This window comes from Pristiophorus japonicus, chromosome 2, assembly GCF_044704955.1.
Source record: "Pristiophorus japonicus isolate sPriJap1 chromosome 2, sPriJap1.hap1, whole genome shotgun sequence".
Taxonomy (NCBI): domain Eukaryota; kingdom Metazoa; phylum Chordata; class Chondrichthyes; family Pristiophoridae; genus Pristiophorus; species Pristiophorus japonicus.
Genome location: NC_091978.1, coordinates 241,000,826 through 241,289,183, shown reverse-complemented (window position 1 = coordinate 241,289,183; position 288,358 = coordinate 241,000,826). Strand labels below are relative to the sequence as shown.

Sequence of the window (288,358 nt, the reverse complement as noted above, 5' to 3'; positions counted from 1 at the left end):
GATGCAGAGAACAGTATCTATCCCCCTAACTATAATGTCCCCTACCACTACGGCATTTCTTTTGACTCCCCCAGCTTGAATGGCCCCTGTACCACGGTGCTGCAGTCAGTTTGTTCATCCTCCCTCCAGTCCCTGCTCTCCTCCACACAGAGAGTAAGAACCTCGTACCTGTTGGACAAGACTACATCCTGGGTCCCCATACCTGCCTCACACTGCCACACCTCACTATTCCAACGCACTCCCGGCTGGCCTCCTACATTCTACCCTATGTAAACTTGAGGTGATCCAAAACTCGACTGCCCATGTTCTAACTCACAAGTCCCGATCATCCATCACCCCTGTACTCGCTGACCTACATTGGCTCCCGGTTAAGCAATACCTCGATTTCAAAATTCTTATCCTTGCTTACAAATCCCTCCGTGGCCCCGCCTCTCCCGAGCTCTGTAATCTCTTTCAGCCTCACAACCCGATAAACTGTCTGCGCTCCTCAAATTCTTGAGCATCCCTGATTCTAACTGCTCAACCATCGGTGGCCGTGCCTTCAGCTGCTTGGATGCTAAGCTCTGGAACACCCTCCCTAAACATCTCCGCCTCTTTACCTCTCTTTCCTCTTTTAAGATGCTCCTTAAAACCTATCTCTTTGACCAAGCTTTTGGTCATTTGCCGTAATTTCTTCTTATGTGGCTCAATGTCAAATTTATCTGTTTTGTCTTATCATCATCATATAGGCGGTCCCTCGAACGAGGATGACTTACTTCCACGAGTTCACAGGTGTTTCGATGAAGGACCCGATGGTCCAGTCCTGAACTCCAATCAAAGGGGTGGAAGATGCCTGTGCGTGGAATTTTTTTTAACGTGTGGTGACCGTTGCACACCAGCCACCACACGGGCTTGACAGAGCTAGGTCTTGGCCCAGTGGCAAGGGTTAACCAGGGTGACTGGAGACCTGCTCTGCTGCACGGACCTAGCGCGCACACATATCGCAGTGTGGGCTGGCCCATGCTGTCCCTGGGCCCTCGGCTCTTCTGGGCCCCATACCCTCATCTGTCGCACCTTCGCCACGATCTCTCACCACTCCTCCGCCACAAACATTCACTGCATCTCGCCACAAACACTCGCCGCTCATCCGCTGCTGTGAAGCACCTTGGAACGTTTTACTCCGTTAAAGGCGCTATGTAAATAAAAGTTGTTGTTGTTGTTTACTAATAGTTTGTTTTGAACACATTCTGATAGTTTGACTTACCTTCATGTGTTATAGCTATCCCTGGGCTTAGCAACCTATTCACTGTGAATTTGCTCCGGAGATAAAAGTAATGAATAAATAATTTTTTCGCCATCAATTCTGATAATTACTTCAGATGATGTTTAAATATTTAAACAGTTAAAGAGGGTTGCTGGGTGCCGTGTCATTTTCCAGCCCACCAAAAGGGGTGAAATTGGTCTTCAGCACTAGCACAAAACAGGCAGTAGCAAATCAGCAGTTTTACAGTCCGCCTGATGTGCTTTTCTATTGACGTCCAGAGCACCCACCAGGAATCCTGCAAGCTGACATATTTGGAAGAACAAGGACTCCTGCGGGGGGATGTCAAGTGAGTCAGAATGCCTTGAGAAGTGTTATTCGCCTTCCCACTGCTATCCCTTTTTTTATTATTCGTTCCTGGGATGTGGGTGTCGCTGGCAAGGCCAGTATTTATTGCTCATCCCTAATTGGCCTTCTTGAACCACTTCAATCCTTGTGGTTAAGGTACTCCCACAGTGCTGTTAGGGAGGGAGTTCCAGGATTTCGACCCAGCGACGATGAAGGATCGATGATAACAGAACGGCGATACATTTCCAAGTCAGGATGGTGTATATCTTGGAGGGGAAATTGTAGGTGATGGTGCACCTGCTGCCCTTGTCCTTCTCGGTGGTATAGGTCGCGGGTTTGGGAGGTGCTGCCGATGAGGCCGTGTTGAGTTGCTGCAGTGCATCTTGTAAATGGTACACACTGCAGCCACTGTGCACTGGTGTTGGAGGGAATGAATGTTTAAGGTGGTGCATAGGGGGCAAATCAAGCGAGCTGCTTTGTCCTGGATGGTGTCGAGCTTCTCGAGTGTTGTTGGAGCTGCACTTATCCAGGCAAGTGGAGAGTATTCCATCATACTCCTGACTTGTGTCTTGTAGATGATGGAAAGGCTTTGGGGAAACACTCCTGTACACCCAGCTCTGACCTGCTCTTGTAGCCACAGTATTTATATGGCTGGTCCAGTTAAATTTCTGGTCAATCGTAACCCCCCGCAGGATGTTGATGGTCAGGGATTCGGCGATGGTAATGCTGTTGAATATCAAGGGGCAGTGGTTAGACTCTCATTTGTTGGAGATGGTCATTGTCTGGGACTTGTGTGGCGCGAATGTTATTTGCCACTAATCAGCCCAAGCCTGAATGTTATCCAGTTCTTGCCGCATGCATGCATGGACTGTTTCATTATCTGAGGAGCTGTGAATGGAACTGAACACCGTACAATCATCCACATCCACATCTGCAGAGACAGGGAGCCGACCTCACTTCCAAAGACATTGTGTTGATGGGAGGGGGGGTTTCCTCTTTTCAAAAACAGCTATTCCAGCAGATCCCCAGTGGCCTCACAACGGGATGTGAAATACCTGTCTCACCCTTACACGCGAAGGTTTGCAAAGGCACCACAATCACACATGCCATGGCATTGCATGAAAGAAGCCATGTAACGAAGATGCCCCCAATCATTCCTGCTGACTCTGGCAAATGTACCTGGGGTGACTGTGGTAACTTGCTTTCTCAGGGTCTGAATCAAGGGGAAGGTGCCAAACTGTGCCACCTGCTGTAAAAATACAAGCAGTTCCCATGCAGTATAGTGCTTAGACATGTGCAGGGATGGAGATGGTCAGCTGTGGCCTGAAACTTGGCTTCAGCTTCTTGCAGCGATGCTGCAGTGCCAAGCTATGATGCTGTGGAGTGGCACTGAGGGCATTTGTTGCATTACCACCTTGATTCAGCAGCCCCCATAGAGGAGGTCATGTGCTGGGCTGCAGAACATTGACAGCTCATAGGATAGGCCAAATTGGTTAGCCCCTGAACACATTTGTGCAGATCATGATGCTGAGTGCAGGCAGCATGCCAACTTTGTGCTGCCTGATCATTGTAATGAGTTCTGCGTGCAGCCAGCACTTCCCGTTCTGTTTATTGGCTGCACGCATTCGCCGGGGTCCAATATCAGTACTGCCCAGCACTACTTAAAGCTAGTCTGCACCTCTATCAGGGAAGGTGCATTGTGGCTGCTGGAGGTGCTGAGATCATTGGTACTAGTGTGCTCTGCAACATTCCACAATGGCTGTCCAAGGGAGAGATCAGGCTTCAAGGTTTATGGACACTGCACTGGAGGTCTTGGTGGAAGAGGTGGAACAGAGGAGAGATGTCCTTTATCCTTAGGGGGTCCGGAGAAAGCAGTGGCAAGAAACAGCAGTGGAGGTCAATGCCAGGAGTGTAGCTCCAGCAACATGGATGCAGTGCAGGAAGAAGTTTAATGATCTTACACGAGGTGTCGAGGTCACTGAATGCATTTTCAAATGCCATATCCTACCAACTGCACCACTAGCCCCAGCTATTACTCAATTCACCACAACCCAACACTCACCTCAGAGTTCATACCTAACATTCGTGTGCTTCAGCTCACCTCACACACTTAGCACTGTTACAAGCCTCAAACCCACATCTCACAGCTTGCACACACTTCATCCAAACCTCTGCTGCCCATGTCCTAACTCGCACCAAGTCCCACTTACCCATCACCCCGTGCTCACTGACCTACATTGGCTCCTGGTTATGCAACGCCTCGATTTCAAAATACTCATCCATATTTTTAAATCCCTCCATGACCTCACCCCTCCCTATCTCTGTAATCTCCTCCAGCCCCACAATCCCCCCAAGATATCTGCAATGCTCTATTTCTGCCTTCTGCCTTCACTCAACCATTGGTGACCATGACTTCAGTTTTTTGGCCCCCAAGCTCTGAAACTCCCTGCCTAAACATCTCTGCCTCTCCACCTCCCTTTCCTCCTTTAAGGCACTCCTTAAAACCTACCTCTTTGACCAAGCTTTTGGTCACCTGCCCTAATTTTTCCTTATGTGGGTCGGCGTCAAATTTTTGTCTTATAATACTCCTATGAAGCACCTTGGGATGTTTTACTAAGTTAAAGGCACTATATAAATACAAGTTATCGTTGTTGGTGCTTCAAATGTTCACCACAGTCATTGTCCATGAGCACGTCGGTGATGAAATAAGTGCTTCAGGGGTATCTGCAACTGATTCAAGTTTCAGTTTCCAGATTTGTAAAGTGTGGAGGCTGCAGCTGTGCTGACTCCTCCCCCTGGGTTTGTGCAGTGGTTCAGCTAATTTCAGAGTCACATTTCATTCAAACAGCAGCCTGTGTGCGTGAACCCGTGTGAATTCCAGGAAATCAGATTATTTTATACTCCAAGAGCTTTTTGGGTCAATGTTTAGCTTTGCTCCAGTCTGTTTCTCACTGGCAATTTACTTTCAGACTCCATTGTCGGACCATGTTTGAATAACACAAGAATACTATGGGACTGTACTGTCCCGTGCCCCATGGCTGAGTAGCCTTCCTGCACTCACTGGTTTGCTCATATTTGAAAACTAGTGACTTGAATGTTTTCAGACCCCAGGTCTTATCGCCATCCCCACCCCGCCATTATAAACAGAGCCACACCACGAGAGATCTGCTAGGATGCAAGAAAACATCTGCTCATATCCCTTTCATTGTTAATGGTTCTCTCACCTCAGGTACTGTCCCCCTATCCCTCAAATATGCCGTCATCACCCTTCTCCTCAAAAAAACAACCCTGGACCCCTCTGTCCTTGCAAACTACTGCCCCATCTCCCACCTCCCTTTCTTCTCCACAATTCCTGAATGTGGATTCACCTCCCAAATCCATGCCCATCTTTCCCACAACTCCATGTTTGAATCCCTTCAATCAGGTTTTCGGCCCTGCCAAATTACTGAGACGGCTCTCACCAAAGTCCCAAATAACATAGAAACATAGAAACATAGAAACATAGAAAATAGGTGCAGGAGTAGGCCATTCGGCACTTCTAGCCTGCACCGCCATTCAATGAGTTCATGGCTGAACATGCAACTTCAGTACCCCATTCCTGCTTTCTCACCATACCCCTTGATTCCCCTAGTAGTAAGGACTTCATCTAACTCCTTTTTGAATATATTTAGTGAATTGGCCTCAACAACTTTCTGTGGTAGAGAATTCCACAGGTTCACCACTCTCTGGGTGAAGAAATTCCTCCTCATCTCAGTCCTAAATGGCTTCCCCCTTATCCTTAGACTGTGACCCCTGGTTCTGGACTTCCCCAACATTGGGAACATTCTTCCTGCATCTAACCTGTCTAACCCCGTCAGAATTTTAAACGTTTCTATGAGGTCGCCTCTCATTCTTCTGAACTCCAGTGAATACAAGCCCAGTTGATCCAGTCTTTCTTGATAGGTCAGTCCCGCCATCCCGGGAATCAGTCTGGTGAGCCTTCGCTGCACTCCCTCAATAGCTAGAATGTCCTTCCTCAAGTTAGGAGACCAAAACTGTACACAATACTCCAGGTGTGGCCTCACCAAGGCCCTGTACAATTGTAGCAACACCTCCCTGCCCTTGTACTCAAATTCCCTCGCTATGAAGGCCAACATGCCATTTGCTTTCTTAACCGCCTGCTGTACCTGCATGCCAACCTTCAATGACTGATGTACCATGACACCCAGGTCTCGTTGCACCTCTCCTTTTCCTAATCTGTCACCATTCAGATAATAGTCTGTCTCTCTGTTTTTACCACCAAAGTGGATAACCTCACATTTATCCACATTATACTTCATCTGCCATGTATTTGCCCACTCACCTAACCTATCCAAGTCGCTCTGCAGCCTCATAGAATCCTCCTTGCAGCTAACACTGCCACCCAACTTAGTGTCATCCGCAAATTTGGAGATACTACATTTAATCCCCTCATCTAAATCATTAATGTACAGTGTAAACAGCTGGGGCCCCAGCACAGAACCTTGAGGTACCCCACTAGTCACTGCCTGCCATTCTGAAAAGTCCCCATTTACTCCAACTCTTTGCTTCCTGTCTGACAACGAGTTCTCAATCCATGTCAGCACACTACCCCCAATCCCATGTGCTTTAACTTTGCACATTAATCTCTTGTGTGGGACCTTGTCGAAAGTCCAAATATACCACATCAACTGGTTCTCCCTTGTCCACTCCACTGGAAACATCCTCAAAAAATTCCAGAAGATTTGTCAAGCATGATTTCCCTTTCACAAATCCATGCTGACTTGGACCTATCATATTACCTCTTTCCAAATGCACTGCGATGACATCCTTAATAATTGATTCCATCATTTTACCCACTACCGATGTCAGGCTGACCGGTCTGTAATTCCCTGTTTTCTCTCTCCCTCCTTTTTTAAAAAGTGGGGTTACATTGGCTACCCTCCACTCCATAGGAACTGATCCAGAGTCAATGGAATGTTGGAAAATGACTGTCAATGCATCCACTATTTCCAAGGCCACCTCCTTAAGTACTCTGGGATGCAGTCCATCAGGCCCTGGGGATGTATCGGTCTTCAATCCCATCAATTTCCCCAACACAATTTCCCGACTAATAAGGATTTCCCTCAGTTCCTCCTCCTTACTAGACCCTCCGACCCCTTTTATATCCGGAAGGTTGTTTGTGTCCTCCTCAGTGAATATCGAACCAAAGTACTTGTTCAATTGGTTCGCCATTTCTTTGTTCCCCGTTATGACTTCCCCTGATTCTGACTGCAGGGGACCTACGTTTGTCTTTACTAACCTTTTTCTCTTTACATATCTATAGAAACTTTTGCAATCCGTCTTAATGTTCCCTGCAAGCTTCTTCTCGTACTCCCTTTTCCCTGCCCTAATCAAACCCTTTGTCCTCCTCTGCTGAGTTCTAAGTCCCCGGGTTCTCTGCTATTTCTGGCCAATTTGTATGCCACTTCCTTGGCTTTAATGCTATCCCTGATTTCCCTTGATAGCCCTTGACATCCTTTGTGACTTTGATAGAGGCAAACTATCCCTCCTTATCCTTCTTGACTTGTCTGCAGTCTTTGACACGGTTGACCACTCCATCCTCCTGCAATGCCTCTCCACCCTCGTCCAGCTGGTTGGGACTGCACTCGCCTGATTCCATTCTATCTATCTAATCGTAGCCAAAAATTCGCCTGCAACGGCTTCTCTTCCCGCACCCACATCGTTACCTCTGGTGTCCCTAATCACGGATGCAGGAGGTGATAACATGTTTAAGAACTTTGGAGAGGAACAGGAGGTTGGAGATGGCGTGGTAGTTTGTAAGGACAGAGGGGTCACAGGTTGTTTTTTTGAGGAGAGGGGTGATAACGGCAGCCTTTAAGGAGAAGAGGACAGTACCTGAGGAGAGAGAACCGCTAACAATGTCAGCTAACAAGGATCTAATCTTGGCTCCCCTCCTATTTCTCATCTACATGTTGCTCCTTGGCGACATCATCCGAAAATGCAGCGTCAGTTTCCACATGTATTTTGATGACACCCAGCTCTGCCTCACCACTACTTCTCTCGACCCCTCCACTGTCTCTAAATTGTCAGACTGCTTGTCCAACATCCAGCTTTGGATGAGCAGAAATTTTCTCCAATTAAATATTGGGAAGACCGAAGCCATTGTTTTCAGTCCGCGCCACAAACTCCGTTCCCTAGCCACTGACTCCATCCCTCTCCCTAACATCTGTCTGAGGCTAAACCAGACTGTTCACAACCTAGGTGTCATATTTGATCGTGAAATGAGCTTCTGACCACATATCTGCGGCATAACTAAGACCGCCTATTTCCGCCTCTGTAACATTGCACATTCCGCCCCTGCCTCAGCTCATCAGCTGCTGAAAGCCTCATCCATGCCTTTGTTACCTCTAGACTTGACTGCTCCAACACACTCCTGGCTGTCCACCCACATTCTACCCTACATAAACTTGCTGGGGCCGAAATTGCCCACAGCCGGAAACCAGGTGCACCTTCCATTTTCAATGTGTTCTGGCCGCCCCATGCATTGGGAGACCTAACCGTCGAAATTCAGCACTTTGGGGATTTTTTTCAAGCAGGGCAGAAGCGGCCTCATCATTGGTCGGAAGTGGGGGCGGGGTGGAGTGACCGAGGCTGTCAGTCATCAGCGCGTGCTGATGACATCATCAGACTGGTGCGTCACAACACTCCCCTTCAGTTAAAGGGAAAGCCACTGTGAACACTGCAGCCACTTTAGTGACAAACACTGGGCTACCAGGGAATCTTTTGGCCGGGCCAGCAGCCTAGCACCGATGAAGGGGTACCAGGCTGCCTGTTGGTGGCCTGGCTGAACCCACGGCCTTTATTGTCGGACTGCCCTGCCAGTCGGCCGACAAGAAAAAATAACATGGTGGCCATGGCAGTGTGCCCTCCCCTTTAAGGGCGGCTGGGCCGTCATGCCACAGAGACTGTACAGAAAGCAAAAGCAGTCGGGTCACTGATCAGCAGCGGGGCCGCACCCACGGGGGCAATACCGGGAAAGGGACAATTTCGCGAGGGCATCCCCGGCAGTCGCGCATGCACACCGCAGCGCGAAAACGGATGGAGTGATCCCGGGCACCGCTCCAAAACTTATCAAGGGCAATTTCCAAAAGACGGCCCCTCCACGGAGAGTCGGTAGTCATTTCGCACCGCTCGCTGGCCGCCACTTTCAGGTGGCCAGAGGCGTTATTGGAAGGGGCAATTTTGGCCGCGAGGTCATCCAAACCTCTGCTGCCCATTTCCTAACTCGCACCAAGTCCCACTTACCCATCACCCCGTGCTCGCTGACCTACATTGGCTCCTGGTTAGGCAACTCCTCGATTTCAAAATTCTCATCCATATTTTTAAATCCCTCCATGACCTCGCCCCTCCCTATCTCTAATCTCCTCCAGCCCCACAATCCCCCCAAGATATCTGCAATGCTCTATTTCTGCCTTCTGCCTTCGCTCAACCATTGGTGACCATGACTTCAGTTTTTTGGGCCCCAAGCTCTGGAACTCCCTGCCTAAACATCTCTGCCTCTCTACCTCCCTTTCCTCCTTTAAGGCGCTCCTTAAAACCTACCTCTTTGACCAAGCTTTTGGTCACCTGCCCTAATTTTTCCTTATGTGGGTCGGCGTCAAATTTTTGTCTTATAATACTCCTATGAAGCACCTTGGGATGTTTTACTAAGTTAAAGGCACTATATAAATACAAGTTATCGTTGTTGGTGCTTCAAATGTTCATCACAGTCACTGTCCACGAGCACGACGGTGATGAAATAAGTGCTTCAGGGGTATCTGCAACTGATTCAAGTTTCAGTTTCCAGATTTGTAAAGTGTGGATGCTGCAGCTGTGCTGACTCCTCCCCCAGGGTTTGTGCAGTGGTTAAGGAAGTTCCAGAGTCACATTTCATTCAAACAGCAGCCTGTGTGCGTGAACCCGTGCGAATTCCAGGAAATCAGATTATTTTATACTCCAACTAGCTCTTCGGTTCAATGTTTGGCTTTGCTCCCGTCTGTTTATCACTGGCAAGTTACTGTACAACTCCATTGTCAGACCATGTTTGGATAACGCGAGGATACTATGGGACTCTACTGTCTGGTGCCCCATGGCTGAATAGCCTTCCTGCACTCACTGTTCTTGCTCATACATAAAAACTAGTGATTTGAACGTGGTCTTAGTGGGCTACCGGCACCATTGTCAAGCATGAATCATTGGGGTACATTTTGTGAGAAGCCAATGCCACTTGCAGGGGATGGTGTGGGGGCAGTGGACGGCAAGTGTGGGGCAGTGAGGGCCAGTGTAGGGGTGGGGGGGCAGTAGGAGGCAGTGAGGGGCAGTAGGAGGCAGTGGAGGGCAATAGGGCCTTGGATACAGCGAAGATTGCAACATCTTGGGTGATCTGAGAGGGATACAATATAAATTTTACAAATGGGGCTCCTGCGGAGAGATGTCAAATGGGTCTGACTGCTTTGAGAAGAGTTGTTCTCCTTCCCACTGCCATCCAGACCCCAACAGCTGCAGAGACAGGGAGCACAATAAAATGTGAAATACCTGTCTCACCCTTTTGCTTGAAGGTTTGCAAAGGCACCTCAATCACACATGCCATGGCATTACATGAAAGAAGCCATGTAACGAAGATGCCCCCAATCATTCCTGCTGACTCTGACAAATGTACCTGGGGTGACTGTGGTAACTTGCTTTCTCAGGGTCTGAATCAACACTGGGGAAGGTGCCAAACTGTGCCACCTGCTGTAAAAATACAAGCAGTTCCCATGCAGTATAGCGCTTAGACATGTGCAGGGATGGAGATTGCCAGCTGTGGCCTGAAACTTGGCTTTAGCTTCTTGCAACGATGCTGCAGTGCCAAGCTATGATGCTGTGGAGTGGCACTGAGGGCATTTGTTGCATTACCACCTTGATTCAGCAGTCCCCATAGAGGAGGTCATGTGCTGGGCTGCAGAATCATGTCTGCTCATAGGCCTCTCGTCTTTCACCCTGTCATTTCTTAATCCCAGGTTTCTTTGGCCTTAGCAATGATTGTTGATAAATTGACAGGCCTTTTAATGCTCTCCAGAAGCTTTCTAAATTTCTGCCTGCCTCTGTGTGACACACCCCTTTAATTGTCCCGTCCCTCATAATTTGACTTCTATTCAATCTTCTGCAACATAAAACGAAATATGAAAGTATTAGAACAAGCAATCGGAGTGTTTAAACCAAAGTTAAATACTCTCTATAGAGCTTCCTCTGGTTCTGCTCCACACCTCGGGGTGTAAATCTCCTCGGCACATCCTCCATTCCACCACTAAGTTCAGTGGAAACCCAGGAGGAGTAACTTTCAACTTTGGCGTTGGCAGAAAACGGGTTGTATCAGATCAGCTGGCCGTTACACGCTTGGCTCGGTTTTCCTTTTTACTGAGGAATAGACGAAACATAAATGAGGTCGTCTTGAACTTTTCTTGTTTGTTTTGTATCCCTTTTCTTCTATTTTCACAGAAGTTTCCAATAGACGTGGTTCAGACAACCTGTCGAATAAACCAGTTCCAGATCTTGGGCCCGAAATAGGTGAAGGCCCCCCGCCCGCCCAAATGCCGCCCAAGGGACCGCCGAGGGAACAGACGGTACTTTGGGCGGGGTTTTCATCAAAGGTCCTTCAAAGTGCGGCGGGCAGCAAATGAGAGACTTACGCTGCCAACCTGGGCAGCAGCCGACGGGAACTCCCAATCTCGGCAGCAAAGGCGTTTGCCGCCCAAGTGCCGCCGAGGATGGAATCAAGCAGACATTCCTCCTCGGGTTCTGCCCAGTGCCAGTTTCGAATTCTTTTTTCTTTACCTGTATGAGATCCCCTGAAGGAACCCGAGGAAGGTTGAAGAGCTGCAAAGAAAAAGCATTAAAAAAAACATCGGAACACCTTCAGGGGACCTCATACAGGTAAGTCCCGGTAAAGAAAATTTTTTTTAAATGTTTACTCTTTTTTCAGCTCTTCATACCTAGCGTTGGGGACAGACCAGCCTCCTCGCAGCGGTCCACCCCCGTTCTGCCGTCAACTCCCGCCTTCACCAATCTGGCATCTCAGCGAGCGGGAGTCCACTTACGCCACTCGGCCATCCGCTGGCATCAGCGGGCGGTTCCCGGCGGCTCTCCCCTCCCTCCCGCTCCAGACCAGATCGAAACTGGCACTGGGCAGAACCCGAGGAGGAATGTTGGCGTCAGTGGGCGGTGAGTGCATCAATTTCAGGCCCCTTATATCTGACACGGAGCAATCGATCTTTCTTTATCCATGCAAAGTTGGAAAACTAGCAAAAGCTGATTAGCAACTTTTAGCAAAAAGTCAATAGCTCAGGAATGGTCTAATACTTGTAAAAACAAGTAGCTACAGACTTTGTAACTTAAGCTTCAGGTACACCTTGCATTCGGCCTTTGCAAAAAATTATGAATTGAGATACTTTTTAATGCTCTCCAGAAGCTTTCTAAATTGTGTATAATTCCTTCATTTGTTTTGGAGTAAATAACATTTTGAATTTTTACATTGAAAATGAAATGTTGCAGATTATTTTAAGCAGTTCACCAGGAGATGGGTGGCAGTGGTCCCTGAGGTAGTGGAGGCAAGCCTCCAAGTCACTGGATGGATGGAGGAAGGGAGAGCCGAATAGTGGACCGATCCCCCTCCATGTAGATACCAACCAATAAACTTATTAAGCCTCAGAGTAAAAAATGCTATTTTTCCCTCCATGGGTCTCTCCCACCCACCTCTTCAGGTGCTGCAGCAGTGGACTCTGTGCAGCACTGCCAGCATTTCCCACCCTTGCAATAATGGGCTCGCACTTGGCAGTGGGGATCTCAGTCAGAACCTAGCCATCCATTCCTGATGAGTCCCAATGGGGAGGGTGTTGCAATTGAGTTAAAAACAGCAGGCTGAGGATCCACCTCGTTGCTACCACATGAACATCAGGAAAATCCAGGCCTTTATTTCTGTTCTGTGAATGCTTCCCAGTAAATGGAGGTATTAGAGACATAGCCCGGGATTTTCCACTTCGGGCTAATACTGGTGGAGTTCCAGCAGGGCGGTCTTTTGCGTCATTGCCCACCTTTACTCCTAGCACTGATCAATTTTCAAGAATCAATGCTTTAGCCGAAATCCCAGCTCCATTGGGAAGTCGCCTAGGAAGAGTCAATGGGGTCAAAATTGGCTTCTTGTGCGCCTGCCCTGTTGATGCCTCTGGGGAGGCGATAACGGGGCGCAAAATGTTTTTTGCCCGGGCATGGCGTTAAAAGCACCCCCTGCGGAATTCAGCGGGCATTTTAAAGAGGTGCATCAGCGATGGAGCAGGCAGCGAGAACAATGACGATTCTGTAAGGGAGGTGAGTGACTGTCTCATCAGAGTTCAGTCCCATTGAATTCCATCCCACTTCCTGGTTCTTCTGGACGTCCGCATGACCACATCCATTTTCCCTTCCATTCTAAAGCCCCAAAAATGAAATGAGAGACAACAGCAAACATTAAATATTCCAATCAAAATTTATATCAGAACAACAAACGCTTACACAACGTATTTACTAATCACCTTAGTGCATTTCCTTATCTCCCCTCATTGGTCGAACTAATCTAGTGCTCATCTGCAGTGTATTCCCTGTGGCTGCAGCGCAGCTGGTATAAGGCTGCTGTGTGTCAGGGCCAGATACTACATATGGCCTTGCAGGATACTCTAGACCAACTCTGGGCCTGGAATACCCGGCTGTAGGCTGCACCACCTCAGGTTGCCAGCCAGTGATAAGTGAAATAGCAGAGTGGCAATGGTGGGATCAGGAATTCTGTTATCTTGAGAGATGACAGCAGGTTCCTAATCCACTGACTCAGTGCCACTCCCCTGGGGCAGCACCTCAGCATCCCCACCAATCTGCTGGAGCACAGTTTGGTGGACTGCTGTGACACCGTGAGATCCCTGGTGGACTGTGGTGGACCAAGCGGCGATGGCAACAGTCAGAGCACACGTGACAACCAGCTGAAACTGCATGAGAGCACTCTGAACCCGATGCCAACAGTCATTGACTGCATGATAGCACCAAGGCGTTGCATGGCATCAACCTGAGACTGCATGAGAGCAGTTTGAGCTTCGATGCCACCAATCATTGTCTGCATTACAGCACTAAGACATTGAGTTGTTTTCGCCTGTGCTGCAATGGAAGCTGCCACATCACCCATGACACGCATCGTGAGGTTTGGATCTGCACGGTCTCTCCTGGAGTCCACCATCGTCTGCAGTCTGGCAATAATGGGCTCCATGATATGCGCAGAATTCTCTGCAATGGTGGAGGTGGACTGCTCCACACTCCGTACCACTGCTGAGGGGCTCTCGGGCACCCTTGCCATTGCATCAGTGAGATATAGTAGTATAGTGGTTATGTTACTGGACCAGTAATCCAAAAGCCTGGACTAATGATTCAGAGATGTGGGTTCAAATCCCACCACGGCAGCTGGGGAATTTAAATTCAGTTAGTTAAATAAATCTGAAATAAATAGCTAGTGTCAGTAATGATGACCATGAAGCTACCCATCTGGTTCATTAATGTCCTTCAGGTAAGCAAATCTGCTGTCCTTACCTGGTCTGGCCTATATGTCACTCCACACCCACAGTAATGTGGTTGACTCTTAACTGCCTTCTGCGGTTCAAGAAGGTGGCTCACCACCATCTTAAGGACAATTAGAGATGGGCAATAAATGCTTGCCTTGCCAGTGACACCCGCATCCCATGAGCAAACTTAAAAAAGAATGTTCGAGTGCATGGCCATCACCCTTTGTATGAAGGCTTCCCCAACGAGGTCCTCATCTGAATCCTCTGGAGCGGAATTTGCGCACTAACTCGCCCTCTGGGGAAATGGCTCCTCAGGTTAGCTTTCCCCTTGGCCTTGTTGCAGCCCGCTCATCCCCATTGCATCACCTAGTGCAGGCCCCTCTACTAACCTAACCTCCAAGGAACGCGTAGTGCAGGTATCTGAGCTGGGCCCAGAGGGTGAGAGAAGTAATGATGCAGTGCTTGGCTCCTCTTCGTCTGCTCTTCCTCTCCCTCCACAATGACTTGGGGGCTCTGGTGCAGGATGGACAGCTTCTGCTTGTTTATCTAAAAGTATAATGGCACAAGACTCACTTTAAGGTGAGGGCAAGAGAGACAGGAATGGAGCAAGGAATGCAGACAGTATCAGGTACATAAGAACATAAGAACATAAGAAATAGGAGGAGGAGTAGGCCATTTGGCCCCTCGAGCCTGCTCTGCCATTCAATAAGATCATGGCAAGATCTGATCATGGACTCAGTTCCACTTCCCTGCCCACTCCCCATAATCCTTTACTCCCTTATCGCTCAAACATCTGTGTATCTCCATCTTAAATATATTCAATGACCCAGCCTCCACAGCTGTCTGGGGCAGAGAATTCCACAGATTTACAACCCTCAGTGAAGAAATTCCTCCTCTCAGTTTTTAATGGGCAGCCCCTTATTCTGAGACTATGCCCCCGAGTTTTACTTTCCCCTATGAGTGGAAATATCCTCTCTGCATCCACCTTGTCGAGCCACCTCATTACAATAAGATCACCTCTCATTCTTCTCAACGCCAATGAGTATAGGCCCAACCTACTCAATCTATCTTCATAAGTCAACCCCCTCATCTCCAAAATCAACCCAGTGAACCTTCTCTGAACAGCTTCCAATGCAAGTATATCTTTCCTTAAATACGGAGACCAAGACTGTACACAGTACTCTAGGTGTGGCCTCACCAATACACTGTACAGTTGTAGCAGGACTTCTCTGCTTTTATACTCCATCACCCTTGCAATAAAGACCAGTATTCCATTTGCATTCCTGATTACTTGCTGTTCCTGCATACTAACTGTGTGTTTCATGCACAAGGACCCCCAGGTCCCTCTGTACTGCAGCACTTTGCAATTTTCCTCCATTTAAATTATAATTTGCTTTTCTATTTTTTCTGCCAAACTGGATACCTCACACTGTCCCATATTATACTCCATCTGCCAAATTTTTGCCCACTCACTTAACCTGTCTATATCCCTTTGCAGATTTTTTGTGTCCTCCTCACAACTTGCTTTCCCTCCCATCTTTGTATCATCAGCAAACTTGGTTACATTACACTCGGTCCCTTCATCCAAGTCATCAATATAGATTGTAAATAGTAGAGGCCCCAGCACCGATCCCTGCGGCACCCCACTAGTTACTGTTTGCCAACCGGAAAATGACCCATTTATCCCGACTCTCTGTTTTCTGTCAGTTAGCCAATCCTCTATCCATGCTAATTTATTACCCCCAACTCCATGAACTTTTATCTTGTGCAGTAACCTTTTATGTGGTACCTTATCAAATGCCTTCTGGAAATCCAAATACACCACTGGTTCCCCCTTATCCATCCTGCTCATTACATCCTCAAAGAACCCCAGCCAATTTGTCAAACATGATTTCCCTTTCATAAAACTATGCTGAGTCTGCTTGATTGAATTATGCTTTTTCAAATGTCCTGCTACAGCTTCCTTAATAATGGACTCCAACATTTTCCAAATGACAGATGTTAAGCTAACCGGTCTATAGTTTCCTACTTTCTGTTTGCCTCCTTTTTTTTTTAAGAGGGTCGTTACATTTGCGGTTTTCCAATCTGCTGGGATCTCCCCAGAATCCAGGGAATTTTGGGAGAGCTGGAAAGTGGTAAAGCATTCTGGTGTGATGGGGAAGTGGTATGAGAAAAGGATAGGGGATTAAGATAATGTTGTTGCCCCCAGCTGTGAGTCAGAGTCCAGTTATGGAAGTGGACGACATGCCTGCCATGGTTGAATAGCTGTGAATGTCAGCAAGGCGTGAGATAAGGATGTGAGTGTAAGTATCTGCAGATGCTTGGTGTGCAAGTGGTGGTTTGCACAGTTTGAGGAAGTGCTGGTTTGCACAGAGGTTGAGAGGCTGGTATAGAAACATAGAAAATAGGTGCAGGAGTAGGCCATTCGGCCCTTCGAGCCTGCACCACCATTCAATAAGATCATGGTTGATCATTCCCTCAGTACCCCTTTCCTGCTTTCTCTCCATACCCCTTGATCACTTTAGCCGAAAGGGCCATATCGAACTCCGTCTTGAATTTATCTAATGAACTGGCATCAACAACTCTCTGCGGCAGGGAATTCCACAGGTTAACAACTCTGAGTGAAGGAGTTTCTCCTCATCTCAGTCCTAAATGGCCTACCCCTTCTCCTAAGACTGTGTCCCCTGGTTCTGGACTTTTCCAACATCGGGAACATTCTTCCCGCATCTAACCTGTCCAGTCCCATCAGAATCTTATACGTTTCTATGAGATCCCCTCTCATCCTTCTAAACTCCAGCGTATAAAGGCCCAGTTGATCCAGTATCTCCTGATATGGAGGAGGTGTGAAAGTTTATACTCACTTTCACCACCCGACAAAGGTCGTTGAATTCTTTGCGGCACTGGGTGAGGCTTCTCTACACCTCAGTGCTGGCCGACACCTCCTGGGCCACCTCTTCCCTGCTGCAGGGATCAGGGAGTCCCTGCTGGTCTTGAATGCCCCAACCAATGCCTCCAGAGCCACATTGTGGAATCCTGTGGCCCTTTCCCTTGAAGGGAATTGCCAGCAGCCACTTCAGTAGTTTCCTCAGCTCCAGAGATGAGTGACTTACTGCAAAACTCTTTTTGGGAGGAAACTAAAACATTAAATCATTAAATCGTGTCCCCCCGATCTGGGGGGCACACCAAACATTTCCAAGGCCCTTTTTTTTGGGGGGGGGGGGGGGTTTGTGTTTTTTTTTTAAATTTTGGGCACTAAAATCATATTTTTTTTTCTCCAAGTGCCCCCTATAAAAGGGGAGGGGGACACTAAAAAAAAACACAGGCAATTAAAACAAATTAAACTTTAAAACATAAAATCAAATTAAAATTTGGTTGCCGGGCGTGATGATGCACTCCAGTCCCTCCGGTGCCCACCTCTCGCGGAAGGCCGCGAGCGTACCGGTGGACACCGCGTGCTCCATCTCCAAGAACACCCTGGCGCGGATGTACGCGCGGAAGAGAGGCAGGCAGTCAGGTTGAACGACCCCCTCGACCGCCCGCTGCCTGGACTGGCTGATGGGAATTACTGCAGAAATGTTGAAAATGAGCAGCAGCAGGTTCAAATGACCTCCTCTTATTGAACCAGATGGAGCTGGAGTTAAAGATTGACGGTTGATTGATGAGTGGAACTCAGCTGAAGTTGGGTAATTGGCTGTGACGAGCAACCCCCCTATGTCCGGCCAGTTATATGCCATCTGCGTGGAGCCTTTCCTGCGCCTCCTGCGGACGAGGTTGATGGGACTGGTTCTGCAAGGGCCGGGCATGGAGGTCGTCCTCTTGGCTTACGCCGATGACGTGCTCCTCACAGTAGAGGATCCCGTTGACCTGCGGAGGATGCATGAGTGCCAGAAGATTTACTCGGCCGCATCCTCCGCCAGGATCAACTGGGAGAAATGTTCCGGACTCCTGGTGGGTCAGTGGCGGGTGGAATCCCTGCCGGAGGAGCTCAGGCCTTTTGCCTGGAGCACGACCCATCTTCTCTATCTGGGAGTCTACCTTAGCCCCGACGAGGAAGCCTGCCAGCAACTGGCAAAAGCTGGAGGCCAAGTTCGCTGCTCGCCTAGGCCGCTGGACAGGACTGCTCCGAGTGCTGTCCTACAGGGGTCGAGCGCTAGTCATAAACCAGCTATGCTGTGGTACCGGCTGGTCACTTTGACCCTTCCCCCTGCGTTTGTTGCCAAGATACAGAAGAAGCTGGTGGACTTCTTCTGGAACAACAGGAAGCACTGGGTCTCTGCCGCGGTCTTGAGTCTCCCGCTTAGGGAGGGCGGTCAGTCGTTGGTGTGCATCAGCACCCAGCTAGCGACTTTCCGTCTTCAGACCCTGCAGAGATACCTTTACGTCGAGCCCCCTCATGGGTGACGTGCACTGGCGACGTATTTCTTCCGCCAGCAGTACAGCCTCAACTACGACACGCAGCTCCTGTTTGTGAGCCTGGGGGGCGTCAGGTCCGCCGTCCAGGAGCTGCCTGTCTTTTACCAGGAACTCATCAGGGTCTGGAACAAAGTCCCCACCAAGCGCAGCTCTCCACTGTCTGCAGTGGCGGCTGTCCTGCAGGAGCCGCTGCTCAGGAATCTGTACCTCCACGACCGAGGTTTCAGGTGGCAGGCGGACGAGGGGGCTGTGGCTGGCGAGGTGACCAGGGTCAGGGACCTGCTCGATGGCGGAGGAGCAGGCTGGATGGCGCCAGACATGCTGGCACGGCGCCTAAATTCGGCCGGCGTCCGTCACACGGCCGATGCCATCGAGTCGCTAAAAACAGCGCTGGGCCCTGACTCCGTTAGGTGTGTCGAGGAGGCTCAAGCACGTGGGGTGATCCCGTCCGAACTGACCCCTGTCCGGACGGAATTCCTCATCGGCGCCAAACCCCGGAACCTCCCTCGGGAGCCGGCGCCTCACAACTTGAGCCGCCTCGGGGAAATCCCCTCCGTGCCTTTCAGTTCCGCGCGGAGGGGTTTCCTGTACGGGCTGCTCCTGCACACTCTCAACTTTGCCATCCTCGCCGGCCGTATGGACACACCATGGCGTACCATCTTGCCGCCCGGAGGAGGCGGGGGTCCCCGATGGAGTGCACTCTACGCGGGAGTCCTCTCACTATTTATCGGGGACTTGGCCTGGAGGGTGGTGCACAGAGCAGTCCCGTGCAACAAATTTTTAAGCCGGTTCACGGGCTCCCATGCCGCCTGCAATTTCTGCGGTCTGAAGGAGTCGTGTTCCAGGTTTTTATTGAATGTACGAGGTTGGATCCCCTGTTCAACTATTAAAAGGGGCTGCTCCTCAATTTCTGGTTGCATTTCAGTCCCACACTCCTGATCTTTGGGCACACTGTGCAGAGGGGAGCGGGTAGGTCCGAAGGCCTCCTTGTAGGACTTCTCCTGGGCACGGCCAAGGGTGCCATCAGCCGGTCCAGACAGCGGGCTGTTGAGAGGGTCGTTCAGCCTGACTGCCTGCCTCTCTTCCGTGCTTACATCCGGGCCAGGGTGTCCTTGGCGATGGAGCACGCGGTGTCCACTGGTACGCTCGCGGCCTTCTGCGAGAGGTGGGCGCCGGAGGGACTGGAGTGCATCGTTACCCCCGGCAACCAAATTTTAATTTGATTTTATATGTTTTAAAGTTTCATTTGTTTTAATTGCCGGTTTTAGTGTCCCCCTCCCCTTTTATAGGGGGCACTTGTGCATATATATATCTGTGGTTTTACTACCCCCAAAAAAACAAAAAAAAAACATAAAAATCACCAAAAAAACCCCAAAAAAACCCAAAAAAGGGCATGTGAAAAGTGTTTGGAGTGTCCGCCAGGTCGGGGGGCACGATTTAATTTTATTTTGCTTCCCTAAAAGAGTTGTGACTAGCACCCCTGCAGCATCTAGCTGATGCCATTAGCGTCTCATTTACTGCTCCCCTTCACTTCTGGGGCAAAAACGTCCAATTTACCACAATTTAGCCAGGCATCTTGCCGGGCGCTAAATTTTCTCAAAGTAAAAAATTACCGCCCCAAACAGGGCGCTATCAAATTTGGCCCCCAGAGACTGGTAACATTTGGTAACAGGTGCCCATCACAATGTGGACTGGTCAGTGCCCTCACTGCAGCCCCCAAACGTAATTATTTATAAATCACCCAAACTGTGTTAGTCTTTGCAATTCATTGCCCTGTGCTCAAGTGCAGAGGCTGCAGTGAGCCTTTACATTTTTTAAGTCTGCCCTTGTCCTTGAAGCCAGGGTGACTGACGTGATATTTGTCAGTCATTAGAATACACTTGCCCATATTAGGGTGGAGGTATTCTACATCCCGTGTCAGTTCTCCCGGAATAGCCCAGAAGTGGTGGGAGCCGCAGGGAGTCAGGGGAAGTAGCTTCTGAAGAATTTCCCAATCCTCACAGGTGGAGTCAGTTTAACAGAATGAAAAATCCAGGGCACACTGGAGTAAAGTTCCATGGCACCGATCCTGGCACACGCTGGGAGAACATACCACAGCTTGGCACACTCCCAGCCTGCAATTTTGTACCCAATAAAATTAATGGAACCAATATCAGGGGATGTATAGTTTTTCCCTCCCACAGAGGAAAGCTGATAGTGGCACCGACCGGCGGCGATGCCAGTCCCGCGGGGCAATTTCCCGCGGGGGTCAGAAAGCGGGTCGCCACTGGTTGGTAAGGGGTCAGCGCGTGCCCGACGTGGCGGAAAAACTGGCAGGGCAGTCCCGCACACCGCTCCAAAAATGAAGGAAGGCAATTTACAAAATGGCGGCCCCTCCATGCCGATCGAGCGGTGAGTCCTTACCGACACGTGGCCGTCTCTATGAGGGGGTCACGCCTCTTATAGAAAGGGGAGATTTCGCCCACTTGATCTTAAACTGGACCTCCTTCAGTTCATTGGTTATCGCCACATTAAATGGGTTGGCAACCAACATCCTGCCATTGATCATCGAAGATCTCTAAACTGACGTTGCTGCTCTCCCCACACACATGTATTCAGAGTTATATCGAACTTGCTTAATTTTCAGGTATACCGCAGTTTACTTTAATAAAACTATTACTTCTGACGGATTCGCACTCTGGAGTTGTCAAAACTTAGAAGGGCAGAATTTAACTCAGGGAATGTTCAGCCTCAGCAGGGTGCAGGTGGGAGGCGGAGAGAGTTGTAAGAGCTGAGCATGAAGCTCCTGCCATTTTAATAGTCGGGTCTTATTTCAATAGTGCGGCACTGTCTCCTGCTCAAAACCAGTGGGAGTCAAAGCCGATGGGCAGGAGTGGGAATTTAGGTGGGAGCTTAATGCCACCAGGGCCCAAGGGAACTATCATGTATTCAACAATCATTGTAACCCATCTATAAGCTGACCTAAGTTGTGTACCTTGAGAACACCGACCACAGGGGGCGAACATGTGGGAGACACTCCTAACCTGGACGTTCCGGTATAAAAGGGGAAGCTCCACCCACCGTCTGTCTCTTGAGGTCTTGGTAATAAAGGTAACTGGTCACAGAGTGATCTTTTCTCAAGTATGGGCCTCATGTGCATTTATACTGTATAGTAAGGACATATTATTGGCGACAAGAAACTGGAATTTAAACCACGCGAGCATGGCCACTAGCGGCACAGACGAGAGGTACTGTGTTGGTGATGATTGGGACGACTTTATTGAGAGACTACAGCAAACTTTTGTCGCTAAGGAATGGTTGGGACAGGATTTGGCCGACAAACGCAGGGCTCATCTCCTGACGGTTTGTGGATCCAGAACGTATTCCCTGATGAAGGACCTGCTAGCACCAGAGAAGCCGGCGGACAAGACGTTCGAAGAGCTCAGTAAGTTGATCGGGGAACACCTTAAACCGGCGAGCAGCATGCACATGTGAGACACCGGTTTTATACGCACCAGCGGCGAGAAGGGCAAAACGTTCCAGACTTCGTGGCAGATCTCCGGCGACTGGCGAGCCGATGTAAGTTCCCAGATGCATGCAGAACGGAGATGCTGCAAGACTTTTTTATTGAGGGCATTGGGCACGCTGGGGTTTTCAGGAAACTGATTGAGACCAAAGAATTGACCTTGGAAGCGGCGGCTATGATAGCCCAGATAATTATCTCAGGGGAAGAAGAGACCAGCATGATTTATGGAAAAAATCTTGGCTCAAATGCAGAAAACGACCAGGGAGTCAACATTGTTAATGCGGCACACAGTTCTCTCAGCAGACAAGGGCAATCGGACAAGCCCCAGCATGTAGTCAAACCCAAAGGGGGAATTCAACAGAGACAATGGCTAGCTGAACGGCGATTCATGCCATCGCAATGGACAATGCAGCCAGTAATGGGGCCATCAACACCTGTTAATGGTGCACTTAAGGACAGTTGCAGCGACAGTCAGAGACGATCGACTGATAATGGACCTTTTGTTTCCAACAATGGGGCCTCTAGCTCATGCTGGAGGTGTGGAGGCAAACACCCAGCCAGAGCTTGTAGGTATCAGCAATATACCTGCAGAAAATGCAACACCAGCGGTCACTTGGCGCGTATGTGCAGGAAGCCTGCAGCCAGGTTGATGTACGAGGAGGACGTGCCCGATGTAAGCCCTACGAGGCCAAATGGACACTGGGGGAAATCGCTGGAAGCTGAAGTTCAGCGAGTTCATGTGGAGCACATGTACAGTTCATACACCAGGACGCCACCGATAATGATGAAAGTGCTCCTCAATGGCATCCCAGTATTAATGGAGCTGGACACGGTGGGCCAGCCAGTCCCTGATGAGTATCAAATAGTTCGAAAGGTAGTGGGTATCCAAGGCCAGGAGGTCAAAATTATTGCCGATTGACGCACTGCTACGGACATATACAAAGGAGATCATTCCGGTGCTAGGCAGCGCCACGGTAGTCGTGACCTACAAAGATTCGGAGAACAGGTTGCCACTCTGGATTGTCCCGGGGGATGGTCCTGCACTACTTGGGAGGAGTTGGCTTGCTTTCATGAACTGGAAATGGGGCGATGTCAATGCAATTTCTTCTGTGGTGCGAGTATCATGCTCACAGGTCCTGTACAAATTTGACTCATTATTTCAATCCGGCATCGGCATTTTCATGGGGACCAAGGTAGTGATTCACATAAACCCGGACGCCAAGCCAGTACACCACAAGGCCAGAGCGGTGCCGTACGTGATGTGGGAAAAGATAGAATGCGAATTGGACCGCCTGCTGAGGGAAGGCATCATCTCGCCAGTCGAATTCAGTGACTGGGCGAGCCCGCTCGTGCCGGTGCTCAAGGCGGATGGGTCGGTCAGGATATGTGGCGATTACAAGGCCACCATCAATCGGGTGTCACTCCAAGACCAGTATCCACTACCGAAAGCGGAGAGCGGATGACCTCTTTGCAACGCTATCCGGTGGCAAACCTTTCTCAAAATTGGAACTGATCTCAGCTTACATGACCCAAGAGCTGGCGAGTGAGTCGAAGAAGCTGACCAACATCACGACACACAAGGGGTTGTTTGAGTATAAGAGATGTCCGTTCGGGATTCATTCGGCTGCCGCGATCTTTCAGCGAAATATGTAAAGCCTCCTCAAGTCGATGCCAAGGACGGTGGTTTTTCAAGTCGACATCCTCATCATGGGTCACGATACTGAAGACCACCTCCACAACCTGGAGGAGGTGCTACGCGGACTGGACCGGGTAGGGCTGCGACTGAAAAAGGCGAAGTGCGTCTTCTTAGCTCCAGAGGTAGAATTCCTGGGGATGAGGGTAGCAGCAGATGGGATCAGACCGACTGCATCCAAAATGGAAGCAATCCAGAGAGCACCCAGACCCCGTAACACGACAGAGCTGCGTTTATTCCTGGGGCTCCTGAACTATTTTGGTAACTTTCTTCCCAAATTGAACACGCTTTTAGAGCTGCTACACGTGCTCCTACGCAAAGGTCGCGATTGGGTCTGGGGGGACAGCCAGGAAAGGGCTTTTGATAGAGCACTCAATTTGTTATGCTCCAACAAACTGTTAACGTTTTATGGCCCGTGTAAGAAACTAGTTTTAACGTGTCAAGCGTCGTCCTATTGGGTAGGTGTGTGTTGCAGCATATTAATGCCAATGGTCAGTTACAGCCAATAGCTTATGCCTCCAGAAGTCTATCCCAGGCAGAAAGGGGCTACGGGATGGTAGTAAAGGAAATGCTAGCATGTGTATATGCAGTAAAAAAGATGCACCAGTACCTGTTTAGTCGGAAATTTGAGCTGGAGATGGATCACAAACCCCTAACGTCCCTTTTGGCTGACAACAAGACCATAAATGCGAATGCATCGGCCCGCATACAGAGGTGGGCACTTACGTTAGCCACCTTTGACTACAGAATTCGGCACAGACCGAGCACTGAAAACTGTGCCGATGCACTCAGCAGGCTCCCACTAGCCACCACTGAGGGAGCAGCTGAGCATGATGCTGAGATGGTCATGGCTGTTGAAGCTTTCAAAAGCGAAGGCTCACCTGTGACAGCCCGTCAGATTTAAGTCTGGACAAATAAAGACCCGCTACTGTCTTTAGTTAAGAAATGTGCTCTGAATAGGGACTGGGCAGCCACGTACGGGGCATGCCCTGAGAAGTTTAAACCGTTTCATGTGCGCAAGGATGAACTCTCGATTCAGGCCGATTGCCTACTGTGGGGAAACCGAGTAGTCATGCCCCAGAAGGGCAGAGAGGTGTTTATCAGAGAACTTCACAATGAGCACCCGGGCATTGTCATGATGAAGGCAATTGCCAGGTCGCACATTTGGTGGCCAGGGATAGATGCAGACCTGGAACTTTGTGTTCGTAGGTGCAACACGTGTGTTCAGCTGGGCAACGCACCCAGGGAAGCCCCCCTTAGCCCCTGGTCCTGGCCCGCCAAGCCATGGTCATGCATCCATGTGGACTATGCAGGTCCTTTCATGGGAAAAATGCTTTTGGTTGTAATAGACGCCTACTCCAAATGGATTGAGTGTGCCATTTTAAATTCAAGTGCATCCTCTGCCACGGTACAAAGTCTACGGGCAATGTTTGCCACCCATGGTCTACCGGACGTCTTGGTCAGCAACAATGGCCCGTGCTTCACAAGCACTGAATTCCAGGACTTCATGGCAGGCAATGGAAATAATCATGTCAGAATGGCACCGTTCAAGCCGGCCTCAAACGGCCAGGCGGAACGAGCAATGCAGATAATCAAACAGGGGATTCTCAGAATCCAAGGGGGTTCCCTACAAAGCCGCTTATCACACCACCTGTTGGCCAATAGATCCCGACCACACTCGCTCACAGGGGTTCCAACCTCAAAGCTGCTAATGAAAAGGACGCTCAAAACCAGGTAATCCCTTATACACCCGACTATGAAAGAAATTGTTGAGAGCAGGCATCAGTCACAATGCGACTACCATGACAGGAATGCGAGGGCGCGATGTATTGATGTCAATGACCCTGTTTTTGTCCTTAATTACGCTACAGGGCCCAAATGGCTTGCAGGCACTGTGATTGCCAAAGGGGGGAATAGGGTTTTGGTAGTTAAACTTACCAATGGACAAATCTGCCGCAAACACATGGATCAAACTAAAAGGAGGTTCAGCAACCCCATAGAAGAAGCAGAGGAAGAACACGACGTAGAGTTTACTCCACCACAGGTGACCGAACACTGGAACCAAGTCGAGGAGAGCCCAGTCACTGTGGGCAGTCCGGACAGGCCTGAGGCACCGAAAATCCCAGCATGATCTGGTGTCGGATTAGGCTTCGTGCGGGCCTCCCGATTTCCTGGGTTGAAATTAATTGTAAAGCAGACCCGGTCTGCCTGTTTTGAGATAAGTTACAATAGCAGGGATGACAATACCCCACCTCGATCCCCCGGAAGGACATCCTAACAACCCATCCACCCCATTTGCAGCAGGTGGGGTAAGTTAAAGATACCCCATCAAAACCCATTGAGATTCTGCAGAATTTGTTCTGAAATCTGTCTCACTGCAAATATCTGCACCTTTTATCGTGAACAGATTGCTCTTTATTAGTCAGTCCATTGAATTGTTCTACCGGAGAAAGGCATAACTGTTTTGCTGAAGATTGAGAAACAGCGACAGCACATTCTTGATAGGAAATCTAGTTCATTTTAATCAGTTAAATACATTTTAGGATAAAGGTACAAAAACGCTCAAAAGGTTCATTCACATACAATTCAGTCACGTGTAGCAACTTTCCTCAGTGATACACAGCTTAACACACAACACAACTTTTACACAATTATCTTTTGAGATTATCAGTCAACTGGACCCAATCAGTGATAAATATCTCAGTGCAACAAATTTCTACTGATCACTGTACAGAGATTGGTTCTATTTACAAATGTCATTTCTTCCAATTAGTATCATACAAAACGCAGCACTATCGTCTACAATTTAGGTATTTTAAACACAATTGGGCCTGAAATTCCAATTGAGATCTTCCCGTGGGCAATCGAGTGAAATAGGGACAAAAGATGCGCATTCAACTGTTGTTGCTGCTGCGCCCATTCGAACTTCCGAGCCTGAGGCCTCTGGTGACTACGCGTCGCAGCGCGTGCATGTGGGGAGCTGCAGCCAATCAGGTGAGTATATTTTCTCATTCATAGTAATAGGAGTTCTGTAAGTTTGGAACTCCTATTACTACGAATGAGAAACCCCCCCAGACACCCAAAACACAATAAAAAATAGAAAATAAACTACATATTTAACATTCATTTAAATTAAAGTTCTTATAAAAAATATATTTTCCCGACTGTTTTTTAAGTTTTTTAATTAAGCCTTAAAATAAACTTACCCGTAGTGGGGAGGGTTTTTAAAAATAAAATGTATTTTTATAACTTTATTTTAAAATGTTTCTGTGTATTTTTAAACACTTGCGCCTGTAAAAGTAGGCTATACACCTGCTTTTTCAGGCACAAGATTTTAAAGGATATTTGCAGGGCAAGATATTCGTAAATATCGGAAATCTTGCCCTGCAAGTGTCCTCGCTCCCGATATGCGCGAGATCGGTCAAGATCGGAAAAGCCGGTTTTCAGCACATGTGCATTGCGTGCTGAAACTCGGCTTTTCCAATGCCTTCCCGGGTCCGAAGAAATTTTGTATGGCCCCGGGACATCGGAATTTCAGGGCCAATATCATATTTACAGACAATTTGCATCCACAAACTTCAGTTTTGAATCGATCTTAAGGTCAGACGTTTTATAGAGAAAATCCCAAGATTCGAGTCATTGATCAATAAACACTGCAGTAAAATGGCACCAATGTTAGTGACAGGCAGTCGCTCTTGTATTTTAATATAAATGTTTTAATTCAAACTGGAACTGGAATATGTTTGTTCAACAATTAAAAACCTTTACCTGCTCTATATCTTGGCGTCAATATATCACAGAGAATATCAACAGGGTTTCAGCAGGAAAAGAACAATTGCACTAAATTTGGTTTGTAGATTAGTTTGAAACGTAACATTACAGTGTATCTACAAGCAACAGAAGGAATATGTTTATTTATTTTGTTGATCTTTCACTCTAAGCTTACTCTAGCCAATTTAATTGAAAAAACAAAGGATTCTAATTTGATCCTTTATGGATTGTCAGCCTCCAATTCTAGGTAAAACATGTAGAAGTGAGGAGGTAGTGTGTGATTAAAAAAATGATTAGAAACATAGAAACATAGAAACATAGAAAATACAAGTTAATTTTGAACAATATATCCATGGAAGTGCATAAATTCAGTGAATCCAAAACTAGCATCATGTTCCACTCTGATTTCAAACATGAAAATTTAAGAAGTGGCATTATCTGTCTCAGTTAGATTCCTCCACAAGTTCAGAAATCTATGAATAATTCCCCCTGTACCTGTACCTTTCCTTGTTGATAATTATGGAGAACTGTAAACAAGTTGACTTCAGTCGCAGAGTAACTTGGAACAGTACCAGAGTCCACTCTCAATGATCAATCACATCACACCCTGGGAAAGACACCTCAGTCTTGGCACAAAGTTTAACAAGGAAGGTCAGACTGTTTTCTTAGACTGCGGGTAAACAATTACAGTGTGACACGGTTCAATGGTGTAATCAGTTTAGGCAAACACTGAACAGCAAATATTCCAACAAGCTTTCAGAAGGTGATATCAGAGAGTTAACGCCCTGGACAGAGCTTCCTTCATTGCAACGTTCATTGTACTCCAGGTTACCCAGGTGTGGACTCAAGTCCAGCCCATTGTAGCTTCATTTCTCAGTTGTGTCGTCTGCCACCTGAAATAAAATACAATAATAAAATTATTTTTACCCACTAACTACAGATATTTACTTTAATAAAGTGCACAGTGTCTTCAGCAACATAATTATGGAGAATTCTCAATCTGACATTGACACAAGTTGAGCAATTATGCTAACATTTGCGATTTTGTTAACACCTCACTGATTTTGTAACATGGACTTAAAATGCAGGATGCACGGGAAAGGAGAGAGAAAAATTATTTGGTGAATCAAGCATATTCGAGGAATAATGCAAAGTCAGTAAATGGTGAACTAAATCCTGAGTTCTGGCAATGGTGTATGACACAAAACTGGAAGAATAGATGGTCGAGATTTTCCTCAACAACTTTTCTGTGTAACTTGAAAAAATATATGCATTTAAAATCTCGGTTCTGATGAGAGTCTGCCGGAACTTGTTACATTAAAGACTAAAGTGGAACAGATCACAAAGGTTAAGAAATGATGCATTCAGCAGCTTACGGCATTCCAGCAGCAGGACATTAAATCGTGGAGCTGACCATAAACGAAGGAGGGCAGCAGGAAAAGGAAATGAAAATGGTGAAGATATATATTAAATATTTTAATCTTAAGGTCCCTGTTTCGATCACTCATCTGTGGTTAATTGGCTGATCTCAGATGGGTAGCAAATGTCCCAAATAGTCTCAGCATTGTGGGTTAAGGAGCATAAAATCACCCAACAGTCCTGTACCTGATGCTCAACGACTATCTGCCCCACCTGTGACAGGGACTGAGGTTCTCCTATTTGACTGTTCAGCCACCTAAGGACTCATGTTTAGAGTGGAAGCAAGTCCTCCTCGATTCCGAGGGACTACCTATGATGATGATGAAGGTGATGCTACGCAGAGACCCCTCACGCTCCTGGATTTACCATATATGGATGTTGGGTGAGGACAACGTAGCGCTCCGCCCGGCTACAAACTGTGGCTGAATATTCTGCGAATATCCACTGTCATTGCTCACACATAAATGATGCTCACTTGGGCAAAGTAGCAGAATGCACCAAAAGCCAGTGGGAATGTGCAGCAGAGAGGAGTTAACAACCTCGGCCAAGGAGGAGAGGACAAACGGTGACAAAACAATTCGCTGTATCCGTATTTATTCACACGTTAAGTCTGAACTCTGATAGACACAAAACACCAACCTTTCATGGCTTTTATGATAATCTGCACCCACTTGGCATCAGGACTCACACATGATTTCTTCCCATTTCTTTTGGTGACACTGTGAAGAGAAGGTGAAACTTTAAAATCTAATCCACAGAAATTGCATGTCTTCCACTGAAAGGTGAGAATTCAGTAAAAGGATGAAAGAAAATTATTCGACTCTGCCTCATAAACAAACTGTGATTGTTCCAACATGTTTTCAATAAAGAGCACAGCTTATTTAATCAACATCACTGACGGAGAAAGGTTAACGGTGATGTTCTGCCACATTTACTCACATTATCTCCAGTGTCTCACAGTGCGATCCACTGGGAATATATTTCAAACTCTGGATGAGCCTCGGATGGATAAATTTGGAACCAGTCCGAATGCACTGGCATCGTCCTTGGGTCCCTGGGATTGGAATACCTGTAAAAAAAATCAATTTACGTTAGATTCAATTATCGATTGACATGGAGAGAATTCTGGCACTTGATGTCAGCAGTGAGACTTTTAATTTATTCCACACATGGTTCACAAGGGAATATTAGCTATCTGACCCAACTGATGCTACTCAAATTAATTATATTAACCTAGAAATGTTTTATAAAAATGTGGAAGAAAATCTTTCATAAACTTAAAGCATTAAGGAAATGGGGATTAAAATTGTTGAATGCAGCTATATTTGTGAAGCCAGTGTTCAAAACAGTGTTGTATTATCAATAAGATCTGAAACCAATCATTTGTTCAGTGCATAAACAAACAGCACACTGGGACACTTATGGCTGGATCAGTAACTCAACGAACAGACTCCTTTCCACACCATGAGAAATAAAACACAAGATTAAAATGTCAACGTACCCTGTGCAGTGATGGCACACAGAAGCAGGATGAGAATCGTTACAGTAGCTGTTCTATTCATCTTTGACTTTGTGCTGCTGAATAGATGTCTGCAGAAGGATCTTCTGACTACCTCAGTGACTCTCTGTTGAATGAAGTTCTGCTGAAGAAAGGTCCAATGAGCTCCTATTTATTGAGCTCCTCTATTCTCACTTTGCATAATCTAGAGAAGTGAAAGCCGTCAAACATTCCGTGGGAGGGAATTTCCCTGCTCCCGAGTCAGATCTTCTTTCACTTTTGCAGTTTAAAATATATTCAGAACTTCTGAATCATTTACAGCAGCAACAGGCAGATAATTTGTTGTGATAGGCGGTGAATTATTTGGTCTCCTGACTTGAGGAAGGACATTCTTGCTATTGAGGGAGTGCAGCGAAGGTTCACCAGACTGATTCCCGGGATGGCGGGGCTGACATATCAAGAAAGACTGGATCAACTGGGCTTGTATTCACTGGAGTTCAGAAGAATGAGAGGGGATCTTATAGAAACGTTTAAAATTGTGACTGGTTTAGACAGGTTAGATGCAGGAAGAATGTTCCCAATGTTGGGGAAGTCCAGAACCAGGGGTCACAGTCTAAGGATAAAGGGTAAGCCATTTAGGACCGAGATGAGGAGAAACTTCTTGACCCAGAGAGTGGTGAACCTGTGGAATTCTCCACCACAGGAAGTTGTTGAGGCCAATTCACTAAATATATTCAAAAAGCAGTTAGATGTAGTCCTTACTACTAGGGGGATCAAGGGGTATGGCGAGAAAGCAGGAATGGGGTATGAAGTTGCATGTTCATTGAACTCATTACATGACAGTGCAGGCTCGAAGGGCCGAATGGCCTACTCCTGCACCTATTTTCTATGTTTCTATGTTTCTATAATTAAAACAGAAAATGCTGGAAATCACAGCAGATCAGGCAGCATCTGTGGAAAGAAAAACAGAGTTAACATTTCAGGTCAATGAGCCTTCGCCAGAACTGGGGAATATTTGAAAAGAACAGATTCTTAAGGAGCACTGAAAGGGGGAGGGGAAGAAAGAAAAAAGGGAAATTCTATGATAGGGTGGAAGGCAGGAGAGATTAGAGAGACAAAACATAGAAACATAGAAACATAGAAAATAGGTGCAGGAGCAGGCCATTCAGCCCTTCTAGCCTGCACCGCCATTCAATGAGTTCATGGCTGAACATGAAACTTCAGTACCCCCTTCCTGCTTTCTCGCCATACCCCTTGATCCCCAGAGTAGTAAGGACTTCATCTAACTCCCTTTTGAATATATTTAGTGAATTGGTCTCAACTACTTTCTGTGGTAGAGAATTCCACAGGTTCATCACTCTCTGCGTGAAGAAGTTTCTCCTCATCTCGGTCCTAAATGGCTTACCCCTTATCCTTAGACTGTGACCCCTGGTTCTGGACTTCCCCAACATTGGGAACATTCTTCCTGCATCTAACCTGTCTAACCCCGTCAGAATTTTAAACGTTTCTATGAGGTCCCCTCTCATTCTTCTGAACTCCAGTGAATACAAGCCCAGTTGATCCAGTCTTTCTTGATAGATCAGTCCCACCATCCCGGGAATCAGTCTGGTGAATCTTCGCTGCACTCCCTCAATAGCAAGAATGTCCTTCCTCAAGTCAGGAGACCAAAACTGTACACAATACTCCAGGTGTGGCCTTACCAAGGCCCTGTACAACTGCAGCAACACCTCCCTGCCCCTGTACTCAAATCCCCTCGCTATGAAGGCCAACATGCCATTTGCTGTCTTAACCGCCTGCTGTACCTGCATGCCAACCTTCAATGACTGATGTACCATGACACCCAGGTCTCGTTGCACCTTCCCTTTTCCTAATCTGTCACCATTCAGATAATAGTCAGTCTCTCTGTTTTTACCACCAAAGTGGATAACCTCACATTTATCCACATTATACTTCATCTGCCATGCATTTGCCCACTCACCTAACCTATCCAAGTCACTCTGCAGCCTCATAGCCTCCTCCTCGCAGCTCACACTGCCACCCAACTTAGTGTCATCCGCAAATTTGGAGATACTACATTTAATCCCCTTGTCTAAATCATTAATGTACAATGTAAACAGCTGGGGCCCCAGCACAGAACCTTGCGGTACCCCATTAGTCACTGCCTGCCATTCTGAAAAGTACCCATTTACTCCTACTCTTTGCTTCCTGTCTGACAACCAGTTCTCAATCCACATCAGCACACTACCCCCAATCCATGTGCTTTAACTTTGCACATTAATCTCTTGTGTGGGACCTTGTCGAAAACCTTCTGAAAGTCCAAATATACCACATCAACTGGTTCTCCTTTGTCTACTTTACTGGAAACATCCTCAAAAAATTCCAGAAGATTTGTCAAGCATGATTTCCCTTTCACAAATCCATGTTGACTTGGACCTATCATGTCACCATTTTCCAAATGCGCTGCTATGACATCCTTAATAATTGATTCCATCATTTTCCCACTACTGAGGTCAGGCTGACCGGTCTATAATTCCCTGTTTTCTCTCTCCCTCCTTTTTTAAAAAGTGGGGTTACATTGGCTACCCTCCACTCGATAGGAACTGATCCAGAGTCAATGTAATGTTGGAAAATGACTGTCAATGCATCCGCTATTTCCAAGGCCACCTCCTTAAGTACTCTGGGATGCAGTCCATCAGGCCCTGGGGATTTATCGGCCTTCAACCCATCAATTTCCCCAACACAATTTCCCGACTAATAAGGATTTCCCTCAGTTCCTCCTCCTTACTAGGCCCTCTGACCCCTTTTATATCCGGAAGGTTATTTGTGTCCTCCTTAGTGAATACCGAACCAAAGTACTTGTTCAATTGGTCTGCCATTTCTTTGTTCCCCGTTATGACTTCCCCTGATTCTGACTGCAAGGGATGATGGCCCAAATTAAAATGGTAATGGCAGAAGTTAGAAAAAGATTAGTCTAGGTAGGGTGTGAATGGCGGAATAATGACTCGCTGCCATTGGAGACAACGAGAATAAAACATAAGATCGGGGCGGGGGACGGGGGAAGGGAGCTAAAAATGGGCAGAGGTTTTCTGAAATTGTTGAAGATGTTGAGTCCAGAAGGCTGTAAAGTGCCTAAACAAAAGTTGAGGTGCTGTTCCTCGAGCTTGCGTTGAGCTTCATTGGAACAGTGTAGGAGGCCGAGGACGGAGAGGTCAGAGTGGGAGTGGAGTGGGAATTAAAGCGACAGGCGACCGGAAGCTCAGGGTCACTTTTACGGACTGAATGGAGGTGCTCCGCAAAGCGGTCACCCAATCTGCATTTGGTCTCCCCAATGTAGAGGAGACCACATCGTGAGCAGCGAATACAATATACTGAATTGAAAGAAGTACAAGTAAATCGCTGTTTTATCTGGAAAGAGTATTTGGGGCCCAGCATAGTACCGACGGGACATCGGCCATCTCAATTTCTCTGCTCCCCTCACTCCTTCCAAACTACCTCCTTGGGGAACTTGCAGTACTCCGCTCACTCAGATTCAACATCAACTTTGTCATTAAACCTGCTGACAAGGGTGGCGCTGTTGTTGTTTGGCGAACCGACCACTACCTTGCCAACTCTCTGACACCTCCTCCTACCACCCCCTGGACCATGACTCCAACACTGAACATCATTTCCCAAACCATCACTGACCTCATCTCCTCTGGAGATCTTCCCTCCACAGCCACCAACCTCATAGTTCCCCAACCCTGAACAGCCTGCTTCTACCTCCTTCCCAAGATCCACAAACAGACTGCCCCAGTAGACCCATCGTTTCAGCCTGTTTTTGCCCCACAGATCTTATTTCTTCCTATCTCGACTTTATTTTTTCCCCCCTTGTCCACTCTCTTCCCACCTACACCCACGACTCCTCTGACACCCTCCATCACTTTAACAGTTTCCAGTTTCCTGGTCTCAACTGTCTCAGTTTTACGATGGACGTCCAATCCCTCTACACTTCCATCCCCCACCAGGATGTCCTGGGGGTGCTCCGCTTCTTCCTCGAGCAGAGTCCCAACCAGTCCCCATCCACCACCACCCTCCTCCACCAGGCTGAACTTGTTCTCACATTGAATAACTTCTCCTTTAACTCCACTCACTTTCTCCAAATTAAAGGTGTTGCTATGGGAACCCAGATGGGTCCTAGCTATACCTGCCTTTTCATGGGATATGTGGAACATTCTTTCTTCCAGTCCTAATCAGGTCCCTTCCCTTACCTCTTATTCCGATTCATTGATGATTGTATCGGTGTCGTTTCCTGCTCTCGTCCTGAACTAGAAAATTTCATTCACTTTGCATCCAATTTCCACCCTTCCCTCACCTTCACAAGGTCCATCTCCAACTCTTCCCTTCCCTTCCTCGACTTGTCTGTCTCCATTTCTGGGGATAGGCTATCGACCAGTATCCACTGCAAGCCGACTGACTCCCACAGCTACCTGGATTACACTTCCTCCCAATGCGCATCCTGTAAGGACTCTATTCCATTCTCCCATTTTCTCCATCTCCATCGCATCTGCTCTGATGACACCACCTTTCACACTAGTGCCTCTGACATGTCCTCCTTTTTCCTCAATTGAGGATTCCCCTCCGCCGTGGTTAATATGGCCCTCAACCTTGTTCGTTTTATTTCCCGCACCTCTGCACTCACCCCTTCCCCTCCCTCCGAGAACCACGACAGGGTTCCCCTTGTCCTCACCCTTCACCCCACCAGTCTCCACATTCAATGGATCATCCTTCGCTATTTACACCACCTCCAGCGTGATCCCACCACCAATCACTTTTTCTCCTCCCCTCCCCTCTTGGCATTCCAAAGGGACTGCTCCTTCCGCAACACCCTGGTCCATTCCGCAGTCATCCCCAGCAACCCCTACCTTTCCCACGCAGCTTCCCATGCAAGCGCAGGAGATGCAAAGCCTGCCATTTTACTTCCTCCTTTCTCACTATCCAGTTCCCCAAATACGCCTTCCAGGTGAAACAGCGATTTGCTGGTACTTCTTTTTAATTAGTATACTGTATTCTCTACTCACGATGTGGTCTCCTCTACATTGGGGAGACCAAGTATCGATTGAGTGACCGCTTTGCGGAGCACCTCCGTTCAGTTCATAAGCGTGACCCTGAGCTTCCGGTCGTCTGTCACTTTAATTCCCCGCTCCACTCCCACTTCGACATCTCTGTCCTCGGCCTCTCACACTGTTCCAGTGAACCTCAAACCATGCTCAAGTAACAGCACCTCATCTTTCGTTTAGGCACTTTACAACATCTGGACTCAACATCAAGTTCAACAATTTCAGAGTGTAACCTCTGCCCATTTTTGGCGATGCAGTAGCTCATAAAGGGCTGCTATTGATCATTGAAATAAAGGGGAGTTGTTGTTGTGGTGAAAGTTTTGTTTGCAAGAAAAGAACATCAGACAACTACAAGAGGAGTTGTACATAACCAAAACTATCTGGAAACAGGAATGTGGGGAAATCTTCCCCTTGTACACTTATACCTCAATAAGTGAAGGACTTTTTGTGAAATTTCAGGGAGACATTATAGCCTTGATTCTATGAACCTTCATCTTATGAAACGTACTGACTTGGAAATTCCTCAGGGACATGATGCTGACTCCAACTCATCTCCCACTGGGTAACTCACCTGGCATCCCGGCTCAACCAAGCAGGCCTGCTACCTCCATCTCACTAGGCTTCAGGAGCTCCCTCTCAGAGTTGCTAGATTCTGGGCTACTTCTGCTAGTCCTTCCAAACCCCAGGACTTCAGCGCCCCCAAATCTCCCAGAGAATAAAACCACCGACAGAGACCAATGATGTTGATCTTTTTCACATACCCCGGGTCCACTCCAGTGCTGCAGAACTCCTCACATCCTCAGACCCTCCATTCCCCAGTGCTGACTGACTCAGGTGCACAAACCACCACATTCCCAGACTCTTGAACACTACCACGGGGCTGTCAAGAATCTGCCAACTTCTATCAGATCCCCGGTGGCCACTCCCCACTCCATGCAGATCCTCTTACCGTCTCCCTTGTCCTATGCTGTTAGCTCCACTCCCCCAGTGCTACCCACCTCTTAACGTTGACAGAACCCAGAATCATTCCCAATTCTGATCTCTCTCCATGCTCCAGATCTTGTACTCTTCCCAGGCTGCCATCTCCAAGTATCCGTTTCCCGCAGTGCTGGCGGACACCGACACCTCACCCTGTGCTGAAACAAGGCCCACCCTAGAGAGCTGTTCTATCCTCCCCACGGAAACTACTGCCAGACACCAGGAATCACCTGTTATACCAATCCCCACATTCCACAGTACCATTGATACGAGCACTCCCTCTGAAGTGTTAGCCTAGATTACATACTTAAGTCGTAGAGTGGGACCTGAACTCACGACCTTCTGATTTAGAGGTGAGAGTGCTACCAACTGAGCCAAGCTTAAGCAAATGTATTAAATTATGGAAATAAACATAAGAAAATACAATCTGCTTGAACTGGTTACCAGCAGTGACATGCTTAGTAACAGGAGAGGCGTGAGTTCGGGGTCCAGAAGAGGTGAGGGCCCAAGGTCAGCACGGACCAGCCCACACTGCAATCTGTGTGCACACTAGGTCTGTGCGGCAATCCTCGATACGAGGGACCACCTATGATGATGATGATGATGATACCAAACTCTTGGTGAAACTCCTCAACAATGATTTTAGACCCCGAGTCCAATCACCTCCCCCACCCCGCCACGCGAATCTGAGCCACGCCACAGGAGATCTGCTAGTGATGTAAGAAAACTTGTGCTGACATCACATTGTTTTTGCTTGAACAAATGTTCACCACAGTCACTGTCCACGAGCACGTCGGTGATGAAATAAGTGCTTCAGGGGTATCTGCAACTGATTCAAGTTTCAGTTTCCAGATTTGTAAAGTGTGGAGGCTGCAACTGTGCTGACTCCTCCCCCTGGGTTTGTGCAGTGGTTCAGCTAATTTCAGAATCACATTTCATTCAAGCAGCAGCCTGTGTGCGTGAACCCGTGTGAATTCCAGGAAATCAGATTATTTTATACTCCAAGAGCTTTTTGGGTCAATGTTTAGCTTTGCTCCAGTCTGTTTCTCACTGGCAATTTACTTTCAGACTCCATTGTCGGACCATGTTTGGATAACACAAGAATACTATGGGACTGTACTGTCCCGTGCCCCATGGCTGAGTAGCCTTCCTGCACTCACTGGTTTGCTCATATTTGAAAACTAGTGACTTGAATGTTTTCAGACCCCAGGTCTTATCGCCATCCCCACCCCGCCATTATAAACAGAGCCACACCACGAGAGATCTGCTAGGATGTAAGAAAACATCTGCTCATATCCCTTTCTATTGGCTTTCATTGTTAATGGTTCGCTCACCTCAGGTACTGTCCCCCTATCCCTCAAATATGCCGTCATCACCCTTTTCCTCAAAAAAACAACCCTGGACCCCTCTGTCCTTGCAAACTACTGCCCCATCTCCCGCCTCCCTTTCTTCTCCACAATTCCTGAATGTGGATTCACCTCCCAAATTAATGCCCATCTTTCCCACAACTCCATGTTTGAATCCCTCCAATCAGGTTTTCGGCCCTGCCAAATTACTGAGACGGCTCTCACCAAAGTCCCAAATAACATCCTTTGTGACTTTGACAGAGGCAAACTATCCCTCCTTATCCTTCTTGACTTGTCTGCAGTCTTTGACACGGTTGACGACTCCATCCTCCTGCAATGCCTCTCCACCCTCGTCCAGCTGGTTGGGACTGCACTCGCCTGATTCCATTCTATCTATCTAATCGTAGCCAGAAAATCACCTGCAACGGCTTCTCTTCCCGCACCCACATCGTTACCTCTGGTGTCCCTAATCACGGATTCGGGAGGTGATAACATGTTTAAGGACTTTGGAGAGGAACAGGAGGTTGGAGATGGTGTGGTAGTTTGTAAGGATAGAGGGGTCACAGGTTGTTTTTTTGAGGAGAGGGGTGATAACAGCAGCCTTTAAGGAGAGGGGGATAGTACCTGAGGAGAGAGAACCACTAACAATGTCAGCTAACAAGGATCTAATCTTGGCTCCCCTCCTATTTCTCATCTACATGTTGCCCCTTGGCAAAATCATCCGAAAATGCAGCGTCAGTTTCCACATGTATTTTGATGACACCCAGCTCTACCTCACCACTACTTCTCTCGACCCCTCCACTGTCTCTAAATTGTCAGACTGCTTGTCCAACATCCAGCTTTGGATGAGCAGAAATCTTCTCCAATTAAATATTGGGAAGACAGAAGCCATTGTTTTCAGTCCGCGCCACAAACTCCGTTCCCTAGCCACTGACTCCATCCCTCTCCCTAACATCTGTCTGAGGCTAAACCAGACTGTTCACAACCTAAGTGTCATATTTGATCGTGAAATGAGCTTCTGACCACATATCTGCGGCATAACTAAGACCGCCTATTTCCGCCTCTGTAACATTGCACATTCCGCCCCTGCCTCAGCTCATCAGCTGCTGAAAGCCTTATTCATGCCTTTGTTACCTCTAGACTTGACTGCTCCAACACACTCCTGGCTGTCCACCCACATTCTACCCTACATAAACTTGCTGGGGCCGAAATTGCCCACAGCCGGAAACCAGGTGCACATTCCATTTTCGATGTGTTCTGGCCGCCCCATGCACTGGGGGGCCTAACCGTCGAAATTCAGCACTTTGGGGATTTTTTTCAAGCAGGGCAGAAGCAGCCTCATCATTGGTCGGAAGTGGGGGCGGGGTGGAGTGACCGAGGCTGTCAGTCATCAGCGCGCGCTGATGACATCATCAGACTGGTGCGTCACAACACTCCCCTTCAGTTAAAGGGAAAGCCACTGCGAACACTGCAGCCACTTTAGTGACAAATACTGGGCTACCAGGGAATCTTTTGGCCGGGCCAGCAACCTAGCACCGATGAAGGGGTACCAGGCTGCCTGTTGGTGGCCTGGCTGAACCCACGGCCTTTATTGTCGGACCGCCCTGCCAGTCGGCCAACAAGAAAAAATAACATGGTGGCCATGGCAGTGTGCTCTCCCCTTTAAGGGCGGCTGGGCCGTCATGCCACAGAGACTGTACAGAAAGCAAAAGCTGTCGGGTCACTGATCAACAGCGGGGCCGCACCCACGGGGGCAATACTGGGAAAGGGGCAATTTCACGAGGGCGTCCCCGGCAGTCGCGCATGCACACCGCAGCGCGAAAACGAACGGAGTGATCCCGGGCACCGCTCCAAAACTTACCAAGGGCAATTTCCAAAAGGCGGCCCCTCCACGGAGAGTCGGTAGTCATTTCGCACCGCTCGCTGGTCACCACTTTCAGGCAGCCAGAGGCGTTATTGGAAGGGGCAATTTTGGCCCCGAGGTCATCCAAACCTCTGCTGCCCATTTCCTAACTCGCACCAAGTCCCACTTACCCATCACCCCGTGCTCGCTGACCTACATTGGCTCCTGGTTAGGCAACTCCTCGATTTCAAAATTCTCATCCATATTTTTAAATCCCTCCATGACCTCGCCCCTCCCTATCTCTAATCTCCTCCAGCCCCACAATCCCCCCAAGATATCTGCAATGCTCTATTTCTGCCTTCTGCCTTCGCTCAACCATTGGTGACCATGACTTCAGTTTTTTGGGCCCCAAGCTCTGGAACTCCCTGCCTAAACATCTCTGCCTCTCTACCTCCCTTTCCTCCTTTAAGGCGCTCCTTAAAACCTACCTCTTTGACCAAGCTTTTGGTCACCTGCCCTAATTTTTCCTTATGTGGGTCGGCGTCAAATTTTTGTCTTATAATACTCCTATGAAGCACCTTGGGATGTTTTACTAAGTTAAAGGCACTATATAAATACAAGTTATCGTTGTTGGTGCTTCAAATGTTCACCACAGTCACTGTCCACGAGCACGACGGTGATGAAATAAGTGCTTCAGGGGTATCTGCAACTGATTCAAGTTTCAGTTTCCAGATTTGTAAAGTGTGGAGGCTGCAGCTGTGCTGACTCCTCCCCCTGGGTTTGTGCAGTGGTTAAGGAAGTTCCAGAGTCACATTTCATTCAAACAGCAGCCTGTGTGCGTGAACCCGTGTGAATTCCAGGAAATCAGATTATTTTATACTCCAACTAGCTCTTCGGTTCAATGTTTGGCTTTGCTCCCGTCTGTTTATCACTGGCAAGTTACTGTACAACTCCATTGTCAGACCATGTTTGGATAACGCGAGGATACTATGGGACTCTACTGTCTGGTGCCCCATGGCTGAATAGCCTTCCTGCACTCACTGTTCTTGCTCATACATAAAAACTAGTGATTTGAACGTGGTCTTAGTGGGCTACCGGCACCATTGTCAAGCATGAATCATTGGGGTACATTTTGTGAGAAGCCAATGCCACTTGCAGGGGATGGTGTGGGGGCAGTGGACGGCAAGTGGGGGGCAGTGAGGGCCAGTGTAGGGGTGGGGGGGCAGTAGGAGGCAGTGAGGGGCAGTAGGAGGCAGTGGAGGGCAATAGGGCCTTGGATACAGCGAAGATTGCAACATCTTGGGTGATCTGAGAGGGATACAATATAAATTTTACAAATGGGGCTCCTGCGGAGAGATGTCAAATGGGTCTGACTGCTTTGAGAAGAGTTGTTCTCCTTCCCACTGCCATCCAGACCCCAACAGCTGCAGAGACAGGGAGCACAATAAAATGTGAAATACCTGTCTCACCCTTTTGCTTGAAGGTTTGCAAAGGCACCTCAATCACACATGCCATGGCATTACATGAAAGAAGCCATGTAACGAAGATGCCCCCAATCATTCCTGCTGACTCTGACAAATGTACCTGGGGTGGCTGTGGTAACTTGCTTTCTCAGGGTCTGAATCAACACTGGGGAAGGTGCCAAACTGTGCCACCTGCTGTAAAAATACAAGCAGTTCCCATGCAGCATAGCGCTTAGACATGTGCAGGGATGGAGATGGCCAGCTGTGGCCTGAAACTTGGCTTCAGCTTCTTGCAGCGATGCTGCAGTGCCAAGCTATGATGCTGTGGAGTGGCACTGAGGGCATTTGTTGCATTACCACCTTGATTCAGCAGTCCCCATAGAGGAGGTCATGTGCTGGGCTGCAGAATCATGTCTGCTCATCGGCCTCTCGTCTTTCACCCTGTCATTTCTTAATCCCAGGTTTCTTTGGCCTTAGCAATGATTGTTGATAAATTGACAGGCCTTTTAATGCTCTCCAGAAGCTTTCTAAATTTCTGCCTGCCTCTGTGTGACACACCCCTTTAATTGTCCCGTCCCTCATAATTTGACTTCTATTCAATCTTCTGCAACATAAAACGAAATATGAAAGTATTAGAACAAGCAATCGGAGTGTTTAAACCAAAGTTAAATACTCTCTACAGAGCTTCCTCTGGTTCTGCTCCACACCTCGGGGTGTAAATCTCCTCCGCACATCCTCCATTCCACCACTAAGTTCAGTGGAAACCCAGGAGGAGTAACTTTCAACTTTGGCGTTGGCAGAAAACGGGTTGTATCAGATCAGCTGGCCGTTACACGCTTGGCTCGGTTTTCCTTTTTACTGAGGAATAGACGAAACATAAATGAGGTCGTCTTGAACTTTTCTTGTTTGTTTTGTATCCCTTTTCTTCTATTTTCACAGAAGTTTCCAATAGACGTGGTTCAGACAACCTGTCGAATAAACCAGTTCCAGATCTTGGGCCCGAAATAGGTGAAGGCCCCCCGCCCGCCCAAATGCCGCCCAAGGGACCGCCGAGGGAACAGACGGTACTTTGGGCGGGGTTTTCATCAAAGGTCCTTCAAAGTGCGGCGGGCAGCAAATGAGGGACTTACGCTGCCAACCTGGGCAGCAGTCGACGGGAACTCCCAATCTCGGCAGCAAAGGCGTTTGCCGCCCAAGTGCCGCCGAGGATGGAATCAAGCAGACATTCCTCCTCGGGTTCTGCCCAGTGCCAGTTTCGAATTTTTTTTTCTTTACCTGTATGAGGTCCCCTGAAGGAACCCGAGGAAGGTTGAAGAGCTGCAAAGAAAAAGCATTAAAAAAAACATCGGAACACCTTCAGGGGACCTCATACAGGTAAGTCCCGGTAAAGAAAAAAATTTAAAAATGTTTACTCTTTTTTCAGCTCTTCATACCTAGCGTTGGGGACAGACCAGCCTCCTCGCAGCGGTCCACCCCCGTTCTGCCGTCAACTCCCGCCTTCACCAATCTGGCATCTCAGCGAGCGGGAGTCCACTTACGCCACTCGGCCATCCGCTGGCATCAGCGGGCGGTTCCCGGAGGCTCTCCCCTCCCTCCCGCTCCAGACCAGATCGAAACTGGCACTGGGCAGAACCCGAGGAGGAATGTTGGCGTCAGTGGGCGGTGAGTGCATCAATTTCAGGCCCCTTATATCTGACACGGAGCAATCGATCTTTCTTTATCCATGCAAAGTTGGAAAACTAGCAAAAGCTGATTAGCAACTTTTAGTAAAAAGTCGATAGCTCAGGAATGGTCTAATACTTGTAAAAACAAGTAGCTACAGACTTTGTAACTTAAGCTTCAGGTACACCTTGCATTCGGCCTTTGCAAAAAATTATGAATTGAGATTCTTTTTAATGCTCTCCAGAAGCTTTCTAAATTGTGTATAATTCCTTAATTTGTTTTGGAGTAAACAACATTTTGAATTTTTACATTGAAAATGAAATGTTGCAGATTATTTTAAGCAGTTCACCAGGAGATGGGTGGCAGTGGTCCCTGAGGTAGTGGAGGCAAGCCTCCAAGTCACTGGATGGATGGAGGAAGGGAGAGCCGAATAGTGGACCGATCCCCCTCCATGTAGATACCAACCAATAAACTTATTAAGCCTCAGAGTAAAAAATGCTATTTTTCCCTCCATGGGTCTCTCCCACCCACCTCTTCAGGTGCTGCAGCAGTGGACTCTGTGCAGCACTGCCAGCATTTCCCACCCTTGCAATAATGGGCTCGCACTTGGCAGTGGGGATCTCAATAAGAACCTAGCCATCCATTCCTGATGAGTCCCAATGGGGAGGGTGTGGCAATTGAGTTAAAAACAGCAGGCTGAGGATCCACCTCGTTGCTACCACATGAACAGCAGGAAAATCCAGGCCTTTATTTCTGTTCTGTGAATGCTTCCCAGTAAATGGAGGTATTAGAGACATAGCCCGGGATTTTCCACTTCGGGCTAATACTGGTGGAGTTCCAGCAGGGCGGTCTTTTGCGTCATTCCCCACCTTTACTCCTAGCACTGATCAATTTTCAAGAATCAATGCTTTAGCCGAAATCCCAGCTCCATTGGGAAGTCGCCTAGGAAGAGTCAATGGGGTCAAAATTGGCTTCTTGTGCGCCTGCCCTGTTGATGCCTCTGGGGAGGTGATAACGGGGCGCAAAATGTTTTTTGCCCGGGCATGGCGTTAAAAGCACCCCCTGCGGAATTCAGCGGGCATTTTAAAGAGGTGCATCAGCGATGGAGCAGGCAGCGAGAACAATGACGATTCTGTAAGGGAGGTGAGTGACCGTCTCATCAGAGTTCAGTCCCATTGAATTCCATCCCACTTCCTGGTTCCTCTGGACGTCCCCATGACCACATCCATTTTCCCTTCCATTCCAAAGCCCCAAAAATGAAATGAGAGACAACAGCAAACATTAAATATTCCAATCAAAATTTATATCAGAACAACAAACGCTTACACAACGTATTTACTAATCACCTTAGTGCATTTCCTTATCTCCCCTCATTGGTCGAACTAATCTAGTGCTCATCTGCAGTGCATCCCCTGTGGCTGCAGCGCAGCTGGTATAAGGCTGCTGTGTGTCAGGGCCAGATACTACATATGGCCTTGCAGGATGCTCTAGATGAACTCTGGGCCTGGAATACCCGGCTGTAGGCTGCACCACCTCAGGTTGCCAGCCAGTGACAAGTGAAATAGCAGAGTGGCAATGGTGGGATCATGAATTCTGTTATCTTGAGAGATGACAGCAGGTTCCTAATCCATTGACTCAGTGCCACTCCCCTGGGGCAGCACCTCAGCATCCCCACCAATCTGCTGGAGCACAGTTTGCTGGACTGCTGTGACACCGTGAGATCCCTGGTGGACTGTGGTGGACCAAGCGGCGATGGCAACAGTCAGAGCATACGTGACAACCAGCTGAAACTGCATGAGAGCACTCTGAACCCGATGCCAACAGTCATTGACTGCATGATAGCACCAAGGCATTGCATGGCATCAACCTGAGACTGCATGAGAGCAGTTTGAGCTTCGACGCCACCAATCATTGTCTGCATTACAGCACTAAGACATTGAGTTGTTTTCGCCTGTGCTGCAATGGAAGCTGCCACATCACCCATGACACGCATCATGAGGTTTGGATCTGCACGGTCTCTCCTGGAGTCCACCATCGTCTGCAGTCTGGCAATAATGGGCTCCATGATATGCGCAGAATTCTCTGCAATGGTGGAGGTGGACTGCTCCACACTCCGTACCACTGCTGAGGGGCTCTCGGGCACCCTTGCCATTGCATCAGTGAGATATAGTAGTATAGTGGTTATGTTACTGGACCAGTAATCCAAAAGCCTGGACTAATGATTCAGAAATGTGGGTTCAAATCCCACCACGGCAGCTGGGGAATTTAAATTCAGTTAGTTAAATAAATCTGAAATAAATAGCTAGTGTCAGTAATGATGACCATGAAGCTACCCATCTGGTTCATTAATGTCCTTCAGGTAAGCAAATCTGCTGTCCTTACCTGGTCTGGCCTATATGTCACTCCACGCCCACAGTAATGTGGTTGATTCTTAACTGCCTTCTGCGGTTCAAGAAGGTGGCTCACCACCATCTTAAGGACAATTAGAGATGGGCAATAAATGCTTGCCTTGCCAGTGACACCTGCATCCCATGAGCAAACTTTAAAAAAAATGTTCGAGTGCATGGCCATCACCCTTTGTATGAAGGCTTCCCCAACGAGGTCCTCATCTGAATCCTCTGGAGCGGAATTTGCGCACTAACTCGCCCTCTGGGGAAATGGCTCCTCAGGTTAGCTTTCCCCTTGGCCTTGTTGCAGCCCGCTCATCCCCATTGCATCACCCAGTGCAGGCCCCTCTACTAACCTAACCTCCAAGGAACGCGTAGTGCAGGTATCTGAGCTGGGCCCAGAGGGTGAGAGAAGTAATGATGCAGTGCTTGGCTCCTCTTCATCTGTTCTTCCTCTCCCTCCACAATGACTTGGGGGCTCTGGTGCAGGATGGACAGCTTCTGCTTGTTTATCTAAAAGTATAATGGCACAAGACTCACTTTAAGGTGAGGGCAGGAGAGACAGGAATGGAGCAAGGAATGCAGACAGTATCAGGTACATAAGAACATAAGAAATAGGAGGAGGAGTAGGCCATTTGGCCCCTCGAGCCTGCTCCGCCATTCAATAAGATCATGGCAAGATCTGATCATGGACTCAGTTCCACTTCCCTGCCCGCTCCCCATAATCCTTTACTCCCTTATCGCTCAAACATCTGTGTATCTCCACCTTAAATATATTCAATGACCCAGCCTCCACAGCTGTCTGGGGCAGAGAATTCCACAGATTTACAACCCTCAGTGAAGAAATTCCTCCTCTCAGTTTTTAATGGGCAGCCCCTTATTCTGAGACTATGCCCCCGAGTTTTACTTTCCCCTATGAGTGGAAATATCCTCTCTGCATCCACCTTGTCGAGCCACCTCATTACAATAAGATCACCTCTCATTCTTCTCAACGCCAATGAGTATAGGCCCAACCTACTCAATCTATCTTCATAAGTCAACCCCCTCATCTCCAAAATCAACCCAGTGAACCTTCTCTGAACAGCTTCCAATGCAAGTATATCTTTCCTTAAATACGGAGACCAAGACTGTACACAGTACTCTAGGTGTGGCCTCACCAATACGCTGTACAGTTGTAGCAGGACTTCTCTGCTTTTATACTCCATCACCCTTGCAATAAAGACCAGTATTCCATTTGCATTCCTGATTACTTGCTGTTCCTGCATACTAACTGTGTGTTTCATGCACAAGGACCCCCAGGTCCCTCTGTACTGCAGCACTTTGCAATTTTCCTCCATTTAAATTATAATTTTCTTTTCTATTTTTTCTGCCAAACTGGATACCTCACACTGTCCCATATTATACTCCATCTGCCAAATTTTTGCCCACTCACTTAACCTGTCTATATCCCTTTGCAGATTTTTTGTGTCCTCCTCACAACTTGCTTTCCCTCCCATCTTTGTATCATCAGCAAACTTGGTTACATTACACTCGGTCCCTTCATCCAAGTCATCAATATAGATTGTAAATAGTAGAGGCCCCAGCACCGATCCCTGCGGCATCTCACTAGTTACTGTTTGCCAACCGTAAAATGACCCATTTATCCCGACTCTCTGTTTTCTGTCAGTTAGCCAATCCTCTATCCATGTTAATTTATTACCCCCATCCCCATGAACTTTTATCTTGTGCAGTAACCTTTTATGTGGTACCTTATCAAATGCCTTCTGGAAATCCAAATACACCACTGGTTCCCCCTTATCCATCCTGCTCATTACATCCTCAAAGAACCCCAGCCAATTTGTCAAACATGATTTCCCTTTCATAAAACTATGCAGACTCTGCTTGATTGAATTATGCTTTTTCAAATGTCCTGCTACAGCTTCCTTAATAATGGACTCCAACATTTTCCAAATGACAGATGTTAAGCTAACCGGTCTATAGTTTCCTACTTTCTGTTTGCCTCATTTTTTTTTTAAGAGGGTCGTTACATTTGCGGTTTTCCAATCTGCTGGGATCTCCCCAGAATCCAGGGAATTTTGGGAGAGCTGGAAAGTGGTAAAGCATTCTGGTGTGATGGGGAAGTGGTATGAGAAAAGGATAGGGGATTAAGATAATGTTGTTGCCCCCAGCTGTGAGTCAGAGTCCAGTTATGGAAGTGGACGACATGCCTGCCATGGTTGAATAGCTGTGAATGTCAGCAAGGCGTGAGATAAGGATGTGAGTGTAAGTATCTTCAGATGCTTGGTGTGCAAGTGGTGGTTTGCACAGTTTGAGGAAGTGCTGGTTTGCACAGAGGTTGAGAGGCTGGTATAGAAACATAGAAAATAGGTGCAGGAGTAGGCCATTCGGCCCTTCGAGCCTGCACCACCATTCAATAAGATCATGGTTCATCATTCCCTCAGTACCCCTTTCCTGCTTTCTCTCCATACCCCTTGATCACTTTAGCCGAAAGGGCCATATCGAACTCCGTCTTGAATTTATCTAATGAACTGGCATCAACAACTCTCTGCGGCAGGGAATTCCACAGGTTAACAACTCTGAGTGAAGGAGTTTCTCCTCATCTCAGTCCTAAATGGCCTACCCCTTCTCCTAAGACTGTGTCCCCTGGTTCTGGACTTTTCCAACATCGGGAACATTCTTCCCGCATCTAACCTGTCCAGTCCCGTCAGAATCTTATACGTTTCTATGAGATCCCCTCTCATCCTTCTAAACTCCAGCGTATAAAGGCCCAGTTGATCCAGTATCTCCTGATATGGAGGAGGTGTGAAAGTTTGTACTCACTTTCACCACCCGACAAAGGTCGTTGAATTCTTTGCGGCACTGGGTGAGGCTTCTCTACACCTCAGTGCTGGCCGACACCTCCTGGGCCACCTCTTCCCTGCTGCAGGGACCAGGGAGTCCCTGCTGATCTTGAATGCCCCAACCAATGCCTCCAGAGCCACATTGTGGAATCCTGTGGCCCTTTCCCTTGAAGGGAATTGCCAGCAGCCACTTCAGTAGTTTCCTCAGCTCCAGAGATGAGTGACTTACTGCAAAACTCTTTTTGGGAGGAAACTAAAACATTAAATCATTAAATCGTGTCCCCCCGATCTGGGGGGCACACCAAACATTTCCAAGGCCCTTTTTTTTTGGGGGGGGGGGGGTTTGTGTTTTTTTTTTAAATTTTGGGCACTAAAATCATATTTTTTTTTCTCCAAGTGCCCCCTATAAAAGGGGAGGGGGACACTAAAAAAAAACACAGGCAATTAAAACAAATTAAACTTTAAAACATAAAATCAAATTAAAATTTGGTTGCCGGCCGTGATGATGCACTCCAGTCCCTCCGGTGCCCACCTCTCGCGGAAGGCCGCGAGCGTACCGGTGGACACCGCGTGCTCCATCTCCAAGAACACCCTGGCGCGGATGTACGCGCAGAAGAGAGGCAGGCAGTCAGGTTGAACGACCCCCTCGACCGCCCGCTGCCTGGACTGGCTGATGGGAATTACTGCAGAAATGTTGAAAATGAGCAGCAGCAGGTTCAAATGACCTCCTCTTATTGAACCAGATGGAGCTGGAGTTAAAGATTGACGGTTGATTGATGAATGGAACTCAGCTGAAGTTGGGTAATTGGCTGTGACGAGCAACCCCCCATGTCCGGCCAGTTATATGCCATCTGCGTGGAGCCTTTCCTGCGCCTCCTGCGGACGAGGTTGATGGGACTGGTTCTGCAATGGCCGGGCATGGAGGTCGTCCTCTCGGCTTACGCCGATGACGTGCTCCTCACAGTAGAGGATCCCGTTGACCTGCGGAGGATGCATGAGTGCCAGAAGATTTACTCGGCCGCATCCTCCGTCAGGATCAACTGGGAGAAATGTTCTGGACTCCTGGTGGGTCAGTGGCGGGTGGAATCCCTGCCGGAGGAGCTCAGGCCTTTTGCCTGGAGCACGACCCATCTTCTCTATCTGGGAGTCTACCTTAGCCCCGAAGAGGAAGCCTGGCCAGCAACTGGCAAAAGCTGGAGGCCAAGTTCGCTGCTCGCCTAGGCCGCTGGACAGGACTGCTCCGAGTGCTGTCCTACAGGGGTCGAGCGCTACTCATAAACCAGCTGGTGGCCGCTATGCTGTGGTACCGGCTGGTCACTTTGACCCTTCCCCCTGCGTTTGTTTCCAAGATACAGAAGAAGCTGGTGGACTTCTTCTGGAACAACAGGAAGCACTGGGTCTCTGCCGCGGTCTTGAGTCTCCCGCTGAGGGAGGGCGGTCAGTCGTTGGTGTGCATCAGCACCCAGCTAGCGACTTTCCGTCTTCAGACCCTGCAGAGATACCTTTACGTCGAGCCCCCTCATGGGTGACGTGCACTGGCGACGTATTTCTTCCGCCAGCAGTACAGCCTCAACTACGACACGCAGCTCCTGTTTGTGAGCCTGGGGAGCGTCAGGTCCGCCGTCCAGGAGCTGCCTGTCTTTTACCAGGAACTCATCAGGGTCTGGAACAAAGTCCCCACCAAGCGCAGCTCTCCACTGTCTGCAGTGGCGGCTGTCCTGCAGGAGCCGCTGCTCAGGAATCTGTACCTCCACGACCAAGGTTTCAGGTGGCAGGCGGACGAGAGGGCTGTGGCTGGCGAGGTGACCAGGGTCAGGGACCTGCTCGATGGCGGAGGAGCAGGCTGGATGGCGCCAGACATGCTGGCACGGCGCCTAAATTCGGCCGGCGTCCGTCACACGGCCGATGCCATCGAGTCGCTAAAAACAGCGCTGGGCCCTGACTCCGTTAGGTGTGTCGAGGAGGCTCAAGCACGTGGGGTGATCCCGTCCGAACTGACCCCTGTCCGGACGGAATTCCTCATCGGCGCCAAACCCCGGAACCTCCCTCGGGAGCCGGCGCCTCACAACTTGAGCCGCCTCGGGGAAATCCCCTCCGTGCTTTTCAGTTCCGCGCGGAGGGGTTTCCTGTACGGGCTGCTCCTGCACACTCTCAACTTTGCCATCCTCGCCGGCCGTCCGGACACGCCATGGCGTACCATCTTGCCGCCCGGAGGAGGCGGGGGTCCCCGATGGAGTGCACTCTACGCGGGAGTCCTCTCACTATTTATCGGGGACTTGGTCTGGAGGGTGGTGCACAGAGCAGTCCCGTGCAACAAATTTTTAAGCCGGTTCACGGGCTCCCATGCCGCCTGCAATTTCTGCGGTCTGAAGGAGTCGTGTTCCAGGTTTTTATTGAATGTACGAGGTTGGATCCCCTGTTCAACTATTAAAAGGGGCTGCTCCTCAATTTCTGGTTGCATTTCAGTCCCACACTCCTGATCTTTGGGCACACTGTGCAGAGGGTAGCGGGTAGGTCCGAAGGCCTCCTTGTAGGACTTCTCCTGGGCACGGCCAAGGGTGCCATCAGCCGGTCCAGGCAGCGGGCTGTTGAGAGGGTCGTTCAGCCTGACTGCCTGCCTCTCTTCCGTGCTTACATCCGGGCCAGGGTGTCCTTGGCGATGGAGCACGCGGTGTCCACTGGTACGCTCGCGGCCTTCTGCGAGAGGTGGGCGCCGGAGGGACTGGAGTGCATCGTTACCCCCGGCAACCAAATTTTAATTTGATTTTATATGTTTTAAAGTTTCATTTGTTTTAATTGCCGGTTTTAGTGTCCCCCTCCCCTTTTATAGGGGGCACTTGTGCATATATATATCTGTGGTTTTACTACCCCCAAAAAAACAAAAAAAAACCATAAAAATCACCAAAAAAAAACCCAAAAAACCCAAAAAAGGGCATGTGAAAAGTGTTTGGAGTATCCGCCTGGTCGGGGGGCACGATTTAATTTTATTTTGTTTCCCTAAAAGAGTTGTGACTAGCACCCCTGCAGCATCTAGCTGATGCCATTAGCGTCTCATTTACTGCTCCCCTTCACTTCTGGGGCAAAAACGTCCAATTTACCACAATTTAGCCAGGCATCTTGCCGGGCGCTAAATTTTCTCAAAGTAAAAAATTACCGCCCCAAACAGGGCGCTATCAAATTTGGCCCCCAGAGACTGGTAACATTTGGTAACAGGTGCCCATCACAATGTGGACTGGTCAGTGCCCTCACTGCAGCCCCCAAACGTAATTATTTATAAATCACCCAAACTGTGTTAGTCTTTGCAATTCATTGCCCTGTGCTCAAGTGCAGAGGCAGCAGTGAGCCTTTACATTTTTTAAGTCTGCCCTTGTCCTTGAAGCCAGGGTGACTGACGTGATATTTGTCAGTCATTAGAATACACTTGCCCATATTAGGGTGGAGGTATTCTACATCCCGTGTCAGTTCTCCCGGAATAGCCCAGAAGTGGTGGGAGCCGCAGGGAGTCAGGGGAAGTAGCTTCTGAAGAATTTCCCAATCCTCACAGGTGGAGTCAGTTTAACAGAATGAAAAATCCAGGGCACACTGGAGTAAAGTTCCATGGCACCGATCCTGGCACACGCTGGGAGAACATACCACAGCTTGGCACACTCCCAGCCTGCAATTTTGTACCCAATAAAATTAATGGAACCAATATCAGGGGATGTATAGTTTTTCCCTCCCACAGAGGAAAGCTGATAGTGGCACCAACCGGCGGCGATGCCAGTCCCGCGGGGCAATTTCCCGCGGGGGTCAGAAAGCGGGTCGCCACTGGTTGGTAAGGGGTCAGCGCGTGCCCGACGTGGCGGAAAAACTGGCAGGGCAGTCCCGCACACCGCTCCAAAAATGAAGGAAGGCAATTTACAAAATGGCGGCCCATCCATGCCGATCGAGCGGTGAGTCCTTACCGACCCGTGGCCGTCTCTATGAGGGGGTCACGCCTCTTATAGAAAGGGGAGATTTCGCCCACTTGATCTTAAACTGGACCTCCTTCAGTTCATTGGTTATCGCCACATTAAATGGGTTGGCAACCAACATCCTGCCATTGATCATCGAAGATCTCTAAACTGACATTGCCGCTCTCCCCACACACATGTATTCAGAGTTATATCGAACTTGCTTAATTTTCAGGTATACCGCAGTTTACTTTAATAAAACTATTACTTCTGACGGATTCGCACTCTGGAGTTGTCAAAACTTAGAAGGGCAGAATTTAACTCAGGGAATGTTCAGCCTCAGCAGGGTGCAGGTGGGAGGCGGAGAGAGTTGTAAGAGCTGAGCATGAAGCTCCTGCCATTTTAATAGTCGGGTCTTATTTAAATAGTGCGGCACTGTCTCCTGCTCAAAACCAGTGGGAGTCAAAGCCGATGGGCAGGAGTGGGAATTTAGGTGGGAGCTTAATGCCACCAGGGCCCAAGGGAACTATCATGTATTCAACAATCATTGTAACCCATCTATAAGCTGACCTAAGTTGTGTACCTTGAGAATACCGACCACAGGGGGCGAACATGTGGGAGACACTCCTAACCTGGACGTTCCGGTATAAAAGGGGAAGCTCCACCCACCGTCTGTCTCTTGAGGTCTTGGTAATAAAGGTAACTGGTCACAGAGTGATCTTTTCTCAAGTATGGGCCTCATGTGCATTTATACTGTATAGTAAGGACATATTATTGGCGACAAGAAACTGGAATTTAAACCACGCGAGCATGGCCACTAGCGGCACAGACGAGAGGTACTGTGTTGGTGATGATTGGGACGACTTTATTGAGAGACTACAGCAAAGTTTTGTCGCTAAGGAATGGTTGGGACAGGATTTGGCCGACAAACGCAGGGCTCATCTCCTGACGGTTTGTGGATCCAGAACGTATTCCCTGATGAAGGACCTGCTAGCACCAGAGAAGCCGGCGGACAAGACGTTCGAAGAGCTCAGTAAGTTGATCGGGGAACACCTTAAACCGGCGAGCAGCATGCACATGTGAGACACCGGTTTTATACGCACCAGCGGCGAGAAGGGCAAAACGTTCCAGACTTCGTGGCAGACCTCCGGCGACTGGCGAGCCTATGTAAGTTCCCAGATGCATGCAGAACTGTGACCCCTGGTTCTGGACTTCCCCAACATTGGGAACATTCTTCCTGCATCTAACCTGTCTAACCCCGTCAGAATTTTAAACGTTTCTATGAGGTCCCCTCTCATTCTTCTGAACTCCAGTGAATACAAGCCCAGTTGATCCAGTCTTTCTTGATAGATCAGTCCCACCATCCCGGGAATCAGTCTGGTGAATCTTCGCTGCACTCCCTCAATAGCAAGAATGTCCTTCCTCAAGTCAGGAGACCAAAACTGTACACAATACTCCAGGTGTGGCCTTACCAAGGCCCTGTACAACTGTAGCAACACCTCCCTGCCCCTGTACTCAAATCCCCTCGCTATGAAGGCCAACATGCCATTTGCTGTCTTAACCGCCTGCTGTACCTGCATGCCAACCTTCAATGACTGATGTACCATGACACCCAGGTCTCGTTGCACCTTCCCTTTTCCTAATCTGTCACCATTCAGATAATAGTCAGTCTCTCTGTTTTTACCACCAAAGTGGATAACCTCACATTTATCCACATTATACTTCATCTGCCATGCATTTGCCCACTCACCTAACCTATCCAAGTCACTCTGCAGCCTCATAGCCTCCTCCTCACAGCTCACACTGCCACCCAACTTAGTGTCATCCGCAAATTTGGAGATACTACATTTAATCCCCTCATCTAAATCATTAATGTACAATGTAAACAGCTGGGGCCCCAGCACAGAACCTTGCGGTACCCTACTAGTCACTGCCTGCCATTCTGAAAAGTATCCATTTACTCCTACTCTTTGCTTCCTGTCTGACAACCAGTTCTCAATCCACGTCAGCACACTACCCCCAATCCATGTGCTTTAACTTTGCACATTAATCTCTTGTGTGGGACCTTGTCGAAAGCCTTCTGAAAGTCCAAATATACCACATCAACTGGTTCTCCTTTGTCCACTTTACTGGAAACATCCTCAAAAAATTCCAGAAGATTTGTCAAGCATGATTTCCCTTTCACAAATCCATGCTGACTTGGACCTATCATGTCACCATTTTCCAAATGCGCTGCTATGACATCCTTAATAATTGATTCCATCATTTTACCCACTACTGAGGTCAGGCTGACCGGTCTATAATTCCCTGTTTTCTCTCTCCCTCCTTTTTTAAAAAGTGGGGTTACATTGGCTACCCTCCACTCGATAGAAACTGATCCAGAGTCAATGGAATGTTGGAAAATGACTGTCAATGCATCCGCTATTTCCAAGGCCACCTCCTTAAGTACTCTGGGATGCAGTCCATCAGGCCCTGGGGATTTATCGGCCTTCAACCCATCAATTTCCCCAACACAATTTCCCGACTAATAAGGATTTCCCTCAGTTCCTCCTCCTTACTAGACCCTCTGACCCCTTTTATATCCGGAAGGTTATTTGTGTCCTCCTTAGTGAATACCGAACCAAAGTACTTGTTCAATTGGTCTGCCATTTCTTTGTTCCCCATTATGACTTCCCCTGATTCTGACTGCAAGGGATGATGGCCCAAATTAAAATGGTAATGGCAGAAGTTAGAAAAAGATTAGTCTAGGTAGGGTGTGAATGGCGGAATAATGACTCGCTGCCATTGGAGACAACGAGAATAAAACATAAGATCGGGGTGGGGGACGGGGGAAGGGAGCTAAAAATGGGCAGAGGTTTTCTGAAATTGTTGAAGATGTTGAGTCCAGAAGGCTGTAAAGTGCCTAAACAAAAGTTGAGGTGCTGTTCCTCGAGCTTGCGTTGAGCTTCATTGGAACAGTGTAGGAGGCCGAGGACGGAGAGGTCAGAGTGGGAGTGGAGCGGGAATTAAAGCGACAGGCGACCGGAAGCTCAGGGTTACGTTTACGGACTGAATGGAGGTGCTCCGCAAAGCGGTCACCCAATCTGCATTTGGTCTCCCCAATGTAGAGGAGACCACATCGTGAGCAGCGAATACAATATACTGAATTGAAAGAAGTACAAGTAAATCGCTGTTTTATCTGGAAAGAGTATTTGGGGCCCAGCATAGTACTGACGGGACATCGGCCATCTCAATTTCTCTGCTCCCCTCACTCCTTCCAAACTACCTCCTTGGGGAACTTGCAGTACTCCGCTCACTCAGATTCAACATCAACTTTGTCATTAAACCTGCTGACAAGGGTGGCGCTGTTGTTGTTTGGCGAACCGACCACTACCTTGCCAACTCTCTGACACCTCCTCCTACCACCCCCTGGACCATGACTCCAACACTGAACATCATTTCCCAAACCATCACTGACCTCATCTCCTCTGGAGATCTTCCCTCCACAGCCACCAACCTCATAGTTCCCCAACCCTGAACAGCCTGCTTCTACCTCCTTCCCAAGATCCACAAACAGACTGCCCCAGTAGACCCATCGTTTCAGCCTGTTTTTGCCCCACAGATCTTATTTCTTCCTATCTCGACTTTATTTTTTCCCCCCTTGTCCACTCTCTTCCCACCTACACCCACGACTCCTCTGACACCCTCCATCACTTTAACAGTTTCCAGTTTCCTGGTCTCAACTGTCTCAGTTTTACGATGGACGTCCAATCCCTCTACACTTCCATCCCCCACCAGGATGGCCTGGGGGTGCTCCGCTTCTTCCTCGAGCAGAGTCCCAACCAGTCCCCATCCACCACCACCCTCCTCCACCAGGCTGAACTTGTTCTCACATTGAATAACTTCTCCTTTAACTCCACTCACTTTCTCCAAATTAAAGGTGTTGCTATGGGCACCCAGATGGGTCCTAGCTATACCTGCCTTTTCATGGGATATGTGGAACATTCTTTCTTCCAGTCCTAATCAGGTCCCTTCCCTTACCTCTTATTCCGATTCATTGATGATTGTATCGGTGTCGTTTCCTGCTCTCGTCCTGAACTAGAAAATTTCATTCACTTTGCATCCAATTTCCACCCTTCCCTCACCTTCACATGATCCATCTCCGACTCTTCCCTTCCCTTCCTCGACTTGTCTGTCTCCATTTCTGGGGATAGGCTATCGACCAGTATCCACTGCAAGCCGACTGACTCCCACAGCTACCTGGATTACACTTCCTCCCAACGCGCATCCTGTAAGGACTCCATTCCATTCTCCCATTTTCTCCATCTCCATCGCATCTACTCTGATGACACCGCCTTTCACACTAGTGCCTCTGACATGTCCTCCTTTTTCCTCAATTGAGGATTCCCCTCCGCCGTGGTTAATATGGCCCTCAACCTTGTTCGTTTTATTTCCCGCACCTCTGCACTCACCCCTTCCCCTCCCTCCGAGAACCACGACAGGGTTCCCCTTGTCCTCACCCTTCACCCCACCAGTCTCCACATTCAATGGATCATCCTTCGCCATTTACACCACCTCCAGCGTGATCCCACCACCAATCACTTTTTCTCCTCCCCTCCCCTCTTGGCATTCCAAAGGGACTGCTCCTTCCGCAACACCCTGGTCCATTCCGCAGTCATCCCCAGCAACCCCTACCTTTCCCACGCAGCTTCCCATGCAAGCGCAGGAGATGCAAAGCCTGCCATTTTACTTCCTCCTTTCTCACTATCCAGCTCCCCAAATACGCCTTCCAGGTGAAACAGCGATTTGCTGGTACTTCTTTTTAATTAGTATGCTGTATTCTCTACTCACGATGTGGTCTCCTCTACATTGGGGAGACCAAGTATCGATTGGGTGACCGCTTTGCGGAGCACCTCCGTTCAGTTCATAAGCGTGACCCTGAGCTTCCGGTCGTCTGTCACTTTAATTCCCCGCTCCACTCCCACTTCGACATCTCTGTCCTCGGCCTCTCACACTATTCCAGTGAACCTCAAACCATGCTCAAGTAACAGCACCTCATCTTTCGTTTAGGCACTTTACAACATCTGGACTCAACATCAAGTTCAACAATTTCAGAGTGTAACCTCTGCCCATTTTTGGCGATGCAGTAGCTCATAAAGGGCTGCTATTGATCATTGAAATAAAGGGGAGTTGTTGTTGTGGTGAAAGTTTTGTTTGCAAGAAAAGAACATCAGACAACTACAAGAGGAGTTGTACATGACCAAAACTATCTGGAAACAGGAATGTGGGGAAATCTTCCCCTTGTACACTTATACCTCAATAAGTGAAGGACTTTTTGTGAAATTTCAGGAAGACATTATAGCCTTGATTCTATGAACCTTCATCTTATGAAATGTACTGAGTTGGAAATTCCTCAGGGACATGATGCTGACTCCAACTCATCTCCCACTGGGTAACTCACCTGGCATCCCGGCTCAACCAAGCAGGCCTGCTACCTCCATCTCACTAGGCTTCAGGAGCTCCCTCTCAGAGTTGCTAGATTCTGGGCTACTTCTGCTAGTCCTTCCAAACCCCAGGACTTCAGCGCCCCCAAATCTCCCAGAGAATAAAACCACTGACAGAGACCAATGATGTTGATCTTTTTCACATACCCCGGGTCCACTCCAGTGCTGCAGAACTCCTCACATCCTCAGACCCTCCATTCCCCAGTGCTGACTGACTCAGGTGCACAAACCACCACATTCCCAGACTCTTGAACACTACCACGGGGCTGTCAAGAATCTGCCAACTTCTATCAGATCCCCGGTGGCCACTCCCCACTCCATGCAGATCCTCTTACCGTCTCCCTTGTCCTATGCTGTTAGCTCCACTCCCCCAGTGCTACCCACCTCTTAACGTTGACAGAACCCAGAATCATTCCCAATTCTGATCTCTCTCCATGCTCCAGATCTTGTACTCTTCCCAGGCTGCCATCTCCAAGTATCCGTTTCCCGCAGTGCTGGCGGACACCGACACCTCACCCTGTGCTGAAACAAGGCCCACCCTAGAGAGCTGTTCTATCCTCCCCACGGAAACTACTGCCAGACACCAGGAATCACCTGTTATACCAATCCCCACATTCCACAGTACCATTGATACGAGCACTCCCTCTGAAGTGTTAGCCTAGATTACATACTTAAGTCGTAGAGTGGGACCTGAACTCACGACCTTCTGATTTAGAGGTGAGAGTGCTACCAACTGAGCCAAGCTTAAGCAAATGTATTAAATTATGGAAATAAACATAAGAAAATACAATCTGCTTGAACTGGTTACCAGCAGTGACATGCTTAGTAACAGGAGAGGCGTGAGTTCGGGGTCCAGAAGAGGTGAGGGCCCAAGGTCAGCACGGACCAGCCCACACTGCAATCTGTGTGCACACTAGGTCTGTGCGGCAATCCTCGATACGAGGGACCACCTATGATGATGATGATGATGATACCAAACTCTTGGTGCAACTCCTCAACAATGATTTTAGACCCCGAGTCCAATCACCTCTCCCACCCCGCCACGCGAATCTGAGTCACGCCACAGGAGATCTGCTAGTGATGTAAGAAAACTTGTGCAGACATCACATTGTTTTTGCTTGAACAAATGTTCACCACAGTCACTGTCCACGAGCACGTCGGTGATGAAATAAGTGCTTCAGGGGTATCTGCAACTGATTCAAGTTTCAGTTTCCAGATTTGTAAAGTGTGGAGGCTGCAACTGTGCTGACTCCTCCCCCTGGGTTTGTGCAGTGGTTCAGCTAATTTCAGAGTCACATTTCATTCAAGCAGCAGCCTGTGTGCGTGAACCCGTGTGAATTCCAGGAAATCAGATTATTTTATACTCCAAGAGCTTTTTGGGTCAATGTTTAGCTTTGCTCCAGTCTGTTTCTCACTGGCAATTTACTTTCAGACTCCATTGTCGGACCATATTTGGATAACACGAGAATACTATGGGACTGTACTGTCCCGTGCCCCATGGCTGAGTAGCCTTCCTGCACTCACTGGTTTGCTCATATTTGAAAACTAGTGACTTGAATGTTTTCAGACCCCAGGTCTTATCGCCATCCCCACCCCGCCATTATAAACAGAGCCACACCACGAGAGATCTGCTAGGATGTAAGAAAACATCTGCTCATATCCCTTTCTATTGGCTTTCATTGTTAATGGTTCTCTCACCTCAGGTACTGTCCCCCTATCCCTCAAATATGCCGTCATCACCCTTCTCCTCAAAAAAACAACCCTGGACCCCTCTGTCCTTGCAAACTACTGCCCCATCTCCCACCTCCCTTTCTTCTCCACAATTCCTGAATGTGGATTCACCTCCCAAATTAATGCCCATCTTTCCCACAACTCCATGTTTGAATCCCTCCAATCAGGTTTTCGGCCCTGCCAAATTACTGAGACGGCTCTCACCAAAGTCCCAAATAACATCCTTTGTGACTTTGACAGAGGCAAACTATCCCTCCTTATCCTTCTTGACTTGTCTGCAGTCTTTGACACGGTTGACCACTCCATCCTCCTGCAATGCCTCTCCACCCTCGTCCAGCTGGTTGGGACTGCACTCGCCTGATTCCATTCTATCTATCTAATCGTAGCCAGAAAATCACCTGCAACGGCTTCTCTTCCCGCACCCACATCGTTACCTCTGGTGTCCCTAATCACGGATTCGGGAGGTGATAACATGTTTAAGGACTTTGGAGAGGAACAGGAGGTTGGAGATGGTGTGGTAGTTTGTAAGGACAGAGGGGTCACAGGTTGTTTTTTTGAGGAGAGGGGTGATAACAGCAGCCTTTAAGGAGAGGGGGACAGTACCTGAGGAGAGAGAACCACTAACAATGTCAGCTAACAAGGATCTAATCTTGGCGCCCCTCCTATTTCTCATCTACATGTTGCCCCTTGGCAAAATCATCCGAAAATGCAGCGTCAGTTTCCACATGTATTTTGATGACACCCAGCTCTACCTCACCACTACTTCTCTCGACCCCTCCACTGTCTCTAAATTGTCAGACTGCTTGTCCAACATCCAGCTTTGGATGAGCAGAAATCTTCTCCAATTAAATATTGGGAAGACAGAAGCCATTGTTTTCAGTCCGCGCCACAAACTCCGTTCCCTAGCCACTGACTCCATCCCTCTCCCTAACATCTGTCTGAGGCTAAACCAGACTGTTCACAACCTAGGTGTCATATTTGATCGTGAAATGAGCTTCTGACCACATATCTGCGGCATAACTAAGACCGCCTATTTCCGCCTCTGTAACATTGCACATTCCGCCGCTGCCTCAGCTCATCAGCTGCTGAAAGCCTTATTCATGCCTTTGTTACCTCTAGACTTGACTGCTCCAACACACTCCTGGCTGTCCACCCACATTCTACCCTACATAAACTTGCTGGGGCCGAAATTGCCCACAGCCGGAAACCAGGTGCACATTCCATTTTCGATGTGTTCTGGCCGCCCCATGCACTGGGGGGCCTAACCGTCGAAATTCAGCACTTTGGGGATTTTTTTCAAGCAGGGCAGAAGCAGCCTCATCATTGGTCGGAAGTGGGGGCGGGGTGGAGTGACCGAGGCTGTCAGTCATCAGCGCGCGCTGATGACATCATCAGACTGGTGCGTCACAACACTCCCCTTCAGTTAAAGGGAAAGCCACTGCGAACACTGCAGCCACTTTAGTGACAAATACTGGGCTACCAGGGAATCTTTTGGCCGGGCCAGCAACCTAGCACCGATGAAGGGGTACCAGGCTGCCTGTTGGTGGCCTGGCTGAACCCACGGCCTTTATTGTCGGACCGCCCTGCCAGTCGGCCAACAAGAAAAAATAACATGGTGGCCATGGCAGTGTGCCCTCCCCTTTAAGGGCGGCTGGGCCGTCATGCCACAGAGACTGTACAGAAAGCAAAAGCTGTCGGGTCACTGATCAGCAGTGGGGCCGCACCCACGGGGGCAATACTGGGAAAGGGGCAATTTCACGAGGGCGTCCCCGGCAGTCGCGCATGCACACCGCAGCGCGAAAACGAACGGAGTGATCCCGGGCACCGCTCCAAAACTTACCAAAGGCAATTTCCAAAAGGCGGCCCCTCCACGGAGAGTCGGTAGTCATTTCGCACCGCTCACTGGCCGCCACTTTCAGACGGCCAGAGGCGTTATTGGAAGGGGCAATTTTGGCCCCGAGGTCATCCAAACCTCTGCTGCCCATTTCCTAACTCGCACCAAGTCCCACTTACCCATCACCCCGTGCTCGCTGACCTACATTGGCTCCTGGTTAGGCAACTCCTCGATTTCAAAATTCTCATCCATATTTTTAAATCCCTCCATGACCTCGCCCCTCCCTATCTCTAATCTCCTCCAGCCCCACAATCCCCCCAAGATATCTGCAATGCTCTATTTCTGCCTTCTGCCTTCGCTCAACCATTGGTGACCATGACTTCAGTTTTTTGGGCCCCAAGCTCTGGAACTCCCTGCCTAAACATCTCTGCCTCTCTACCTCCCTTTCCTCCTTTAAGGCGCTCCTTAAAACCTACCTCTTTGACCAAGCTTTTGGTCACCTGCCCTAATTTTTCCTTATGTGGGTCGGCGTCAAATTTTTGTCTTATAATACTCCTATGAAGCACCTTGGGATGTTTTACTAAGTTAAAGGCACTATATAAATACAAGTTATCGTTGTTGGTGCTTCAAATGTTCACCACAGTCACTGTCCACGAGCACGTCGGTGGTGAAATAAGTGCTTCAGGGGTATCTGCAACTGATTCAAGTTTCAGTTTCCAGATTTGTAAAGTGTGGAGGCTGCAGCTGTGCTGACTCCTCCCCCTGGGTTTGTGCAGTGGTTAAGGAAGTTCCAGAGTCACATTTCATTCAAACAGCAGCCTGTGTGCGTGAACCCGTGTGAATTCCAGGAAATCAGATTATTTTATACTCCAACTAGCTCTTCGGTTCAATGTTTGGCTTTGCTCCCGTCTGTTTATCACTGGCAAGTTACTGTACAACTCCATTGTCAGACCATATTTGGATAACGCGAGGATACTATGGGACTCTACTGTCTGGTGCCCCATGGCTGAATAGCCTTCCTGCACTCACTGTTCTTGCTCATACATAAAAACTAGTGATTTGAACGTGGTCTTAGTGGGCTACCGGCACCATTGTCAAGCATGAATCATTGGGGTACATTTTGTGAGAAGCCAATGCCACTTGCAGGGGATGGTGTGGGGGCAGTGGACGGCAAGTGGGGGGCAGTGAGGGCCAGTGTAGGGGTGGGGGGGCAGTAGGAGGCAGTGAGGGGCAGTAGGAGGCAGTGGAGGGCAATAGGGCCTTGGATACAGCGAAGATTGCAACATCTTGGGTGATCTGAGAGGGATACAATATAAATTTTACAAATGGGGCTCCTGCGGAGAGATGTCAAATGGGTCTGACTGCTTTGAGAAGAGTTGTTCTCCTTCCCACTGCCATCCAGACCCCAACAGCTGCAGAGACAGGGAGCACAATAAAATGTGAAATACCTGTCTCACCCTTTTGCTTGAAGGTTTGCAAAGGCACCTCAATCACACATGCCATGGCATTACATGAAAGAAGCCATGTAACGAAGATGCCCCCAATCATTCCTGCTGACTCTGACAAATGTACCTGGGGTGACTGTGGTAACTTGCTTTCTCAGGGTCTGAATCAACACTGGGGAAGGTGCCAAACTGTGCCACCTGCTGTAAAAATACAAGCAGTTCCCATGCAGTATAGCGCTTAGACATGTGCAGGGATGGAGATGGCCAGCTGTGGCCTGAAACTTGGCTTCAGCTTCTTGCAGCGATGCTGCAGTGCCAAGCTATGATGCTGTGGAGTGGCACTGAGGGCATTTGTTGCATTACCACCTTGATTCAGCAGTCCCCATAGAGGAGGTCATGTGCTGGGCTGCAGAATCATGTCTGCTCATCGGCCTCTCGTCTTTCACCCTGTCATTTCTTAATCCCAGGTTTCTTTGGCCTTAGCAATGATTGTTGATAAATTGACAGGCCTTTTAATGCTCTCCAGAAGCTTTCTAAATTTCTGCCTGCCTCTGTGTGACACACCCCTTTAATTGTCCCGTCCCTCATAATTTGACTTCTATTCAATCTTCTGCAACATAAAACGAAATATGAAAGTATTAGAACAAGCAATCGGAGTGTTTAAACCAAAGTTAAATACTCTCTACAGAGGAGTAACTTTCAACTTTGGCGTTGGCAGAAAACGGGTTGCATCAGATCAGCTGGCCGTTACACGCTTGGCTCGGTTTTCCTTTTTACTGAGGAATAGACGAAACATAAATGAAGTCGTCTTGAACTTTTCTTGTTTGTTTTGTATCCCTTTTCTTCTATTTTCACAGAAGTTTCCAATAGACGTGGTTCAGACAACCTGTCGAATAAACCAGTTCCAGATCTTGGGCCCGAAATAGGTGAAGGCCCCCCGCCCGCCCAAATGCCGCCCAAGGGACCGCCGAGGGAACAGACGGTACTTTGGGCGGGGTTTTCATCAAAGGTCCTTCAAAGTGCGGCGGGCAGCAAATGAGAGACTTACGCTGCCAACCTGGGCAGCAGCCGACGGGAACTCCCAATCTCGGCAGCAAAGGCGTTTGCCGCCCAAGTGCCGCCGAGGATGGAATCAAGCAGACATTCCTCCTCGGGTTCTGCCCAGTGCCAGTTTCGAATTTTTTTTTCTTTACCTGTATGAGGTCCCCTGAAGGAACCCGAGGAAGGTTGAAGAGCTGCAAAGAAAAAGCATTAAAAAAAACATCGGAACACCTTCAGGGGACCTCATACAGGTAAGTCCCGGTAAAGAAAAAATATTTTAAAATGTTTACTCTTTTTTCAGCTCTTCATACCTAGCATTGGGGACAGACCAGCCTCCTCGCAGCGGTCCACCCCCGTTCTGCCGTCAACTCCCGCCTTCACCAATCTGGCATCTCAGCGAGCGGGAGTCCACTTACGCCACTCGGCCATCCGCTGGCATCAGCGGGCGGTTCCCGGCGGCTCTCCCCTCCCTCCCGCTCCAGACCAGATCGAAACTGGCACTGGGCAGAACCCGAGGAGGAATGTTGGCGTCAGTGGGCGGTGAGTGCATCAATTTCAGGCCCCTTATATCTGACACGGAGCAATGGATCTTTCTTTATCCATGCAAAGTTGGAAAACTAGCAAAAGCTGATTAGCAACTTTTAGTAAAAAGTCGATAGCTCAGGAATGGTCTAATACTTGTAAAAACAAGTAGCTACAGACTTTGTAACTTAAACTTCAGGTACACCTTGCATTCGGCCTTTGCAAAAAATTATGAATTGAGATACTTTTTAATGCTCTCCAGAAGCTTTCTAAATTGTGTATAATTCCTTCATTTGTTTTGGAGTAAATAACATTTTGAATTTTTACATTGAAAATGAAATGTTGCAGATTATTTTAAGCAGTTCACCAGGAGATGGGTGGCAGTGGTCCCTGAGGTAGTGGAGGCAAGCCTCCAAGTCACTGGATGGATGGAAGAAGGGAGAGCCAAATAGTGGACCGATCCCCCTCCATGTAGATACCAACCAATAAACTTATTAAGCCTCAGAGTAAAAAATGCTATTTTTCCCTCCATGGGTCTCTCCCACCCACCTCTTCAGGTGCTGCAGCAGTGGACTCTGTGCAGCACTGCCAGCATTTCCCACCCTTGCAATAATGGGCTCGCACTTGGCAGTGGGGATCTCAATAAGAACCTAGCCATCCATTCCTGATGAGTCCCAATGGGGAGGGTGTGGCAATTGAGTTAAAAACAGCAGGCTGAGGATCCACCTCGTTGCTACCACATGAACATCAGGAAAATCCAGGCCTTTATTTCTGTTCTGTGAATGCTTCCCAGTAAATGGAGGTATTAGAGACATAGCCCGGGATTTTCCACTTCGGGCTAATACTGGTGGAGTTCCAGCAGGGCGGTCTTTTGCGTCATTCCCCACCTTTATTCCTAGCACTGATCAATTTTCAAGAATCAATGCTTTAGCCGAAATCCCAGCTCCATTGGGAAGTCGCCTAGGAAGAGTCAATGGGGTCAAAATTGGCTTCTTGTGCGCCTGCCCTGTTGATGCCTCTGGGGAGGTGATAACGGGGCGCAAAATGTTTTTTGCCCGGGCATGGCGTTAAAAGCACCCCCTGCGGAATTCAGCGGGCATTTTAAAGAGGTGCATCAGCGATGGAGCAGGCAGCGAGAACAATGACGATTCTGTAAGGGAGGTGAGTGACCGTCTCATCAGAGTTCAGTCCCATTGAATTCCATCCCACTTATTGGTTCCTCTGGACGTCCCCATGACCACATCCATTTTCCCTTCCATTCCAAAGCCCCAAAAATGAAATGAGAGACAACAGCAAACATTAAATATTCCAATCAAAATTTATATCAGAACAACAAACGCTTACACAACGTATTTACTAATCACCTTAGTGCATTTCCTTATATCCCCTCATTGGTCGAACTAATCTAGTGCTCATCTGCAGTGCGTCCCCTGTGGCTGCAGCGCAGCTGGTATAAGGCTGCTGTGTGTCAGGGCCAGATACTACATATGGCCTTGCAGGATGCTCTAGACCAACTCTGGGCCTGGAATACCCGGCTGTAGGCTGCACCATCTCAGGTTGCCAGCCAGTGACAAGTGAAATAGCAGAGTGGCAATGGTGGGATCAGGAATTCTGTTATCTTGAGAGATGACAGCAGGTTCCTAATCCACTGACTCAGTGCCACTCCCCTGGGGCAGCACCTCAGCATCCCCATCAATCTGCTGGAATGGAGCACAGTTTGGTGGACTGCTGTGACACCGTGAGATCCCTGGTGGACTGTGGTGGACCAAGCGGCGATGGCAACAGTCAGAGCACACGTGACAACCAGCTGAAACTGCATGAGAGCACTCTGAACCCGATGCCAACAGCCATTGACTGCATGATAGCACCAAGGCGTTGCATGGCATCAACCTGAGACTGCATGAGAGCAGTTTGAGATTCGATGCCACCAATCATTGTCTGCATTACAGCACTAAGACATTGAGTTGTTTTCGCCTGTGCTGCAATGGAAGCTGCCACATCACCCATGACACGCATCGTGAGGTTTGGATCTGCACGGTCTCTCCTGGAGTCCACCATCGTCTGCAGTCTGGCAATAATGGGCTCCATGATATGCGCAGAATTCTCTGCAATGGTGGAGGTGGACTGCTCCACACTCCGTACCACTGCTGAGGGGCTCTCGGGCACCCTTGCCATTGCATCAGTGAGATATAGTAGTATAGTGGTTATGTTACTGGACCAGTAATCCAAAAGCCTGGACTAATGATTCAGAAATGTGGGTTCAAATCCCACCACGGCAGCTGGGGAATTTAAATTCAGTTAGTTAAATAAATCTGAAATAAATAGCTAGTGTCTGTAATGATGACCATGAAGCTACCCATCTGGTTCATTAATGTCCTTCAGGTAAGCAAATCTGCTGTCCTTACCTGGTCTGGCCTATATGTCACTCCACACCCACAGTAATGTGGTTGACTCTTAACTGCCTTTTGCGGTTCAAGAAGATGGCTCACAATTAGAGATGGGCAATAAATGCTTGTCTTGCCAGTGACACCCACATCCCATGAGCAAACTTTAAAAAAAATGTTCGAGTGCATGGCCATCACCCTTTTTATGAAGGCTTCCCCAACGAGGTCCTCATCTGAATCCTCTGGAGCGGAATTTGCGCACTAACTCGCCCTCTGGGGAAATGGCTCCTCAGGTTAGCTTTCCCCTTGGCCTTGTTGCAGCCCGCTCATCCCCATTGCATCACCCAGTGCAGGTCCCTCTACTAACCTAACCTCCAAGGAACACATAGTGCAGGTATCTGAGCTGGGCCCAGAGGGTGAGAGAAGTAATGATGCAGTGCTTGGCTCCTCTTCATCTGTTCTTCCTCTCCCTCCACAATGACTTGGGGGCTCTGGTGCAGGATGGACAGCTTCTGCTTGTTTATCTAAAAGTATAATGGCACAAGACTCACTTTAAGGTGAGGGCAGGAGAGACAGGAATGGAGCAAGGAATGCAGACAGTATCAGGTACATAAGAACATAAGAAATAGGAGGAGGAGTAGGCCATTTGGCCCCTCGAGCCTGCTCCGCCATTCAATAAGATCATGGCAAGATCTGATCATGGACTCAGTTCCACTTCCCTGCCCGCTCCCCATAATCCTTTACTCCCTTATCGCTCAAACATCTGTGTATCTCCACCTTAAATATATTCAATGACCCAGCCTCCACAGCTGTCTGGGGCAGAGAATTCCACAGATTTACAACCCTCAGTGAAGAAATTCCTCCTCTCAGTTTTTAATGGGCAGCCCCTTATTCTGAGACTATGCCCCCGAGTTTTACTTTCCCCTATGAGTGGAAATATCCTCTCTGCATCCACCTTGTCGAGCCACCTCATTACAATAAGATCACCTCTCATTCTTCTCAACGCCAATGAGTATAGGCCCAACCTACTCAATCTATTTTCATAAGTCAACCCCTCATCTCCAAAATCAACCCAGTGAACCTTCTCTGAACAGCTTCCAATGCAAGTATATCTTTCCTTAAATACGGAGACCAAGACTGTACACAGTACTCTAGGTGTGGCCTCACCAATACACTGTACAGTTGTAGCAGGACTTCTCTGCTTTTATACTCCATCACCCTTGCAATAAAGACCAGTATTCTATTTGCATTCCTGATTACTTGCTGTTCCTGCATACTAACTGTGTGTTTCATGCACAAGGACCCCCAGGTCCCTCTGTACTGCAGCACTTTGCAATTTTCCTCCATTTAAATTAGAATTTGCTTTTCTATTTTTTCTGCCAAACTGGATACCTCACACTGTCCCATGTTATACTCCATCTGCCAAATTTTTGCCCACTCACTTAACCTGTCTATATCCCTTTGCAGATTTTTTGTGTCCTCCTCACAACTTGCTTTCCCTCCCATCTTTGTATCATCAGCAAACTTGGTTACATTACACTCGGTCCCTTCATCCAAGTCATCAATATAGATTGTAAATAGTAGAGGCCCCAGCACCGATCCCTGCGGCACCCCACTAGTTACTGTTTGCCAACCGGAAAATGACCCATTTATCCCGACTCTCTGTTTTCTGTCAGTTAGCCAATCCTCTATCCATGTTAATTTATTACCCCCAACTCCATGAACTTTTATCTTGTGCAGTAACCTTTTATGTGGTACCTTATCAAATGCCTTCTGGAAATCCAAATACACCACATCCACTGGTTCCCCCTTATCCATCCTGCTCATTACATCCTCAAAGAACCCCAGCCAATTTGTCAAACATGATTTCCCTTTCATAAAACTATGCTGACTCTGCTTGATTGAATTATGCTTTTCCAAATGTCCTGCTACAGCTTCCTTAATAATGGACTCCAACATTTTCCAAATGACAGATGTTAAGCTAACCGGTCTATAGTTTCCTACTTTCTGTCTGCCTTTTTTTTTTAAGAGGGTCGTTACATTTGCGGTTTTCCAATCTGCTGGGATCTCCCCAGAATCCAGGGAATTTTGGGAGCTGGAAAGTGGTAAAGCATTCTGGTGTGATGGGGAAGTGGTATGAGAAAAGGATAGGGGATTAAGATAATGTTGTTGCCCCCAGCTGTGAGTCAGAGACCAGTTATGGAAGTGGACGACATGCCTGCCATGGTTGAATAGCTGTGAATGTCAGCAAGGCCTGAGATAAGGATGTGAGTGTAAGTATCTGCAGATGCTTGGTGTGCAAGTGGTGGTTTGCACAGTTTGAGGAAGTGCTGGTTTGCACAGAGGTTGAGAGGCTGGTATAGAAACATAGAAAATAGGTGCAGGAGTAGGCCATTCGGCCCTTCGAGCCTGCACCACCATTCAATAAGATCATGGTTGATCATTCCCTCAGTACCCCTTTCCTGCTTTCTCTCCATACCCCTTGATCACTTTAGCCGAAAGGGTCATATCGAACTCCGTCTTGAATTTATCTAATGAACTGGCATCAACAACTCTCTGCGGCAGGGAATTCCACAGGTTAACAACTCTGAGTGAAGAAGTTTCTCCTCATTTCAGTCCTAAATGGCCTACCCCTTCTCCTAAGACTGTGTCCCCTGGTTCTGGACTTTTCCAACATCGGGAACATTCTTCCCGCATCTAACCTGTCCAGTCCCGTCAGAATCTTATACGTTTCTATGAGATCCCCTCTCATCCTTCTAAACTCCAGCTTATAAAGGCCCATTTGATCCAGTCTCTCCTGATATGAAGGAGGTGTGAAAGTTTGTACTCACTTTCACCACCCGACAAAGGTCGTTGAATTCTTTGCGGCACTGGGTGAGGCTTCTCTACACCTCAGTGCTGGCCGACACCTCCTGGGCCACCTTTTCCCTGCTGCAGGGACCAGGGAGTCCCTGCTGGTCTTGAATGCCCCAACCAATGCCTCCAGAGTCACATTGTGGAATCCTGTGGCCCTTTCCCTTGAAGGGAATTGCCAGCAGCCACTTCAGTAGTTTCCTCAGCTCCAGAGATGAGTGACTTACTGCAAAACTCTTTTTGGGAGGAAACTAAAACATTAAATCATTATATCGTGTCCCCCCGATCTGGGGGGCACACCAAACATTTCCAAGGCCCTTTTTTTTGGGGGGGGGGGGTTTGTGTTTTTTTTTTAAATTTTGGGCACTAAAATCATATTTTTTTTTCTCCAAGTGCCCCCTATAAAAGGGGAGGGGGACACTAAAAAAAAAACACAGGCAATTAAAACAAATTAAACTTTAAAACATAAAATCAAATTAAAATTTGGTTGCCGGCCGTGATGATGCACTCCAGTCCCTCCGGTGCCCACCTCTCGCGGAAGGCCGCGAGCGTACCGGTGGACACCGCGTGCTCCATCTCCAAGAACACCCTGGCGCGGATGTACGCGCGGAAGAGAGGCAGGCAGTCAGGTTGAACGATCCCCTCGACCTCCCGCTGCCTGGACTGGCTGATGGGAATTACTGCAGAAATGTTGAAAATGAGCAGCAGCAGGTTCAAATGACCTCCTCTTGTTGAACCAGATGGAGCTGGAGTTAAAGATTGACGGTTGATTGATGAATGGAACTCAGCTGAAGTTGGGTAATTGGCTGTGACGAGCAACCCCCCTATGTCCGGCCAGTTATATGCCATCTGCGTGGAGCATTTCCTGCGCCTCCTGCGGACGAGGTTGATGGGACTGGTTCTGCAAAGGCCGGGCATGGAGGTCGTCCTCTCGGCTTACACCGATGACGTGCTCCTCACAGTAGAGGATCCCGTTGACCTGCGGAGGATGCATGAGTGCCAGAAGATTTACTCGGCCACATCCTCCGCCAGGATCAACTGGGAGAAATGTTCCGGACTCCTGGTGGGTCAGTGGCGGGTGGAATCCCTGCCGGAGGAGCTCAGGCCTTTTGCCTGGAGCACGACCCATCTTCTCTATCTGGGAGTCTACCTTAGCCCCGACGAGGAAGCCTGGCCAGCAACTGGCAAAAGCTGGAGGCCAAGGTCGCTGCTCGCCTAGGCCGCTGGACAGGACTGCTCCGAGTGCTGTCCTACAGGGGTCGAGCGCTAGTCATAAACCAGCTGGTGGCCGCTATGCTGTGGTACCGGCTGGTCACTTTGACCCTTCCCCCTGCGTTTGTCGCCAAGATACTTCTTCTGAAACAACAGGAAGCACTGGGTCTCTGCCGCGGTCTTGAGTCTCCCGCTGAGGGAGGGCGGTCAGTCGTTGGTGTGCATCAGCACCCAGCTAGCGACTTTCCATCTTCAGACCCTGCAGAGATACCTTTACGTCGAGCCCCCTCCTAGGTGACGTGCGCTGGTGACGTATTTCTTCCGCCAGCAGTACAGCCTCAACTACGACAAGCAGCTCCTGTTTGTGAGCCTGGGGGGCGTCAGGTCCGCCGTCCAGGGGCTGCCTGTCTTTTACCAGGAACTCATCAGGGTCTGGAACAAAGTCCCCACCAAGCGCAGCTCTCCACTGTCTGCAGTGGCGGCTGTCCTGCAGGAGTCGCTGCTCAGGAATCTGTACCTCCACGACCGAGGTTTCAGGTGGCAGGCGGACGAGAGGGCTGTGGCTGGCGAGGTGACCAGGGTCAGGGACCTGCTCGATGGCGGAGGAGCAGGCTGGATGGCGCCAGACATGCTGGCACGGCGCCTAAATTCGGCCGGCGTCCGCCACACGGCCGATGCCATCGAGTCGCTAAAAACAGCGCTGGGCCCTGACTCCGTTAAGTGTGTCGAGGAGGCTCAAGCATGTGGGGTGATCCCGTCCGAACTGACCCCTGTCTGGACGGAATTTCTCATCGGCGCCAAACCCCGGAACCTCCCTCGGGAGCCGGCGCCTCACATCTTGAGCCGCCTCGGGGAAATCCCCTCCGTGCCTTTCAGTTCTGCACGGATGGGTTTCCTGTACGGGCTGCTCCTGCACACTCTCAACCTTGCCATCCTCTGACATCATCGTCCGGACACACCATGGCATACCATCTTGCCGCCCGGAGGAGGCGGTGGTCCCCGATGGAGTGCACTCTACGCGGGAGTCCTCTCACTATTTATCGGGGACTTGGCCTGGAGGGTGGTGCACAGAGCAGTCCCGTGCAACAAATTTTTAAGCCAGTTCACGGGTTCCCATGCCGCCTGCAATTTCTGCAGTCTGGAGGAGTCGTGTTCCAGGTTTTTATTGAATGTACGAGGTTGGATCCCCTGTTCAACTATTAAAAGGGGCTGCTCCTCAATTTCTGGTTGCATTTCAGTCCCACACTCCTGATCTTTGGGCACCCTGTGCAGAGGGGAGCGGGTAGGTCCGAAGGCCTCCTCGTAGGACTGCTCCTGGGCACGGCCAAGGGTGCCATCAGCCGGTCCAGGCAGCGGGCGGTTGAGGGGGTCGTTCAGCCTGACTGCCTGCCTCTCTTCCGTGCTTACATCCGGGCCAGGGTGTCCTTGGCGATGGAGCACGCGGTGTCCACTGGTACGCTCGCGGCCTTCCGCGAGAGGTGGGCGCCGGAGGGACTGGAGTGCATCGTTACCCCCGGCAACCAAATTTTAATTTGATTTTATATGTTTTAAAGTTTAATTTGTTTTAATTGCCGGTTTTAGTGTCCCCCTCCCCTTTTATAGGGGGCACTTGTGTATATATATCTGTGGTTTTACTCCCCCCCAAAAAAACCCATAAAAATCACAAAAAAAACCCCAAAAAACCCCAAAAAAGGGCATGTGAAAAGTGTTTGGAGTATCCGCCTGGTCGGGGGGCACGATTTAATTTTATTTTGTTTCCCTAAAAGAGTTGTGACTAGCACCCCTGCAGCATCTAGCTGATGCCATTAGCGTCTCATTTACCGCTCCCCTTCACTTCTGGGGCAAAAACGTCCAATTTGCCACAATTTAGCCAGGCATCTTGCCGGGCGCTAAATTTTCTCAAAGTAAAAAATTACCGCCCCAAACAGGGCACTATCAAATTTGGCCCCCAGAGACTGGTAACATTTGGTAACAGGTGCCCATCACAATGTGGACTGGTCAGTGCCCTCACTGCAGCCCCCAAACGTAATTATTTATAAATCACCCAAACTGTGTTAGTCTTTGCAATTCATTGCCCTGTGCTCAAGTGCAGAGGCTGCAGTGAGCCTTTACATTTTTTAAGTCTGCCCTTGTCCTTGAAGCCAGGGTGACTGACGTGATATTTGTCAGTCATTAGAATACACTTGCCCATATTAGGGTGGAGGTATTCTACATCCCGTGTCAGTTCTCCCGGAATAGCCCAGAAGTGGTGGGAGCCGCAGGGAGTCAGGGGAAGTAGCTTCTGAAGAATTTCCCAATCCTCACAGGTGGAGTCAGTTTAACAGAATGAAAAATCCAGGGCACACTGGAGTAAAGTTCCATGGCACCGATCCTGGCACACGCTGGGAGAACATACCACAGCTTGGCACACTCCCAGCCTGCAATTTTGTACCCAATAAAATTAATGGAACCAATATCAGGGGATGTATAGTTTTTCCCTCCCACAGAGGAAAGCTGATAGTGGCACCAACCGGCGGCGATGCCAGTCCCGCGGGGCAATTTCCCGCGGGGGTCAGAAAGCGGGTCGCCACTGGTTGGTAAGGGGTCAGCGCGTGCCCGACGTGGCGGAAAAACTGGCAGGGCAGTCCCGCACACCGCTCCAAAAATGAAGGAAGGCAATTTACAAAATGGCGGCCCATCCATGCCGATCGAGCGGTGAGTCCTTACCGACCCGTGGCCGTCTCTATGAGGGGGTCACGCCTCTTATAGAAAGGGGAGATTTCGCCCACTTGATCTTAAACTGGACCTCCTTCAGTTCATTGGTTATCGCCACATTAAATGGGTTGGCAACCAACATCCTGCCATTGATCATCGAAGATCTCTAAACTGACATTGCCGCTCTCCCCACACACATGTATTCAGAGTTATATCGAACTTGCTTAATTTTCAGGTATACCGCAGTTTACTTTAATAAAACTATTACTTCTGACGGATTCGCACTCTGGAGTTGTCAAAACTTAGAAGGGCAGAATTTAACTCAGGGAATGTTCAGCCTCAGCAGGGTGCAGGTGGGAGGCGGAGAGAGTTGTAAGAGCTGAGCATGAAGCTCCTGCCATTTTAATAGTCGGGTCTTATTTAAATAGTGCGGCACTGTCTCCTGCTCAAAACCAGTGGGAGTCAAAGCCGATGGGCAGGAGTGGGAATTTAGGTGGGAGCTTAATGCCACCAGGGCCCAAGGGAACTATCATGTATTCAACAATCATTGTAACCCATCTATAAGCTGACCTAAGTTGTGTACCTTGAGAACACCGACCACAGGGGGCGAACATGTGGGAAACACTCCTAACCTGGACGTTCCGGAATAAAAGGGGAAGCTCCACCCACCGTCTGTCTCTTGAGGTCTTGGTAATAAAGGTAACTGGTCACAGAGTGATCTTTTCTCAAGTATGGGCCTCATGTGCATTTATACTGTATAGTAAGGACATATTATTGGCGACAAGAAACTGGAATTTAAACCACGCGAGCATGGCCACTAGCGGCACAGACGAGAGGTACTGTGTTGGTGATGATTGGGACGACTTTATTGAGAGACTACAGCAAACTTTTGTCGCTAAGGAATGGTTGGGACAGGATTTGGCCGACAAACGCAGGGCTCATCTCCTGACGGTTTGTGGATCCAGAACGTATTCCCTGATGAAGGACCTGCTAGCACCAGAGAAGCCGGCGGACAAGACGTTCGAAGAGCTCAGTAAGTTGATCGGGGAACACCTTAAACCGGCGAGCAGCATGCACATGTGAGACACCGGTTTTATACGCACCAGCGGCGAGAAGGGCAAAACGTTCCAGACTTCGTGGCAGATCTCCGGCGACTGGCGAGCCGATGTAAGTTCCCAGATGCATGCAGAACGGAGATGCTGCAAGACTTTTTTATTGAGGGCATTGGGCACGCTGGGGTTTTCAGGAAACTGATTGAGACCAAAGAATTGACCTTGGAAGCGGCGGCTATGATAGCCCAGATAATTATCTCAGGGGAAGAAGAGACCAGCATGATTTATGGAAAAAATCTTGGCTCAAATGCAGAAAACGACCAGGGAGTCAACATTGTTAATGCGGCACACAGTTCTCTCAGCAGACAAGGGCAATCGGACAAGCCCCAGCATGTAGTCAAACCCAAAGGGGGAATTCAACAGAGACAATGGCTAGCTGAACGGCGATTCATGCCATCGCAATGGACAATGTAGCCAGTAATGGGGCCATCAACACCTGTTAATGGTGCACTTAAGGACAGTTGCAGCGACAGTCAGAGACGATCGACTGATAATGGACCTTTTGTTTCCAACAATGGGGCCTCTAGCTCATGCTGGAGGTGTGGAGGCAAACACCCAGCCAGAGCTTGTAGGTATCAGCAATATACCTGCAGAAAATGCAACACCAGCGGTCACTTGGCGCGTATATGCAGGAAGCCTGCAGCCAGGTTGATGTACGAGGAGGACGTGCCCGATGTAAGCCCTACGAGGCCAAATGGACACTGGGGGAAATCGCTGGAAGCTGAAGTTCAGCGAGTTCATGTAGAGCACATGTACAGTTCATACACCAGGACGCCACCGATAATGATGAATGTGCTCCTCAATGGCATCCCAGTATTAATGGAGCTGGACACGGTGGGCCAGCCAGTCCCTGATGAGTATCAAATAGTTCGAAAGGTAGTGGGTATCCAAGGCCAGGAGGCCAAAATTATTGCCGATTGACGCACTGCTACGGACATATACAAAGGAGATCATTCCGGTGCTAGGCAGCGCCACGGTAGTCGTGACCTACAAAGATTCGGAGAACAGGTTGCCACTCTGGATTGTCCCGGGGGATGGTCCTGCACTACTTGGGAGGAGTTGGCTTGCTTTCATGAACTGGAAATGGGGCGATGTCAATGCAATTTCTTCTGTGGTGCGAGTATCATGCTCACAGGTCCTGTACAAATTTGACTCATTATTTCAATCCGGCATCGGCATTTTCAGGGGGACCAAGGTAGTGATTCACATATACCCGGACGCCAAGCCAGTACACCACAAGGCCAGAGCGGTGCCGTATGTGATGCGGGAAAAGATAGAATGCGAATTGGACCGCCTGCTGAGGGAAGGCATCATCTCGCCAGTCGAATTCAGTGACTGGGCGAGCCCGCTCGTGCCGGTGCTCAAGGCGGATGGGTCGGTCAGGATATGTGGCGTTTACCAGGCCACCATCAATCGGGTGTCACTCCAAGACCAGTATCCACTACCGAGAGCGGAGAGCGGATGACCTCTTTGCAACGCTATCCGGTGGCAAACCTTTCTCAAAATTGGAACTGATCTCAGCTTACATGACCCAAGAGCTGGCGAGTGAGTCGAAGAAGCTGACCAACATCACGACACACAAGGGGTTGTTTGAGTATAAGAGATGTCCGTTCGGGATTCATTCGGCTGCCGCGATCTTTCAGCGAAATATGTAAAGCCTCCTCAAGTCGATTCCAAGGACGGTGGTTTTTCAAGTCGACATCCTCATCACGGGTCACGATACTGAAGACCACCTCCACAACCTGGAGGAGGTGCTACGCGGACTGGACCGGGTAGGGCTGCGACTGAAAAAGGCGAAGTGCGTCTTCTTAGCTCCAGAGGTAGAATTCCTGGGGATGAGGGTAGCAGCAGATGGGATCAGACCGACTGCATCCAAATTGGAAGCAATCCAGAGAGCACCCAGACCCCGTAACACGACAGAGCTGCGTTTATTCCTGGGGCTCCTGAACTATTTTGGTAACTTTCTTCCCAAATTGAACACGCTTTTAGAGCTGCTACACGTGTTCCTACGCAAAGGTCGCGATTGGGTCTGGGGGGACAGCCAGGAAAGGGCTTTTGATAGAGCACTCAATTTGTTATGCTCCAACAAACTGTTAACGTTTTATGACCCGTGTAAAAAACTAGTTTTAATGTGTCAAGCGTCGTCCTATTGGGTAGGTGTGTGTTGCAGCATGTTAATGCCAATGGTCAGTTACAGCCGATAGCTTATGCCTCCAGAAGTCTGTCCCAGGCAGAAAGGGGCTACGGGATGGTAGAAAAGGAAATGCTAGCATGTGTATATGCAGTAAAAAAGATGCACCAGTACCTGTTTAGTCGGAAATTTGAGCTGGAGATGAATCACAAACCCCTAACGTCCCTTTTGGCTGACAACAAGACCATAAATGCGAATGCATTGGCCCGCATACAGAGGTGGGCACTTACGTTAGCCACCTTTGACTACACAATTCGGCACAGACCGAGCACTGAAAACTGTGCCGATGCACTCAGCAGGCTCCCACTAGCCACCACTGAGGGAGCAGCTGAGCATGATGCTGAGATGGTCATGGCTGTTGAAGCTTTCAAAAGCGAAGGCTCACCTGTGACAGCCTGTCAGATTTAAGTCTGGACAAATAAAGACCCGCTACTGTCTTTAGTTAAGAAATGTGCTCTGAATAGGGACTGGGCAGCCACGTACGGGGCATGCCCTGAGAAGTTTAAACCGTTTCATATGCGCAAGGATGAACTCTCGATTCAGGCCGATTGCCTACTGTGGGGAAACCGAGTAGTCATGCCCCAGAAGGGCAGAGAGGTGTTTATCAGAGAACTTCACAATGAGCACCCGGGCATTGTCATGATGAAGGCAATTGCCAGGTCGCACATTTGGTGGCCAGGGATAGATGCAGACCTGGAACTTTGTGTTCGCAGGTGCAACACGTGTGTTCAGCTGGGCAACGCACCCAGGGAAGCCCCCCTTAGCCCCTGGTCCTGGCCCGCCAAGCCATGGTCATGCATCCATGTGGACTATGCAGGTCCTTTCATGGGAAAAATGCTTTTGGTTGTAATAGACGCCTACTCCAAATGGATTGAGTGTGCCATTTTAAATTCAAGTGCATCCTCTGCCACGGTATAAAGTCTACGGGCAATGTTTGCCACCCATGGTCTACCGGACGTCTTGGTCAGCAACAATGGCCCGTGCTTCACAAGCACTGAATTCCAGGACTTCATGGCAGGCAATGGAAATAATCATGTAAGAATGGCACCGTTCAAGCCGGCCTCAAACGGCCAGGCGGAACGAGCAATGCAGATAATCAAACAGGGGATTCTCAGAATCCAAGGGGGTTCCCTACAAAGCCGCTTATCACACCACCTGTTGGCCAATAGATCCCGACCACACTCGCTCACAGGGGTTCCAACCTCAAAGCTGCTAATGAAAAGGACGCTCAAAACCAGGTAATCCCTTATACACCCGACTATGAAAGAAATTGTTGAGAGCAGGCATCAGTCACAATGCGACTACCATGACAGGAATGCGAGGGCGCGATGTATTGATGTCAATGACCCTGTTTTTGTCCTTAATTACGCTACAGGGCCCAAATGGCTTGCAGGCACTGTGATTACCAAAGGGGGGAATAGGGTTTTGGTAGTTAAACTTACCAATGGACAAATCTGCCGCAAACACATGGATCAAACTAAAAGGAGGTTCAGCAACCCCATAGAAGAAGCAGAGGAAGAACACGACGTAGAGTTTACTCCACCACAGGTGACCGAACACTGGAACCAAGTCGAGGAGAGCCCAGTCACTGTGGGCAGTCCGGACAGGCCTGAGGAACCGAAAATCCCAGCATGATCTGGTGTCGGATTAGGCTTCGTGCGGGCCTCCCGATTTCCTGAGTTGAAATTAACTGTAAAGCAGACCCGGTCTGCCTGTTTTGAGATAAGTTACAATAGCAGGGATGACAATACCCCACCTCGATACCCCGGCAGGACATCCTAACAACCCATCCACCCCATTTGCAGCAGGTGGGGTGAGTTAAAGATACCCCATCAAAACCCATTGAGATTCTGCAGAATTTGTTCTGAAATCTGTTTCACTGCAAATATCTGCACCTTTTATCGTGAACAGATTGCTCTTTATTAGTCAGTCCATTGAATTGTTCTACCGGAGAAAGACATAACTGTTTTGCTGAAGATTGAGAAACAGCGACAGCACATTCTTGATAGGAAATCTAGTTCATTTTAATCAGTTAAATACATTTTAGGATAAAGGTACAAAAACGCTCAAAAGGTTCATTCACATACAATTCAGTCACATGTAGCAACTTTCCTCAGTGATACACAGCTTAACACACAACACAACTTTTACACAATTATCTTTTGAGATTATCAGTTAACTGGACCCAATCAGTGATAAATATCTCAGTGCAACAAATTTCTACTGATCACTGTACAGAGATTGGTTCTATTTACAAATGTCATTTCTTCCAATTAGTATCATACAAAACGCAGCACTATCGTCTACAATTTAGGTATTTTAAACACAATTGGGCCTGAAATTCCAATTGAGATCTTCCCGTGGGCAATCGAGTGAAATAGGGACAAAAGATGCGCATTCAACTGTTGTTGCTGCTGCGCCCATTCGAACTTCCGAGCCTGAGGCCTCTGGTGACTACGCGTCGCAGCGCGTGCATGTGGGGAGCTGCAGCCAATCAGGTGAGTATATTTTCTCATTCATAGTAATAGGAGTTCTGTAAGTTTGGAACTCCTATTACTATTAATGAGAAACCCCCCCCAGACACCCAAAACACAATAAAAAATAGAAAATAAATTACATATTTAACATTCATTTAAATTAAAGTTCTTATAAAAAATATATTTTCCCGACTGTTTTTTAAGTTTTTTAATTAAGCCTTAAAATAAACTTACCCGTAGTGGGGAGGGTTTTTAAAAATAAAATGTATTTTTATAACTTTATTTTAAAATGTTTCTGTGTATTTTTAAACACTTGCGCCTGCAAAAGTAGGCTATACACCTGCTTTTTCAGGCACAAGATTTTAAAGGATATTTGCAGGGCAAGATATTCGTAAATATCGGAAATCTTGCCCTGCAAGTGTCCTCGTTCCCGATATGCGCGAGATCGGTCAAGATCGGAAAAGCCGGTTTTCAGCGCATGTGCATTGCGTGCTGAAACTCGGCTTTTCCAATGCCTTCCCGGGTCCGAAGAAATTTTGTACGACCCCGGGACATCGGAATTTCAGGGCCAATATCATATTTACAGACAATTTGCATCCACAAACTTCAGTTTTGAATCGATCTTAAGGTCAGACGTTTTATAGAGAAAATCCCAAGATTCGAGTCATTGATCAATAAACACTGCAGTAAAATGGCACCAATGTTAGTGACAGGCAATTGCTCTTGTATTTTAATATAAATGTTTTAATTCAAACTGGAACTGGAATATGTTTGTTCAACAATTAAAAACCTTTACCTACTCTATATCTTGGCGTCAATATATCACAGAGAATATCAACAGGGTTTCAGCAGGAAAAGAACAATTGCACTAAATTTGGTTTGTAGATTAGTTTGAAACGTAACATTACAGTATATCTACAAGCAACAGAAGGAATATGTTTATTTATTTTGTTGATCTTTCACTCTAAGCTTACTCTAGCCAATTTAATTGAAAAAACAAAGGATTCTAATTTGATCCTTTATGGATTGTCAGCCTCCAATTCTAGGTAAAACATGTAGAAGTGAGGAGGTAGTGTGTGATTAAAAAAATGATTACAAGTTAATTTTGAACAATATATCCATGGAAGTGCATAAATTCAGTGAATCCAAAACTAGCATCATGTTCCACTCTGATTTCAAACATGAAAATTTAAGAAGTGGCATTATCTGTCTCAGTTAGATTCCTCCACAAGTTCAGAAATCTATGAATAATTCCCCCTGTATCTGTACCTTTCCTTGTTGATAATTATGGAGAACTGTAAACAAGTTGACTTCAGTCGCAGAGTAACTTGGAACAGTACTAGAGTCCACTCTCAATGATCAATCACATCACACCCTGGGAAAGACACCTCAGTCTTGGCACAAAGTTTAACAAGGAAGGTCAGACTGTTTTCTTAGACTGCGGGTGAACAATTACAGTGTGACACGGTTCAATGGTGTAATCAGTTTAGGCAAACACTGAACAGCAAATATTCCAACAAGCTTTCAGAAGGTGATATCAGAGAGTTAACGCCCTGGACAGAGCTTCCTTCATTGCAACGTTCATTGTACTCCAGGTTACCCAGGTGTGGACTCAAGTCCAGCCCATTGTAGCTTCATTTCTCAGTTGTGTCGTCTGCCACCTGAAATAAAATACAATAATAAAATTATTTTTACCCACTAACTGCAGATATTTACTTTAATAAAGTGCACAGTGTCTTCAGCAACATAATTATGGAGAATTCTCAATCTGACATTGACACAAGTTGAGCAATTATGCTAACATTTGCGATTTTGTTAACACCTCACTGATTTTGTAACATGGACTTAAAATGCAGGATGCACGGGAAAGGAGAGAGAAAAATTATTTGGTGAATCAAGCATATTCGAGGAATAATGCAAAGTCAGTAAATGGTGAACTAAATCCTGAGTTCTGGCAATGGTGTATGACACAAAACTGGAAGAATAGATGGTCGAGATTTTCCTCAACAACTTTTCTGTGTAACTTGAAAAAATATATGCATTTAAAATCTCGGTTCTGATGAGAGTCTGCCGGAACTTGTTACATTAAAGACTAAAGTGGAACAGATCACAAAGGTTAAGAAATGATGCATTCAGCAGCTTACGGCATTCCAGCAGCAGGACATTAAATCGTGGAGCTGACCATAAACGAAGGAGGGCAGCAGGAAAAGGAAATGAAAATGGTGAAGATATATATTAAATATTTTAATCTTAAGGTCCCTGTTTCGATCACTCATCTGTGGTTAATTGGCTGATCTCAGATGGGTAGCAAATGTCCCAAATAGTCTCAGCATTGTGGGTTAAGGAGCATAAAATCACCCAACAGTCCTGTACCTGATGCTCAACGACTATCTGCCCCACCTGTGACAGGGACTGAGGTTCTCCTATTTGACTGTTCAGCCACCTAAGGACTCATGTTTAGAGTGGAAGCAAGTCCTCCTCGATTCCAAGGGACTACCTATGATGATGATGAAGGTGATGCTACGCAGAGACCCCTCACGCTCCTGGATTTACCATATATGGATGTTGGGTGAGGACAACGTAGCGCTCCGCCCGGCTACAAACTGTGGCTGAATATTCTGCGAATATCCACTGTCATTGCTCACACATAAATGATGCTCACTTGGGCAAAGTAGCAGAATGCACCAAAAGCCAGTGGGAATGTGCAGCAGAGAGGAGTTAACAACCTCGGCCAAGGAGGAGAGGACAAACGGTGACAAAACAATTCGCTGTATCCGTATTTATTCACACGCTAAGTCTGAACTCTGATAGACACAAAACACCAACCTTTCATGGCTTTTATGATAATCTGCACCCACTTGGCATCAGGACTCACACATGATTTCTTCCCATTTCTTTTGGTGACACTGTGAAGAGAAGGTGAAACTTTAAAATCTAATCCACAGAAATTGCATGTCTTCCACTGAAAGGTGAGAATTCAGTAAAAGGATGAAAGAAAATTATTCGACTCTGCCTCATAAACAAACTGTGATTGTTCCAACATGTTTTCAATAAAGAGCACAGCTTATTTAATCAACATCACTGACGGAGAAAGGTTAACGGTGATGTTCTGCCACATTTACTCACATTATCTCCAGTGTCTCACAGTGCGATCCACTGGGAATATATTTCAAACTCTGGATGAGCCTCGGATGGATAAATTTGGAACCAGTCCGAATGCACTGGCATCGTCCTTGGGTCCCTGGGATTGGAATACCTGTAAAAAAAATCAATTTACGTTAGATTCAATTATCGATTGACATGGAGAGAATTCTGGCACTTGATGTCAGCAGTGAGACTTTTAATTTATTCCACACATGGTTCACAAGGGAATATTAGCTATCTGACCCAACTGATGCTACTCAAATTAATTATATTAACCTAGAAATGTTTTATAAAAATGTGGAAGTAAATCTTTCATAAACTTAAAGCATTAAGGAAATGGGGATTAAAATTGTTGAATGCAGCTATATTTGTGAAGCCAGTGTTCAAAACAGTGTTGTATTATCAATAAGATCTGAAACCAATCATTTGTTCAGTGCATAAACAAACAGCACACTGGGACACTTATGGCTGGATCAGTAACTCAACGAACAGACTCCTTTCCACACCATGAGAAATAAAACACAAGATTAAAATGTCAACGTACCCTGTGCAGTGATGGCACACAGAAGCAGGATGAGAATCGTTACAGTAGCTGTTCTATTCATCTTTGACTTTGTGCTGCTGAATAGATGTCTGCAGAAGGATCTTCTGACCACCTCAGTGACTCTCTGTTGAATGAAGTTCTGCTGAAGAAAGGTCCAATGAGCTCCTATTTATTGAGCTCCTCTATTCTCACTTTGCATAATCTCGAGAAGTGAAAGCCGTCAAACATTCCGTGGGAGGGAATTTCCCTGCTCCCGAGTCAGATCTTCTTTCACTTTTGCAGTTTAAAATATATTCAGAACTTCTGAATCATTTACAGCAGCAACAGGCAGATAATTTGTTGTGATAGGCGGTGAATTATTTGGTCTCCTGACTTGAGGAAGGACATTCTTGCTATTGAGGGAGTGCAGCGAAGGTTCACCAGACTGATTCCCGGGATGGCGGGGCTGACATATCAAGAAAGACTGGATCAACTGGGCTTGTATTCACTGGAGTTCAGAAGAATGAGAGGGGATCTCATAGAAACGTTTAAAATTGTGACTGGTTTAGACAGGTTAGATGCAGGAAGAATGTTCCCAATGTTGGGGAAGTCCAGAACCAGGGGTCACAGTCTAAGGATAAAGGGTAAGCCATTTAGGACCGAGATGAGGAGAAACTTCTTGACCCAGAGAGTGGTGAACCTGTGGAATTCTCCACCACAGGAAGTTGTTGAGGCCAATTCACTAAATATATTCAAAAAGCAGTTAGATGTAGTCCTTACTACTAGGGGGATCAAGGGGTATGGCGAGAAAGCAGGAATGGGGTATGAAGTTGCATGTTCATTGAACTCATTACATGACAGTGCAGGCTCGAAGGGCCGAATGGCCTACTCCTGCACCTATTTTCTATGTTTCTATGTTTCTATAATTAAAACAGAAAATGCTGGAAATCACAGCAGATCAGGCAGCATCTGTGGAAAGAAAAACAGAGTTAACATTTCAGGTCAATGAGCCTTCGCCAGAACTGGGGAATATTTGAAAAGAACAGATTCTTAAGGAGCACTGAAAGGGGGAGGGGAAGAAAGAAAAAAGGGAAATTCTATGATAGGGTGGAAGGCAGGAGAGATTACAGAGACAAAACATAGAAACATAGAAACATAGAAAATAGGTGCAGGAGCAGGCCATTCAGCCCTTCTAGCCTGCACCGCCATTCAATGAGTTCATGGCTGAACATGAAACTTCAGTACCCCCTTCCTGCTTTCTCGCCATACCCCTTGATCCCCCGAGTAGTAAGGACTTCATCGAACTCCCTTTTGAATATATTTAGTGAATTGGTCTCAACTACTTTCTGTGGTAGAGAATTCCACAGGTTCACCACTCTCTGGGTGAAGAAGTTTCTCCTCATCTCGGTCCTAAATGGCTTACCCCTTATCCTTAGACTGTGACCCCTGGTTCTGGACTTCCCCAACATTGGGAACATTCTTCCTGCATCTAACCTGTCTAACCCCGTCAGAATTTTTATCGTTTCTATGAGGTCCCTTCTCATTCTTCTGAACTCCAGTGAATACAAGCCCAGTTGATCCAGTCTTTCTTGATAGATCAGTCCCACCATCCCGGGAATCAGTCTGGTGAATCTTCGCTGCACTCCCTCAATAGCAAGAATGTCCTTCCTCAAGTCAGGAGACCAAAACTGTACACAATACTCCAGGTGTGGCCTTACCAAGGCCCTGTACAACTGTAGCAACACCTCCCTGCCCCTCTACTCAAATCCCCTCGCTATGAAGGCCAACATGCCATTTGCTGTCTTAACCGCCTGCTGTACCTGCATGCCAACCTTCAATGACTGATGTACCATGACACCCAGGTCTCGTTGCACCTTCCCTTTTCCTAATCTGTCACCATTCAGATAATAGTCAGTCTCTCTGTTTTTACCACCAAAGTGGATAACCTCACAATTATCCACATTATACTTCATCTGCCATGCATTTGCCCACTCACCTAACCTATCCAAGTCACTCTGCAGCCTCATAGCCTCCTCCTCGCAGCTCATACTGCCACCCAACTTAGTGTCATCCGCAAATTTGGAGATACTACATTTAATCCCCTTGTCTAAATCATTAATGTACAATGTAAACAGCTGGGGCCCCAGCACAGAACCTTGCGGTACCCCATTAGTCACTGCCTGCCATTCTGAAAAGTACCCATTTACTCCTACTCTTTGCTTCCTGTCTGACAACCAGTTCTCAATCCACATCAGCACACTACCCCCAATCCATGTGCTTTAACTTTGCACATTAATCTCTTGTGTGGGACCTTGTCGAAAGCCTTCTGAAAGTCCAAATATACCACATCAACTGGTTCTCCTTTGTCCACTTTACTGGAAACATCCTCAAAAAATTCCAGAAGATTTGTCAAGCATGATTTCCCTTTCACAAATCCATGTTGACTTGGACCTATCATGTCACCATTTTCCAAATGCGCTGCTATGACATCCTTAATAATTGATTCCATCATTTTCCCACTACTGAGGTCAGGCTGACCGGTCTATAATTCCCTGTTTTCTCTCTCCCTCCTTTTTTAAAAAGTGGGGTTACATTGGCTACCCTCCACTCGATAGGAACTGATCCAGAGTCAATGGAATGTTGGAAAATGACTGTCAATGCATCCGCTATTTCCAAGGCCACCTCCTTAAGTACTCTGGGATGCAGTCCATCAGGCCCTGGGGATTTATCGGCCTTCAACCCATCAATTTCCCCAACACAATTTCCCGACTAATAAGGATTTCCCTCAGTTCCTCCTCCTTACTAGACCCTCTGACCCCTTTTATATCCGGAAGGTTATTTGTGTCCTCCTTAGTGAATACCGAACCAAAGTACTTGTTCAATTGGTCTGCCATTTCTTTGTTCCCCGTTATGACTTCCCCTGATTCTGACTGCAAGGGATGATGGCCCAAATTAAAATGGTAATGGCAGAAGTTAGAAAAAGATTAGTCTAGGTAGGGTGTGAATGGCGGAATAATGACTCGCTGCCATTGGAGACAACGAGAATAAAACATAAGATCGGGGTGGGGGACGGGGGAAGGGAGCTAAAAATGGGCAGAGGTTTTCTGAAATTGTTGAAGATGTTGAGTCCAGAAGGCTGTAAAGTGCCTAAACAAAAGTTGAGGTGCTGTTCCTCGAGCTTGCGTTGAGCTTCATTGGAACAGTGTAGGAGGCCGAGGACGGAGAGGTCAGAGTGGGAGTGGAGCGGGAATTAAAGCGACAGGCGACCGGAAGCTCAGGGTCACGTTTACGGACTGAATGGAGGTGCTCCGCAAAGCGGTCACCCAATCTGCATTTGGTCTCCCCAATGTAGAGGAGACCACATCGTGAGCAGCGAATACAATATACTGAATTGAAAGAAGTACAAGTAAATCGCTGTTTTATCTGGAAAGAGTATTTGGGGCCCAGCATAGTACCGACGGGACATCGGCCATCTCAATTTCTCTGCTCCCCTCACTCCTTCCAAACTACCTCCTTGGGGAACTTGCAGTACTCCGCTCACTCAGATGCAACATCAACTTTGTCATTAAACCTGCTGACAAGGGTGGCGCTGTTGTTGCTTGGCGAACCGACCACTACCTTGCCAACTCTCTGACACCTCCTCCTACCACCCCCTGGACCATGACTCCAACACTGAACATCATTTCCCAAACCATCACTGACCTCATCTCCTCTGGAGATCTTCCCTCCACAGCCACCAACCTCATAGTTCCCCAACCCTGAACAGCCTGCTTCTACCTCCTTCCCAAGATCCACAAACAGACTGCCCCAGTAGACCCATTGTTTCAGCCTGTTTTTGCCCCACAGATCTTATTTCTTCCTATCTCGACTTTATTTTTTCTCCCCTTGTCCACTCTCTTCCCACCTACACCCACGACTCCTCTGACACCCTCCATCACTTTAACAGTTTCCAGTTTCCTGGTCTCAACTGTCTCAGTTTTACGATGGACGTCCAATCCCTCTACACTTCCATCCCCCACCAGGATGTCCTGGGGGTGCTCCGCTTCTTCCTCGAGCAGAGTCCCAACCAGTCCCCATCCACCACCACCCTCCTCCACCAGGCTGAACTTGTTCTCACATTGAATAACTTCTCCTTTAACTCCACTCACTTTCTCCAAATTAAAGGTGTTGCTATGGGAACCCAGATGGGTCCTAGCTATACCTGCTTTTCATGGGATATGTGGAACATTCTTTCTTCCAGTCCTAATCAGGTCCCTTCCCTTACCTCTTATTCCGATTCATTGATGATTGTATCGGTGTCGTTTCCTGCTCTCGTCCTGAACTAGAAAATTTCATTCACTTTGCATCCAATTTCCACCCTTCCCTCACCTTCACAAGGTCCATCTCCAACTCTTCCCTTCCCTTCCTCGACTTGTCTGTCTCCATTTCTGGGGATAGGCTATCGACCAGTATCCACTGCAAGCCGACTGACTCCCACAGCTACCTGGATTACACTTCCTCCCAACGCGCATCCTGTAAGGACTCCATTCCATTCTCCCATTTTCTCCATCTCCATCGCATCTGCTCTGATGACACCACCTTTCACACTAGTGCCTCTGACATGTCCTCCTTTTTCCTCAATTGAGGATTCCCCTCCGCCGTGGTTAATATGGCCCTCAACCTTGTTCGTTTTATTTCCCGCACCTCTGCACTCACCCCTTCCCCTCCCTCCGAGAACCACGACAGGGTTCCCCTTGTCCTCACCCTTCACCCCACCAGTCTCCACATTCAATGGATCATCCTTCGCCATTTACACCACCTCCAGCGTGATCCCACCACCAATCACTTTTTCTCCTCCCCTCCCCTCTTGGCATTCCAAAGGGACTGCTCCTTCCGCAACACCCTGGTCCATTCCGCAGTCATCCCCAGCAACCCCTACCTTTCCCACGCAGCTTCCCATGCAAGCGCAGGAGATGCAAAGCCTGCCATTTTACTTCCTCCTTTCTCACTATCCAGCTCCCCAAATACGCCTTCCAGGTGAAACAGCGATTTGCTGGTACTTCTTTTTAATTAGTATACTGTATTCTCTACTCACGATGTGGTCTCCTCTACATTGGGGAGACCAAGTATCGATTGGGTGACCGCTTTGCGGAGCACCTCCGTTCAGTTCATAAGCGTGACCCTGAGCTTCCGGTCGTCTGTCACTTTAATTCCCCGCTCCACTCCCACTTCGACATCTCTGTCCTCGGCCTCTCACACTGTTCCAGTGAACCTCAAACCATGCTCAAGTAACAGCACCTCATCTTTCGTTTAGGCACTTTACAACATCTGGACTCAACATCAAGTTCAACAATTTCAGAGTGTAACCTCTGCCCATTTTTGGCGATGCAGTAGCTCATAAAGGGCTGCTATTGATCATTGAAATAAAGGGGAGTTGTTGTTGTGGTGAAAGTTTTGTTTGCAAGAAAAGAACATCAGACAACTACAAGAGGAGTTGTACATAACCAAAACTATCTGGAAACAGGAATGTGGGGAAATCTTCCCCTTGTACACTTATACCTCAATAAGTGAAGGACTTTTTGTGAAATTTCAGGGAGACATTATAGCCTTGATTCTATGAACCTTCATCTTATGAAACGTACTGACTTGGAAATTTCTCAGGGACATGATGCTGACTCCAACACATCTCCCACTGGGTAACTCACCTGGCATCCCGGCTCAACCAAGCAGGCCTGCTACCTCCATCTCACTAGGCTTCAGGAACTCCCTCTCAGAGTTGCTAGATTCTGGGCTACTTCTGCTAGTCCTTCCAAACCCCAGGACTTCAGCGCCCCCAAATCTCCCAGAGAATAAAACCACCGACAGAGACCAATGATGTTGATCTTTTTCACATACCCCGGGTCCACTCCAGTGCTGCAGAACTCCTCACATCCTCAGACCCTCCATTCCCCAGTGCTGACTGACTCAGGTGCACAAACCACCACATTCCCAGACTCTTGAACACTACCACGGGGCTGTCAAGAATCTGCCAACTTCTATCAGATCCCCGGTGGCCACTCCCCACTCCATGCAGATCCTCTTACCGTCTCCCTTGTCCTATGCTGTTAGCTCCACTCCCCCAGTGCTACCCACCTCTTAACGTTGACAGAACCCAGAATCATTCCCAATTCTGATCTCTCTCCATGCTCCAGATCTTGTACTCTTCCCAGGCTGCCATCTCCAAGTATCCGTTTCCCGCAGTGCTGGCGGACACCGACACCTCACCCTGTGCTGAAACAAGGCCCACCCTAGAGAGCTGTTCTATCCTCCCCACGGAAACTACTGCCAGACACCAGGAATCACCTGTTATACCAATCCCCACATTCCACAGTACCATTGATACGAGCACTCCCTCTGAAGTGTTAGCCTAGATTACATACTTAAGTCGTAGAGTGGGACCTGAACTCACGACCTTCTGATTTAGAGGTGAGAGTGCTACCAACTGAGCCAAGCTTAAGCAAATGTATTAAATTATGGAAATAAACATAAGAAAATACAATCTGCTTGAACTGGTTACCAGCAGTGACATGCTTAGTAACAGGAGAGGCGTGAGTTCGGGGTCCAGAAGAGGTGAGGGCCCAAGGTCAGCACAGACCAGCCCACACTGCAATCTGTGTGCACACTAGGTCTGTGCGGCAATCCTCGATACGAGGGACCACCTATGATGATGATGATGATGATACCAAACTCTTGGTGAAACTCCTCAACAATGATTTTAGACCCCGGGTCCAATCCCCTCCCCGACCCCGCCACGCGAATCTGAGCCACGCCACAGGAGATCTGCTAGTGATGTAAGAAAACTTATGCTGACATCACATTGTTTTTGCTTGAACAAATGTTCACCACAGTCACTGTCCACGAGCACGTCGGTGATGAAATAAGTGCTTCAGGGGTATCTGCAACTGATTCAAGTTTCAGTTTCCAGATTTGCAAAGTGTGGAGGCTGCAACTGTGCTGACTCCTCCCCCTGGGTTTGTGCAGTGGTTCAGCTAATTTCAGAGTCACATTTCATTCAAGCAGCAGCCTGTGTGCGTGAACCCGTGTGAATTCCAGGAAATCAGATTATTTTATACTCCAAGAGCTTTTTGGGTCAATGTTTAGCTTTGCTCCAGTCTGTTTCTCACTGGCAATTTACTTTCAGACTCCATTGTCGGACCATGTTTGGATAACACGAGAATACTATGGGACTGTACTGTCCCGTGCCCCATGGCTGAGTAGCCTTCCTGCACTCACTGGTTTGCTCATATTTGAAAACTAGCGACTTGAATGTTTTCAGACCCCAGGTCTTATCGCCATCCCCCACCCCGCCATTATAACCAGAGCCACACCACGAGAGATCTGCTAGGATGTAAGAAAACATCTGCTCATATCCCTTTCTATTGGCTTTCATTGTTAATGGTTCTCTCACCTCAGGTACTGTCCCCCTATCCCTCAAATATGCCGTCATCACCCTTCTCCTCAAAAAAACAACCCTGGACCCCTCTGTCCTTGCAAACTACTGCCCCATCTCCCACCTCCCTTTCTTCTCCACAATTCCTGAATGTGGATTCACCTCCCAAATTAATGCCCATCTTTCCCACAACTCCATGTTTGAATCCCTCCAATCAGGTTTTCGGCCCTGCCAAATTACTGAGACGGCTCTCACCAAAGTCCCAAATAACATCCTTTGTGACTTTGACAGAGGCAAACTATCCCTCCTTATCCTTCTTGACTTGTCTGCAGTCTTTGACACGGTTGACCACTCCATCCTCTTGCAATGCCTCTCCACCCTCGTCCAGCTAGTTGGGACTGCACTCGCCTGATTCCATTCTATCTATCTAATCATAGCCAGAAAATCACCTGCAACGGCTTCTCTTCCCGCACCCACATCGTTACCTCTGGTGTCCCTAATCACGGATTCGGGAGGTGATAACATGTTTAAGGACTTTGGAGAGGAACAGGAGGTTGGAGATGGTGTGGTAGTTTGTAAGGATAGAGGGGTCACAGGTTGTTTTTTTGAGGAGAGGGGTGATAACAGCAGCCTTTAAGGAGAGGGGGACAGTACCTGAGGAGAGAGAACCACTAACAATGTCAGCTAACAAGGATCTAATCTTGGCTCCCCTCCTATTTCTCATCTACATGTTGCCCCTTGGCAAAATCATCCGAAAATGCAGCGTCAGTTTCCACATGTATTTTGATGACACCCAGCTCTACCTCACCACTACTTCTCTCGACCCCTCCACTGTCTCTAAATTGTCAGACTGCTTGTCCAACATCCAGCTTTGGATGAGCAGAAATCTTCTCCAATTAAATATTGGGAAGACAGAAGCCATTGTTTTCAGTCCGCGCCACAAACTCCGTTCCCTAGCCACTGACTCCATCCCTCTCCCTAACATCTGTCTGAGGCTAAACCAGACTGTTCACAACCTAGGTGTCATATTTGATGACATCATCAGACTGGTGCGTCACAACACTCCCCTTCAGTTAAAGGGAAAGCCACTGTGAACACTGCAACCACTTTAGTGACAAATACTGGGCTACCAGGGAATCTTTTGGCCGGGCCAGCAGCCTAGCACCGATGAAGGGGTACCAGGCTGCCTGTTGGTGGCCTGGCTGAACCTACGGCCTTTATTGTCGGACCGCCCTGCCAGTCGGCCGACAAGAAAAAATAACATGGTGGCCGTGGCAGTGTGCCTTCCCCTTTAAGGGCGGCTGGGCCGTCATGCCACAGAGACTGTACAGAAAGCAAAAGCAGTCGGGTCACTGATCAACAGCGGGGCCGCACCCACGGGGACAATACCGGGAAAGGGACAATTTCGCGAGGGCATCCCCGGCAGTCGCGCATGCACACCGCAGCGCGAAAACGGACGGAGTGATCCCGGGCACCGCTCCAAAACTTACCAAGGGCAATTTCCAAAAGGCGGCCCCTCCACGGAGAGTCGGTAGTCATTTCGCACCGCTCGCTGGCCGCCACTTTCAGGCGGCCAGAGGCGTTATTGGAAGGGGCAATTTTGGCCCCGAGGTCATCCAAACCTCTGCTGCCCATTTCCTAACTCGCACCAAGTCCCACTTACCCATCACCCCGTGCTCGCTGACCTACATTGGCTCCTGGTTAGGCAACTCCTCGATTTCAAAATTCTCATCCATATTTTTAAATCCCTCCATGACCTCGCCCCTCCCTATCTCTAATCTCCTCCAGCCCCACAATCCCCCCAAGATATCTGCAATGCTCTATTTCTGCCTTCTGCCTTCACTCAACCATTGGTGACCATGACTTCAGTTTTTTGGGCCCCAAGCTCTGGAACTCCCTGCCTAAACATCTCTGCCTCTCTACCTCCCTTTCCTCCTTTAAGGCGCTCCTTAAAACCTACCTCTTTGACCAAGCTTTTGGTCACCTGCCCTAATTTTTCCTTATGTGGGTCGGCGTCAAATTTTTGTCTTATAATACTCCTATGAAGCACCTTGGGATGTTTTACTAAGTTAAAGGCACTATATAAATACAAGTTATCGTTTGGTGCTTCAAATGTTCACCACAGTCACTGTCCACGAGCACGACGGTGATGAAATAAGTGCTTCAGGGGTATCTGCAACTGATTCAAGTTTCAGTTTCCAGATTTGTAAAGTGTGGAGGCTGCAGCTGTGCTGACTCCACCCCCTGGGTTTGTGCAGTGGTTAAGGAAGTTACAGAGTCACATTTCATTCAAACAGCAGCCTGTATGCGTGACCCCGTGTGAATTGCAGGAAATCAGATTATTTTATACTCCAACTAGCTCTTAGGTTCAATGTTTGGCTTTGCTCCCGTCTGTTTATCACTGGCAAGTTACTGTACAACTCCATTGTCAGACCATATTTGGATAACGCGAGGATACTATGGGACTCGACTGTCTGGTGCCCCATGGCTGAATAGCCTTCCTGCACTCACTGTTCTTGCTCATACATAAAAACTAGTGATTTGAACGTGGTCTTAGTGGGCTACCGGCACCATTGTCAAGCATGAATCATTGGGGTACATTTTGTGAGAAGCCAATGCCACTTGCAGGGGATGGTGTGGGGGCAGTGGACGGCAAGTGGGGGGCAGTGAGGGCCAGTGTAGGGGTGGGGGGGCAGTAGGAGGCAGTGAGGGGCAGTAGGCGGCAGTGGAGGGCAATAGGGCCTTGGATACAGCGAAGATTGCAACATCTTGGGTGATCTGAGAGGGATACAATATAAATTTTACAAATGGGGCTCCTGCGGAGAGATGTCAAATGGGTCTGACTGCTTTGAGAAGAGTTGTTCTCATTCCCACTGCCATCCAGACCCCAACAGCTGCAGAGACAGGGAGCACAATAAAATGTGAAATACCTGTCTCACCCTTTTGCTTGAAGGTTTGCAAAGGCACCTCAATCACACATGCCATGGCATTACATGAAAGAAGCCATGTAACGAAGATGCCCCCAATCATTCCTGCTGACTCTGACAAATGTACCTGGGGTGACTGTGGTAACTTGCTTTCTCAGGGTCTGAATCAACACTGGGGAAGGTGCCAAACTGTGCCACCTGCTGTAAAAATACAAGCAGTTCCCATGCAGGAGAGCGCTTAGACATGTGCAGGGATGGAGATGGCCAGCTGTGGCCTGAAACTTGGCTTCAGCTTCTTGCAGCGATGCTGCAGTGCCAAGCTATGATGCTGTGGAGTGGCACTGAGGGCATTTGTTGCATTACCACCTTGATTCAGCAGTCCCCATAGAGGAGGTCATGTGCTGGGCTGCAGAATCATGTCTGCTCATCGGCCTCTCGTCTTTCACCCTGGCCTGTCATTTCTTAATCCCAGGTTTCTTTGGCCTTAGCAATGATTGTTGATGAATTGACAGGCCTTTTAATGCTCTCCAGAAGCTTTCTAAATTTCTGCCTGCCTCTGTGTGACACACCCCTTTAATTGTCCCGTCCCTCATAATTTGACTTCTATTCAATCTTCTGCAACATAAAACGAAATATGAAAGTATTGGAACAAGCAATCGGAGTGTTTAAACCAAAGTTAAATACTCTCTACAGAGCTTCCTCTGGTTCTGCTCCACACCTCGGGGTGTAAATCTCCTCCGCACATCCTCCATTCCACCACTAAGTTCAGTGGAAACCCAGGAGGAGTAACTTTCAACTTTGGCGTTGGCAGAAAACGGGTTGTATCAGATCAGCTGGCCGTTACACGCTTGGCTCGGTTTTCCTTTTTACTGAGGAATAGACGAAACATAAATGGGGTCGTCTTGAACTTTTCTTGTTTGTTTTGTATCCCTTTTCTTCTATTTTCACAGAAGTTTCCAATAGACGTGGTTCAGACAACCTGTCGAATAAACCAGTTCCAGATCTTGGGCCCGAAATAGGTGAAGGCCCCCCGCCCGCCCAAATGCCGCCCAAGGGACCGCCGAGGGAACAGACGGTACTTTGGGCGGGGTTTTCATCAAAGGTCCTTCAAAGTGCGGCGGGCAGCAAATGAGAGACTTACGCTGCCAACCTGGGCAGCAGCCGACGGGAACTCCCAATCTCGGCAGCAAAGGCGTTTGCCGCCCAAGTGCCGCCGAGGATGGAATCAAGCAGACATTCCTCCTCGGATTCTGCCCAGTGCCAGTTTCGAATTTTTTTTTCTTTACCTGTATGAGGTCCCCTGAAGGAACCCGAGGAGGGTTGAAGAGCTGCAAAAAAAAAGCATTAAAAAAAACATCGGAACACCTTCAGGGGACCTCATACAGGTAAGTCCCGGTAAAGAAAAAAATTTAAAAATGTTTACTCTTTTTTCAGCTCTTCATACCTAGCGTTGGGGACAGACCAGCCTCCTCGCAGCGGTCCACCCCCGTTCTGCCGTCAACTCCCGCCTTCACCAATCTGGCATCTCAGCGAGCGGGAGTCCATTTACGCCACTCGGCCATCCGCTGGCATCAGCGGGCGGTTCCCGGCGGCTCTCCCCTCCCTCCCGCTCCAGACCAGATCGAAACTGGCACTGGGCAGAACCCGAGGAGGAATTTTGGCGTCAGTGGGCGGTGAGTGCATCAATTTCAGGCCCCTTATATCTGACACGGAGCAATCGATCTTTCTTTATCCATGCAAAGTTGGAAAACTAGCAAAAGCTGATTAGCAACTTTTAGCAAAAAGTCGATAGCTCAGGAATGGTCTAATACTTGTAAAAACAAGTAGCTACAGACTTTGTAACTTAAGCTTCAGGTCCACCTTGCATTCGGCCTTTGCAAAAAATTATGAATTGAGATACTTTTTAATGCTCTCCAGAAGCTTTCTAAATTGTGTATAATTCCTTCATTTGTTTTGGAGTAAATAACATTTTGAATTTTTACATTGAAAATGAAATGTTGCAGATTATTTTAAGCAGTTCACCAGGAGATGGGTGGCAGTGGTCCCTGAGGTAGTGGAGGCAAGCCTCCAAGTCACTGGATGGATGGAGGAAGGGAGAGCCGAATAGTGGACCGATCCCCCTCCATGTAGATACCAACCAATAAACTTATTAAGCCTCAGAGTAAAAAATGCTATTTTTCCCACCATGGGTCTCTCCCACCCACCTCTTCAGGTGCTGCAGCAGTGGACTCTATGCAGCACTGCCAGCATTTCCCACCCTTGCAATAATGGGCTCGCACTTGGCAGTGGGGATCTCAATAAGAACCTAGCCATCCATTCCTGATGAGTCCCAATGGGGAGGGTGTGGCAATTGAGTTAAAAACAGCAGGCTGAGGATCCACCTCGTTGCTACCACATGAACATCAGGAAAATCCAGGCCTTTATTTCTGTTCTGTGAATGCTTCCCAGTAAATGGAGGTATTAGAGACATAGCCCGGGATTTTCCACTTCGGGCTAATACTGGTGGAGTTCCAGCAGGGCGGTCTTTTGCGTCATTGCCCACCTTTACTCCTAGCACTGATCAATTTTCAAGAATCAATGCTTTAGCCGAAATCCCAGCTCCATTGGGAAGTCGCCTAGGAAGAGTCAATGGGTTCAAAATTGGCTTCTTGTGCGCCTGCCCTGTTGATGCCTCTGGGGAGGTGATAACGGGGCGCAAAATGTTTTTTGCCCGGGCATGGCGTTAAAAGCACCCCCTGCGGAATTCAGCGGGCATTTTAAAGAGGTGCATCAGCGATGGAGCAGGCAGCGAGAACAATGACGATTCTGTAAGGGAGGTGAGTGACTGTCTCATCAGAGTTCAGTCCCATTGAATTCCATCCCACTTCCTGGTTCTTCTGGACGTCCGCATGACCACATCCATTTTCCCTTCCATTCTAAAGCCCCAAAAATGAAATGAGAGACAACAGCAAACATTAAATATTCCAATCAAAATTTATATCAGAACAACAAACGCTTACACAACGTATTTACTAATCACCTTAGTGCATTTCCTTATCTCCCCTCATTGGTCGAACTAATCTAGTGCTCATCTGCAGTGTATTCCCTGTGGCTGCAGCGCAGCTGCTATAAGGCTGCTGTGTGTCAGGGCCAGATACTACATATGGCCTTGCAGGATACTCTAGACCAACTCTGGGCCTGGAATACCCGGCTGTAGGCTGCACCACCTCAGGTTGCCAGCCAGTGATAAGTGAAATAGCAGAGTGGCAATGGTGGGATCAGGAATTCTGTTATCTTGAGAGATGACAGCAGGTTCCTAATCCACTGACTCAGTGCCACTCCCCTGGGGCAGCACCTCAGCATCCCCACCAATCTGCTGGAGCACAGTTTGGTGGACTGCTGTGACACCGTGAGATCCCTGGTGGACTGTGGTGGACCAAGCGGCGATGGCAACAGTCAGAGCACACGTGACAACCAGCTGAAACTGCATGAGAGCACTCTGAACCCGATGCCAACAGTCATTGACTGCATGATAGCACCAAGGCGTTGCATGGCATCAACCTGAGACTGCATGAGAGCAGTTTGAGCTTCGATGCCACCAATCATTGTCTGCATTACAGCACTAAGACATTGAGTTGTTTTCGCCTGTGCTGCAATGGAAGCTGCCACATCACCCATGACACGCATCGTGAGGTTTGGATCTGCACGGTCTCTCCTGGAGTCCACCATCGTCTGCAGTCTGGCAATAATGGGCTCCATGATATGCGCAGAATTCTCTGCAATGGTGGAGGTGGACTGCTCCACACTCCGTACCACTGCTGAGGGGCTCTCGGGCACCCTTGCCATTGCATCAGTGAGATATAGTAGTATAGTGGTTATGTTACTGGACCAGTAATCCAAAAGCCTGGACTAATGATTTAGAGATGTGGGTTCAAATCCCACCACGGCAGCTGGGGAATTTAAATTCAGTTAGTTAAATAAATCTGAAATAAATAGCTAGTGTCAGTAATGATGACCATGAAGCTACCCATCTGGTTCATTAATGTCCTTCAGGTAAGCAAATCTGCTGTCCTTACCTGGTCTGGCCTATATGTCACTCCACACCCACAGTAATGTGGTTGATTCTTAACTGCCTTCTGCGGTTCAAGAAGGTGGCTCACCACCATCTTAAGGACAATTAGAGATGGGCAATAAATGCTTGCCTTGCCAGTGACACCCGCATCCCATGAGCAAACTTAAAAAAGAATGTTCGAGTGCATGGCCATCACCCTTTGTATGAAGGCTTCCCCAACGAGGTCCTCATCTGAATCCTCTGGAGCGGAATTTGCGCACTAACTCGCCCTCTGGGGAAATGGCTCCTCAGGTTAGCTTTCCCCTTGGCCTTGTTGCAGCCCGCTCATCCCCATTGCATCACCTAGTGCAGGCCCCTCTACTAACCTAACCTCCAAGGAACGCGTAGTGCAGGTATCTGAGCTGGGCCCAGAGGGTGAGAGAAGTAATGATGCAGTGCTTGGCTCCTCTTCGTCTGCTCTTCCTCTCCCTCCACAATGACTTGGGGGCTCTGGTGCAGGATGGACAGCTTCTGCTTGTTTATCTAAAAGTATAATGGCACAAGACTCACTTTAAGGTGAGGGCAAGAGAGACAGGAATGGAGCAAGGAATGCAGACAGTATCAGGTACATAAGAACATAAGAACATAAGAAATAGGAGGAGGAGTAGGCCATTTGGCCCCTCGAGCCTGCTCCGCCATTCAATAAGATCATGGCAAGATCTGATCATGGACTCAGTTCCACTTCCCTGCCTACTCCCCATAATCCTTTACTCCCTTATCGCTCAAACATCTGTGTATCTCCATCTTAAATATATTCAATGACCCAGCCTCCACAGCTGTCTGGGGCAGTGAATTCCACAGATTTACAACCCTCAGTGAAGAAATTCCTCCTCTCAGTTTTTAATGGGCAGCCCCTTATTCTGAGACTATGCCCCCGAGTTTTACTTTCCCCTATGAGTGGAAATATCCTCTCTGCATCCACCTTGTCGAGCCACCTCATTACAATAAGATCACCTCTCATTCTTCTCAACGCCAATGAGTATAGGCCCAACCTACTCAATCTATCTTCATAAGTCAACACCCTCATCTCCAAAATCAACCCAGTGAACCTTCTCTGAACAGCTTCCAATGCAAGTATATCTTTCCTTAAATACGGAGACCAAGACTGTACACAGTACTCTAGGTGTGGCCTCACCAATACACTGTACAGTTGTAGCAGGACTTCTCTGCTTTTATACTCCATCACCCTTGCAATAAAGACCAGTATTCCATTTGCATTCCTGATTACTTGCTGTTCCTGCATACTAACTGTGTGTTTCATGCACAAGGACCCCCAGGTCCCTCTGTACTGCAGCACTTTGCAATTTTCCTCCATTTAAATTATAATTTGCTTTTCTATTTTTTCTGCCAAACTGGATACCTCACACTGTCCCATATTATACTCCATCTGCCAAATTTTTGCCCACTCACTTAACCTGTCTATATCCCTTTGCAGATTTTTTGTGTCCTCCTCACAACTTGCTTTCCCTCCCATCTTTGTATCATCAGCAAACTTGGTTACATTACACTCGGTCCCTTCATCCAAGTCATCAATATAGATTGTAAATAGTAGAGGCCCCAGCACCGATCCCTGCGGCACCCCACTAGTTACTGTTTGCCAACCGGAAAATGACCCATTTATCCCGACTCTCTGTTTTCTGTCAGTTAGCCAATCCTCTATCCATGCTAATTTATTACCCCCATCCCCATGAACTTTTATCTTGTGCAGTAACCTTTTATGTGGTACCTTATCAAATGCCTTCTGGAAATCCAAATACATCACATCCACTGGTTCCCCCTTATCCATCCTGCTCATTACATCCTCAAAGAACCCCAGCCAATTTGTCAAACATGATTTCCCTTTCATAAAACTATGCTGACTCTGCTTGATTGAATTATGCTTTTCCAAATGTCCTGCTACAGCTTCCTTAATAATGGACTCCAACATTTTCCAAATGACAGATGTTAAGCTAACCGGTCTATAGTTTCCTACTTTCTGTCTGCCTCCTTTTTTTTTAAGAGGGTCGTTACATTTGCGGTTTTCCAATCTGCTGGGATCTCCCCAGAATCCAGGGAATTTTGGGAGAGCTGGAAAGTGGTAAAGCATTCTGGTGTGATGGGGAAGTGGTATGAGAAAAGGATAGGGGATTAAGATAATGTTGTTGCCCCCAGCTGTGAGTCAGAGTCCAGTTATGGAAGTGGACGACATGCCTGCCATGGTTGAATAGCTGTGAATGTCAGCAAGGCGTGAGATAAGGATGTGAGTGTAAGTATCTGCAGATGCTTGGTGTGCAAATGGTGGTTTGCACAGTTTGAGGAAGTACTGGTTTGCACAGAGGTTGAGAGGCTGGTATAGAAACATAGAAAATAGGTGCAGGAGTAGGCCATTCGGCCCTTCGAGCCTGCACCACCATTCAATAAGATCATGGTTGATCATTCCCTCAGTACCCCTTTCCTGCTTTCTCTCCATACCCCTTGATCACTTTAGCCGAAAGGGCCATATCGAACTCCGTCATGAATTTATCTAATGAACTGGCATCAACAACTCTCTGCGGCAGGGAATTCCACAGGTTAACAACTCTGAGTGAAGAAGTTTCTCCTCATCTCAGTCCTAAATGGCCTACCCCTTCTCCTAAGACTGTGTCCCCTGGTTCTGGACTTTTCCAACATCGGGAACATTCTTCCCGCATCTAACCTGTCCAGTCCCGTCAGAATCTTATACGTTTCTATGAGATCCCCTCTCATCCTTCTAAACTCCAGCGTATAAAGGCCCAGTTGATCCAGTCTCTCCTGATATGGAGGAGGTGTGAAAGTTTATACTCACTTTCACCACCCGACAAAGGTCGTTGAATTCTTTGCGGCACTGGGTGAGGCTTCTCTACACCTCAGTGCTGGCTGACACCTCCTGGGCCACCTCTTCCCTGCTGCAGGGACCAGGGAGTCCCTGCTGATCTTGAATGCCCCAACCAATGCCTCCAGAGCCACATTGTGGAATCCTGTGGCCCTTTCCCTTGAAGGGAATTGCCAGCAGCCACTTCAGTAGTTTCCTCAGCTAAAGAGATGAGTGACTGACTGCAGAACTCTTTTTGGGAGGAAACTAAAACATTAAATCATTAAATCGTGTCCCCCCGATCTGGGGGGCACACCAAACATTTCCAAGGCCCTTTTTTGGGTTTTTTTTTGGGGGGGGGGGGTTTTGTGTTTTTTTTTTTTTAATTTTTGGGCACTAAAATCATATTTTTTTTTCTCCAAGTGCCCCCTATAAAAGGGGAGGGGGACACTAAAAAAAAACACAGGCAATTAAAACAAATTAAACTTTAAAACATAAAATCAAATTTAAATTTGGTTGCCGGGCGTGATGATGCACTCCAGTCCCTCCGGTGCCCACCTCTCGCGGAAGGCCGCGAGCGTACCGGTGGACACCGCGTGCTCCATCTCCAAGGACACCCTGGCGCGGATGTACGCGCGGAAGAGAGGCAGGCAGTCAGGTTGAACGATCCCCTCGACCGCCCGCTGCCTGGACCGGCTGATGGGAATTACTGCAGAAATGTTGAAAATGAGCAGCAGCAGGTTCAAATGACCTCGTCTTGTTGAACCAGATGGAGCTGGAGTTAAAGATTGACGGTTGATTGATGAATGGAACTCAGCTGAAGTTGGGTAATTGGCTGTGACGAGCAACCCCCCTATGTCCGGCCAGTTATATGCCATCTGCGTGGAGCCTTTCCTGCGCCTCCTGCGGACGAGGTTGATGGGACTGGTTCTGCAATGGCCGGGCATGGAGGTCGTCCTCTTGGCTTACGCCGATGACGTGCTCCTCACAGTAGAGGATCCCGTTGACCTGCGGAGGATGCATGAGTGCCAGAAGATTTACTCGGCCGCATCCTCCGCCAGGATCAACTGGGAGAAATGTTCCGGACTCCTGGTGGGTCAGTGGCGGGTGGAATCCCTGCCGGAGGAGCTCAGGCCTTTTGCCTGGAGCACGACCCATCTTCTCTATCTGGGAGTCTACCTTAGCCCCGACGAGGAAGCATGGCCAGCAACTGGCAAAAGCTGGAGGCCAAGGTCGCTGCTCGCCTAGGCCGCTGGACAGGACTGCTCCGAGTGCTGTCCTACAGGGGTCGAGCGCTAGTCATAAACCAGCTGGTGGCCGCTATGCTGTGGTACCGGCTGGTCACTTTGACCCTTCCCCCTGCGTTTGTCGCCAAGATACTTCTTCTGGAACAACAGGAAACACTGGGTCTCTGCCGCGGTCTTGAGTCTCCCGCTTAGGGAGGGCGGTCAGTCGTTGGTGTGCATCAGCACCCAGCTAGCGACTTTCCATCTTCAGACCCTGCAGAGATACCTTTACGTCGAGCCCCCTCCTAGGTGACGTGCGCTGGCGACGTATTTCTTCCGCCAGCAGTACAGCCTCAACTACGACAAGCAGCTCCTGTTTGTGAGCCTGGGGGGCGTCAGGTCCGCCGTCCAGGGGCTGCCTATCTTTTACCAGGAACTCATCAGGGTCTGGAACAAAGTCCCCACCAAGCGCAGCTCTCCACTGTCTGCAGTGGCGGCTGTCCTGCAGGAGTCGCTGCTCAGGAATCTGTACCTCCACGACCGAGGTTTCAGGTGGCAGGCGGTCGAGAGGGCTGTGGCTGACGAGGTGACCAGGGTCAGGGACCTGCTCGATGGTGGAGGAGCAGGCTGAATGGCGCCAGACATGCTGGCACGGCGCCTAAATTCGGCCGGCGTCCGCCACACGGCCGATGCCATCGAGTCGCTAAAAACAGCGCTGGGCCCTGACTCCATTAGGTGTGTCGAGGAGGCTCAAGCACGTGGGGTGATCCCGTCCGAACTGACCCTTGTCCGGACGGAATTTCTCATCGGCGCCAAACCCCGGAATCTCCCTCGGGAGCCGGCGCCTCACATCTTGAGCCGCCTCGGGGAAATCCCCTCCGTGCCTTTCAGTTCTGCACGGATGGGTTTCCTGTACGGGCTGCTCCTGCACACTCTCAACCTTGCCATCCTCGTCTGCCGTCCGGACACACCATGGCGTACCATCTTGCCGCCCGGAGGAGGCAGGGGTCCCCGATGGAGTGCACTCTACGCGGGAGTCCTCTCACTATTTATCGGGGACTTGGCCTGGAGGGTGGTGCACAGAGCAGTCCCGTGCAACAAATTTTTAAGCCAGTTCACGGGTTCCCATGCCGCCTGCAATTTCTGCAGTCTGGAGGAGTCGTGTTCCAGGTTTTTATTGAATGTACGAGGTTGGATCCCCTGTTCAACTATTAAAAGGGGCTGCTCCTCAATTTCTGGTTGCATTTCAGTCCCACACTCCTGATCTTTGGGCACCCTGTGCAGAGGGGAGCGGGTAGGTCCAAAGGCCTCCTCGTAGGACTGCTCCTGGGCACGGCCAAGGGTGCCATCAGACGGTCCAGGCAGCGGGCGGTTGAGGGGGTCGTTCAGCCTGACTGCCTGCCTCTCTTCCGTGCTTACATCCGGGCCAGGGTGTCCTTGGAGATGGAGCACGCGGTGTCCACTGGTACGCTCGCGGCCTTCCGCGAGAGGTGGGCGCCGGGGGGACTGGAGTGCATCGTTACCCCCGGCAACCAAATTTTAATTTGATTTTATATGTTTTAAAGTTTCATTTGTTTTAATTGCCGGTTTTAGTGTCCCCCTCCCCTTTTATAGGGGGCACTTGTGTATATATATCTGTGGTTTTACTCCTCCCCAAAAAAAAACATAAAAATCACAAAAAAAACCCCAAAAAACCCCAAAAAAGGGCATGTGAAAAGTGTTTGGAGTATCCGCCTGGTCGGGGGGCACGATTTAATTTTATTTTGTTTCCCTAAAAGAGTTGTGACTAGCACCCCTGCAGCATCTAGCTGATGCCATTAGCGTCTCATTTACTGCTCCCCTTCACTTCTGGGGCAAAAACGTCCAATTTGCCACAATTTAGCCAGGCATCTTGCCGGGCGCTAAATTTTCTCAAAGTAAAAAATTACCGCCCCAAACAGGGCGCTATCAAATTTGGCCCCCAGAGACTGGTAACATTTGGTAACAGGTGCCCATCACAATGTGGACTGGTCAGTGCCCTCACTGCAGCCCCCAAACGTAATTATTTATAAATCACCCAAACTGTGTTAGTCTTTGCAATTCATTGCCCTGTGCTCAAGTGCAGAGGCTGCAGTGAGCCTTTACATTTTTTAAGTCTGCCCTTGTCCTTGAAGCCAGGGTGACTGACGTGATATTTGTCAGTCATTAGAATACACTTGCCCATATTAGGGTGGAGGTATTCTACATCCCGTGTCAGTTCTCCCGGAATAGCCCAGAAGTGGTGGGAGCCGCAGGGAGTCAGGGGAAGTAGCTTCTGAAGAATTTCCCAATCCTCACAGGTGGAGTCAGTTTAACAGAATGAAAAATCCAGGGCACACTGGAGTAAAGTTCCATGGCACCGATCCTGGCACACGCTGGGAGAACATACCACAGCTTAGCACACTCCCAGCCTGCAATTTTGTACCCAATAAAATTAATGGAACCAATATCAGGGGATGTATAGTTTTTCCCTCCCACAGAGGAAAGCTGATAGTGGCACCGACCGGCGGCGATGCCAGTCCCGCGGGGCAATTTCCCGCGGGGGTCAGAAAGCGGGTCGCCACTGGTTGGTAAGGGGTCAGCGCGTGCCCGACGTGGCGGAAAAACTGGCAGGGCAGTCCCGCACACCGCTCCAAAAATGAAGGAAGGCAATTTACAAAATGGCGGCCCCTCCATGCCGATCGAGCGGTGAGTCCTTACCGACACGTGGCCGTCTCTATGAGGGGGTCACGCCTCTTATAGAAAGGGGAGATTTCACCCACTTGATCTTAAACTGGACCTCCTTCAGTTCATTGGTTATCGCCACATTAAATGGGTTGGCAACCAACATCCTGCCATTGATCATCGAAGATCTCTAAACTGATGTTGCTGCTCTCCCCACACACATGTATTCAGAGTTATATCGAACTTGCTTAATTTTCAGGTATACCGCAGTTTACTTTAATAAAACTATTACTTCTGACGGATTCGCACTCTGGAGTTGTCAAAACTTAGAAGGGCAGAATTTAACTCAGGGAATGTTCAGCCTCAGCAGGGTGCAGGTGGGAGGCGGAGAGAGTTGTAAGAGCTGAGCATGAAGCTCCTGCCATTTTAATAGTCGGGTCTTATTTAAATAGTGCGGCACTGTCTCCTGCTCAAAACCAGTGGGAGTCAAAGCCGATGGGCAGGAGTGGGAATTTAGGTGGGAGCTTAATGCCACCAGGGCCCAAGGGAACTATCATGTATTCAACAATCATTGTAACCCATCTATAAGCTGACCTAAGTTGTGTACCTTGAGAACACCGACCACAGGGGGCGAACATGTGGGAAACACTCCTAACCTGGACGTTCCGGTATAAAAGGGGAAGCTCCACCCACCGTCTGTCTCTTGAGGTCTTGGTAATAAAGGTAACTGGTCACAGAGTGATCTTTTCTCAAGTATGGGCCTCATGTGCATTTATACTGTATAGTAAGGACATATTATTGGCGACAAGAAACTGGAATTTAAACCACGCGAGCATGGCCACTAGCGGCACAGACGAGAGGTACTGTGTTGGTGATGATTGGGACGACTTTATTGAGAGACTACAGCAAAGTTTTGTCGCTAAGAAATGGTTGGGACAGGATTTGGCCGACAAACGCAGGGCTCATCTCCTGACGGTTTGTGGATCCAGAACGTATTCCCTGATGAAGGACCTGCTAGCACCAGAGAAGCCGGCGGACAAGACGTTCGAAAAGCTCAGTAAGTTGATCGGGGAACACCTTAAACCGGCGAGCAGCATGCACATGTGAGACACCGGTTTTATACGCACCAGCGGCGAGAAGGGCAAAACGTTCCAGACTTCGTGGCAGATCTCCGGCGACTGGCGAGCCGATGTAAGTTCCCAGATGCATGCAGAACGGAGATGCTGCAAGACTTTTTTATTGAGGGCATTGGGCACGCTGGGGTTTTCAGGAAACTGATTGAGACCAAAGAATTGACCTTGGAAGCGGCGGCTATGATAGCCCAGATAATTATCTCAGGGGAAGAAGAGACCAGAATGATTTATGGAAAAAATCTTGGCTCAAATGCAGAAAACGACCAGGGAGTCAACATTGTTAATGCGGCACACAGTTCTCTCAGCAGACAAGGGCAATCGGACAAGCCCCAGCATGTAGTCAAACCCAAAGGGGGAATTCAACAGAGACAATGGCTAGCTGAACGGCGATTCATGCCATCGCAATGGACAATGCAGCCAGTAATGGGGCCATCAACACCTGTTAATGGTGCACTTAAGGACAGTTGCAGCGACAGTCAGAGACGATCGACTGATAATGGACCTTTTGTTTCCAACAATGGGGCCTCTAGCTCATGCTGGAGGTGTGGAGGCAAACACCCAGCCAGAGCTTGTAGGTATCAGCAATATACCTGCAGAAAATGCAACACCAGCGGTCACTTGGCGCGTATGTGCAGGAAGCCTGCAGCCAGGTTGATGTACGAGGAGGACGTGCCCGATGTAAGCCCTACGAGGCCAAATGGACACTGGGGGAAATCGCTGGAAGCTGAAGTTCAGCGAGTTCATGTGGAGCACATGTACAGTTCATACACCAGGACGCCACCGATAATGATGAATGTGCTCCTCAATGGCATCCCAGTATTAATGGAGCTGGACACGGTGGGCCAGCCAGTCCCTGATGAGTATCAAATAGTTCGAAAGGTAGTGGGTATCCAAGGCCAGGAGGCCAAAATTATTGCCGATTGACGCACTGCTACGGACATATACAAAGGAGATCATTCCGGTGCTAGGCAGCGCCACGGTAGTCGTGACCTACAAAGATTCGGAGAACAGGTTGCCACTCTGGATTGTCCCGGGGGATGGTCCTGCACTACTTGGGAGGAGTTGGCTTGCTTTCATGAACTGGAAATGGGGCGATGTCAATGCAATTTCTTCTGTGGTGCGAGTATCATGCTCACAGGTCCTGTACAAATTTGACTCATTATTTCAATCCGGCATCGGCATTTTCATGGGGACCAAGGTAGTGATTCACATATACCCGGACGCCAAGCCAGTACACCACAAGGCCAGAGCGGTGCCGTACGTGATGCGGGAAAAGATAGAATGCGAATTGGACCGCCTGCTGAGGGAAGGCATCATCTCGCCAGTCGAATTCAGTGACTGGGCGAGCCCGCTCGTGCCGGTGCTCAAGGCGGATGGGTCGGTCAGGATATGTGGCGTTTACCAGGCCACCATCAATCGGGTGTCACTCCAAGACCAGTATCCACTACCGAGAGCGGAGAGCGGATGACCTCTTTGCAACGCTATCCGGTGGCAAACCTTTCTCAAAATTGGAACTGATCTCAGCTTACATGACCCAAGAGCTGGCGAGTGAGTCGAAGAAGCTGACCAACATCACGACACACAAGGGGTTGTTTGAGTATAAGAGATGTCCGTTCGGGATTCATTCGGCTGCCGCGATCTTTCAGCGAAACATGTAAAGCCTCCTCAAGTCGATTCCAAGGACGGTGGTTTTTCAAGTCGACATCCTCATCACGGGTCACGATACTGAAGACCACCTCCACAACCTGGAGGAGGTGCTACGCGGACTGGACCGGGTAGGGCTGCGACTGAAAAAGGCGAAGTGCGTCTTCTTAGCTCCAGAGGTAGAATTCCTGGGGATGAGGGTAGCAGCAGATGGGATCAGACCGACTGCATCCAAAATGGAAGCAATCCAGAGAGCACCCAGACCCCGTAACACGACAGAGCTGCGTTTATTCCTGGGGCTCCTGAACTATTTTGGTAACTTTCTTCCCAAATTGAACACGCTTTTAGAGCTGCTACACGTGCTCCTACGCAAAGGTCGCGATTGGGTCTGGGGGGACAGCCAGGAAAGGGCTTTTGATAGAGCACTCAATTTGTTATGCTCCAACAAACTGTTAACGTTTTATGACCCGTGTAAGAAACTAGTTTTAACGTGTCAAGCGTCGTCCTATTGGGTAGGTGTGTGTTGCAGCATGTTAATGCCAATGGTCAGTTACAGCCGATAGCTTATGCCTCCAGAAGTCTGTCCCAGGCAGAAAGGGGCTACGGGATGGTAGAAAAGGAAATGCTAGCATGTGTCTATGCAGTAAAAAAGATGCACCAGTACCTGTTCAGTCGGAAATTTGAGCTGGAGATGGATCACAAATCCCTAACGTCCCTTTTGGCTGACAACAAGACCATAAATGCGAATGCATTGGCCCACATACAGAGGTGGGCACTTACGTTAGCCACCTTTGACTACACAATTCGGCACAGACCGAGCACTGAAAACTGTGCCGATGCACTCAGCAGGCTCCCACTAGCCACCACTGAGGGAGCAGCTGAGCATGATGCTGAGATGGTCATGGCTGTTGAAGCTTTCAAAAGCGAAGGCTCACCTGTGACAGCCTGTCAGATTTAAGTCTGGACAAATAAAGACCCGCTACTGTCTTTAGTTAAGAAATGTGCTCTGAATAGGGACTGGGCAGCCACGTACGGGGCATGCCCTGAGAAGTTTAAACCGTTTCATATGCGCAAGGATGAACTCTCGATTCAGGCCGATTGCCTACTGTGGGGAAACCGAGTAGTCATGCCCCAGAAGGGCAGAGAGGTGTTTATCAGAGAACTTCACAATGAGCACCCGAGCATTGTCATGATGAAGGCAATTGCCAGGTCGCACATTTGGTGGCCAGGGATAGATGCAGACCTGGAACTTTGTGTTCGCAGGTGCAACACGTGTGTTCAGCTGGGCAACGCACCCAGGGAAGCCCCCCTTAGCCCCTGGTCATGGCCCGCCAAGCCAGGGTCATGCATCCATGTGGACTATGCAGGTCCTTTCATGGGAAAAATGCTTTTGGTTGTAATAGACGCCTACTCCAAATGGATTGAGTGTGCCATTTTAAATTCAAGTGCATCCTCTGCCACGGTATAAAGTCTACGGGCAATGTCTGCCACCCATGGTCTACCGGACGTCGTGGTCAGCAACAATGGCCCGTGCTTCACAAGCACTGAATTCCAGGACTTCATGGCAGGCAATGGAAATAATCATGTCAGAATGGCACCGTTCAAGCCGGCCTCAAACGGCCAGGCGGAACGAGCAATGCAGATAATCAAACAGGGGATTCTCAGAATCCAAGGGGGTTCCCTACAAAGCCGCTTATCACACCACCTGTTGGCCAATAGATCCCGACCACACTCGCTCACAGGGGTTCCAACCTCAAAGCTGCTAATGAAAAGGACGCTCAAAACCAGGTAATCCCTTATACACCCGACTATGAAAGAAATTGTTGAGAGCAGGCATCAGTCACAATGCGACTACCATGACAGGAATGCGAGGGCGCGATGTATTGATGTCAATGACCCTGTTTTTGTCCTTAATTACGCTACAGGGCCCAAATGGCTTGCAGGCACTGTGATTACCAAAGGGGGGAATAGGGTTTTGGTAGTTAAACTTACCAATGGACAAATCTGCCGCAAACACATGGATCAAACTAAAAGGAGGTTCAGCAACCCCATAGAAGAAGCAGAGGAAGAACACGACGTAGAGTTTACTCCACCACAGGTGACCGAACACTGGAACCAAGTCGAGGAGAGCCCAGTCACTGTGGGCAGTCCGGACAGGCCTGAGGCACCGAAAATCCCAGCATGATCTGGTGTCGGATTAGGCTTCGTGCGGGCCTCCCGAATTCCTGAGTTGAAATTAACTGTAAAGCAGACCCGGTCTGCCTGTTTTGAGATAAGTTACAATAGCAGGGATGACAATACCCCACCTCGATCCCCCGGCAGGACATCCTAACAACCCATCCACCCCATTTGCAGCAGGTGGGGTAAGTTAAAGATACCCCATCAAAACCCATTGAGATTCTGCAGAATTTGTTCTGAAATCTGTCTCACTGCAAATATCTGCACCTTTTATCGTGAACAGATTGCTCTTTATTAGTCAGTCCATTGAATTGTTCTACCGGAGAAAGACATAACTGTTTTGCTGAAGATTGAGAAACAGCGACAGCACATTCTTGATAGGAAATCTAGTTCATTTTAATCAGTTAAATACATTTTAGGATAAAGGTACAAAAACGCTCAAAAGGTTCATTCACATACAATTCAGTCACGTGTAGCAACTTTCCTCAGTGATACACAGCTTAACACACAACACAACTTTTACACAATTATCTTTTGAGATTATCAGTCAACTGGACCCAATCAGTGATAAATATCTCAGTGCAACAAATTTCTACTGATCACTGTACAGAGATTGGTTCTATTTACAAATGTCATTTCTTCCAATTAGTATCATACAAAACGCAGCACTATCGTCTACAATTTAGGTATTTTAAACACAATTGGGCCTGAAATTCCAATTGAGATCTTCCCGTGGGCAATCGAGTGAAATAGGGACAAAAGATGCGCATTCAACTGTTGTTGCTGCTGCGCCCATTCGAACTTCCGAGCCTGAGGCCTCTGGTGACTACGCGTCGCAGCGCGTGCATGTGGGGAGCTGCAGCCAATCAGGTGAGTATATTTTCTCATTCATAGTAATAGGAGTTCTGTAAGTTTGGAACTCCTATTACTATGAATGAGAAACCCCCCCAGACACCCAAAACACAATAAAAAATAGAAAATAAACTACATATTTAACATTCATTTAAATTAAAGTTCTTATAAAAAATATATTTTCCCGACTGTTTTTTAAGTTTTTTAATTAAGCCTTAAAATAAACTTACCCGTAGTGGGGAGGGTTTTTAAAAATAAAATGTATTTTTATAACTTTATTTTAAAATGTTTCTGTGTATTTTTAAACACTTGCGCCTGTAAAAGTAGGCTATACACCTGCTTTTTCAGGCACAAGATTTTAAAGGATATTTGCAGGGCAAGATATTCGTAAATATCGGAAATCTTGCCCTGCAAGTGTCCTCGTTCCCGATATGCGCAAGATCGGAAAAGCCGGTTTTCAGCACATGTGCATTGCGTGCTGAAACTCGGCTTTTCCAATGCCTTCCCGGGTCCGAAGAAATTTTGTACGACCCCGGGACATCGGAATTTCAGGGCCAATATCATATTTACAGACAATTTGCATCCACAAACTTCAGTTTTGAATCGATCTTAAGGTCAGACGTTTTATAGAGAAAATCCCAAGATTCGAGTCATTGATCAATAAACACTGCAGTAAAATGGCACCAATGTTAGTGACAGGCAATTGCTCTTGTATTTTAATATAAATGTTTTAATTCAAACTGGAACTGGAATATGTTTGTTCAACAATTAAAAACCTTTACCTACTCTATATCTTGGCGTCAATATATCACAGAGAATATCAACAGGGTTTCAGCAGGAAAAGAACAATTGCACTAAATTTGGTTTGTAGATTAGTTTGAAACGTAACATTACAGTATATCTACAAGCAACAGAAGGAATATGTTTATTTATTTTGTTGATCTTTCACTCTAAGCTTACTCTAGCCAATTTAATTGAAAAAACAAAGGATTCTAATTTGATCCTTTATGGATTGTCAGCTTCCAATTCTAGGTAAAACATGTAGAAGTGAGGAGGTAGTGTGTGATTAAAAAAATGATTACAAGTTAATTTTGAACAATATATCCATGGAAGTGCATAAATTCAGTGAATCCAAAACTAGCATCATGTTCCACTCTGATTTCAAACATGAAAATTTAAGAAGTGGCATTATCTGTCTCAGTTAGATTCCTCCACAAGTTCAGAAATCTATGAATAATTCCCCCTGTACCTGTACCTTTCCTTGTTGATAATTATGGAGAACTGTAAACAAGTTGACTTCAGTCGCAGAGTAACTTGGAACAGTACTAGAGTCCACTCTCAATGATCAATCACATCACACCCTGGGAAAGACACCTCAGTCTTGGCACAAAGTTTAACAAGGAAGGTCAGACTGTTTTCTTAGACTGCGGGTAAACAATTACAGTGTGACACGGTTCAATGGTGTAATCAGTTTAGGCAAACACTGAACAGCAAATATTCCAACAAGCTTTCAGAAGGTGATATCAGAGAGTTAACGCCCTGGACAGAGCTTCCTTCATTGCAACGTTCATTGTACTCCAGGTTACCCAGGTGTGGACTCAAGTCCAGCCCATTGTAGCTTCATTTCTCAGTTGTGTCGTCTGCCACCTGAAATAAAATACAATAATAAAATTATTTTTACCCACTAACTGCAGATATTTACTTTAATAAAGTGCACAGTGTCTTCAGCAACATAATTATGGAGAATTCTCAATCTGACATTGACACAAGTTGAGCAATTATGCTAACATTTGCGATTTTGTTAACACCTCACTGATTTTGTAACATGGACTTAAAATGCAGGATGCACGGGAAAGGAGAGAGAAAAATTATTTGGTGAATCAAGCATATTCGAGGAATAATGCAAAGTCAGTAAATGGTGAACTAAATCCTGAGTTCTGGCAATGGTGTATGACACAAAACTGGAAGAATAGATGGTCGAGATTTTCCTCAACAACTTTTCTGTATAACTTGAAAAAATATATGCATTTAAAATCTCGGTTCTGATGAGAGTCTGCCGGAACTTGTTACATTAAAGACTAAAGTGGAACAGATCACAAAGGTTAAGAAATGATGCATTCAGCAGCTTACAGCATTCCAGCAGCAGGACATTAAATCGTGGAGCTGACCATAAACGAAGGAGGGTAGCAGGAAAAGGAAATGAAAATGGTGAAGATATATATTAAATATTTTAATCTTAAGGTCCCTGTTTCGATCACTCATCTGTGGTTAATTGGCTGATCTCAGATGGGTAGCAAATGTCCCAAATAGTCTCAGCATTGTGGGTTAAGGAGCATAAAATCACCCAACAGTCCTGTACCTGATGCTCAACGACTATCTGCCCCACCTGTGACAGGGACTGAGGTTCTCCTATTTGACTGTTCAGCCACCTAAGGACTCATGTTTAGAGTGGAAGCAAGTCCTCCTCGATTCCAAGGGACTACCTATGATGATGATGAAGGTGATGCTACGCAGAGACCCCTCACGCTCCTGGATTTACCATATATGGATGTTGGGTGAGGACAACGTAGCGCTCCGCCCGGCTACAAACTGTGGCTGAATATTCTGCGAATATCCACTGTCATTGCTCACACATAAATGATGCTCACTTGGGCAAAGTAGCAGAATGCACCAAAAGCCAGTGGGAATGTGCAGCAGAGAGGAGTTAACAACCTCGGCCAAGGAGGAGAGGACAAACGGTGACAAAACAATTCGCTGTATCCGTATTTATTCACACATTAAGTCTGAACTCTGATAGACACAAAACACCAACCTTTCATGGCTTTTATGATAATCTGCACCCACTTGGCATCAGGACTCACACATGATTTCTTCCCATTTCTTTTGGTGACACTGTGAAGAGAAGGTGAAACTTTAAAATCTAATCCACAGAAATTGCATGTCTTCCACTGAAAGGTGAGAATTCAGTAAAAGGATGAAAGAAAATTATTCGACTCTGCCTCATAAACAAACTGTGATTGTTCCAACATGTTTTCAATAAAGAGCACAGTTTATTTAATCAACATCACTGACGGAGAAAGGTTAACGGTGATGTTCTGCCACATTTACTCACATTATCTCCAGTGTCTCACAGTGCGATCCACTGGGAATATATTTCAAACTCTGGATGAGCCTCGGATGGATAAATTTGGAACCAGTCCGAATGCACTGGCATCGTCCTTGGGTCCCTGGGATTGGAATACCTGTAAAAAAAATCAATTTACGTTAGATTCAATTATCGATTGACATGGAGAGAATTCTGGCACTTGATGTCAGCAGTGAGACTTTTAATTTATTCCACACATGGTTCACAAGGGAATATTAGCTATCTGACCCAACTGATGCTACTCAAATTAATTATATTAACCTAGAAATGTTTTATAAAAATGTGGAAGTAAATCTTTCATAAACTTAAAGCATTAAGGAAATGGGGATTAAAATTGTTGAATGCAGCTATATTTGTGAAGCCAGTGTTCAAAACAGTGTTGTATTATCAATAAGATCTGAAACCAATCATTTGTTCAGTGCATAAACAAACAGCACACTGGGACACTTATGGCTGGATCAGTAACTCAACGAACAGACTCCTTTCCACACCATGAGAAATAAAACACAAGATTAAAATGTCAACGTACCCTGTGCAGTGATGGCACACAGAAGCAGGATGAGAATCGTTACAGTAGCTGTTCTATTCATCTTTGACTTTGTGCTGCTGAATAGATGTCTGCAGAAGGATCTTCTGACCACCTCAGTGACTCTCTGTTGAATGAAGTTCTGCTGAAGAAAGGTCCAATGAGCTCCTATTTATTGAGCTCCTCTATTCTCACTTTGCATAATCTCGAGAAGTGAAAGCCGTCAAACATTCCGTGGGAGGGAATTTCCCTGCTCCCGAGTCAGATCTTCTTTCACTTTTGCAGTTTAAAATATATTCAGAACTTCTGAATCATTTACAGCAGCAACAGGCAGATAATTTGTTGTGATAGGCGGTGAATTATTTGGTCTCCTGACTTGAGGAAGGACATTCTTGCTATTGAGGGAGTGCAGCGAAGGTTCACCAGACTGATTCCCGGGATGGCGGGGCTGACATATCAAGAAAGACTGGATCAACTGGGCTTGTATTCACTGGAGTTCAGAAGAATGAGAGGGGATCTCATAGAAACGTTTAAAATTGTGACTGGTTTAGACAGGTTAGATGCAGGAAGAATGTTCCCAATGTTGGGGAAGTCCAGAACCAGGGGTCACAGTCTAAGGATAAAGGGTAAGCCATTTAGGACCGAGATGAGGAGAAACTTCTTGACCCAGAGAGTGGTGAACCTGTGGAATTCTCCACCACAGGAAGTTGGTGAGGCCAATTCACTAAATATATTCAAAAAGCAGTTAGATGTCGTCCTTACTACTAGGGGGATCAAGGGGTATGGCGAGAAAGCAGGAATGGGGTATGAAGTTGCATGTTCATTGAACTCATTACATGACAGTGCAGGCTCGAAGGGCCGAATGGCCTACTCCTGCACCTATTTTCTATGTTTCTATGTTTCTATAATTAAAACAGAAAATGCTGGAAATCACAGCAGATCAGGCAGCATCTGTGGAAAGAAAAACAGAGTTAACATTTCAGGTCAATGAGCCTTCGCCAGAACTGGGGAATATTTGAAAAGAACAGATTCTTAAGGAGCACTGAAAGGGGGAGGGGAAGAAAGAAAAAAGGGAAATTCTATGATAGGGTAGAAGGCAGGAGAGATTACAGAGACAAAACATAGAAACATAGAAACATAGAAAATAGGTGCAGGAGCAGGCCATTCAGACCTTCTAGCCTGCACCGCCATTCAATGAGTTCATGGCTGAACATGAAACTTCAGTACCCCCTTCCTGCTTTCTCGCCATACCCCTTGATCCCCCGAGTGGTAAGGACTTCATCGAACTCCCTTTTGAATATATTTAGTGAATTGGTCTCAGCTACTTTCTGTGGTAGAGAATTCCACAGGTTCACCACTCTCTGGGTGAAGAAGTTTCTCCTCATCTCGGTCCTAAATGGCTTACCCCTTATCCTTAGACTGTGACCCCTGGTTCTGGACTTCCCCAACATTGGGAACATTCTTCCTGCATCCAACCTGTCTAAACCCGTCAGAATTTTTATCGTTTCTATGAGGTCCCCTCTCATTCTTCTGAACTCCAGTGAATACAAGCCCAGTTGATCCAGTCTTTCTTGATAGATCAGTCCCACCATCCCGGGAATCAGTCTGGTGAATCTTCGCTGCACTCCCTCAATAGCAAGAATGTCCTTCCTCAAGTCAGCAGACCAAAACTGTACACAATACTCCAGGTGTGGCCTTACCAAGGCCCTGTACAACTGTAGCAACACCTCCCTGCCCCTGTACTCAAATCCCCTCGCTATGAAGGCCAACATGCCATTTGCTGTCTTAACCGCCTGCTGCACCTGCATGCCAACCTTCAATGACTGATGTACCATGACACCCAGGTCTTGTTGCACCTTCCCTTTTCCTAATCTGTCACCATTCAGATAATAGTCAGTCTCTCTGTTTTTACCACCAAAGTGGATAACCTCACAATTATCCACATTATACTTCATCTGCCATGCATTTGCCCACTCACCTAACCTATCCAAGTCACTCTGCAGCCTCATAGCCTCCTCCTCGCAGCTCACACTGCCACCCAACTTAGTGTCATCCGCAAATTTGGAGATACTACATTTAATCCCCTTGTCTAAATCATTAATGTACAATGTAAACAGCTGGGGCCCCAGCACAGAACCTTGCGGTACCCCATTAGTCACTGCCTGCCATTCTGAAAAGTACCCATTTACTCCTACTCTTTGCTTCCTGTCTGACAACCAGTTCTCAATCCACATCAGCACACTACCCCCAATCCATGTGCTTTAACTTTGCACATTAATCTCTTGTGTGGGACCTTGTCGAAAGCCTTCTGAAAGTCCAAATATACCACATCAACTGGTTCTCCTTTGTCCACTTTACTGGAAACATCCTCAAAAAATTCCAGAAGATTTGTCAAGCATGATTTCCCTTTCACAAATCCATGTTGACTTGGACCTATCATGTCACCATTTTCCAAATGCGCTGCTATGACATCCTTAATAATTGATTCCATCATTTTCCCACTACTGAGGTCAGGCTGACCGGTCTATAATTCCCTGTTTTCTCTCTCCCTCCTTTTTTAAAAAGTGGGGTTACATTGGCTACCCTCCACTCGATAGGAACTGATCCAGAGTCAATGGAATGTTGGAAAATGACTGTCAATGCATCCGCTATTTCCAAGGCCACCTCCTTAAGTACTCTGGGATGCAGTCCATCAGGCCCTGGGGATTTATCGGCCTTCAACCCATCAATTTCCCCAACACAATTTCCCGACTAATAAGGATTTCCCTCAGTTCCTCCTCCTTACTAGACCCTCTGACCCCTTTTATATCCGGAAGGTTATTTGTGTCCTCCTTAGTGAATACCGAACCAAAGTACTTGTTCAATTGGTCTGCCATTTCTTTGTTCCCCGTTATGACTTCCCCTGATTCTGACTGCAAGGGATGATGGCCCAAATTAAAATGGTAATGGCAGAAGTTAGAAAAAGATTAGTCTAGGTAGGGTGTGAATGGCGGAATAATGACTCGCTGCCATTGGAGACAACGAGAATAAAACATAAGATCGGGGTGGGGGACGGGGGAAGGGAGCTAAAAATGGGCAGAGGTTTTCTGAAATTGTTGAAGATGTTGAGTCCAGAAGGCTGTAAAGTGCCTAAACAAAAGTTGAGGTGTTGTTCCTCGAGCTTGCGTTGAGCTTCATTGGAACAGTGTAGGAGGCCGAGGACGGAGAGGTCAGAGTGGGAGTGGAGCGGGAATTAAAGCGACAGGCGACCGGAGGCTCAGGGTCACGTTTACGGACTGAATGGAGGTGCTCCGCAAAGCGGTCACCCAATCTGCATTTGGTCTCCCCAATGTAGAGGAGACCACATCGTGAGCAGCGAATACAATATACTGAATTGAAAGAAGTACAAGTAAATCGCTGTTTTATCTGGAAAGAGTATTTGGGGCCCAGCATAGTACCGACGGGACATCGGCCATCTCAATTTCTCTGCTCCCCTCACTCCTTCCAAACTACCTCCTTGGGGAACTTGCAGTACTCCGCTCACTCAGATGCAACATCAACTTTGTCATTAAACCTGCTGACAAGGGTGGCGCTGTTGTTGTTTGGCGAACCGACCACTACCTTGCCAACTCTCTGACACCTCCTCCTACCACCCCCTGGACCATGACTCCAACACTGAACATCATTTCCCAAACCATCACTGACCTCATCTCCTCTGGAGATCTTCCCTCCACAGCCACCAACCTCATAGTTCCCCAACCCTGAACAGCCTGCTTCTACCTCCTTCCCAAGATCCACAAACAGACTGCCCCAGTAGACCCATCGTTTCAGCCTGTTTTTGCCCCACAGATCTTATTTCTTCCTATCTCGACTTTAATTTTTCCCCCCTTGTCCACTCTCTTCCCACCTACACCCACGACTCCTCTGACACCCTCCATCACTTTAACAGTTTCCAGTTTCCTGGTCTCAACTGTCTCAGTTTTACGATGGACGTCCAATCCCTCTACACTTCCATCCCCCACCAGGATGTCCTGGGGGTGCTCCGCTTCTTCCTCGAGCAGAGTCCCAACCAGTCCCCATCCACCACCACCCTCCTCCACCAGGCTGAACTTGTTCTCACATTGAATAACTTCTCCTTTAACTCCACTCACTTTCTCCAAATTAAAGGTGTTGCTATGGGAACCCAGATGGGTCCTAGCTATACCTGCCTTTTCATGGGATATGTGGAACATTCTTTCTTCCAGTCCTAATCAGGTCCCTTCCCTTACCTCTTATTCCGATTCATTGATGATTGTATCGGTGTCGTTTCCTGCTCTCGTCCTGAACTAGAAAATTTCATTCACTTTGCATCCAATTTCCACCCTTCCCTCACCTTCACAAGGTCCATCTCCAACTCTTCCCTTCCCTTCCTCGACTTGTCTGTCTCCATTTCTGGGGATAGGCTATCGACCAGTATCCACTGCAAGCCGACTGACTCCCACAGCTACCTGGATTACACTTCCTCCCAATGCGCATCCTGTAAGGACTCCATTCCATTCTCCCATTTTCTCCATCTCCATCGCATCTGCTCTGATGACACCACCTTTCACACTAGTGCCTCTGACATGTCCTCCTTTTTCCTCAATTGAGGATTCCCCTCCGCCGTGGTTAATATGGCCCTCAACCTTGTTCGTTTTATTTCCCGCACCTCTGCACTCACCCCTTCCCCTCCCTCCGAGAACCACGACAGGGTTCCCCTTGTCCTCACCCTTCACCCCACCAGTCTCCACATTCAATGGATCATCCTTCGCCATTTACACCACCTCCAGCGTGATCCCACCACCAATCACTTTTTCTCCTCCCCTCCCCTCTTGGCATTCCAAAGGGACTGCTCCTTCCGCAACACCCTGGTCCATTCCGCAGTCATCCCCAGCAACCCCTACCTTTCCCACGCAGCTTCCCATGCAAGCGCAGGAGATGCAAAGCCTGCCATTTTACTTCCTCCTTTCTCACTATCCAGCTCCCCAAATACGCCTTCCAGGTGAAACAGCGATTTGCTGGTACTTCTTTTTAATTAGTATACTGTATTCTCTACTCACGATGTGGTCTCCTCTACATTGGGGAGACCAAGTATCGATTGGGTGACCGCTTTGCGGAGCACCTCCGTTCAGTTCATAAGCGTGACCCTGAGCTTCCGGTCGTCTGTCACTTTAATTCCCCGCTCCACTCCCACTTCGACATCTCTGTCCTCGGCCTCTCACACTGTTCCAGTGAACCTCAAACCATGCTCAAGTAACAGCACCTCATCTTTCGTTTAGGCACTTTACAACATCTGGACTCAACATCAAGTTCAACAATTTCAGAGTGTAACCTCTGCCCATTTTTGGCGATGCAATAGCTCATAAAGGGCTGCTATTGATCATTGAAATAAAGGGGAGTTGTTGTTGTGGTGAAAGTTTTGTTTGCAAGAAAAGAACATCAGACAACTACAAGAGGAGTTGTACATAACCAAAACTATCTGGAAACAGGAATGTGGGGAAATCTTCCCCTTGTACACTTATACCTCAATAAGTGAAGGACTTTTTGTGAAATTTCAGGGAGACATTATAGCCTTGATTCTATGAACCTTCATCTTATGAAACGTACTGACTTGGAAATTCCTCAGGGACATGATGCTGACTCCAACTCATCTCCCACTGGGTAACTCACCTGGCATCCCGGCTCAACCAAGCAGGCCTGCTACCTCCATCTCACTAGGCTTCAGGAGCTCCCTCTCAGAGTTGCTAGATTCTGGGCTACTTCTGCTAGTCCTTCCAAACCCCAGGACTTCAGCGCCCCCAAATCTCCCAGAGAATAAAACCACCGACAGAGACCAATGATGTTGATCTTTTTCACATACCCCGGGTCCACTCCGGTGCTGCAGAACTCCTCACATCCTCAGACCCTCCATTCCCCAGTGCTGACTGACTCAGGTGCACAAACCACCACATTCCCAGACTCTTGAACACTACCACGGGGCTGTCAAGAATCTGCCAACTTCTATCAGATCCCCGGTGGCCACTCCCCACTCCATGCAGATCCTCTTACCGTCTCCCTTGTCCTATGCTGTTAGCTCCACTCCCCCAGTGCTACCCACCTTTAACGTTGACAGAACCCAGAATCATTCCCAATTCTGATCTCTCTCCATGCTCCAGATCTTGTACTCTTCCCAGGCTGCCATCTCCAAGTATCCGTTTCCCGCAGTGCTGGCGGACACCGACACCTCACCCTGTGCTGAAACAAGGCCCACCCTAGAGAGCTGTTCTATCCTCCCCACGGAAACTACTGCCAGACACCAGGAATCACCTGTTATACCAATCCCCACATTCCACAGTACCATTGATACGAGCACTCCCTCTGAAGTGTTAGCCTAGATTACATACTTAAGTCGTAGAGTGGGACCTGAACTCACGACCTTCTGATTTAGAGGTGAGAGTGCTACCAACTGAGCCAAGCTTAAGCAAATGTATTAAATTATGGAAATAAACATAAGAAAATACAATCTGCTTGAACTGGTTACCAGCAGTGACATGCTTAGTAACAGGAGAGGCGTGAGTTCGGGGTCCAGAAGAGGTGAGGGCCCAAGGTCAGCACGGACCAGCCCACACTGCAATCTGTGTGCACACTAGGTCTGTGCGGCAATCCTCGATACGAGGGACCACCTATGATGATGATGATGATGATACCAAACTCTTGGTGAAACTCCTCAACAATGATTTTAGACCCCGAGTCCAATCCCCTCCCCGACCCCGCCACGCGAATCTGAGCCACGCCACAGGAGATCTGCTAGTGATGTAAGAAAACTTGTGCTGACATCACATTGTTTTTGCTTGAACAAATGTTCACCACAGTCACTGTCCACGAGCACGTCGGTGATGAAATAAGTGCTTCAGGGGTATCTGCAACTGATTCAAGTTTCAGTTTCCAGATTTGTAAAGTGTGGAGGCTGTGCTGACTCCTCCCCCTGGGTTTGTGCAGTGGTTCAGCTAATTTCAGAGTCACATTTCATTCAAACAGCAGCCTGTGTGCGTGAACCCGTGTGAATTCCAGGAAATCAGATTATTTTATACTCCAAGAGCTTTTTGGGTCAATGTTTAGCTTTGCTCCAGTCTGTTTCTCACTGGCAATTTACTTTCAGACTCCATTGTCGGACCATGTTTGGATAACACGAGAATACTATGGGACTGTACTGTCCCGTGCCCCATGGCTGAGTAGCCTTCCTGCACTCACTGGTTTGCTCATATTTGAAAACTAGTGACTTGAATGTTTTCAGACCCCAGGTCTTATCGCCATCCCCACCCCGCCATTATAACCAGAGCCACACCACGAGAGATCTGCTAGGATGTAAGAAAACATCTGCTCATATCCCTTTCTATTGGCTTTCATTGTTAATGGTTCTCTCACCTCAGGTACTGTCCCCCTATCCCTCAAATATGCTGTCATCACCCTTCTCCTCAAAAAAACAACCCTGGACCCCTCTGTCCTTGCAAACTACTGCCCCATCTCCCACCTCCCTTTCTTCTCCACAATTCCTGAATGTGGATTCACCTCCCAAATTAATGCCCATCTTTCCCACAACTCCATGTTTGAATCCCTCCAATCAGGTTTTCGGCCCTGCCAAATTACTGAGACGGCTCTCACCAAAGTCCCAAATAACATCCTTTGTGACTTTGACAGAGGCAAACTATCCCTCCTTATCCTTCTTGACTTGTCTGCAGTCTTTGACACGGTTGACCACTCCATCCTCTTGCAATGCCTCTCCACCCTCGTCCAGCTGGTTGGGACTGCACTCGCCTGATTCCATTCTATCTATCTAATCGTAGCCAGAAAATCACCTGCAACGGCTTCTCTTCCCGCACCCACATCGTTACCTCTGGTGTCCCTATTCACGGATTCGGGAGGTGATAACATGTTTAAGGACTTTGGAGAGGAACAGGAGGTTGGAGATGGTGTGGTAGTTTGTAAGGACAGAGGGGTCACAGGTTGTTTTTTTGAGGAGAGGGGTGATAACAGCAGCCTTTAAGGAGAGGGGGACAGTACCTGAGGAGAGAGAACCACTAACAATGTCAGCTAACAAGGATCTAATCTTGGCTCCCCTCCTATTTCTCATCTACATGTTGCCCCTTGGCAATATCATGCGAAAATGCAGCGTCAGTTTCCACATGTATTTTGATGACACCCAGCTCTACCTCACCACTACTTCTCTCGACCCCTCCACTGTCTCTAAACTGTCAGACTGCTTGTCCAACATCCAGCTTTGGATGAGCAGAAATCTTCTCCAATTAAATATTGGGAAGACCGAAGCCATTGTTTTCAGTCCGCGCCACAAACTCCGTTCCCTGGCCACTGACTCCATCCCTCTCCCTAACATCTGTCTGAGGCTAAACCAGACTGTTCACAACCTAGGTGTCATATTTGATCCTGAAATGAGCTTCTGACCACATATCCGCGGCATAACTAAGACCGCCTCTGTAACATTGCACATTCTACCCCTGCCTCAGCTCATCAGCTGCTGAAAGCCTTATCCATGCCTTTGTTACCTCTAGACTTGACTGCTCCAACACACTCCTGGCTGTCCACCCACATTCTACCCTACATAAACTTGCTGGGGCCGAAATTGCCCACAGACGGAAACCAGGTGCACATTCCATTTTCGATGTGTTCTGGCCGCCCCATGCACTGGGGGACCTAACCGTCGAAATTCAGCACTTTGGGGATTTTTTTCAAGCAGGGCAGAAGCAGCCTCATCATTGGTCGGGAGTGGGGGCGGGGTGGAGTGACCGAGGCTGTCAGTCATCAGCGCGCGCTGATGACATCATCAGACTGGTGCGTCACAACACTCCCCTTCAGTTAAAGGGAAAGCCACTGCGAACACTGCAGCCACTTTAGTGACAAATACTGGGCTACCAGGGAATCTTTTGGCCGGGCCAGCAACCTAGCACCGATGAAGGGGTACCAGGCTGCCTGTTGGTGGCCTGGCTGAACCCACGGCCTTTATTGTCGGACCGCCCTGCCAGTCGGCCAACAAGAAAAAATAACATGGTGGCCATGGCAGTGTGCCCTCCCCTTTAAGGGCGGCTGGGCCGTCATGCCACAGAGACTGTACAGAAAGCAAAAGCTGTCGGGTCACTGATCAGCAGTGGGGCCGCACCCACGGGGGCAATACTGGGAAAGGGGCAATTTCACGAGGGCGTCCCCGGCAGTCGCGCATGCACACCGCAGCGCGAAAACGAACGGAGTGATCCCGGGCACCGCTCCAAAACTTACCAAGGGCAATTTCCAAAAGGCGGCCCCTCCACGGAGAGTCGGTAGTCATTTCGCACCGCTCGCTGGCCGCCACTTTCAGGCGGCCAGAGGCGTTATTGGAAGGGGCAATTTTGGCCCCGAGGTCATCCAAACCTCTGCTGCCCATTTCCTAACTCGCACCAAGTCCCACTTACCCATCACCCCGTGCTCGCTGACCTACATTGGCTCCTGGTTAGGCAACTCCTCGATTTCAAAATTCTCATACATATTTTTAAATCCCTCCATGACCTCGCCCCTCCCTTTCTCTAATCTCCTCCAGCCCCACAATCCCCCCAAGATATCTGCAATGCTCTATTTCTGCCTTCTGCCTTCGCTCAACCATTGGTGACCATGACTTCAGTTTTTTGGGCCCCAAGCTCTGGAACTCCCTGCCTAAACATCTCTGCCTCTCTACCTCCCTTTCCTCCTTTAAGGCGCTCCTTAAAACCTACCTCTTTGACCAAGCTTTTGGTCACCTGCCCTAATTTTCCCTTATGTGGGTCGGCGTCAAATTTTTGTCTTATAATACTCCTATGAAGCACCTTGGGATGTTTTACTAAGTTAAAGGCACTATATAAATACAAGTTATCGTTGTTGGTGCTTCAAATGTTCACCACAGTCACTGTCCACGAGCACGACGGTGATGAAATAAGTGCTTCAGGGGTATCTGCAACTGATTCAAGTTTCAGTTTCCAGATTTGTAAAGTGTGGAGGCTGCAGCTGTGCTGACTCCTCCCCCTGGGTTTGTGCAGTGGTTAAGGAAGTTCCAGAGTCACATTTCATTCAAACAGCAGCCTGTGTGCGTGAACCCGTGTGAATTCCAGGAAATCAGATTATTTTATACTCCAACTAGCTCTTCGGATCAATGTTTGGCTTTGCTCCCGTCTGTTTATCACTGGCAAGTTACTGTACAACTCCATTGTCAGACCATGTTTGGATAACGCGAGGATACTATGGGACTCTACTGTCTGGTGCCCCATGGCTGAATAGCCTTCCTGCACTCACTGTTCTTGCTCATACATAAAAACTAGTGATTTGAACGTGGTCTTAGTGGGCTACCGGCACCATTGTCAAGCATGAATCATTGGGGTACATTTTGTGAGAAGCCAATGCCACTTGCAGGGGATGGTGTGGGGGCAGTGGACGGCAAGTGGGGGGCAGTGAGGGCCAGTGTAGGGGTGGGGGGGCAGTAGGAGGCAGTGAGGGGCAGTAGGAGGCAGTGGAGGGCAATAGGGCCTTGGATACAGCGAAGATTGCAACATCTTGGGTGATCTGAGAGGGATACAATATAAATTTTACAAATGGGGCTCCTGCGGAGAGATGTCAAATGGGTCTGACTGCTTTGAGAAGAGTTGTTCTCCTTCCCACTGCCATCCAGACCCCAACAGCTGCAGAGACAGGGAGCACAATAAAATGTGAAATACCTGTCTCACCCTTTTGCTTGAAGGTTTGCAAAGGCACCTCAATCACACATGCCATGGCATTACATGAAAGAAGCCATGTAACGAAGATGCCCCCAATCATTCCTGCTGACTCTGACAAATGTACCTGGGGTGACTGTGGTAACTTGCTTTCTCAGGGTCTGAATCAACACTGGGGAAGGTGCCAAACTGTGCCACCTGCTGTAAAAATACAAGCAGTTCCCATGCAGCATAGCGCTTAGACATGTGCAGGGATGGAGATGGCCAGCTGTGGCCTGAAACTTGGCTTCAGCTTCTTGCAGCGATGCTGCAGTGCCAAGCTATGATGCTGTGGAGTGGCACTGAGGGCATTTGTTGCATTACCACCTTGATTCAGCAGTCCCCATAGAGGAGGTCATGTGCTGGGCTGCAGAATCATGTCTGCTCATCGGCCTCTCGTCTTTCACCCTGTCATTTCTTAATCCCAGGTTTCTTTGGCCTTAGCAATGATTGTTGATAAATTGACAGGCCTTTTAATGCTCTCCAGAAGCTTTCTAAATTTCTGCCTGCCTCTGTGTGACACACCCCTTTAATTGTCCCGTCCCTCATAATTTGACTTCTATTCAATCTTCTGCAACATAAAACGAAATATGAAAGTATTAGAACAAGCAATCGGAGTGTTTAAACCAAAGTTAAATATTCTCTACAGAGCTTCCTCTGGTTCTGCTCCACACCTCGGGGTGTAAATCTCCTCCGCACATCCTCCATTCCACCCAGGAGGAGTAACTTTCAACTTTGGCGTTGGCAGAAAACGGGTTGTATCAGATCAGCTGGCCGTTACACGCTTGGCTCGGTTTTCCTTTTTACTGAGGAATAGACGAAACATAAATGAGGTCGTCTTGAACTTTTCTTGTTTGTTTTGTATCCCTTTTCTTCTATTTTCACAGAAGTTTCCAATAGACGTGGTTCAGACAACCTGTCGAATAAACCAGTTCCAGATCTTGGGCCCGAAATAGGTGAAGGCCCCCCGCCCGCCCAAATGCCGCCCAAGGGACCGCCGAGGGAACAGACGGTACTTTGGGCGGGGTTTTCATCAAAGGTCCTTCAAAGTGCGGCGGGCAGCAAATGAGGGACTTACGCTGCCAACCTGGGCAGCAGCCGACGGGAACTCCCAATCTCGGCAGCAAAGGCGTTTGCCGCCCAAGTGCCGCCGAGGATGGAATCAAGCAGACATTCCTCCTCGGGTTCTGCCCAGTGCCAGTTTCAAATTTTTTTTTCTTTACCTGTATGAGGTCCCCTGAAGGAACCCGAGGAAGGTTGAAGAGCTGCAAAGAAAAAGCATTAAAAAAAACATCGGAACACCTTCAGGGGACCTCATACAGGTAAGTCCCGGTAAAGAAAAAAATGTTAAAATGTTTACTCTTTTTTCAGCTCTTCATACCTAGCGTTGGGGACAGACCAGCCTCCTCGCAGCGGTCCACCCCCGTTCTGCCGTCAACTCCCGCCTTCACCAATCTGGCATCTCAGCGAGCGGGAGTCCACTTACGCCACTCGGCCATCCGCTGGCATCAGCGGGCGGTTCCCGGCGGCTCTCCCCTCCCTCCCGCTCCAGACCAGATCGAAACTGGCACTGGGCAGAACCCGAGGAGGAATGTTGGCGTCAGTGGGCGGTGAGTGCATCAATTTCAGGCCCCTTATATCTGACACGGAGCAATCGATCTTTCTTTATCCATGCAAAGTTGGAAAACTAGCAAAAGCTGATTAGCAACTTTTAGCAAAAAGTCAATAGCTCAGGAATGGTCTAATACTTGTAAAAACAAGTAGCTACAGACTTTGTAACTTAAGCTTCAGGTACACCTTGCATTCGGCCTTTGCAAAAAATTATGAATTGAGATACTTTTTAATGCTCTCCAGAAGCTTTCTAAATTGTGTATAATTCCTTCATTTGTTTTGGAGTAAATAACATTTTGAATTTTTACATTGAAAATGAAATGTTGCAGATTATTTTAAGCAGTTCACCAGGAGATGGGTGGCAGTGGTCCCTGAGGTAGTGGAGGCAAGCCTCCAAGTCACTGGATGGATGGAGGAAGGGAGAGCCGAATAGTGGACCGATCCCCCTCCATGTAGATACCAACCAATAAACTTATTAAGCCTCAGAGTAAAAAATGCTATTTTTCCCTCCATGGGTCTCTCCCACCCACCTCTTCAGGTGCTGCAGCAGTGGACTCTATGCAGCACTGCCAGCATTTCCCACCCTTGCAATAATGGGCTCGCACTTGGCAGTGGGGATCTCAATAAGAACCTAGCCATCCATTCCTGATGAGTCCCAATGGGGAGGGTGTGGCAATTGAGTTAAAAACAGCAGGCTGAGGATCCACCTCGTTGCTACCACATGAACATCAGGAAAATCCAGGCCTTTATTTCTGTTCTGTGAATGCTTCCCAGTAAATGGAGGTATTAGAGACATAGCCCGGGATTTTCCACTTCGGGCTAATACTGGTGGAGTTCCAGCAGGGCGGTCTTTTGCGTCATTGCCCACCTTTACTCCTAGCACTGATCAATTTTCAAGAATCAATGCTTTAGCCGAAATCCCAGCTCCATTGGGAAGTCGCCTAGGAAGAGTCAATGGGGTCAAAATTGGCTTCTTGTGCGCCTGCCCTGTTGATGCCTCTGGGGAGGTGATAACGGGGCGCAAAATGTTTTTTGCCCGGGCATGGCGTTAAAAGCACCCCCTGCGGAATTCAGCGGGCATTTTAAAGAGGTGCATCAGCGATGGAGCAGGCAGCGAGAACAATGACGATTCTGTAAGGGAGGTGAGTGACTGTCTCATCAGAGTTCAGTCCCATTGAATTCCATCCCACTTCCTGGTTCTTCTGGACGTCCGCATGACCACATCCATTTTCCCTTCCATTCTAAAGCCCCAAAAATGAAATGAGAGACAACAGCAAACATTAAATATTCCAATCAAAATTTATATCAGAACAACAAACGCTTACACAACGTATTTACTAATCACCTTAGTGCATTTCCTTATCTCCCCTCATTGGTCGAACTAATCTAGTGCTCATCTGCAGTGTATTCCCTGTGGCTGCAGCGCAGCTGCTATAAGGCTGCTGTGTGTCAGGGCCAGATACTACATATGGCCTTGCAGGATACTCTAGACCAACTCTGGGCCTGGAATACCCGGCTGTAGGCTGCACCACCTCAGGTTGCCAGCCAGTGATAAGTGAAATAGCAGAGTGGCAATGGTGGGATCAGGAATTCTGTTATCTTGAGAGATGACAGCAGGTTCCTAATCCACTGACTCAGTGCCACTCCCCTGGGGCAGCACCTCAGCATCCCCACCAATCTGCTGGAGCACAGTTTGGTGGACTGCTGTGACACCGTGAGATCCCTGGTGGACTGTGGTGGACCAAGCGGCGATGGCAACAGTCAGAGCACACGTGACAACCAGCTGAAACTGCATGAGAGCACTCTGAACCCGATGCCAACAGTCATTGACTGCATGATAGCACCAAGGCGTTGCATGGCATCAACCTGAGACTGCATGAGAGCAGTTTGAGCTTCGATGCCACCAATCATTGTCTGCATTACAGCACTAAGACATTGAGTTGTTTTCGCCTGTGCTGCAATGGAAGCTGCCACATCACCCATGACACGCATCGTGAGGTTTGGATCTGCACGGTCTCTCCTGGAGTCCACCATCGTCTGCAGTCTGGCAATAATGGGCTCCATGATATGCGCAGAATTCTCTGCAATGGTGGAGGTGGACTGCTCCACACTCCGTACCACTGCTGAGGGGCTCTCGGGCACCCTTGCCATTGCATCAGTGAGATATAGTAGTATAGTGGTTATGTTACTGGACCAGTAATCCAAAAGCCTGGACTAATGATTCAGAGATGTGGGTTCAAATCCCACCACGGCAGCTGGGGAATTTAAATTCAGTTAGTTAAATAAATCTGAAATAAATAGCTAGTGTCAGTAATGATGACCATGAAGCTACCCATCTGGTTCATTAATGTCCTTCAGGTAAGCAAATCTGCTGTCCTTACCTGGTCTGGCCTATATGTCACTCCACACCCACAGTAATGTGGTTGACTCTTAACTGCCTTCTGCGGTTCAAGAAGGTGGCTCACCACCATCTTAAGGACAATTAGAGATGGGCAATAAATGCTTGCCTTGCCAGTGACACCCGCATCCCATGAGCAAACTTAAAAAAGAATGTTCGAGTGCATGGCCATCACCCTTTGTATGAAGGCTTCCCCAACGAGGTCCTCATCTGAATCCTCTGGAGCGGAATTTGCGCACTAACTCGCCCTCTGGGGAAATGGCTCCTCAGGTTAGCTTTCCCCTTGGCCTTGTTGCAGCCCGCTCATCCCCATTGCATCACCTAGTGCAGGCCCCTCTACTAACCTAACCTCCAAGGAACGCGTAGTGCAGGTATCTGAGCTGGGCCCAGAGGGTGAGAGAAGTAATGATGCAGTGCTTGGCTCCTCTTCGTCTGCTCTTCCTCTCCCTCCACAATGACTTGGGGGCTCTGGTGCAGGATGGACAGCTTCTGCTTGTTTATCTAAAAGTATAATGGCACAAGACTCACTTTAAGGTGAGGGCAAGAGAGACAGGAATGGAGCAAGGAATGCAGACAGTATCAGGTACATAAGAACCTAAGAACATAAGAAATAGGAGGAGGAGTAGGCCATTTGGCCCCTCGAGCCTGCTCCGCCATTCAATAAGATCATGGCAAGATCTGATCATGGACTCAGTTCCACATCCCTGCCCACTCCCCATAATCCTTTACTCCCTTATCGCTCAAACATCTGTGTATCTCCATCTTAAATATATTCAATGACCCAGCCTCCACAGCTGTCTGGGGCAGAGAATTCCACAGATTTACAACCCTCAGTGAAGAAATTCCTCCTCTCAGTTTTTAATGGGCAGCCCCTTATTCTGAGACTATGCCCCCGAGTTTTACTTTCCCCTATGAGTGGAAATATCCTCTCTGCATCCACCTTGTCGAGCCACCTCATTACAATAAGATCACCTCTCATTCTTCTCAACGCCAATGAGTATAGGCCCAACCTACTCAATCTATCTTCATAAGTCAACCCCCTCATCTCCAAAATCAACCCAGTGAACCTTCTCTGAACAGCTTCCAATGCAAGTATATCTTTCCTTAAATACGGAGACCAAGACTGTACACAGTACTCTAGGTGTGGCCTCACCAATACACTGTACAGTTGTAGCAGGACTTCTCTGCTTTTATACTCCATCACCCTTGCAATAAAGACCAGTATTCCATTTGCATTCCTGATTACTTGCTGTTCCTGCATACTAACTGTGTGTTTCATGCACAAGGACCCCCAGGTCCCTCTGTACTGCAGCACTTTGCAATTTTCCTCCATTTAAATTATAATTTTCTTTTCTATTTTTTCTGCCAAACTGGATACCTCACACTGTCCCATATTATACTCCATCTGCCAAATTTTTGCCCACTCACTTAACCTCTCTATATCCCTTTGCAGATTTTTTGTGTCCTCCTCACAACTTGCTTTCCCTCCCATCTTTGTATCATCAGCAAACTTGGTTACATTACACTCGGTCCCTTCATCCAAGTCATCAATATAGATTGTAAATAGTAGAGGCCCCAGCACCGATCCCTGCGGCACCCCACTAGTTACTGTTTGCCAACCGGAAAATGACCCATTTATCCCGACTCTCTGTTTTCTGTCAGTTAGCCAATCCTCTATCCATGTTAATTTATTACCCCCATCCCCATGAACTTTTATCTTGTGCAGTAACCTTTTATGTGGTACCTTATCAAATGCCTTCTGGAAATCCAAATACATCACATCCACTGGTTCCCCCTTATCCATCCTGCTCATTACATCCTCAAAGAACCCCAGCCAATTTGTCAAACATGATTTCCCTTTCATAAAACTATGCTGACTCTGCTTGATTGAATTATGCTTTTCCAAATGTCCTGCTACTGCTTCCTTAATAATGGACTCCAACATTTTCCAAATGACAGATGTTAAGCTAACCGGTCTATAGTTTCCTACTTTCTGTCTGCCTCCTTTTTTTTTAAGAGGGTCGTTACATTTGCGGTTTTCCAATCTGCTGGGATCTCCCCAGAATCCAGGGAATTTTGGGAGAGCTGGAAAGTGGTAAAGCATTCTGGTGTGATGGGGAAGTGGTATGAGAAAAGGATAGGGGATTAAGATAATGTTGTTGCCCCCAGCTGTGAGTCAGAGTCCAGTTATGGAAGTGGACGACATGCCTGTCATGGTTGAATAGCTGTGAATGTCAGCAAGGCGTGAGATAAGGATGTGAGTGTAAGTATCTGCAGATGCTTGGTGTGCAAGTGGTGGTTTGCACAGTTTGAGGAAGTACTGGTTTGCACAGAGGTTGAGAGGCTGGTATAGAAACATAGAAAATAGGTGCAGGAGTAGGCCATTCGGCCCTTCGAGCCTGCACCACCATTCAATAAGATCATGGTTGATCATTCCCTCAGTACCCCTTTCCTGCTTTCTCTCCATACCCCTTGATCACTTTAGCCGAAAGGGCCATATCGAACTCCGTCATGAATTTATCTAATGAACTGGCATCAACAACTCTCTGCGGCAGGGAATTCCACAGGTTAACAACTCTGAGTGAAGAAGTTTCTCCTCATCTCAGTCCTAAATGGCCTACCCCTTCTCCTAAGACTGTGTCCCCTGGTTCTGGACTTTTCCAACATCGGGAACATTCTTCCCGCATCTAACCTGTCCAGTCCCGTCAGAATCTTATACGTTTCTATGAGATCCCCTCTCATCCTTCTAAACTCCAGCGTATAAAGGCCCAGTTGATCCAGTCTCTCCTGATATGGAGGAGGTGTGAAAGTTTATACTCACTTTCACCACCCGACAAAGGTCGTTGAATTCTTTGCGGCACTGGGTGAGGCTTCTCTACACCTCAGTGCTGGCTGACACCTCCTGGGCCACCTCTTCCTTGCTGCAGGGACCAGGGAGTCCCTGCTGATCTTGAATGCCCCAACCAATGCCTCCAGAGCCACATTGTGGAATCCTGTGGCCCTTTCCCTTGAAGGGAATTGCCAGCAGCCACTTCAGTAGTTTCCTCAGCTAAAGAGATGAGTGACTTACTGCAGAACTCTTTTTGGGAGGAAACTAAAACATTAAATCATTAAATCGTGTCCCCCCGATCTGGGGGGCACACCAAACATTTCCAAGGCCCTTTTTTGGGTTTTTTTTTGGGGGGGGGGGTGTTTTGTGTTTTTTTTAAAAAAATTTTTGGGCACTAAAATCATATTTTTTTTTCTCCAAGTGCCCCCTATAAAAGGGGAGGGGGACACTAAAAAAAAACACAGGCAATTAAAACAAATTAAACTTTAAAACATAAAATCAAATTTAAATTTGGTTGCCGGGCGTGATGATGCACTCCAGTCCCTCCGGTGCCCACCTCTCGCGGAAGGCCGCGAGCGTACCGGTGGACACCGCGTGCTCCATCTCCAAGGACACCCTGGCGCGGATGTACGCGCGGAAGAGAGGCAGGCAGTCAGGTTGAACGATCCCCTCGACCGCCCGCTGCCTGGACCGGCTGATGGGAATTACTGCAGAAATGTTGAAAATGAGCAGCAGCAGGTTCAAATGACCTCCTCTTGTTGAACCAGATGGAGCTGGAGTTAAAGATTGACGGTTGATTGATGAATGGAACTCAGCTGAAGTTGGGTAATTGGCTGTGACGAGCAACCCCCCTATGTCCGGCCAGTTATATGCCATCTGCGTGGAGCCTTTCCTGCGCCTCCTGCGGACGAGGTTGATGGGACTGGTTCTGCAATGGCCGGGCATGGAGGTCGTCCTCTTGGCTTACGCCGATGACGTGCTCCTCACAGTAGAGGATCCCGTTGACCTGCGGAGGATGCATGAGTGCCAGAAGATTTACTCGGCCGCATCCTCCGCCAGGATCAACTGGGAGAAATGTTCCGGACTCCTGGTGGGTCAGTGGCGGGTGGAATCCCTGCCGGAGGAGCTCAGGCCTTTTGCCTGGAGCACGACCCATCTTCTCTATCTGGGAGTCTACCTTAGCCCCGACGAGGAAGCATGGCCAGCAACTGGCAAAAGCTGGAGGCCAAGGTCGCTGCTCGCCTAGGCCGCTGGACAGGACTGCTCCGAGTGCTGTCCTACAGGGGTCGAGCGCTAGTCATAAACCAGCTGGTGGCCGCTATGCTGTTGTACCGGCTGGTCACTTTGACCCTTCCCCCTGCGTTTGTCGCCAAGATACTTCTTCTGGAACAACAGGAAACACTGGGTCTCTGCCGCGGTCTTGAGTCTCCCGCTTAGGGAGGGCGGTCAGTCGTTGGTGTGCTTCAGCACCCAGCTAGCGACTTTCCATCTTCAGACCCTGCAGAGATACCTTTACGTCGAGCCCCCTCCTAGGTGACGTGCGCTGGCGACGTATTTCTTCCGCCAGCAGTACAGCCTCAACTACGACAAGCAGCTCCTGTTTGTGAGCCTGGGGGGCGTCAGGTCCGCCGTCCAGGGGCTGCCTATCTTTTACCAGGAACTCATCAGGGTCTGGAACAAAGTCCCCACCAAGCGCAGCTCTCCACTGTCTGCAGTGGCGGCTGTCCTGCAGGAGTCGCTGCTCAGGAATCTGTACCTCCACGACCGAGGTTTCAGGTGGCAGGCGGACGAGAGGGCTGTGGCTGGCGAGGTGACCAGGGTCAGGGACCTGCTCGATGGTGGAGGAGCAGGCTGAATGGCGCCAGACATGCTGGCACGGCGCCTAAATTCGGCCGGCGTCCGCCACACGGCCGATGCCATCGAGTCGCTAAAAACAGCGCTGGGCCCTGACTCCATTAGGTGTGTCGAGGAGGCTCAAGCATGTGGGGTGATCCCGTCCGAACTGACCCCTGTCCGGACGGAATTTCTCATCGGCGCCAAACCCCGGAATCTCCCTCGGGAGCCGGCGCCTCACATCTTGAGCCGCCTCGGGGAAATCCACTCCGTGCCTTTCAGTTCTGCACGGATGGGTTTCCTGTACGGGCTGCTCTTGCACACTCTCAACCTTGCCATCCTCGTCTGCCGTCCGGACACACCATGGCGTACCATCTTGCCGCCCGGAGGAGGCAGGGGTCCCCGATGGAGTGCACTCTACGCGGGAGTCCTCTCACTATTTATCGGGGACTTGGCCTGGAGGGTGGTGCACAGAGCAGTCCCGTGCAACAAATTTTTAAGCCAGTTCACGGGTTCCCATGCCGCCTGCAATTTCTGCAGTCTGGAGGAGTCGTGTTCCAGGTTTTTATTGAATGTACGAGGTTGGATCCCCTGTTCAACTATTAAAAGGGGCTGCTCCTCAATTTCTGGTTGCATTTCAGTCCCACACTCCTGATCTTTGGGCACCCTGTGCAGAGGGGAGCGGGTAGGTCCAAAGGCCTCCTCGTAGGACTGCTCCTGGGCACGGCCAAGGGTGCCATCAGACGGTCCAGGCAGCGGGCGGTTGAGGGGGTCGTTCAGCCTGACTGCCTGCCTCTCTTCCGTGCTTACATCCGGGCCAGGGTGTCCTTGGAGATGGAGCACGCGGTGTCCACTGGTACGCTCGCGGCCTTCCGCGAGAGGTGGGCGCCGGAGGGACTGGAGTGCATCGTTACCCCCGGCAACCAAATTTTAATTTGATTTTATATGTTTTAAAGTTTAATTTGTTTTAATTGCCGGTTTTAGTGTCCCCCTCCCCTTTTATAGGGGGCACTTGTGTATATATATCTGTGGTTTTACTCCTCCCCAAAAAAAAACATAAAAATCACAAAAAAAAAAACAAAAAACCCCAAAAAAGGGCATGTGAAAAGTGTTTGGAGTATCCGCCTGGTCGGGGGGCACGATTTAATTTTATTTTGTTTCCCTAAAAGAGTTGTGACTAGCACCCCTGCAGCATCTAGCTGATGCCATTAGCGTCTCATTTACCGCTCCCCTTCACTTCTGGGGCAAAAACGTCCAATTTGCCACAATTTAGCCAGGCATCTTGCCGGGCGCTAAATTTTCTCAAAGTAAAAAATTACCGCCCCAAACAGGGCGCTATCAAATTTGGCCCCCAGAGACTGGTAACATTTGGTAACAGGTGCCCATCACAATGTGGACTGGTCAGTGCCCTCACTGCAGCCCCCAAACGTAATTATTTATAAATCACCCAAACTGTGTTAGTCTTTGCAATTCATTGCCCTGTGCTCAAGTGCAGAGGCTGCAGTGAGCCTTTACATTTTTTAAGTCTGCCCTTGTCCTTGAAGCCAGGGTGACTGACGTGATATTTGTCAGTCATTAGAATACACTTGCCCATATTAGGGTGGAGGTATTCTACATCCCGTGTCAGTTCTCCCGGAATAGCCCAGAAGTGGTGGGAGCCGCAGGGAGTCAGGGGAAGTAGCTTCTGAAGAATTTCCCAATCCTCACAGGTGGAGTCAGTTTAACAGAATGAAAAATCCAGGGCACACTGGAGTAAAGTTCCATGGCACCGATCCTGGCACACGCTGGGAGAACATACCACAGCTTGGCACACTCCCAGCCTGCAATTTTGTACCCAATAAAATTAATGGAACCAATATCAGGGGATGTATAGTTTTTCCCTCCCACAGAGGAAAGCTGATAGTGGCACCGACCGGCGGCGATGCCAGTCCCGCGGGGCAATTTCCCGCGGGGGTCAGAAAGCGGGTCGCCACTGGTTGGTAAGGGGTCAGCGCGTGCCCGACGTGGCGGAAAAACTGGCAGGGCAGTCCCGCACACCGCTCCAAAAATGAAGGAAGGCAATTTACAAAATGGCGGCCCCTCCATGCCGATCGAGCGGTGAGTCCTTACCGACCCGTGGCCGTCTCTATGAGGGGGTCACGCCTCTTATAGAAAGGGGAAATTTCACCCACTTGATCTTAAACTGGACCTCCTTCAGTTCATTGGTTATCGCCACATTAAATGGGTTGGCAACCAACATCCTGCCATTGATCATCGAAGATCTCTAAACTGACGTTGCTGCTCTCCCCACACACATGTATTCAGAGTTATATCGAACTTGCTTAATTTTCAGGTATACCGCAGTTTACTTTAATAAAACTATTACTTCTGACGGATTCGCACTCTGGAGTTGTCAAAACTTAGAAGGGCAGAATTTAACTCAGGGAATGTTCAGCCTCAGCAGGGTGCAGGTGGGAGGCGGAGAGAGTTGTAAGAGCTGAGCATGAAGCTCCTGCCATTTTAATAGTCGGGTCTTATTTAAATAGTGCGGCACTGTCTCCTGCTCAAAACCAGTGGGAGTCAAAGCCGATGGGCAGGAGTGGGAATTTAGGTGGGAGCTTAATGCCACCAGGGCCCAAGGGAACTATCATGTATTCAACAATCATTGTAACCCATCTATAAGCTGACCTAAGTTGTGTACCTTGAGAACACCGACCACAGGGGGCGAACATGTGGGAAACACTCCTAACCTGGACGTTCCGGTATAAAAGGGGAAGCTCCACCCACCGTCTGTCTCTTGAGGTCTTGGTAATAAAGGTAACTGGTCACAGAGTGATCTTTTCTCAAGTATGGGCCTCATGTGCATTTATACTGTATAGTAAGGACATATTATTGGCGACAAGAAACTGGAATTTAAACCACGCGAGCATGGCCACTAGCGGCACAGACGAGAGGTACTGTGTTGGTGATGATTGGGACGACTTTATTGAGAGACTACAGCAAAGTTTTGTCGCTAAGAAATGGTTGGGACAGGATTTGGCCGACAAACGCAGGGCTCATCTCCTGACGGTTTGTGGATCCAGAACGTATTCCCTGATGAAGGACCTGCTAGCACCAGAGAAGCCGGCGGACAAGACGTTCGAAAAGCTCAGTAAGTTGATCGGGGAACACCTTAAACCGGCGAGCAGCATGCACATGTGAGACACCGGTTTTATACGCACCAGCGGCGAGAAGGGCAAAACGTTCCAGACTTCGTGGCAGATCTCCGGCGACTGGCGAGCCGATGTAAGTTCCCAGATGCATGCAGAACGGAGATGCTGCAAGACTTTTTTATTGAGGGCATTGGGCACGCTGGGGTTTTCAGGAAACTGATTGAGACCAAAGAATTGACCTTGGAAGCGGCGGCTATGATAGCCCAGATAATTATCTCAGGGGAAGAAGAGACCAGAATGATTTATGGAAAAAATCTTGGCTCAAATGCAGAAAACGACCAGGGAGTCAACATTGTTAATGCGGCACACAGTTCTCTCAGCAGACAAGGGCAATCGGACAAGCCCCAGCATGTAGTCAAACCCAAAGGGGGAATTCAACAGAGACAATGGCTAGCTGAACGGCGATTCATGCCATCGCAATGGACAATGCAGCCAGTAATGGGGCCATCAACACCTGTTAATGGTGCACTTAAGGACAGTTGCAGCGACAGTCAGAGACGATCGACTGATAATGGACCTTTTGTTTCCAACAATGGGGCCTCTAGCTCATGCTGGAGGTGTGGAGGCAAACACCTAGCCAGAGCTTGTAGGTATCAGCAATATACCTGCAGAAAATGCAACACCAGCGGTCACTTGGCGCGTATGTGCAGGAAGCCTGCAGCCAGGTTGATGTACGAGGAGGACGTGCCCGATGTAAGCCCTACGAGGCCAAATGGACACTGGGGGAAATCGCTGGAAGCTGAAGTTCAGCGAGTTCATGTGGAGCACATGTACAGTTCATACACCAGGACGCCACCGATAATGATGAATGTGCTCCTCAATGGCATCCCAGTATTAATGGAGCTGGACACGGTGGGCCAGCCAGTCCCTGATGAGTATCAAATAGTTCGAAAGGTAGTGGGTATCCAAGGCCAGGAGGCCAAAATTATTGCCGATTGACGCACTGCTACGGACATATACAAAGGAGATCATTCCGGTGCTAGGCAGCGCCACGGTAGTCGTGACCTACAAAGATTCGGAGAACAGGTTGCCACTCTGGATTGTCCCGGGGGATGGTCCTGCACTACTTGGGAGGAGTTGGCTTGCTTTCATGAACTGGAAATGGGGCGATGTCAATGCAATTTCTTCTGTGGTGCGAGTATCATGCTCACAGGTCCTGTACAAATTTGACTCATTATTTCAATCCGGCATCGGCATTTTCATGGGGACCAAGGTAGTGATTCACATATACCCGGACGCCAAGCCAGTACACCACAAGGCCAGAGCGGTGCCGTACGTGATGCGGGAAAAGATAGAATGCGAATTGGACCGCCTGCTGAGGGAAGGCATCATCTCGCCAGTCGAATTCAGTGACTGGGCGAGCCCGCTCGTGCCGGTGCTCAAGGCGGATGGGTCGGTCAGGATATGTGGCGTTTACCAGGCCACCATCAATCGGGTGTCACTCCAAGACCAGTATCCACTACCGAGAGCGGAGAGCGGATGACCTCTTTGCAACGCTATCCGGTGGCAAACCTTTCTCAAAATTGGAACTGATCTCAGCTTACATGACCCAAGAGCTGGCGAGTGAGTCGAAGAAGCTGACCAACATCACGACACACAAGGGGTTGTTTGAGTATAAGAGATGTCCGTTCGGGATTCATTCGGCTGCCGCGATCTTTCAGCGAAACATGTAAAGCCTCCTCAAGTCGATTCCAAGGACGGTGGTTTTTCAAGTCGACATCCTCATCACGGGTCACGATACTGAAGACCACCTCCACAACCTGGAGGAGGTGCTACGCGGACTGGACCGGGTAGGGCTGCGACTGAAAAAGGCGAAGTGCGTCTTCTTAGCTCCAGAGGTAGAATTCCTGGGGATGAGGGTAGCAGCAGATGGGATCAGACCGACTGCATCCAAAATGGAAGCAATCCAGAGAGCACCCAGACCCCGTAACACAACAGAGCTGCGTTTATTCCTGGGGCTCCTGAACTATTTTGGTAACTTTCTTCCCAAATTGAACACGCTTTTAGAGCTGCTACACGTGCTCCTACGCAAAGGTCGCGATTGGGTCTGGGGGGACAGCCAGGAAAGGGCTTTTGATAGAGCACTCAATTTGTTATGCTCCAACAAACTGTTAACGTTTTATGACCCGTGTAAGAAACTAGTTTTAACGTGTCAAGCGTCGTCCTATTGGGTAGGTGTGTGTTGCAGCATGTTAATGCCAATGGTCAGTTACAGCCGATAGCTTATGCCTCCAGAAGTCTGTCCCAGGCAGAAAGGGGCTACGGGATGGTAGAAAAGGAAATGCTAGCATGTGTCTATGCAGTAAAAAAGATGCACCAGTACCTGTTTAGTCGGAAATTTGAGCTGGAGATGGATCACAAATCCCTAACGTCCCTTTTGGCTGACAACAAGACCATAAATGCGAATGCATTGGCCCGCATACAGAGGTGGGCACTTACGTTAGCCACCTTTGACTACACAATTCGGCACAGACCGAGCACTGAAAACTGTGCCGATGCACTCAGCAGGCTCCCACTAGCCACCACTGAGGGAGCAGCTGAGCATGATGCTGAGATGGTCATGGCTGTTGAAGCTTTCAAAAGCGAAGGCTCACCTGTGACAGCCTGTCAGATTTAAGTCTGGACAAATAAAGACCCGCTACTGTCTTTAGTTAAGAAATGTGCTCTGAATAGGGACTGGGCAGCCACGTACGGGGCATGCCCTGAGAAGTTTAAACCGTTTCATATGCGCAAGGATGAACTCTCGATTCAGGCCGATTGCCTACTGTGGGGAAACCGAGTAGTCATGCCCCAGAAGGGCAGAGAGGTGTTTATCAGAGAACTTCACAATGAGCACCCGAGCATTGTCATGATGAAGGCAATTGCCAGGTCGCACATTTGGTGGCCAGGGATAGATGCAGACCTGGAACTTTGTGTTCGCAGGTGCAACACGTGTGTTCAGCTGGGCAACGCACCCAGGGAAGCCCCCCTTAGCCCCTGGTCATGGCCCGCCAAGCCAGGGTCATGCATCCATGTGGACTATGCAGGTCCTTTCATGGGAAAAATGCTTTTGGTTGTAATAGACGCCTACTCCAAATGGATTGAGTGTGCCATTTTAAATTCAAGTGCATCCTCTGCCACGGTATAAAGTCTACGGGCAATGTCTGCCACCCATGGTCTACCGGACGTCGTGGTCAGCAACAATGGCCCGTGCTTCACAAGCACTGAATTCCAGGACTTCATGGCAGGCAATGGAAATAATCATGTCAGAATGGCACCGTTCAAGCCGGCCTCAAACGGCCAGGCGGAACGAGCAATGCAGATAATCAAACAGGGGATTCTCAGAATCCAAGGGGGTTCCCTACAAAGCCGCTTATCACACCACCTGTTGGCCAATAGATCCCGACCACACTCGCTCACAGGGGTTCCAACCTCAAAGCTGCTAATGAAAAGGACGCTCAAAACCAGGTAATCCCTTATACACCCGACTATGAAAGAAATTGTTGAGAGCAGGCATCAGTCACAATGCGACTACCATGACAGGAATGCGAGGGCGCGATGTATTGATGTCAATGACCCTGTTTTTGTCCTTAATTACGCTACAGGGCCCAAATGGCTTGCAGGCACTGTGATTACCAAAGGGGGGAATAGGGTTTTGGTAGTTAAACTTACCAATGGACAAATCTGCCGCAAACACATGGATCAAACTAAAAGGAGGTTCAGCAACCCCATAGAAGAAGCAGAGGAAGAACACGACGTAGAGTTTACTCCACCACAGGTGACCGAACACTGGAACCAAGTCGAGGAGAGCCCAGTCACTGTGGGCAGTCCGGACAGGCCTGAGGCACCGAAAATCCCAGCATGATCTGGTGTCGGATTAGGCTTCGTGCGGGCCTCCCGATTTCCTGAGTTGAAATTAACTGTAAAGCAGACCCGGTCTGCCTGTTTTGAGATAAGTTACAATAGCAGGGATGACAATACCCCACCTCGATCCCCCGGCAGGACATCCTAACAACCCATCCACCCCATTTGCAGCAGGTGGGGTGAGTTAAAGATACCCCATCAAAACCCATTGAGATTCTGCAGAATTTGTTCTGAAATCTGTCTCACTGCAAATATCTGCACCTTTTATCGTGAACAGATTGCTCTTTATTAGTCAGTCCATTGAATTGTTCTACCGGAGAAAGACATAACTGTTTTGCTGAAGATTGAGAAACAGCGACAGCACATTCTTGATAGGAAATCTAGTTCATTTTAATCAGTTAAATACATTTTAGGATAAAGGTACAAAAACGCTCAAAAGGTTCATTCACATACAATTCAGTCACGTGTAGCAACTTTCCTCAGTGATACACAGCTTAACACACAACACAACTTTTACACAATTATCTTTTGAGATTATCAGTCAACTGGACGCAATCAGTGATAAATATCTCAGTGCAACAAATTTCTACTGATCACTGTACAGAGATTGGTTCTATTTACAAATGTCATTTCTTCCAATTAGTATCATACAAAACGCAGCACTATCGTCTACAATTTAGGTATTTTAAACACAATTGGGCCTGAAATTCCAATTGAGATCTTCCCGTGGGCAATCGAGTGAAATAGGGACAAAAGATGCGCATTCAACTGTTGTTGCTGCTGCGCCCATTCGAACTTCCGAGCCTGAGGCCTCTGGTGACTACGCGTCGCAGCGCGTGCATGTGGGGAGCTGCAGCCAATCAGGTGAGTATATTTTCTCATTCATAGTAATAGGAGTTCTGTAAGTTTGGAACTCCTATTACTATGAATGAGAAACACCCCCAGACACCCAAAACACAATAAAAAATAGAAAATAAACTACATATTTAACATTCATTTAAATTAAAGTTCTTATAAAAAATATATTTTCCCGACTGTTTTTTAAGTTTTTTAATTAAGCCTTAAAATAAACTTACCCGTAGTGGGGAGGGTTTTTAAAAATAAAATGTATTTTTATAACTTTATTTTAAAATGTTTCTGTGTATTTTTAAACACTTGCGCCTGTAAAAGTAGGCTATACACCTGCTTTTTCAGGCACAAGATTTTAAAGGATATTTGCAGGGCAAGATATTCGTAAATATCGGAAATCTTGCCCTGCAAGTGTCCTCGTTCCCGATATGCGCAAGATCGGAAAAGCCGGTTTTCAGCGCATGTGCATTGCGTGCTGAAACTCGGCTTTTCCAATGCCTTCCCGGGTCCGAAGAAATTTTGTACGACCCCGGGACATCGGAATTTCAGGGCCAATATCATATTTACAGACAATTTGCATCCACAAACTTCAGTTTTGAATCGATCTTAAGGTCAGACGTTTTATAGAGAAAATCCCAAGATTCGAGTCATTGATCAATAAACACTGCAGTAAAATGGCACCAATGTTAGTGACAGGCAATTGCTCTTGTATTTTAATATAAATGTTTTAATTCAAACTGGAACTGGAATATGTTTGTTCAACAATTAAAAACCTTTACCTACTCTATATCTTGGCGTCAATATATCACAGAGAATATCAACAGGGTTTCAGCAGGAAAAGAACAATTGCACTAAATTTGGTTTGTAGATTAGTTTGAAACGTAACATTACAGTATATCTACAAGCAACAGAAGGAATATGTTTATTTATTTTGTTGATCTTTCACTCTAAGCTTACTCTAGCCAATTTAATTGAAAAAACAAAGGATTCTAATTTGATCCTTTATGGATTGTCAGCCTCCAATTCTAGGTAAAACATGTAGAAGTGAGGAGGTAGTGTGTGATTAAAAAAATGATTACAAGTTAATTTTGAACAATATATCCATGGAAGTGCATAAATTCAGTGAATCCAAAACTAGCATCATGTTCCACTCTGATTTCAAAAATGAAAATTTAAGAAGTGGCATTATCTGTCTCAGTTAGATTCCTCCACAAGTTCAGAAATCTATGAATAATTCCCCCTGTACCTGTACCTTTCCTTGTTGATAATTATGGAGAACTGTAAACAAGTTGACTTCAGTCGCAGAGTAACTTGGAACAGTACCAGAGTCCACTCTCAATGATCAATCACATCACACCCTGGGAAAGACACCTCAGTCTTGGCACAAAGTTTAACAAGGAAGGTCAGACTGTTTTCTTAGACTGCGGGTAAACAATTACAGTGTGACACGGTTCAATGGTGTAATCAGTTTAGGCAAACACTGAACAGCAAATATTCCAACAAGCTTTCAGAAGGTGATATCAGAGAGTTAACGCCCTGGACAGAGCTTCCTTCATTGCAACGTTCATTGTACTCCAGGTTACCCAGGTGTGGACTCAAGTCCAGCCCATTGTAGCTTCATTTCTCAGTTGTGTCGTCTGCCACCTGAAATAAAATACAATAATAAAATTATTTTTACCCACTAACTGCAGATATTTACTTTAATAAAGTGCACAGTGTCTTCAGCAACATAATTATGGAGAATTCTCAATCTGACATTGACACAAGTTGAGCAATTATGCTAACATTTGCGATTTTGTTAACACCTCACTGATTTTGTAACATGGACTTAAAATGCAGGATGCACGGGAAAGGAGAGAGAAAAATTATTTGGTGAATCAAGCATATTCGAGGAATAATGCAAAGTCAGTAAATGGTGAACTAAATCCTGAGTTCTGGCAATGGTGTATGACACAAAACTGGAAGAATAGATGGTCGAGATTTTCCTCAACAACTTTTCTGTGTAACTTGAAAAAATATATGCATTTAAAATCTCGGTTCTGATGAGAGTCTGCCGGAACTTGTTACATTAAAGACTAAAGTGGAACAGATCACAAAGGTTAAGAAATGATGCATTCAGCAGCTTACGGCATTCCAGCAGCAGGACATTAAATCGTGGAGCTGACCATAAACGAAGGAGGGCAGCAGGAAAAGGAAATGAAAATGGTGAAGATATATATTAAATATTTTAATCTTAAGGTCCCTGTTTCGATCACTCATCTGTGGTTAATTGGCTGATCTCAGATGGGTAGCAAATGTCCCAAATAGTCTCAGCATTGTGGGTTAAGGAGCATAAAATCACCCAACAGTCCTGTACCTGATGCTCAACGACTATCTGCCCCACCTGTGACAGGGACTGAGGTTCTCCTATTTGACTGTTCAGCCACCTAAGGACTCATGTTTAGAGTGGAAGCAAGTCCTCCTCGATTCCGAGGGACTACCTATGATGATGATGAAGGTGATGCTACGCAGAGACCCCTCACGCTCCTGGATTTACCATATATGGATGTTGGGTGAGGACAACGTAGCGCTCCGCCCGGCTACAAACTGTGGCTGAATATTCTGCGAATATCCACTGTCATTGCTCACACATAAATGATGCTCACTTGGGCAAAGTAGCAGAATGCACCAAAAGCCAGTGGGAATGTGCAGCAGAGAGGAGTTAACAACCTCGGCCAAGGAGGAGAGGACAAACGGTGACAAAACAATTCGCTGTATCCATATTTATTCACACGCTAAGTCTGAACTCTGATAGACACAAAACACCAACCTTTCATGGCTTTTATGATAATCTGCACCCACTTGGCATCAGGACTCACACATGATTTCTTCCCATTTCTTTTGGTGACACTGTGAAGAGAAGGTGAAACTTTAAAATCTAATCCACAGAAATTGCATGTCTTCCACTGAAAGGTGAGAATTCAGTAAAAGGATGAAAGAAAATTATTCGACTCTGCCTCATAAACAAACTGTGATTGTTCCAACATGTTTTCAATAAAGAGCACAGCTTATTTAATCAACATCACTGACGGAGAAAGGTTAAAGGTGATGTTCTGCCACATTTACTCACATTATCTCCAGTGTCTCACAGTGCGATCCACTGGGAATATATTTCAAACTCTGGATGAGCCTCGGATGGATAAATTTGGAACCAGTCTGAATGCACTGGCATCGTCCTTGGGTCCCTGGGATTGGAATACCTGTAAAAAAAATCAATTTACGTTAGATTCAATTATCGATTGACATGGAGAGAATTCTGGCACTTGATGTCAGCAGTGAGACTTTTAATTTATTCCACACATGGTTCACAAGGGAATATTAGCTATCTGACCCAACTGATGCTACTCAAATTAATTATATTAACCTAGAAATGTTTTATAAAAATGTGGAAGAAAATCTTTCATAAACTTAAAGCATTAAGGAAATGGGGATTAAAATTGTTGAATGCAGCTATATTTGTGAAGCCAGTGTTCAAAACAGTGCTGTATTATCAATAAGATCTGAAACCAATCATTTGTTCAGTGCATAAACAAACAGCACACTGGGACACTTATGGCTGGATCAGTAACTCAACGAACAGACTCCTTTCCACACCATGAGAAATAAAACACAAGATTAAAATGTCAACGTACCCTGTGCAGTGATGGCACACAGAAGCAGGATGAGAATCGTTACAGTAGCTGTTCTATTCATCTTTGACTTTGTGCTGCTGAATAGATGTCTGCAGAAGGATCTTCTGACTACCTCAGTGACTCTCTGTTGAATGAAGTTCTGCTGAAGAAAGGTCCAATGAGCTCCTATTTATTGAGCTCCTCTATTCTCACTTTGCATAATCTCGAGAAGTGAAAGCCGTCAAACATTCCGTGGGAGGGAATTTCCCTGCTCCCGAGTCAGATCTTCTTTCACTTTTGCAGTTTAAAATATATTCAGAACTTCTGAATCATTTACAGCAGCAACAGGCAGATAATTTGTTGTGATAGGCGGTGAATTATTTGGTCTCCTGACTTGAGGAAGGACATTCTTGCTATTGAGGGAGTGCAGCGAAGGTTCACCAGACTGATTCCTGGGATGGCGGGGCTGACATATCAAGAAAGACTGGATCAACTGGGCTTGTATTCACTGGAGTTCAGAAGAATGAGAGGGGATCTCATCGAAACATTTAAAATTGTGACTGGTTTAGACAGGTTAGATGCAGGAAGAATGTTCCCAATGTTGGGGAAGTCCAGAACCAGGGGTCACAGTCTAAGGATAAAGGGTAAGCCATTTAGGACCGAGATGAGGAGAAACTTCTTGACCCAGAGAGTGGTGAACCTGTGGAATTCTCCACCACAGGAAGTTGTTGAGGCCAATTCACTAAATATATTCAAAAAGCAGTTAGATGTAGTCCTTACTACTAGGGGGATCAAGGGGTATGGCGAGAAAGCAGGAATGGGGTACTGAAGTTGCATGTTCATTGAACTCATTACATAACGGTGCAGGCTCGAAGGGCCGAATGGCCTACTCCTGCACCTATTTTCTATGTTTCTATGTTTCTATAATTAAAACAGAAAATGCTGGAAATCACAGCAGATCAGGCAGCATCTGTGGAAAGAAAAACAGAGTTAACATTTCAGGTCAATGAGCCTTCGCCAGAACTGGGGAATATTTGAAAAGAACAGATTTTTAAGGAGCACTGAAAGGGGGAGGGGAAGAAAGAAAAAAGGGAAATTCTATGATAGGGTGGAAGGCAGGAGAGATTAGAGAGACAAAACATAGAAACATAGAAACATAGAAAATAGGTGCAGGAGCAGGCCATTCAGCCCTTCTAGCCTGCACCGCCATTCAATGAGTTCATGGCTGAACATGAAACTTCAGTACCCCCTTCCTGCTTTCTCGCCATACCCCTTGATCCCCCGAATAGTAAGGACTTCATCTAACTCCCTTTTGAATATATTTAGTGAATTGGCCTCAACAACTTCCTGTGGTAGAGAATTCCACAGGTTCACCACTCTCTGGGTGAAGAAGTTTCTCCTCATCTCGGTCCTAAATGGCTTACCCCTTATCCTTAGACTGTGACCCCTGGTTCTGGACTTCCCCAACATTGGGAACATTCTTCCTGCATCTAACCTGTCTAACCCCGTCAGAATTTTAAACGTTTCTATGAGGTCCCCTCTCATTCTTCTGAACTCCAGTGAATACAAGCCCAGTTGATCCAGTCTTTCTTGATAGATCAGTCCCACCATCCCGGGAATCAGTCTGGTGAATCTTCGCTGCACTCCCTCAATAGCAAGAATGTCCTTCCTCAAGTCAGGAGACCAAAACTGTACACAATACTCCAGGTGTGGCCTTACCAAGGCCCTGTACAACTGCAGCAACACCTCCCTGCCCCTGTACTCAAATCCCCTCGCTATGAAGGCCAACATGCCATTTGCTGTCTTAACCGCCTGCTGTACCTGCATGCCAACCTTCAATGACTGATGCACCATGACACCCAGGTCTCGTTGCACCTTCCCTTTTCCTAATCTGTCACCATTCAGATAATAGTCAGTCTCTCTGTTTTTACCACCAAAGTGGATAACCTCACATTTATCCACATTATACTTCATCTGCCATGCATTTGCCCACTCACCTAACCTATCCAAGTCACTCTGCAGCCTCATAGCCTCCTCCTCGCAGCTCACACTGCCACCCAACTTAGTGTCATCCGCAAATTTGGAGATACTACATTTAATCCCCTCATCTAAATCATTAATGTACAATGTAAACAGCTGGGGCCCCAGCACAGAACCTTGCGGTACCCTACTAGTCACTGCCAGCCATTCTGAAAAGTACCCATTTACTCCTACTCTTTGCTTCCTGTCTGACAACCAGTTCTCAATCCACGTCAGCACACTACCCCCAATCCATGTGCTTTAACTTTGCACATTAATCTCTTGTGTGGGACCTTGTCGAAAACCTTCTGAAAGTCCAAATATACCACATCAACTGGTTCTCCTTTGTCCACTTTACTGGAAACATCCTCAAAAAATTCCAGAAGATTTGTCAAGCATGATTTCCCTTTCACAAATCCATGCTGACTTGGACCTATCATGTCACCATTTTCCAAATGCGCTGCTATGACATCCTTAATAATTGATTCCATCATTTTACCCACTACTGAGGTCAGGCTGACCGGTCTATAATTCCCTGTTTTCTCTCTCCCTCCTTTTTTAAAAAGTGGGGTTACATTGGCTACCCTCCACTCGATAGAAACTGATCCAGAGTCAATGGAATGTTGGAAAATGACTGTCAATGCATCCGCTATTTCCAAGGCCACCTCCTTAAGTACTCTGGGATGCAGTCCATCAGGCCCTGGGGATTTATCGGCCTTCAACCCATCAATTTCCCCAACACAATTTCCCGACTAATAAAGATTTCCCTCAGTTCCTCCTCCTTACTAGACCCTCTGACCCCTTTTATATCCGGAAGGTTATTTGTGTCCTCCTTAGTGAATACCGAACCAAAGTACTTGTTCAATTGGTCTGCCATTTCTTTGTTCCCCGTTATGACTTCCCCTGATTCTGACTGCAAGGGATGATGGCCCAAATTAAAATGGTAATGGCAGAAGTTAGAAAAAGATTAGTCTAGGTAGGGTGTGAATGGCGGAATAATGACTCGCTGCCATTGGAGACAACGAGAATAAAACATAAGATCGGGGTGGGGGACGGGGGAAGGGAGCTAAAAATGGGCAGAGGTTTTCTGAAATTGTTGAAGATGTTGAGTCCAGAAGGCTGTAAAGTGCCTAAACAAAAGTTGAGGTGCTGTTCCTCGAGCTTACGTTGAGCTTCATTGGAACAGTGTAGGAGGCCGAGGACGGAGAGGTCAGAGTGGGAGTGGAGCGGGAATTAAAGCGACAGGCGACCGGAGGCTCAGGGTCACTTTTACGGACTGAATGGAGGTGCTCCGCAAAGCGGTCACCCAATCTGCATTTGGTCTCCCCAATGTAGAGGAGACCACATCGTGAGCAGCGAATACAATATACTGAATTGAAAGAAGTACAAGTAAATCGCTGTTTTATCTGGAAAGAGTATTTGGGGCCCAGCATAGTACCGACGGGACATCGGCCATCTCAATTTCTCTGCTCCCCTCACTCCTTCCAAACTACCTCCTTGGGGAACTTGCAGTACTCCGCTCACTCAGATTCAACATCAACTTTGTCATTAAACCTGCTGACAAGGGTGGCGCTGTTGTTGTTTGGCGAACCGACCACTACCTTGCCAACTCTCTGACACCTCCTCCTACCACCCCCTGGACCATGACTCCAACACTGAACATCATTTCCCAAACCATCACTGACCTCATCTCCTCTGGAGATCTTCCCTCCACAGCCACCAACCTCATAGTTCCCCAACCCTGAACAGCCTGCTTCTACCTCCTTCCCAAGATCCACAAACAGACTGCCCCAGTAGACCCATCGTTTCAGCCTGTTTTTGCCCCACAGATCTTATTTCTTCCTATCTCGACTTTATTTTTTCCCCCCTTGTCCACTCTCTTCCCACCTACACCCACGACTCCTCTGACACCCTCCATCACTTTAACAGTTTCCAGTTTCCTGGTCTCAACTGTCTCAGTTTTACGATGGACGTCCAATCCCTCTACACTTCCATCCCCCACCAGGATGGCCTGGGGGTGCTCCGCTTCTTCCTCGAGCAGAGTCCCAACCAGTCCCCATCCACCACCACCCTCCTCCACCAGGCTGAACTTGTTCTCACATTGAATAACTTCTCCTTTAACTCCACTCACTTTCTCCAAATTAAAGGTGTTGCTATGGGAACCCAGATGGGTCCTAGCTATACCTGCCTTTTCATGGGATATGTGGAACATTCTTTCTTCCAGTCCTAATCAGGTCCCTTCCCTTACCTCTTATTCCGATTCATTGATGATTGTATCGGTGTCGTTTCCTGCTCTCGTCCTGAACTAGAAAATTTCATTCACTTTGCATCCAATTTCCACCCTTCCCTCACCTTCACAAGATCCATCTCCGACTCTTCCCTTCCCTTCCTCGACTTGTCTGTCTCCATTTCTGGGGATAGGCTATCGACCAGTATCCACTGCAAGCCGACTGACTCCCACAGCTACCTGGATTACACTTCCTCCCAACGCGCATCCTGTAAGGACTCCATTCCATTCTCCCATTTTCTCCATCTCCATCGCATCTGCTCTGATGACACCGCCTTTCACACTAGTGCCTCTGACATGTCCTCCTTTTTCCTCAATTGAGGATTCCCCTCCGCCGTGGTTAATATGGCCCTCAACCTTGTTCGTTCTATTTCCCGCACCTCTGCACTCACCCCTTCCCCTCCCTCCGAGAACCACGACAGGGTTCCCCTTGTCCTCACCCTTCACCCCACCAGTCTCCACATTCAATGGATCATCCTTCGCCATTTACACCACCTCCAGCGTGATCCCACCACCAATCACTTTTTCCCCTCCCCTCCCCTCTTGGCATTCCAAAGGGACTGCTCCTTCCGCAACACCCTGGTCCATTCCGCAGTCATCCCCAGCAACCCCTACCTTTCCCACGCAGCTTCCCATGCAAGCGCAGGAGATGCAAAGCCTGCCATTTTACTTCCTCCTTTCTCACTATCCAGCTCCCCAAATACGCCTTCCAGGTGAAACAGCTATTTGCTGGTACTTCTTTTTAATTAGTATACTGTATTCTCTGCTCACGATGTGGTCTCCTCTACATTGGGGAGACCAAGTATCGATTGGGTGACCGCTTTGCGGAGCACCTCCGTTCAGTTCATAAGCGTGACCCTGAGCTTCCGGTCGTCTGTCACTTTAATTCCCCGCTCCACTCCCACTTCGACATCTCTGTCCTCGGCCTCTCACACTGTTCCAGTGAACCTCAAACCATGCTCAAGTAACAGCACCTCATCTTTCGTTTAGGCACTTTACAACATCTGGACTCAACATCAAGTTCAACAATTTCAGAATGTAACCTCTGCCCATTTTTGGCGATGCAGTAGCTCATAAAGGGCTGCTATTGATCATTGAAATAAAGGGGAGTTGTTGTTGTGGTGAAAGTTTTGTTTGCAAGAAAAGAACATCAGACAACTACAAGAGGAGTTGTACATAACCAAAACTATCTGGAAACAGGAATGTGGGGAAATCTTCCCCTTGTACACTTATACCTCAATAAGTGAAGGACTTTTTGTGAAATTTCAGGGAGACATTATAGCCTTGATTCTATGAACCTTCATCTTATGAAACGTACTGACTTGGAAATTCCTCAGGGACATGATGCTGACTCCAACTCATCTCCCACTGGGTAACTCACCTGGCATCCAGGCTCAACCAAGCAGGCCTGCTACCTCCATCTCACTAGGCTTCAGGAACTCCCTCTCAGAGTTGCTAGATTCTGGGCTACTTCTGCTAGTCCTTCCAAACCCCAGGACTTCAGCGCCCCCAAATCTCCCAGAGAATAAAACCACCGACAGAGACCAATGATGTTGATCTTTTTCACATACCCCGGGTCCACTCCAGTGCTGCAGAACTCCTCACATCCTCAGACCCTCCATCCCCCAGTGCTGACTGACTCAGGTGCACAAACCACCACACTCCCAGACTCTTGAACACTACCACGGGGCTGTCAAGAATCTGTCAACTTCTATCAGATCCCCGGTGGCCACTCCCCACTCCATGCAGATCCTCTTACCGTCTCCCTTGTCCTATGCTGTTAGCTCCACTCCCCCAGTGCTACCCACCTCTTAACGTTGACAGAACCCAGAATCATTCCCAATTCTGATCTCTCTCCATGCTCCAGATCTTGTACTCTTCCCAGGCTGCTATCTCCAAGTATCCGTTTACCGCAGTGCTGGCGGACACCGACACCTCACCCTGTGCTGAAACAAGGCCCACCCTAGAGAGCTGTTCTATCCTCCCCATGGAAACTACTGCCAGACACCAGGAATCACCTGTTATACCAATCCCCACATTCCACAGTACCATTGATACGAGCACTCCCTCTGAAGTGTTAGCCTAGATTACATACTTAAGTCGTAGAGTGGGACCTGAACTCACGACCTTCTGATTTAGAGGTGAGAGTGCTACCAACTGAGCCAAGCTTAAGCAAATGTATTAAATTATGGAAATAAACATAAGAAAATACAATCTGCTTGAACTGGTTACCAGCAGTGACATGCTTAGTAACAGGAGAGGCGTGAGTTCGGGGTCCAGAAGAGGTGAGGGCCCAAGGTCAGCACGAACCAGCCCACACTGCAATCTGTGTGCACACTAGGTCTGTGCAGCAATCCTCGATACGAGGGACCGCCTATGATGATGATGATGATGATGATGATACCAAACTCTTGGTGAAACTCCTCAACAATGATTTTAGACCCCGGGTCCAATCCCCTCCCCGACCCCGCCACGCGAATCTGAGCCACACCACAGGAGATCTGCTAGTGATGTAAGAAAACTTGTGCTGACATCCCATTGTTTTTGCTTCAACAAATGTTCACCACAGTCACTATCCACGAGCACGTCGGTGATGAAATAAGTGCTTCAGGGGTATCTGCAACTGATTCAAGTTTCAGTTTCCAGATTTGTAAAGTGTGGAGGCTGCAGCTGTGCTGACTCCTCCCCCTGGGTTTGTGCAGTGGTTCAGCTAATTTCAGAGTCACATTTCATTCAAGCAGCAGCCTGTGTGCGTGAACCCGTGTGAATTCCAGGAAATCAGATTATTTTATACTCCAAGAGCTTTTTGGGTCAATGTTTAGCTTTGCTCCAGTCTGTTTCTCACTGGTAATTTACTTTCAGACTCCATTGTCGGACCATGTTTGGATAACACGAGAATACTATGGGACTGTACTGTCCTGTGCCCCATGGCTGAGTAGCCTTCCTGCACTCACTGGTTTGCTCATATTTGAAAACTAGTGACTTGAATGTTTTCAGACCCCAGGTCTTATCGCCATCCCCACCCTGCCATTATAACCAGAGCCACAACACGAGAGATCTGCTAGGATGTAAGAAAACATCTGCTCATATCCCTTTCTATTGGCTTTCATTGTTAATGGTTCTCTCACCTCAGGTACTGTCCCCCTATCCCTCAAATATGCCGTCATCACCCTTCTCCTCAAAAAAACAACCCTGGACCCCTCTGTCCTTGCAAACTACTGCCCCATCTCCCACCTCCCTTTCTTCTCCACAATTCCTGAATGTGGATTCACCTCCCAAATCCATGCCCATCTTTCCCACAACTCCATGTTTGAATCCCTCCAATCAGGTTTTCGGCCCTGCCAAATTACTGAGACGGCTCTCACCAAAGTCCCAAATAACATCCTTTGTGACTTTGACAGAGGCAAACTATCCCTCCTCATCCTTCTTGACTTGTCTGCAGTCTTTGACACGGTTGACCACTCCATCCTCCTGCAATGCCTCTCCACCCTTGTCCAGCTGGTTGGGACTGCACTCGCCTGATTCCATTCTATCTATCTAATCGTAGCCAGAAAATCACCTGCAACGGCTTCTCTTCCCGCACCCACATCGTTACCTCTGGTGTCCCTAATCACGGATGCAGGAGGTGATAACATGTTTAAGGACTTTGGAGAGGAACAGGAGGTTGGAGATGGTGTGGTAGTTTGTAAGGACAGAGGGGTCACAGGTTGTTTTTTTGAGGAGAGGGATGATAACAGCAGCCTTTAAGGAGAGGGGGACAGTACCTGAGGAGAGAGAACCACTAACAATGTCAGCTAACAAGGATCTAATCTTGGCTCCCCTCCTATTTCTCATCTACATGTTGCCCCTTGGCAATATCATGCGAAAATGCAGCGTCAGTTTCCACATGTATTTTGATGACACCCAGCTCTACCTCACCACTACTTCTCTCGACCCCTCCACTGTCTCTAAATTGTCAGACTGCTTGTCCAACATCCAGCTTTGGATGAGCAGAAATCTTCTCCAATTAAATATTGGGAGGACCGAAGCCATTGTTTTCAGTCCGCGCCACAAACTCCGTTCCCTAGCCACTGACTCCATCCCTCTCCCTAACATCTGTCTGAGGCTAAACCAGACTGTTCACAACCTAGGTGTCATATTTGATCCTGAAATGAGCTTCTGACCACATATCCGCGGCATAACTAAGACCGCCTATTTCCGCCTCTGTAACATTGCACATTCCGCCCCTGCCTCAGCTCATCAGCTGCTGAAAGCCTTATTCATGCCTTTGTTACCTCTAGACTTGACTGCTCCAACACACTCCTGGCTGTCCATCCACATTCTACCCTACATAAACTTGCTGGGGCCGAAATTGCCCACAGCCGGAAACCAGGTGCACATTCCATTTTCGATGTGTTCTGGCCGCCCCATGCACCGGGGGGCCTAACCGTCGAAATTCAGCACTTTGGGGATTTTTTTCAAGCAGGGCAGAAGCAGCCCCATCTTTGGGGGCAGGGTGGAGTGACCGAGGCTGTCATTCATCAGCGCGCGCTGATGACATCATCAGGCTGGTGCGTCACAACACTCCCCTTCAGTTAAAGGGAAAGCCACTGCGAACACTGCAGCCACTTTAGTGACAAACACTGGGCTACCAGGGAAGCTTTTGGCCGGGCCAGCAGCCTAGCACCGATGAAGGGGTACCAGGCTGCCTGTTGGCGGCCTGGCTGAACCCACGGCCTTTATTGTCGGACCGCCCTGCCAGTCGGCCGACAAGAAAAAATAACATGGTGGCCGTGGCAGTGTGCCTTCCCCTTTAAGGGCGGCTGGGCCGTCATGCCACAGAGACTGTACAGAAAGCAAAAGCAGTCGGGTCACTGATCAGCAGCGGGGCCGCACCCACGGGGGCAATACCGGGAAAGGGACAATTTCGCGAGGGCGTCCCCGGCAGTCGCGCATGCACGCCACAGCGCGAAAACGAACGGAGTGATCCCGGGCACCGCTCCAAAACTTGCCAAGGGCAATTTCCAAAATGGCGGCCCCTCTGCGGAGAGTCGGTAGTCATTTCGCGCCGCTCGCTGGCCGCCACTTTCAGGCAGCCAGAGGCGTTATTGGAAGGGGCAATTTTGGCCCCGAGGTCATCCAAACCTCTGCTGCCCATTTCCTAACTTGCACCAAGTCCCACTTACCCATCACCCCGTGCTCGCTGACCTACATTGGCTCCTGGTTAGGCAACGCCTCGATTTCAAAATTCTCATCCATATTTTTAAATCCCTCCATGACCTCGCCCCTCCCTATCTCTAATCTCCTCCAGCCCCACAATCCCCCCAAGATATCTGCAATGCTCTATTTCTGCCTTCTGCCTTCACTCAACCATTGGTGACCATGACTTCAGTTTTTTGGGCCCCAAGCTCTGGAACTCCCTGCCTTAACATCTCTGTCTCTCTACCTTCCTTTCCTCCTTTAAGGCGCTCCTTAAAACCTACCTCTTTGACCAAGCTTTTGGTCACCTGCCCTAATTTTTCCTTATGTAGGTCGGCGTCAAATTTTTGTCTTATCATACTCCTATGAAGCACCTTGGGATGTTTTACTAAGTTAAAGGCACTATATAAATACAAGTTATCGTTGTTGGTGCTTCAAATGTTCACCACAGTCACTGTCCACGAGCACGTCGGTGATGAAATAAGTGCTTCAGGGGTATCTGCAACTGATTCAAGTTTCAGTTTCCAGATTTGTAAAGTGTGGAGGCTGCAGCTGTGCTGACTCCTCCCCCTGGGTTTGTGCAGTGGTTAAGGAAGTTCCAGAGTCATATTTCATTCAAACAGCAGCCTGTGTGCGTGAATCCATGTGAATTCCAGGAAATCAGATTATTTTATACTCCAGCTAGCTCTTCGGGTCAAGGTTTGGCTTTGCTCCCGTATGGTTATCACTGGCAAGTTACTGTACAACTCTATTGTCAGACCATGTTTGGATAACGCGAGGATACTATGGGACTGTACTGTCCGGTGCCCCATGGTTGAATAGCCTTCCTTCACTCACTGTTCATGCTCATACATAAATACTAGTGATTTGAATGTGGTCTTAGTGGGCTACCGGCACCATTGTCAAGCATGAATCATTGGGGTACATTTTGTGAGAAGCCAATGCCACTTGCAGGGGATGGTGTGGGGCCAGTGGGGGGCAAGTGGGGGGCAGTAGGGGCAGTGAGCGGCAGTGGGGGCCAGTGGGGGACAGGGAGCAGTGGGGGCCAGTGGGGGAGTGGGGGGCAGTAGTGGGCAGTGACGGGCAGTAGGAGGCAGTGGGGGGCAATAGGGCCTTTGATACAGCAAAGATTGCAACATCTTGGGTGATCTGAGAGGGATACAATATAAATTTTACAAATGGGGCTCCTGCGGAGAGATGTCAAATGGGTCTGACTGCTTTGAGAAGAGTTGTTCTCATTCCCACTGCCATCCAGACCCCAACATCTGCAGAGACAGGGAGCACAATAAAATGTGAAATACCTGTCTCACCCTTTTGCTTGAAGGTTTGCAAAGGCACCTCAATCACACATGCCATGGCATTACATGAAAGAAGCCATGTAACGAAGATGCCCCCAATCATTCCTGCTGACTCTGACAAATGTACCTGGGGTGACTGTGGTAACTTGCTTTCTCAGGGTCTGAATCAACACTGGGGAAGGTGCCAAACTGTGCCACCTGCTGTAAAAATACAAGCAGTTCCCATGCAGTATAGCGCTTAGACATGTGCAGGGATGGAGATGGCCAGCTGTGGCCTGAAACTTGGCTTTAGCTTCTTGCAGCGATGCTGCAGTGCCAAGCTATGATGCTGTGGAGTGGCACTGAGGGCATTTGTTGCATTACCACCTTGATTCAGCAGCCCCCATAGAGGAGGTCATGTGCTGGGCTGCAGAACATTGACAGCTCATAGAATAGGTTAAATTGGTTAGCCCCTGAACACATTTGTGCAGATCATGATGCTGAGTAACCCTCGCTCGTTCAGTAGAATGCAGGCAGCATGCCAACTTTGTGCTGCCTGATCATTGTAATGAGTTCTGCGTGCAGCCAGCATTTCCCATTCTGTTTATTGGCTGCACGCATTTGCCGGGGTCCAATATCAGTACTGCCCAGCACTACTTAAAGCTAGTCTGCACCTCTATCAGGGAAGGTGCATTGTGGCTGCTGGAGGTGCTGAGATCATTGGTACTAGTGTGCTCTGCAACATTCCACAATGGCTGTCCAAGGGAGAGAGCAGGCTTCAAGGTTTATGGACACTGCATTGGAGGTCTTGGTGGAAGAGGTGGAACAGAGGAGAGATGTCCTTTATCCTCAGGGGGTCCGGAGGGCCTCCAGACACATGCTCAGAAAGCAGTGGCAAGAAGCAGCAGTGGAGGTCAATGCCAGGAGTGTAGCTCCAGCAACATGGACGCAGTGCAGGAAGAAGTTTAATGATCTTACACGAGTGTCGAGGTCACTGAATGCATTTTCAAATGCCATATCCTACCAACTGCACCACTAGCCCCAGCTATTACTCAATTCACCACAGCCCAACACTCACCTACCCACAATCTATATCAATCAGAGTTCATACCTAACACTCATGTGCTTCAGCTCACCTCACACACTTAGCACTGTTGCAAGTCTCAAATCCACATCTCACAGCTTGCACACACTTCCAGTTATTTAATCATGGCAGCCACATCACCAAAACATATTGTATGACACTGAAACACTTTCCTCTTTCTTGAAGGAGAAGGTGGCGCACAACAGTCGGTAGCAGGAATTAACAAGAGGGGGAGAGGCATGCCTGTATGTTTTAAACCCCATGGAGGAGACAGTGCTGGCCATTCTGGGAAGGGCGATTGCTGAGCTTGTGGCCATTGAAGATGAGGATATCCGCATACATAAGCCTCCTTCTCTCATCCCACTCCTCCCGCATCCCTCAATCTATTCTGACTTACAAGCTACAGATGGTGTAAGCACATACTTTCTCCTCTCTCCTCACCACAACCCTTTTTCATTTCAGATACTCAAGAACTGGAAGCTGCCTAGTCAGAGGAGGAAGAGCAAGAAGACAGTGAAGATGAAGGGACACCATCACTTGATTTTAGTCACAGTCACCAGCTCATATACTGACACTGCTCGTAATCACAGAATCATAGAATGGTTACAGCACAAAAGGAGGTCATTTGGCCCATCGTGCCCATGTTAGCTCTCGGGAAGCGCACTTCAGCTACTCCTACTCCCCTGCCCTGCAAATTTTTTTTCCTTCAGGTAGTTATCCAATTCCCTTTGAATCTGCCTCCACCACACTTTCAGAATGTGCATTCCAGATGCTAACCACTCATTGAGTAAAAAGGTTTCTCCTCATGTCACCTTTGGTTCGTTTTCCGATCACCTTAAATTTGCGTCCTCTGGTTCTTGACCCTTCCGCCAATGGGAACAGTTTCTCTCTGTCTATGTCTAGACGCCTCATGATTTTGAACATAGAAACATAGAAACATAGAAACATAGAAAACAGGAGTATCCCATTTGGCCCTTCGAGCCTGCACCACCATTCAATATGATCATGGCTGATCATGCAAATTCAGTACCCATTCCTGCTTTCTCTCCATACACCTTGATCCCTTTAGCCGTAATGGCCACATCTAACTCCCTTTTGAATATATCTAACAAACTGACCTCAACAACTTTCTGTAGTAGAGAATTCCACAGGTTCACAATTCTCTGAGCGAAGAAATTTCTCCTCATCTCGGTCCTAAATGGCTTACCCCTTATCCTTAGACTGTGACCCCTGGTTCTGGACTTCCCCAACATCGGGAACATTCTTCCTGCATCTAACCTGTCCAATCCCATCAGAATTCTATATGTTTCTATGAGATCCCCTCTCATTCTTCAAAGTTCCAGTGAATATAAGCCAAGTCGATCCAGTCTTTCTTCATATGTCAGTCCTGCCATCCTGGGAATCAGTCCGGTAAACCTTTGCTGCACTCCCTCAATAGCAAGAATGTCCTTCCTCAGATTAGGAGACCAAACTGTACACAATATTCAAGGTGTGGCCTCACCAAAGCCCTGTACAACTGCAGTAAGAACTCGCTGCTCCCATACTCAACTTCTCTTGTTAAGAAGGCCAACGTGCCATTTGCCTTCTTCACCGCCTGCTGTACCTGCATGACAACTTTCAAAGACTGATGTACCATGACACCCAGTTCTCATTGCACCTCCCCTTTTCCTAATCTGTCACCATTCAGATAATATTCTGCCTTCCTGTTTTTGCCAACAAAGTGGATAAGCTCACATTTATCTATATTATACTGCATCTGCCATGCATTTGCCCACTCACCTAACCTGCCCAAGTCACCCTGCAGCCTCTTAGCATCGTCCTCACACTCACACTGCCACCCAGCTTAGTGTCATCTGCAAACTTGAAGATATTACATTCAATTCTGTAAAGTCCTGTCCCCTTAGTACAGATTCACACGAGGCATGTAGTGAAGTCAAGGTCACTCTGGACCTGCACCTTTATTTCACAGCTCTGGAATGCCGCACTTGCCTGAGACCTGTCCTTATATACCTGTCTCTTGCAAGTGCACCCCTGGTGGTAAGGTATGCTGGTGGTTACAGGTCATATCTTATTACAGTCATGTATAGCATGTTAGGATACAGTTATATATAATAATGTAAGATACATGACATCACCCTCCCCCAAGGTCTTATTGTCTTTATAGGTTCAGTCTCTCAGGTGGTCTATGCTCTCACGTGGAGCGTCTGAGTTGTGTTTCAGTTGTTTGCCTTGGTGTCTGTTTTTCTTTGGGTGTGGTTGCTGGTATCTCGCCTGGGCTGTCTGTTTCGATTGGTGTGATTGTTGTTGACTCGCCTGGGCTGTCTGTTGGGATTGCCCTTTCCTCAGGTTGTTCCCTCTGTCTGTCCACCAGGTGTGGTGCGAGTTCCACATTGTAGTCTGCCTCTGGTTCCGCAGTGTTGTTGATAAATTTGCTTTTGACTTGGTCTACATGCCTCCGGCAGGTTTTGCCATTCTCCATTTGTACTACCAGTAGCTTGGTTCCTTCCTTGCCCGTTACTGTCCCTGCAAGCCATTTGGGACCCCTGCCATAGTTTAGTACAAACACTTTGTCCCCTATCTCATTCCATCTCCCCCTCGAATTTCTGTCATGGTACTCAGTCAGTTTACGGCGCTTTGCCTCAACGATTTAGTGCATGTCTGGGAGGATTAATGAGAGCCTTGTTTTTAAAGTACTTTTCATCAACAGTTGCGCGGGGGGATCCCACTCAGTGAATGCAGACGAGATCTGTATGCCAGCAGCAGTCGCGACAGGCGACCCTGCAGCTTGGGACCTTAGATTGTAAGCATGCCTTGTTTAATGATTTGCACTGCTCTCTCTGCCTGGCCGTTGGAGACCGGCTTGAACGGTGCCGTCTTGACATGATTTATGCCGTGGTCAATTATAAAGTCTTGGAATTCTGCGCTGGTGAAGCACGGACCATTGTCACTGAACAATATGTCAGGGATTCCGTGTGTTGCAAACATGGTTGCGAGGCTCTCCACAGTGGTTGAGGTTGTGCTCGAGTTTAAAATGGTGCATTCGATCCACTTTGAAAATGCGTCTACAACTACGAGGAACATTTTGCACATGAATGGGCCCGCGTAGTCTACGTGCACCCGCGACCACGGTTTGGTAGGCCAGGACCAGGGGCTCAGTGAAGCCTCCCTGGGGGCATTGCTGATTTGGGCACAAATGGTGCACCTTCGGACGCAGAGCTCCAAGTCCGCGTCAATACCAGGCCACCAAACGTGGGATCTGGCTATGGCCTTCATGAGAACGATCCCCGGGTGCTCGCGGTGGAGTTTCCGGACAAATGCCTCTCTGCCTCGCATGACTACTCGGCTGCCCCACATCAGGCAGTCTGCTTGTAGTGATAGCTCATGCCTGTGAAAGGGTTTTAATTCCTCGGGGCAGGCATCACGAGCCTCTGCCCAGTCACCGGTTAGGACACATGTTTTTACAAAGGATAATGTGGGGTCGTTGGCCGTCCAGGCTCTGATTTGGCAAACCGTCATGGGCGAACCTGTTGACTCAAAAGCATTGATTGCCATGACTATCTCACAGTCCTGTTCATCAGACCCTTCCGTGGTCGCAAGGGGTAGCCTGCTGACCGCGTCGGCACAGTTGTCTGTGCCTGGTCTGTGCCTTATGGTCTAGTCGTAGGACGCCAGCATGAGTGCTCACCGTTGAATTCGCACCGAGACATTGGCGTTTATTGCCTTGATCTCGGATAGGAGGGACGTGAGGGGCTTGTGGTCGGTTTCTAATGCGAACTTGGCCCCGAAAAGGTATTGGTGCAACTTTTTGACACCGTACACACAAGCGAGCGCTTCCTTCTCTACCATTCCATACCTGCGCTCCGCCCGCGAAAGTGATCTGGAGGCATAAGCTATGGGTTGTAATTTACCCGCACTATTGACATGTTGCAAAACGCACCCGACCCCATATGCTGATGCATCGCATGTGAGAACTAGCTTTTTACCTGGGTCAAAGAAAGTCAAAACACTGTTGGAACACAGAAGGTTGTGTGGCTTATTGAAGGCGCGTTCCTGGGCGTCCCCCCAAAACCAATCGCACCCCTTTCTGAGTAGCACGTGGAGAGACTCCAGCAGCGTGCTTAAGTTCTGCATAAAGTTCCTAAAGTAATTGAGTAGCCCGAGAAAGGCGTGCAGTTCGGAGACATTCCGGGGCCTGGGTGCCAGGCGAATTGCTTCTGTTTTGGACTCTGTTGGGCAGATTCCATCAGCGGCAATCCTTCTATCCTTCTGCCCAAAAATTCAACCTCGGGTGCGAGAAACAAGTACTTGGATTTCTTGACTCGTAGGCCTACCCGATCCAACCGCTTTAGTACTTCCTCCAAATTACGGAGATGGGAGTCGGTGTCCCAGCCCGTGATAAGTATGTCGTCTTGAAATACAACTGTCCCCGGGATGGACTTGAGCAGACTCTCCATGGCAGCTGCCGACCTGATGCCGAATGGGCATCGATTATACATGAAAAGGCCTCGATGTGTATTGATGGTGGTGAGTAGCTTGGATTCCTCGGTCAATTCTTGCGTCATATACGCAGATGTGAGGTCTAATTTTGAGAAAAGTTTACCTCCAGCCAATGTGGCAAATAAGTCCTCCGCTCTGGGCAGCAGGTACTGGTCCTGTAGGGAGACACTGTTTATGGCTAATATGGCAGGGGGATGGGAACCAATGCAGGGAGATAGAGGGAAACAAAAAGGAGGCAAAAACAAAAGACAGAAAGGAGAAGAGGAAAAGTGGAGGGCAGAGAAACCCAAGGCAAAGAACAAAAAGGGCCATTGTACAGCAAAATTCTAAAAGGACAGAGGGTGTTAAAAAAACAAGCCTAAAGGTTTTGTGTCTTAATGCAAGGAGTATCCGCAATAAGGTGGATGAATTAACTGTGCAAATAGATGTTAACAAATATGATGTGATTGGGATTACGGAGATGTGGCTCCAGGATGATCAGGGCTGGGAACTCAACATCCAGGGGTATTCAACATTCAGGAAGGATAGAATAAAAGGAAAAGGAGGTGGGGTAGCATTGCTGGTTAAGGAGGAGATTAAGGCAATAGTTAGGAAGGACATTAGCTTGGATGATGTGGAATCTATATGGGTAGAGCTGCAGAACACCAAAGGGCAAAAAACGTTAGTGGGAGTTGTGTACAGACCTCCAAACAGTAGTAGTGATGTTGGGGAGGGCATCAAACATGAAATTAGGGGTGCGTGCAATAAAGGTGCAGCAGTTATAATGGGTGACTTTAATATGCACATAGATTGGGCTAACCAAACTGGAAGTAATACGGTGGAGGAGGATTTTCTGGAGTGCATAAGGGATGGTTTTTTAGACCAATATGTCGAGGAACCAACTAGGGGGGAGGCCATCTTAGACTGGGTGTTATGTAATGAGAGAGGATTAATTAACAATCTCGTTGTGCGAGGCCCCTTGGGGAAGAGTGACCATAATATGGTGGAATTCTGCATTGGGATGGAGAATGAAACAGTTAATTCAGAGACCATGGTCCAGAACTTAAAGAAGGCTAACTTTGAAGGTATGAGGCGTGAATTGGCTGGGATGGATTGGCAAATGATACTTAAGGGGTTGACTGTGGATGGGCAATGGCAGACATTTAGAGACCGCATGGATGAACTACAACACTTGTACATTCCTGTCTGGCATAAAAATAAAAAAGGGAAGGTGGCTCAACCGTGGCTATCAAGGGAAATCAGGGATAGTATTAAAGCCAAGGAAGTGGCATACAAATTGGCCAGAAATAGCAGCGAACCTGGGGACTGGGAGAAATTTAGAACTCAGCAGAGGAGGACAAAGGGTTTGATTAGGGCAGGGAAAATGGAGTATGAGAAGAAGCTTGCAGGGAACATTAAGACGGATTACAAAAGTTTCTATAGATATGTAAAGAGAAAAAGGTTAGTAAAGACAAACGTAGGTCCCCTGCAGTCAGAATCAGGTTAAGTCATAACGGGGAACAAAGAAATGGCGGACCAATTGAACAAGTACTTTGGTTCGGTATTCACGAAGGAGGACACGAACAACCTTCCGGTTATAAAAGGGGTCGGGGGGTCTAGTAAGGAGGAGGAACTGAGGGAAATCCTTATTAGCCGGGAAATTGTGTTGGGGAAATTGATGGGATTGAAGGCCGATAAATCCCCAGGGCCTGATGGACTGCATCCCAGAGTACTTAAGGAGGTGGCCTTGGAAATAGTGGATGCGTTGACAGTCATTTTCCAACATTCCATTGACTCTAGATCAGTTCCTATGGAGTGGAGGGTAGCCAATGTAACCCCACTTTTTAAAAAAGGAGGGAGAGAGAAAACAGGGAATTATAGACCGGTCAGCCTGACATCGGTAGTGGGTAAAATGATGGAATCAATTATTAAGGATGTCATAGCAGTGCATTTGGAAAGAGGTGACATGATAGGTCCAAGTCAGCATGGATTTGTGAAAGGGAAATCATGCTTGACAAATCTTCTGGAATTTTTTGAGGATGTTTCCAGTAGAGTGGATAAGGGAGAACCAGATGATGTGGTATATTTGGACTTTCAGAAGGCGTTCGACAAGGTCCCACACAAGAGATTGATGTGCAAAGTTAGAGCACATGGGATTGGGGGTAGTGTACTGACATGGATTGAGAACTGGTTGTCAGACAGGAAGCAAAGAGTAGGAGTAAATGGGTACTTTTCAGAATGGCAGGCAGTGACTAGTGGGGTACCGCAAGGTTCTGTGCTGGGGCCCCAGCTGTTTACACTGTACATTAATGATTTAGATGAGGGGATTAAATGTAGTATCTCCAAATTTGCGGATGACACTAAGTTGGGTGGCAGTGTGAGCTGCGAGGAGGATGCTGTGAGGCTGCAGAGCGACTTGGATAGGTTAGGTGAGTGGGCAAATGCATGGCAGATGAAGTATAATGTGGATAAATGTGAGGTTATCCACTTTGGTGGTAAAAACAGAGAGACAGACTATTATCTGAATGGTGACAGATTAGGAAAAGGGAAGGTGCAAAGAGACCTGGGTGTCATGGTACATCAGTCATTGAAGGTTGGCATGCAGGTGCAGCAGGCGGTTAAGAAAGCAAATGGCATGTTGGCCTTCATAGCAAGGGGATTTGAGTACAGGGGCAGGGAGGTGTTGTTACAGTTGTACAGGGCATTGGTGAGGCCACACCTGGAGTATTGTGTACAGTTTTGGTCTCCTAACCTGAGGAAGGACATTCTTGCTATTGAGGGAGTGCAGCGAAGGTTCACCAGACTGATTCCCGGGATGGCGGGACTGACCTATCAAGAAAGACTGGATCAACTGGGCTTGTATTCACTGGAGTTCAGAAGAATGAGAGGGGACCTCATAGAAACGTTTAAAATTCTGACGGGGTTAGACAGGTTAGATGCAGGAAGAATGTTCCCAATGTTGGGGAAGTCCAGAACCAGAGGTCACAGTCTAAGGATAAGGGATAAGCCATTTAGGACCGAGATGCGGAGGAACTTCTTCACCCAGAGAGTGGTGAACCTGTGGAATTCTCTACCACAGAAAGTTGTTGAGGCCAATTCACTAAATATATTCAAAAAGGAGTTAGATGAGGTCCTTACTACTAGGGGGATCAAGGGGTATGGCGAGAAAGCAGGAATGGGGTACTGAAGTTGAATGTTCAGCCATGAACTCATTGAATGGCGGTGCAGGCTAGAAGGGCCGAATGGCCTACTCCTGCACCTATTTTCTATGTTTCTATGTTTCTATGGTGGATTTGTAGTCCCCACAGATTCGTACGGATCCATCAGGCTTCATGACTGGACGATGGGTCTTGCCCAGTCGCTAAATTCCACAGGTGATATAATGCCTTCCCGCAGAAGCCTGTCTAGTTCGTGTTCAATCTTTTCCCTCATCGCATAGGGTACAGCTCTGGCCTTGTGATGGACCAGTCTAGCATTCTGTGTGATGTAGATTTTGACTTTGGCCCCTTTGAAAGTGCCCACACCTGGCTGAAAGAGATGTTCAAATCGCTTTATAACTGTTGAGCAGGAGGTCCGTTCCTCTAATGACATGGCATGGACATCATCCCATTTCCAGTTTAGTTTTGCCAGCCAGCTTCTCCCCAGCAGTGCTGGGGGGTCTCCGGGGACAATCCACAGGGGAAGTCGATTCACTGTCCCTTTGTGTGTGACAGAGAGCATGGCGCTGCCGAGGACTGGTACGATTTCTTTGGTATAGGTCCTTAGTGTGGTGTCGACCCTTGTGAGTTTTGGTCTGTCTCTTTTATGCGGCCACAGTTGTTCAAATTGTTGAGCGCCCATGAGAGATTGACTCGCTCCTGTATCCAGTTCCATGTTGACAGATATCCCATTGAGTAGGACCCTCATTATTATAGGAGGCGTCCTGTTGTAGGAGCAGCGGCCATTGATTATGTTGACCCGCTGTACATCGGTGTCCCGGGTACTGTCCCCACCATCTTCTGGTCCGCTTTCCGACTCTCCAATTCGTATACCAGCCGAGCTGCCGTTTTTTTGCACATGCGGGCCAAATGCCCTGTATAGTCACAATTTCTGCAAACAGCCTGCTGAAATAGACATCCCCTTGACGAGTGCCCACCCCCACACCTCCAGCACAGACCTGTTCTATTGTTTAAAGTGTTCCCAAAAAATGAGCTGCGTCTGGCTGATCTCTCTTGAGCTTCTCTCAGTTTGTAGTTGATTGCTCGCATTGTGGGTTGATGAGGTGTGAACGGCCGTTCCTGTGGCCCTTGATGGCTTCTGCCTGCTGTTGAGAACCTGTTCTCCTGGTTTTGTCTGTGTGTGGGGGTAGCAGCTTGTCTAATGCTGTGAACTCCTTGTTCCATTATTTCGTTCGTTGTCATACCTGCATTGTAAATCAACCTCGTTTCTTCTTCCCCTACCAAGAATGTCTGTGCAACTAGTGCTGCTGCCTCTAAGGTCAGGTTCTTGGTCTCTGTGAGCTTTCGGAATATGCCTGCGTGACCTATTCCTTCAATGAAAAAATCTCTCAGCATTTCTCTCCTCAGTTCATCGGAGAACTCACATAAACTAGCCAACCTCCTAAGTTCCGCCACGAAGTCGGGTATGCTCTGGCCCACACAGCGTCTGTAGTTGTAGAACCTGTGTCTGGCCATGTGTAGGCTGCTCGCTGGCTTCAGGTGGTCTCTTACCAGTGTGCTCAATTCTTCAAACGACTTGCTTGCTGGTTTCTCGGGTGCCAACAGATCCTTCATTAAAGATTATGTTTTCGAGCCACAGCTGGTCAAGAGATGGGCTCTTCTCTTGTCTGCCTTATCATCGTCTAACCAGTCTTTGGTTATAAAGCTTTGCTGGAGCCTTTCTATAAAGTCCTCCCAATTGTCTCCCGCATTGTACTTTTCATCTGATCCGTTGTTCGCCATTCTGTGGATTCTGTAATCCCGTAACCCGTTGCCACTGCAAAGTCCTGTCCCCTCAGTACAGATTCACACGAGGCATGTAGTGAAGTCAAGATCACTCTGGACCTGCATCTTTATTTCACAGCTCTGGAATGCTGCACTTGCCTGAGACCTGTCCTTGCAAGTGCTCCCCTGGTGGTAAGGTATGCTGGTCGTTACAGGTCATATCTTATTACAGTCATGTTTAGCATGTTAGGATACAGTTATATATAAAAATGTAATATACATGACAAATTCCTTTGTCTAAAACATTAATGTATATTGTAAATAGCTGGGGTCCCAGCACCTCGATCAAATCGCCTCTCAACCTCTACTCTAAAAAAAAACCAGCTTCTGTAGTCATAAGAATATAAGAACATCAGAAATAGGAGCAGGATTAGGCCATTTGGCCCATCGAGCCTGCTCCGTCATTCAATAAGGTCATGGCTGATCTGATCATCGACTCAGCTCCACTTCCCTACCCGCTCACCCCCTTTACTCCCTTATCGCTCAAAAATCTGTCGATATCCATCTTAAATATATTCAATGATCCAGCCTCCACAGCTCTCTGGGGCAAATAATTCCATATATTTACAACCCTCTGAGGGAAGAAATTTCTCCTCATCTCAGTTTTAAATGGGTGTCCCCTTATTCTAAGACTATGTCCCCTAGTTTTAGTTTCCCCTATGAGTGGAAATATGCTCTCTGCATCCAGCTTGTCGAACCCCCTCATTATCTTTTAAGTTTCAATAAGATCACCTCTCATTCTTCTGAATCCCAATGTGTAAAGGCCCAACCTACTCAACCTATCTTCATAAGTCAACTCCCTCATCTCCGGAGTCAACCGAGTGAACCTTCTCAGAACAGCCTCCAATGCAAGTACATCTTTCATTAAATACAGAGATCAAAACTGTACGCAATACTCCAGGTGTGGCCTCACCTACCTCGGACCAGCAAAGACCAGAAATACCTGGAATCTGGAACGGCCTCGGTCCCAAGGTTTTTGGATGTCACACTGTAGTAGGATAGGCACGCATAAGAGCGGTTATTACGAAATGCACAACGGTGGGAAATGATGTGTTATTTTTTGCATCTTTTTTTATGATGTAATAAACCTTTATTTTGTGTTCCTATACCAGGGCAGGTGAATCATTTGACGGTGGGCAATGATGTATGAAAGGTGTCATTGGGATAGCCATGGAAAAGTGAAGCTGAAGGGTCATGTGGGCTTTTAATTAACTGAAACGAGCAGCAATGGGACGGGTCTGCACTTCCCTTGCAGTGTTGGGATGGCGAAGACACCTCCTGGGCGGCTGGCCTGGTCCTCCTCCTCCAGTGCCTCTTCCTCCTGCTGCTGCACCTCCTCCTGAGGTGCGACTGCAGGATCGACCTCCAGTGGCTGGCCCCTTATGATTGCCAGGTTGTGAAGCATGCAGCAGACGACTACGAAGATGGAAACCCATTTAGGCGAATACTGCAGCACACCTCCTGAGCGGTCCAGGCAACAGAACCTCTGTTTGAGGATCTCGATGCAGTGCTCAAATATGCACCTGGTGGTGGAATGAGCGTCGTTGCAAGAATTTTCCCCAGCAGTCCTGGAGTTCCGAAGGGGGGTCAGCAGCCGAGTGGACATGGGGATATCCCTTGTCCCCAAGCAGCCATCCACAATCCTGGTTTGGGCTCGAGAAGACAGTGGGCACACTGCTCTGGCACAGGATGAAGGAATTGTGGCTGCTATCTGGATAGCGGGCAGGATCTTGCGCTGGTGGTCGCACACCAGCTGGACATTCAGTGAGTGGAATCCCTTTCTGTTCATGAAAATCTCAGCGTGGGTTTGTGGTGCCCTCAGTCTGACATGTGTGCAGTCGATGGCCCCTGCACCCTGGGGAACCCTGCAATCCGGACAAATCCGGCCTGCCGCTCCACCTGCTTTTCCCTGGTCATCGGGAACGATATGTATTGGACTCTTCTCTTATAGAGAACATCGGTCACTTGACAGATGGAACGATGGGCAGAGAACTGTGAATTACTAGAAATGCCTGCAGTTGCAGACTGGAAAGAGCCAGTTGCGTAGAAGTTCAGCGCTATGGTGATTTTTGTTTCCATGCTGAGAGCTGTCCTCAGTCTTGTCTGAGGCTCCAGATCTGGCTGCAGGAGATTGCAGAGCTCCCTCAGGATGTCCTTCCTAAATCGGAGCCTTCGCAGACATTGCTCATCACTTAGCTCCTGGAAAGAAAACTGATGTTGGTACACTCTTGCACGGTAGGGCCTCCTTCCCCCAGGTCTGTGCTAGTCTCCTCCAATGGTAGCTGGCTGATTGCCTTCTCCCTCATCCTTTTGATGTTCCTCAGCCTCTGCAGGCTGAAACTGGCAATCATCTGGCTCCTCGCCCACTATCTGATGTGGTGGGGCGGGGGGGGGTGGTGGTCAGCCTACCTCACCCTCCTCCTGACACCAGCTCCTTCCTGGCTAAACTCTCTACATTGAGGTCTGCGGCCATCTCCAGACTCTTCTCCACGTTGGGCAGCCATGGCTGCTTCCTCCCTTGCCTGCTGCCTCAGGACCCGTTGCTGACAGTGCCACCTTCTCCTGCGTGTCTCCCTGCCTCTCACAATGTGGACACGGTGTTCCCCTGCTAACATTGAGCCCATTGTATCAGCAGGCTCATCCCTCACTAGGAGGCCTCTGTCGAGCACAGAATGAGACCCCCAAGCCACTAGTAATCACGGCGAGTGAAAAACTTTTCCGAAGTCACCAAAATTTCTTGCAAGTCTGCAACAGTTTTTGAAGCATTCAATCACTCTGACCATCTGACTGAGGTGAATCTGCCATAAGCACATCGGCTTGTCTGCCGGCTCCTTCTCCTTGTTGAGCTTCTCCTTGCTGAGGCAGCTGTACAACCAGCAATGCAGATAACGAGGTGCGGCAGTATCAATGAACCTCCCCTTCAAGTACTGTAAAAAGCCTGTGGCAATGATGAGTTGAGATTAGACTGCACCCGATATTGGTCCACCCTTTGAGTGTAACGCCACTGAGCGTGGCCTTTAAGACTTCATTTAGTGTCCCAATCATGTCTTGAGCAGTGAGAATTAATTTTGCGTGCAATCTAAAGCATTAGCGTTTGACGTTAATTCTCAAACTTTTCTAAAAATACCACCCATTCCTGGGCTATAATAAATCTCTGGACCTGTTTAACTTTATATTCTGGTTCAGTTCACTGTATGTATGACATTAGTTTTGTGGACTGTACTATAAGGGTGATTTTGTGATCAAAGCGCTGTGGAATCAGGAATGGCAAACTGTTTGTGAAAAACAGGCCACATGCACAGTGAGTGAGTGAGCTGACTGCCTGCAAGTTTGAATGATTAAACTGAGCACCCAGATTGACCTTACTCCAGGAGCTAACTTCATGCGTGATGTGGAAGATTTGATTGGTACCTCACTTTTAAAAGGGCCATCACCCCCTTAAAGGTAAGTGGCCTCATATAATGGACCTGCGAACGCTGGTCCCTGTTGTAATTGCAATACTCCGATGTAGATCCCGCACAGGCATCTTCCACCCCTTCAATTGGAGTTCAAGACTGGAACATCGGGTCCTTCATTGAAATATCTGTGAACTCTTGTGGAAGCAAGTCATCCTCATTCGAGGGACCGCCTATGATGATGATGATGCAATTGCAAGATGATGTTGTGGGAAGCCAGATAGTGGAATCACTCCTGCTGTTTCAGCTTTTGCAAAAGCTCAGAGTGAATTTGAAGTATTTGTCAGCTTTTGGCGGGGCAGGCCGGGGGCATTGGGTGGAGGGGATAAAAATGAAGTCAAAGGAAACCTAATAAAGGTCAAAGTTGAGTCTGTGTGAAGAGGCGACTCTCCAGGACACCTCCCTCAGAAGACTGCAGTTCACCACGCCTGTCACAAGGTGGCAGCCAGGCTCAATATTCTGCTCAGTACCGACAGAACCTGGCAACAGAAGCAGAAGACAATACACGTAAAGGAGTGTGGTGAGGCAAGACTGACTACCCAATGAGCCCGTGAATGCTCTCAGAGCCCAGGATTGTTGTCCCAAAGCTATCAACCTACACTGACCCCACTACCAATATTTATTGAATTCATTCTCGGGACGTGGGCATCGTTGACAAAGCCGGCATTTATTGGCAATCCCTAGTTTGACTGATCAGTGAGATGTCCATACATCAATGCATCACTACAGCCTTGTCTGCCAATACCTCGGTGACTCTCTCCATGGAAAGGAAACAACAACACAAAAAGGTGAAACACTCCTACTCCGACTCCTAACACAAAAGCACATTACTGCAGATGCTAGAATCTGAAATAAAAGCAGAAAATACTAGAAATCTCAGCGGGTCAAGCAGCATCTTTAGAGGGAAAAGCAGAGTTAACGTTTCGGGTCACCGACCCTTCGGCAGAACTGGCTAGTGTTTGAAAACAACACATTCTAAGGAAGCACTGAAAGGGGGAGGGGGAAGAAAGAACATGAGGGAAGGGTTGTGTCCCCCTTAAAGGTAACTGGCCTCATACAGTGGATCTGCAAAAACGCTGGGCCCTTTCATCTGTTTTCAGAATTCTCGCTCTACCTTGATCCCTCCCTCTGGCCTCTTACCCTCCCTAGACCTCTTCATTGCAAACTGCCGACGGGACATTGGCCGTCTCAATTTCTCTGCTTCCCTCACTCACTCCAATCTACCTCCCTCTGAACTTTCAGCACTCCGCTCACTCAGATCCAACCTCAACCTTGTCATTAAACCCGCTGTCAAGGGTGGCACTGTTGTTGTTTGGCGAACTGACCTATGCCTTGCAGAGGCTGATCGGCGACTCTCTGACACCTCCTCCCAACGCCCCCCTGGACCATGACCCCACTACTGAACATCAAGCCATATTTTTCCAGACCGTCACTGACCTCATCTCCTCTGGAGATCTTCCCTCCACAGCCACCAACCTCATAGTTCCCCAACCCCGCACAGCCCACTTCTACCTCTATCCCAAGATTCACAAACAGGACTGCCCCAGTAGACCCATCGTTTCAGCCTGTTCTTGCCCCACAAAACTTATTTCTTCCTATCTCGACCATTTTTTTCTCCCCTTGTCCAGTCTCTTCCCAGCTACTTCCGCGACTCCTCCGACGCCCTCCATCACTTTAACAGTTTCCGGTTACCCGGCCCCAACCATCTCCTTTTCACTATGGACATCCAATCCCTCTACACTTCCATCCCCCATCAGGATGGCCTGAGGGCACTCCAATTCTTCCTCGAGCAGAGGCCCAACCAGTCCCCATCCACCACCACCATCTTCCGGCTGGCTAGACTTGTTACCACTTTGAACAATTTCTCCTTTAACTCCACTCACTTACTCCAAATTAAAGGTGTTGCTATGGGAACCTGCATGGGTCCTAGCTATGCCTGCCTTTTGGTGGGATATGTGGAACATTCTTTGTTCCAGTCCTACTTGGCTCCCCTCCCTCACCTCTTTTTTCAGTACATTGATGTCTGTATCGGTGCCATTTCCTGCTCTCACCCTGAACTAGAAAATTTCATTCACTTTGCATTCAATTTCCACCCTTCCCTCACCTTCGCATGGTCCATCTCCGACTCTATCCTTCCCTTCCTCGACTTGTCTGTCTCCATCTCTGGGGATAGGCTATCGACCAGTATCCACTCTAAGCCCACTGACTCCCACAGCTACCTGGACTGCACGTCCTCCAACCCCGCATCCTGTAAGGACACCATTCCATTCTCCCAGTTTCTCTGTCTCCGTCACATCTGCTCTTATGACGCCACCTTTCACACTAGTGCCTCTGATATGTTTTTCTTTTTCCTCAACTGAGGATTGCCCTCCGCCGTGGTTAATATGGCCCTCGACCATGTTCAATCCATTTCCCGCACCTCTACTCTCACCCCTTCCCCTCCCTCTCAGAACCACAATAGGGTTCCCCTTGTCCTCACCTTTCACCCCACTAGCCTCCACATTCAACGGATCATCCTCCGCCATTTCTGCCACCTCCAGCGTGATCCCACCACCAATCACTTCTTCCCCTCCCCTCCCAGCATTCCGAAGGGACTGCTCCCTCCGTGACACCCTGGTCCATTCCGCAGTCAGTCCAGCAACCCCTCCCCTTCCCATGGCACCTTTCTGTGCAAGCACAGATAATGCAACACCTGCCATTTTACCTCCTCCCTTCCATTATCCAGGGCCCCAAATATTCCTTCCAGGTGAAACAGCCATTTACTTGTACTTCTTTCAATTTTGTGTACTGTATTCGCTGCTCACAATGGGGTCTCTACATTGGAGAGACCAAGCATATATTGGATGACCACTTCATGGAGCACCTCCATTCAGTCTGCAAGTGTGTCCCTGAGCTTACGGTCGTCTGTCACTTTAATTCTCCGCTCCACTCCCACTCTGACCTCTCTGTCCTCGGCCTCCTACACTGTTCAATGAAGCTCAATGCAAGCTCGAGGAACAGCACCTCAACTTTTGCTTAGGCACTTTACAGCCTTCTGGACTCAACAGCGAGTTCAACAATTTCAGAGCGTAACTGTTGCCCATCTTTGGCTCCCTCCCCACCGCCCCCCCCCCACTCCCCCCTCTCCCCACTCCTGAGCCCATGTTTTTTTTCTCTTTGTCTCCAATGGCATTTGGTCATTATTCCGCCATTCACAACCTATATCGACTAATCCTTTTCTAACTCCGGCCATTTCAATTCGGCCCATCATCCCTTTTGTGTCTCTAATCTCCTGCCTTAGATCCGACCACAAACCTTCCCTTGTGTTTGTTCTTCTCCTCCCCCTTTCAGTGCTTCTTTAGAATGTGTTCTTTCCAAACACGAGCAAGTTCTGACGAAGGGTCATCGACCCGAAACGTTAACTCTGCTTTTCCCTCCACAGATGCTGCCTGACCCGCTGAGATTTACAGCATTTTTTATTTTTGTTCTTACTTCACTGTCTGGGTTCTCAAAGATGCAGGGCCTAATTTGATGACACGATAGCATGGAAAATCCTGGCCACACTGGGGTAACAATTCCGTGGCACTGATCCTGGCACATGCCAGGAGAACATATCACAACATGCACACTCCCAATGAAGCTAATGGAAAACATTCGCGGGCCGGGAATGCGCAGTGCAGTGGAATTTTTAGCGCACTTCAGTTGGGCTCAGATCTTGGTATAAACAGCAGTTTCACATTCCAGAGTTGCCAGGTGCTGAGGGTGCAGCTGTAGTGACGCCTCGCCTGCCGTGCACAGGGCTTAAGGCATTTCCAGATATCTGTTAATAAACTCCTGAATTCCAGGAAATCAGCTCATGTTAAAGTAGGAACCTGCCACCCCTGCCTGACCTGATCGACATGTGACTCTAGTCCTGCACAACATGCTTGACTCTAAATTCCCCCAGGGATGGGCAGTAAATGTCCAGAACAAATAGAAGGACAATCTATGGCCATGAGCGCTCAGCACAAACCATCTGTTGCTGCAGGCACTTCCACATCCCCACCCCTACAGTATTAGTTGAGTGGGGGGCCAGGATTTGCTTTGCCTCCTTCTCCTGTTGCCCTCCTGTAGCCTTTTGTTCTCTGGAATTGTGCACAATCTCTTCCTGCTTGTTATTGGCAGTCATTTTTTTTAATTCCTGGGTATCGGAACCAGTTGCCCACTCCATGCTTCTGCTGTTAAATTTGTTTACTGTAGCTTGTCGCCATGGGCCCAGGTAAAATCGTAAAGAAAATGAATTTAACAGCATAAATGTAGTTAATAACAACTTGGTGCCTTTAATGTAACAAAATATCCCAAGGCATATTATAAGACAAAAAAAAATGAACACCGAGCCACATAAGGAGAAATTAGGGCAGGTGACCAAAAGCTTGGTCAAAGAGGTAGGTTTTTAGAAGCGTCTGAATGAAGGAAAGAAAGGTAGAGAGGCGGCAAGATTTAGGCAGAGAATTCCAGAGCTTGGGATCTAGGCAACAGAAGGCACGGCCACCAATGGTTGAGCGATTATAATCAGGGATACTCAAGAGGGCAGAATTAGAGGAGCACAGACATCTCAGGTGGGTTGTGAGGCTGGACGAGAGTACAGAGATAGGGAGTGGCGAGGCCATGGAGGGATTTGAAAGCAAGGATGAGATTGTAGAAATTGAGGTATTGCTTAACCAGGGGGCCAATGTAGGTCAGTGAGCACTGGGGTGATGGTGAACGGGACTTGGTGCGAGTTAGTACACGAGCAGCCGAGTTTTGGATGACCTCAAATTTACAGAGGGAGTCCAGCTAGGAGCACATTGGAATAGTCAAGTCTAGAGGTAACAAAAGCATGGATGAGGGCTTCAGCAGCAGATGAGCTGAGGGTGGAGACGGGCAATATTACAGAGGTGGAAATACGCGGTCTTAGTAATGCTGCGGATATGTGGTCTAAAGCTCATTTCAGGGTCAAAGGTGACACCAAAGTTGCGAACAATGTGGTTCAGCCTCAGACAGATGTTAAGTAGAGGGACGGAGTTAATGGCTAGGGAACAGAGTTGGTGGTGCAGACTGAAAACAATGGCTTCGGTCTTCCCAATATTTAATTAGAGAAGATTTCTGCTCATCCAAAGCTGCATGTCGGACAAGCAGTCTGACAATTTCGAGACGATGGAGGGGTCGAGAGAAGTAGTGGTGAGGTAGAGCTGGGTGTCATTAACGTACATGTGGAAACTGACGCTGTACTTTCGGATGATATTGCCAAGGGGCAACATGTAGATGAGAAATAGGAGGGTGGCCAAGATTAGATCTATTGTGTTCCAAACACAGATGAGACTGCACATAGGGAGGTTAAAGTAACAGTGACCTCAGTCTTTATTAAGACACTCCAGAGTGAGGAACAGGCCTTAGGGGCAGGCTTATATACAGTGCTCCCAAGGAATGCTGGGATGCCTGGGACTTCAGGGGATGCGCTCCCTGGTGGTGGAACATGGGAGTGCATGCGTTACAGATACACAACATCACTCCCCCCCAAAGTCAAAGTGAAAACTATTTACAAGGTGAGGCGGTTGGGAGCCTTTCTTTCCCTGGTGGACTGCCTCGGTACAAATATCTGTTCTGATGTGTTGGCTGTGCCCTCGCTGGGCTGGCGTGTTGTTGGCCCTGCAGGGCTGCTGGGTGAGCCTGGCCTTGCTGGGCTGTTGGGTGTGATGGGTTCGATTTCCTGGTCTAGGGTGGTGTCGTTGATCCTTTGGATGTGTATTGTGGGCTCGAAAAAGGTGGTGTCTGCTGTGGGTTGTTCAGGGCAGTCTGTGAACCGCAGCCTCGTTTGGTCCAGGTGCTTTCTGCAAATTTGTCCATTGTCTAGTTTGACTACAAACACCTTACTCCATTCTTTAGCTATCACCGTGCCCGCAATCCACTTGGGACCATGTCCATAGTTTAGCACATACTCAGGGTCATTCAGATCAATTTCCCGTGACACAGTGGCGTGACCATCGTTTACATTTTGTTGCTGCCGCCTGCTCTCTACCTGATCATGCAGGTTTGGGGTGAACCAGCGAAAGTCTGGTTTTAAGTGTCCTTTTCATGAGTAGCTCAGCCGGGGGCACCCCTGTGAGCGAGTGGGGTCTCGTGCAGTAGCTGAGCAGTACTTGGGACAGGCGGGTTTGGAGTGAGCCTTCTGTGACTCGTTTGAGGCTCTGTTTGATGGTTTGTACTGCCCGCTCTGCCTGCCCATTGGAGGCTGGTTTAAATGGGGCGGAGGTGACATGTTTGATTCCATTGCAGGTCATGAATTCTTTAAATTCGGCACTGGTGAAACATGGCCCGTTGTCACTGACCAGTATGTCAGGCAGGCCGTGGGTGGCAAACATGGCCCTCAGGCTTTCAATGGTGGCGGTGGTGGTGCTTCCCGACATTATTTCACATTCAATCCATTTTGAAAAAGCATCCACCACCACCAGGAACATTTTACCGAGAAACGGGCCCACATAGTCGACATGGATCCTCGACCATGGTCTGGAAGACCAGGACTACAAACTTAGTGGTGCCTCTCTGGGCGCGTTGCTCAACTGAGCACACACGCTGCATTGCCATACACAGGACTCTAAGTCAGAGTCGATACCGGGCCACCACACGTGGGATCTGGCTATCGCTTTCATCATTACTATATCCGGGTGTGTGCTGTGGAGATCCGAGATGAACGTCTCCCTGCCCTTTTTTGGAAGCACTATGCGGTTACCCCACAACAGGCAGTCTGCCTGAATGGACAGCTCACCCTTTCGCCGCTCAAATGGCTTGATTAGCTCTTGCATTTCAACGGGGCTGCTGGCCCAGCTCCCATGCAGTACACAGTTTTTTACTCGGGACAGGAGAGGATCTTGGCTGGTCCAAGTCCTTATCTGGCGTGCCGTGACAGGTGATTTATCATTTTCAAATGCTTCCATGACCATCAACAAGTCTGCGCGCTGCACCACCATCAACAAGTTTGCAGGCTGCGCCATCTCCACCCCCGTGGTGGGCAATGGTGGCCGACTGAGAGCATCCGCACAGTTCTCGGTGCCTGGCCTGTGGCGGATGGTATAGTTATACACTGATAGCGCTTGTGCCCACGTTTGTTTGCAGGCTGAGGCATTAGTATTTATCACCTTGTTTTCAGCGAACAGGGATGTGAGGGGCTTGTGATCGGTTTCCAACTCAAACTTGAGGCCAAACAGGTATTGATATATTTTCTTTACCCCGAACACACACGCTAATGCCACTTTCTCAATCATGCTGTAGGCCCTCTCGGCCTTGGACAAGCTCCTGGAGGCATAGGCGACAGGTTGCAACTTCCCCGTAACGTTAGCTTGTTGTAATACACACACCCGACTCTATACGACGACGCATCAAATGCTAGCACAAGTCTTTTACACGGGTTATACAATACAAGCAGCTTGTTGGAGCATAAAATGTTTCTGGCTTTCTCAAAAGCAATTACTTGTTTTTTTCCCCATACCCAGTTCTCACATTTACGCAATAACACATGTGGAGGCTCTAAGAGGGAGCTTAACCCCGTAGGAAGTTACTAGAATAGTTGAGGATTCCCAGGAACGACTGCAGCTCCGTGATGTTCCTGATAGCCTCTGTCTTGGCATCTGTGGGCCGAATGCCGTCCGCCGCGATCTTTCTCCCCAAAAACTCCACTTCTGTTGCCATGAAGACGCATTTCGACCTCTTCAACCGCAGCCCTATGCGATCCAGTTGCTGGAGGACCTCCTCTAGGTTTTGTAGGTGTTCGACGGTGTCCCGACTCGTGACCAATATGTCGTCCTGAAAAACCACTGTGCGTGGTACCGACTTGAGTAGGCTCTCCATGTTTCTCTGGAAGATCGCTGCAGCTGACCAAATTCCAAACGGGCATCTGTTGTAGATGAACAGTCCCTTGTGTGTGTTGATGCAGGTGAGGCCCTTCGAAGACTCCTCCAGCTCCTGTGTCATGTAGGCCGAAGTCAGGTCGAGCTTGGTGAACGTCTTGCCTCCTGCCAGTATCGCAAATAGGTCGTCTGCCTTAGGTAGCGGGAATTGGTCCTGTAGCGAGAAATGAGTAATAATTATTTTATAATCGCTGCAATTCCTGACCGTGCCATCACTTTTGAGTACTGGAACAATCGGGCTGGCCCACTCGCTGAATTCCACTGGGGAGATGATGCCCTCGCATTGCAGCCTGTCCAGCTTGATCTCCACTCTCTCCCTCATCATGTGAGGTATCGCTCATGCCTTGTGGTGAATGGGTCGTGCCTCTGGGACCAAGTGGATCTGCACCTTTGCCCCGGAAAAGTTTCCAATGCCTGGCTCAAAAAGGGAAGGAAATTTGTTGAGAACCTGGGTACATGAGGCCTCATCGACATGTGATAGTGCTCGGATGTCATCCCAGTTCCAGCGGATTTTGCCCAGCCAGTTCCTTCCAAGCAGTGTGGGGCCATTGCCTGGGACAATCCAGAGTGGCAGTTCGTGCAACGTGCCCTCGTAAGTGACCTTGACCATGGCGCTGCCCAGGACAGTGATAAGCTCTTTGGTGTACGTTCTCAGTTTCATGTGGATGGGGCTCAAGGCTGGTCTGAGTGCCTTGTTGCACACAGTCTCTCAAACATCTTTTTACTCATGATGGATTGGCTAGCGCCAGTGTCCAGTTCCATGGCTACGGGTAAGCCATTCAATTTTACATTTAGCATTATAGGTGGACATTTCGTCGAAAATGTGTGCACCCCGTCTACTTCAGCATCTGCCTCCTCTCTCTGAGGCTCGAAATTGCTTTGATCCACCATGGACCGATCTTCCTCTGCCACGTGCTGGTTAGCAGGATTTTCAGAGCTTGCAGCTCGTCTGCAAGTTTATTGGAGGTGCCCCATTGTTCCACAGCTCTTGCAAACATATCCTTTGAAGCGGCATGAATAGGCTGAATGAAAGCCTCCACAACGCCAACAAGGTGTGAATTGCCTTGCATTCATCCTTTCTTGCGGACTCTGAGTCATCTGGGTCACCTGAAGCCTGCTGGCAGTTGCAGACTTGTGGTTTGTGCCCTGTACATTTCTACTCGCAACCACAGTTCCAGTTAATTTATGAACATTGCTAGCACTTGTGTGCTGAGAGATTTGTTTGGTGTTATCACTGGTGGACATAAACGCCTGTGCTATCGCAATGGCCTTACTGAGGGTCGGTGTTTCTACAGTCAAAAGTTTTCGTCGGATGGTCTCGTGGCCAATGCCCAGTACAAGAAAGTCTCTGATCATTTGTTCCAGGTCGCCATCAAACTCCCATTGTCCTGCAAATCGCTTTAGCTCGGCGACGTAGCTCGCCATTTCCTGACCTTCAGATCGCTGGCACGTGTAGAACCGATACCTCGCCATCAGCACGCTCTCCCTCGGGTTAAGATGCTCCCGAACCAGTGTACACAGCTCCTCATACAACTTATCTGTGGGTTTCACCAGAGCCAGAAGATTCTTCATGAGGCTGTCGGTCGGTGCCCCGCAGACCGTGAGGAGGACCGCTCTCCTTTTTGCAGCGCTTCCTTCTCGGTCCAGCTCGTTGACTACAAAGTACTGGTCTAGCCGTTCGACATAGGCTTCCCAGTCCTCATCCTCTGAGAACTTCTCCAGGATGCCCACAATTTGTTGCATCTTTGCGTTGGATTTGCATACTCGTCGCCAGTTGTTGTGTTCCTAACATAGATGAGATTGCACACAGGGAGGTTAAAGTAACAGTGACCTCAGTCTTTATTAAGACATTCCAGAGTGAGGAACAGGCCTTAGGGGCTGGCATATATAGAGTGTTCCCTAGGGATGCTGGGATCCCTTGGGACTTCAGGGGATGCGCTCCCTGGTGGCAGAACATGGGAGTGCATGTTTTACAGATACACAACAAGATCCTTGTTCGCTGACATTGTTAGCGGTTCTCTCTCCTCAGGTACTGTCCCCCTTTCCTTAAAGGCTGCCGTCATCACCCCTCTCCTGAAAAAAACAACCCGTGATCCCTCTGTCCTTACAAACTACCACCCCGTCTCCAACCTCCCATTCCTCCCCAAAGTCCTTAAACATGTTATCTCCCGAATCCGTGAATGGGGACACCAGAGGTAACGCTGCGGGAACAGGAAGAGAAGCCGTTGTAGGTGATTTTCTGGCTACGATTAGATAGATAGAATGGAACCAGGTGAGTGCAGTCCCAACCAGCTGGACAAGGGTGGAGAGGCATTGCAGGAGGATGGAGTGGTCAACCGTGTCAAAGACTGCAGACAAGTCAAGAAGGACGAGGAGGGATAGTTTGCCTTTGCCACAGTCACAAAGGATGTTATTTGTGACTTTGAAGAGAGCCGTTTTGGTACTATGGCAGGCACGGAAACCGGATTGGAGGGATTCAAAAATGGAGTTGAAGGAAAGATGGGCATGGATTTGGGAGGCGACAACACTTTCAACGTTGGAGAGGAACAGGAGGTTGGAGATGGAGCGGTAGTTTGCAAGGACGGAGTGGTTGAGGGTTGTTTTTGTGAGAAGAGGGGTGATGACGGCAGATTGGAGGGAGAGGGTGACAGTACCTGAGGAGAGAGAATCGTTAATAACATCACCTAACATGGGAGCCAGAAAAGGAAGTTGGGTAGTCAGCAGTTTGGTAGGTATAGGGTCAGGGGAGCAGCAACTGGGTCTCATGGACAGGACGAGCTCAGAGAGGTCATGAGAGGAGATTGGAGAGAAACTGGAGAAAGATGTGAGTTCAGGGCTAGGGCAGGGGAGATCCTGAGAGCAAGTTTGACCCGGTGGGCTAGGGGAAGGAAGGGAAGTGGCAGAGGCAGCTGAACGAATGGTCTAAATCTTGGAGACAAAGAAATTTATGAGCTCCTCACACTAGTTGGAGATGAGGGTGAAGGAGGTGGGAGAGGGGATTAAGAAGACGGTTAGCAGTAGAGAATAGAAGCTGGGGGTTGTCTTTGCGTTCCGGAATAATTCTGGAATAAAGAACAATTTTGGCAGACGAGAGCAGGACCCGATAATGCTTTATGTGGTCCAGCCAGATCAGGCTGTGTCCACCATATCCATTCAAGTCTGCGTCCCTTAGACATAAGGGAGCGAAGATGAGGACCATACCATAGGGAATGGCCAGGGTGGGAGAGAGTGATTGTTTTAATAGCGACTAGGGCATCAAAGGTGCAGGTGAGGATGTGGTTTATCAGATCAGTTACTGTAGAAAAGTCCTGGTGAATGGAGGGCAAAAGACTGGACAGTTGCGATTTCATAAGTGCAGTTGTACGAGAGTTGGGAAGAGAGATTTTTCCAGAGCTGGACGCAGAAGGGCATAGGGTTGTGGAGGGGAAGGGGGATGTGGGTGGAGAGCGGTACGAGGAAGTGGTCAGAGATGGCCTTATCTGCGATTGACACGATGGGAGTAGCGAGGCCATGAGAGATGGCAAGGTCGAGGGGGTGGCCACGAATATGGGTTGGGTAGTTTACATGGAGGGAGAGATTAAGGGAAGAAAGGAGGCTAGTGAACTCAGAGGAGGGAGAGCATGATGAATTGAGATGGAGATTGCAATCACCGAGGATGAGGAGTGGTTCGGTGCAGAGGCTGAGGGAGCAAAACAAGGAATATATCTTGGTTCCTCCATCGCCATCCCGGAGGATGTCCTGTCCCACCGGCAGGACAGACCCACCAGAGATAGCGGCACAGTGGTATACAGTTGGGAGGGATTGGCTCTGGGAGTCCTCAACATTAACTGCAGACCCTATGAAGTCTCATGGCTTCAGGTCAAGCATGGGCAAAGAAATCTCCTGCTGATTACCACCTACTGCCTTCCCTCAGCTGATGAATCAGTACTCCTCCATGTTGAACACCACTTGGAAGAAGCATTGAGAGACTTCACTGTCCATCACCAAGAGTGGCTCGGTAGCACCACTACCGACCAGGCTGGCCGAGTCCTGAAGGACATAGCTGCCAGACCGGGCCTGCAGCAGGTGGTGAGAGAACCAACATGAGGGGAAAACCTACTTGACCTCGTCCTCACCAATCTACCTGGCGCAGATGCATCTGTCCATGACAACTTTAGTAGCAGTGACCACCACACAGTCTTTGTGGAGGCAAAATCCTTGAGGACACTCTCCTTCGTGTTGTGTGGCACTACCACTGTGCTAAATAGGATAGATTCAGAACAGACCTGGCAACTCAAAACTCATCATCCATGAGGTGCTGTGGGCCATCAGCAGCAGCAAAATTGTATTCCACCACAAACTGTAACTTCATGGCCTGGCATATCCCTCACTCTACCATTACCATCAAGCCAGGGTACCAACCCTGGTTCAATGAGGAATACAGAAGAGCATGCCAGGAGCAGCAGCAGTTATACCCAAAAATGAGGTGCCAACCTGGGTAAGCTTCAACACAGGACTACATGCATCCCACAATCAACAGATCAGATCAAAGCGCTGCAATCCTGCCACATCCAGTCGTGAATGGTGGTAAACAATTAAACAACCAACGGGAAGAGAAGGCTCCATGAATATCTCCATCCTCAATGATGGTGAAGCCCAGCACATGAGTGCAAAAGACAAGGCTGAAACGTTGGAACCATCTTCAGCCAGAAGTGCCGAGTGGATGATCCATATCAGTCTCCTCCTGAAGTCCCCACCATCACAGATGTCAGTCTTCAGCCAATTCGATTCACTCCACATGATATCAAGAAACGGCAGAGTGCACTGGATACAGCAAAGGCTATGGGCCCCAACAACATTTTGGCTGTCATGCTGAAGACTTGAGCTCCAGAACAAGTCACTCCTCTGGCCAAGCTGTTCCAGTATTCACTGGCGTTCAGAAGAATGAGAGGAGACCTCATAGAAACGTTTAAAATTCTGACGGGTTTAGACAGGTTAGATGCAGGAAGAATGTTCTCAATGTTGGGGAAGTCCAGAACCAGGGGTCACAGTCTGAGGATAAGGGGTAAGCCATTTAGGACCGATATGAGGTGAAACTTCTTCACCCAGAGAGTGGTGAACCTGTGGAATTCTCTACCACAGAAAGTAGTTGAGGCTAATTCACTAAATATATTCAAAAGGGAGTTAGATGAAGTCCTTACTACTCGGGGGATCAAGGGTTATGGCGAGAAAGCAGGAAGGGGGTACTGAAGTTTCATGTTCAGCCATGAACTCATTGAATGGCGGTGCAGGCTAGAAGGGCTGAATGGCCTGCTCCTGCACCTATTTTCTATGTTTCTATGTTTCTAGTACAGGTACAGCACTGACATCTACCCAACAATGTGGAAAACTGTCCCGGTATGTCCTGTCCACAAAAAGCAGGACAAGTCCAATCCAGCCAATTGCCGCCCCATCAGTCTATTCTCAATCATCAGCAAATTGATGGAAGGTGTCGTTGACAGTGCTATCAAGCAGCTCTTAATCACCAATAACCTGCTCACCGATGCTCAGTTTGGGTTCCTCCAGGACCACTAAACTCCAGACCTCATTACAGTCTTGGTCCAAACATGGATAAAAGAGCTGAATTCCAAAGTTGAGGTGAGAGTGACTTGCCCTTGGCATCAAGGCAGCATTTGACCGAGTGTGGCATCAATGAGCCCGAGTAAAATTGAAGTCAATGGGAATCGTGGAAAACTCTCCACTGGCTGGAGTCACACCTACCACAAAGGAAGATGGCTGTGGTTGTTGGAGGTCAACCATCTCAGCCCCAGGACATCACTGCAGGAATTCATCAGGGCAGTGTCCTAGACCCAACCATCTTCAGCTGCTTCAGCAATAACCTTCCCTTCATTGTAAGGTTAGAGGTGGAAATATTTGCTGATGACTGCACAGTGTTCAGTGCAATTCCCAACTGCTCAGAAATTGAAACAGTCCATGTCCAAATGCAGCAAGACCTGGACAACATTCAGGCTTGGGCTGATAAGTGGCAAGTAACATTTGCACTACACAAGTGCCAGGCAATATCCATATCCAACAAGTGAGAGTCTAACCACCGCCCCTTGACATTCAACAGCATTACCATCGCTGAATCCCCCACCATCAACATCCTGGGAGTCACCATTGACCAGAAACTTAACTGCACCAGCCACATAAATAATATGGCTACAAGAGCCGGTCAGATGCTTGGTATTCTGCGACGAGTGTCTCACCCCCTAACTCCTCAAAGTCTATGCACCATCTACAAGGCACAAGTCAGGGGTGTGATGGAATACTTTCCACTTGCCTGGATGAGTGCAGCTCCAACAACATTCAAGAAGCTCGACACCATCCAGGACAAAGCAGCCCACTTGATTGGCACCTGATGCACCATCTTAAATATTCACTCCCAGCACCACCGGCACACTGTGGCTGCAGTGTGTACCATCTACAAGATGCACTGCAGTAACTCACCAAGGCTTCTTCAGCTGCACCTCCCAAACCCTCTACCACAAGGGCAGCAGGAGCATGGGAACACCATCACCTGCAAGTTCCCATGCAAGTTATACACCATCCTGATTTGGAAATATATTGCAATTCATTTATCGTCATTGGCTCAAAATCCTGGAACTCCCTTCCTAACAGCACTGTGGGAGTACATTCAAAATAGGTGCAGGAGCAGGCCATTCAGCCCTTCTAGCCTGCACCGCCATTCAATGAGTTCATGGCTGAACATGAAACTTCAGTACCCCATTCCTGCTTTCTCGCCATAACCCTTGATCCTCCGAGTAGTAAGGACTTCATCTAACTCCCTTTTGAATATATTTAGTGAATTGGCCTCAACTACTTTCTGTGGTAGAGAATTCCACAGGTTCACCACTCTCTGGGTGAAGAAGTTTCTCCTCATCTCGGTCCTAAATGGCTTACCCCTTATCCTTAGACTGTGACCCCTGGTTCTGGACTTCCCCAACATTGGGAACATTCTTCCTGCATCTAACCTGTCTAAACCCGTCAGAATTTTAAACATTTCTATGAGGTCCCCTCTCATTCTTCTGAACTCCAGTGAATACAAGCCCAGTTGATCCAGTCTTTCTTGATAGGTCAGTCCCACCATCCCGGGAATCAGTCTGGTGAATCTTTGCTGCACTCCCTCAATAGCAAGAATGTCCTTCCTCAAGTTAGGAGACCAAAACTGTACACAATACTCCAGGTGTGGCCTCACCAAGGCCCTGTACAACTGTAGCAACACCTCCCTGCCCCTGTACTCAAATCCCCTCGCTATGAAGGCCAACATGCCATTTTCTTTCTTAACCGCCTGCTGTACCTGCATGCCCACCTTCAATGACTGATGTACCATGACACCCAGGTCTCGTTGCACCTCCCCTTTTCCTAATCTGTCACCATTCAGATAATAGTCTGTCTCTCTGTTTTTACCACCAAAGTGGATAACCTCACATTTATTCACATTATACTTCATCTGCCATTCATTTGCCCACTCACCTAACCTATCCAAGTCACTCTGCAGCCTCATGGCATCCTCCTCGCAGCTCACACTGCCACCCAACTTAGTGTCATCCGCAAATTTGGAGATACTACATTTAATCCCCTCGTCTAAATTATTAATGTACAATATAAACAGCTGGGGCCCCAGCACAGAACCTTGCGGTACCCCACACAAGGACTGCAGCAGTTCAAGAAGGCGGCGTACCACCACCTTTTCAAGGGCAATTAGGGATGGGAAATAAACGCTGGCTTTGCCAGTGACGCCAACATCCCAGATACAATTATTTTTTAAATGTTGTGGTAGTTGGGAGGGCAGTAGAGAAGGAAAATTTTAATGAGGGGCAAGAGGAATGGAATACGGTGAAATGCTCAAAGGAGGAGAAAGTGCCGGAGGAGTAAGGGGACAGCCAAGGTATGATTTGGTGATGAGAGCCACACCACCATGGCAGTCTGAGCGGGGAAAATGGTGGAAGGTATAGCTAGGTGGGGAAGCTTCATTTGAGCTTGTAACGAACAGGGTGGATAAAGGGGAACCAGTGGATGTGGTGTATTTGGACTTCCAGAAGGTATTTGACAAGGTGCCACATAAAAGGTTACTGCACAAGATAAAAGTTCACGGGGATGCGGATAATATATTAGATGGATAGAGGATTGGCTAACTAACAGAAAACAGAGAGTCGGGATAAATGGTTCATTCTCTGGTTAGCAACCAGTAACTAGTGGGGTGCCGCAGGGATCAGTGCTGGGATCCCAACTATTTACAATGTATATAAACAACTTGGAAGAAGGGACTGATTGTAACGGAGCCAAGTTTGCTGATGATACAAAGATGGGAGGAAAAGCAATGTGTGAGGAGGACACAAAAAATCTGTAAAAGGACATAGACAGGCTTAGTGAGTGGGCAAAAATTTGGCAGACGGAGTATAATGTCGGAAAGTGTGAGCTCATGCACTTTGGCAGAAAAAAATCAAAGAGCAAGTTATTATTTAAATGTAGAAAGATTGCAAAGTGCCACAGTAAAGTGGAACCTGGGGGTCCTGCTGCATGAAACACATAAGGATAGTATGCAGGTACAGCAAGTGATCAGGAAGGCCAATGGAATCTTGGCCTTTATTGCAAAGGGGATGGAGTATAAAAGCAGTGAAGTCTTGCTGCAGCTATACAGGGTATTGGTGAGGCCACACCTGGAATACTGTGTGCAGTTTTGGTTTCCATATTTGCGGAAGGATATACTTGCTTTGGAGGTAGTTCAGAGATGGTTCACTAGGTTGATTCCGGGGATGAGAGGGTTGACTTATGAAGATAGGTTGAGTAGGTTGGGTCTATACTCATTGGAGTTCAGAAGAATGAGAGGTGATCTTATCGAAAAGTATGAAATTATGAGGGGGTTTGACAAGGTGGATGCAGAGAGGATGTTTCCACTGATGGGGGCGACTAGACCTAGAGGGCATGATCTTAGAATAAGGGGCCATCCATTTAAAACAGAGATGAAGAGAAATTTCTTCTCTCAGAGGGTTGTAAATCTGAGGAATTTGCTGCCTTGGAGAGTTGTGGAAGCTAGGACATTGAATAAATTTAAGACAGAACTAGAGGCCAGCAGTCATCGAGGAGGCCCAGCAGGAAGTCGGGACGCAGAGAGGCAGTGTCGTCGGGAGACCTACAAGAGGCCAGCAGTCGTCGAGGAGACCAGCCGGTGCAGTTGCAGCAGGGAGGCAAAAAAGAAGTAGATAGAAATCGAAAGGTGATGTCACAGCCAAGGGGGTAAGTGATTGGCTAGTGATTGGTGAGTAGTTTTTCTTTTTCTTTTCTTTATCAGTAAGTAACCTTTAGCATTGTTGTTGCCAATTTAAATTTATCTAAGGGTTAAGTCATGGCAGGAGAGCTCAGACACGTGTTATGCTCCTCTTGTACTATGTGGGAAGTCAGGGACGCTTCCGGTGTCCCTGAAGACTATGTGCACGGGAAGTGCATCCGCCTGCAGCTCCTGACGGACCGCATTGCGGCACTGGAACTGCGGGTGGATTCACTCTGGAGCATCCACGATGCTGAGAATGATGTGAATAGCATGTTTAGTGAGTTGGTCTTGCCGTAGGTAAAGGGTACACAGCCAGATAGGGAATGGGTGACCAACAGGAAGAGCAGTGCAAGGAAGGTTGCGCAGGGGTCCCCTGCGGTCATCCCCCTGCAAAACAGATACACCACTTTGGGTACTGTTGAGGGGGATGACTCATCAGGGGAGGGCAGCAGCAGCCAAGTTCATGGCACCGTGGGTGGCTGTGCTGCACAGAAGGGCAGGAAAAAGAGTGGGAGAGCGATAGTGATAGGGGATTCGATTGTAAGGGGAATAGATAGACATTTCTGCGGCTGCAACCGAGACTCCAGGATGGTATGTTGCCTCCCTGGTGCAAGGGTCAAGGATGTCTCGGAGTGGGTGCAGGACATCCTAAAAAGGGAGGGTGAACAGCCAGTTGTCGTGGAGCACATTGGTACCAACGATATAGGTAAAAAATGGGATGAGGTCCTACAAGACGAATTTAGGGAGCTAGGAGCTAAATTAAAAAGTAGCACCTCAAAAGTAGTAATCTCAGGATTGCTACCAGTGCCACGTGCTAGTCAGAGTAGGAGTCTCAGGATAGCTCAGATGAATACGTGGCTTGAGGAGTGGTGCAAAAGGGAGGATTTCAAATTCCTGGGACACTGGAACCAGTTCTGTGGGAGATGGGACCAGTACAAACCGGACGATCTGCACCTGAGCAGGACTGGAACCAATGTCCTAGGGGGAGTGTTTGCTAGTGCTGTTGGGGAGGAGTTAAACTAATATGGCAGGGGAATGGGAACCTATGCAAGGAGACAAAGGGAAGTTGAATGGGGGCAGAAGCAAAAGATAGAAAGACGAAAAGTAAAAGTGGAGGACAGAGAAACCGAAGGCAAAAAGCAAAAAGGGCCACATTGCAGCAAAATTCTAAAGGGGCAAAGTGTGTTAGAAAGACAAGCCTGAAGGCTCTGTGCCTCAATGCGAGGAGTATTTGGAATAAGGTGGACGAATTAACTGCGCAGATAGCAGTTAACGGATATGATGTAATTGGCATCACGGAGTCATGGTTCCACGGTGACCAAGGCTGGGAACTCAACATCCAGGGGTATTCAACATTTAGGAAGGATAGACAGAAAGGAAAAGGAGGCGGGGTAGCATTGCTGGTTAAAGAGGAAATTAATGCAATAATAAGAAAGGACATTAGCTTGGATAATGTGGAATCGGTATGGGTGGAGCTACGGAATACCAAGGGGCAGAAAACGCTGGTGGGAGTTGTGTACAGACCACCAAACAGTAGTAGTATGGTTGGGGACAGCATCAAACAAGAAATTAGAGATGCGTGCAATAAGGGTACAGCAGTTATCATGGGCGACTTTAATCTACATATTGATTGGGCTAACCAAACTGGTAGCAATGCGGTGGAGGAGGATTTCCTGGAGTGTATTAGGGATGGTTTTCGAGACCAGTATGTCGAGGAACCAACTAGGGAGCTGGCCATCCTAGACTGGGTGATGTGTAATGAGAAAGGACGAATTAGCAATCTTTTTGTGCGAGGTCCCGTGGGGAAGAGTGACCATAACATGGTAGAATTCTTTATTAACATGGAGAGTGACACAGTTAATTCAGAAACTAGGGTCCTGAACTTAAAGAAAGGTAACTTCGATGGTTTGAGGCGTGAATTGGCTAGAATAGACTGGCAAATGATACTTAAAGTGTTGATGGTGGATAGGCAATGGCAAACATTTAAAGATCACACGGATGAACTTCAGCAATTATACATCCCTGTCTGTAGTAAAAATAAAACGGGGAAGGTGGCTCAACCATGGCTAACAAGGGAAATTAAGGATAGTGTTAATCCAAGGAAGAGGCATATAAATTGACCAGAAAAAGCAACAAACCTGAGGACTGGGAGAAATTTAGAATTCAGCAGAGGAGGACAAATGGTTTAATTAGGAGGGGGAAAATAGAGTACGAGAAGAAGCTTGCCGGGAACATAAAAACTGACTGCAAAAGCTTCTATAGATATGTGAATAGAAAAGGATTAGTGAAGACAAACGTAGGTCCCTTGCAGTTGGATTCAGGTGAATTTATAATGGGGAACAAAGAAATGTCAGACCAATTGAACAAATACTTTGGTTCTGTCTTCATGAAGGAAGACACAAATAACCTTCCGGAAGTACTAGGGGACCGAGGGTCTAGTGCGAAGGAGGAACTGAAGGATATCCTTATTAGGCGGGAAATTGTGTTAGGGAAATTGATGGGATTGAAGGCCGATAAATCCCTGGGGCCTGATAGTCTGCATCCCACTTAAGGAAGTGGCCCTAGATATAGTGGCTGCATAGGTGATCATTTTCTAACAGTCTATCGACTCTGGATCAGTTCCTATGGACAGGAGGGTAGCTAATGTAACACCACTTTTTAAAAAGGGAGGGAGAGAGAAAGCGGGTAATTATAGACCGGTTAGCTTGACATCAGTAGTGGGGAAAATGTTGGAATCAATTATTAAGGATGAAATAGCAGCGCATTTGGAAAGCAGTGACAGGATCGGTCCAAGTCAACATGGATTTATGAAGGGGAAATCATGCTTGACAAATCTTCTGGAATTTTTTGAGGATGTAACTAGTAGAGTGGACAAGGGAAAACCAGTGGATGTGGTGTTTTTGGACTTTGAAAATGCTTTTGACATTGTCCCACACAAGAGATTGGTGTACAAAATCAAAGCACATGGTATTGGGGATAATATACTGATGTGGATCGATAACTGGTTGGCAGACAGGAAGCAGAGAGTCGGGATAAACGGGTCCTTTTCAAAATGGCAGGCAGTGACTAGTGGAGAGCCGCAGGGCTCAGTGCTGGGACCCCAGCTCTTTATAATATACATCAATGATTTAGATGAAGGAATTGAGTGTAATATCTCCAAGTTTGCAGATGACACTAAACTGGGTGGCGGTGTGAGCTGTGAGGGGGACGCTAAGAGGCTGCAGGGTGACTTGGACAGGTTAGGTGAGTGGGCAAATGCATGGCAGATGCAGTATAATGTGGATAAATGTGAGGTTATCCACTTTGGGGGCAAAAACGCGAAGACAGAATATTATCTGAATGGCGGCAGATTAGAAAAATGGGAGGTGCAACGAGACCTGGGTGCCATGGTTCATCAGTCATTGAAAGTTGGCATACAGGTACAGCAAGCGGTGAAGAAGGCAAATGGCATGTTGGCCTTCATAGTGAGCGGATTTGAGTATAGGAGCAGGGAGGTCTTACTGCAGTTGTACAGAGCCTTGGTGAGGCCTCACCTGGAATATTGTGTTCAGTTTTGGTCTCCTAATCTGAGGAAGGACGTTCTTGCTCTTGAGGGAGTGCAGCGAAGGTTTACCAGACTGATTCCCGGGATGGCAGGACTGACATACGAGTAGACACTGGATCAACTGGGCCTTTATACATTGGAGTTTAGAAGGATGAGAGGGGATCTCATAGAAACATAAAAGATTCTGACGGGACTGGAAAGGTTAGATGCGGGTAGATTGTTCACGATGTTGGGGAAGTCCAGAACCAGGGGACACAGTCTTAGGATAAGGGGTAGGCCATTTAGGACTGAGATGAGGAGAAACTTCTTTACCCAGAGAGTTGTTAACCTGTGGAATTCCCTGCCGCAGAGAGTTGTTGATGCCAGTTCATTGGATATATTCAAGAGGGAGTTAGATATGGCCCTTATGGCTAAAGGGATCAAGGGGTATGGAGAGAAAGCAGGAAAGGGGTACTGAGGTGAATGATCAGCCATGATCCTATTGAATGGTGGTGCAGGCTCGAAGGGCCGAATGGCCTACTCCTGCACCTATTTTCTATGTTTCTATGTTTCTATGACAGTTTCTTGAGCGATAGGGGGCTAAGGGATAATGGGGAGCGGGCGGCGAAGTGGAGCTGACTCCATGATCAGATCAGCCATGATCTTATTGAATGGCGGAGCAGGCTCGAGGGGCCGTATGACCTACTCCTGTTCCTATTTCTTATATTCTTATGTAAGACTGCAGTTCACCATGTCTGTCACAAGGTGGCAGCCAGGCTCAATATTCTGCTCAGTACAGACAGAACCTGGCAACAGAAGCAGAAGACAATACATGTGAAGGAGTGTGGTGAGGCAAGACTGACTACCCAATGAGCCTGTGAATCAGAGCCCAGGATTGTTCTTCCAATACCATCAATCCACGCTGTCGCACTCCCCAATAGGTCTCCATTATGTTCCATACATTTCATGCAACCAATAACATTTATTTAGTTATTCTCACTGGCAAGGCTACATCTATTGCCCAGATAAAGTGGAGTGAGGTAATGTTTGACTAAGAAATGACTAGCAGTTCAGTTTGGACACTAGAGTAAATGTTTCAGAACCTCGTGACATCAGTGGGGTTCCGCACACTGTCTGCATTGATTGAACAGCTGGAAAATGAAGTATCTGAAATGAACAAGAGGGCTGGGACCAAGACCTGTTAAAATAAGAGGAAAAGAGTGTTGGGGACCAAAGCTGTTGAAAAAAGAAAAGGAAAGATGGGATCGAGGCCCGTGAAAGCAAAGAGTGCAGGGGCCAAGGGGTGAGGCCAGTTAAAACAAAAGGGAAATTGTGCAGGGGACTGAGGCTTCTTAAAATAAAAGAAAACAAATGCAGAGGGTGGAAGCCTGTTAAAACAGAACAAAAAGACCCCGGCAGACTGAGGCCTATTACAAACAAAAGCAATAATAATGTGTATTTATTTTATGTCCATTAAAAAAAAGTGCTTGGAACAGGATTTTATGAGTATTGCAGAGAGCACTCCATTAAGAAAAGAGTATACAAAACAGGTCTTTTAAAAAAGACTGTGGGAAACAGACCTTTAAAAGTGTTGGGGACAGGCCTTTAAAAAAATGGAGCGAATATTGACACTTCAGCAACTTCCTGTAGCATCATTGGTGCACGCGCCATCATCAATGATGTAATTTCGGGTCCCAAGTAAGTTTGGGTGGCTAATTCCACTTCCATTTTCTGTCCTGAAAAGTTCAAACCACAAGTTCACCGTGGGCTTTACTTCCAGTAATCCCATTATGAGTTATCAACTATCTTGCCACGAGCTATGCATTGTCAGCTAACCTGCTACAATGCCCAAGCAACTATTTTTACACTAGCAAGCACTGCTGCCTTCAGGACTACTGCCACTGACTAGATCAAATTAAACATTCCAGGCACAATGTGAGTGAGAGGTGTCACTTTACATCTCTCAACAATCTATGTTGTTTGTACTGGGATGTTGTCGACATCTTCAACATGCCCTATGTTAAGGAGTGCTGACAATTGTTGGGAGGTGTGCAGTGCAGATTTTACATACCTTCTGTTGGTGCTTATTGTTTATTACATTTAATGTGGTAATGTTCCCCATCATTTTTAACATTGCAAAAGCTGGTCTCAGGCTGGGAACGTTGGTCACAGGGTAGCATTATACAGCGCCATGGCACAATATGCACTTTCCTGTACACTTACAAAGTATGTGAACTGTTGGAAAAGTGCAATGCATTCTCCCTCCATGAAGCTACACTAAGTTAGAGTGCAGATAAGATATATTGCTACTGTAAGATTCGTCGAAAACATCGGCGTGAACTTTTGAACTTATAAATTTTGAACTTTGCTGCGACATATTCACTGTACAGCAGAAGAGCTGACCTGGAGCAAGTCCAAACATGTTTAAGTTGAATACACATCAACTGGGTGGGAATGAGAATGGCTGAATGCAGTAACATCATGGTTGATAAGCGCCTTTTATCATGGAATGGGAACCCTTCAGTGAGACATTAAGTAAAGTGGCCGAGGTTTCAGGCCATCGAAAGCCAAAGGAAAGCTATTTTGACCACGGACTCATCAGAGCTGCCCATCGAGGGACAGCCCAGTTGACAAAGGGGCAGGCAAAGACTTGATTTTTGCTTTTCAGTTGGATAGCCTCAGGCGGGAAGGACAGTTGAATTTTAAGCAGTCTTGCAGGTATAAGAGAAGGCAGTTCGAAGCTATCTCTCTCTCCCCTCTTCTACGCCTGCTTGCAACGCACAAGGACCGTGCACTCCATCTGGAACGGAGAGAAGAAACCACCATTTACGAGCCAAGAGAGCCTTGCTACTCTGACTGGGAGTCTGATCTTGAGACTGGACTTCAATACCAGTTTGGTACAAACCCAGAAGATAAGACTCATTGGGAGAAGCAGCAAGTAAGCCAGAGGGTAATTGGTGAGCATTTATCCCAGCCCATGGATCTTTAAGACTACCGCATAGTGTGAAAGGATGTCGTATGTCCCAACCAAGCTTTAGGAGTTTTCAGGGGAAGTGTTTTAGATGTGGGTACTTCGCGTTAGGAGCTTGTTTAGACAGATCACATTATGTACTGTATTGCATTTGTTTGTTTCACACACCAGGTTGTGTGTGGTTTTACTGGGTGCAGGTATGTGTTTCAACTTTAATAAAGCATTGCCGGTTGAGACCGAGGTATTTGTCCACAACTCGTTCATCTGTTCTGTGCAGTAATGATTCCCAGCGTTAGAACTATTGTAAAGTGGGGGTGCTTTGAAAACACCTAAGAGAAACCACTTACACTGGGTAGAATTTTTGATGCCCAGGAAAGGCTATAAATAGACCAAGTCCCTTTATGTTAATGATGCTTAAAACAGGATTTGGAATAGATTCAATGCCAGGCTAGACTGACAGGAGGAAGTTTGGGCGTACCGTACACCTGGCCATGCAGTGGTCAGCTAGCAATTTCAGCGTCATTATATTCATCTGATGAGGTAAATTGTGATTTACCAAAATAGAGTCAAATTGATATTTCATGGACATTAACACAGAGCTAATTTATTTGGAACTTGAAAACTATATCCTGGGGGGAATTTTAACCCCAAGAAATGGGTGGGTTAAGGTCAGGTGGGAGGTTAACGTGTTAAAAAACTGAATCCCGACCCGAACTTGCCCACTCACACTTTTAACAGAGCTGGGATGGGGCAAACCCACACCCAGGAAGTGGGTTCCCCTTTTAAATATTATAATGAGGCTGGTGTGTCTCAGATTTCCTAGAATCATAGAAATTTACAGCACGGAAGGAGGCCATTTCGGCCCATTGTGTCTGCGCCGGCTGACAAAGATTTATCCAGCCTTATTTAGCCAACAGTTCAAATTTAACTGTGGATGATCAGGTTTCGCAGGCCTCGGAGAACATGCCTGCTAAAGTAAGGCGAAGACTGCTGGACCCAGGTGGTAAATGCCTTTATGCATACATCCTGGATCCAGGGTCTCTGCCTCACCAACCCCCAGTGATCGGACCAGCCCCCGAGGCCTCTGATGTGCCCCCCCCCACCACGAGGCCTCCAATCACCCACCCATGAGGCCTCCAATCCCCCCCCACAAGGCCACCAATCACCTACCCACGAGGCCTCCAGTCCCACCCCGAGGCCTTTGCTCCCCACCCCCCCACAAGGCCTCCGATCCACCCCCTCCCCCATAAGTCCACAGATCTCCCCCACGAGGCCTTCGATCGCCTTCCCTGACTCCCCTCCTCCCCATCAATGATCTTCAGGTGACTTCTGTTGCCTAGGCCCCAAATTCTGGAACTCCCTGCCTAAACCTCTCCACCTCTCTACCTCTCTTTCGTCCTTTAAGATGCTCCTTAAAACCTACATCTTTGACCAAGATTTTGGTCATCTGCCCTAATTTCTTAGTATGTGGCTCGGTGTCTTATAACTCTCCTGTGAAGTGCCTTGGGACATGTTACTACGTTGAAGGCGCTATGTAACTACAAGTTGGTGTTGTTGTTGTTGAAAAAGTGTTTCCTAACTTCTCTCCTGAATGGCCTGGCTCTGATTTTAAGGTTATGCTCGCTTGTCCAAGGCTCCCCCACCAGCGGAAAAAGTTTCTCTCTATCTATCCTATCAATTTCTTTGAAAATCCTAAAAACCTCAATAAAGTCACCACTTGACCTCGTACATTCCAGGGAATGCATGATCAGTTTATGCAATCTCTCCTCATAATCTAGCGCTGGTAACATTCTGGTGAATGTGTGCTGCTCTCCTTCCAAGGCCAATATATCCTTTCTAAGGTGTGGTGCCCAGAAGTGTACACAGTACTCCAGATGTGGCCTTTGTATAGCTGTAGCAAAACTTCCTCCCATTTATATTCTTGCCCTCTAATTTATAGGATAACATTCCATTAGCTTGTTTGATTCTTTTTTGTATTTGACTACTACAATTTAGTGATATGTGTACATGTACCCATAATTCTCTTTGGACCACCACTGTACCTGGATTTTCACCATGTAAAAAATACTCGGATCTCTCCGTTTTTGGTCCGAAATGGCTAACCTCACACTTACCTGCATTGAATTCCATCTGCCACAATTTCACCCTCTCACTTAATCTATCAATGTCTCTTTGTAATTGTATCAGAACTTGTCTGTTCTCTCCACAGATGCTGACTGAACTGCTGAGTGGTTACAACATTTTCTGTTTGTTTCAGATTTACAGCATCTGCAGGGATTTTATTTTTCTACTTGTCTACAAAATCGGAGTCTTTTGCTATTTGTGATATTGGGTGGTGTTTTATCTCCGTTTCATATGGTAATTGCAGTCTCTTAATTTGCCTGGAGTTCGCTGAATGTGAATGTCATCTTCTCCTACACAGAACACCCACTGCCGCTATTATTCTGAAATACCAACTTAAATGAAAGATAACTATCAGTCCTTCTATGATTAGCTTACACAGGGCTTCCAGCTGCTGACAGCTCTTTTACCAAAAACAAAAATAGAAATTGCTGCAAACCATCATCATAGGCAGTCTCAAATCGAGGGTGACTTGCTTCCACGCCAAAAAGTTCACCGGTGTTCAATGAAGGACCTAATATTCCAGGACCCGAACTAAATCTTGAAGAGTGGAAGATGCCTGTGCGTGGATTTTTTTAACGTGTAGTGACCATTGCACACCAGCCACCACACGGGCTTGACAGAGCTAGGTCTTGGTCCAGTGGCAAGGATTAACCAAGACGACTGGAGACCAGCTCTGCTGCACGGACTTAGTGCACACACATATCACAGTGTGGGCTGGCCCGTGCCGCCCCTGGGCCCTCGCCTCTTCTGGGCCCCGATCACATCGTTCCTCGATCACGCGCCACTCCTGCGCCCCAACCTCACCGCTCCTGATGTACCTGCCCACGCACCAATCAGCGGCCTGGACGCTGGTGACGCCCAATCCAGTCGCCCTCTTCACTGCCATCACTCTCCTGCTCCAGCATGTGCTGTTCCCTGGAGTGGTATGCCGCCACACTGCTCCTTCCACTCCCCGGCCTGTTCCGATGGTGCTCGCAGGCCGGGGTCATGCAGACTGCTGGGCCAGGCCACCACGCTGCCCCGGTGGATAAGTCAAGGTCTGTGGAGAGAATGGGCAAGTTACTATTGCAGGTTCATCAGAAGTGAAACGATTGCCCAGATATTCCGGGGCTTGTGACCACCCACGCACAGCGTACGTGATCATAAGTGCCCCGCAAATTTTGTGTTTCCACATGCGCTGCGCATGCGTGAAAACCCGGAACATGCGATCTATCAAGTTTCAGCTTGACAGGTTGTACGAATCCCCAGGAAATGGACATTTGCTGACAGAGAGTTGGGCTATTTGCCCAAATACTGCCCAATGAATGCCCGTGAAATTCTTAAACCTAGTGACTGCAGGTGTAGGGCCTTCTTTTACCAGCGTAAAGGTTTAAAGAAATATTAAAATAATGTTTTAAAAATCATTTGAACTTAAAGGGGCCGAAATTGCCCTTTTTGTTAAGAGCAGTTCCCGCCTCAGATGGTAACCAGGGCAGTAATGAGGTCCGCCCTCTCCGACGATTGGGAGATTGCCCTCATGATTTTTTGAGGCAGAGAACCTGACCGCACCTGACATGGGGAAGGACATGAAGAAGAGCATGCAGCGAGGAGGAGGGTCAGAGATTCTGGCACCATAGCCAAAGGGAGAGGGACATGGAGAGGAGAAGGCAGCATCACCAGGAGGCAGATGTGTGGCAGCACCAGGATACAGAGGGTAAGGAGCAGCATGACCAGGTGTCAGAAGGGGATGAGGAAGGTGGCAGAGCAAGGCGCAGATATAAACGTGGTGGCTGGAGGCCCTATTGTCCAAGGGTCTTCCGACAACAGTTTTCCTACATGGACCTCAATGATGGCCAGTGTCTGTGGAGACTGCGATTCAGAAGAGATGTAGTGACGGAGCTGTGCCATCGCCTTCAGCCAGACCTGCAGCTGGAAACAAGGGTCAGGCCCTTGTCAGGCCACCATCAGCGTGAATTTCTACGCCACTGAATCTTTCCAAGGAGCCACATCAGACATCTCCAACCTCTCCCAGTTTGCCGCACATGCTCCATCCATCAGGTCACAGATGCTCTGTACAAGAGGAGGAGGGACTACATCTCCTTTCCAATGACCAGAGAGAAGCAGTTTGAGCACACCACTGGCTTCTTTAGGATAGTGGGCTTCCCCAGGGTTCAGGGCACCATAGACTGCACCCACGCGGCATTGAGAGTGCCGCAGAACAATTTGGAGATCTTCAGAAACTGCAAGGGATACCACTCACTCAATATCCAGTTGGTGTGAGACCACAAGCGCCAAATCATAGCCATTAATGCCCGGTATCCTGGCAGCAGCCACGATGCCTTCATCCAGCGGCAGACCGGTGTGCCAGGTCTGTTTGAGTCACCAACTGAAGGTGGATCCTAGGAGAAAAGGGCTACCCATTCTGCACCTGGCTCTTGACTGCCCTTCGCAACCCCACCACTCCTGCACAGCAATTGTACAATGACTCTCATTTGGCCACCAGGTGCATCATCGAGCAGACCATCAGAATCCTTAAACAGAGGTTCCGATGCCTGGATCACTCAGGGGGAATGCTGCAGCACTCGCCTGAATGGGTGTCTCTATACATCATCATCTGCTGAATAATTCACAACCTGCCAATCATGAGGGCACAGCCATTGGAGGACGAGGAAGCAGTACCACCTGAGCAGGAGGTGCAGGAGGAGGAGGTGCAGGAGGAGGAGGTGCAGAAAGAGGCTCCATGAACACACAAGAGGTGGTGTCGCCAACCTGATCCTACAAGGGAAGTCCGAGGCCGTCTCATTGCTGCTCATTTCCATTAAGTTAGTCGCCACTTCCAGCTTCATCTGTGAATCTCATGGCCACACCGATGAGCCTTTCCACACATCATTTCCCACACTGAAATGAGACACAGCAACAGATATTAATGTTTCAAATAAACATTTATACGACAAGAACGTGCAGCAACAACATCAACATTCTCAATCACTCTTGTGCATTTCCTTGTAACCCCTCTTAGGTCGACCTACTCTACAACTACGCTGCAGTGTCTCCCGTATAGCTGCAGCATGGCTGTGGGAAGGCTGCTCTGTTTTACCTTCAGATGCTACGGATGTCCTTCTCGGTCGCACATGAACAGTTCTGGCCCCGGAATGGCTGACTGTGGACTGGGTGCCTCGGCCTCGGTGCCAGCAGTTTGGATTGGCTGGATGCAAGCCATGGCTCATTGCAATGACAGAGTGGGATGGCTGGGATCCGGAATGCTGTGATCCTAAGAGAGCACAGCACGCCAATGGCCTGGTGCCACTCTCCCGGGGCAGCACCTCAGCATCCCCACCAATCTGCTGGAGCACAGTTGGTGAGGTGGTGTGTAGGATGTTTGTTTTGTTCACTCTACTCGGATTCTTAGACCTTGGAACTTATAGTGGGAAAAGGATAACACGTGGCACAACATTTTAGGCTTAACCCAGTGTTCGTTTTATTTCACAATAAAAAACAACTAAGAACTACAGGGCTAGACTGCTGAGAGAAATTTGACTTTAGACATACAATCACCAGCCCTGGCTGTAGCTCTTCTTCTGTTCGTTCTCTGCAGTGCCTGTTCCTTTCTGTCCTTCTGATCTTTCTCCTGCTTCTGTGTTTCTTCCTGTGTTCTCTGCTTGCTGTTGCTTATTCTGTTCTTCCTCCTGCTTCTGCTTAGCTTCTGTGTCCGTATATTTATATCCAGGTTTTGAATAAGTTTCCTGCTGGGATGAAATTCGATTGTCGATCCGTTTAATTGGTTGGTGATGAGGTTGAATGGCTCCTGATTTGCACGCGGAGTTGTCAATGCAAAAGATATTTCCTTATGCTGAAATGCTGTTAGCCCAAAAATTTGCACTTCGTGGGGGTCTTTTGTTCCCGTGGCAGTTTTCCCCACCCTGGTCAATCAAGTTCAGGGCCTCACATAACAACTCCACTGTTGTTATGCATGAAGTCAGTTTTGGTTCCTGACCACAGGATGTCCTTAATTGACCAGTTTAATTCCAAAGCTTTTATCAATCAATTTTTCGTTTATGGTCTACATTTTTCTGAAGATTAGTAACCTTACAATATCCCTACTTTTAATGTCTCTTATAATAAACTCAAGAGACATTATTCTGGGTGGCATCTTCTTTTTCCACGAGCATTTTTGGGTGATTGCAGCCTTCAATCAAATCTCCCCATAACATTTCTTTTTACACACAAAACCCAATGTTTTTACAATACAACAGTGTTTCTTACAACAAAAAACCATGTTTGGCTTTATTCTGACTTTGGTTTATACCGTTTTTACAAACACTTCGGCTCGGTTTCCTTTAATAATCCTTCCAGATTCCCTTTTCTCATCGTTTTCTTTAATTTACAGGACAGGACAAGTAGATACAATACTATTATCAACTGTGCAATTACTAATGAGTGTGATACGATTCGAACCTAGGAGGGGGATTTCAATATTGAGTCCCAGATCCCATCGTTGAGGGGCCATCATTTCCTCGATTTCGCCCCTTACTTTATCATTCTCCTGGTGTAACGTGTAATAATGTTTGTGGGACAGTTCAATGTTCTTTAATAGTTCAGTCACATGTTCGGGTAATGGCAGGATATCGTATCCAAAACACGATATGTATTCCCTGGAGGTTCGTTGATTGTGATACTTTTGTGTTTATGGTCTGAAATAGGAACTATCCTTTCTTGTGTCTCTACCTGGGGTTTGAAACAAAAGGTAGAATCCCTCACTGGACACCAAGTGTCCTGGTGTATTCTATACCAACTTTCGCTGGTGATGACACAGTATGTCCCGTTTCCCTTGTACACAACCTGTGGCGGGACATGGTCGTGAGCCGTCACTTCCACGATGCAGCTTATAGGCGGCCCATCCTCGTACTTGAACCTACATACCCTTGTTTAAGAAGGGAGAAAGGGATAGGCCGAGTAACCTCAGTGGTGGGAAAATTAGTGGAAAAAATCCTGAAAGACAGGATAAATCTACATTTGGAAAGCAAGGATTAATTAGGGACAGTCAGCATGGATTTGTTAAGGGAAGATCGTGTTTGACTAACCTTATTGAATTTTTTGAGGAGGTAACCAAGAGGGTCAATGAGGGTAGAGCATACGATGTAGTATATATGGACTTTAGCGAGGCTTTTGATAATGCCCCATATGGTGGACTGGTCATGAAGGTTAAAGCCCATGGGATACAGGGCAAAGTGGCAAGTTGGATCCAAAATTGGCTTGGAGGTAGAAAGCAAAGGGTAATGATTGATGGATGTTTTTGTGACTGGAAGAATGTTTCCAGTGGGGTTCCGCAGGGCTCAGTACTGGTTCCCTTTCTTTTTGTGGTATATATCAATGATTTAGATTTGAATTTAGGGAGTATGATTAAAAAGTTTGCAGACGACACTAAAATTGGCTGTGTGATTGATAATGAAGAGGAAAGTCATGGGTTGCAGGAGGATATCAATCTACTGGTCAGGTGGGAAGAGCAGTGGCAAATGGAATTTAATTCAGAGAAGTGTGAGGTGATGCACTTTGGGAGGGCTAATAAGGAAAGGGTATATACATTAAGCGGTAGGCCACTTAATAGTGTAGATGAACAAAGAGACCTTGGAGTGCTTGTCCACAGATCCCAGAAAGTAGCAGGCCAGGTGGCTAAGGTGGTTAAGAAGGCATACGGAATGCATGACTTTATTGGCCGAGGCATAGAATATAAGAGCAGGGAGGTTATGCTTAAATTGTATAATACTTTGGTTAGGCCACAGCTGGAGTACTGCATGCAGTTCTAGTCGCCATTTTATAGGAAGGATGTGATTGCACTAGAGAGGGTGCAGAGGAGTTTTACTATGATGCTGCCTGGAATGGAGAATCTTAGTTATGAGGACAGATTGGATAGGTTGGGTTTGTCTCATTGGAACAGAGGAGGTTGAAAGGAGACCTCACTGAGGTGTACAAAATATTGAGGGACCTGTACATAGTGGATAGTAAGGACCTATTTCCATTGGTGAAGGGGTCTATTGCGAGGGGGTATAGTTTTAAGGTGGTTGGTGGAAGGTTCAGAGGGGATTTGAGTGGGGGGGCTTCTTTACGCAGAGGGTTGTGGGGATCTGGAACTCGCTGCCTGGAAGAGTGGTGGATGCAGAAACCCTCACCGCTTTTAAGAGATGGTTGGATGGGCATTTAAAGTTCCGTAACCTGTAGGGTTATGGACCCAGAGCTGGTAATTGGGATTAGACTGGATGACCTTTCGTTGAACGGTGCAGAAATAATGGTAAGTACTGCAGGGAATAGAATATGGCCAGGGTGATCTCCTGGCCTAGTTTCGATTGCCTTGATGGGTCGGAGAGGATTTTTCCCAGATTTTTTCTCCCAAAATTGGCCTGCGTTTTATCTGGTTTTTGCCTCTTCCAGGAGATCACATGGCTCCGGTTGGGGTGGAGTGTAGAATGTTTCAGTATAAGGGGTGTCGCAGTTGTATGAGGCGGACTGGTTGGGCTGGGTGCTCTTTGCCTTTCCATCTTTGTTCATAGGTTTATATGTAATCTTTAGGGCTGTTGACCAGGGGCCTTGTGGCTTTTTGTCGGCCAGCGTGGACACGATGGGCTGAAATGGCCTCCTTCTGTGCTGTAAATATCTATGTTTCTATACCGGCCGGTCAAAAGGATTCTGATGATAGGGGCACAATATCACATGTGTACCCCCTCTCTGGCATCCCTCCAGACTAGCACAGATTATTGAGTCTCCCAATTTTACCACATACTGCAGGATTTTATGATGTTTCACATGTATCCTGTTCCGAATTACCTCAATGTTTTCTACCCGGTATATTGGTACAGGTCGTTGTGACTGATCCAACACTGGTATTCGAAGCACCATCCCCATTATGGATTGTTTACTTTGACCAGTTGACCGGGACTGGATACGCTTCGGAGGCTGACCGTAGCTGGCATGAATTCAGGAGGTTGTTATAGACACAATGCTTTTAAATGCTTGTTGCTGACCCACGACGGTACGTGGCCTTGTTTTAAATCCTCTAAATTACTGTGTCCTTCATTTAACAACCAAACTTATTCTGAGCAGCTTGATCTGTCGCGTTTCTACCCTCCTTGATTAAAGCATTGGTGGTCTGAGCGTGTTTTTCCACCTCAGCTACCATCTCTTTCAAATGAATTGTCATTGCCTGGTCCTCCTGTAGTTCGTTACCCTCCATGTCGCTACTCTCCTCCAGTATTTTCTTTCACTGGTGCCTTAAGGTATTCAATTGGACTTGCAACTGCGCGTTGTACACACTATTTACCAGTGATGTCCCAGTATTAAATGCTGTAGCTACATCACTCATTATCCCCCTTTTCCATCTCGGTTTGTACGCTTCTCCCTGACTCTCATCCCCGTAATTCTTTTGATAGAATTGTTTGAACATTTCCTTTAACAATTTTTCATATAACTTTTCCGTTTCTGGCGGGCACCACCGGGATAATTGTAACTCTGTTAAATTTAGAATAACCGACGCTACATCGTAATATACAGAATGATACAACATTTTCCCTGTTGGGATTAACACCAGCACGGGTTTTAGGACAGGACATGGAATGTCTTGGTTTGGAATCTCCAGCATGTTAGGGAGAGGTTTTAATTTGTTCGCGATCAGCTCAGTTGCATTGACTGTTTTTGTAGGATCTGGGACCACACAGACATTGGGCCTTGAACCCATGCAGACGAGATATTGGGCCTTAAACACACACGGACGCTGGGTCTTGAACCCACGCAGACGAGACATTGAGCCTCAAACCCACACAGACACTGGGCCTCGAACCCACACAGACGAGATATTGGGCCTCAAACCCACACAGACGCTGGGCCTTGAACCCACGCAGACGAGACATTGGGCCTCAAACCCACACAGACGCTGGGCCTCGAACCCACGCAGACGAGACATTGAATCTCAAACCCACACAGACGCTGGGCCTCGAACCCATGCAGACAAGACATTGAATCTCAAACCCACACAGATTTTTTTTTTTTTAATTTGTTGCCAATCTTTCCAATTCTTTGTCAAATCACAAACACCAGAGATCACCTTGCACACATCAAGGATCACTCTGCGCCAATGCTCTTAGCCAAAAGGCCTAGAGCCACTGCACCGTTCCTGGAAGTACTGCAATACTAGGTTCATGCCATGGAGGTGGATGGGTCAGGCCCCCCACACACCTCCGTGGAGGTGGATGGGTCAAGCCACCCCACCCACCTCCTATTTCCAAAAAGCAAGCATATACCTTCCTGATCCAGGGAGAACCACGTTGGGGTCATGGTTACTCCCCTGTCAGGTCAGTTACACATGATCTTAGCCAAAAGGCAGAGAAGCGACAGATTTTATTTTATTTTTTTAATTTTTCGTAGCCAATCTTTCCAATTCTTTGTCAGATCACAAACGCCAGAGGTCACCTTGCACACATCAAGGATCACCCTGCGCTAATGCTCTTAGCCAAAAGGCCTAGAGCCCAAGCACCATTCCTGGAAGTACTGCAATACCAGGTTCGTGCCATGGAGGTGGATGGGTCAGGTCCCCCACACACCTCCTATTTCCAAAAAAGCAAGCATATACCTTCCTGATCCAGGGAGAACACGCGTGGCGTCTTGCTGAGGCTGCGTGAGTGCATTCTAAACTTCCACGCCAGCAGCCATCCTCTCCAATACAGCACTAAGACATTGGATTGCTTCTGCCTGTGCTGTAATGGCAGCTGCCACATCACCCATGGCACGCGTCATGAGATCTGGATCCACACGGTCACTCTGGGAGTCCACTATTGTCCACAGATGGACTCCAAGGTGTGCGCAGAGTTGTCTGCAATGCAGGAGGCAGAATCCTCCATGCTCCTGATTAATTGTGACAGGCTCTTGGGCACCCTTGTCATTACCCCTATCATTTCCGAGTGCATGGCCAGCACCCTTTGTTAGAATGCCTCCATATTGAGGTGCTCATCTGAGGCCTGTCCAGCAGAACTCGCGTGCAAACTTGCCCTCTGGAGAGCTGGCTCCCGAGGTTCCCTTTGCCCTTGACCATGCTGCAGCCCACCAGGCCCCGGTGCATCCCACCCAGTGCAGACCCCTCTCCTAAGTTAAACTGCAACAAATGCATACTCCCAGTATCTGAGCTGGTGCGTGGCAGTATAAGAAGCAGTGACGCAGCTGTCTCTCTCTCGGCATCCACCTCCTCCCACATTTCGACACTGTCCTCACTTGACTCAGGGGGCTGAGGCTCATGTGCAAGCATAAATGGGACAAGAATGCCATGAGGGTGAGGAAGGGGGGTGGACCACGCAGCAAGGTGCACACAATGCTGATCATGTTACTGATAGACGTTTGTGTAGTTACAAACAGATGGCATTAAAGGAAGACCTTGACTTACCAATGTTGCCCCCAGCAGGATCCACGGTGCCTGTGGCCACTGGGCAGGCAGCCTGTGGCTCCATTAGCTGAAATACCCTTTCCTAAACATCGGTCAACTGTTGGAGGTCGGCCTCTCCACCCCCAGTCCTCTGCTGCTCCCTGCAGTTATGTGCCATCTTGGTCTACAAAGCAAAGAAGGATCGGTGAGTAGCAGTCCAGCTAAGCATCTTGGAATAATGGATGTGCAGCTTCATTAGATACAAGTGTAAGGCACTGTGAGTATGTTCACCTGACATATGGATGTCTCACAGCTGAAATGCTGCTTTACTCAGTGCAAACAGAAGCAGATAAATAAGAGTTGAAGAAGGAGAGGCTCAGAGACCGAAGATCAATAATAGGTGGACCATGTACTCACTTTCCCCATTCGAGTGATGTCGTTGAACTTCTTCCGGCACTGAATGGCCGTCAGGTCACGTACTGAGGTTGCCGAGACCTCTGCAGCCTCCTCTGCCCAAGCATTATTGAAGACAAGTTGAGAGGGCCTGCCAGAATCCAGAAATAGGAAGCACCTCCTTCCGTCCACAGCTTGCAGCAGCATCTCAATTTGTGCATCTGTGAACCTGCTTGCCCTCCTGCCAACTTTCTAACTTGCCATTTTACAAGATGTAAAACAACAAACATACCAATCGCTCTGATCGGAATGACCAGAACTTGAAAGACCTGCCCTTTAAGCTGCCTCATTATGAGTGAATGAGAGTTAGGTGAACTTGGGTCCTCAGCTGGTGTACTCGCCCCTACACCGCTCTGCAGAGGTCATGTCCGCCTCCAATACGCCCTGATCATTTTTCCAGTATATGTGCCCAAAATTGCTCAATTCCCCACTCTATCGATTGGGACGGTAAAGCACCATCTAAATCCAATTATCCGCCCCAAATAGGGCGGAGGGCAATTTCAGCGCCAAAATATCTTTCAAGTTAGGTCAGGTTATTTTGGACTCTTTAAAAAATGTTTAAATGTATTTTTTTTTCAATTACATTTTTGTTTTAAATGTTTAATTACATTGTATTTTAATTCATTTTGACCATTATTTTTATTTAAGTTGTGTGAAATTTGTGTTTTTTAGGTGATTCATATTCAGCTTATGGGGATTCCATATGTAAATTGAATTCCCATAAGCAGAGTGAGGATCTCCCTTTCTCATTGGTTGGGCTGGCCCATGTTATCCCAGGGACACTTGCGAACTGCATGCGCCCCGGGATACGTGGGCCTTTGCGCAGGCGTACTCCTGCAGGCCCAGGAGCGGGAGTCTTCGTAGGTACGGGACCATCAGGTAGGTTCGTACTTTTCTTGTGTTGCGGAGGCGTTTGCCTGTGGGAAGCCTCCAACTGCAATTTCAAGCCCAATGATCTTACCCATTCTCTATCAATGCTGACTGACATGCTGATGTTCCAGCATTTTCTGTTTTTGTTTTAGATTTTCACCAGCTGTAATATTTTTGCTTTTATCTCTTTTACCAAAATGTTTTTTTGAAACAGCTGTTGCATACTTTTCCTGTGTATCTCATAACCTACATCCAGACATGAAAAGTGTAAGAAAATTACAACTGTGACGGAGTTTTGTTAACTAATAAACACCATCTGTTGTATTCATATTTATATTACACAGAGAGGCTGCAAAGAGATTTAGATAGGTTAAGCGAATGGGCTAAGGTTTGGCAGATGGAATACAATGTCGGAAAATGTGAGGTCATCCACCTTGGAAAAAAAAACAGTAAAAGGGAATAGTATTTGAATGGGGAGAAATTACAACATGCTGCGGTGCAGAGGGACCTGGGGGTCCTTGTGCATGAATCCCAAAAAGTTAGTTTGCAGGTGCAGCAGGTAATCAGGAAGGCGAATGGAATGTTGGCCTTCATTGCGAGAGGGATGGAGTACAAAAGCAGGGAGGTCCTTCTGCAACTGTATCGGGTATTGGTGAGGCCGCACCTGGAGTACTGCGTGCAGTTTTGGTCACCTTACTTAAGGAAGGATATACTAGCTTTGGAGGGGGTACAGAGACGATTCACTAGGCTGATTCCGGAGATGAAGGGGTTACCTTATGATGATAGATTGAGTCTTTACTCGTTGGAGTTCAGAAGGATGAGGGGTGATCTTATAGAAACATTTAAAATAATGAAAGGGATAGACAAGATAGAGACGGAGAGGTTGTTTCCACTGGTCGGGGAGACTAGAACTAGGGGGCACAGCCTCAAAATACGAGGGAGCCAATTTAAAACCGAGTTGAGAAGGAATTTCTTCTCCAAGAGGGTTGTGAATCTGTGGAATTCTCTGCCCAAGGAAGCAGTTGAGGCTAGCTCGTTGAATGTATTCAAATCACAGATAGATAGATTTTTAACCAATAAGGGAATTGAGGGTTATGGGGAGCAGGCGGGTAAGTGGAGCTGAGTCCACGGCCAGATCAGCCATGGTCTTGTTGAATGGCGGAGCAGGCTCGAGGGGCTAGATGGCCTACTCCTGTTCCTAATTCTTATGTTCTTATGTTCTTATGTTATGTTCTTATATTCAGTAAATATAAAATGAGTAACAAAACACCACATTTCTGTTGAACTACCACTGAAGTTATGGGGGGAGAGCGAGAGAACCCTGAGGAAATTCCAGACCTGCACACTTTATTTTTCTGTCTCTTTCATTCCCTTTTCTCCTTGTAACCACATTTCTTGTTCTTCGTCACTTGTATTTGTCACTTTAGTTGTCCAAATCTCTCTTGCCTGTTTTATAATATTTATTTACCTACATGACAACAGTGACTACACTTCAAAAATAACCCATTGGCTATGAAGTACTTTGGGACATCCGGAGAATTTAATCGGGTTTTATATAAATGCAAGTTATTTATATTTCCTCTTTATCTGTTTTCTTTTTATTCTGTGTCAGGGCTCACTTACAGCACCTGCAAATCCTCAAAGGGCCATCCTTCTTTCCTATTGTTCTCCACTTTGAAGAAGTGTAACAGACTAGACTGTGGACTTATTCACACCCACCAGAGACATAAAGCCCAAGCAAGCCAGAAGATGTGGCAGTGGAAGAAGAACCAAATGCTCTGGAGCAGAGGCTTTGGAGCTGTCAGCCCCTGGTTCTCGAGAAAAGAAAGACTTGTGGGTAATGTATTGATGTGGATAGAGAAATGGTCGGCAGACAGGAAGCAAAGAGTGGGAATAATCGGGTCCTTTTCAGAATGGCAAGCAGTGACTAAAGAGGTGCCGCAGGGTTCAGTGCTGGGACCCCAGCTATTTACAATATACATTAATGATTTAGATGAAGGAATTGCATGTAATATCTCCAAGTTTGCAGATGACACTAAGCTGGGTGGCGGTGTGAGCTGCGAGGAGGATGCTAAGAGGCTGCAGGGGGACTTGGACAGGTTAGGTGAATGGGCAAATGCATGGCAGATGCAGTATAATGTGGATAAATGTGAGGTTATCCACTTTGAGGGCAAAAACAGGAAGGCAGATTATTATCTGAATGGTGACAGATTAGTAAAAGGGGAGGTACAACGAGACCTGGGTGTCATGGTACATCAGTCATTGAAGGTAGGCATGCAGATACAGCAGGCAGTAAAGAAAGCAAATGGCATGCTGGCCTTCATAGCGAGGGGATTTGAGTATAGGAGCAGGGAGGTCTTGCTGCAGTTGTACAGGGCCTTGGTGAGACCACACCTTGAGTATTGTGTGCAGTTTTGGTCTCCTAATCTGAGGAAGGACATGCTTGCTGTTGAGGGAGTGCAGCAAAGGTTCACCAGGATTCCCAGGATGGCAGGACTGACATATGAGGAAAGACTGGATCGGCTAGACTTATACTCACTGGAATTTAGTAGAATGAGAGGGGATCTCATTGAAACCTATAAAATTCTGATGGGATTGGACAGGTTAGATGCAGGATGTTGGGGAAGTCCAGAACCAGGGGACACAGTCTAAGGATAAGGGGTAAGCCATATAGGACCGAGATGAGGAGAAACTTTTTCACCCAGAGAATTGTAAACCTATGGAATTCTCTGCCACAGAAAGTTGTTGAGTCCAGTTCATTGGACATATTCAAAAGGGAGTTAGATGTGGCCCTTACAGCTAAAGGGATCAGGGGATATGGAGAGAAGGCTGAGGTGGGGTACTGAGGTTGAATGATCAGCCATGATCATATTGAATGGCAGTGCCGGCTCGAAGGGCCGAATGGCCTGCTCCTGCACCTACTTTCTATGTTTCTATGTATATAACGCCTTTCACGACCTCAGGACCAAAATGCTTTGCAGCCAATGCAGTGGCGTCACTGTTGTAATGTAGGAAACACAGAAGCCAACTTATGCACAGCAAGCTCCCACGAACAGCAATGTGATAATGACCAAATAATCTGATTTAGTGATGTTGTTTGAGGGATAAATATTGGCTAGGACACCGGGGATAACACCCCTGCTCTTCTTCAAAATAGTGCCATAGGATCTTTTACGTCCACCTGAGAGAGCAGACGGGGCCTTGGCTTAACATCTCATCCGAAAGGGACTTCCGACAGTGCTGACTCTCAGCACTGCATCGGAGATATTAGTGTCTGGAATGGGACTGAGAACCCACAACCTTCTGACTCAGAGGCGAGGGTGCTACCAACTGAGCCACAGCTGACACACAGTGCACAGACGGTGACCTCAGGGGCCCTGCATTGGTGGCACTGCGCACTCTACCTCAGGATGTGTAGCAGATGGCAAGGATTGCAGTGGAGTTCAATGTCATCCTCTGTAGCACCGCCAGAAATGTTTTTTCCTCAATGTTGTGCATCCTGGAGTGAGTGGCAGCTGCAGCATCATCTACAAACATTCCCCATAGTAGAGAGGCCTCCAAGCCAGTCAGTACCTCTAAGGTGGCAGCATTTACTACTGATCCTCAGGCCTTGGGAGACTGCATTGAGACATTGATGGTCACTGGACTCCAATTTCTGCAGAGAAGCAATTCAGAGGACTCAAACCTCCGGTTTAGCTCTCCAGGAGTGAAGTGGAGCACTAAATCAAGCACTACCACTTCCTTTGGAACACTAAACCAGGCAAAAGGGATGGTAGTGGCAGAGCGCTGCACAATGTCCAGTGCAGCACTGCCAGATCCACAAGCTCCTTCCCTCCTTAAAGGGAAAGGCCATTACTGAGAGCTTTAAAGGAAAAGGAGTCCACTGCTCAGTGACGGCGCCTGCAATCTGTAACGATCCAAAAGAGTGCAGGGCTGATCAATCATGGCAGTAGAAAAAAGCAAAACCGAGCACAGAGGGTTGAGAACATTTTTCCCTTACCTCACCAGCAATCCCTTTAACTACCCCTCCCCAATTGGCCGGCCTACCTTGCAAAGATTTACTGCCACCTCTAATCTGCAAGGGAAGTTCGTAGGCATCGGTACTCTCGCCACGCCCGGCCAGAAAGCCAGTAGCACCGTGTTATTGCCCCCCCAGAAGCACTAACGGGAGGTGCAAAAGAGGCCAATTTAGAGTGAGGAACTTAAAGTAATTAATATTAGTAAAGAAAAATTACTGGAAAAATTAATGGGGCTAAAAGTTGACAAATTCCTTGGACCTGATGACCTATATCCAAGGGTTCTAAAAGAAGTGACTGTAGCGATAGCGGATGCATTAGTTGTGATTTTCCAGTACTCCCTAGATTCTAAAATGGTCCGTTTGGATTGGAAAGTAGAAAATGTAGCCCTGTTGTTCAAGAAAGGATGGAGAGAGAAAACAGAGCACTATAGGCCAGTTAGCATGATATTAGTAGTAGGAAAAATGCTACAATCTATTATTAAGAACGTGGTAACAAGGCACTTGGAAAATCACAATATGATTAGTCAAAACAGTTTTATGAAAGGGGTATTACGTTTGAGCAATCTATTAGAGTTCTTTGAGGGTGTAACTAGCAGAGAGGGAACCAGTAGATGTAATATATTTGGATTTTTGGAAGGTATTCGATAAGGTGTCACACAGGAGGTTGTTACACAAGATTAGGATGGGATTGAGGGTAATATAATAGCATGGATTGAGGATTGGTTAATGGACAGAAGACAGAGATTAAGAATAAACGGGCTATTTTCAGGATGGCAAGGTGTAACTAGTGGAGTGCCGCAAGGATCAGTATTTGGGCCTTAAGCTATTTACAATCTATATCAATGACTTAGATGAGGGGGCCAAATTTAGTATATCTAATTCTGTTGACAATACAAAGCTAGGTGAGAAAGTAAGCTGTGGGAGGACACAAAGAGACTGCAAAATGATATAGATCAGATAAGTGATTGGCAAGAAGGTGGCAGATGGAGTATAGTGTGGGAAAGTGTGAAATTATCCACTTTGGTAGGAAAAATAGAAAAACAGATTATTTTTAGAAGATGAGAGACTAGTAATGTTATTCAGAGAGATTTTGGGATCCTTGTACATGAGTCACAGAAAGTTAACATACAGGTAGAGCAAGCAATTAGGAAGGTAAATGGTATGTTGGCCTTTCGAGCAAAGGGGGTTGGAGTACAAGAGTAAGGAAGTCTTGCTGCAATTATAAAGACTTTGTTGAGACCACACTTGGAGTAGTGTGTATAGTTTTGGTCTCCTTGCCTAAGAAAGGATATACTTGCCTTACTTCACTAGATGCTGAGAGGCTGTTTTCCCTGACTGGGGAGCCTAGAATTAGGGATTATAGACTCAGGATAAGGGGCTGGCCATTTAGGACTGAAATGTGGAGAAATTTCTTCACTTAGAGGGTTGTGAATCTTTGAAATTCTCTACCCTAAAGACACTCAGTCGATGAGTATATTCAAGACAGAGGTCAATAAATTTTGGGGCACTAAGGCAATCAAGGGCTATGGTGATAGAGCAGGAAAGTGGAGTTGATGTAAAAGTTCAGTCAAAGAAAAGGAGATCTACACATGTAGGCAGAGAGTATGGCTGAGGTGCTAAATGAGTAATTTGCATCTGTCTTCACCCCATCAGAAGATGCTGCCAGAGGCATAATGAAGGAAGAAGTAGAGGAGATACTGGGTGGGATAAAAATTGATAAAGAGGAAGTACTAGAAAGCCTGGCTGTACTTAAAGTAGATAAGTCACCAGGACCAGATGGGATGCATCCTAGGATGCTGAGGGAAGTGAAGGAAGAAATCGTGGAGGAACTGGCCATAATTTTCCAATCCACTTTATAAATTGGGGTTGTGCCAGAGGACTGGAGAATTGCAAATGTTACACCCTTGTTCAAAAAAGGATGTAAAGATAAACCCAGCAACTACAGGCCAGTCAATTTAACACCGGTAGTGGGGAAGCTTTTAGAAATTATAATCTGGGAAAAAATTAACAATCACTTGGACAAGTGTGGATTAAGTAAGGAAAGCCAACATGGATTTGTTGAAAGCAAATCGTGTTTAACCAACTCAATCGCGTTTTTTGATAAGGTAACAGAGAGGGTTGATGAGAGCAATGCGGTAGCTGTGGTGTACTTGGACTTCCAAAAAGTGTTCAACAAAGTGCCACATAATAGGCTTGCCAGTAAAGTTGAAGACCATAGAATAAAAGGGACAGTGGCAGCACAGATATGAAATTGGCTAAGTGACAGGAAACAGTAAGCAGTGGTGGGTGAATGGTTGTTTTTCAGACTGGAGGAAGGTATACAGTGATGTTCCCCAGGGGTTGGTTCTAGGACCACTGCTTTTCTTGATAGATATAAATGACTTGGATGTGGGTGTACAGGGCACAATTTCAAATTTTTCAGATGGCACAAAACAATGAAGAGGATAGCGATAGACTTCAAGAGGACATAGACAGACTGGTGGAATGGGCGGAAACTTGGCAGATGAAATTTAACGCAAAAAAGTGCGACGTGATACATTTTGGGAAATAAAATGAGAAAAGAAAACATAAACTAAAGGGTACAATCCTCAAGACGGTGCATGAACAGAAAGTCCTGGGGGTATATTTGCACAAATCATTGAAGGAGACAGGGCAGGTTGAGAATGTAGATAAAAAAGCTTATGGGATCCTGGACTTCATGAATAGAGGTATAGAGTGCAAAAGCATGGAAACGATGATGAACCTGTATAAAACACTGGTTCGGCCTCAACTGGAGAATTGTGTCCAATTCTGGGCACCACACTTTAGGGAGGATGTGAAGGCCTTAGAGAGGGTGCAGAAAAGATTTACGAGAATGATTCCAGGGATGAGTGACCTCAGTTACGTGGATAAACTGGAGAAGCTGGGGTTAATCCTTGGAGCAGAGAAGATTGAGAGGAAATTTGATAGAGGTGTTCAAAATCATGAGGGGTCTGGACAGAGTAGACAGAGAGAAACTGGTTCCATTGGCGGAAGAGTCAAGAACCAGAGGACACAGATTTAAGGTGATCAGCAATAGAACCAAAGGCAACAAAAGAAAAAAACCCTTCTATGCAGCGAGTGGTTACTATCTGGAATGCATTGTCTGAAAGGGTGGTGGAGGCAGAACCCTCACGGCTTTCAAAAGGGAGTTGGATAAGTACTTAAAGGGTAACGGGGAAAGGGCGGAGGAGTGGGACTAGATGAAGTGCTCTAGCAGAGAGCCGGCACGGGCTTGATGGGCCGACTGGCCTTCTTCCGTGCTGTAACCATTCTATGATTCTGTGATATGATTCTATGATCTTATTGAATGGCCGAGAGAACTTGATAGGCTGTATGACTTACTCACGCTTAGAAACATAGAAACATAGAAAATAGGTGCAGGAGTAGGCCATTCGGCCCTTCAAGCCTGCACCACCATTCAATAAGATCATGACTGATCATTCACCTCAGTACCCCTTTCCTGCTTTCTCTCCATACCCCTAGATCCCGTTAGCCGTAAGGGCCATATCTAACTCCCACTTTGAATATATCTAACAAACTGGCATCAACAACTCTCTGCCATAGAGAATGCCACAGGTTAACAACTCTCTGAGTGAAGAAGTTTCTCCTCATCTCGGTTCTAAATGGCTTACCCCTTATCCTTAGACTGTGACCCCTGGTTCTGGACTTCCCCAACATTCGGAACATTCTTCCTGCATCTAACCAATCTAAACCCGTCAGAATTTTAAACATTTCTATGAGATCCCCTCTCATTCTTCTAAACTCCAGTGAATACAGGCCCAATTGATCCAGTCTCTCCTCATATGTCAGTCCTGCCATCCTGGGAATCAGTCTGGTGAACCTTCGCTGCATTCCCTCAATAGCAAGAACGTCCTTCCTCAGATTAGGAGACCAAAACTGAACACAATATTCCAGGTGAGGCCTCACCAAGGCACTGTACAACTGCAGTAAGATCTCCTTGCTCCTATACTCAAATCCCCTAGCTATGAAGGCCAACATGCCATTTGCCTTTTTCATCGCCTGCTGTACCTGCATGCCAACTTTCAATGACTGATGTACCATGACACCCAGGTCTCGTTGCATCTCTCCTTTTCCTAATCTGTCATCATTCAGATAATATTCTGCCTTCCTGTTTTTGCCACCAAAGTGGATAACCTCACATTTATCCACATTATACTGCATCTGTCATGCATTTGCCCACTCACCTAACCTGTCCAAGTCACCCTGCAGCCTCTTAGCATCCTCCTCACAGCTCACACTGCCACCCAGCTTAGTGTCATCTGCAAACTTGGAGATATTACACTCAATTCCTTCAACTAGATCACTGATGTATATTGTAAATTCTATTTCTTTTGTTCCTAAAAAAAGCGTATTAACTGTAAAGCGCTTTGGGACATCCTAATGTTATGAAAGGCGCTGTATAAATTCAAGTAATTCTTTCTTTCATTATGTATGTTCTCCTGCAGATCAGTAGTCACCAATATTCTGTTCACACTTCCAGCAGGATAGCAGAAGAGTACTCGGAGGATCCTTCGCTTCCTCATGATAGCAGCACAGAAGAGCTCTCTGGTTAGTCCCTCCAAATGTCTTCGCAGGTGAAAGTAAGTCTACAGACTCAGCCTGCCGTGGGTCCATCTGTGGACTCAGTGCCTAAGAGGAGGGCAACCAATGCCCTAATAATATAATAACTTTTATTTATATAGGGCCTTTAACGTAGTAAAATGTCCCAAGGCACTTCACAAAAGTCTTACAACACGTTAGATATTGACCAGGGAGGGAAAGAGAGAAAAAGCGGGAGAAGGAAGTGTAAAAGAGGTCAAAGGCTCGGGTCTTAAAGAGGTGCATTATCAAGTTGAGTAGCTGTCCACATCGCAAACTCGAAGCCTTCAAGTGGAACTTAGAAGAAGTGTAAGAATAGGCCAAAGTAGAGGTCAAAATATCACCAGGCGTAGGCATGGTGATGAATCTATTGTTTTTGAATTATGTACCAGTAACGTACAGATGTATTGGATACTGTTGAACTGTATTTTTCATATCATTACAAGATAAGTTGGCATTGGAATTGTCAATATTGTTTTACAGGTCAGTTTCTTTCAGTGACTAGTACTTGTAATAATGATTGGTGTGACTTATGAGGGTGATCATAGGTTGTATAATTCTCACGTTTGTGATTGCCGAGGTGCAATACAGAAAGAATTTGCATTTATTTGGCATCTTGCACATCATCAGTAAATCCCAAAACATTTTAAACCAATGAATTATTTTTGAAGTGTAGTGACTATTGTAGACAAGAGTCTTTTTTTATTTGTTACTGGGATGTGGATATTGCTGGCAAGGCCAGCATATATTGCCGATCATTACTTGCCCTTGAGAAGGTGGCGATGGGCCATCTTCTTGAACTTCTGCAATCCCTGTGGTGAAGCTATTCCCACAATGCTGTTAGGGAGGAAGTTCCAGGATTTTGACCCAGTGATGATGAAGGAACAGCGATATATTTCCATGTCAGGATGGAGTGTAACTTGGAAGGGAACTTGCAGGTGACGGTGTTCCCATGCGTCTGCAGTCCTTGTCCTTCTAGGTGGTAGAGGTCATGGGTTTTGGGAGGTGCTGCCGAAGAAGCATTGGTAGAGTTGCTGCAGTGCATCTTGTAGATGGTACACACTGCAGCCACAGTACACCAACGGTGCTGGGAGTGAATGTTGAAGGTGGTGGATGGGGTGCCTATCAAGCGGGCTGCTTTGTTCTGGATGGTGTCGAGCTTCTTGAGTGTTGTTGGAGCGGCACTCATCCAGACAAGTGGAGAGTATTCCATCATACACCTGACTTGTAGATGGTGGAAAAGTTTTGGGGGTCATGACGTGAGACACTCGTTGCAGAATTCCCAGCCTCTGACTCGCTCTTGTTGCCACAGTATTTATATGGCTGGTCCGGTTAAGTTTCTGGTCAATAATGACCCCCAGGATGTTGATGGTGGGGGATTTGGCAATAGGAATACCGTTGAATGTCAAGGGGTGGTGGTTACACTCTTGCTTGTTGGAGATAACCGTTGCCTGGCTCTTGTGTGGTGCAAATGTTACATGAATTACTCTTGAAGTGTAGTCGCTATTGTACTGTAGGCAAATGTGGCAGCATATTTATATACAGGAAGGTCGCACAAACATTACTGAGATAAATGGCCAATTAATCTGTTTTTAGTGATGTTGGTTGAGAGAAGCACGTTGGCCAGGTCAATCTCCTGTTCTTCTTCAAATAAGGCTGTGAGATCTTTTACATCCACCTGAGAGGGCCCTCAGTTTAACATCTCATGTGAAGGACAGGACCGCTGATAATATAGTACTCCCTCAGTACTGCACAAAAGAATCAGCCCTTATACTTCAGTCCTGGAGTGGGGCTTGAATCCACACCTTTCTAACTCAGGGGCAAGAATCTAACACTGAGCCTAGTCTGACAAGTCAACAGCTGGATCTCAAAGGTGCCACAAATAAGTCTGTTTCACACTTCTCCAACTGCTACTAACTGTGGTGCTGCTGCATCCTCTTCATGTCCTTGATCTTCTGTCTCACGGGTTTCACTTTCCGTCTCTCCCTCCTCCTCCAGTATGTCACTGCGCAGGCTTTTTTGCAAAAGTGCAGCACAACAGGCAATTTCAATTTGTGACATGGTGCAAAGGGCATACTGCAACAACTCCACTAACCCCTCCAAGCACCTGAATTTTCCTTTCAGCATACTCATTTTAAGGAAAGAACTTACATTTATATAATGTGGTTCATGACCTCAGGACATCCCAAAGCGCTTTACAGACAATTAACTACTTTTATACGAACATAAGATTATAAGAGTTAGAAGGAGGACTAGGCCATGCAGCCCATTGAGCTTACTGCACCATTCAATAAGATCATGGCTGATCTTCGACCTCAACTCAAATTTTCCACCCGATCCCCATATCTCTTGACTCCAAAAATCTATCTATCTCAGCCTTAAATATATTCAAAGACTCAGCATTTACAGCCCTTTGGGGTAAAGATTCACAAACCTCTGAGTGAAGAAATTTCTCCTCATCTCAGTCTTAAATTGCCGACCCCTTATCCAGAGATGATGTCCCTAGTTCTAGACTCTCCAGTCAGGGAGACAATCTCTCAGCATCTACCCTGTCAATCCCGCTCAGAATCTTGTATGTTTCAATGAGATCACCTCTCATTCTTCTAAACTCCAGACCATATAGGCCCACTCTACTCAGTCTCTCCTCAGAGAACAACCCTCTCATCCCAGGGATAAATCTAGTGAACCTTGTTGCGCCGCCTCTAAGATAAGTATGTCCTTTGTCAGATAAGGAGACCAAAACTGTGCAAGTACTCCAGGTGTGGTCTGACCAAAGCTCTCTACAATTATAGCAAGACTTCCTTACTCTTGTACTCCAACCACTTGCAATAAAGGCCAACATGCCATTTGTCTTCCTAATTGCTTGCTGTACCTGCATGCTATCTCTCTGCGTTCCTTGCACATGGATACCTAGATCTACTGAACACCACATGTAATAGTTTCTCACCACTTAAAAAATATTCTGCTTTTCTATTCTTCCTACCAAAGTGAATAACCTCACATTTTTTCATATTATACTCCATCTCACCTTATCGCCCACTCACTTAACCTGTCTATAAAGAGTAGTCAGTGTTGTAATGTAGGAACTTCTAACACATGTGGATGGAAGATCGCAGGCTGTGCACCCGCAGGTGCCTGTGATGTACTCCCTGCGAACGCCACTCCTCACCCAGATAGTATAGTCTGTCTCTGTGGTCTTGAAATGTCGTAGGTTTAAAGAGCACGTACACAGTGACAGACGTGTGCCCAACCCACTGCCCAGAATGCCAGTGTGTCACTGATCACAGGATACCCAGCCTTGGTGAGCAGGTTGCTGGTGAGTAGGTGCTGCTTGATGACACTATTGATGACTCCTTCCAGCATTTGACTGATTATGGGGGGGGGCGGGAGGGTGATATGCCAGTAATTGATCAGGTTAGATCTAACCTAGTTTTTATGGATGGAACGTACCAGGGTAATCTTCCACTTTTTTGGTTAGATGCCAGTGCTATAGCTGTACAAAAACAGCTTTGGGTAGGGGAGTAACGGGGTCTTCAGCCTATAGCCTTGACTTTGCACTATGTACTCAGTCACTTCTTAATGTCACATGCCGTGAATTGAATTGGCTGGGCACTGGCATCTATGACGAGGAGGCCAAATAGGATTGTCTACTTGGGCACTTCAGACTTGTTTCTTGCACTCATAAAACAAAGCTGTCTTCAGTATATCACTTTGCTAAGAGAAACCATCTAATCCACACAAAAAGAGAAACTGCAACCAGTGTTACACTAACATGCCATGTAGTGAATACCTGTGTTTTATCCATTTCCCCCAAATTCTGCACAGAATTCTAGAAAAATTTCAGCCTTCACTTCCATCTGTGGAATTGCCTGCAGTCAGTCAGTGCATAGGTGCAGCCACCCCATTATTTATGCATGTTTGCTGGGACAAATGGCTACATGGCCTACAAATTCCATTGAACCTGAATACGGGCACGCAAGCGGAGGGATGAATGCTACACATCCCTGTTCAAGTGGACGCAAGGAACATGTGGAATTCATGCTGGGACTTCATTATCATAGGTTAGGAATGTGACCAGGGCTACCTATGCTGCTTATGGGCTGCGCGTCTGTTTGGGGGGGCATGAAATCAGGCATCTCTGATGAAAGAAAGAAAGACTTGCATTTATATAGCGCCTTTCATGACCACTGGAAATCTCAAAGTGCTTTACAGCCAATTAAGTATTTTGGAGTGGAGTCACTGTTATAATGTAGAAAAGTTCCCACTTAAAGGCACCCTACACCTCCTAAAGGGGAGGAGGACTGCGGCTGCAGACAGCAGGGAATTCTTATGAACACAAGGATGGCTGCAAGACTTGTAGAACCATCCCCGAGGTTCTTCATTGTCACATTGTAGCCCATGGTCCAGCTGAACAAGAGGAGGGATATCCTGCTTCCCCCAGGGGGGAAAAAGCCCTCGAGGCAACAGCTCCACTGCCAGTGGGAAGAGGTCACAGAGCAGTTCAATGGCTGCAATGCCGGAGAAAGTTCAATGACCTCACCAGCTTTATCAAGGTAAGGTAACATCCATTATCCTCTCCTCATACTGTCATCACCTGCAGTCTCACTATTCACAACAACTCCCCCTCCCTCACTTCCCTTCACTCTCATGCAATCACTGCACCACGCTTCAATCTACCTCCTTCTCACTGCACTTCCTATTCTCACCACTATCGCAACCCTTACTTCCCCACACCTCACATCTTGTACACAATATCTGTACTATTCCACCATAACAGGCACATTCTCAAAACAGCTCACAAGGATATAACTTACACCATCCTTTCCTTCTTTCAGGAAAGGGCTACATACAACCTAAGGCAAGCCACAGCAAACGTAAGAGGTTGCATCCACCCACACACCTTTCCCTCTCTGGAGGAGGACATACTGGCAGTTACGGGCAGGTTGAAAATCTTGGCTGTGGTGAGTGGCAATGCTAGAGGAAATGATGTGTCATGTCACTTCACACCTTAGCCTCGTTTTCCCTTCTCACATCTATCTCACCTAACAAATTCTGCATGAGAAACTGCAGCTACTTTACGATGTCAGGCTAATTGTGGGAGCTAAAAATTTGGGGGGCAGTAACACTCGCACGGCACTGAACTTTGCGCCAGGCACAGAAGTCTCGTCTCTTGCAGAAAATTGGGGTTACTGCCCCCGAAAAGAAGTGGAGTGCTAAATCACATGCTCCACTTCCTTTCTGGGGCGGTAGAAGGGTGGACACCTCGGGAGCAGGGTGCACGGCTCAGCAGCGTTACGCATTGGGTCGGGTAGCACTGCCGCTTAGGAGGGGCTCTGCCCTGAATTAAAGGGAAGGGCCAAAGCTGCATACTCTGCAGGAAGAAAAGGGTCCTTCCTGGACCATCGGGGTGCCATGCTAACAGCGCAGCACTCAAACAAAGTGCCAGGATGATCGATCGCGGCACAGACCCTGTGTCCAAAGTGGCGATATGGTGCACAAGGAAATCGACCATTCCTTATAACAACAGCAGCACATCGCCCCTTTAATCTTCACCCCGTTAGCGGCCAGCTGCCCAGTAAGTGTCCCATGAAGCTGTCACTGTCATCGCCCGGCGCAGCTTCTGGGCAACACCCAATTAAGGGTCCAGGGCGCTAACGGTTGCTGCGCACGATGATGATGTCAGCATCGCGGGTGCAGCAAAGCGGGACACTACTTGTTAACGGGATTTAATGGGAGTCGTTAGTGGCGCCCGCCCGGTTGCAAAGTCATTTGCGCCCCACTCGGGGGCGTTAACAGGAGGCGCAAATGACCCGAATTTCTCCCCCTAGGATTCTAGGGGAATCAAGGGATAGAAACATAGAAAATAGGTGCAGGAGTAGGCCATTCGGTCCTTCTAGCCTGCACCGCCATCCAATGAGTTCATGGCTGAACATGCAACTTCAGTACCCCCTTCCTGCTTTCTCGCCATACCCCTTGATCCCCCTAGTAGTAAGGACTACATCTAACTCCTTTTTGAATATATTTAGTGAATTGGCCTCAACAACTTTCTGTGGTAGAGAATTCCACAGGTTCACCACTCTCTGGGTGAAGATGTTTCTCCTCATCTCGGTCCTAAATGGTCCTTAGACTGTGACCCCTGGTTCTGGACTTACCCAACATTGGGAACATTCTTCCTGCATCTAACCTGTCTAAACCCGTCAGAATTTTAAATGTTTCTATGAGATCCCCTCTCATTCTTCTGAACTCCAGAGAATACAAGCCCAGTTGATCCAGTCTTTCTTGATATGTCAGTCCCGCCATCCCGGGAATCAGTCTGGTGAATCTTCGCTGCACTCCCTCAATAGCAAGAATGTCCTTCCTCAAGTTAGGAGATCAGAACTGTACACAATACTCCAGGTGTGGCCTCACCAAGGCCCTGTACAGCTGCAGTAACACATCCCTGCCCCTGTACTCAAATCCCCTCGCTATGAAGGCCAACATGCCATTTGCCTTCTTCACCGCCTTCTGTACCTGCATGCCAACCTTCAATGACTGATGTACCATGACATCCAGGTCTCGTTGCACCTCCCCTTTTCCTAATCTGTTATCATTCAGAAAATAGTCTGTCTCTCTGTTTTTACAATCAAAGTGGATAACCTCACATTTATCCACATTATACTTCATCTGCCATGCATTTGCCCAATCACCTAACCTATCCAAGTCACTCTGCAGCATCATAGCATCCTCCTCGCAGCTCACACTGCCACCCAACTTAGTGTCATCCGCAAATTTGGAGATACTACATTTAATTCCCTCGTCTAAATCATTAATGTACAATATAAACAGCTGGGGCCCCAGCACAGAACTTTGCGGTACCCCACTAGTCACTGCCAGCCATTCTGAAAAGTACCCATTTACTCCTACTCTTTGCTTCCTGTCTGCCAACCAGTTCTCAATCCACGTCAGCACACTACCCCCAATCCCATGTGCTTTAACTTTGCACATTAATCTCTTGTGTGGGACCTTGTCGAAAGCCTTCTGAAAGTCCAAATACACCACATCAACTGGTTCTCCCTTGTCCACTCTACTGGAAACATTCTCAAAAAATTCCAGAAGATTTGTCAAGCATGATTTCCCTTTCACAAATCCATGCTGACTTGGACCGATCTTGTCACTGCTTTCCAAATGTGCTGCTATTTCATCTTTAATAATTGATTCCAATATTTTCCCCACTACTGATGTCAGGCTAACCGGTCTATAATTACCCGTTTTCTCTCTCCCTCCTTTTTTAAAAAGTGGGGTTACATTGGCTACCCTCCACTCCATAGGAACTGATCCAGAGTCAATGGAATGTTGGAAAATGACTGTCAATGCATCCGCTATTTCCAAGGCCACCTCCTTAAGTACTCTAGGATGCAGTCCATCAGGCCCTGGGGATTTATCGGCCTTCAATCCCATCAATTTCCCCAACACAATTTTCCGACTAATAAGGATTTCCCTCAGTTCCTCCTTCTTACTAGACCCTCTGACCCCTTTTATATCCGGAAGGTTGTTTGTGTCCTCCTTAGTGAATACCGAACCAAAGTACTTGTTCAATTGGCCTGCCATTTTATTGTTCCCAGTTATGACTTCCCCTGATTTTGACTGCAGGGGACCTATGTTTGTCTTTACTAGCTTTTTCTCTTTACATATTTATAGAAGCTTTTGCACTCCATTTTAATGTTCCCTGCAAGCTTTCTCTCGTACTCTATTTTCCCTGCCCTAATCAAACCCTTTGTCCTCCTCTGCTGAGTTCTAAATTTCTCCCAGTCCCTGGGTTCGCGACTATTTCTGGCCAATTTGTATGCCACTTCCTTGGCTTTAATACTATCCCTGATTTCCCTTGATAGCAACGGTTGAGCTACATTCCCTTTTTTATTTTTACGCCAGACAGGGATGTACAATTGTTATAGTTCATCCATGTGATCGCTAAATGCCTGCCATTGCCTATCCATTGTCAACCCCTTAAGTATCATTCGCCAATCTATCCTAGCCAATTCATGCCCCATACCTTCAAAGTTACCCTTCTTTAAGTTCTGGACCATGGTCTCTGAATTAACTGTTTCCTTCTCTACTATCCCATCATGTCCATTTTTGCCTGCTATCTGGGAAGTGGCCTTGTCAGTTGGAGTGTGTGATATATTCTTGCAACATCACTAACACATAGAATTTACAAGATGGCACTGTTTTACAGCAGCAGTTGCATTATCACAGTTGTCCACTAGGTAGAGCTCTATATTACACTTCTCCCTCCTTAATAAAGAAACAATCATAACAAAATGTTCATACATAACTTGCATGGTTACACACAACAAAAGATATGGACTTATTTTCCCATATTTACAACATAGTGATTATTTGTGCTACTGTTCTGTGTGTTCTTCTGCACATGTGTGCATTGGACACCCGCCCCCTTTTTGAGTATGGGCCCCATGATTCGGTCGCGCATGCGCAGTGCGACGTACGAGAGGAAGCCGGAAGTCAGAAGTAGGGCCAAGCCCGCGTGGAGCTCATTGTTGCTGAAATATTTTCTGCCGCAGCCTTCTGTGGGAGAGAAAACATCGAAAGTAGTGGGAGAGAGAGTGAGAGAACCCGGAGGAGGAGAGAAAGAGCCCGGGGGGGCTGAGTGATATAGAGAGCCGGGGTGGGGGGAATGATAAAGAGAGCGGGGGAGGGCGGGGCGGGGGGTGATAAAGAGAGCCGGGGAGGAGAGGGAGGGAGAGAGAGAGCCCGGGGGGGAGGGAAGGGGAGAGAGAGAACCCGCAAAGGACGGGGGAGGAGAAAGAGAGAGAGAGACAGGGGGGTGGGAGTGATAGAGAGAGCCGGGAGGGATAGAAAGAGCCCAGGGAGGGGGAGAGAGAGAACCCGTGGTGAGGGGGGGGGTGAGAGAGAGCCCGGGGGGCGGGGGGGAGAGAGAACCCGCAGGGGGTGAGGGGGTGGGTGAGAGTGAGAGAGAGAGATAGCCGCGGGGGCGGGGGGGGGGGAGGGTGGCGGGGGAGTGATAGAGAGAACCCGTGGTGGGTGGGGGGGGGGAGAGAGAGAGAGAGCCTGGGTGGGGGGAGAGAGCGAGAGAGATGGCGGGGGGGGGGGGGGGGAGTGGTAGAGAGAGCAGAGGGGGGGGGGGGGATAAAAGAACCCGAGGGGGAGTGAGAGAACCCGCAGGGTGGGGGGGAGAAAGAGCGGAAGCGGGAGAGGAGAGAGAGGGAACTCAGTGAAGACGGATCACGTTCTTCCAACCCCCTTTACACCCACACCCGATTTCTCAGAAAGCTCAGTTCATGTGTTACAAGGGACATTTTGTTGGAGTGGATGAAATCCGGAAGTCATGATTGTCACTATTCACTTCATACCCAATAAACCTGTTAACAATCCATGACCCACACACAATGCCCCATCTATGGCGAGGCGGGGGGGCAGGGTAAGGTCATCCACTTAAGCTAGGGTAAGTCATAGGAGTCATAGGGCTAGACTTTCGGCACATCATCGCCCATTTAGCGCCCATATAAGAGCTGAGATGCAGGTTATCGCCCATATTTGCTGAAAAGTGGAAACTAGCGCCCGATTATAGCCCATTTATCACCAGCCCAACTTTCGGCACTACTGAATGAGCTGTATCGCCCGTCCTACTTAAAAAAAATATGACGTCATCCTCATGCAAGGCCGAGAATAGCGCTTACAATGGAAACTTGTGCCCGATTATGGCCCAGATTTTCGCCAAGCGCTACTTTCCGCATTTTGCTTACAATTCGCCCAAATGATCACTGGCCCAAAAATACATTGAAGAAAAGCTGCAATAACTCGGCACTACTCGGCACCATGGGGAGGATCTGTAGTAAAAGGCTGTCAGGAGAATCAATTTGTGAGTGATTTTAAGGGCCTTTTTGACTCTTGCTAATCATCAAATCACATTTGTATTTGTTCAGAACAAATTAAGGGCATTTATAGCGATTTATAGTGATGGAGCCTGTAATTTCTCAACCAGTATTGATCACTAATCACATGCTGCAGAATAGAGATGGGAGAATAAAATGAGAAATGTTACATACAACTACATTGCTATAATGTCAGGGTTAATAAATCATAGATTTTCCCCCCCATCTGGTCCACAGTACAAGTAGAAGCAGAACTAAGGTATGTCATCCCACGAGGAAGGACATGGAGTTCACCTCAGTTGGCTGATAGATTTTATTTTATAAAGCAACAGGGGCTAGAATAAAAAAAAAGTTCTATAACATTATTTGATGGGAACCAGGTCCCCTTTTATCTCTGTCAACCTCTGTGGGAAAAGTTCTTTGCCTGAAAAAAAAACGCGCATGTGCAGAACGGCCATTGCTATGAACGTCAGCCTTGCAAGACTGAATACATCGCTAAGGCCCATTTCACATCGCTAAGGGCTATCACCCAAATTAAAAAGGTGAAACTAGCGGTTTTTAAAATGGGTGATATTCCAGCGATCCTGAAAAATAAAAAAAGCACGAAGGCTGGAAATATCGCCATAGTGGAAAGTCTAGCTAGTGAGTTCCAGATCCTCCACAACCCTCTCTGTGAAGACATTTCCCTTCAAATCACCTCTAACCCTTCTACCAATTACTTTAAATTTATGCCCCCTTGGTTGTTGATCCATCTGCTAAGGGAAATAGGCCCTTTCTATCCACTATATCTAGGCCCCTCAATGAGGTCTCCCCCCAGCCTCTTCTGTTCCAAGGAAAACAAATCCAGCCTATCCAATCTGTCCTCATAGCTAAGATTCTCCACTCCCGACAACATCCTCGTAAATCTTCTCTGTACCCTCTCCAGTGCAATCATATCCTTCCTGTAATGCGGTGACCAGAACTGCATGCAGTACTCCAGCTGTGGCCTGACCAGTGTTTTATACAGTTTAAGCATAACCCACCTGCTCTTATATTCTATGTCTCTGCTAATAAAGCCAAGCATTCCGTATGCCTTCTTAACTACCCTATCCAGCTGGCCTGCTACCTTCAGGGATCTGTGGACATGCACTCCCAGGTCGCTTTGTTCCTCTACACTTCTCAACGTCCTACAATTTAATGTGTATTCCTTTTCCTTGTCAGCCCTCCCCAAATACATTACCTCACAGTTCTCTGGATTAAATTCCGTTTGCCACTGTTCAGCCCATCTGACCAGTTGATTGATATCTTCCAGCAGACTGCAGCTTTCTTCTTCATTCTCAACCACACAGTCTATTTTTGTATCATCTGCAAACTTCTTTATCATACCCCCTATATTCAAGTCTAGATCATTGATGTATACCACAAAAAGCAAGGAACCAAGTACTGAGCCCTGCAGAACCCCACTGGAAACATCCTTCCAGTCACAAAAACACCCATCAACCATTACCCTTTGCTTCCTGCCTCTGAGCCAATTTTGGATCCAACTTTTTACTTTGCTATCGATCCCATGGGCTTTTACTTACGTGACCAGACTGCCATGTGGGACCTTATCGAAAGCTTTGCTAAAATCCATATATACTACATCATACGCACTGCCCTCATCGACCCTCCTGGTTACCTCCTCAAAAAATTCAATCAAGTTAGTCAGACACGACCCTCTCTTAACAATTCCATGCTGACTGTCCCTGATTAACCCATGTCTTTCTAAATATAGATTTATCCTGTCCTTCAGTATTTTTTCTAATAATTTTCCCACAACTGAGGTTAGGCTGACTGGCCTATAAATACTTGGTCTATCCCTTTCTCCCTTCTTAAACAAAGGGACCACATTAGCAGTCCTCCGGTCCACTGACACCACACCTGAAGCCAGAGAGGATTGGAAAATGATGGTCAAAGCCTCTGCTATTTCCTCTTTTACTTCGCTTAACAACCTGGGATACATTTTATCTGGGCCTGGGGACTTATCCACTTTCAAAGCTGCTAAACCCCTTAATACCTCCTCTCTCATTATGCTTATTTCATCTAATATTTCACACTCCTCCTCCTCGATAGCAGTGTCTGCATCACCTCTCTCTTTTGTGAAAACAGACGCTAAGTATTAATTAAAAACTATACCCACATCTTCTGTCTCCACACACAGATTACCTTCATGGTCTCTAATAGGCCCTACCCTTTCTTTAGTTATCCTCTTGCTCTTAATATATTTATAAAACAAGGGACTTCGACTGGGGGAGGCAGCACTTGTGCTGGGGTAAGGGACTTCGGCTGGAACTTGGGAGGCTTTTTTCTGGCGGAGATCTATCGTCTCTGGCTTTTGAAGTTATAATGGGTTGAATTAGACTTTGCAAAGTCAATCGGAACTTGGGCTGGGCGGTTCCAGTTATGTATTCCAGACAAACTTCAGAGTGCAGCTTATCCTCCAAGGGGACCAATCAGCAATAGGTCATGTGATAATGGAAAGCCAATCAGAGACAATGTGGCCATTTTGGCAGTACAACTAAGCGCATCCTATTTACAAATCAAACTTAACCAATTGTTTTCTGTTTCGAAGAGAATACCTTCGCTCTTGAACAGAACCTTCCAAACATGGTGTTGAACTTAGATTCATTCCAGACTGATCCTGAGGAGAGTTTTCCTCCAAGGGCAACCCTTGATTTACATTTGGACTCTCTACAACTACAGACTGTTTGTCTGCCAGACTGGGATTCAGACTTAAATTCTGACTTTCTCTTGGACTTGTTTCTAGTACATCTAATGTAGGATTTGCTACTGGTACTCTACTTGTAACAAGACTAACTGACTCATCCAAAATAACTCTTTCCACATCTGTAGGTAGAATATGATCAATGTGAACAAACCTAACTTGTCCATGATCAAACATCTTGACCAAATATGTGCAAGGGCCACATGTCTTCACTGTTCTTCCTGGTAGCCACTTTAACCATTTATGGTGATGGTTCTTCACTTCCATCTTCTGATTCAATTTCACACATCTCTCTCTTACTCTATCTCTATCATGATTCTCTTTCAGTCTGAATTGTTGCTCTTCTACTGACTGTGCCAAATTTGGCCTTAACAATTATGGCCAGTACCTCTGCAATTTCCACCTTTACTTCCTTCAGCATCCTAGGATGCATCTCATCTGGTCCTGGTGACTTACCTACTTTAAGTACAGCCAGCCTTTCTAGTACCTCCTCTTTATCAATTCTTAGTCTACCCAGTATCTCAACTACCTCCTCTTTCACTATGATTTTTGCAGCACCTTCTTCCTCAGTGAAGACAGATGCAAAGTACTCATTTAGTACCTCAGCCATGCCCTCTACCTCCATGTATAGGTCTCCTTTTTGGTCCCTAATCGGCCCCACACCTCCTCTTACTACCTATTTACAATTTATATGCCTAAAGAAGACTTTTGATTCCCTTTTATGTTAGCTGCCAACCTATTCTCATAATCTCTCTTTGCCCCTCTTATTTCCTTTTTCACTTCCCCTCTGAACTTTCTATTTTCAGCCTGGTTCTTACTTGTATTCTCAAGCTAACATCTGTCATACGCCCCCTTTTTCTCCTTCATCTTACACTCTATCTCGTTCATCATCCAGGGTATCTCTGACTTTGGTTGCCCTACTTTCCCCCTCATGGGTATGTACCTCGATTGTACCTGAACCATCTCCCCTTTAAAGGCAGCCATTGTTCAATTATAGTTTTGCCTGCCAATCATTGATTCCAATTTACCCAGGCCAGATCCATTCTCAATCCACTGAAATTAGCCCTCTTCCAATTAAGTATTTTTACTCAAGATTGCTGCTTGTCCTTTTCCATAGCTAATCTAAACCTTATGACACAATGATCACCGTTTCCTAAATGCTCCACTACTGACAATTGCACCACTTGGCCCACCTCATTTACCAGAACCAGATCCAGCAATGCCTCCTTTCTCATTGGGCCAGAAACATACTGATCAAGAAAGTTCTCCTGAACACTCTTCATAAATTCTTCCCCCTCTCTGCCCTTTACACTATTACTATCCCAGTCTATATTAGGATAGTTGAAGTCCCCCATTATCACTACGCTATAAGTTCTTGCACCTCTCTGTAATTTCCCTGCAAATCTGCTCCTCTATATCCTTACCACTAGTTGGTGGCCTATAGAATACACCTAGTAGTGTAATAGCACCTCCATTGTTTCTTAACTCTGACCAAATAGATTATTTCCTTGACCCCTTCAGGACATCCTCTCTCTCCAGCACTGTAATATTTTCCTTAATTAATATTGCCACACCACCTCCTTCCTTTCCTTCCCTATCTTTCCCGAACACCCTATATCCAGAATATTTCGTATCCAATCCTGCCCTTTTTTGAGCCAGGACTCAGTTATTGTCATGACATCATAATCCCACGTGGCTCTTTGTACCTGCAGTTCGGCAACCTTTTTTACCACACTTTGTGCATTCACACACATGCACTGTAAACCTATCTTAGAACTTCTTGTATTCTCTCTTCATCTGACCCCACGTAATGCTGTACTATGTCTTACTCTAGAGCTATCTGTCTCTCACAATCCTTTGTGCATCTTGTTTCACCTTTCTAATACTACATCCTGATGCCCATCTCCCCTGCCAAATTAGTTTAAACCCTCCCCAACAGCGCTAGCAACTCCCCCATCCCCCCACAAGGATATTGGTCATAACTCTGATGAAGTGCAACCCATTCAGCCTATACAGGTCCCAGCTCCCCTAGAACCAGTCCCAATTTCCCAGGAATCTAAAGCCCTCCCTCCTGCACCATTTCTCCAGCCACGTATTCATCTGTTCTATCCTCCTATTTCTATACTCACTAGATCATGGCACTGGGGAGAAATCCGAAGATTACTACCTTTGAGATCCTGCTTATTAATCTATTTCTGAGCTCCCTAAAATCAGCCTGCAGGACATCATCCTTCTTTCTACCTATGTCATTGATACCGATATGAACCATGACTTCTGGCTATTCACCCTCTCCACTCAGAATGTTCTGCAGCTGATCAGTGACATCCTTGACCCTGGCACTAGGGAGGCAATATGACATCCTGGAATCACATCTGTGGTTGCAGAAATGTCTGTCTATTCCCATAACTATTGAATCCCCTATCACAATTGCTTTCCCAATCTTCCTCCAGGCCCCACCCCCCATCCCCACTCTGTACAGATGAGCCACCCATGATGCCTGACTGTACTCCCCAGAGGAAGCATTGCCCTCACCAGTATTTAGAACTGAATACCGGTTAGAGAGTGAGATGCATTCAGGGGACTCCTGCACTACCTGTCTGGTCCTCCTCTTCTATCTGGCAGTCACCCATCCCTCCCTGCCTGCACAATCTTAAGCTGCAGGGTGACTGTCATGTATGTATGCTTCGTCCCGCATCCAGAGATGGGCGCTGACATTATCTGCCTATGATTATGTCATTTGCCTTTGACCTGACACCGAGAATTATGCCGATGCATTGAGCTGTCTGCTATTGCCCACACCAGAGGCGGAAACACCACAACCGGCAGACCTACTGTTAGTCATGGATGCTTTTGAAAGTAAAGGAACCCCTGTCAAGGCCCAAGACCTGGATCAGCCAGGACCTAATATTATTGGTTGTGAAACATTGTATCCTTGAATATTGTGTGCAGTTTTGGTCTCCTAATCTGAGGAAGGACATTCTTGCTATTGAGGGAGTGCAGCGAAGGTTCACCAGACTGATTCCCAGGATGGTAGGACTGACATATGAAGAAAGACTGGATCGACTAAGCTTATATTCACTGGAATTTAGAAGAATGAGAGGGGATCTCATAGAAACATATAAAATTCTGACAGGATTGGACAGGTTAGATGCAGGAAGAATGTTCCCGATGTTGGGGAAGTCCAGAACCAGGGGTCACAGTCTAAGGATAAGGGGTAAGCCATTTAGGTCCGAGATGAGGAGAAATTGCTTCACTCAGAGAATTGTGAACCTGTGGAATTCTCTACCATAGAAAGTTGTTGAGGCCAGTTCGTTAGATATATTCAAAAGGGAGTTAGATGTGACCCTTACGGCTAAAGGGATCAAATGGTATGGAGAGAAAACAGGAATGGAGTACTGAAGTTGCATGGTCAACCATGATCATATTGAATGGTGGTGCAGGCTCGAAGGGCCGAATGGCCTACTCCTGCACCTATTTTCTATGTTTCTATTATTCTATGCAGTGGTGATTGGTCTGCCATACCCAAGCAAATGTGTGAGGAGACCAAACCTTACATCCGTCGCAAAGACGAACTATCCATTCAATCAGATTGTATACTGTGGTGTAATCGTGTTGTTATGCCCAAGAAAAGCAGAGAGAAATTTGTGCATGATCTACATAGCATGCATCCCGGTATTGTCATGATGAAAGCCATTGCCAGGTCTCATATATGCTGGCCTGGAATTGACTCTGACTTGGAATCACTTGTGCATCAGTGCAACACTTGCATGCAGCTTAGTAAAGCACCAGGGGAATCGCCACTGAGTCTGTGGTTGTGGCCATCTAAACCATGGTCCAGGATCCACATTGACTTTGCAGGTCCCTTCCTGGGAAAGATGTTCTTAGTTGTGGTGGATGTTTATTCCAAGTGGTTAGAGTATATAATCATGTCATCCAGCACATCCACAGCTACCATTGAGAGCCTTCGTGTCATGTTTGCTACGCATGGTCTGCCTGACATCGTTTAAGTGACAACGGATCTTGCATCAGCAGTATGGAGTTTCAAGAGTTCATGAAACTCAATGGTATCCAACATGTGAGATCAGCACCATTCAAATCTACATTCAATGTACAAGCAGAGTGTGCGGTCCAAACCATCAAGCAGAGTATGAAACGTGTAACTCAAGGTTCACTGCAAACTCGCTTGTCACACATATTGCTTAGTTACATGACAAGACCCCATACGCTTACTGGGGTCTCCCCTGCTGAACTATTGATGAAGAGAGGGCTCAAGACCAGGCTCTCTCTTGTCCACCCTGACTTGAATAATCATGTCGAATACAGAAGTCAAAGTCAGCAAGGCTATCATGATCGCGCTACTGTGTCACGCGACATTTCTATCAATGATCCTGTGTATGTATTGAATTATGGTCAAGGTCCCAAATGGATTATGGCCAAGGAGGGTAACAGAGTGTTTATTGTTAAGCTCAAGAAAGGGCAGACATACAGGAAACATGTCGATCAGATAAAGCTGCGGCACACGGATGAACCGGAGGAGTCTGAGGAAGACACCATCAGTGACCAACCAACCTACCCTCAGTCATCAGAGGACTCCGCTGTCATCAATGAATCTGGACTTTCAATCACTGACATGGTCAATGAATCTGGACTTCCAATCCTTGACATAGTCATTGCCACTCCCATCAGATTGGCTGCCCAGCCTCCAGTCATAACAGACTCAGAACGCTCGCCCAAGGCTGGAGTTGAACTGAGACGATCAACTCGGGAGCGGAAAGCCCCAGACCATCTCAATTTGTAAAAAGACCATTACTAATATCTTAAAGGGGGATATTGTCATGTGTGTATGCGTGGGTTTACTAGCCACCAGGTGGTGCCACTGTCGGAGGTCATTGGGCTGTGTGCACGTGTGTGCAGCCCAGGTATAAAAGCCCAGCCATCTTGTAATGTAATCACTTTAGGTCCTAATAAAGTAGAGCCAGGTTTGTACCTGTTCGGAGTTTACAGTATTCAGTCTATTGAGTTATTGCATACACAACAGTGACCAACTCCTGAAACGTAGTATCCACGAAGCTCTCAGCCTCATGGATGCACTGCAGTGACTTCAGCTGCTGCTCAAGCTCTGAAACCCAGAATTCGAGCTCCTCCAGCTGATGACTTCCTGCACATGTGGTTGTTCAGGACACGGGAAGTGCCCTGGAGTTCCTACACGGCACAAGATGTGCACTCCAGAGGCCTAAGGTGCCCTGCCATGCCTCTATTTAATAGACTATTAATTAATTAACTTAACAGAAATAAACTCAAGACTTTAAAAAAACAAACACCAGCTACTCACCAATCAGCTCCTTCCCTTGTTCTGACATGACTTTAGGTTTCTTTCCTGACTCCCTGACGCTCGCGCTCCTTCTGGCTCCGGGCTCCAGCTGCTCCCCTCGCTCTCCCGCAGGTCCACTCTCAGGCGTACCTTTATCTCTGGCCTTTCCTCTCACTCTCTGTTGGCATTCAGAGGGATTTGGGTGTGTTTCTACAGGCAATACAGAAAGTTAGCATGCAGGTACAGCAAGCAATTAGGAGGCAAATGCAATGTTGGCCTTCATTGCAAGGGGGTTGGAGTACAGGAGTAAGGAAGTCTTACTACAATTGTACAGGGCTTTGGTGAGATCACACCTGGAATACTGTGCACAGTTTTGGTCTCCTTATCTGAGGAAGGATGTACTTGCCTTAGAGGGATGCAATGAAGGTTCACTAGATTGATTCCTGGGATGAGAGGGCTATCCTATGAGAAGAGATTGAATAGATTAGCCTTATACTCTCTGGAGTTTAGAAGAATGAGAGGTGATCTCATTGAAACATATAAGATTCGGAGGGGGATTGACAGGGTGGATGCTGAGAGGTTGTTTCCCCCGGCTGGAGAGTCTAGACCTAGAGGGCATAGTCCCAGGGTAAGGGGTTGGCTATTTAGGAATGAGATGAGGAGAAATTTCTTCACTCAGAGAGTTGTGAATCTTTAGCATTCTCTACCCCAGAGGGCTATGGATGCTCAGTCGTTGAGTATATTCAAGGCTGAGATAGATAGAATTTTGGGGAATCAAGGGATATGGGGATAGGCTGGGAAAGCAGAGTTGAGGTCGAAGATCAGCCAGGATTTTATTGAATGGTGGAACATGCTCGAAGGGCCGTATGGCCTACTCCTGCTCCTAAGTCTTATGTTCTTATGTTCTTATGTTCTTATCAGGCTTAACCAATAATAGATGCATAGGCTAACTTGCATCAAGATGAAGTTTTTATGTTATTATTTCTGGGATATTATACAATAATACCGAGGTGACCTGCATACAGTTTGGGTGTACAACTAAATATGCTAAGATTTCAATTTTGAAGAATGTGTGGAGGAGCTATTGTGTAAGTTGAAGAAATTTGGCACTTCACGGTGCAATTATACTGTAGCCACCAATCTTTGATCTCAGATGGTAGACACAGCATCAATTTTTAACCAGCAGTAGCTTTTCAATCTGCTGGACTGTGGTTCAGAATGTCAGATCCAGAAAGTTCAACACCTCCCAGCATGCACAGAGCTCTGCTCCCTCAAAATTTTATTTCCTTCCTTTGCCACCGTAGCAGCATTGCTCCATCATAAATATGTCACAGGAAATATGTCACAAAGGCTCAGAATTTGCTGGAGCGGGGTATCTCACAGTGAGTTGGATTCTTTTCCTCCTTCTTCAGCTCTAATTATTTTTGTGCCACAAATTGCCGGAAGTGCGAGCTGATAACAGGGCACCTGGGACCTTGGTGAACAACAGGATCAACCTTCTATCTCCAACCAATTCAATTTAAAGATAGAGAAAGAAGTAGAACGAATGCCGGAGATGGAAATAGGGTGAATTAAAGCCTAATTAGATAAAGAAAGAGAAATACAGAGGGGGAAAGATTGGATTAAGAGTGAGAGAGAAAAAAGGCGGAACGGAAAAGTAAGATAAAATTGAAAAAATATAACATTTAAAAAATCTCTAAGATCATTTTACTACCTGTAGGAATGACACTCTGCGGCATCAATTATTCCCTTTCTGGGCCTCTGAGATTGAGGGTGTTGTGTATGCAATAACTGTTAGACTGAGTACTGTTTAACTCCAAGAGGTATGACCTTGGCTCTGCTTTATTACGGCCCAAAGTGATTAATATACAAAATGGCTGGCCTTTTATACTTGGGCTGCACACACGTGCGTGCAGTCCAATGGCCTCCAACAGTGACACCATATAGTGGCTAGTGATCCCAAAAGTACATACATGACAATATCCCCTCTGAGATATTAACACAGTCTTTTACAAATTGAGATGGTCCGGTGTTTTACACTCCCGGGTTGACCGTCTCAGTTCAACTCCAGCCTTGGGTGAGTGTTCAGAGTCTGTTGTGACTGGTGGCTGGGTGGTTGACCTGGTGGGAGTGACAGTGGCCATGGCGGGGATTGAAAGTCCATTTTCATTGAACATGTCAGTGATTGAAAGTCCCGATTCACTGATGACCACTGAGTCCTCTGATGACTGGGGGTAGGATGGTTGCTCGTCGATTGTCTTTTCTTCCGACTGTTTCGGTTCATCTGTGTGCCGCAGCTTTGTCTGATCCATATGTTTCCTGCATGTTTGCCCAATTTTCAGCTTGACAATAAATACTCTGTTGCCCTCCTTGGTCATGACTGTACCAGTGATCCACTTGGGACCCTGACCATAATTCAGAACATAGGCAGGATCATTTACAGAAATATCGCGTGACACAGCTGCACAATCATGTTACCCTTGCTGACTTTGTTTTCTATATTCAACATGATTATTCAAGTCAGGGTGTACAAGAGATAGCTTGGTCTTAAGACCTCTCTTCATCATTAGGTCAGCAGGCGAGACCCCGGTAATCGTGTGTGGTCTTGTTCTGCACTAAGCAGTATGCATGACAGGCGAGTCTGCAGTGACCCTTGGGTTACTCACTTCATACTTTCCTTTATGATTTGGACAGCACGTTCTGCTTGCCCATTGGATGCAGGTTTGAATGGTGCTGACCGCACATGTTTGATACCATTGAGTTTCATGAACTCTTGAAACTCCTGACTGGTGAAGCACGATCCGTTGACGCTAACAACGATGTCAGGCAGACCATGTGTCGTGAACATGACAGTGAGATTCTCAATGGTAGCTGTGGATATGCTGGATGACATGATTATACACTCTATCCACTTTGAATATGCACCCACCACAACTAAAAACATCTTCCCCAGGAATGGACCTGTAAAGTCCATGTGGATCCTGGACCATGGCTTGGACGGCCACGACCACAGACGTGCGACGATTCCACTGGTGCTTTGCTGAGTTGCATACAGGTGTTGCACTGATGCACACATGATTCCAGCTCAGAATCAACTCCCGGCCACCATACACGAGACCTGGTGATGGCTTTCATCATTACAATGCTGGGATGTGTGCTATGTAGCTCACGTACAAATTTTTCTCTCCCTTTCTTGGGCATAACAACACAATTGCCCCACAGTATACAATCTGACTGAATAGACAGTTCGTCTTTGCAACAAATGTAAGGTTTGGTCTCCTCACACATTTGCTTGGGTATGGCAGACCAATCACCTTTGAGGATGCAATTCTTCACCACCAATAAAATCGGGTCCTGGCTGGTCCAGGTCTTAACTTGTTGAGCCGTGACAGGGGTTCCTTCACTCTCAAAAGCATCCATAACTAACAATAGGTCCGGCGGTTGTAGCATTTCCACCTCCGGTGTGGGCAACGGCAGATGGCTCAAAGCTTCAGCACAATTCTTGGTGCCAGAGCGAATGACAATCATAAGCGAATAATGTCAGCGCTTACCTCTGGATGCGGATGAAGCATTGGTATTGATACCTTTGTTTTCAGAGAACAGTGAAATGAGCGGCTTGTGATCTATCTCCAGTTCAAACCGAAGACCAAACAGGTACTGATGCATCTTTTTAATCCCATACACACAGGCTAGTGCTTCTTTCTCTACCATGCTGTAGGCTCTTTCTGCTTTAGACAAACTTTTTGAAGCATACGCAACTGGTTGAAGTTTACCCGACTCATTAGCTTGTTGGAGTACACAACCAATTCCATATGACGAAGTATCACAGGCCAATACTAAACGTTTACATGGGTCATAATGTACCAACAGCTTGTTAGAGCAAAGCAGATCAGTGGCTTTCTCAAAAGTTCTGTCTTGAGAGGCTCCCCACACCCAGTTGTCGCCTTTTCTTAGCAGCATGTGCAGTGGCTCTTATAAGGTTCTAATTTAGGTAGGAAGTTACCGAAGTAGTTGAGTAGACCCAGGAACGAACACAGCTCCGTGACATTCTGCAGCTTGGGTGCATTCTTGATGGCCTTGGTTTTCGCGTCTGTGGGCCTGATGCCGTCAGCAGCATTTTTCATCCCCAGGAATTCGACCTCTGGTGCCATGAAGACGCACTTCGAGCGTTTCAGTCTGAGTCCCACTTTGTCCAGACAATGTAGAACCTCTTCCAGGTTGTTCAGATGTTCCTCGGAGTCACGACCAGGGATCTGTATGTCATCTTGGAACACGACGGTTCTGGGAACGGACTTCAGTAGACTCTCCATGTTCCTCTGAAATATTGCTGCAGCCGAGCGAATTCCAAAAGGGCACCTATGATAAATAAACAGTCCTTTATGCATGTTAATGCATGTAAGTCTCTTCGACGCCTCGACCAGCTCCTGTGTCAATTAGGCCGATGGCAATTCCAGTTTGGTGAATGACTTCCCCCCGGCTAGCGTTGCAAACAAGTCTCAGTCTTCGGTAACGGGTACTGATCCTGTTTCGAAACCCTGTTGATCGTAGCCTTGTAGTCTCCACAGATTCTGACTGTACCATCACTTTTCAGCACAGGAACAATGGGGCTGGCCCATTCATTAAATTCAACCGGTGATATGATCCCTTCACGCTGGAGTCTGTCCAGTTCGATTTTTACTTTCTCCCTCTTCATATACGGAACTGCCCGAGCTTTAGATGGACGGGTCTTGCATCCGAGTCCACGTGGATCTGCACCTTGGCTCCCGTGAAGTTACCGATGCCTGGTTCAAACAGCGAGGGGAACTTGCTCACTACTTGGGCACATGTATCTTTCTGCGACGACAACGCCTTGATGTTGTTCCAATTGCATCTGATTTTTACAAGCCAGTTCCTGCTGAACAGCATTGGGCCATTGCCTGGGACAATCTATAGCGGTAACTCATGAACTGCACCGTCATACGACACTTTAATTGTGGCACTGCCAATCACCATTATGAGTTCTTTGGTGTACGTGCGCAACTTGGCATTGACTGAACTCAGCCTGGGCCTCACAGCCTTAGTATCCCACAGCTTGTCGAATGTCCTCTGGCTCATTATCAATTGACTCGCCCTCGTGTCCAGTTCCATTGATACCGGCACCCCATTAAATTTCATGTTGATCATTATTGGTTTGCTCTTAGTTAGGAACGAGTACAGTCCATACACTTCCTCCTCTGGTATCTTGGATTGCGTATCCGGATCCGCGCTAGTCTGATCATCATCCTCCACGTGTTGTGTCGCAGCACGCTTGCTCATCTGCAGACACTTACGCTGGAGATGCCCCACTCTCAGACAGCCTTTGCAACTGTATTGCTTAAATCGGCACTGCTGATGCTGATGATTTCCCCCACAATGCCAACACGGAGAAATCGGATGCATTCCCACTGGCGGACTTTGGGCAGCCACAGGTTTCGCGTACGCAGTCAGGTAGGCCCCGCCATGTGCCGCTCTGCTGAACGCTGAATCAATCATTTTACAGTACTTGCCAAGTTTTGATTTTTCACTGATATCTGTTTTAGACTTCTATCCGTCGTCATGTATGACTGAGCGATCATGATGGCCCTGTTCAAGTCCAATGTCTCCACCGCCAGTAGCTTACGCAGGATCACCTCGTGGTTGATGGCAATTATAAAGAAGTCCCGCAGCATGTCTGCCAACACAGCCCCGAACTTACACGGTCCCACTTGACGTCTCAGGTCGGCAACGAATTCCGCCGCATTCTGGCTCTCTGAGCGAACGTGCGTATAAAATCTGTATCTCGAAATGATGATGACTTCTTCTGGCTTAAGGTGGATTGTACCAGTGGACACAATTCTTTATATATCTTCTCTGTTGGACTCACAGGCAGGAGTAGATTCTTCATCAGACCATAAATATTTGGACCGCAAACAGTGAGGAACTCCGCCGATCTCCTCCATTTTGTTGGCCACGAAGAACTGGCTCAAACGGCTCACAAAGTCTGCCCAATCTTCTCCTTCCACAAATCGTTCCAACAATCCAATTGTGCTCATTTTTGCATGCAAAGGTTCTTCTTGCCTTGTTGCCAAATGTTGTGTATGCAATAACTGTTAGACTGAGTACTGTTTATCTCCAAGAGGTATGACCTTGGGTCTGCTTTATTACGGCCTAAAGTGACTAATATACAAAATGGCTGGCCTTTTATACTTAGGCTGCAAACACGTCCGTGCAGCCCAATGGCCTCCAACAGTGACGCCATCTAGTGGCTAGTGATCCCAAAAGTACATACATGACAGATGGGCATTGCAGGAACAAAACTCTAGTCACTAAAAGGGTCCTTACCTCAGTAGTTAACAGCCCGAATGTTTGTAATTACCGTGCAAATCCAGCAATTTCTTAAAACTCATGGGCAAATTGATGGTGAGATTCTGCTTTTGCGAGGCTAGCAATTTGAGGCGATTTGTAAATGATGCTGTACCTCTTCTGCGCCACAAATTGTGGGTTTTTACACACTAATAATGCCATGCACCATGAATTTGCCATTATTTTCCAATCACCCAAATAGTGGTGATACGTCTTTCTGAGCCATGATGCATCACCACCATTTGCATCCAATGCAATACACTGCCGATACTTGGGCAAATATATTGCTTGCTTGGTATTACTTCCAGCGCCAGGTGGAAGGCATAACTACTGAGGAAAATCTGTTCTGTTTTACTTTGGGCCAACTGCAGTGCATTAGCCTAATCTAGTAACCACTTACTACCACGTGGTCAAACCTAATCCACCATGAGTGGTTTACTGGTTTGGTATACACCAGCTTATATATACTATAGCTGTTAGCCTTGGCTCACTGGTAGCACTCTCATTGAGTCAGAATGGCCGTGGATTCAAGCCCTACTCCAGGACCTGACACTTCAGTGCATTACTGAAGAACTGCTTTCTGATGTGATTTTAAACTGAGGCCTCATCTGCCCTCTCAGGTGAATATAAATGATCCTATGGCACTATTGAAATGAGCAGGGATGTTCTCCCAATGTTTAGCCAACATTTATCTCTCATCCAATATAACTTTAAAAAATTGATTATGTTGTCATGTCTCTCTGCTATTTGTGGGACCTTGCAGTGCACAAACTGACTGGAGCATTTCTTACATTACAACAGTGACTACTGTCAAAAGTCTGTCATTGGCTGTGAAATGCTTTGGGACATGTCGAGGTTGCAAAAGGTGCTATATAATTGCAAGTTCTTTCTTCCATTAAAAATTGATGTTCAATCGCACCTCAATATATATCTTTATTTAGCAAATAAAAGGAAGAAACATAGGGCTAGAGTTTCCTTAATGCCCACTTAATGTCCCACTTAATGTCCATTTTATTGTTGAAATGACGTATAACGCCCATATAGCGCCCATTTAGCCACAAAATGGAAACTGACAGGCATTTTTCGGAAACTTATCGCCGAGGGTTACTTTCCCCATGTGCGTAACGCCGGGAAAAAGTAATATCGCCCGCCCACTTTTTTTGGGTGTAATCATCAGAATGGGCGAAATCAACACCAATAATATTGCCCGGTGATACTTTCCGCATGGAATTAACATCGAGATTCAATAATACCGGCCGCCCATTTTTTTTTTGTCGTAAAGATCACATTTGTCGAAACTAACGCCCAAGAGATCACCCACCATCACTTTCACCACCTCGCACACATAACGCCCACAATATCACTCGCCCAAAAAACCACCCAGAAAAAGTGGAATTGTTCTGAACTAAAGCCAACGGTGTGGCTGCCATTTTTTAAATCGCAGGTCGCTTCATTCAAAAGGCTGCTTCAACTTCGGGGGAGTTTGCATTGACTCTGGAGTTCTTCACAGGTGAAGTAACCATCTCAACAGACATATTTTCAGACTCTGGACCATTGAGGGGTTTACTCGAGGTGTATTTTAGTGAGGAAATTATTGCTTCTGATCAATCGCTATTATACTTTCAATGCAATGGGGCCAGCCATTTCTCAGCCTGCATCGATTAATACACAGATGCTGCAGAGTGCAGATGGCGCAATGTGTGATGCACATTATTATGTCCCCAATTTAAGTCATGCAAGAATGAGGAGGAGGGCCAGACCATACACACCCCGCACGTACAGGAAAAAGAGGTCTTACCTCGACGTGTCCAACCACACCTGTCTTCGGAGACTGCGCTTCCACAAGGTGGTGATCAATGAAATGTATGAGCTCATTAGGCCACATATGCAGCCTGCCATCAGGACATTAGTGTCGGTCAAGGCCAAGGTCACCGCGGTACTGTCCTTCTACGTGTCCGGTTTCTTTCGGGCCTCCGCGGTCGAGATTTCCCCTCTGTCACACCATGCCACACATCGCTGCATTAGACAAGTCACAGAGGCCCTGTACGCAAGAAGGATGGACTTTATCAGCTTCCCTATGACCACGGAGGCTCAGACTGACAGGCATGGAGCATTCTACCGCATTGCTAAGTTCCCCAGGGTGCAGGGAGCAATACAGTGCACTCACATCGCCATGCGATCACCTTCTCAGGACACAGAGGTTTTTCGTAACAGAAAAGGATTTCACTCCCTGAAGGTCCAACTAGTTGTTGACCATAACCAGATCATAATGGCAGTGAATGCCAAATGTCTGGGCACCTTCGATGTGGCTCACATCCTGCGTGAGAGCGCTGTCTCTGACATCTTTAAGAGTCAACCACAAGGTCAATGCTGGGTGCTTGGTGACAAACGATATGGCCTAGCCACCTGGCTGATGACCCCCCTGCGTGACATCCACATCGAGGCCGAGAAGCAATACAGCCAGAGCCACAGAGACACACGCAATGTGGTTTAGAAAACAATAACTTTGCTTAAACAGCGCTTCAGATGTCTGGAGCACTCAGGAGGGGAGCTACAATACAACCCTGAGCAAATAGGTAAATTTGTGGTCATGTGCTCCATGCTGCACAAACTGGCTGTCAGGAGGGGCCAAGAATTGCCGGAAGGCACTGGTGCTCCATTTCAGGAGAGAGAGGAAAAGGACGACAAGGGGCAGGATGCTGACCTAGGGCCAGACAATTAGGCTGACTATGCAACCATGCCCATGATCCCCTCCAGACCACAGGAAAGGGCCCGTAGTGGCTACATAGCTGCAAGACTCTTATGTGAGGAGCTGATATCTGAATGATTTGCCTGAAAGAACGTTGCTGTGAGTGACAACGCTGACACACTGCTGTGTGTGTGTAGCTCAGTCATCAATGGCGTCCATCAACTTGGTGCCAGTTAAAGTTTACATTGATTGAAGTTAAGTTTTATTTAACCCTTTCATGTTAAGGAATCACCAGTGTGTAATGGACCAGCTATCTGAGACAATGCGCAACAAGGTTATGTTCAATAAAAAAAAATTATACCAACATTGGTCTGAAATCATAAGTATCACAGCCAATAACACCCAACCCCCGCCCACACCCCACTTTTTACACCATTGACATCAATCAAATGTTCAACATGTCCAGTAACACAGAATACAAAGGCAAAACAGGAGCGTGGCCCCCTCGCCCCATACATTACAACAAATTGCATACGCCCAGATAAAGATATAACACAACCATCACCTGTGCACATGCACCTCAATTTCATTCCCCCCTCCCCTTCTCCCTACCTCTACCCCTTCCCCTCCTCACTCCACGGCGCCTGGTTAAGGAGCTCCTCAGGCGGTGCCTCATGGGGGTGATGAAGGCAGATGCGGTGATTGCACAGGTACGGGAGCGGGGGCTGCCGAGGGGGCAACATTCTCTGATGCAGAAGCAGGATCTTGGTCCTTGCTCTCATCTGTCATTCGCACTGGTGGTGCGGAACCTAGGGGTGGAGTGCCGCGCTCGGGGACCACTGGGAGGCCTGTGCCAGCAATGCTCCTGGCTATCGCATCCAGGGTCTCCTCCATCCGCAGAACATACTCAGCCATGGTGGCCAGCTGTCGGGATATGGCCTCTAATGCTTTGATGAGCTGGTCACCAATGTCTACAGTCCTTCTGGACAATTGTACCATCTCTCCACTCTCATGTGGTGCTCATGGACCAGACCTGCTGCTTTCATGAGACCTCTGTGGGGTCAGCGCCGTCCTGGGGACAAATGGGGTGCCATGTGGCGAGATGCTTGGAGCCGGTACCTCCATAGTGGAGGCGGGAATTACCGGAGGACCACTAGATTGTCTTGGGGTGGAATGGCTTCTGGAGTGTGGTGATGCAGGTTCTTCGAAGTCCACGCTCTCATCCGTGGAGAACAGACCCAGCGGATTGATGGGCGAGAATCGGTGCTCCTCAGCACCAGATGTCGGATCGTCCGGAGAGTCGGGCCCCGCACCCCCACCTTCTGGTCTCTGTGGTCTGGGATCGCGCTGCTGGCTGAGCTGCAAAACACAAATGAGGATATTAGAGGAGAACGGGGTGCTAGAGTCACAAGGTGAGACCAGCGCTACACGCAGCATATGCACGACAAAAGCACCACCGTTATTAAAATCATTACAGACATCACATTTCATGACCATCAACACATTTTCATTGCAGTGATTTTCATTAGGCCAGCATTATTTGTAGGACAATTTTAGAAATTATCTATCATATACGATTGTTCGGATATGAGTGGGTGTGGCATCTATTGACTTTACATCACACAATGGTGTATACTTTACTCACCTGACATCACTTCCGGGTCTGCAGATGCGCCCATGGCTGTCTGGGGGTGCTTCCCCATGAGTGCGAGCAGCCGCTCCTCCATCTCAGTGATGTCACTGGTGACTGGTGGCCCCCCACCCGTTTGCCTTTGCACTGAACTCATCATCGAGAGCTTCTTCTGTAAAAGGTGACAGGACGACATGGCATGAGATCATTGCATGAGATCATTGTTAGGTACTGTCACAGAGGCTGATACAACACATAACCGACAGATGTAATCATGATTATAATGATAATTATCATTCTTTATCTAAAGACGTACACCGCAGGCTTTGAGTAAAACATTTCCGGTAAAAGTGAAAGACCTGACATCTGCTGATAGTCACTCATGACTGTTACAGATCAAATGATATAAATACATAAGTCCATTTAAATAAATGTAATACTTACTCTTGCGGATCCCACAAGGTCGTTCCATCGTTTGCGGCATTGATTGCCCTCACGCACCTTGTTGGTTGCCGACGAGATCACCTCTGCTATCTCGGTTCATATCTTCTGGTAGGCCTTTGGGGTGGGCTTCCCACACCCTCCCTGTGTCAAATCACTCCAGTGTAACTCGACCTCCTGCAGGAGGGAGGCATTTGCCTCATCCGAGAACCTTCTGGCTCTTTTGGGCTCCTCTCCCACCTCACTGCTCTCTCCAGCGTAGGTCTCCACAGCGTGCTGTGATGCCTCCTCCTCTCCCTCCATTATAGGCCAAATTTGGGCAAATATGTGGCTGGTAACAGCTAATTTTTGTTTCCCTATTTGCTGTAAAGCTCTAAACTCTCCCTCCTTCCCCCCAAAGCAGCCACGCCATACCTACAGATGCCTTCAGTCCCTCTCAGCTCCCTCTCTCTCTCTGTCTCCTCTTCTGCACATGTCATGATGACCCTTGACCTCCAAAATCGCGGGAATAGAGTGTTGCCATGCCGTTGCTAAGGATGGCGACACTTTATGGCAGAATGTCAGTGAGATTTAATGCTACCGCCAATTTCATATCGCTCGCGGTAATGCCCAATTTCAAAATGGAGACTAGGTGCTTTGAGAATGGGCGAGAAGCCGGCGATCTGAAAACCCATTTTTACCGCCCATGCTGAAAATAACGGCCTTTTTGCGGCGATAAGCACAAAAGTGTAAAATCTAGCCCATACACACCAACAGCAAGTTGTACTGGGGAATAAGCAGTTTTGTTTTGCAGTAAGGCATGATTGAAGAGAATTTTGTAATACCGTTACCATAGGATTTCATGTGTGTCAGACTACTAGTTCTTCAAGGACATTTGTTTTTTCCCTTACAACTCTATAATAAATCATCAATTCTATAGATATATTCACAGCACAAAACTCAACACACCTCAACAATAGCACTGTTATTCGTATTGTTATTTTCATAGTACAAATTGCAAATTCCTCAATGATGCCCAAGATTCACTGCAGCAGATAGAATAGGTGAAATCTTTCACTGCAGGAAGAAGGTGCCAGCAGTGTATTTAAACAGATATTGTACCACAGCTAAAATAATTATACTAATGAAGAAAAATAACAAAACCATTTAATGGAGAAAGAGCAGGGAGATGATGTATTGCTAAATATGACTGCCAATAGGAAAATGGAGAAATACTGAGATATTCACAGCAGACTGGAAACTGAAGAGAAAAGAGAATTACATTATTGACAGTAACAATGTAGAGAATAGAAAGCCTTAATGTACTGAGGAGTAATTTTTTATGACATTCTGTAAATAAATATTTACAGCATCCATTTAATATGGCAAGAGCCTGCATAACTGTAATAGAATCATTCCTTTTTACAGAAAGCATAAAAAGATGAGAGGTAGTTATGCATTGAATTTAGCTGCCATCAAGGACTTATTGTTTTATTGTCTTTCTGCCTTATTAGATGCCTAGTTGGGAATAATTGACCTCATTGTGTGCTCATATGGTTTTGGGAGAATTGGTTTAGTCACACACTAACAAGAAATGATTGCACATTTCCTGTAAAAAGGAAGCTCTGTGTCAAAGCCAGGTAGTTATGGTTCACCTAAAGTTTGGAAGATTAAGAACCAGGTCTTTGGTTCTGCTTGTGGTTCTGATCTGGTGGTTTGTGGATAAGGTCCATGAGTTCCTATACCGTGACCCCGTAAACATATGTGAGACAGGAATCATGCTGAGGGCATTCCAAATTTCCTTTCCAGACAATGTCAGTGATTTCTCCTTGTACAAGATCATGCTTGCTGTGGTTGAAACTTGTGGTTTGAGGTGATCATAGGGGTGGTTTACGTGTAACATTACCCTCAAGCTACACTACAATGAAGTAGCTGTAGGTTGAACAGTGCTGAAATACAGCATGCTGCTGAGGACTCCAACACGCTGAGGCAGAGTGTTAGGCTTTGTTTGCATTTCCTCACATAAAAGAAGTCAAGCGGGAAGGTGCTGAGCAGACTCAAGGACAGCCACAGAGCTACCGATTAGGAAGAGGCTCGGAGTAAGTTCCCTACCCACTCTCTCTTAATACCATATGAAATAACTTCAATTTATATAGTGCCTTGCATGACATTCCAAGATGATTCACAACTAATTAAGTACTTTTAAAGTGTAGTCACTGTTGTAGCATGAGGAAACGCTGCAGCATATTTGCGCACAGCAAGGTCCAACCAGTGTGGATTTACACACATGCCTACGGGATCCATGTCCAAAATATGGAATCCTCACTGTGAATATGCTCACAGGTTTGTAGAGCTGTTGCATTGTGAGTGGCATGACTCAATAAAACCCAATCAGTTGGATCTAGGTCATCCATGATGAGGTTGTGAGCCTAGTGGATGAACTGGAAATGTGTAGTGTGATTGTTAAACCTTTGTTAATAAACCGACTAGTTCTTCATTGCAATATGATGCTATTAATTCTTAAGCAAAGAACCCATGAAGCAAATACATTACACTCACCAGAGGGAAGTGTATCCTGCTGCAGCTCCTGACAGACCACATTGCGGCACAGGAGCTGCAGGTGGATTCAGTCTGGAGCATGTGCGAAGCTGAGGAAGTCGTGAATAGCACATTTAGTGAGTTGGTCTTTCCGCAGGTAAGGGTTACACAGACAGATAGTGAATGGATGACCAACAGGAAGAGCAGTGGAAGGAAGGTAGTGCAGAGGTCCGCTGCGGTCATCCCCCTCCAAAACAGATACACCATTTTGGGTACTGTTGGGGATGATGACTCATCAGGGCAGGGCAGCAGCAGCCAAGTCCATGGCACCATGGCTGGCTCTGCTGCACAGGAGGGCAGGAAAAAGAATGGGAGAGCTATAGTGGCCGGGGATTCTATTTTAAGGGGAATAGATAGACATTTCTACGGCCACAATTGAGACTCCAGGATGATATGTTGCCTCCCTGGTGCAAAGGTCAAGGATGTCTCGGAGCGGTTGCAGGACATTTTGAAGGGGGAAGGTGAACAGCCAGTTGTCGTGGTGCATATATTGTACCAACTGTTATATATGTGGACTTGTATTTACTCTGTACAGCCATCAGAGGGCTCATCCCCTGGAGTCCCAAGGGATTATAGAATCCCTTGGGAGCACAGGTATGTAAGGAGGCTTCACAGGTTGGAGAGGCACTCTGGAGACCTGCAATAAAAGACTATCACACTTCACTTTGAGCTCACAGTGTCCAGTCTGACTCTTTTTCCATACACAACAACTAGTGACGAGATACAGATAGCGAACCCAAAGATGCAGAGAACAGTGGGCATCCTGGAGAAATTCACAGAGGGAGATGATTGGGAAACTTTTATGGAGCGACTCGACCAATACTTCGTGGCCAATGAGGTAGATGGGGAAGAGAGTGCTGCCAAACAAAGGGCAATCCTCCTCACCATCTGTGGGGCACTAACGTATGGCCTCATGAAGAATCTGCTCGCTCCAGCGAAACCCACGGAGAAATCGTGTGACAATTTGTGCACACTGGTCCAAGAGCATTTGAACCCGAAGGAAAGCGTTCTGATGGTGAAGTACCGATTCTACACCTACAAAAGGTCTGAAGGCCAAGAGGTGGCAAGTTATGTCGCCGAGCTAAGACGCCTTGCAGGACATTGCGAATTTGAAGGACATTTGGAGCACATGCTCAGAGACTTTTTCGTACTTGGCATTGGCCACAAAACCATACTTCGCAAACTTTTGACTGTCGAGACCCCAATCTTGAGTAAGGCCATAGCGATAGCCCAGGCATTCATTGCCAGCAGTGACAATATGAAGCAAATCTCTCAGCACACAAGTGCTGCTACAAGTACTGTGAACAAAGTGATGTTGTTTTCGAATCATAACGTACAGGGCAGGTCACACATACCTGCAGCTGCACGTCCACAGATGACTCAGAGTCCATCATCAAGGGTGATGAATGTCATTAACACCTTGTTGGCGCTGTGGGGGTGATCATCATTTCCATTCATGCCGATTCAAAGAGTACGTTTGCAAGGGCTGTGGAACAATGGGACACCTCCAACGGGTGTGTAGGCAAGCTGCAAAGCCTGTTAAACCTGCAAACCAATATGTTGCAGAGGACAAATCCATGGAGGATCACGATGAACCAGAGCCTCAGATCGAGGAGGCAGAGGTACATGGGGTGCACACATTCACCACGAATTCTTCCCCGATAATGCTGAATGTTGAACTAAATGGACTCCCGGTGTCAATGGAGCTGGACACAGGCATGAGCCAGTCCATCATGGGCAAAAAGACTTTCGAAATGTTGTGGTGCAACAAGGCCAGTCTTAACTCCAGTTCGCACGAAACTAAGAACTTACACGAAAGAACTGATTCCTGTAATTGGCAGTGCAACCGCAAAGGTCTTCTACGATGGAACGTTGTGATGGGCCCACGCTGCTCGGCAGGAGCTGGCTGGGAAAGATACGCTGGAACTGGGACGACGTCCGAGCGCTATTGCCCACTGACGACACTTCGTGTGCCCAGGTCTTAAACAAATTTCCTTCGCTGCTCGAACCAGGCATCCGGAAAGTGCAAGGAGCAAAAGTGCAGATCCATCTAATTCAGGGGGCACGACCCATCCATCACAAGGCGAGAGCAGTAAAATGCATGATGAGAGAAAGGGTAGAGATCGAGCTGGACCGGCTGCAACGAGAGGGCATCATTTCACCGATCGAGTTCAGCGAGTGGGCCAGTCCTGTTGTCCCAGTCCTCAAGGGAGACGGCACCGTCAGAATCTGTGGCGATTACAAAGTAACTATCAAGACTAATACCCACTAACAAAGACCGACGACCTCTTTGCAACGCTGGCGGGAGGAAAGATGTTCACGAAGCTGGATCTGTCTTCAGCCTACATGACGCAGGAACTGGAGGAATCATCGAAGGTCCTCACCTGCATCAACATGCACAAAGGTCTTTTTGTTCATAACAGATGCCCATTTGGAATCCGATCAGCGGTGGCGATATTCCAGAGAAACATGGAAAGTTTACTGAAGTCGGTCCCGCACAGCGTGGTCCCCCAGAACGACATCTTGGTCACAGGTCGGAAAAGAGTCGAGCACCTGCACAACCTGGAGGAGGTTCTTAGTCGACTCAACCGTGTGGGGCTCAGGTTAAAACGCTTGAAGTGCGTTTTCCTGGCGCCTGAAGTGGAGTTCTTGGGAAGGAGGATTGCGACGGATGGCATCAGGCCCACCAATGTGAACACGGAGGCAATCGAATATGCATCGAGGCCACAGAACGTGACGAGCTGTGGTCGTTTCTGGGTCTCTTGATCTACTTTGGTAACTTCTTAACGGGTTTCAACACACTGCTAGAACCATTACATGTTTTACTATGAAAAGGGGGCAAATGGGTTTTGGGCAAAAGCCAAGAAAATGCCTTTGTAAAAGCGAGAAAATTGTTATGCTCAAACAAATTGCTTGTGTTGTATGATCCATGTAAGCGTTTGGTACTAGCATGCGATGCATTGTCATATGTCGTCGGGTGTGTATTGCAACAAGCTAATGATTTCGGGAAACTGCAACTGGTTGCTTATGCATCCAGGAGTAAGTCTAAGACTGAGAGAGCTTACAGCATGATTGAAAAAGAAGCGTTACCATGTGTCTATGGGGTGAAGAGAATGCATCAATATCTGTTTGGGCTAAAATTCAAAATTGGAAACTGAACATAAGCCACTTATATCCCTGTTTTCTGAGAGTAAAGGGATAAATACCAATGCATCGGCCCACATCCAGAGATGGATGCACACGTTGTCCGCATACATCTATGCCATCCGACACAGGCCAGGCACAGAAAACTGCGCCGATGCCCTCAGTAGGCTACCATTGCCCACCACGGGGGTGGAAATGGAGCAGCCAGCAGATCTAGCCATGGTTATAGAAGCATTTGAGAGTGACTAATCACCCGTCACTGCCTGGCAGATCAAAACCTGGACAAGCCAGGACCCCTTATTATCTTTAGTCAAAAGCTGTGTGCTTCACAGGAGCTGGTCCAGTGTCCCAGTGGAAAGCAGGAAGAGATAAAGCGGTTCCAGCGGCGCAAAGATGAAATGTCTATCCAGGCAGACTGCCTTCTGTGGGACAATCGAATAGTGGTCCCCAAGAAGGGCAGAGACACCTTCATCAATGACCCTCACAGTACCCACTCAGGCATCATAATGATGAAAGCGATAGCCAGATCCCACGTGTGGTGGCCTGGTATTGATGCGGACTTAAAATCCTGCGTTCACAGATGTAACACATGCTCACAGTTAAGCAATGTACCCAGGGAGGCGCCGCTAAGTTTATGGTCTTGGCCCTCCAAACCGTGGTCTAGGGTACACATCGACTATGCAGGCCTGTTCTTGGTCAAATGTTCCTTGTGGTTGTAGATGCGTACTCCAAGTGGATTGAGTGTGAGATAATGTCGGCTAACACGTCCGTTGCCACTACTGAAAGCCTGCGGGCCATGTTTGTCACACATGGCTTACCCGAAGTCCTTGTGAGCGACAATGGGCCATGTTTTACCAGTGCTGAGTTCAAAGAATTCATGATCCGTAACAGGGTCAAACAAGTCACATCTGCCCCGTTTAAACCAGTGCCTAATGGTCAGGCAGAGAGAGCAGTGCAAACCATCAAGCAAGGCTTGAAGAGGGTAACTGAATGCTCTTTGCAGACTCACCTATCCTGAGTCCTGCTTAGAGACCCCACTCACTCACTGGGCTCCCACCTGCTGAACTGCTCATGAAAAGAGCACTTAAGACATCGCTCTCGTTAGTTCACCCTGATCTACATGAACGGGTAGAGAGCAGGCGGCTTCAACAAAACGCATACCATGATAGCTCAAATGTGTCACGCGAGATTGAAATCAATGATCCTGTATTTGTATTAAATTATGGACAAGATCCCAAGTGGCTTCCCGGCACTGTCGTGGCCAAGGAGGGGAGCAGGGTGTTTCGTGTCAAACTTTCAAATGGACTCATTCACTGGAAACACTTGGACCAAATCAAACTCAGATTCACGGACTATCCTGAGCAACCCACCTTGGACCCTACCTTTCTTTTCCCCCAACATACACACCAGTGGCAACCGGCACCACGGTTGACCACGAAGCAGAACCCATCATCCACAGCAGCCTTGCAGGGCCCAACACACCAGGCAGCCCAGCAAGGCCAGCTGCACAGCAGCCCAGCGAGGGCCCAACAAATGATTCAATAACACCAGCTTTCACACCAAGATGATCAACCAGTGCAAGAAGAACCCCAGATCGACTCACATTGCAAATAGTTACACTATTGACTTTGGGGGGGTGGGGGGGAGTGTTATTATAAATGTGGACTTGTATTTACACTGTACAGCCACCAGAGTCCCAAGGGATCCCATAATCCCTTGGGAGCACAGATATTTAAGGAGGCTTCACAGGTTGGAGACCTGCAATAAAAGACTCAGGTCACACTTCACTTTGAGCTCACAGTGTCCAGTCTGACTCTTTCTCCATACACAACACCAACGATATAGGTAAAAAACGGGATGAGGTCCTACAAGCTGAATTTAAGGAGCTAGGAGTTAAATTAAAAAGTATGACCTCAAAGGTAGTAATTAATCTCAGGATTGCAACCAGTGCCACGTGCTAGTCAGAGTAGGAATCGCAGGATCGCTCAGATGAATACGTGGCTTGAGGAGTGGTGCACAAGGGAGGGATTCAAATTCCTGGGACATTGGAACCGGTTCTGGGGGAGGTGGGTCCAGTACAAACCAGACGGTCTGCATCTGGGCAGGACCGGAACCTATGTCCGAGGGGGAGTGTTTGCTAGTGCTTTTGCGGAGGGGTTAAACTAATATGGCAGGGGGATCGGAACATATGCAGGGAGACAGAGGGAAGTAGAATCGGGGCAGAAGCAAAAGATAGAAAGAAGAAAATTAAGGCCCCAAGTTTCCACATGATTTGCTCCTGATTTTTAGGAGCAACTGGTAGAGAACGGAGTATCTTAGAAATCGCAATTCTCCACATTTAAGTTTTCTACAGTTCTAGTCATTTAGAACAGTTTCACTTTTGAACAGAATGTTTTTTTCAAAAGGGGGCGTGTCCGGCCACTGACGCCTGATTTGTAAGTTTCCACAGTGAAAACGTACTCCAAACTAACTTAGAATGGAGCAAGTGAAGATTTTTGTAGGCCTGAAAAAACCTTGTCTACACATTAAAAAATCAGGTGCAGGTTACAAATTAGGCGTCCGGAACGAGGTGGGGGGGGGGGGGGGGGGAAGGGAAGTCATTACATTCTACAATAAATCCTTAGTTATATTTATACAAATATTATACAAATAATTCCAACCTGAATAAAAATTTATAAGCAAAGAAAAAATTAAATAAACCATGTTCCTACCTGTGTGAAAGTGGTTCAGGCAGGGAGAAGGCTGCAGGAAGCCTCAGAAGTTGAGGCAGCCATTCCCGACGGCAGGCAGGGGGAGGCAGTAAGGGCCTGACCGACAGCAGCAGCCGTTCCCGACGGCGGGGGGGAGGCAGGGAGGAGGCAGCCGTTCCCGACGGCGGGGGGGAGGAGGCAGTAAGGGCCCGACCGACAGCAGCAGCCGTTCCCGATGGCAGGGCGGGGGAGGCAGTAAGGGCCCGACCGACGGCAGCGGGGGGGAGGCAGGGAGGAGGCAGCCGTTCCCGACGGCAGGGGGGTGGGGAGGCAGTGGGGGGGAGGCAGTGAGACGGCTGCAGGAAGCCTCAGAAGTTGAGGCAGCCATTCCCGACGGCAGGGCGGGGGGGGAGAGCCCCCCTGCCGTCGGTCGGGCCCGTCGGGAAACAGCTGCCTCAACTTCTGAGGCTTCCTGCAGCCGTCTCACTGCTGCAAGAAGCCTCAGTGCTGATCATGGAAGGGCAATGTGGTTTTATTAAAAAAATTTAAAATTTGAACAGCTACAAAGAACTACAAAAATGGCCGAGTGCCAATGTTTCCTTCACACTGCGCGTGCGCGAAAGCTCCAACGCGCACGCGCAGGGTTGCCGGCATGAAAAAAACTCATTTAAATGGTACCCGCCCCCTCCTACTTACAAAATCGGTGCGAGTGGTAGGCTCCGCCCCCTGGGCGCCGCGGCAAGCTGACATCGAGCTGCAAAGCGCTCGAGAATAGCGCGTTTTTTTTCAGGCGCCGTTTTCGGTGCGAAAAACAGGCGCCCAGCTCAAAGGGGCGCCTGTTTTGCCGCGTGTGGAAACTTGGGGCCTAAAAGTGGAGGGCAGATAAACCCAAGGCAAAAATCAAAAAGGGCCACATTGCAGCAAAATTCTAAAAGGACAAAGTGTGTTAAAAAGACAAGCCTGAAGGCTCTGTGCCTCAATGCGAGGAGTATTCGTAATAAGGTGGATGAATTAACTGCACAGGCAGCAATTAATGAATATGATATAACTGGCATCACGGAGACATGGCTCCAGGGTGACCAAGGCTGAGAACTCAACATCCAGGGGTATTCAACATTCAAGAATGATAGACAGAAAGGAATAGGAGGTGGGGTAGCATTGCTGGTTAAAGAGGAAATTAACGCAATGGTAAGGAATGACATTAGCTTGGATGATGTAGAATCTGTATGGGCGGAGCTGCGGAATACTAAAGGGCAGAAAACGCTAGTGGGAGTTATGTACAGACCACCAAACAGTAGTAGTGAGGTCGGGGACGGCATCAAACAAGAAATTAGGGATGCATGCTATAAAGATACAACAGTCATCATGGGTGACTTTAATCTACATATAGATTGGCTAACCAAACTGGTAGCAATGCGATGGAGGAGGATTTCCTGGAGTGTATTAGGGATTGTTTTCTAGACCAATATGTCGAGGAACCAACTAGAGGGCTGGCCATCCTATACTGAGTGATGTGTAATGAGAAAGGACTAATTAGCAATCTTGTTGTGCGAGGCCCCTTGGGGTAGAGTGACCATAATATGGTAGACTTCTTTATTAAGATGGAGAGTGACACAGTTAATTCAGAGACTAGGGTCCTGAACTTAAGGAAAGGTACCTTCGAAGGTATGAGACGTCAATTGGCTAAATAGACTGGCAAATGATACTTAAAAGGTTGACGGTGGATAGGCAATGGCAAACATTTAAAGATCACATAGATGAACTTCAACAATTGTAAATCCCTGTTTGGAGTAAAAATAAAACGGGGAAGATGGCTCAACCGTGGTTAAGAAGGGAAATTAAGGATCTTGTTAAATCCATGGAAGAGGCATATAAATTGGCCAGAAAAAGCAGCAAACCAGATGACTAGGAGAAATTTAGAATTCAGCAGAGGAGGACAAAGGGTTTAATTAGGAGGGGGAATATAGAATATGAGAGGAAGCTTGCCGGGAACATAAAAACTGACTGCAAAAGCTTCTATAGATATGTGAACAGGTAAAGATTAGTGAAGACAAACGTAGGTCCCCTGCAGTCAGATTCAGGTGAAATTATAATGGGGAACAAAGAAATGGCAGACCAGTTGAACAAATACTTTGGTTCTGTCTTCACGAAGGAAGACACAAATAACCTTCCGGAAGGACTAGGGGACCGAGGGTCTAGTGAGAAGGAGAAACTGAAGGATATCCTTATTAGGCAGGAAATTGTGTCAGGGAAATTGATGGGATTGAAGGCCGATAAATCCCCGGGGCCTGATAGTCTGCATCCCAGAGTACTTAAGGAAGTGGCCCGAGAAATAGTGGATGTATTGGTGATCATTTTCCAACAGTCTATCGACTCTGGATCAGTTCCTATGGACTGGAGGGTAGCTAATGTAACACCACTTTTTTAAAAAGAAGGGAGAGAGAAAACAGGTAATTATAGACCATTAGCCTGACATCAGTAGTGGGGAAAATGTTGGAATCAATTATTAAAAATGAAATAACAGCGCATTTGGAAAGCAGTGACAGGATCGGTCCAAGTCAACATGGATTTATGAAAGGGAAATCATGCTTGACAAATCATCTGGAATTTTTTGAGGATGTAACTAGTAGAGTGGACAAGAGAGAACCAGTGGATGTGGTATATTTGGACTTTCAAAAGGCTTTTGACAAGGTCCCACACAAGAGATTGGTGTGCAAAATTAAAGCACATGGTGTTGGGGTAATGTACTGACATGGATAGAGAACTGGTTGGCAGACAGGAAGCAGAGAGTCGGGATAAACGGGTCCTTTTCAGAATGGCAGGCAGTGACTAGTGGAGTGCCGCAGGGCTCAGTGCTGGGACCCCAGCTATTTACAAATGTACATTAATGATTTGGATGAAGGAATTGAGTGTACTATCTCCAAGTTTGCAGATGACACTAAACTGGTTGGCGGTATGAGCTGTGAGGAGGATGCTAAGAGGCTGCAGGGTGACTTGGACAGGTTAGGTGAGTGGGAAATTGCATGGCAGATGCAGTATAATGTGGATAAATGTGAGGTTATCCACTTTGGTGGCAAAAACATGAAGGCAGAATATTATCTGAATAGCGGCAGGTTAGGAAAAGGGAAGGTGCAATGAGACCTGGGTGTCATGGTACATCAGTCATTGAAAGTTGGCATGCAGGTACAGCAGGCAGTGAAGAAGGCAAATGGTATGTTGGCCTTCATAGCTAGGGGTTTTGAGTATAGGAGCAGGGAGGTCTTACTGAGGTTGTACAGGGCCATGGTGAGGCCTTACCTGGAATATTGTGTTCAGTTTTAGTCTCCTAATCTGAGGAAGGACGTTCTTGCTATTGAGGGAGTGCAGCGAATGTTCACCAGACTGATTCCCGGGATGGTTGGACTGACATATGAGGAGAGACTAGATCGACTGGGCCTTTATTCACTGGAGTTTAGAAAAATGAGGGGGGATCTCATAGAAACATATAAAATTCTGATGGGACTGAACAGGTTAGATGCAGGAAGAATGTTCCCGATGTTGGGGAAGTCCAGAACCAGGGGACACAGTCTAAGGATAAGGGATAAGCCATTTAGGACTGAGATGAGGAGAAACTTCTTCACTCAGAGAGTTGTTAACCGTGGAATTCCCTACCACAGAGAGTTGTTGATGCCAGTTCATTGGATATATTCAAGAGGGAGTTAGATATGGCCCTTATGGCTAAAGGGATCAAGGGGTATGGAGAGAAAGCAGGAAAGCAGTACTGTGGTGAATGATCAGCCATGATCTTATTGAATGGTGGTGCAGGCTCGAATGGCCGAATGGCCTACTCCTGCATCTATTTTCTATGTTTCTATGTTTCTATGTTTCATGTAAATGTAATATATTCCTATTTGATTTAATTTGTTATTAATGCAGTAAGTTAACATTCTATTCTTCATGCACTGTTTTACACATTATTGTTTTAATGGACCGGGAACAAATGATATGAAGGCTGCAGAGGGGCCCATATATTCTCAGTGCCCAAGGTCCCAAAGAATTGTTAATCCAGTGTGAGATTATAGCTAATATCCTTATTAATTAACTCATTAATTTTCTTATTAATACTTAGTTTGTCTCAACACACATATATGTAATCATAATTACATTTCAAAACAGAGTAACCAGTCATAACAAGCTTGCAGCAATGGTAGATGGGAAAATATGCTAACCTGATTAACTTTAATAAAGTAGCATAGACAATAGAGCATTCAAACTAAAAGACATGAAGCCACAGACCTTGGAAAGATAGGAGTTATAATAACTCGAGAAAAACAGGACAGCCGCTGGGGCTGGAATCTATGCAACCATTGAAACTAGACTGGTAAGGTAGCAAAACAGACAGATCAGGAAGGGGTCTGCGAAAGACTTAAAAATAAAGGATCAATCATACTAATAGGTGTAGTCTACAGATCATGTAATAGTGGAAGGAAGATGGAGGAAGAAATATGCAGACAAATTAGCGAAATGAGTAAAAAAAACATAGAATAATAATCATGGGGGATTTCAACTACTTCGATATTAATTGGACAGAAGAGTTAGGTAAAAGAGACGAGGGAATGGAGTTCCTACAATGTGTACAGGACTCCTTTCTAACCCAATATGTAAAAAGCCCAACAAGGGAGGATTCGGTATTGGATCTGGTAATGGGGTATGAACCAGAGCAGCTAAGAGAAGTAAAAGTAGGGGAACATCTAGGCAATAGTGATCATAATATAATACACTTTAGGATGATAATTGAGAATGTGATAAAAATCAGGGTAATAGATTGGAGAAAAGCTGGTTTTGAGGGGCTGAAATAGAATTTGGGAAAATAAAATGGGCAACAACATTGGCAAACAATGATGTAAAAGAGCAATGGGAAACATTTAAAATGATGTTCAACAGAGTGCAGGGACGATATATTCCTCTAAAAGGAAAGTACAAAGTCAAAACTAATGAGACTCCATGGATGAATAAAGCCATTAGGGAACAATTGAGGGTAAGGAAAGAGGCATACATTAAATACATAAACAGCAGGAGAGTGCATGATAAGAGAGAATATGAAGCGATTTGGTGAAAAAACAATTAGAAAGGCAAAGAGGAACTATGAAATTAAATTATCAAGGAACATAAATGACGGATAGCTAACATAATACTTATATTTAAGAAGGGGATAGAACATGTCGGGGGAATTATAGACCAGTCAGCTTCACATCAGTGGTAGGAAAAATAATGGAATGCTCACTAACGGAGAAAATAGAAGAATATCCAGAAACCAAAAATATAATAATAAAGTCAGCATGGATTTCAAAAGGGAAAGTCTTGCTTGACCAACCTCAATGAACTTTTTGAAGATGTAACAGAGAGAGTAGACAATGGTAATGCCATTGCCGTGTCTGTAGCCGGTGCCACAGTCGATGCCAGTGGTCCATCTGCTTTTAGTCTTATTATTCCTTTTTGTAGCGGTTTGTTACAACTGAATGGCTTCCTAGGCCATTTCAGAGGATAGTTAAGAGTCAACCACATTGCTGTGTATCTGGAGTCACATATAGATCAGACTAGGTAAGGACGGCAGATTTCCTTCCCTAAAGGACATTAGTGAACCAGATGGGTTTTTTCAACAATCCAACAGTTTCATGGGGATAAATGTTCTTTTCATTTTCGGCGGGATCTTGGCGATTTTCTCGCCGGTACAGCTGTTTTTCCGCCCAGCGAAAGTTTCCCCTTTTGTTTTTCAATGTTATCGCCCAAATCTGAAAACGCCCGCTGGGACCAATCTATTGATGTGTCCTGCTGAGAAAATCACCAAAGCATAAGTTTTGTCTCAATGAAAGCCCGACCAGATTATTGAGGGAATTGCGCTGTGATAGCTGCTTGAAAAGGGCAGTAGGTGAGTGCTCTGCAAAGAAAGGTAAGTTAAAGGTTCTTTATTTATTTATTTTTAATTGGAAAACAGTGATTAGGTGTAAAAGTGTCTAGGGAATGTTTCTTACCTTTATATTTTTATGTGAAAATTTTTATTTTAAGTTTTCCACTCTCCCTAGGCCCAATTGCAGCCTCGGACTAAATTTTTTAAAAACGCCCGTTTTACTTTGTTTCCCCTTAACCGCCAAGAAAACTGCTGAGAATAATGGTGCAAGATCCATTTTCTCACTGGGCGATTAGTTTTAATTTGTTTCAACTTAAAAGTGGAAATTTTTGTCAGCGTTACTTACCAAACGTTAGCAGTTTTTCAGGGCGGGCAATCGGGCGTTGAGGGGCTCTTGGGAAAGACTAGCCCATGGTCACCATTACTGTGTTGGTCTCCCTGAGACACTGTCATTTAGTTTGATATTTTCCACCACAGGGTGATGCCCTTCAGGCGTCGGGAGACATTTTAAGGCACATGACCAGTGCAGACATTTTGCTCCCTGTTAATTTAGTGAGCAGATCTCCAGAACCACAGTTCAGTAAGTATTTTCCTCTATTGCCTCTTATTTGGATTGTTCTTAGATTATTATACCTGTTCTCAAGTATTATTGCTTCTGATGCGGTATTACAAGAAACCTAGTATTTTTTCCTTGTTTTGTATTCTTACAGTTCATCGCATAAATAAAGGATTTGGAAACTGAAGCCCTGACCTTTGGACATATTTCTTTGTGCTGCGGTTGACACTAGCTAGCGGAATTTGGGTTACCGCTTGCCTCAAGCTACACTCTGACAGAAACCAGTACAGTGAATTAACTTTGTTGAACTGACTTAAGAAGTACTCCTGAATAATTTCCCAGTGGTCACTACACAGAACGATCATCATGTCAGGTGTCCCGAAGACTATGTGGCGTTTCCTGATGGTGAAACTGAACACCCAGAGCTCGATGAGATCTCTCCCAGTACTACAGACCCTCCGAGTCGACCACAGAGAGGGAGACATCCTATTTTGAAAGCTCTTAACAACGATATAGAAGCAAGAAAAAGAAAACTACACAACATTGGGGGAAAACCAAACAAATTCTCGAAAACCTACAAGATGCCCCCGATGACAAAACTATCCTGCAAATGGACTTGACTGATGACCGCCCTGCACTCCAGACAAGCTATGATCTGTGCTTAAGAACCTCTACACCCAAGACAAAACAGGACCGTTCAAGGAAGATGCCCTACAAACTAACGCAACCTTTCTCAAAAACTGTAACTTCGCCAACAGTGCCATCACTCACGTGATGAAACGGGTCTATACCTTGGCCCTAGAATCACACTCAAACGTCAGCAGGCAGTCGGGACACTTGGCAAGGAGCTCAAAATCATCGTCTTCAATTCTGAGTGCCTGGGCCCAAGCTCTGGCCAATGCTGCTGCTGCAGCCAAGAGCGCAGCGTATGAGGAGGCCATAGCGAAATGCACAGTTGAGTTGAAAGTTGAACAGGCAGCTGAAGAAGCGGCAAGGGCAAAAGCGGAAGTTACGGCCGAAGCAGCCTTCCGGCTATTTTGTGCTAGACAAACCACCGCCATAGAGAGAGCAAGGTTAATGCGATACTACAAGCCGAGCAAGATGTGCCCCAAACCACACCAGAACAGACCTCAAATGACCATGCCTCGCAGTTCCGGGACCTCATTGACATGTCAGCTAGGTCTGCCCCAGTAAACCAGCTTCGAGCATCAGCCCCAATCTTTCAGCAAGCCATAACAGAACAAACAGCTGTCCCACTGTGATGTATTTGCAGCCATACTCTGTATCATGTATTGTACCATGTAATTACATATAATAGCCAACAGATGGGGAAAGCCCGGGAGGCACACATTACTGCACCTCGTGCTGCCTCTCTATATAAAGCAGGCTCCCCCTGCAGTGCTCACTTTTGGAGTTTACATTAAACCTAAAGGTCACAAGGTGATCAGCTCCAGCATAGGCTACGTGCGATTGATTTTAGTGATAAGCATACATATCAACTGGCGATGAGAATAGGATAGTAACATGCAGCTATGGTCACCTTTGACTACATCGAGTGATATTGCGTCGGGGAAGACTGCGATGACTTCATTGACCCGGCTGGATCAATGTTTTGTCGTGAAAGACTTAGAGGGAGCTGCGAATGCCAACAAACACAGGGCCGTCCTCCTCACGGTCTGCGGATCACGGACATACCACTGATCAAGGATCTACTGGCCCTGATGAAACTCGCTGAGAAAAGTTACAAAGAACTGTGCGAGCTAGTTTGAAATCACCTAAAGCCGAAACGCAGTGTGCTCATGGCGAGGTACTGTTTCTACACCCGCCGCCACGGGGTAGACCAAGACATGGCAGCGTTCATCACTGAGCTAAGGCGTCTTGCTGGGCCATGCAAATTCGGGACAGTTCTTGAAGAAATTTTAAGAGACTTTGTTTTGGGAATCGGGCACGGAGGGATTTTCCGCAAATTGCTCGCGGAGGAAGACTTGGACCTAGCCAAAGCCATCCTAATTGCTCAGGCATACATGGCCAAAGAGGAAGAAACAAAGCTACTCTACTCACAACTTCGGAATCACCCGGGGCCAAACACCGTGAATAAGCTAAATTCGTCGGCAGACAGGAGAAGTGCCCCCAGCTGGGCTAATGCGACCTCTGCTCGACCTGAGATGACTCACTCACCACAACAATGGACTAATGCGAAGAGATCAGTACCTGTGAATGCAAGTCCATCAGCAAGCTGTTGGCGCTGTGGAGGGGCTCATCGAGCAAACCAGTGCAGGTTCAAACAATATGCCTGCATGAATTGCTCAATGATAGGGCACCTCCAATGAATGTGTAAATGTGCTACAACTCGATACGTAGCGGAGGATGGGAGGTCAAGCGTAGATCCTGAGGATCGCGCAGAGATGACCGAGGCAGAAGAGGTGCATGGGGTGCACGTGCACGAAGTGCACACCTTTACCAACAGGAGTACCCCGATTATGATAAACGTTAAACTGAACGGCATACCGGTGCCGATGGAACCGGACACGGGTGCGAGCCAATCGATCATGAGCCAGAAGGACTTCGAGAAGTTATGGGCAAACAAGGCACACAGGCCCAAGCTGAGCCTGATCGACCCGAATCTGCGCACCTACACCAGAGAGATTATCCCAGTCCTCGGAAGTACAATGGTTCAGGTGCTGTATGATGGTTCTGTGCATAAATTGCCACTTTGGATTGTTCCCGGTAACGGGCCCACGCTGCTTGGCAGAAGCTGGCTACGGAATTTTAACTGGAAATGGGGCGATGTAAAAGCATTATCGTCGGTGGAGAAAGCCATGTGTGTGCAGGTCTTAGACAAGTTTCCGTCACTGTTCCAGCCTGGCATCGGCAGCTTCACAGGGGCCAAGGTGACAATTCACCTCAGCCTAGACGTGAGACGTGTTCAACACAAGGCCAGAGCGGTCCCTTACATGATGCGGGAGAAAGTAGAAGTCGAGCTAGATCGGCTTCAGCGCGAAGGCATTATATCGCCAGTGGAATTTAATGACTGGGCCAGTCCCATTGTCCCCGTTCTTAAAAGTGATGGGACAATTAGAATCTGTGGGGATTATAAAGTGACCATAAACTGAATATCGTTACAGGACCAGTGCCCGCTACCCAAGGCGGAGGATTTGTTCGCGACCCTGTCGGGCGGAAAGCTGTTTTCGACATTGGACCTCACCTCGGTGTATATGATCCAGGAGCTGGCGGAATCATCCAAGAAGCTGACGTGCATAAACACACACAAGGAGCTATTCGTATACAACCGGTGCCCCTTCGGGATCCGTTCAGCGGCTGCAATCTTCCAACGAAACATGGAGAACCTGCTGAAATCTGTCCCGGGAACGGTCGTCTTCCAAGACGACATCTTGATCACCGGGCATGACACCGATGAACACCTCCATAACCTGGAAGAGGTGCTACGCTGACTAAATCAAGTAGGTCTAAGGTTGAAACGAACCAAATGCGTCTTCTTGGCACCAGAGGTGGAATTCCTGGGAAGGAGAATCGCAGCAGATGGCATCAGACCCTCAGACTCCAAGACGGAGGCGATCCAGAAGGCCCCGAGACCACGCAACACGACAGAGCTGCGCTCGTTCCTAGGACTACTGGACTACTTTGGTAACTTTCTGCCTGGGATGAGCACTTTGCTTGAACCATTACATGTACTGCTCCGTAAGGGTGATGACTGGGTCTGGGATAAAAATCAAGAAACTGCCTTCGAGAAGGCCAGAAACTTATTGTGCTCAAACAAACTACTGGCGTTGTATGATCCCTGTAGGCATCTTGTGTTAGTGTGCGATGCGTCATCCTACGGGATCGGGTGTGTGCTTCAGCAAGCGAATGTGTTGGGTAAACTCCAACCTGTAACGTATGTGTCCCGCAGCCTTTCCAAGGCCGAAAGGGGGTACAGCATAGTCGAAAAAGGAGGCCCTAGCTTGTGTGTACGCGGTAAAAAAGATGCACCAGTACCTATCTGGCCGGCGGTTCGAACTAGAAACCAATCACAAGCCACTCACGTCGTTATTCTCTGAGAGCAAAAGCATTAATACTAACGCCTCAGCTCGCATTCAGAGGTGGGCATTAACAGTGTCCGCTTACAACTACATGATCCGCCACAGACCAGGCACCGATAACTGCGCAGATACGCTCAGCCGGCTCCCGCTCGCCTCCACCGAGGGTGAAGCGGAGCAGCCCGCGGAACTGGTCATGACTATAGAAGCCTTTGAGGGCGCGCCTGATAAGAATCTGGACCAGCCAAGACCCACTGCTGTCCCAGGTGAAAAACTGTATGTTAAGTGGAAACTGGGCAACCACGTATGGAGAGATGCATGGAGATTTTATGCTGCTTCACTGGCGCAAGGACGAGCTAACCATCCAGGCCGACTGCATTTTGTGGGGAAATCGCATAGTCCTGCCCAAAAAAGTCAGCGATTTATTTGTCAAGGATCTCCATAGCACACGTAATGATGAAAGCCATTTTGAGATCGCACGTGTGGTGGCCCGGCATCGACGCAGACTTAGAGTCATGTGTACGCCGGCGTAACTCAGCAACGCACCCAGGGAAGCTCCTCTGAGTCTGTGGTCCTGGCCCTCCAAACCCTGGTCCCGTATCCACGTAGACTATGCGGGTCGATTTCTCGTAAAAATGTTCCTAATTGATGCTTATTCGAAATGGATCGAATATGTTATAATGTCATCCAGCACATCCACCGCCACAATAGAGAGCCTTCAGACAATGATTACCACCCATGGCCTGCCCGACGTCCTTGTTAGTGACAATGGACCATGCTTTGCGAGTTCCGAATTTTGCGAATTTATGTGCTGTAACGGCATAAAGCATGTCAGGTCGGCCCCGTTCAAACCAGCCTCCAATGGCCAAGCTGAACGGGCAGTACAGATCATAAAGCAGGGCATACAGCGAGTAACAGAAGGCCCCTTGCAGACCCGTCTGTCTCGCGTGCTGCTTGCATATCGGACGAGGCCCAAATCATTCACCGGGATTCCGCCCGCCGAACTCCTCATGAAGAGGACCCTCAAAACAAGGTTGTCCCTCGTGCACCCGGTTTTAAGTGAGATTGTCGAAAACCAGTGTCTTAAGCAATGTGCATATCATAAATGTACATATCATAAATAGTGCAATCAAGCAGACGCAGCATGGATTCATGAAGGGGAAATCATGTTTAACTAATTTACTGGAATTCTTTGAGGATATAATGAGCATGGTGGATAGAGGTGTACCGATGGATGTGGTGTATTTAGATTTCCAAAAGGCATTCGATAAGGTGCCACACAGAAGGTTACTTCAGAAGATAGAGGTATGCGGAGTCAGAGGAAATGTATGAGCATGGATAGAGAACTGGCTGGCGAACAGAAAGCAGAGAGTCGGGATAAATGGGGCCTTTTCGGGTTGGAAATCGGTGGTTAGTGGTGTGCCACAGGGATCGGTGCTGGGACCACAACTGTTTACAATATACATAGATGACCTGGAAAAGGGGACAGAGTGTAGTGTAACAAAATTTGCAGATGACACAAAGATTAGTGGGAAAGCGGGTTGTGTAGAGAACACAGAGAGACTGCAAAGAGATTTAGATAGGTTAAGCGAATGGGCTAAGGTTTGGCAGATGGAATACCATGTCGGAAAGTGTGAGGTCATCCACCTTGGGAAAAAAAACAGTAAAAGGGAATATTATTTGAATGGGGAGAAATTACAACATGCTGAGGTGCAGAGGGACCTGGGGGTCCTTTTGCATGAATCCCAAAAAGTTAGTTTGCAGGTGCAGCAGGTAATCAGGAAGGCGAATGGAATGTTGGCCTTCATTGCGAGAGGGATGGAGTACAAAAGCAGGGAGGTCCTGCTGCAACTGTATAGGGTATTGGTGAGGCCGCACCTGGAGTACTGCGTGCAGTTTTGGTCACCTTACTTAAGGAAGGATATACTGGCTTTGGAGGGGGTACAGAGACGATTCACTAGGCTGATTCCGGAGATGAAGGGGTTACCTTATGATGATAGATTGAGTAGACTAGGTCTTTACTCATTGGAGTTCAGAAGGATGAGGGGTGATCTTATAGAAACATTTAAAATAATGAAAGGGATAGACAAGATAGAGACGGAGAGGTTGTTTCCACTGGTAGGGGAGACTAGAACTAGGGGGCACAGCCTCAAAATACAGGGGAGCCAATTTAAAACCGAGTTGAGAAGGAATTTCTTCTCCCAGAGGGTTGTGAATCTGTGGAATTCTCTGCCCAAGGAAGCAGTTGAGGCTAGCTCATTGAATGTATTCAAGTCACAGATAGATAGATTTTTAACCAATAAGGGAATTAAGGGTTACGGGGAGCGGGCGGGTAAGTGGAGCTGAGTCCACGGCCAGATCAGCCATGATCTTATTGAATGGCGGTGCAGGCTCGAGGGGCTAGATGGCCTACTCCTGTTCCTAATTCTTATGTTCTTATGTTCTTATAACCGCAACTCTGTAACAATGTCGATGACCCTGTTTTCGTGCTGAACTGTGGTACGGGCCCCAAGTGGCTCGCAGGCACTGTCATAGCTAAAGAGGGGAGTAGGGTATTCGTGGTAAGACTCACTAATGGCCAAACCTGCAAGAAGCACATCGATCAAACCAAATTGAGGTTCACCAATGATCCAGAACCGTTGGATGACTACAGTGACATCGACTTCCAACCACAAGCAACAGAACCGGTGGTTCACCAAGAGACAGAACCCGTCGCACTGGACAGTCCGACCAGAGCCGCAGCACCGCAAGGAAGCGACATTCTGGTCAGGCCGCCCACATCCAGCGTCCAACTCAGACGCTCAACCAGAGAGTGCAGACCCCCGGTCAGACTCGACCTGTAAACCGCATCTAAGACTTGGGGGGAAGTGTTGTGATGTATTTGCAGCCATACTCTGTACCATGCGTTGTGCCATGTAATTACATGTAATAGCTAACAGATGGGGAAAGCCCGGGAGGCACACATTACTGCACCTCGTGCTGCCTCCCTATATAAAGCAGGCTCCCCCTGCAGTGTTCACTTTTGGAGTTTACATTAACCCTAAAGGTCACAAGGTGATCAGCTCCAGATGGGCCACGTGTGATTCCTTATAGTGATAAAACATATGTATCACTCACCACACAGCGATGCAACACCAAATAACTCAAACTCCTCTCTTCTGAGATGTCAACCAACAAAGAGGATCTATTCCTCAAGCCGACGAGAGAAATTTCTGACACTCTCGGTCATCAACGCCAGCCTGCACAAGAGCCTGGTCTATGATGGGGACCCCAAATGTTCCAGCCATGGCGCTGCTCATTCGAAACCATGGTAGACCAGGCCCACACACCAGCCACATAGAAATTTACTTTTCTTACCAAATTTAGTAAAGGGGACATCAAGATACTGGAGGACAGGTTCCGGCACCGATATGTTTCTGACCCTAAAACAGCCGACCAAGAAGCATGGAAGGAACTTGAAGAGAGATTCAGTAACAAGACAAAGATCACAACATCCAGCATTCAAAAACCTGACAGCTTTCCTTAGTTCAAGGCAGACGAAAGCCGCAAAATTGCTGATTTGTGCATGGACGTTGCAGCACAGCTGGATGACTTGCGCAACTTGAAAGTGCTTAATTACTCCCACAATCGTCATGCAATTCTCGACAAACTTCCCACCTACATACAGGAGGAGGCGCGCATCAGAATATAAGACGGCTAATGACAGCTACCCTCCTTTCATCGCGTTGGCCAAATTCGCGAAAGATGAAGCCAGATTGCACAATGACCCCAAGCTTTACGCATCAAGACAGATTCATCATCCAACCTTAGAGAAGACAAGAATAAACAGAAGTCACAGCTCTTCACGTCTTGGCAACATCTACACCCATGAAGTCTGCGCCACGCTGCAATCCTCAGAGAAATGCCTCTATCATGACAGGCATCATTTGTCGGAATGCATCGCCTTCAGCAGAAAGCCCATGTGTGCAGGAGGTGTCTCCAGCTGCACCAACTCGAGCTCCGCATTTTGGAGCTTGAGCGGCGGCTGGAGTCACTGCGGTGCATCCGCGAGACTGAGAGCTACGTGGATAGCACGTTTCTAGAGGTGGTCACCCTGCAGCTTAAGAGTATGCTTTCAGAGAGGGCGTGGGTGACCGCCAGACAGAAGAGGAGGACTAGGCAGCTGGTGCAGGAGTCCCCTGAGTCCATCCCGCTCTCCAACCAGTATTCTCTTCTGAGTACCAGTGGGGCGACAGTGCCTCTGGGGAGTACAACCAGAGCCAAGACCACGGCACCATGGGTGGCTCAGCTGCATGGGAGGGAGGAGGAAGAATGGAAGAGTTATAGTGGTAGAGGATTTAATAGTCAGGGAGAAGACAGGTGTCTCTGTGGCCGCAGACGTGACTCCAGGATGGTATGTTGCCTCCCTGGTGCCAGGGTCAAGGATGTCACCAAGCGGCTTCAGGCCATTCTGCGGGGAGAGGGTGAACAGCCAGAGGCCGTGGTCCATATCGCGACCAATGACATCGGTAGAAAGAGGGATGAGGTCCTGCAGGCAGAGTTTAGGGAGCTAGGAGAGAGATTAAAAAGCAGGACCTCAAAGATAGTAATCTTCGGATTACTCCCAGTGCTACGAGCTAGTGAGTACAGAAATAGGAGGATAGAGCAGAAGAATGCGTGACTGGAGAGATGGTGCAAGAGGGAGGGCTTTAAATTCCTAAGGCATTGGGACTGCTTCTGGGGGAGGTGGGACCTGTACAAGCCAGATGGGTTGCACCTCAACAGAGCCTGGACCAATATCCTCACGGGGAGTTTGCTAGTGCTGTTGGGGAGGGTTTAAACTAGCTTGGCAAGGGGATGAGAACCTGAGAATAGATTCAGTAGGGAGGGGAGTAATGCTGAATTAGAAAGCAAAAATGTAGAAAGTGAGTTTGAAGGACAGAGGAAACAAGCAGGAAAAAGGGTAACAAAACAAATTTAAAAGTTCTTTGTCTAAATGCACGTAGCATTCATAACAAAATAGATGAGTTGACGATACAAATAGATACAAATGGGTATGATCTGATAGCCATTACAGAGACATGGTTGCAAGGTGACCAGGACTGGGAACTAAATATTCAGGGGTATTTGACAATTCATAAGGACAGACAGAAAGGAAAAGGAGGAGGGTAGCACTGTTAATAAAGGATGGGATCAGTGTGTTAGTGAGAAACAATATTGGCTCAGAGGATCAAGATGTTGAATCAGTTTGAGTGGATATAAGGAATAATAAAGGGGAAAAGTCGCTGGTGGGCGTAGTCTATAGGCCCCCTAACAGTAGCTACATTGTTGGATGAGTACAAATCAAGAAATAATGGATGCTTGTAATAAAGGAACTGCAATAATCATGGGTGATTTTAACCTTCATATTGATTGGACACAGCAAATTGACCAGGGAAACTTGAGGAGGAGTTTATAGAGTGTATCTGGGACAGTTTCCTGGAACAGTACGTTGTGGAACCAACCATAGTGCTGTTGGGGAGGAGTTAAACTAATATGACAGGGGGATGGGAACCAATGCAGGGAGACAGAGGGAAACAAAAAGGAGACAAAAGCAAAAGACAGAAAGGAGATGAGTAAAAGTGGAAGCAGAGAAACCCAAGGCAAAAAACAAAAAGGGCCACTGAATATAAAGGGGCTGCAGGAGGGGTCAAAACTAAAAATCATGGTTTAAAAACTAGGATTAAAACACTCTACCTAAACGCACGCAGCATTCAAAATAAAGTAAATGAGTTGACGGCACAAATCATTACAAATGGGTATGATTTGGTGGCCATTACAGAAACATGGTTGCAGGGTGGCCAAGACTGGGAATTAAACATACAGGGGTATCTGACGATTCGGAAAGATAGACAAGAAGGGAAAGGAGGTGGGGTAGCTCTGTTAATAAAGGATGATATCAGGGCAGTTGTGAGAGACGATATTGGCTCTAATGAACAAAATGTTGAATCATTGTGGGTGGAGATTAGAGCTAGTAAGGGGAAAAAGTCACTGGTGGGCATAGTTTATAGGCCCCCAAATAATAACTTCACGGTGGGGCGGGCAATAATCAAGGGAATAATGGAGGCATGTGAAAAAGGAACGACAGTAGTCATGGGTGATTTTAACCTACATATCGATTGGTCAAATCAAATCGCACGGGGTAGCCTGGAGGAGGAATTCATAGAATGCATACGGGATTGTTTCTTAGAACAGTATGTTACAGAACCTACAAGGGAGCAAGCTATCTTAGATCTGGTCCTGTGTAATGAGACAGGAAAAATAAACGATCTCCAAGTAAAAGATCCTCTCGGAATGAGTGATCACAGTATGGTTGAATTTGTAATACAGATTGAGGGTGAGGAAGTTGTGTCAGAAACGAGCGTACTGTGCTTAAACAAAGGGGACTACAGTGGGATGAGGGCAGAGTTGGCTAAAGTAGACTGGAAACACAGACTAAACGATGGCACAATTGAGGAACAGTGGAGGACTTTTAAGGAGCTCTTTCATAGTGCACAACAAAAATATATTCCAGTGAAAAAGAAGGGTGGTAAGAGAAGGGATAATCAGTCGTGGATAACCAAGGAAATAAAGGAGAGTATCAAATTAAAGACCAATGCGTATAAGGTGGCCAAGGTTAGTGGGAAACTAGAAGACTGGGAACATTTTAAACAACAGCAAAGAATGACTTAAAAAGCAATAAAGAAAGGAAAGATAGATTACGAAGGTAAACTTGCGCAAAACATAAAAACAGATAGTAAAAGCTTTTAGCGATATATAAAATGGAAAAGAGTGACTAAAGTAAATGTTGGTCCCTTAGAAGATGAGAAGGGGGATTTAATAAAGGGAAATGTGGAAATGGCTGAGACCTTAAACAATTATTTTGCTTCGGTCTTCACAGTGGAAGACACAAAAACCATGCCAAAAATTGCTGGTCACAGGAATGTGGGAAGGGAGGACCTTGAGACAATCACTATCACTAGGGGGGTAGTGCTGGACAGGCTAATGGGACTCAAGGTAGACAAGTCCCCTGGTCCTGATGAAATGCATCCCAGGGTATTGAAAGAAATGGCGGAAGTTATAGCAGATACATTCGTTATAATCTCCCACAATTCTCTGGACTCTGGGGAGGTACCAGCGGATTGGAAAGCAGCTAATGTAACGCCTCTGTTTAAAAAAGGGGGCAGACAAAAGGCAGATAACTATAGGCCGGTTAGTTTAACATCTGTAGTGGGGAAAATGCTTGAAACTATCGTTAAGGAAGAAATAGCTGGACATCGAGATAGGAATAGTGCAATCAAGCAGACGCTGCATGGATTCATGAAGGGGAAATCATGTTTAACTAATTTACTGGAATTCTTTGAGGATATAACGAGCATGGTAGATAGAGGTGTACCGATGGATGTGGTGTATTTAGATGTCCAAAAGGCATTCGATAAGGTGCCACACAAAAGGTTACTGCAGAAGATAGAGGTATGCGGAGTCAGAGGAAATGTATGAGCATGGATAGAGAATTGGCTGGTGAACAGAAAGCAGAGTCAGGATAAATGGGTCCTTTTCGGGTTGGAAATCGGTGGTTAGTGGTGTGCCACAGGGATCGGTGCTGGGACCACAACTGTTTACAATAAACATAGATGACCTGGAAGAGGGGACAGAGTGTAGTGTAACAAAATTTGCAGATGACACAAAGATTAGTGGGAAAGTGGGTTGTGTAGAGGACACAGAGAGGCTGCAAAGAGATTTGGATAGGTTAAGCAAATGGGCGAAGGTTTGGCAGATGGAATACAATGTCGGAAAGTGTGAGGTCATCCACCTTGGGGAAAAAAACAGTAAAAGGGAATATTATTTGAATGGGGAGAAATTACAACATGCTGAGGTGCAGAAGGACCTGGGAGTCCTTGTGCATGAATCCCAAAAAGTTAGTTTGCAGATGCAGCAGGTAATCAGGAAGGCGAATGGAATTTTGGCCTTCATTGCGAGAGGGATGGAGTACAAAAGCAGGGAGGTCCTGCTGCAACTGTATAGGGTATTGGTGAGGCCGCACCTGGAATACTGTGTGCAGTTTTGGTCACCTTACTTAAGGAACGATATACTAGCTTTGGAGGGGGTACAGAGACGATTCGCTCGGCTGATTCCGGAGATGAGGGGGTTACCTTATGATGATAGATTGAGTAGACTGGGTCTTTACTCATTGGAGTTCAGAAGGATGAGGGGTGATCTTATAGAAACATTTAAAATAATGAAAGGGATAAACAAGATAGAGGCAGAGAGGTTGTTTCCACTGGTAGGGAAGACTAGAACTAGGGGGCACAGCCTCACAATACAGGGGAGCCAATTTAAAATCGAGTTGAGAAGGAATTTCTTCTCCAGACGGTTGTGAATCTGTGGAATTCTCTGCTCAAGGAAGCAGTTGAGGCTAGCTCATTGAATATATTCAAGTCACAAATAGATAGATTTTTAACCAATAAGGGAATTAAGGGTTACGGGGAGTGGGCGGGTAAGTGGAGCTGAGTCCACGGCCAGATCAACCATGATCTTGTTGAATGGCGGAGCAGGCTCGAGGGGCTAGATGGTCTACTCCTGTTCCTAATTCTTATGTTCTTATGTTCTTATGTTCTTATAACCAGGGAGCAGGCTATGTTAGATCTAGTACTGTGTGATGAGGCAGAATTAATAAATGATCTCGTTGTAAAAGATCCTCTTGGAATGATTGACCATAATATGGTTGAATTTCAAATTCAGTTGGAGGGTGAGAAAGTTGCTTCTCAAACCAGGGTCGTAAGCTTAAATAAAGGAGACTACAAAGGTATGAGGGCAGAGTTGGATAAAGTGGACTGGGAAAGTAGACTAAAGAATGGGACGGTTGATGAGCAGTGGCAGACATTTAAGGAGATATTTCATAACTCGCAACAAAAATATATCCCAATGAGAAGGAAAGACTGTAAGAGAAGGGATAACCATCCGTGGCTAACTAAGGAAATAAGGGATGGTATCAAATTGAAAACAAAGGCATACAATGTGGCCAAGACTAGTGGGAGGCCAGAGGATTGGGAAATTTATAAAAGCCATCAGAGAATGACTAAAAAAATGATTAAGAGAGGGAAGATAGATTATGAAAGTAAACTAGCACGAGATATAAAAACAGATAGTAAGAGTATCTACAGGTACGTAAAAAGGAAAAGAGTGGCTAAAGTAAATGTTGGTCCACTGGAGGATGAGACTGGGGAATTAATAATGGAGAACAGGGAAATGGCAGAGACGTTGAACAAATATTTTGTATCGGTCTTCACGGTAGAAGATATTAAGAACATCCCAATAGTGGATAATCAAGGGGCTATAGGTAGGGAGGAGCTTAATACAATCACTCTCATTAATGAAGCAGTACAAGGAAAAATAATGGGACTAAAGGCGGACAAGTCCCATGGACCTGATGACTTACACCTAAGGTCTTAAGAGAAGTGGCTGCAGAGATAGTGGATGCATTCGTTGTAATCTACCAAAATTCCCTGGATTCAGGGGCGGTCGCAGCAGATTGGAAAACCGCAAATGTAACACCCCTATTTAAAAAAGGAGGCAGACAAAAAGCAGGGAACTATAGACCAGTTAGCCTAATATCTGTGATTGGGAAAATGCTGGAGTCCATTATTAAGGAAGCAGTAGCGGGACATTTGGAAAAGCATGATTCAATCAAGCAGAGTCAGCATGGTTTTATGAAAGGGAATTCATGTTTGACAAATTTGCTGGAGTTCTTTGAGGATATAACAAGCAGGGTGGATAAGGGGGAGCCAGTGGATGTGGTGTATTTGGATTTCCAGAATGCATTCGATAAGATGCCACATAAGAGGTTACTGCAAAAGATAAAAGTTCAGGATAAATGGGTCATTTTCTGGTTGGCAAACAGTGACTAGTGGGGTGCCGCAGGAATCGGTGCTGGCTCCTCAACTATTTACAATCTATATTCATGACTTGGATGAAGGGACCGAGTGTAATGTAGCCAAGTTTGCTGATGATACAAAGATGGTGGGAAAGCAAATTGCTGAGGACACAAAAAATCTGCAAAGGGATAGAGACAGGCTAAGTGAGTGGGCAAAAATTTAGCAGATGAAGTATAATGTGGGAAAATGTGAGGTTATCCACTTTGGCAGAAATAATAGAAAAGCAAATTATGACTTAAATGGAGAAAAATTGCAAAGTGCTGCAGTACACAGGGACCTGGGGGTCCTTGTGCATGAAACACAAAAAGTTAGTCTGCAGGTACAGCAAGTAATCAGGAAGGCAAATAGAATGTTGGCCTTTATTGCAAAGGGGAAGGAGTATAAAAGCAGAGAAATCCTGCAACAACTGTACAGGGTATTGGTGAGGCCACACCTGGAGTACTGCGTGCAGTTTTGGTCTCCATATATAAGGAGGCTGTTCAGAGAAGGTTCACTAGATTGATTCCGGAGATGAGGGGGTTGACTTATGAGGATAGGTTGAGTAGGTTCCACATATATACATTGGAGTTCAGAAGAATGAGAGGTGATTTTATTGAAACTTATAAGATAATGAGGGAGCTCGACAAAGTGGATGCAGAGAGGATATTTCCACTCATAGGGGAAACTAAAACTAGGGGACATAATCTTAAAATAAGGGGCCGCCCATTTAAAACTGAGATGAGGAGAAATTTCTTCTCTCAGAGGGTTGTAAATCTATGGAATTCTCTGCCCCAGAGACCTGTGGAGGCTGGGTCATTGAATATATTTAAGGTGGAGATAGACAGATTTTTAAGCGATAAGAGAGTAAAGGGTTATGGGGAGTGGGCAGGGAAATGGAACTGAGTCCATGATCAGATCAGCCATGATCTTATTGAATGGCGGAGCAGGCTCGAGGGAGCCAAATGGCCTACTCCTGCTCTTATTTCTTATGTTCTTATGTTCAAGAGAGAAGAGAATTCTGCAAAGCCTAAGGCCTGTGTTTCAAGTGTGGCAACAACCACAGAATAAAAGACTGTGAGATCAAGGTGGAATGTAAGAAATGCAAAGACATAGAGCATGCCCTCTTCATGCACATGACGCCGAGACAGAATGACAGGGAATCGCAGAACGAGAAGCCAGTAGACGACCACAAGGCCATAGATGCCAACACAAATTGCACCAGATATTTGGCTTGCCCCTCTGCATGATCTTGTTCTAAGATTGTTCTATTCAAAATCTACCACAGAGATCATCCCTCAAAACTCATCCTTGGCTATGCTGGACGACCAGTCTAGTGCTTGTTTGGGAGACTCTGAAGTCTTCAAGGCTCTATACCTCTTAGGTCCAGCTTTCCCATATGAGGTTTCCACCTATGGTGGAGACAGAATCACGGCAGAAGCTGACGCGCCAGTGGTCTATTTGCAGAAGCAACAGATGGAAAAACAGAACAGCTGCCCACCGTCATCGCGAATGCCCACATCCCTGGAGATAGGAGCAAGATCCCATGTTATGATTTCTGTGAGAAGTTTCCCCAACTCAGGTCAGTGTTGGAAAAGATAGCCGAGCTGAGAGAAGATGCAAACGTCATCCTCCTCATTGGAAGAAATTGCGCTGAACCCCTCAAGATCAGGGAGTCTTGCAATGGGCCGAGAGGAACACTGAGGGCACAACGTACCGACCTAGGCTGGACAATCTCCAAACAGCTTTGCATGAATGATGCAAAAGAGAAAGTTCATGCCTCCATCAACCGTACCATCCTTCAGCCACAACCAGATGACCGAGATGACTGCAAGAATCATATTTACGTGAAAGAACTTAACTCCACGCCTTGCCGAGATGCATGGTTTTTGCTTTCCTTGTCCTTACTACAGTTCTTTGACTCTGGGATTTACAGGAACAAAATATACACGACACAAAGGTTTAGGCTCAACCCAAAACTATTAGTTTATTAAAATCAACACCACACGGACAAAACCCCTTGGAGATTAGGTTGAAACATACAATCACCCAATCCGGCTGGTCGTCACCGATGTCGATTGTGGGCCCTGGAGCTGGGAATGACCGGTCCCTGTCTGTCTTCACCTGACTGCCGCAGTCCTCGAGAGCGAGAGAGTGTCTTCCTGTGTGATTCCCTGTTGATGTCGTTCTGTCTTAAAGTCTTTTTGTCACAAAGCCTCCCCCAACCGTAGGTTCAGTTGCTGGGCTTCTGAATGGCCGACATTCACACATCATCAACCGGTAATTCAACCATCGGAGATATGCAGAGTCTGCGAGATTGAAGATGACTCCTCATCTTTGTTTCCCGTTCTCTGAAATACACATTTAATGCAGTTTCCTCTTACTATTGATGGGTCTGCCTATGATGATGAGAGGTGTGTCTGGTCGTCGGCTCACAGATAAACGTTTTTCTGATTCAGGCCATGAAGTTAATCTGACCCCATTTTTTGAGTGAAACCTAGAGCATTGTCCAGATACTAATTTTTCTCATCGAAATCAATCGAGGCTTGCTCAAGGTTCCAGGTCACCTATTTCAATGAATGCTCCTTTTCATAGTCAATCAGAAAAGCTTTCAAACATTCCAATGTCCAGTATCAATGTCCTTCATCGATTCAAAACTGTAGTTTTCCTGTGCCCTGAGCCCCAGTCTTCAGACCCTGGCATCTTCCTGTGCCACAAGCCCCAGTTTCCAGACCCTGGCATCTTCCTGTGCCCCGAGTCCCAGTCTCCAGACCCTGGCATCTTCCTGTGCCCCGAGTCCCAGTCTCCAGACCCTGGAATCTTCCTGTGCACTGAGCCCCAGTCTCCAGACCCTGGCACCTTCCTGTGCACTGAGCCCCAGTCTCCAGACCCTGGCATCTTCCTATGCCCTGTGCCAAATATCTTTGCAAACCTTAAAGAGACGAAATGATGAACGAGTTATACAGAGAAACTCCTGAAGATTAACATGAAGACCGACACTTCTCCAAGGCCTCGACAGAAGGTGCCCGCACCAACTCAGAAGGAAACTTGGAGTTCCCTCTACCCCTCAAGAAAGTCTAGATGACCCTTCCTAACAACTATTCCCAGGCCCAAAGCAAACTCAAAGGCCTTCTGAGTACTCGCCAATGAAAACCAACGATGACATCACTTTTATCCACAAAATCTCATCCAGAAACCCTGTGTCAGAGAATGAACTGATCACCCGACCCGGAATGGTATGGTACCTTCCTCACTTTGCGGTATGCCACCTGAAAAAGACTGACATCAGAGTGGTCTTCAACACCAGTGCAGAGTTCAGCAGAACTTCTCTGAACAAAGCACTTCTTCAAGGACCAGACCAAATGAACAGTTTACTTTGGAACCTCTTCAGGATCTGGCTGGGTGAAGTGTCTGTAATGGGAAACGTGGAACAGACTTTTCACAACTTCTATGTAAACCCGGAACACCGCGACTTTCTGCATTTCTTGTGGTTCGAGGACAATGACACGATGAAGCCCATTATCGAGTACAGGATAGGATAAATATTCACCTCTTCGGCAGCATTTCGACTCCTGCAGTTGCAACATTTGGCCTTAGAATGATTGTGGATGAATGTAGATCCACTCACGGAGAGGATGCGACAGAGTTCATTCATCATGAATTTTATGTCGATGACGGCCTCATTTCTAAACCAGATGCTCCCACAACAATAAGTCTCATCAAACGCAGAAGAGATGCCCTGCTGGTGAAATACAATGATCAATTTCACAGCTTACCTCTCTTAGTAGTGGCAGGAGACAAGCCTGCCTTAGTGGTAGATTTCGGTTGGGTTCACTGAAGCTGGATTGGAATGAGATTTTTCGTATTGAAATGAGTTTTGCATTGAAGGATGATGTCATCAAGAAGTATCCAAAGGTATTCTGCGAAACAGGGAATCCGATCCAAGGCTTCAAGGCGAGTGTCAGGGTACAGAAAGATGTTAGACCAGTTTACTGCAAGCCACATCCCATACCATATGCACTCAAGGAGAGAGTTGAGCAAGAATCAAAGACTGAGAACATTATCTCTAAGATAGATCTATGTAATTGGGCTACACCCATTGTTGTTGTACCTAAGTCAGGTAGTAAGATAAGGTTGTGTGGTGAGATTACCTGAACCAAGTTTTGAGGGTAATCTCCCTAATACATTGTCAAATGTAGAAGATTTGTTCACAATGCTGACAATTGGTCAGATTTTCTCAAAGTTGAATCATAAAAATGCCTACTTACAACTTGAATGAGATGAGGAGTCCAAGTCATGCTTGACTATAAATACTCATTTCGGCCTATATCTATTTAATCAGCTACCATTTGAGTGTCTTCCGCCCCCGACATATTTCAACGGGTGATGAACCAGATTTTGCAAGGCATTGCAAGGATAGTATGGTATTTAGATGACATACTAATTTCAGAACCAAACAGATAAATCCATAATAACATATTGAATGAAGTGCTCAAACGGCTAGAGAAGCACAGAGTAGGAGTGACTGCTCACAAGTGTGAGTTATTTCAAAACTCAGTGCAGTATTTAGGGCACAGAAGAGACAAAGATGGTTTACATCCAACCAAGGGAAAGCTGGATGCAATCAGAAATGCACCCACTCCCAAGAATGTCACTGAACTTTGATCATTTTGGGGTCTTTTGAATTATTATGGGAAATTCCTACCAAATTTGTCGACAGTGCTACATTCATTGAATGAGCTGTTGAAAAAAACAGTTCCAGTGGAAGTGGTTAGAAGACTGTGATGCAGCATTCAAAGAGTGTAAAAGCCAGTTGGTAAAGAGCACCATGTTAGTTCACTATGACGTATCTAAGGAGATCAAGCTAGCATCTGACAGCTCTCCATATGGAGTTGGGGCAGTGATCTCTCATGTGGGGAGGGGATACCAATTGCTTTTGCTTCTCAGTGACAGTGAGTGTCATTATGTGCAATCAAAGGGAAGCTTTGGCTTTAATTTTGGAGGTCAAGAAGTTCCACAAATACTTGTATGGTCATACGTTTACCATTATTACAGACCATAAGCCCCTGACAGCAATCTCCATCCAAAGTCGCCAATTCCAAACTTAGCTGCAGCCCGAATACAGAGAAGGGCTTTGATTTTGTCAGCACATACGTATGACATTGAGTAACGATGATCAGCTGATCACAGTAATGCTAATGCTATGTCCAGGTTGCCATCCCCATCACAAGTTACACCCAATAGGGAAGAAGTGTTCTATTTTTCATACATTGATGAACTATCAGTCACAGCTGAACAGATTGGTAGAGCAACCAAACATGACCCAGTTATGTCAAAGGTGTATGATTACATTATAACTGGCTGGCCAAACTAGGTATCAGAGAAAGATATTCATTAATACTTTGTTCATAGGAATGAATTATCAATGGATAAAGATTGATTCATGTGGGGTGCAAGAGTGGTTATCCCAAATAAATTCAGGCCCATATTATTAGGAGATCTTCATGGCCAGCACCTGGGAATGTGCTTGACCAAGAGTTTTGCATGCAGTTACTTATGGTGGCCAGGTCTAGATAAAGATACAGAGTACATCATTAGTCAGTGTACAACATGTCAATCGGTAAGCAAAAAACCAACTTCAGTACCATTACAGCCATGGAAATGACCTCCCTGGGTTTGGCAAAGGTATCATATTGATTTTGCTGAGCTAGAAGGACAGCAATTGTTCATTGTGATTGATAGCCATTCCGAAGTGGGTAGAGGTGTTTCCATTGCAACATAACAACAAATAAAACACTAGACAATTTGCAAAGATTGTTTTCTTCATATGGCCTCCCAGAAGAAATTGTGTCTGAGAATGGGCCACAATTTTGTTCAGAAAAATTTGCACAGTTCACGAGCAGAAACGGTGTGAAACATACCAAGGTGCCACCATACCACCCTGCTTCAAATGGTGCAGTAGAGCGCACAATATATATTGTAAAAAGTGCCCTCATCAAACAAATGTTGGCTCAAAATCCAAAGAAACAGCAGTTGTTGTTGGACCACAAATTGGCTAATTTTCTAATTACGTATCATAATACTCCTCATACAACTACTGGTAGAACACCAGCAGAATTGTTTCTCAAACAACAGCCACAAACCAGATTCTCGTTGTTAAAGCCAAATTTGGCACACTCCGTAGAAAAGAAACAATTAAGACAGAAAGAGAATCATGATAGAGCTGGAGTAAGAGAGAGAAGTGTGAAATTGAATCAGAAAGTGAGAGTGAAGAACCATCACCATCAATGATTATAGTGATTAACAGAAAGAGTGGTGAAGATGTGTGGTCTGCGCACATATTTGGTCAAGATGTTTGATCATGGACAGGTTAGGTTTGTTCACATTGATCATATTTTACCAGCAGATGTGAAAGGAGTTGAAAGTTGGAATGATTCGCTTATTTCTGGCTCATCGGATGATCTTATTACAAGTAAAGTACCAGTAGCATATCCTACATCAAATGTACTAAAATTAATTCCAAGAGAAAGTCAGAATTTAAGTCTGAGTCCGAGTCAGGCAGACAAACAGTTTGAAGTTGTAGCGAGTTCAAATGTAGATCAAGAGTATCCCTTGGAGGGTAATTTTCCTAAGGCTCAGCGTAGAATGAGTCTAAGTTTGACACCATGTTTGGAAGGTGCTGTTCGAGAGCAAAGGTATCCTCTTCGAAACAGGAAACAAGTGGTTAAGTTTGATTTGTAAATATGGCAAAATACGTCTATATCTTTTGTTATGTATAACCATGCAAGTTATGTATGATGATTGTTTGTTATAATTACTTCATTAAGGAGGGAGAAGTGTAATATGTAGCTCCATCTAGTGGACTACTGCTCCACCTAGTGGACAACTGTAGTAATGCAGCCATTGCTGTAAATACAATGGAGTCAGGTCACCTGACAAATTCCTGTGTTCAGAATCATCTTGTAAAGCCTGTGTGTTGTGATGTCATAGAGAATATACCACAGATACTTCACTTAGAAGTACTAGGAATGGTATTGGTGCAAACAGTTCAGCCGGAAATCAGAATTCGTGCCACCATAGACAACATCACCTACTACATAGACAGCAAGGTAATCCTAGGCTACATCTCAAACGAATTGAAACGATTCCACATGTATATGGCAATATAAAGTTCGTAGGATACATAGTGTATCTACCCCAATCAATGGCGTCACATCCCCACAGATGAGCATTTTGCGGACCTCGCTGCAAGATCAGTACCAGCCAACTAGCTCAACACTACCCATTGGTTTAGAGTGCCAGAGTTTTTTTGGCAACCAGAACTCTGAGACATATCCACTAGGTCTCCCACTTGACGAAGATGATCCCGAAGTGAGAAAACAGGTCCAAACCAGAGCCACGAATGTCACTGTCGACCAGAACAATCCAGTTAACCCCGGAGGCAGACAACAGTTCAGCTGCAGGAGATTGTCACGCTTCTTGAGCTGGACGTGTCTCAAACAAGCAACACTGATAAGTTAGGGCAAAGACCTTCAAGTCGAATAAAGGCAGAGTTGCAGACCACACTCAACCAGACAGTCAGGACAGTAAAATGTTCCTCAGACAAGCAACAGTAGAAGAACAACAGGCTGCAGAGTACGTCATTTTCCGTGTTGTACAGAGCCAAGACTTCAACGAAGAATTATCCAGCCTCGAAGCAGATCACGAGCTCGACCAGACTTCTAAGGACACCATAAGGAAGATACCCGTTTCAAAGTCGTTCCCACAAACTAGCGAAAGCTGAACTCTAAATATAAGAAATGTTGTTAATCTGTAAAAATTCACTGTTCGTCATTTTTAGATGGGGAGTGCGATGGTCTCCCTGAGACACCGTCGTTTAATTTGCTATTTTCCGCCACAGGGTGGCGCCCTTCAGGCTCCGGGAGACATTTTAAGGCACATGGACAGGTTAGACATTTTTCTCCCTGTTAATTTAGTGACCAGATCTCCCTATTAATGTGACCCTCTCCAGAACCACAGTTAAGTGAGTATTTTCCTCTTTTATTGCCTCTTCTTTGGATTGTTCTTAGATTATTATACCTGTTCTCAAGTATTATTGCTTCTGATGAGGTATTACAAGACACCTAGTATTGTTTTCCTTGTTTTGTATTCTTACAGTTCATCGCATAAATAAAGGATTTGGAAACTAAAGCCCTGACCTTTGACCATATTTCTTTGTGTTGCAGTTGACACTAGCTGGCGATATTCGGGTTATCGCTTGCCTCAAGTTACACTCTTACAGAAACCAGTACAATTACTGATACTAACTTTTTATTCCAGATTATTTAATTAACTGAATTTAAATTCCTCAGCTGCTGTGGTGGGATTTAAATTGATGTCGCTGGATCATTAGTCCAGGCCTTTAGATTACTAGTTCGGTAACATAACCACTATGCTACTGTTCCCAAAGGAAGTTTTCCATGCTGAAGTGATGTTACCTTGTCCAATACATTGGAAATGGGGTGGAGGATAATTAAGAACATAGCTTTAGAACAAACAAATTATGACTACATTCGCTGATGTGAGTTCCTTTCCAATATCCAGCTCAGAAACTGTTACACGCCAGTTCCCCTGATGCCATTAGCATTCAGTAAAAGCAAATATATTTTTAATAACAACAGAAAAACATACAAAAAATAAATGGTTGTTCTATGTAGCTGATATTTCAAAGGCTCATTTGTTAAAGTCACCTTGAAATAATATTGCAGGCATTCTGTTCTGGTTATAGATTTTGGCTAGTTTGATGTTGCAGGGAATTCCTGTAGATTTTCGGTGGCTTGCCCTTGTAATCCATGTCTATCTGATGACCCTCTTGACGGCTGCACCAATCAATAATTGTTTAGTCCTTGAGGTTCCTCACAGTGCTAAGTGTTGTTGTCAGATCCTCCAAAAAAAAGGGGCTGGTCAGATGGTAAATGCTTTCTAAATTTATTCATTAATCATGTGTCTTGAAGTAAAGAACTGCTGCCCCAATATAAATACTCTCTTCGGCTTGAATTCATGCCCATGAAGTATGGCCAAATGCCCGACCTGATGGTAAAGTTAAAGGCAATCACTATTGAGCATAATTGCCAACTTGGTCAGATGTCGAGTCAGAGAGCCTATAAACAGGTGAGCAGTATTCTATCATCATCTGGAAATACTGCACCACACATCAGCAGCAGACTTAGCCTAGTTGATACAAAGGTAATGTAATGACCCACTGACAGTGAAAATACTCCTATTACATAGACTTAGGAAGGGGAAAGCAAAAGAAGCCTCTTGCCTTCATGAACAGTATTTCTTCACGTACCTCTGTCTAGTCACTATCCCTGACAGAGATCTATTCATAAACGTCCTTACCGTAAGCCTATTTCCTTGGCAGATAGACATTTGTTTTGAATATCCCCTTCCAGAGCTTTTTACCTTTACCCATTAAGCTGCCTTGAGCTAAATCTTGAACCACAACCGCCCGTTACTTCCGGCGTCGGAGGCTTATGATCAGTTGTGTAAATTTCCCTTGCCACTGTGACTTTTTAAATTAGAAGTGAAATGACTCTGGCAATCTTAGCAGATGCCAGCTTGGGTCAACCCGAAACTTCCTTGAGGTAATTGAATGTTGATAGTGTTAAGTCACCGATTAATAAAGGTTTATGAGTGAGTGGGCTTTTTAGACTTTAAAAAAAAGCATTCAGTACAGTCAATCATTTGATGGTGCAACTGGACAAAGTTTTGCTTTTATTAACCATGATTAATTTGTTTCAATCTTACTCAATTTTTACACTTTTTGGTGTGCTTTGCGCTGATCAAAGTGAAGGATGTCAGTGCTAGATAATGAAACACTTTTTCTGAATGTCACTACCCATGTCAGGATGAAGCTCTCTCAGGTGACATACAGCATAGCCATTTGTAGAATAAAGTTCCCTCTACATTGTCCTGAGAATACATCTTCTGCACCAGTATGAAATGTTGCCACTTCCCACATAGGAACATAGAAACATAGAAAATAGGTGCAGGAGTAGGCCATTCAGCCCTTCGAGCCTGCACCACCATTCAATAGGATCATGGCTGATCATTCACCTCAGTACCCCTTTTCTGCTTTCTCTCCAAACCCCTTGATCCCTTTAGCTGTAAGGGCCACATCTAACTCCCTTTTGAATATATCCAATGAACTGGTATCAACAACTCTCTGCGGTAGGGAATTCCACAGGTTCACAACTCTCTGAGTGAAGAAGTTTCTCCTCATCTCAGTCCTAAATGTTTTACCCATTACCCTTAGACTGTGTCCCCTGGTTCTGGACTTCCCCAACATCGGGAACATTCTTCCTGCATCTAACCTGTCCAGTCCCGTCAGAATGTTATAAGTTTCTATGAGATCCCCTCTCATTCTTCTAAACTCCAGTAAACACAGGCCTAGTCAATCCAGTCTCTCCTCATATGTCAATCCAGCCATCCTGGGAATCAGTCTGGTGAAGCTTTGCTGCACTCCCTCAATAGCAAGGACGTCCTTCCTCAGATTAGGAGACCAAAACTGAACACAATATTCCAGGTGAGGCCTCACCAAGGCCCTGTACAACTGCAGTAAGACCTCCCTGCTCCTGTACTCAAAACCCCGAGCTATGAAGGCCAACATACCATTTGCCTTCTTCACCGCCTGCTGTACCTGCATGCCAACTTTCAATGACTGATGTACCATGACATCCAGGTCTCGTTGCACCTCCCCTTTTCCTAATCTGCCACCATTCAGATAATATTCTGCCTTCGTGTTTTTGCCACCAAAGTGGATAACCTCACATTTATCCACATTATACTGCATCTGCCATGCATTTGCCCATTCACCTAACCTGTCCAAGTCACCCTGCAGCCTCTTAGCATCCTCCTCACAGCTCACACTGCCACCCAGTTTAGTGTCATCTGCAAACTTGGAGATATTACACTCAATTCCTTCATCTAAATCATTAATGTATATTGTAAATAGCTGAGGTCCCAGCACTGAGCCCTGCTGCACCCCACTAGTCACTGCCTGCCATTCTGAAAAGGATCCGTTTATCCTGACTCTCTGCTTCCTGTCTGCCAACCAGTTCTCTATCCACATCAGTACATTATCCCCAATACCATGTGCTTTAATTTTGCACACCTATCTCTTGTGTGGAACCTTGTCAAAAGCCTTTTGAAAGTCCAAATATACCACATCCACTGGTTCTCTCTTGTCCACTCTACTAGTTACATCCTCAAAAAAATTCCAGAATATTTGTCAAGCATGATTTCCCTTTCATAAATCCATGTTGACTTGGATCGATCCTGTCACTGCTTTCCAAATGCGCTGTTATTTCACCTTCAATAATTGATTCCAACATTTTCCCCACTACTGATGTCAGGCTAACCAGTCTATAATTACCCATTTTCTCTCTCTCTCCTTTTTTTAAAAGTGGTGTTACATTAGCTACCCTCCAGTCCATAGGAACTGATCCAGAATCGATAGACTGTTGGAAAATGATCACCAATGCATCCACTATTTCTAGGGCCACTTCCTTAAGTACTCTGGGATGCAGACGATCAGGCCCTGGGGATTTATCAGCCTTCAATCCCATCAATTTCCCTAACATAATTTCCCGCCTAATAAGGATATCCTTCAGTTCCTCCTTCTCACTGAACCCTCACCTTACACCTTCTCTAAGTAAGACTGTCAATTTAGTACCTTGGTTCAAAGAGTTGAAAAGAGTAGAAGAGAAGATGATGTGAGTCCGGACGTCACGGCACAAAGCTTGGCTTTTAAATGCCTGAAGATTATAGGAGGTAAAGACCGAGGAAGGTATGGAGTTCCACACTTCTGAGGTCCTGGGAAAGAATGTGTTCGAGTAGGTCATTGTGTGGTGAATCTTCAGCTCAATGTGTCGATGGAATTCTGCCAACAACTTCCTTGTTCGTTCTCCCATTTATTCATTTCTATTTACTTCTGTCTTCCTGCTGTCCAAATTCCTATCACATTTATTCTCCTTGCCTCTCTTATTCTGCAGTTCTTGATTTATTACATTTTCCCACAGAACAATAGTGACTACACATCAAAGGTAACCCATTGGCTATGAAGTACTTTGGGACATCCGGAGATTTTAATCGGGTGTGATATAAATGCAAGTTTTTTCTCTCTCTTTACCTGTTTTCTATTTTTATTGTGTGTGTGTGTGTGTGTGTGTGTGTGTGTGTGTGTGTGTGTGTGTGTGTGTGTCTCTGTCAGGGCTCACTTACAGCACCTGCAAATCCTCAGTCAAAAGGCCCATCCTTCTTTCCCATTGTTCTCCACTTTGAAGAAGTATAACAGACTAGACTGTGGACTTATTCACATGCATCAGAGACATAAAGCACAAGGTAGTGGGAAACTTTCGCAGGGCGGTTTCTCTCAGAAAACAGGTGTACTGCTGATAAAAACCGCCCAAAAAGAAGGCGAAAGTCTAACCCAAGGAAGCCAAAAGATACGGCAATGGAAGAAGAACCTGATGCTCTAGAGCAGAGGCTTTGGAGCTGTCAGCCCCTGTCTCTCAAGTTTACAGACGGCGGACCCAGGAGCCCTGCAATGAAGAGAAGGATGCTGCAGATTATCGCACACGGCTCACTCTGTCTCAAGTTGAGCATCAGATGGCAAGGATTGCAGTGGAGTTCAATGTCATCCTTGCCAGCATCATCTACAAACAATCATCATAGCAGAGACGCCACCAAGCCGGTCAGTACCTCCAATGTGACAACATTTACTACTGGTCTTCAGGATTGATGATTACTGGACTCCAATATCTGCAGAACAGCAACTCAGAAGGCTCGGAGGTTCTCCAGTGCACACACTCACTCAGGATTTTAGTAATCATAGTGATTCTATTATTATAATAGTGACTACATTTTAAAAACATTTCACTAACTGTAAAGCACTTTGGGATGTCCTGAGGTCATGAAAAGCACTGTATAAATTGTCAATATTGCTTTATGGGTCAGTTTCTTTCAGTGACTAATACTTGTAAGAATGATTGTTGTGACTTATGAGGACGACCACAGGTTGTATAATAGTCAGGTTTGTGATTCCTGAGGTGCAATGCAAAAATTATTTGCATTTATATAGCATCTTGCACATCATCAGGACATCCCAAAACACTTTGGGCTAGAAATTCATCTCCATATTGAAACTCCGTAGCGCCAAGAAATGCTGATAAAGTGGTGGCCACCACTCTTTTGCCAGCTAGCGACGGGTCCCGCGGCAGCCGCCATATTGCTCTCCCCCTTTGCGCTACCGGTAACGGGCAGCAGCCTGAAAAAATAATAGTGGCGAGATGATGTCAGTCAGTGTGCAACATAACCAACACAAACTTTGACCCTAGCGCTGGGTCCGAAACACGCCAGGTTATTCACCTGCAGTCTCATCAGCTGGGCAGGCTGCCTCTTCTTGTTGAACCACTGACTATTAAGGCTGCATTTCCTGGGTGTGTGAAATGTGAAAGCAAGAGGTGCATGCAAGAAGGAGGATAACGTACAAAATTACCAGTATCTTGTATCCTTTCAGCCCCGCTGCTGGCCAAGGGCTCAACCATGCCCCTGTCAAAAATGGCCGCACTGTCTCTTCCAAGGGGGTGAGGTGAGGCTAGGAATGGGAGATGTGACTCATCATTGGTGTAGATTGTTGATAGGTTAATGATTAGGGGTCGTGCATTGAGCAGTGTACAAGGATAGTGGTGCAGTTGGTAGCAAATGCCTTTTGAAGATGCATTCACTGACCTTGACTAGTGGTCTGATGTCATGAATTTTCTTTGGGCACTGGAGCTAGGTGGTGAGGCTGACACGGCTGGTAGTGATGTCCTTAGTAATGTACCCCCACATCGTTCTTTCTGGAAGGCCTCCTGGCTCCTGTGGGTAGGCGGCCGCTCTTGCAGTGTTTGCCCCCTGCACAACGCTGGAGTGCTGCATGGGAGATTCTCTGTGCCCCTTCTCTGGTTTGCTGAGCCATTTCTGTTGGTGCTGTGGCAGTTTTCCTATTTGTTGATGTTAACAGCTGAATATGCACATATTAAACTTCTTTTAAATGTTGAATTTTTTTTAAAAGGCAGAAAAGGCTGAAAACTCTATTGATTCACTGCATTTTATTTTGTATTGCTACAGTGTGCATGGTCCCATCAAATCTCAGACCTCTTCATTACCCACAATTCCTTGCGCGCTCCACAGCTTCGCTCCCAGAGGCTGTGGGAAGCTGCAATGCTGCACCTGGACAGGAACTTCATCCCGGATCCCTCCAGCAACACCACCAGGATGGCATTGCACAGAAGATGAGCACTGTGCCACCTATCTCCAGACCAATTTCACTCGTTTAGCATTGCGGTCATTTCCAACGGCTGTTAACTGCAGGTGCTGGTGACACCAGCAACTTTGCTGGCGAACACGAATTTTACGCCTTTGAAACTAATGAATTACTTTTGAAGTGTAGTTTTACTATTATACTGTAGGCGAAAGTGGCACTTTATTTATATACAGGAAAGTCCCACCAACAATACTGAGATGAATGGCCAATTAATCTGTTTTTAGTGATGTTGGTTGAGAGATAAATGTTGGCCAGGTCAATTTCCTGTTCTTCTTCAAATAAGGCTGTGAGATCTTTTACATCCACCTGAGAGGGCCCTCAGTTTAACATCTCATGTGAAGGACAGGACCGCTGATAATATAGTACTCCCTCAGTACTGCACAAAAGGATCAGCCCTTATACTTCAGTCCTGGAGTGGGGCTTGAATCCACACCTTTCTAACTCAGGGGCAAGAATCTAACACTGAGCCTAGTCTGACAAGTCAACAGCTGGATCTCAAAGGTGTCACAAATAAGTCTGTTTCACACTTCTCCAACTGCTACTAACTGTGGTGCTGCTGCATCCTCTTCATGTCCTTGATCTTCTGCCTCACGGGTTTCACTTTCCATCTCTCCCTCCTCCTCCAGTATGTCACTGCGCAGGCTTTTTTGCAAAAGTGCAGCACAACAGGCAATTTCAATTTGTGACATGGTGCAAAGGGCATACTGCAACAACTCCACTAACCCCTCCAAGCACCTGAATTTTCCTTTCAGCATACATACAGCATACTCATTTTAATGAAAGAACTTACATTTATATAATGTCGTTCATGACCTCAGGACATCCCAAAGCGCTTTACAGACAATGACGTACTTTTGAAGAGTAGTCAGTGTTGTAATGTAGGAACTTCTAACACATGTGGATGGAAGATCGCAGGCTGTGCATCCGCAGGTGCCTGTGATGTACTCCCTGCGAACGCCACTCCTCACCCAGATAGTGTAGTCTGTCTCTGTGGTCTTGAAATGTTGTAGGTTTAAAGAGCACGTACACAGTGACAGACGTGTGCCCAACCCACTGCCCAGAATGCCAGTGTGTCACTGATCACAGGATACCCAGCCTTGGTGAGCAAGTTGCTGGTGAGTAGGTGCTGCTCGATGACACTATTGATGACTCCTTCCAGTATATGACTGATTATGGGGGGCCGGGAGGGTGATATGCCAGTAATTGATCAGGTTAGATCTATCCTAGTTTTTGTGGATGGGACATATCAGGGCCACCTTCCACTTTGTTGGTTAGATGCCAGTGCCGGAACTGTACCGCAACAGCTTTGGGTAGGGGAGTAAAGCGGTCTTCAGCAGCATGGCCGGAACATTGTCAAGGTCCATAGCCTTCACTTTGTGCTGTGTACTCAGTCACTTCTTAATGTCACATGTCGTGAATTGAATTGGCTGGGCACTGGCATCTATGACTATGACGATGACAATGAGAACGTCAGGAGGAGGCCAAATAGGATTGTCTACTTGGGCACTTTTTTGCAAAAAATTCAGACTTGTTTCTTGCACTCATAAAACAAAGCTGTCTTCAGTATATCACTTTGCTAAGTGGAACCATCTAAACCACAAAAATAAGAAACTGCAACCAGTGTTTTAATGCAGTGAACGCCTGTTATTTATACATTTCCCCAAAATTCTGCATAGAGTTCTAAAAAAATTTCAGTCATCACTTCCGCCTGTGGAATTTTTTCACAGAAAGATCATTATCTTCCAAGCTCTATCCCAACACTATTAACTATTCACAGCAAAAATGCAGTCTCCATAAGCATATCCAGTCTTCTGTGAATTGAAACCTACGTAGGCCCAGAATTTGCTGGAGCGGGGCATCTCACACTGAGTTGGATTATTTTCCTCATTCTTCAACTCTAATTATTTTTGTGTTACAAATTGCCGGAAGTGCGAGCTGATAACAGGGCACCTGGGACCTTGGTGAACGACAGGACAAACCTTCTATCTCCAACCAA

General features: G+C 47.1%; 1 non-coding gene across 1 annotated transcript; it reads right to left on the bottom strand.

Moving 5' to 3' along the window:
- Window positions 1-202,974: 202,974 nt before the first annotated feature.
- LOC139252206 (U2 spliceosomal RNA) lies at window positions 202,975-203,168 on the bottom strand. Its single transcript, XR_011591441.1, has one exon. It is a non-coding gene; the product is annotated as a U2 spliceosomal RNA (small nuclear RNA).
- Window positions 203,169-288,358: the final 85,190 nt, after the last annotated feature.